Source organism: Furipterus horrens, unplaced genomic scaffold (genome assembly GCF_987537825.1).
Source record: "Furipterus horrens unplaced genomic scaffold, mFurHor1.1.pri manual_scaffold_4, whole genome shotgun sequence".
NCBI lineage: Eukaryota > Metazoa > Chordata > Mammalia > Chiroptera > Furipteridae > Furipterus > Furipterus horrens.
Window position 1 is genome coordinate 75,621,462 of NW_028327174.1, and position 288,358 is coordinate 75,909,819.

At 36.8% G+C, this 288,358-nt stretch overlaps 1 non-coding gene and 1 pseudogene across 1 annotated transcript; both read left to right on the forward strand.

The window, feature by feature from the left end:
- The first annotated feature begins 220,308 nt into the window (after positions 1-220,308).
- Positions 220,309-220,440, forward strand: LOC150012247 (small nucleolar RNA SNORA51). Its single transcript, XR_016511038.1, has one exon. It is a non-coding gene; the product is annotated as a small nucleolar RNA SNORA51 (small nucleolar RNA).
- Positions 220,441-223,524: 3,084 nt separating this feature from the next.
- LOC150012248 (importin subunit alpha-1 pseudogene) lies at positions 223,525-225,134 on the forward strand (annotated as a pseudogene).
- Positions 225,135-288,358: the final 63,224 nt, after the last annotated feature.

Genomic DNA, 288,358 nt, shown 5'->3' on the forward strand with positions numbered 1-288,358 from the left:
TTCAAAAACTGTTTTGAACAGCAGGAAACATGTTTTAATAGGTGCTTGCATCAAATGATGAGTATTTTGAAGGTAAGTGAAGTTTAAACATGTAAGAGTAAATACACAATTTTGTATAAGTAAATTGTTTTTTTGCGAGCCACCCACCGCCGCTCCCCCCCCCCCCCAAATCAATTTGTCATTGAGGATTTCAGTATTTGCTTAGTGCCTGGATGAACATTTTAGTTGTTTTCATCCTGAAACGGCACAAGCTCGGTTCAGAGAGGCAGTGCCTCACTCTGTATACAGGTCGCCATGTTCAGGGTCTTCTACCCATCACAGAGCAGCATTTTCAATCTATCTGGACAGTGATTATTTCAAAAACAATAGAAATATTTTAAAGATTGTTTCTAAGAGTTAGACGAGGGGGAAATAGTGACCATATAGATGTTATCCTAATAATTCCAATCCAAAAGATTTTTCTCTGTTTCTCAATTTACATCTCATTTTCCTTATGATGTTAGCGGAGACAAAGGGAACTTCATTTCAGTTGGTTGCCCAGAGGAGATGTTAATTGAGGGCAATGGTGTTGTGTAGTAATTCACTGATTCTGTCACTGGTTCAAATTTGTTGATTTACTTGGAAAATGAGAAGTATAAAGGTGTGCTTGTGGATAAGCACTTACACTTTTCTGAATTTGTGTTGGAACTGAAATGGAGGTGAGAAAGTCAGAGAAGAAGAAGAAGAAAGAAAAAAAAACAGGCATATCTCAGGAGGACTATCTGGTATAATAAGTAACATGCTAATTTTCTGAGTACTATATTTTTGCTCTCTCTGAAGTTTATCATCAAGTAAATGAAACAGCAACTTATTCCAGTTTTCATGAAGCCTAAGATCAAATATGTCTCTCTCTCTCTCTCTCCCCACCTCCTCTATTTATTTATTTATTTTTTTAGCAAAGCTAAAACTATTATTGACTTTATTTCACAATGTACATCAAATGGAGTGCACAGTCTGGAACAAGTGTTAGGTGCTTTTTAAAGGTATTTCACAACATAGTCCATTTTCCTGAAAAGTCAAGTTAAATTAGTTAAATAATGATAAGGTGAATGTCCTTAGTTTTAAAGTCAATTATAGTGATTCTGAAGCATTTTTACAAGATAGTAAAATAGGAGAGTGTTGAATTTAGCCCCTAATATAATACATGACATTATTCTGGAGACTAAGGCTGATGTGGCGAGCTAACAAAATCACCTTCCTGTGTGAGCATCTGAATAAGAGATCTGAGTGACTTCACATTCATGAGAATGGGGCGTGGGTTAAGGCAAGTGGAAGAGTTTTGGGGAGGGCAGTCCTTTCCCATAATGCCTGAATATAAAGATGATCCTTTGCTCATTGAGTAAGGGTTCGCAAACCTTTTCCATAGAAGGTGAGACAGTAAATAGTTCAGGTTTTGCTGGCCATAGGGTACCTTACAATTACTCAACTCTTATCAAAACTATACAGCAGAGACTTCATTCCAATAGAACATTATTTATTGACATTAGAGCTTGTATTTTATATAATTCCCATGTGTCGTGAAATATCCTCCCATGCAAACATGCACAAACCGTTTTTAACTAATGGGTTGCATGAAATGCGGGATTAAGACCATGTGCTGAGGCAGCAATACATTTTTAAACTCACCTGGGCATTTGTTGAGGTTTGCTCTTTTTGTTTTTATTTTCGAGTTTTAAAAAATTCAATTTCAGTATGGGCAGTCTATGTCATTGCTAGTCAATCTGGCAAAAGTTGAAACTTTCAGTGGCCCAGTACAAATAGTAGCAAAAAAAAAGAAAAAAGAAAAGAAAAAGAATCTTGCCTTTCTTTTATGGAGAAGGTGGTCCAGGAAAGGAAAGATGTTCAGGAAATCATTTCTTAATATACAGAGGAACACTCTCTTCAACACGTGAGAACTTTCAGTTCCACTTTCTCCTTACAGGAAGTGAAGAGAATTGCACTCAGCCTCTTGTATACAATGCCACTCATTTAAAATATACACATGCGTTTCTTCTCCACCTCTGTTATTACAGTGCCCAATGTGCTTGGTACTATGGGAAACACTTCAGATATTTCATCTTGCTTAATCCTCACAGCAATACGTTAGGAATGTTTTTACATTTTCACTCTAGATGTGGTGAAACTGAGTCTTACCTGGGTTACATAAGAACTGCTCAAAGCCACACTGCTGTTGAGGAGTAGATCTTGTTAAGGGAAAAGGCCTTTCTAGTTCTCAAACCCAAATTTATGCTATATTGTTTTCTCTACAGACATTAAGCTCAATATTAACATATCTATTGGTCTCTATGGCCTCTGGAGGTCCTCAGACTGTGAAAGTCTAAAGACATATCTCATTTTGAAGACTGATTGACTGTATGTACTAATTAAAAGGTTTGATTTCTACCATGTAATAGGACTAGGGCTGGACAGATGCATGAATATGAGCCACGTCCAAAGGTTTTATCAATCTAATAGAACAGACAGATACCTAAACAGTTAAATACAATTCACCACTGTTGCAAAGGTAGGTATAGAAAGTATATGTAGAAACTTAGATTCAAGTGATTACTTTAACTGAGAAGAATGGAGGGCTCTGGGGACGCTTCACAGAGTTAATGAGATTGAGCAGGACCTCGTATGACTGCAGAGTGAAAGAGTGATTTCTACCCACTAGATTGATTTCTTTATAGCTGTAGTTTCTAAAAGTCCATAGTTAAGGCAGTACTTGCAGCTGTAATATTTGTTTCAGTTCTTCTGTGAAAGTCGAATTGTTTTCTGGTGTCCACTATAGAAAGTAAGCTAATTTTTTCCTGCCAAATAAGGTAAAACACCAAAGCTTTCCAAACCAGATCAAATATTAACTCTCTTTTACAGAAATCAATTAGAACATCAAATGAGTAATAGCTTACTGTGCTAAAAATCACCATAAACTATGATGGGAAGAACAAGAAGGCTAAAAAAAAAAAAAAGTTTTAGAGGCAGTTTCTTCATCCCCTTGGTCATTCATTCAGCCCAGTACTTACTATGGAAGGTTCCTATTGGGGGCCAGTGAGAGTTCAGAGCGATGGAGGTACAGTGGGGATAAACAAAGTCCTTGATTAATAGAGCTTGCCTTTGAGAGGAAGATAAATAATAAATGCCAACAAAAAATAAGAATTTAAAGAATAGAAAGTGCTCTGAAAAAATATTTTTAATTAACTAATGTTATGGGATAGAGAGTGAAGTGGAAGGAGAGGAGCACTTTCGATAGGATAGCCAGAGAACACTGTTCCGAGCAAAGGATATTTCTGTTGAGATTCTAATGAATATAAGAAGTCTGCTATGGGACTACCTGGAGCCAAAGGGTATATCAGATACAAGGGAAGTAACTCGGTGGTATCTTCCAGGACCAAGAAGAAGACCTGTTTCGTGGAATATACTTACTAAAAAAGAGGGAGATAGTGATAAACTAAGGTATAATATAATATTAATCTTTAAAATTATGCTAAGTAATTTTGATTTTATTCTAAAAGCATCGGGAAGTTATTTAAGGGTTTCATGCAGTGAAGTGACATCTGATTTACAATTTATAAACTCTGCTGTGGTGCAAAAAATGAAATGTAGTTGAGCAAGGTAGAAGTCTAATGCACATGACTATTAATTTTCTTTATGGAAAAAAAACTTTGTACCAATGTCTGAGGTAAAGATGATAATAAGTTCTATGCTTCCAAATCAGTATAAATATTTTCTTGAATTTTAGCATAGAGAGAATGGGCCAGTTGGCAAGTAAATTTTCCAGTTGGCAAAAGGACCAGTTTGCACACATGGGCTCTTAACATTTATAAGAAGATGGACCTAAATTTATCATATCTGAAACTTCACTAAAATGTTTATTTGAAGCCTGCCACCAATATTATAGTCAAAATCTTATTTTAAAAGTATTTGTTGAATGTATTCCTTATGCAAATCACTTTGTTTGGGTCAGGAGGAATGTGAAACTGCTTGAGATACAATCACCACCATTGAAAGCGGTGTGCTATTCAGGGGGCTGAGCTTAACCAAATTTTTGCAGAGCTATGTGACCCATCTGAGCTGCTTTTCTCTACATTGCTGCCACATCCCCCAGTTCCTTTCTTGGTAAGTGAAGTTATCTGGCCAGCTCTCAGTAATGGTCCATTTCCAATAACGTCTTTTGCCATGTTAAGTGTCACTTTAATGTACTCTCTTAAGACCCTTCTCTTGCTACTGTTAAAATTGTTTTGACAGCTTTTTATTGCCACAATTCAGGTTTCTTTATAAGTCCAGGGCTTACACTGTCTTATCTGAGTGACTGGTACATAATTGGGGATCAGTAAATGTTTGAATGAATGATTCTAGAGTTTAAGAAATAACAGCTAATATGTATTGTGTGCTTATTAAAAGTCCTACACTATCCTAAATGCGTTTGCAACCTTTAACTTATACTTTTTATAGATGAAGAAACTGAGGCACAGACAATATAAATAACCTTCCTAGGGTCTCACAAGTGGTAAACTAATGAAGCAGATATTGAACACTGGCAACCTGACCCAACAGCCTGCACAGACCTGAGTCCTCTGTCGTTTGTCTCTACAGACCTGAATTGGGAAGATTTTCTTTCCTCTGAATTACTAGGGCAATGGGAAATTTCCCATGTCTACCTCTAGCCACACTGTACTCCAGGCTCCCTCAAGGTCCCTTGACACACCCCTTGCTCATGCTTTTGTGCCTTAGACCCAGAGCATACTTCATGAGGATGCAGTTTGTGCAGTTGGGGGTCACACACATGGAAGGGCCCCATGCTTGACTGAATGCTATGCTGTAGTCTGAAAAGTCTCAATAATATTATCTTTGAACATGTGTTTCATTAGTAAGTTCAAAGGGGCAAAGGAGTGTGAACATGAGCAGAGCAAATTAATACAAGATATATGTCCAACTTTGCTTGTTACCATATTGGCTCACAGGATTCAACATGCCCCATGAGTATGGAATTCTGGTAGCCCCACAATGTGTTGAAGTTCAGTGCAACTACAAGCAAAGTGCAATACATGTATTGTCTACAATTGAGTCACCAGAGGCATAGACAGTCTAAGACACCACACTTTCCTATTGAATCAGAACATGCTTCACATGTAAAACAAAAACAACAAACAAAAAAACAGACCATACCATTGTAAGAAACTTGGACTATCAAGGAATATTATCAGATCTTTGTTACTTGTGCTACTTCCTTGTAGTAGACAACTGCTAATGCTGAAAATGATGATATAGAAGGAAAGGGAAAGAAAGGACACAGTTCCTTTTTCTTTTTCTTTCAATCTCTCTTTTCTCTTCAGTAAGCCTGAAAGCAGAAAATATACAAACAAAATATGCATACACATACGAACTACAAAATACAAATTGTGTGATTTAGTGATTCCACAAACAAGTTAAATGCTCTTGTATTTTCATTTAAAACTGATATTGCAAAAAACAAAGATAGAAGGCAAATTCATACTAATAATTTGTAAGTTTAATTTTTCATTACTTAAAATGACATTGAATAACATGTATTAAACAACGACAAGTGGAAGAAAGATCATGAAAGAAAGGGAAAGTTTTATATTTTAGTACCTTTAACTTTCCCCCTTATTTTTTGAACAAGGAAACTGACCCCATATTTTCATTTTGCATGAAGCCCCACAGATTGTGTGACTCCACTTAGCACATATTGTTCCTATAGTCAGCAAGCCACCTGGTCCACCTGGCACACAGCAAAGACAACTTCAGACCTGTCTTACAGGCTGCCTTCTCAGTGATTCTTCCCCTCTCTTTGGAAAAATTAGGTACTTCATTTCCTGTGAACACACAGTAGTTAGCACCTCCTTAGTTATTCATAGGCATTCATTCCACAAATATTTGTTAAGTACTATATGCCAGGCACTGTCCTGGGTAAATTTTATACCTTCTTAAATGGTAATGTCTTCCTATTGTGTTTGCCTTCCAATCCTTCCTGCTAAATATAATGTTCTTGTAGATAAATACTGTGTTTTACAGTCATTGATTTGTTTATTCATTTAAAAACACTCTTGAGTGCCTGCTACATGTCAGCCACTGTACTTCATTTATATATTTTTTAATCCCCTGGCACAGCAGTTTATTAAGATAAATTGATAATAAATAGATTTTTTATAGACAACCAAACGGATGAAATGAATAGGAGTCATGAATGTAACTGAGTAAAACCCAGTCATTATCATGGGCTTGAGTGGAAAGAATAAACCTAAAGTAATAAAATAAATTTATCCCTGATAGTTTTATTGGTTATCTTTCATCTACATTTTTTAGTTTACTGCCAGAGACTTCAGATAGGCTTCTGAATGACTTACATCAGTTACCTATGTCATCAAGTGGCAAACCTGGAACAGTAATGGCAGGATCTAGGATGACAGTGTCTACCAGCAGAGAAGCCAGCCCTGCTGCCCCTTAACGTCACTGACCTAGATATGACAACAGCAAAGTGCCCGCAAATAATACATACATAAGAAGAGGGAATCACTTTAAATTAAAACATTTCCTTAGGATATTCTGGAGCATGACTTCAGGCAGTGAAGCATAGCTGTGATTTGTTGTGGGGAGAAGAGTGGTGCACACAGTAAGCCGAGTTACGTGGTCAGAACAAGGACAATTTCTGTGGATCAAAGTGTCCAATGATGGGTGAAAAAAAGGAGAATCACAGGCATCAGGTTGCTTTGAATTTAGGCACTGTAATTAAACTCAGAAGGATTTCTTGGAGTCTTGGAGAAAACTAACATAGGAGGAAGAAAAGCAAAGTGAAGTGAAACTCAGAGGGGGTGAATGATGGAAGGGAGTTTTAAACAGTCATGCTGATGTCAAACTGTAGATCCTCCTATGTGGTGTTTCTATAATATTTACCTGCATTCGGAAATCAGGGAAGGGGTTAGCAGGCTTTAAATAGTCAAATTAGGTGATTATGTTAACGAAAGGACAGAGTGATAAGAGTATAGTTTTAGAGCTGAATGAGTAAGAGTGAACCAAGTGGATATTCTGGAAATGGCATTTCAAGCAGGGGGAACAAACAGTAAGTACAGTTTAGAAACTGCAAGGGGAATGAAGTGATTAAAGTGGAGTCATTAAAGGGGTATTTGTAAGAGATAAAAATCATGAAGATGGTTCAGAGGAATCAGATCATAAAAGAGCTTACACATTATTGTTGTGACTTTGATTTTTATTCTAATTGCAATGGGAAACCATTGGAGTGCTTTGAATGGGAGAGTGGCATTCTGATCACATTGACTATTCTGCATAAACTCAAAAGGAGGCTGAACAGAGAGGCTGGTGAGATGATGAGACACATGGCTTGTATCAAGATTTTCATCACACACAAAAAATGGTGATAAGTAGTAAGATTCTAGATATATTTTGAAAGTAAACCTAACAGTGTTTATTGATCATTAAAATTGGAAAAAGAAAAAGAGAGGGTGAGTATAACTCAAAGTTGTGAGCAGTTAGATGAATGCTAGAGATAGGATGGGAAACCCCGGAGAGGTGAGTTGGGGGCAACTGGATGGCAGGGGCATAAAGGTTGATTTTACATGTTATGTTTGAAATGCTTATTAGACAACCCAGCAAAGATGTCAACCGGGCAGTTTATATGATTTGAATTTAAAATGAAGCTATAGGCGAAGAAGATCAATTAGAAAATACTATGGGAGAAGAACACACACATACACACACACACACGCACCCAGAAAGATAATGTGTTTTAAATCTGTTCTGTATGAGAATGGATTCAGTACTTAAATTATATTACTTAATTCCCATTATAGCCCTACAGGGGGGAACAGAACCCCTGTGTTACAGACAGAGAAACAGATGCAAGCTGGTTAAATACCATTAAGTGGTATATTTGTTATTCTAAGAGCTGTGTTTCTGTCATGACACGGACCTCAACAATTGTGGTGTAGCTGGGGATGAAATGAAATGTGTTCACCAAAAAGGAAAACCAAATTACAAGTTTTGGGAAATCCCCCCCATTCTCATGGGTATATATTCAGAGTGTGAGTCTGTACAGGGCTATATGGAATAAAGATGGCTCATTCCTGGTTTTTTTTCTCTAAATAGTCCCCCTCACTTAAGTCAGCATATTCCAACTTCTTAATGGCACTTTACTTTCCAGAAAAAAGCAATAATCATTGTAGACCAAAAAAAAAAAAAAAAAAAAAAAAAAAAAAATTGAAGGGCATAGCATGAATTATGGGGCTCAAAATTAGGTCCTTTATCTCTTCATAGAGGTCTTTCTGTTTTATAATTAGATATTTGTGATATTATTTGATTAATTCCTGCCTCTTTCACCATAACTTAAGTTGTCTGAGGATAGGGTCTTTTTTTGCTTTAATCACAATAGTAGCCCCAGCCTGCAACATAGCGTCTGATACGTTTGAATTACTTATGGGATATTCATTGAATGAATTAGTGAGTCAATGAGAGACTAGAGCAAAATGCACTTAGGTTTCAGGGGGCAATGTGACTGCCTTTCTCTGGTATTGTCCTTTTGAAGGAACTCCATACATGACTCCCTTCCAGTTTTCTAGTAGATTTAAGGCAATGACCAGAAGAAAATTGAGAGTAAATTTTAATTTGGGGACTATGAATGATCTTTCTAGAAGCAAATTTAATAATCTCTTTATGCATATTCTTTTCTTTATTCTTTAAATAAATGTGCAACTAGCACTATGAGCTTGACTTCTTCCTTTCCTTTGCCCCTTCTCTAAAAGAGGGCTTGGTCCAAGCCTCATAGGATAGTCATTTGTTAAGTGAATGAGTAAATCCTGATAGGATTAATGTGCTTTCAAACTCTGAAAAGCACAAAAGCTGCAAAGGGATAATAGGTTAAATAATGCAGCTTCTATCATGGGACATAGGCAAGCTTTTATATAGTTCCTTGCCTTAGCACACAGATATTCAGGTATTTTTTTAGACCTTTCTGAACCTTCTTCTTTGTTGTGTGAAATTCTCTTAGCCATTAAGTAAAGCAAAAGTTTGAATGTAAGTTATTCAAAGAAAGAATGTAACTGTGATAGGATAGCATGGGCCTTACAGAATTTTTTAGTAAAGTGAAAAAAAAAAAGGCATTTCAAAGCTCAGCAGTTCCTAGTGTGTATTTGACCCATGGTTTCAGTCTGCAATTTCAGATGTTGTGCAAACTCTGATAGAATATAACACCACCAAAAGAACAGTGTTCTCTCTCTGAACCTTGCCTCTTGCTGATAGAATATAAAGTGTAATAGCAAAGACAATTTTAGGGTAAGACTTCAGCTTCAAAAGACAAAACATGTGGGTTGTTTCTTAGCAGGAGTGAAACATACATTTCAATGAAAAAAATGGAAAGTCAAAGGTCATGATTACTGTGAAACACACCTTTAGGTGGAATCAATATCAAAATGATCATTAAAGGTATCATGGAGGGCACAGAGGGCCAGAACAATAACACTTCAGGATGCTGAAAGAAAAGTGAGAGGAAACAGTTTTTGTCTGCCCGGTAAATGTGCTTTTATTATATTTTTAAATTTTTTCTATCCTCAAAATATAAAGCAGCATGCTCTTAACAGCTGTAAAAACATTTTTAAGTTAAAAATTACTAAAAGGGGTATAAAAATGCACATATTCTCTTATCAAGTAATGTTGTCTTAACACATATTCAGTAGGGTATTGTTTGTTTTGGAGAATCAACTTTCGTGATTGATGAGGTTGATTTTATGTGGGTATTGCAGAGTAGGGAAGAGGAATTAAGAATGTCAGGCAAGACTCTGACTTGGGCAACTGGTTAATTGGTGATGCCATTCACTAAATTAAGAAAGACAGGAAAATGAAATGATTCTGGTGAAAGATGATGCCTCTTCTTTTCTGACATGTTCTGATCGGCATATCTGTTTTGTTGACTACGCAACAACCAATAACCAATGCTTAGCAGAGATCTGGCACCTCACAGTTGCTAAATGAATATTTGTTGAATGAATGAATGAATGGATGGATGAATGAATGGCATAAATGGAACTATTAAAGATAAAGTTGGAAAGATTTGAGTTGGAGATAGATTTGGGAATCATCAATACATGGGCGGTAATTCATGGGAGTTTAAAAAGAAGGTGCATAGAGGAGGTTAAAGGATTGAATGACAAGCTTTGGAGCTGGCTCTCATCCAAGTGTAGGACTTCCTGGAAATGGTGCACTGATATCAAGAAGATGTGCTGGGAGGCAGTTTTGTGCATTGAGTGAAGGCCCAGCAATAGGAAGAAGCATGAGAAGAAGATAAGTATCTTGCGCTCCTATTGATATTGTGTTATTGTAGTTTTCACAGACATCTCATTAAATCACCATATCAACTTTGTGGGGGGAGGAGGTAAGATACTAAGCTGGCATTCTCCCTCTATGTCTGATCTAATGGTCACACTTCATTGCTGAGTGGTTAGAACTTATGCTTTACTAATTGCTATTCTGAATATCATTCAGGGAGGTAGGTATTGAAGTCATGCTCCACTTAACAAAGGGGATATGGTCTAAAAAATGCATTGGTAGGTGATTTTTATTATTGAGCATCATAGAGTGCACTTACCCAAACCTGGGTGGTATAGCCCACTACATGCCTAGACTGTATGGTGTAGCCTATGGTTCCTAGGATCTAAGCCTTTACAGGATGCTACTGTGATGCAACCAAGGAGTATGGTAAACATGCATAACATGACATACTGTTTTACTGTTTTACAAAACTTTATTTTTTAGAAATTAAAAGAATATGCTCTTAAGATAACAATAAAAAGGATAGTATGGTAAACACAGAAACCAGTAACATAGTCATTTATTATCATTATCAAGTGTTATGTATTGTGTATAATTGTATGTGCTACATTTTTACACACTAGCAACCAGCATGACCACAAACATACAAGGGATGCAAAATCACAATGGCTATGATGTCACTAGGTGATAGAAATTTTTCAGTTCTGTTATAATCCCAAATGACCTAAATCCTTGTTGACTTAACCATGTTCCATGACATGTGACTATATTGGCCTCATATAAAAAACAAATAATGTGGCTCAGAGACAGAAAGTTCAAGGTTAGTCAAGATGTCAACCTGCCATACAAAGTGGAGCTTCCTCCTTCCTGTTTCTTCCATCCCCAATGGCAGAGAGAAGAAATGTGAGCACTGAGGGCCAGGAACTCTCTGTGTATGCAGACTGTGGCCTCATCATGCTCACCTCCTGGATGAATGTTGACCTAATAGGACAGTGGTTGTTTCGAGTTGGAACTCCCATGAAAAAATCAGGGATATCACCTATTTCTGTGCAGCTTTGTGGAGTCTTGTTGCATCCTGATGAGTCCACCTTCTTTCTTTGGCTTTTAAGTCAATGAGTCTGAAGAATGTGACTAAAACCCATTTTCTTTCTTCTAGCTTGTTTTGCCTTGTATGCTGCCCTCAAACCAACAGAAATGGAGTATATTTTATGTAACAAATAATGCAAAGCAGACTTATTTTCTAAGCTCCTTGAATAAAGTCTAGAAGTAATAAGTTTTAAGTGTGTAGATAATCCTAGAGTGGTGTGTCAGTAAAATAATGAATGAATCACATAGTTAAATGGGATCTGAAATTGCTCTGACAGGGAATGTTCAGATACAAATGACAGCTACTTAAAGGGATTCATTTAGGAAATTTAAATTGCTTGCATATTGTGTATAAAACATTCTATCTTTTTAAATAATGAGCAACAAGTTGAAAGACTAATGGAATAGGAAAGACTACATTCCTACTACAATTAAGGATATTCTTAACAGTTAAAATCAAATAATAGGAACACCTTAGATTTAGTCATTTATTGTTCTAAGGGGCTCATAGGAGTATCTTTTTTAAAAGCTCTGTTGAAAAATCAGCTATAAGGCAATAATGGGATCACCAACTCCCAAGTTTAATTAACATTGCATTAATTAGCAGCACGTGGATTAAAATCCAAGAAAATTCATGCCTATATGTTTATGTGAGGGTGGATGAATGCAAGATTCTTGGTGTTTTCATAGTTTTAATTACTTTAGAGAGATTTAGCATTTACTCATTTGGATCTTATGTGTAAAGAGACAATCTGGAGAAAGTGTGAGTTATATCCTGAAAATATCTCTAGCATCAGGCCCAGTTGTGCATATAAATGATTATTTTAATGGCAGTGAAAGAAAAACACCAGAGTTAGCATCAACTCTTCTGTCTCTCTTCCTTTCCACCTCCAATCATACAGAGGCCCAATAGATTCCACTAAATAAATTATTTCATATTTTATTTCTCCTCTTGAATTCTATCCATTTAATTCAGGCTATCATCTTGTATTTTAACTCTGCTATCAGTCTCCCCTCAGCCCAATTCAGCCTAAAGCTTCTGTTGAATTAATATATTTGTTTCTGACTCAACATTTGATTCTCCATGCTTTGGCATTCTCAACAAAGGCACCAAATTCCTCTGACTATAGGATTGTTTTATATTGGTGTTCTTCCAGTCCTGACCAGTCAACCTCCCCATGCCACCAGCATCCAATCCCCAGTGATAATTTGTTCAGGGATGGGGCTATAAACCAATTTGATACAATCAGATTGAATCTTGGAATATGTAGTTTAGCTACTGAGAAGAAACACTCTCGTTTAGAGTAGAGCCTGGGAGAATGTGGTACTGAAGTGGTTTGTAGCTGTCTGGCCACTTGAAAGAAACTTGAGTTTCAGAAGAGAGCTATGGAAAATTGACACTTTTTTTTTTGGATTAGTTCTTGAAAAGACACGTAGCTCTAAGGCTCTGTCAACGTTCTTGCCACCAGGTGGAGCCTGAAATAAAAGCAGCAAAGGAGGAAAGCAGACATGCTAGGAGTGAGTCCTGGGGGAACTGTTTGTGCTCCTGGCTCCATCAGGTCCTAAAGCTAACCCCATGAAGAGTTTCATTTGAGGTTTCTATCCCTTGCTACCGAAGAGACCCTAACTGATCCATCTTCACACTTAAGGTATAAATTACTTAGCAGGGCATTCAAGTCCCTTCAAAACAAAGCTTCCCTCTTGATTTGTTAGAATCATCTCTCTCTCTCTCTCCTCTCTGATCAATAGCTATGCAATCCACTGCCGAGGTAGGCTTTACTTTTAACAATTTTCTAACCTTTAGTAATATTTTTTGTGTGTATTTGGTAAATTGTTCATCCTTTCACCAGCTCAAATATCATCTTTTCCAATAACATTTCCCTAACTCTCCAAGAAAGAAGGAATTTCTCTCTTGCTCTCTGCCCCTCTTCTCTTCTTCTCTCCCTCCCTCCCTCCACGTTTCTCTCATTCCTAAAGGTATTTACTCATAATATTTTTATTGTTGTTCTTAAAATTCATATTTTTCTTGTTATTTTCCCTATTTAGAACTCCATTATTGCAAAAGCAACACCTTATCATTATCATACTCCCACTGACTAGTATAAAAACTGGGAAAGCCCAGCCTGGTACTCCAAGGTGTCTGATGAATAAGTAAATAAAATGTCCAAAATATCCAAAATTGCCATCTTACTTTTGAAGTTCTGCCATTGAATAACTGTTAAAACATAAATGAGATCCTGAAAAATGTAAATTTAGCAATTACTAACCCTGTGGATTTATTTTCTTAATTTGTCAGCTATATCAACTGGCTGACTAGAGCTTTGGTCTTCCCCAAATTTGATTATCAGAATAACTGTGGAAAATAATTCAAACACTGGGCTTTATTCTCTGCCATTTGGATTCCATACATCTAGGGTTAGGCCCAGATATATGTGTTTGTTTGTCTGTTTATTTATTTATTGTTAATGCTATTACAGATGTCCTCCATTCATTCCCACATCCTTTCGCTCCTTCACCAAGTGCCGCCCCTCCTCAGCCTTCACAATATTGGTGTCTGTGTCCATGGGCTTTGCATATATGCATATATGTTCCTTGGTTAATTTCTTCTAGTCCCCTCACACCTGCCTACCACACTGTTCCACGTATCCATACCTCTGATTTTATTTTGTTTACCAGGTACATGTATATTTAAAAAGATGCCTCGATGATTCTGATTATCAGACATGTTGGGAAAAATACCACATTAACACATTTAGGAAATGGCACTTCAAATTGGGAAGCATAGGTGATTGAGTAGAGGGAACTGAGAAAATCCTGAGGCAGATTGATTTGAACTGGGGGAGGTTTGTAGAGAATCAGCACTTGGCATGAGGAGGAAAAGATGGAGCAATGAGGAATAAGGGGAGAACAACATGGAAATGGTGTCAAAGATAGATTTTAAGTCTCATTTATTTTTTTGTATTGTTGTTCTTTTACAATTGTCCCAATTTTTCTCATTGCCCATCCTTGCCCTTCTCACTCCCCCACTCCCACAGCCATCCCTATTTTGTTGTCTATGTCCATGGGTCATTTACACCTGTTCCTAACTAGACCCTTCCCCTTCTTTCCCCCAATGTCCTCCACTCCCTTCCCCTCTGGTCACTGCCAGTCCATTCCTTGTTTCCATGCCTCTAGTTCTGTTTTGCTCATTTGTTTCTTTTGTTCATTAGGTTCCTGTTATAGGTGAGATTATATGGTATTTGTCTTTTACCGCCTGGTTTATTTCACTTAGCATAATATTCTCCAGTTCCATCTATGCTGTCGTGAAAGATAGGAATTCCTTCTTTCTTTCTGTGGCATAGTATTCCATGTGTAAAGGTACCACAGATTTTTAATCCACTCATTTACTGGTGGGCACTTAGGCTGTTTCCAGCACTTGACTATTGTAAATAATGTTTCTATAAACATTGGGGTGTGTAGATTCTTTTGAATTGGTGTTTCATGATTCTTCAGGTATAATCCCAGCAGTGGAATTGCTGGGTCAAAAGGCAATTCCATTTTTAGTTTTTTTGAGAAATTTCATATTGTTTTCCATTGTGGATGCACCAGTCTTCATTGCCACCAACAGTGAACGAGGGTTCCTTTCTCTCTACATCCTCACTAGCTCTTGTTGTTTGTTGATTTGTTGATGATAGCCATTCTGATCATTGTGAGGTGGTATCTCATTGTGGTTTTAATTTGCATCTCTCTGATGACGAGTGATGTTGAGCATCCTTTCATATGCCTATGCACCCTCTGTATGTCCTCCTTGGAGAAGTGTCTGTTGCCCATTTTTAATTGGATTATATGCCTTCCTGGTGTTGAGGCATATGAGTCATTTATATATTTTGGAGATCTAACTCTTGTCTAGGTATCATTGGCAAAAATGTTTTCTAATACAGTTGGTTCCTTTTTCTTTCTGCGAATGTTTTCTCTCACTGAGCAGAAGCTTTGAGTTTGATGTAGTTCCATTTGTTTATTCTTTCCTTTATTTCCCTTGCCCTAGGAGATATATTAGCATAAATATTGTTGTGTGGGATATCTGAAATTTCACCTATGTTTATCTCTAGGACTTTTATGGTGTCACGACTTACCTTTATGTCTTTTATCTATCTTGAGTTTATTCTGCTGTATGGTATAAGTTGGTGGTCTAATTTCATTTTTTTCTATGTACCTGCGCAAATCTTCCATCACCATTTGTTGAAGAGACTATTTTTAGTCAATTTTATGCTTCTGTTCCCTTTGTCAAATATTAATTGACCACAGAGACCTGGGTTTATCTGGGCTCTCTATTCTGTTCAATTGATCTATGTGTCTGTTTTATGCCAGTATCAATCTGTTTTGATTTTAGTGGCCTTGTAAAATAATTTATGTCTGGTGTTGTGAGCTCTCCTACTTGTTCTTTCTCAAGATTGCTGAAGCTATTCAGAGTCATTTTTGGTACCATATCAATTTTTGAAATATATTGTTCTAATTCTGTGTAATATGTCACTGGTATTTTAATAGGGGTTGCATTGAATCTATAGATTGCTTTGGGAAGTATGGACATTTTAATGACATCAATTCTTCCAATCTATGAACACAGTATATGCTTCCATTTATTTGTATCATCCTTAATTTCTTTCTTTCTTTTTTTTTAAGTATATTTTATTGATTATATTGTTACAATAGTTCCAATTTGTTCCCCTTTGCTCCCCTCCGCCCAGCACCCCCCTTCCCCAACAATCCCCTCTCTGAGTCCATGCCCATGGGTCATACATACAAGTTCTCCTGCCTCACCCTTTCATATATTCTTCTTCTTCTTTTTAAAAAATAATTAATTAATTAGTTAAATATTTTAACAATAAAAAATAACAATCCCTCCCTCTCAGACTTAAGACCCTTTACAGTCTTATAAAGGACAATGGACGAAGGTCTCGAGCTCCTCTAGCTGCTTCAAGCTGGACATGGTCGTCGTCCTACCTACCCGTGGGTCAAGAAATCCCTAATAAGAGTGGGGGTGTGGAGGGGAGGGTGGCCTTCCCACATGGGGAAGGATCGTGCAGACTCGTTTGGTTGGCTGTCTCTGGACAACGGCATGCTTGGTTTAACAGGCTGGCATCCTTGTTGTATTCTGGGGGCAACAGGGTTAAAGGACATCATTCAATCCATAACCACTAGATGACAAAAGACAGGTATTAATTTTTCAATGTCCCACAATAGGGAAAATAAGGGCTTCTTTGGAGGAAGGTATGCCAGGTACATCTCACCTGTCCAAAACCCTTTTGCCCATTATACTTAGTTTGGACTGAGGGAAATATTTTAGGTCTCCCCCCCTCTCAGACATCTGGGCCCTTTCTGTCCAAGCCATTAGGATAGAAAAGAGAAACCAGTTTTAAAGTGAAGCCCACAGACCACCCCATTCTTCACCAACCCAGCCACTTAGTTCAGCCAAACCATTGAGTCTCAGGAGGCAGCAATGCAGACAGTATTAAGTGAGGCCTATACGTACAGACAATCACTCAGGTAATGAGATCGTAGGCTTATGCCCTTTGAAAACAGAAAACACATGTTAATTTATGTAACATAACCCACATACAAGTCTCTAAATCTGTAGGACTGTCTTATCGGAAAGACATCCAGTTGCAAGGCATTTGACATTCTTCTTGCCTGTAAATTAAACATCTTTGATAATACCACAGACATAGTTTAACTTTCAAATGAAAACAAATTTTAAATAAAAAGAAACTTTAAAGACGGTTAGTTGCACTACTTTATAGTCTACCACTGGGCATTGTGATCTTCTCTGAATCGTGATTTTTCTCCCTAAGATTACCCTCCTTGTCATTAAAGGGACTGCATTAAGTCCATTTTTAATTTATCCTGTTCATTGGCATAAACACAACAAGAGCAGCAAATGATCACTTATGATCTTTAGTTCTGTTTTGCTGGGACTTACGCAAGGAACATTTAGGGTGACCTTCAGTCTCCCCTTCAAGGCACAGAAGCAGATCCACATACCTGGCATTCAGCCTTGCTTGTAAACACCTGTCTTTTCCAGGTCCTCCTGGTTTTCCATTGTGCCTTAAGGTCCCTTCTAGCCATCTTTCAGGAAAACAACCTTCATTCTTTCCCTGGAAAGATTGCTATGGACCGCTCATCCATCCAAGGTACCAGGCCTTTTATCTCGTGGACTTTTATTACCTTTGAAAGTCAGTCCCAGTTGCTCAGGGCTTTTTCGTAACAACCAAAGCCCAAGCATGTCTCCTTTAGGCATGACATTCCATTCAAAGTCTTAGTTAAAAAAAAACAAAACAAAAAAAAAAACAAACAAACAAAATAAACCAAAAAAACCCCCTCTATTAACAACTGGTCTTATTAGTTTTATGCAAAGAAAGTTAGGTCATTACTTACTTCTTTATAATGCCAAATTCTGCAGGGATCAGATAGGGAGAAAAATATACAGTGTGAAGGAAAATCCTTGTCCTTCTAATATTCACTGAGCTTGCATTTCTATTCTTTATATTTTTTTTTTCCCCCCACTAAAAAATTTTTTGTTTGTTTTTCCATTACAGTTGTCTCACTTTCTTCCCCCTCTTTCTTCCCTGCACCCTGCCCCCCCTTCTTCCACATTCAGTCTCCACCCAGTTGTCCATGTCCGTGGGTCATTTATACATGTTCTTTGACTAGACCCTTCCCCTTCTTACCCCTTCTCTCCCTCCTATCTCCCCCTTTGTTACTGTTAGTTTATTCCTTGTTTACATACCTCTGGTTCAATTTTGCTCATTTGTTTGTGTTGTTCATTAGTTTCCTGTAACAGGTGATAGCATAAGTTAATTTTCTTTTGTTGCCTGGCTTATTTCGCTAAGCATAATTCTCTCTAGTTCCAATCATGTTGTTGCAAATGGTAGAAGTTCTTTTTTTCTTTCAGTACTTATTCATTGTCATTTTCCCCCTTTGTACTTGTGTTCCTCTCTGTCTCTCTCTGTTTCTTCATCTTCTTAAAGCAGACCCTTTAGCATCTCTTGCAATGCTGGTTTGGTGGAGATGTATTCTTTTAGCCTTCTTTTGTCTTGGAAACTCCTTATTTCACCTTCCATTTTGAATGAGAGCCTTGCTGGGTAGAGTATTCTTGGTTGTAGGCCTTTGTTTTTCATTGCTTGGAATATTTTTTGCCATTCCCTTCTGGCTTGTAGTGTTTCTGCTGAGAAATCTGATGATAGCCTTATTGGAGCTCCCTTGTGTGTTATTAATTGTTTCTCTCTTGCTGCTTTTAGGATTCTCTCTTTGTCTTTGAATGTTGGCATTTTAATTATGATGTGTCTTGAAGTGGGCCTGTTGGGGTTCATCTTCATTGGGACCCTCTGTGCTTCCTGGACTTGCATGATTCTTTCTCTCCTCATGTTAGGGAAGTTTTCTGTCATTAGTTTTTCAAAGAGGTTTTCTATCCCTTGCTCTTCTTCTTCTCCTTCTGGAATTCCTATGATACGGATATTATTATGTTTCATGTTGTCCTGCAGCTGTCTTAGAGCCTCTTCAGTCTTGTTCAGTCTTTTTTCATTTTGTTGCACTGTCTGGGAGTTTTTGTCTACATTGTTCTCCAGCTCGCTGATCCGATCTTCTGCTTCCTCTAGCCTGTTTTTAATTCCTTCTACTGTGTTCTTCAATTCAGAGATCGTATTCTTCATTTCCTCCTGGCTCTTATTGATAGCTTCCATGTCCTTTTTGATGCTGGTATAATTCTCAGTAAGTTCTTTATAGTTCTTCTGGAGTTCACTGTAGTTTTTCTGGAGTTCTTTGTAGTTTCCGCTGAGCTCATTGAGCTTCTCCATAATCCATGTTTTCAATTCCATATCTGATAGTTGGCTCCCCTCTATTTCATTTAGCACTCTTTCTGGGGACTCTATCTTTCCTTTCGATGGGGGGTTGTTTCTCTGTCTCCCCATTTTTGTGACTCCTATTGTTTGTTGGTGCTTCTTAGAATGATCTGCACTTCCTGGATCTGCCCCTGGTGGCGTCAGATCCTGTACCAGTCTGGGCCTAGGCAGCCTGTTTGAGACTTCTAGGGATCTACTGCCTTTGTCTGGCTTCTTTAGTTGTTAATCTATTCAATCTGTGATTACCCATCAGGCTTAAGGACCGTGGGCGTGGCAGCTTAATTCCTGTAGGCAGGGCCTTTGCTTCCCCTCAGGCTGACGCCACTTGGCCGGGAATGGTCTGCCTGCAGTGTGGGGATGAGTCAGCACTGGGACCCGGCCGGCCGCTTCCCCAGCTCTCACCCCAAAGCCACCACACCAAACTCTCCCCAAGCATCTCCAGTCCTCTCTGTCTTCCCTCTGCTTGAGCCCAGGGTAAGTGGGGGCAGAATATTTTCATATGTGATCCACTTAAGAGCTCTTTTTCTCTAACTGTTTCTCTCTGGCTAGCAAGAAACCCTGTGGCTTTTCGCTTTTCTCAGCTGGATACTATTTTACTTTCCACTCTGTTGCTGTAGGCTGGGGAGCCCAGTTGGGGGTTTAGATCCTGCCCTTCTCAGGGGGAATCCCCGGCTGCTGAGCTGTTTCTCAGTCCCTTCAGCTGCTACCCGTGTGACACCAGTCAGCCCTTCCGTGTCTCTGCACTCCCTACCGGTCACGTTGTGATGTAGCGGCCTTTTCTGTCTCTCCGTGGTTATAAGACTTCTCTCCAGCTGGTGTTCAGTTGGTTATTCCAGACGATTTCTCCAAAATTACATTGTAAATCCAGACTAGTTCTAGGAGGAAGTTAGTGTAGCTTCCACTTACTCCTCCGCCATCTTGTTTCTCCCTTAATTTCTTTCTTCAGTGTTCTGTAATTTTGTGAGTATTGGTCTTTTACGTCTTTGGTTAAGTTTATTCTTATGTACTTTGTTTCTCTTGCTGCTATAGTAAATAGGTTTCCTTCCCCTGGTTTCTATGTCTGGTATTTCATTGTTGGCATACAAAAATGCCTTCGATATCTGAATATTGACTTGGTATCCCGTTATTTTGCCAAATTCACTTATTAGGTCAAATAGTTTTTGGTGGAACCTATAGGGTTTTTAAATAATTTTTTAAATTTATTTTTAAATTGTTTTTCTATTACAGTTGTCCCAATTTTCCCCCATTCCTCTCTATAGCCCCTCCCCACCAACTATCATGTCATCTGCAAATAGTAACAGTTTTACTTCCTGTTCTCCAATTTGGATGCCTTTTATTTATTTTTCTTATCTGATCACTGTGGCTAGAACTTCCAATACATATTCAATAGAAGTGGTGAAAGTGGGTACTCTTGTCTTGTGTCTGATCTTAGGAAGAAAGTTTTCAGAATTTGCCTGTTGAGTATGATGTTGGCTGTAGGTCTCTCATATAGGCTTTTAATATGTTGAGGTATGTTCCCTTTATCCCCACTTTAATGAGTGTTTTTATCATAAATGGGTGCCGTACTTTATCAAATGCTTTTTTAGCATCTATTGTAATTATCATGTGAATTTTGTCTTTCATTTTGTTTATGTGGTGTGTTAAAAATACTGATTTGCAAATATAATACCATCCTTTCACCCCTTGGATGAATCCCAATTGATCATGGTGTACGATCTTTTGAATGTATTGCTGGATCTTGTTTGCCAATATTTTGTTGAGGATTTTAGGATGTAAGTTCATAAGTGATATTGGCCTGTAGTTTTCTTTCTTTCTTGTGTCTTCACCTGTTTTTGGAATTAGGATAATACTGGCCTCATCAAAAGAGTTTGAGAATTTTCCTTCTTGGGTTTTTTGTAATAGTTTGAGAAGGATAGGAATTAGTTCTTCCCTAAATGTTTGGTAAAATTCACCTGTGAAGCCATCCAGTCCAGGGATTTTGTGTCCTGGGAGTTTTTTTGATAACTACTTCAATTTCACTAGTTGTTACTATGTATAATATTATTATTATATTTCATGTTGTCCTGCAGCTCCCTTGAACCACCTTTGTTCTTTTTCAGTCCTTTTTCTTTTCATTGTTCTGTCTGGGAATTTTTTCTACCTTGTCCTCCAGCTTGCTGATCTGATTCAGACTTTCTGCTTCTTCTTTATTTAGTTTTAGAAGATGATATGTTTCCAGAAATTTGTCCATTTCACCCAGGTTGTCAAATTTCTTGTCATAGAGTTTTTTTGTAGTAATTTCTTATGATCCTTTGTATTTCAATGATATTACTTGTGATTTTTCCTCTTTCATTTATGATTTAATTTATCTGGGTCCTCTCTCTTCTTTTCTTGATGAATCTAGTTAAAGGCTTATCAATTTTGTTTATCTTTTCAAAGAACCAGTTCCTGAATTTACTGATCTTTTGAATAGTTCTTTCAGTCTCTATGTCATTTAATTCTCCTCTGATCTTTATTATTTCCTTCCTTGTACTCTCTCTGGGCTTCGTTTGTTGTTGTTTCTCTAGTTCTTGCAGGGTTAAGTTTTTATTTGAAAAACTTCTATCTTTTTTAGGTAGGCCTGCATTGAAATGAACTTCCCTCTCAGGACTGCCCTCACTGTATCCCATAGTTTTGGGGCTGTTGTGTGTTTGTTTTCACTTGTTTCCTGAAACTTTTTGAATTTTTTCTTGATGTCATTGTTAACCCATTCATTGTTTAATAGCATGTTATCCAATCTTCATGAATTTGAACGTTTTTGAATTTTTTTTTTCTCGTGGTTGTTTTCTAGTTTCAAGCCATGGTGATCTGAGAAGGTGTTTGATATAGTTTCAATTTCCTTGTATTTGTTGAGGCTTGATTTGTGTCCTACATGTGGTCTATTTTTGAAAAGGTTTGATGTGCATTTGAAAAGAATGTATATTTTACTTCTTTGGGGTGAAAGGTTTTTATATATCAATTAAGATCATTTGTTCCAGAGTGTTGTTCAGTGCCACAATATCCTTGTTTTTTGTTTGATTGGGAGATCTACCCATTTTGACAATGAAGTGTTAAAATTCTCTGCTATGAGAGCATTGCTGGCAATCTCCCTCTTTAAGTCCTCCAAGATTTTCCATATATATTTGGGCACTCCTGTGTTAAGTGCATATGTGTTTACCAGGTTTATATCTTCTTGATGAGTTGTTCCCTTCAGTATTATGAAATATCCTTCTTCGTCTCTTTTTATGAGCTTTGTTGTGAAATCTGTTTTGTCTGATATAAGTATTACTACACCAGCGTTTTTTTTTCATATCTGTTTGCTTGAAATATCTTTTTTCCATGTTTTTGTTCTGAGGTGGGTTTCTTGTAGACAGCACATATACAGGTTATGTTTTCTTATCCATTCAGCTACCCTATGTCTTTTGATCGGAGCATTTAATTCATTTACATTTAAGGTTATTATTGATAGGTACTTAATTCATTGCCATTTTTCCTTTTGTACTTGTGTTCTTTTATCTCTCTCTCTCTCTTTCTCTCTTTTCATCTTTTTAAAGCAGTCCCTTTAGCATCTCTTGCAATGCTGATTTGGTGGAGGTGTATTCTTTCAGCTTTTTTTTTTTTTAAATTCTTGCAAACTTCTTATTTCTCCTTGTATTTTAAATGAGAGCCTTGCTGGGTAGAGTAGTCTTGGTGGTAGGCCTTTCTCTTTCATTGCTTGGAATCCTCTTGCCATTGCCTTCTGGCTTCTAGTGTTTCTGTTGAGAAATCAGCCAACAGCCTTATCGAGGCTCCCTTGTATGTAACTCTTTTTCCCTTACTGCTTTCAAGATTTATTTTTGTCTTTGAATTTTGCCATTTTAATTATGATGTGTCTTAAGGTTGGCCTCTTTGGGTTCATCTTGATTAGGACACTCAGTGCTTCCTGGACATGCAGGACTTTTTCTTTCATCAAGTAAGTGAAGTTTTTGTCATTACTTTTTCAAACAGGTTTTCTAACCCTTTTTCTCCTTCCGTTATCTTTATGAAAGAATTATTATTACATTTCATGTTGTCCTGAAGCTCCCTTAAACCACCTTTGTTCTTTTTTAGTCCTTTTTCTTTTCGTTGTTCTGTCTGGGAATTCTTTACTACCTTGTCCTCCAGCTTGCTGATCTGATTCTCTGCTTCATCTAGCCTGCTTTTAATTTGTTTTACTGTGTTCTTCATTTCAGAAATTGTATTCTTCATTTCCACCTGATTTTTATTGATTGTTTTTATGTCATTTTTTTTCTAAACTATGTATTTGTTTTTTATTTTATTTTATTTTATCTGTTTTTAGAGAGAGGGGAAAGGAGAAAGAGAGGGAGAAAAACATCAATGTGTGGTTGCCTCTCACATGCCCCCAAATGGGGATCTGGCATGCAACCTAGTCATGTGCCCTACTGGGAATTGAACCAGCAACACTTGGTTTGCAGGCTGATGTTTAATGTTTTTACGTCTTTTTTTGTTTGCACTTTCATTTTTTATATTTTCATTTTTTTCCCCCACTAAAAAATTTTTTTCCATTACAGTAGTCCCACTTTTTCCCTTCTCTTGCTTCCCTGCACCCTGCCCCCCCTTCTCTCACAGTCAGTCCCCACCCAGTTGTCCATGTCCGTGGGTCATTTATACATGTTCTTTAACTAGACCCTTCCCCTTCTTACCCCCTTCTCTCCCTCCCACCTCCCCCCCTTGTTATTGTTAGTTTATTCCTTGTTTACATACCTCTGGTTCAATTTTGCTCATTTGTTTGTGTTGTTTATTAGTTTCCTCTAATAGGTGATAGCATAAGGTATTTTTCTTTCGTTGCCTGGCTTATTTCACTAAGCATAATTCTCTCTAGTTCCATCCATGTTGTTGCAAATGGTAGAAGTTCCTTCTTTCTGCTACATAGTACTCCATTGTGTAAACGTACCACAGTTTTTTGATCCACTCATCTACAGATTGGCACTTAGGTTGTTTCCAGCATTGGCTATTGTAAATAGTGCTGCTATGAACATAGGGATGCATAGGTTCTTTGAATTGGTGTTTCAGGATTTTTCGGATATAGTCCTAGCAATGGAATTGCTGGTTCAAAAGGCAGTTCCATTTTTAGTTTTTTGAGGAAATTCCAAACTGTGTGTTCCATAGTGGCTGCACCAGTCTGCATTCCCACCAGCAATGCACCAGGGTTCCCATTTCTCTGCATCCTCGCCAGCACAAGTTGTTTGTTGATTTGTTGATGATGGCCATTCTGCTGGTGTGAGGTGGTATCTAATTGTGGTTTTTATTTGCATCTCTCTGATGATTAGTGATGTTGAGCATCCTTTCATATGTCTATGGACCCTCTGTATGTCCTCTTTGGAGAAGTGTTTGTTCAGATTCTTTGCCCATGTTTTAATTGGGTTGTCTGTCTTCTTGATGTTGAGTTGTATAAGTTCTTTATATATTTTGGAGACCAATCCCTTGTCTGAGGTATCATTGGCAAATATATTTTTCCTTATGTCATTTTAAAGGCATGTTTAGTTTGCAGTAAGTTTCTTGTAGCTTCCCTGAAGTTATTTGTAGTTCTCACTGAGGGAGCTCCTTAAGGATTCTTATAACCATTATTTTGAACTTACTGTCTGATATTTTGCTTGTCTCTATTTCATTTAGAATTCTTTCTGGGGATTTTTTTTTCTTTCCATTTGATTGGGCATTGTTTCTTTGTCTCCCCATTTTAGGTTACTCTTCTTGTTTGTTTCTGCTTCTTGGATTGATCTGCTTTGTCTCTAGTGTTCATGGTAAGACCTTCTGTGGTTGGAGAGCTGTAGGTTTCAGTGGTGCCATCTCCTTGATCCTTGGCCTCCCAACTTGATGCTGTTGGAATGCCATTTTATGCCATTTATGTGAGCTCTCTGGTTGTAATTGGGTTTTGGTTGTTGTTGGGCCATTCTTGGGTGGGTCCTTCACCTCCTGCTGGCTGACTGAGAGTCATTCCCCTCACCACATCTTGTATGCTGTTGTACAGGAGCTGACAGAGCAAAACTGAGCAGCTCAAGTAAGAAACCCCTACCTGCAAAAATAACTCCCACCCACAGTCACACTATCAACAGCAAATGAGACAGTAATAATAAAGGTATAAAGAGATTAAGATTATTATAATAAAGGAAAAGTGGATATGAGATGACTGAAATAAAAATTATTTTGAGATGGTGGTAAGATGAGCAACAATAAGAGGAAGGAATAGGAACAACACGATGAGAGAAAGTAAAATTTACATCATAAATAAAATTGGAAGGAAGAAGGTGGAATGAAGTAAGAGAAGGGAAGGATGTAGTATTAGGCTTAAAAAGAAATTTAAAAATATACAATAGTGAAAGACAGAACAAAAGAAAAAGAAAAAGAAAAAAGAAAAATAATGGGAAGCAGATTGGAGAAAAAGATACACCACAGCACTATCAGCAACCAATGATCAATGATTAATATAGGTGGGATGGGAATAAGGGGAAAAAAGAAAGAAAAGCTTAAGAGATGTCTAGAGGAAAAGGTAGTGACTTTGAGATGACAGAGGGAGAAGGAATGCTAAGAGCGAGGAATGAAAACTAGGCTAAGAAAAGCAAAACTTCAAATTTAAAATGAAAAAAGAAAGGCAGGGGAAAGGCAAAATGGAGTATGAGAAGGGAATGGTAAAATTTGAGATTTGAAACACAAAAATAGTGAAGATCTAGGAATAAAACTGAACAAATGCAACAACCACCATCATATCCACAATCAACAAGCAAAGACTGATAAAAGTGATAAGAGAATGAAGGTATTTTAAGAATAGAAAAAAGAATGTGACCAATGACAAGAAAATTGGTTTTGAGAGACTGGAGAGGGGAGAAATATTAAGAGTGCAGAATGGCGACAAGTCATAACAAGAGAGAAAATAGATTTTAAAACAAAAATGAGAAGAGGAAATAAGAAGGTAAATGGAGTAAGAGAAGGGAGAAAAAAATATGGGATTTGAAATAAACTATAAGATAAAAACTAGTGACTTATTATGCACAAACTTGAAGAGCAAGAAATGTATGTTAAAAAGCTATGCAGGAGAGAAAATAATGCAGATCATGAAGAAGGCCACAGTGAAACCCATCTCAGTAGGTCTAGTGCTTACCACCCTCTTCTCTATCTGGATCCACACCTGGTAATGTTAGATGGTATCCTGGTCTGTCCCTAGGCATCTTGTTCAAGACTACTAGTGATCCATAGTCTGTGGCTCTCTTCTTCAGTTGTTAAACTAGTTAATCTGTAATCATCAGTCAGGCTTAAGACCTACTGGGTGGGGCAGAGTAATTCCTGTGCGTGGGGCTATTGCTCCCCCTCAGGATGATGACACTTGGATAGGTGTGCTCTGCCTGAGCAAGATAACTCCTGTGGGATACTGGCAGCTGTTATCTCCATTTTCTCCCCAGAGACAACAATCCCAGACTCTCCACAAGCATCTCTAGTTCACTCTGTCTCCACCTTTGCCAGAGCGCAAGGTAAGTGGCTGCAAATGAAATTTTGTGTGTTGGACCTTTAAAAGGCTCTCCTCATCTTCAGCCACCTCTCCCTGCCAGGCAGAGACTCTGCCAGTTTTCACAGCTTCATGTTATCTGGGTTATTTTCTGGCTCTGATGCTGTTGAGTGGGAATCCCAGCTTGGGGTTTAGACTCCACACTCTCAGGGGGAATGCCCCCCACCCCAACATCATGCCACTGAAATTTCTCCCCAGCACTTCAGCTGCCACCCGTGGGAGCCCAGCCAGCCCTCTGCACGCTGTGCCAGTCACACTGTGGTGAAGCAGTTTTTTCTGTCTGTCCATGGTTATAAGGCATCTCTCCTGCTATTGTTCAAATGGTTATTCTGGATGATTTCTCCACAGTTTTAGTTGTAATTCCAGATTGGCTGGGATGAGGTTAGTGTAGCTTCCACTCACCCCTCTGCCATCTTGGATCTCTACATCTCATTTCCACTTCTGAAATTGCTTTTAATTTTGCCAGGAATAATATTATTTCATAAATTCACAAAATACGACATCATTATTCTGTGGAGTTAGAGAGAAAACTTGCAGTTTTACTTAACTTGCTTACCAATGTTTTCTATATAAATATTATAAACTGAATTAACATATTTGGTCAATAGAGTGCCTGATTTTTTTTTTTTTTTTGTTGTTTTTAATGCATTTGTAAACTGGAATCTATGTGTTATATAAGACACTGGTGGTTTCAGCAATGGTGTCAGCATAGCAAGAGGATGAGTCACAGAGTCTGATTATCTATTGATAGCTTCAAACTTGAGAACACTTGATGAATTAGGTTAAATATGCTAACATTTGGAAGAAACTGGAGGATTAACTTTTAAGCTCATTAATTCTGCAGCTGGCTAAAAAATACTGCCCAGCTGCTAAAAATAGATCAATTTCTTTTTTTGAAAGCCTTCAAATGACACTTCACCTGCACTTAGAATTTTGCTTCCTTTGATTTACATTTATGATTATTGGGTTTTCTTTTGCCTCTTTAAAAGATTTCTGAAATTTCCTGAACACAACTCTGATATAGAAATATTGGCAAAAGCAAATATGAACTGTCACATCTGCAAATCCTGACCTTTGAAAGCAATATTAAAATAGTATTCATGATGCATTTAGTTAACCTTTGGGGGGAAAATAAGAATTCTTTCCAAATTCATAAAATTTTTTTGTTACTAAGAGTTTGGATGAATTAAAAGACAACATCCTAAGCAATCAATGTGTACTGTTAATTATGAATGGCAATAAAATGTTATATTAAGACTTAAGATCACAATTGAGAATAAAGGGTCATGTTAAATAAACTTATACTGAAAAAATATATGCTATTCAGGGAAATATATGCCATACACATGCTCTTTCCATTTGTATTTACAGTTATATGCATTTAAATAATTTTATATCAATAATTTGTTTTAAAAGTGTTAGAGTAGTTGAAAACTATCTTACAAGGTTGTGCATAATACTTCTGAATCTAGAATTATTGATTTATGATATATATTTTAGAAGTAAGATGACCTCTAAACTGCAGAATTAAGCCAGTTTTAACTCTTACCCCAAATCATAGTTGTTTAATATAACTCCTTAGGATTTTATTGAGGTATAATTGACATATAATCATTGTGAAAATATAAGGTGTACAACATGATGATTACACACACACACACACACACACACAATATGTAATTACCACAATAATTATAGCTACACATATCATTTCACAGTTATTTTTTGTGTGTATGATAATATTTTAGATTTATTCTGTTAGCAAATTCCTAGTATACAATACAGGTTGTTAGCTATAGTCACAATGTTGTATTCTAGACCCTCAGGATTCATTCATCTATAACCAAAAGTTTATGCTCTTTGACCAACGTTTTTTCATTTTCCCTTCCCCTTAGTTCATATATGTGTGTGTGTGTGTGTGTGTGTATACACACATATATATGTATATGTATGTATATTTATATATATGGATATATCCATATATTACATTTTATTTATCCAGTCATCTATTCATGTCCTGGCTGTTGTGAGTAATGCTGCAGTGAACATGGGGGTGAAGATATTTCTTCAATCAGTGATTTCATTTTCTATGGATACATACCCAGCGGTAGAGTTGCTGTATCGCATGGTACTTGTTTTTCATTTTATGAAAAATTTCTGTACCTTTTTTTCATTATGGATATATCAATTTATATTCCTATCTATAGTACACATTGTTTCCTTTTCTGAACATCTTTGCTAACATTTGTTATAGCTTATGTCTTTAATAGCCATTCCAACAGGTATGACATTTATGTCACTGTGGTTTTGATATGCATTTCCCAGATGATAAGTGACATTGAGCCTTTTTTCATATACCTGTTGGTCACTTGTATGTCTTTTTAGGAAAATCCTATTGATATCCTTTTCCCATTTTATAATTAGATTATTTGAATTTTCTCCTATTGAGTTTTAAGTTTTGTTTATATTTTGAATATTAACCCCTTATCAGATATATGATAAGACAAGAATTTTGTAGTATATTTGTAAAGTCTTTTCATTCATTTTTAATTTTATTTATTTGAGTCTTCTCTTTTTATTGGTTATTCTAGCCTATTTTTTGGTCCATTTTGTTTAGCTTTTCAAGAAAACACTATAACCTACCTTTTTAAAACTGTTTTTGCTGCATTCCATAAGTTTTGCTATGTTTGTTTCCATTTTTATATGTCTTACTATACTTTTTTTTTTGACTCATTGGTTGTTTAGAAGTGTATTGTTTAATTCCCATGTATAGTGAATTTTCCAATTTTCCTCCTGTTCTTGATTCTAGTTACATATAATTGTGCTTAGAAAAGATACTTAATATGAAGTCATTTTAAATGTGTTAAGACTTTCTTTTTGACCTAACATATGCTGTATATCAGAATGGTCCATGTGCCCTTGAGAGGAATGTGTATTCTGGTGCTGTTGAATGGAATGTTATATATATGTCTGTTAGGCTGACTTGATCTATAGTGTTATTCAGATTTACTGTTTCCTTATTGATTTTCTGTCTGGATATTCTATCCAGTGTCAAAAGTGGGATAATGAATTCCCCTATTATTATTGTATTGCTATTTGTTTCTTCCCTCAGTTCTCCCTTTAGTTAATATTTGCATTAAATAAAGCTTCTGTTGACTCTGCAGTGGAATCAGCAGTTGGCAGGATTGTTACAGAGTTCTCAGGCTTTCATGTATCATGCCTGGTTCTATGTGTAAGGGACCACTTCCAGGATCTTATTCAGTAGAGTGGCATGGGGACAAAGGTCTGAAGTTAGGTCTTCATACAGCCAGCTTTTACTAGGTGTGTAGACATGTCAGGTCAGTGCATGCATCCCTGGGTGGGAAGGACTAGATCCATACTATGACTGAGAAGAGCAGAAGCTGAGTCCCAGGCTACTTTGGATCCATGGTCAGGGTTGAGTTCTGCAGACATTGCTCTTGAGGCAAGATGCACTTGTCTCTTGCCAGGCCCTTGGATGGACAGGACTGTTTCCTGACCAAGGCTGGAAGGGGTAGCAGCTGATTTAGAGGGCTATTCTAGGATATGCAGTCAGACTGAGGTTGGCAGGATAATCTCTAGGGGTGTAGGTGGGCATGTATTCTGGTGGGTCTCTGGGTGGGCCTAACTGATTGTGAACCATAGTTGAAAGAGACTGGAGATGACACAGGTCCATGTAGGGTCTGCCTCCTGGAGCACTGACAGGCATGCATCCCAGCAAGACTGTTCAGCAATACTGTTCAAGAACTGGGATAGGGAGAGACTGTAGCAGAGTGTAGGCCCATTTCTGATTCTCTAGGGGCCTAGACAGGAATGTCTTCTTCCAGGTTTCTGTGAAAACAGCACTGCTCCTGGACTCTGGATATTTAGTATCACTTTCAACCATATTCTGTTTGAACAAAATAATATTTCACTGAACTAAATATAGCATTAATGAAATTGTATTTGGCTTTAGTTGCTATAATTTCGACTTGAGAGCCAATACCAAACTGAGATAGTAAATTCTTCCTTCCTCCCTTTCTCCCTCCCTTTCTTTTTTCTACACATTTACCATGCTATACCCAAGCCTGTATAATCCTGCTTAGTTTGAAGAGTGAGCATATATCTTTACTTTTAGTTAAATGGATGGCATTTCTAGTTGAATGGATGAATAAATCAGTGCATAAATGCATGAAATGCATGAATGAGATGAAGGTTACACAATAATGATGGACATATATTGCTGGATACCATTTTATGGCAGTCAATAAAAGGACTACAGTATTGATCAAGGTGATCTTGAATTGCTCTTTTAGTGTGGGAGAATTTTAACCTTAATGCTGAAAGCCTGACTGAAGACATTTCACTTTTGACTCTGCCTTTGATATTGAGCTCACTTAACCCACATGATGAACTAAAATTGATTAAATCTAAGATGACAAGTTTAAAACATGGAAACTGGCTTTCAGAGAAGATTAAATTATCTTAAGAATAGAAATCAGGTTATTAGAAAGAGGGAGGGGATTTTCACTTGACAAAGGCCTTTGGAAAATGTATATTAAGAAAAAGTATATTTAATGAGGTCCATCATACCTTTATGACAATAATATTGGTTTTAGCTGAATTTCAAATAGTTTTATTTTTTTTAATTTTGGATTTGATTACTTTTCTATGGTTTGCTTTTGCAATTAGTGAAAAGTAAAATATAATAAAATATTTTGAGTAGAAATGTATCTGCTGTTTATTAAATAGGTAATAAATGCCTAATTGTTAACCAGTCTTTTTATGTGTTTAGAACACTCTTTTAATTTTAACAACAAAAATGACAATAGGCATAGGAAGAAAAAATATTATTTGGGTATTTTTACCTGAAGAATGACTGAGTACACTTTACTTTTAATATAAAGTAAATATAAATAGCTAAAGTAATGTACTCTTCACTTAGTTATGACTCTAGAAAATAAAAGTTTATTATAATATATTCTAAACTATGTTCAGTGAAATATTAATCTCCTTAAAGTATGCTACTAGGCATTCTTTAGAAGGGTTTATAATCAAATGAGTTTGGGAAACTTGAAATTAAATAAAATCAAACATTTATTTAACAGCTGGTTTCCCAGAACCATTTCATGCAGTATGTGCCTCATGTCTCTCCCGGATGAGATACAATGTGAAATATTCCTTAAACTTCACCAAGAATTTCCATTAACACATGGCATAATACAGTCTGGGAAAACACATAATGCCAGATTTCTGCAAATACTTTCAAGGACATAATACTCTGCAGTTGTCAGTTTTGCTGATTTTACTTTTACATAGTTTTAGTTCACCTTTTGAATTTTATATCCTCAATAATAAAATTAGCTTCCATTGTTCTCTTTTTGTTTTTGAGGTATTGAACCAATATATCTATTTTACAAGAAAGCTAAGTTGTTACAAACTATATTATTTCACAATAAGAAATATATAGAGCATTTATTTATTTCTTAGTTTATTTTTGATTATAAATTTCTAGGCATGTAAGACGGCATGAAAATGATATACTGAATACTTGTGGAAGTACTAGCTTTAAGAAATAAAACAGTTCTTATTGTCTTCCTGTCAAGATGGAGGCATAGACAGACACACTGCGTCTCCCTCCACAAATAAGAAGGACCACAACTACCTCAAAACTAGAAACAACCAGAAGTTCCAGAAAATCAAACTGCATGGAAGTCCAACAAACTAAGATATAAAGAAGAAATAATCAGTTAGGAGGGGCAGAGCTGGGGCAGAGAAGACGCAGTGAGGTGGTGGCAGCAGTGGTGGTAGCTCAGTCATACATTTCAAAAAGTGAGGAGGGACACCTGGGGAGCATTTCCAGCTCCTCGACGGACCTTGCAGCCCAGGGTCCCAGCACTGGGGAAAATCAAACCTCGTTACTTCTGACTGTGCAGACCAGTGAGGGTTGTTGTGGAGGCAGAAACTGCCAGTCTCTCAGCAGAGTCTGCTTGTTTAAAGGGCCCCCACATTCCTAGAATGTCCGAAGACCCATCCACTCTGGGAACAACAGCCAGGGCAACAGTTAGAGAGGCGGCACCAGTTCCATACGGAAGTGGGAGAAGTGCCTGAAAAGGGATGAGTGCTGGGCAAGCGGTATTGTTCCCTCTCAGACCCCTCCCCCACATACAGCGCCACAACATGGTGAAACAGGTTGCCCTGTACTGAAGAATACCTAAGGCTCCACCCCTTACAACGTAACAGGAGCAACAGCTCTACCTGGGATGCAGAGGCAAACAAACACAGGAGACTGTCAAGATGAGGGGACAGAGAAGTATGGCCCAAAAGAGGGAAAGTATCAAGGTTCCAGTGGGAGAACTAAGTGAGGAGGAGATAGCCAAGCTAACAGATGAGGGGATAGCCAACCTAACAGATGCAGAATTTTAAACATTGGTGATAAAAATGCTCACAGGCTTGACAGATATGCTTGATTATGGCAAACACATAAGAGAAGAAGTGAAGGTTATGCTAAGTGAAACGAAGGAAAATCCACACAAAACCAGTGGTGAAGGGATGAAAACCAGGGTTCAAATCAATGATTTGAAACATAAGGTAAAAGACAAACAAACAAACAAAAAAAAAAAACAGTCAACCAGTACAGAATGAGGAAACAAGAATTGAAAAAAACGAGGAGAGGCTTAGGAACCTCTGGGACAACTTTAAATGTGCCAACATACGAACCATAAGGGTGACAGAAGGAGAAGAGGAAGAGAAGAAATTAAAAGCTTATGTGAAAAAAATCATCCCAAGTTTGGTGAAGGAAATAGACATACAAATCCAGGAAGCACAGAGAGTCCCAGGCAAGTTGGACCCAGAGTGGACCACACCAAGATACATCATGATTAAAATGCCAAAAGTGAAAGATAAAGAGAGAATCCTAAAAGTAGCAAGAAAGAAGCGGAGAGTTGCCTACAAAGAGGTGCCTATAAGACTGTCTGCTGATTTCTCAAAAGATACTTTGCAGTCAAGAAGGGACTGGCAAGCAGTATTCAATGTTATGAGAAGCAAGGACCTACAACCAAGACTACTCTATCCAGCAAAGCTATCATTTAGAATGGAAGGGCAGATGAAGTGTTTCCCAGATATGGTAAAGCTGAAAGAGTTCATCATCACCAAGACATTATTATATGAAATGTCAAAGGGACTTACTTAAGAAAAAGAAGATCAAAACTATGAACACTAAAATGACAACAAACTCACAACTATCAACAACCGAATCTAAAAAATAAAAACAAAATCCAACTAAGCAAACCAGAATAGAAACAAAATCATAGGTATGGGGATCATTTATAGGGTTATCAGCTGGGAGGGGGAAGGGGTAGAAATGGGGAAATGGTGCAGGGATTAAGAAGCATAATTGTTTGGTACAAAATAGACAGGGGGAATTTAAGGATAATATAGGAAAGGGTGAAGTCAAAGAATGTATATACACGACCTATGGATATGAACTAAGGGGGTGGGGTTGCTGGAGGGAAGAGGGGTACTGAACAGAGGGGAGCAAAGGGGAAAAAATTGGAACTACTGTAACAACATAATCAATAAAACATACTTTAAGAAAAAGAAATAAAACAGCACAATAAAGCTGAGTGTTCCTGGTCTTCTCCTATTCTTCACCCACTGAATCTAAGAGGTAGCATCTCTTGAATTTCAAAACTTCAAATGCAGCTTTTTACTGTGCAACTCTTGTGTGAATGGTACGATACTGCATATGTCCCTCTGAACTCTTGTTTTTTCCACCTTCACATTGTGTTTGTGAGTTATATGTTAATGCTTTCAAGGAAACCATGATTGAAAAACAGACAAAAAACTTGGGGTGAGTGGCAAACTCACACTTCCTGATTTTAGAGTCTTTATATTGTTAAGGCTTAATTATAGCCTAATTTGTGGTCTATTATCATAAATGTCCCACTTGTTCCTGAAACATATATATTCTCCCATTTTTCAATGCTTTTCTTTATGTGTGTATGTATATGGCTGTGTGTTTTTATCCTATTGGTTTTATCTTCTATAAGCTCACACACTTGTTTTGTCTACTGATTTTTCAATTCCTAAAAAAGATGTTTTAATATTTTCTGCATCCAAGTGCATATAGTTACCTTAATGTAATTTAACTTTGTCAATTTCTTTTTGTAATTCATTCACTTTTTTCTTTATGTCCATTTTGGTTTTATATTAAGTACAAAGTAATTTAGAATTATGTTATGTCTTCCTAGGGAATTAAACTATTAAATTATTTTACATGCTCTACTTTAGCAATGTCTTTCTCTTTTTTTAAACCTTTAAGTCTATTTTTTTTGATAATAATAAATCTATACTTAATTTTAACAAACTGATTTTTAAACATATTTCTGGGTTCTTATGTGTTAATTATGTCTCTTTAAACAATATAGCTAGAATATTTTAACATAATCTGAAAATATCTACCTTTAACTGATAAATTACTTATATTTGAATATACTTGTATTTTTTTCTAATAGATACTTTTAGCTTTCAATTTATCCTGCTTTTTCTTTTTTTTAATATTAGAGTGGCTTACTTTGGAATGATTGAGATATTTTTATATTATGTTTTCTATACTGACTTGAAAGTTATACTTTGTCTTATTCTTAATATTCATTTTAAAAAAATTTAACATGTATACTTAACAAATTCTAAAGTTAATCAATTTCTCTGTTTCTTCTGAACAATTCAGTATGCTTTGATGTTTATTACTTGCTTCAGATTTCCAATTTACATAGTATTATTTTCCAGTATTTTAGTTCCACAAGAACACTCCTGGTTTTTACTTCCTAAATTATTACTGAAGTCACTGCATTATACAGTTACCGTTTGCATATATTCAGTCACAAATTTATGGCTTTCTTGGTCACCAGTTTCTTTTTTTGTTTGTTTGTTTGTTTTGTTTTGTTTTTTTTTTGATTCAGTTTCCTTTCATAAGTTTCTTTATTGAAGGCCTATTGGAGGTAAATGCTCATTTTTTTCCTTTGAAATGTCCTTATTTTATCTCCTTTTCCAGGTGCAAGTTTACTTTAGTACATAGTTCTAGATAAAAGTATTTTCATTCAGAACCATGTAGCATTATTCTATTGTTTTCTGGCTTCTAGACTTTTTGTTGGAAACTCTGCTTCAGTCTGCTTGTTTTTATGACATATCTATATACTGACAGAGAAAATTAGCTATCAGTTCTTCAGTCATCTCTCACGAACGAAGCTACAATTTAATGTCCAAATCTCTGCCTTATTCCCCTGAAACCCCATGGATTTAAAAGTGACTTAACCCTCACAGTACTGAAAAATTTAATTAGTAGCCTTTTGCACCTTTGGTTCCACCTCTTGCCTCTCCTGCCTCCTCCTGCTCCCTCCACACCCTGCTCCACCCCATATAGACAATGAGAGAATTGAGATCAGAAAGCTCAGAGCAGTTCAGGTTTTGTCTCTCCATTGGACATTAGAGTAGGAGTGAGTGTCCCTCTGAAAATGTGACAATCAAGCTACAAAGATGCCTTGGATCTTTGGCTCCTAAAGAAGCCTGGAAAATAATCTGTCTTTTCATTTAGGGTGTGATTCATCAACTGCATTAAGAGGGGACTAAGCTAGACTAAAATAATCCTTCAGCCATTCAGAAGAGCTAGATAAGCAACAGGGAGGTTTGGGAACCATGTAAAGGAACTGACTGAGCTTCCCTATGTGCAGTATATAGACAACTTAGGTATTTAAATTCTGAACCATTAAGGAATGTTAGATTCTGTGTAGGTGGAAACCCAGTAATGCTGCAATTTCTCATGTCTACTGCTGTTGGGGAAGAGTACATACCTAAATTAATAACAAGATTAGTTTGAACCTGAATTCCTTAAAATTCTTCCTTCTGTTTCCAAAAAAAAAAAAAAACCCTGCATAATGTGGCAGTGGAATGGGGTGCATAGAGATGATTTGGGGCATCTCACAACTTCCATCTTCTTTTTGTCTATCTTTTATGATCTTTGCTCTCAAGTGGCTAATTTGATGCTTCCTGTCTTTTCTCAATAACTGATGTGCCATCCAGGAACTCCATATCATTTCTAAGAAATTCACTTTTTAAAGTCCAGAATTTCAGTGCTTGAAATATGTAGGTGCTATTTTTACTACTTCAACTACACATAGGTCTGAACTAACACTGTCCCATAGAGAATCCTCTCCTCCTTGGAAGAGGATCTGGACATCAGAGTGAAACTCAACAAACTACAAACTGTATGTCAGTTAGAAGATCCTCTTTCCTATTGCTACAATTAACCTCATGCATCTCTTCCTTATGGAAGGGGTAGTTCTGACCCAACCTACTGCCCACCAGTCATGCCATCTAAGACCTTTCCTAAGTATTACCCATCCCTGGCAAACCACAGTCACTTACATGTTCTTTCTCCTCCCCTCACTGGCTTCATCTTTCTGACTGGACCCTTCCCCTGTTTCTTGCATTCCCCATGAGTGCTGCTTCTCTTGTGTTTGAGCCTTTGTCTTAATTGAGCAACCAATTTGTTCCCATTATCTGGATCAGATTTTATCATTTATTCACATGTCTCTTCTTTACCCCCAGAAATCTGTCATTTTCACCTGTCCAGTAAAGCCTATCCAACTTCTTTGGCTCGTTAAAAAAATAATTTGGCTTTGTTTATTTGTTGCTTAGGGAGAGGGAGTAAGAAATGGTTCAATAATTTCTATAATCAAATATTTTTGTTTGCTATCCATGATGTTTCCCATTTGTATTATTGTCACATGAAACACATGAGTCTTTAAGTTTTTCTGGAAGCTTGAATAAACAGCATCATTCTCAGAGTGACAGATTTCTTTAACACTAAGCTGCATGAAATGATATTGAAATATGACCTGTCAGGTCTCTGAGTGGGGCAAAATGCATGAGAGTTTTATTCCGGACGTCAAGAAAAAAGACTGGAATTTAGCTAAATCAGGATCAAAGTCAACCAAGGCAATCAACTAAATGGAGGCATTTTATAGGAGCTATATCAATAAATAAAGTAAATATTGATATAGATTTAAGAGATGTGAAATGTAATGCTTTGAGAATTAAAAATACTTCTTGAAGCATTTTTTCTCTCTCTGGCTAATGAGCACCGAACTGGAATTTTTTGGCACATTTGCAAAGTAAAAGTGGAATTCCATGAATTATGTACAATGTTCTTAATGGCACGTAGTTTCTGCCACTGGAACAATGGTCACCCACCCCCATATCTTGTCTCTCCATCCAAAAAAAAAAAAAGAGAGAGAGAGAGAGAATATCTGTGCTGTTAGACATTCCTTTTTGAATTACAAGGAAGGAATATACAGAATATTCAATTCCCTATATCCAAAACTGAAGCACAAAAATTGGACATTGAGTGTGTTGTTCAGATGGAAAACACCAAATTCCCTTTGATTTTTACAGTAGTTTATGCTGTCTGGAAAGTATGGGCTGGCATTTCAAAGTAATATTTTAGAAGAGGAAAATGGATGTGTTAGAAGAATATTTCTTTTGGCATATACTGAGTCAGAATAGATTTGTTTTTCAAGAGGTGGAAGTCCTTATATGGCTGGATTCTATCTTTGAAGGCAAAAGAGAAGGGATGGAAAACACTATGTGACTTAAATGCATCTTTCAGTATCTTAACTCCCAATTGTTTCTTTGAGAAAGGCCTCAAAAAGATTGATTTTATTGCTACCAAAACCTGGCTGAAGATGAGAAACAGCTTTAGCACAAAAAGCAGAGGGTAAACAAAGCTAAGATACCAAAAATGAATGCCATGAATTCTGAATAGGACACAACATGTTCCACTTCATTAATTTACATTGAAGTTGGAAAAGTTTGTAGGACTTTGCTTTATGTAGAGGTCAAAGTCATATGTCTTTTTATCAAAATGAATTCTAATTGTGCAGAGCTATAAAATGAATAATGGCAACATAGCAGAGTGGTTAGATAAGTGAGAGCTTTGTGGTCAGACTGAACTGCCTGCAAAGTGCAAGCAGGCCATTTAATCTAAGTATTATTTCCTGCATCTATCTATTTCACAGGGCAATTGTTGATTATATGAACAGTGAAAAGTTAATAAATTACCATCAAAACTAAGTAAAATGAAAGAACTCAGCACAATGCTTGGCATGCTTATATTAAGTTCTTTTTTTTATTTAGCATTATTATATAATAGACAAAAACAGGTTATCATACAAGAAACAGCAAATTCTGATTTTAAAATTTCCCAAATTTTTGTAGTAAATTAATAATACTTACTAATAGTAATACTTCATAGATAGGAGTTACCATAAACTTTAAGGAACGGTAGAAGAAAATATTATAAAATATTTTTATATTGTATCAACTCTGCTTTAGCCACTTCCTTGATTATTCATAATTTTGAGCACTTCTTCCAGAAGTATTTGTCAATCTTCCTAATGGCCTCCAAGGAGAGAGATATCAAAAAACTCATGTGAAACCTACTTTGGTGTTTAAGCCTGCTGAGCCTGTCTTTACAATTTGACACTCAGTGGAAGCAATAAATGGTGATTATATCATCAAGAAATCAGATCCACCCCTCAAACCATCCCAGTGAACCATTCTTTTTGTATTTATGTGTGAATATTTATATTTATACTCAGAATGTGTGTGTGTGTGTGTTTGTGTGTGTGTGTGTGTAGGTGTGTAGGTATGTACATTCAGAATGCCAAGTCAGGATCTTTTAATGGTCTGAAGAGGAATCTTCTCATGGAGTAGCCATGTGCTTTTATAATTGAATTAATGTTACCATTTGGTCAAACAACATAATGCATTTAATCTATGTGCTACTACATCAAACAAATCCAGTACTTTTCCTTGCTGGGGTATATATATATATATATGAATAGAGAGAGACTTATCTGAAGGGCATATCTTTAATTGGATATAAAGTTCTACCTTACTAGATTTTCAGTTGTCCCTAGATTGGTCAGGACTCTTGATTACAAGTATGAGAAAGCAACTTCAACAACAGCAAGAATGGAGGAAATTTATTATAATAAAGTGTAAGACAGAGACACATCATGAACTCAAAGGTAGGAAAGCTCTCAAGTCTCAAAAATAAGGATTGCAATAAGAAGTTGTCTAAACTATGGAAATCTTATAGTTTACCTCTGTATACCTTTTGTATTATTTTACCCTTAGTGTTGACCACTTCTATTTCTTGGCCTATATATTTTGTGGAAGATAGTTGGCTCATATCTGCTTATTCATTGTTAGAGAATTTTTAAAAATTGGCTCAATTTGAACTAGAATTCCTTATTCAATTTTATAGTTGCAGGGGCGAGAAACTTAGGAGAGAGAGGCTTGGGTCAAGTATATAACAAATTGAATAAAATTTGGACATAGAGGTAATGGATACTATAAACATGATTCCCTAGTGACCTCCCTTTCAGGTTTTTGGAGGAATTAAATTAAAGGCTCATAATGAGCTAGGCTAACCATAAAGGAAATCTACTACTCTCCCTTTATACCTCAATGTCTAAAGATGAGCTCTGTGTCTCAGAACATTACAGGAAGTGCAAAATACATTTCACATCTTTTTGAATCCCAATTCAAGTTTTCTTCACCGTATTTGTGCCTTAATCTTTTGTCATACTTATTCCTTCTAAAAAATCTGTTGATTTTTTCTATGTGACTCCTTCCAGAATTAACTGGAGTTATTCTAAATCACATTTCTGCATTCTGTTCCTAGTATATTTATACCTGAATGTGTGCTAGTCATATTTTCAGTAAGATATTATTCATTCTAATTCTGCAACATTTTTGAGTAGTCTCCCTAGCTTAGCTCTTAGAGTATTACTTAATATATTGTCCTGTATAGATGTACATATATGCAGCTATAACTCACCAGGTGGTACATTTTAAACTTATTAAACAAAAGCCAAGATAAAATAAAATCAGTGGTGTGTGTGTGTGTGTGTGTGTGTGTGTGTGTGTGTTTGGTGGGAGATTAATGTGGCATAATGATTTGTGGAAGCTATCAAACATGGAAGAAATGTAGTCTCTTTCTTCAAATATATATATACATCTGGCAGAAATTGGCAAGAATAGAACATGTGCCACATGTCTTAGGATCATGAGCATCTTGCATTGGTTTAAAACATAAGAATCGGTGGATATGAATATAATTGTTTATTGCAATGTTTATTTGAGCACAGTTTTACAAGTTTGATATTTCATTGCTAGACTTCTACTAATTTGCTTGACACATTATTTTCCTAGACTGTGAAAAGGTTCCTACTGTCTATTTCAATCAGCTCCCTATTTACCAGGAGCTGGCAGTCAACACACAGCTTGAGCCAGTCAGTGAGACTCCGAAGAGGGCTCTAAACAACATCTGTTGCTAATCTTCACTTCCTAAATATCCCAAAGATTCAAACCCCTTCCCCAGTTGTCTCACTTTTAGCAAATGATTTACTTCCAGCTTCCTGAGATTAAGTTCATCGAATGTAGATTGCATCATTTCTTATCTGTGTTCTTGTTTATATCATGTCCTACATATATTGAGACAGTACTCCATCAAGTTATCTATTCAACCTTTTTCCTTTTGCCTAATAACATGAATAAAACCTTCTACTTCAAAAGATTCCCATTTGATCCTTTAAATTACTACTCTGTCTTTTTCCCTCCCTTCCCCATCCAACTTCTTAACATAAAGCCCTACACGTACTTGCCCTACTTTCTCATGACCAATGAAGTCCTTACAATCCAACTTCTACTCTTCCTAATTGTCTTTAGCAGGTGACTAAGAACTACTGTAATTATCCAGTGCTTCGGAAATACATAAGATGCATCTCAATTTTACAATAATATCGTTTTAGAAAAAACAACTAGTTTCCATGAAAGTGATTTTAAAATATGTCTGAAATAAAATTATTATCATCTCAACTTAATTTTATTTTAAAATTAAAATGAATAAAAAATCAAAATTTCTGCCTAAATTTTAATATTTCATTGTAATAAACAACTAAAAATAAATAAAAACAAATAATGGAAGCAATAACTATTGGTCCTTAAGAGGGTTATAATACCCAAATTGAAAGAAACCTGGAAGATGATGTCCCTCGAATGCCCTTGGTAACTGCTGTGGTTCCTCCAACACACTCCTGAACTTGACCTTTACCTCTAACTGTTTCTTCCACCTTCTTGATTAATCAAAATGCCAAACCCATGACTGTTAAACCATAAGAACAATCTCTTCCTCTGTGAGAGCCAATTTTGACCAGCTATTCCTGAAACTAGCTGAACTTCAGATGACTTTCTTGATAAGAACTTATAAATTCCTTCTTTCCAGCAACAGCTCCTGGCCTTCTGAGTAAAGAAAAGCTTATAGTTTAATGGGGATCTGTTTGTTTTTTTCCTCCAACAAGATGTAATGTATTTTATGATATGACTGATTGCAAAGAGAGATCAGAAGAAGGCTGTAGGAACTTCAATATTGCAAAGTAATACAGAGGAGGAGAATCACAGAAGCAGGAGGGAAATTGTATCCTGAAAGCTGCACAGAAAGAATTTCAAAAAGGAGGAAATGTTGACCATTGTATACTGCAGAAGGGTCAAGTAAAAGGAGAATAAAGAAGTATTGTTCTGATACATACATGTATTAATGCATCCTAAATTCACAATAACATTGTGAGTTACCAAATTAGTGTTCATTAGTCGTAGAATCATAAAATTCTAAGGAAACCATAGGAAATATCTCTCTCCTTTTTTTTTTTTAAACCTCACCTAAGGACATGCTTTTTAATTTTAGAGAGAGGGGAAGGGAGGGAAAGAGAGAGGGAAAGAGACATTGATGAGAGAGAGAAATATTGACCAGTTGCCTCTCGCACACACCCCAACTGGTGACTGAACCCGCAACCCAGGCATTTGCCCTGACTGGAAATTGGACCTGCGGCGACCTTTTGGTTTGTGGGTCAATGCTCCAACTAACTGAGCCACACTGACAAGGGCAGGAAATATCTCTTTCAACAACCATGTGTACCACTCACTGGGAACAGAAAACCAAGTTTCCAAATTCATAGTCCACAGCATGTAGCCTCAAATTTATTACAGCAGTTATTGTTGGTCTTCAGAGGCCCATAAATTTACTAAATTTTAAAGGTAATTGTATTGAAAATATCTTACAATATACATATTATTAAAAAATTTTGTACATGTCACTGTTAAAACATACATTCTTAGTAGCTGTGTATTATTTTATACTTTCTTAATCAGAATAGATAAAAATATAATATTGTGATCTTAAATAGAGGATTGTGTAGTTATTTTTTTAAACAAAAAGCTGTACGTATTTAATAAATATAACTTAATGAGTTTGGAAATAAGTACAAGTCTGTGAAACCAACTCCAAAAGTTTCTTCCTACCTTCTTTTATCATTATTATAACATAGCATAAGGCCCATGCTCTTAGCAAAATTTTAAGTATACAGTACAGTATTGTTAACTATAGGTTCTTCGCTGTACAGGTAGATTTCTAGGACTTCTTCATGTTGTATGAATGACACTTTGTATTCTTTACTTGTATCTCCCCATTTCCACCCACCCCCAGCATCTAGCAACCACCATTGTACACTGCTTCTATGAGTATGGTTATTTTAGACTATTCACATAAATAGTATCATGTAGTATCTGTCATTCTATATCTGGCTTATTTTGCTTCACCTAGCATAATGTCCTTCAGGTTCATCTATGTTGTAACAAATGACAGAATTTTCTTTTTTTTTATGGCTGAATAATATTTTGTTGTATGTTAATACCACATTTTCTTTATCCATTCATGTGTTGGTAGGCATTTAGGGTGTGTCCATGTTTTGGCCATAGTTAATTACACTCAGCACACATGGTAGTGCAGATATCACTACGAGTTCATGATTTTAATTTCTTTGGATGTATACCTGGAAGTGGAGTTGCTAGATCACATGATAGTTCTATTTTTAATGTTTTGAGGATCCTCCAAACTGTTTTCCATGGTACCTGCATCAATTTACATCCCTGACCAGCGTGTATAAAGCAACAAGGGAAAAATTGGGACAACTGTAATTGAACAACAATAAAATAAAATAAATGAAAAATAAAAGGTTTTCTTTCCTCCACATTCTTGGTAATATTTACCTTTAAAATAATAGCTATGCTAACAGGTATTAAGTGATATCTCATGGTGGCTTTAATTTTCATTTCTCTGATCACTGTTTTGAGCACCTTTTCAAATACCTCTTGGCTATTTAAATGTCTTTGGAGAAATGTCTAATCGGTTCCTTTCACCGCTTTATAATGGGGTTATTATTATCATTATTTACTATTGAGTTATATGAATTTCTTATATATTTTGGATATTAACTATCAGGTATATGGTTTGCAAACATTTTCTTTTATTTCATACATTGCCTTTTCATTTTGTAGATTCTTTTGTTTGCTGTGCTAAAGATTTTTATTTTGAAGTATTTCACTTATTTATTTTTACTTCTGTTGCCTGTGTTTTTGGTGTTATATACAAGAAATCATTGCCCAAACTAATGTTTAGAAGCTTTTCTCCTACGGTTTCTTTTTAGGATTTTTATGGTTATAGGTCTTACCTTAAGTCTTTAATATATTTTGAGTTTATTTTTGTGTATGGTTTACAATAAGGGTCTGATTTCATTCTTTTGGCTGTGATATCAAGTTTTCCTAACACAATTTATTAGAGACTATTCTTTCTCATTTGTATCTTTGATACCCTTGTCAAAGATCCAATGATTGTATTGCATGGGTTTCTTTCTGGGATTTCTATTCTGTTCCATGGGTCTATACATTTTTGAATGCCGGTACCATACTGTTTTGATTACTGTTGCTTTGTAATTTATTTTGAAATCAGGAACTATATGTATGATGCCTCTACTTTTGTTCTTCTTGCTCAAAAGTGATTTGGCTATCTGGGACATTTTATGATTCCATATTAATTTTAGGATTTTTTTATTTTTAATTTTTATTAAATATTTTATTGTTCTATTACAGTTGTCCCAATTTTTCCCCTTGGGACTTTTAATTTGTTTTTTGTAAATAGAATATATTGGGATTTTGATAGCAATCACATCGAATCTGTATATTGCTTTGGGTAATATGGATATTTAAACAATATTAATTCTTCCAATTTAAAAACATGAATGTTCTTCCATTTATTTGATTCTGATTGATTTTCTTTCATCCATTTTTATAGTTTTTAGTGTACAGTATTCCCTCACTTATGGAGGGTATTATGTTCCAGACCTCCCACCCCCGCGAAGTAGGAACCTTAAATTTATTCTACACTCTCAAACCTATGTAACTTTAACAACATATGTATACACTACCACAAAATCCCACGATATAATGAAAAACCTGTGATAAATAATTAAATATAATATTTAAAAAATCCCATGATACAGTGAGGCCGTGATAAGTGAACCATGATATAGCAAGGGACTACTGTATAAGTGTTTCATTTTGTTAGTTAAATCTGTTCCTAAGTATTTTATTTTATTTTATTAATTTTTAGGTCAAATATTATTTCTTCTTTATTGTTATAATGCATGGACAGTTGTCATTCTGAATACAGAGGATAATGAAGCAGTGAAGTAGCCCAATATTAGCTTGGATACTTTTATCACAGTAATTCAAGTTTCACTTATTTCTCTCATCTTGTTAAGGGCCCAAAGAATAAATGCCATCCTACATATTTTATTTTTTGATGTTTTTTTATTTTAATAATTTATTTATTTGTTTATTTTATTTTTATTTTTAGAGGGGAAAGGAGAAAGAGAGGGAGAGAAACATCACTGTATGGTTGCCTCTCACTTGCGCCCCAACTGGGGACCTGACGTGCAACCTAGTCATGTGCCCTGACTGGGAATCGAACCAGAGACACTTGGCTCACAGGCTGACACTCAATCCACAGAGCCACAGCAGATTTTTGATGTTTTTGTAAGTGTAATTGTTTTCTTAAATTCCTTTTTGAATAGTTTATTGTTATTATATAGAAACATGGCTGATTTTTGTATTCTGATTTTGTATCCTGAAACTTTTCTTAATTCAGTCATTATAACAGAATTTTTTGACGGAGCATTTAGGGTTTTCAGCATGTAAAATAATGTCAGCTACATACAGAGATGAATTTACTTCTTTCTTTCTGATTTGGATGCCCATTATTTCTATTTCTTGCCTGATTGCTCTAACTAGGCCTTCTATTGTTGATAGAGAAGTGGTTAAAGTAGGTAGGCATTCTTTCTTTGTCGTAGATTTCATAGGAAAATCCCTGTTTCTGAACAATTAGAACTGTGGACTTTTTATATATGGACTTTATTGTATTGACATAAGTTCTTTATATACCTAATTTAAGTGTTTTGTTTTGTTTTTTAATCACAAAAGTGTGTTGGATTTTGTCAAATGCTGTTTCTTCATCTATTGAGATAGCAAGTGATTTGTTAATGTGGCATAGCATGTTGATTGATTTAATGTATTGAATCATTCTTGCATTTCAGGATTAAATCCCAATTGATCATGGTGCATTCTTCTTTTAATTGCCGTTGAATTTAGTTTCCTAATATTTTGTTGAAGGTTTTTACTTCCATGTTCATCAATGATATTGGTCTGTAGTTTTCCTGTGTTGACATTGTCTGATTTTGGTATCAGTGTAGTACTGGCCTCATAAAATAAGTTTGGATGTGATCCTTCTTTTTTTTTATTTTTTGGCAGAGTTTAAGAAGAATTGCTATTACTTTTTAAAAAATGCTTAGTGGAATTTACCTGTGATGACACCTGGCCCTGGGGTTTTCTTTTGGGGGAGTTTTTTGATTACTAATTAATTCTTCTTATTTGATATTAGTCTGTTCTGGTATTTTATATCTTTTTAATTTAGTTTTAATAGGTTTTATGTTTCTTGAAATTTATCCACTTCTTCCAAGTTTTTGGCATATAATTTTTAATAACAGTGCCTTATAATTTTTTTTTTATAATTTATTTGTTTGTTTGTTTATTTTTAGAGAGAGGGGAAAGGAGAAAGAGAGGGAGAGAAATATCACTGTGTGGTTGCCTCTCACTCGTGCCCCCAACTGGGGACCTGACGTGCAACCTAGTCATGTGCCCTGACTGGGAATCGAACCAGCGACACTTGGCTCGCAGGCCGACGCTCAATCCACTGAGCCACAGCAGCCAGGGCCTTGCCTTATAATCTTTTTTAAAAAATTCTATGACATTGGTTGTAATGTCATTTCTTCCATTTCTGATATTATTTATTTGATTCTTCTCTCCCTTTTAAAAATTTATTCTATAGTGTTTGTTGATTTTATATTTTTTTAAGAAATAGCTATTTTTGTTATTTTTTTTATTTTTCTATTCACCTTTTGATTTGTTTCTGCTTAAATGTATATTATTACTTTCCTTGGCTAAGAATGAGCTTATTTTGTTCTTTTTAATGTTGAGATATAAAGATAAGTTGTTTATTACAGGTTTGTTTGTTTTTTTTTATCATTACAACCTTCCTTATTAGTACTGCTTTTTGCTATACCCCGTAACATTTAGTATATTGTGTGTTCATTTTTATTGTTTTGCAATATTTTCTACTTCCTTTTTGGGTTTTTTCCTTTGACCCAGTGGTTGTCCAGTCCAAGAATATGTTGTTTAATTTCTATACATTTGTGATTTTTTTTCATTTTCTTCTTTGCTGTTAATTTCTAATTATATTCCATTTTGGCCAAAAAAGATACTTGAGATAATTTCAGTCCTTTTAAATTTGTTAAGATTTTTTTCTATGACCTAGTATGTGGTCTATCCTGGAGAATATTCTGTGTGCATTTGAAAAGACTGTTGAGTGGACATTTCTGTGTGTGTTGGTTAGGTCCAAATGGCCTGTGGTGTTTTTAAAGTCTGCTGTTTTCTTATTGATTTTTCTGTCTGGATGATCTACCCATTATTTAAAGTGGGATATTGGAGTCTCCTGCTATTATTGTATTGCAATCTGTTTTCTATTTAGATCTGTCAATAGTTGTTTTATATTTAGGTGCTCTGACTGACTTTTTCTTTTGTGACAGTTTTGACTTAAAAATCTATTTTGTTTGATAATAATGTAGCCACTTGTACTCTCCTTTGATCATTATTTACATGGAATATTGTTTTTTCATTTCTTCACTTTCAGCCTATTAGTATCCTCAAATCTAAAGTTGAGTCTTGTGAACAGTATATAGTTTGATCTTGTTCTGTTGTTGTTGTTTTTAAATCCAGTCAGGCACTCCAAATCTTTTGTTTGGTCAGTTTAACACGTTTATATTTAGAGTAATCATTGATAGATAAGTACCTACTGTCACCATTTTGTTATTTTCTGCTTTGTAGTTCTTTGTTCTCATTCTCTCTTGTCACCTTCCTTTGTGATTTGATGATTGGAAGACATTTTTTTCTCTTTATCTTTTTGTATCTACTGTAGGGTTGTGTGCGTGTGTGTGTGTGTGTTTGGTTACCATGAGGCTGCATTAGAACTTCTTATAACAATGTTTTAAGCTGATAACAACTTCAGTTGCATAAAAAAAATGCTGCACTTTTAATATTTCCCCACACTTTATGTTACTGATGTCAGAGTATAGTTCTTTTTATATTGTGTATTCATAAATATTTTTGTAGGTATAGTTATTCTTAATTCCTTTTTCTTTTAAATTTTATACTAGGGTTAAAACTGATTTATGCAAGATCATTACAATATTATATTTTCTCTATTTGTTTATATATTTATCTTTATGAGTGAAATTTATCTTTTTTATACTTTTGTGTTGCTATTTAGTATTCTTTTATTTCAGAATGATGAATTACCTTTAGCATATCTTGCAAGGCACATTTGGTGGTAAAGAACTCCCTTGGTTTCTGTTTGTCTGGGAACATCTATCCTTCATTTTTTAAAGGATAGTTTTGCTGGATTTAGTATTTTTTTGCTGGCATTATTTTTTCTTTGAGCTCTTTGAACTTCCTGTATGTGATGAGTCACTTTTCTCTTGCTACTAAAAGGTTATCTCTTATTCTTTGATTTTGATAAGTTAATTATATTGTGTCTTGGTGTAGACTTCTTTAGATTTAACATTTTTGGAGTTCTTAAGGTTTCATGAATCTGGATACTCATTTCCATCCCTAGATTTGAAAATTTTCAGTCATTATTTCTTTAAATAAGCATTCTGTCCCTTTGTCTTTTCCTTCTCCTTCTGGAACTTCATAGTGGCTCTTTTGATGACATTCCATAAGTCTTGCAAGCTTTCTTTGTGATTTTTAATTTATTTTTTGTCTCTCTTATTGGATAATTTCAAATTATTTGTTTTGAGTTTGCTGATTCTTTCTTCTAATTGACCGAGTCTTCTGTTGAGGCTCTCTATTGAATATTTCAGTTCAGTCATTCTTCAGTTCCAGAATTTGTTTTGCTTTATGGTTGTCATCTCTTTGTTAAGCTTCTCATTTTGCTAATGTATTTATTTCTTGATTTTATTTAGTGTCTATTTGTGTTTTATGTGTTCACTGAGCTTCTTTAAGATGGTTATTTGGAAGCCTTCAAGCAGTTTGATTTTTATTTCTTCATTGTGATTTTCTAGAGCTTTGTTTTGCTTTTCTGTTCCTTTGATGGTGTTATGTTTCCCTGATAATTCTGTGATGCTTGCAGCTTTGCCATGGTATTCATACATTTGAGGAATTAGTAACCTCTTCTAGTCTTTATATATGGCTTTAACAGGGAAATTCCTTCACTAGTCAGCTAAGCCAGAACTTCTGAGTGGGCTGACTGGCAAAGTACATGAGTGGGTGGGTCTGGTTCTATGGTCCACGGGCAGGAGGTCTTGAGTTTTGTGTAATTTAAAATGTACAAAATTCTCTTCTCTTTTATCTTACTCTAACACTTGGCTTGGGCTTCCTACCTGAGATTATGAAGTATCTACAATATTGCCCTATGCGAAAGATTTAATACATAAAGAAGAATACTGGCATTGGGAAGAATAAAATGTGTTGGTTCATTTTGACTTTATCTCACACATATTAATTCATGGAGTTTCCTATGGCCACATAAAAATTTAGGTTTTAAGAATCAAACTTATTTAAAAATATATTTCATGAATCTTGACTAACTTCATTTATTTATAAAATAAAGCTAATGGTTAGTAAGTCATGTCTGACTAAATTTATTTATTTATTTTTAATTCAACAATTCTAGCTATCAAAATGTAGAACAACTCATGATTTTTCTTGGCATCCAGAAGGCTTTCTTAAATCCTTGTTTTAAAAGTTTTCTAAAAGGTAGTCAGTAACCTCTTGGGCCAGTGGCATAAAGCATGTATTGGAATAAGTTATTGCTTCAGCTTATTTTTTAGTAGTTTTTAAGAGATTTTCCTTGCATCCCAGAAGAACCCAGAGGAATATTTGTGTGTATGTGTGTGTATGTGTATCGTGATAAAATGAAATGCTGTTTCCTATATACTATAGAGAACAATAATATGTTTTTCACCAAATGTAGTTTCTCTTCCTTCATAGATGCATTTTAATTTAACTTCTTTGATGGTTTTTATTGTAATTGTGTTTAATTTTGGGGAGGGGGATTTTTCTAAGCTTATTATGATATCAATAAAGCTTTACAACTCCTCTTCTTGCTCAAGATTTCCTCTTGTCCTTTCTTTCTTCTTTCTTCTTTTTTAAATAAAAGATTTTATTTAAAAAAAAAGGCTTTACAAGAAAATTAATTTCAATAGAAGTGACTTTAAAATCTATTTTTGTACTCTGTAACATTATGTTTTTATTGCAGGGTTTCTCAAAACATAACATAAATATTTTATCCAGATAAGTGAAAAAAAGTTTCTTTAATAATGGTTGTCAGTCCCCACTATGGGGAAAGATATTGGTAATGTCTTTATTCCACTGTTAAGCTTGGCTGTTTATCAGGTAGGGCAAGGATAACATTTGGACAAATCCTGTAGCCCCATAAACTACTGAAGACAGCAGAAAGGGAAAAAAATAAAATAAAATTCCTGGCATCCATTTTTTCTCCTTTAACACCTTTGAACACTTAGCTATAATTAGTATCTCTTTGGGAAAAAAGCTAATCAAGACTCCACTTCCTAAATTTTAGGGTGAGAATAAAAGGGCCTTCAATGCTATTAGGAAGATTATCTATCGTCCAACCAATTGTTTTGCTTTGCTTTCTTTTAGATACTATGTGCACAATGCAAATACTAAGTAAATAAATATTGATTTGATTTTGAGGTTGTTAAACTTATTATATCCTTCTTCTTTTGCTACCTGAAATAGTTTATCTTCTTACCTGTAAGCCTCGGGTCAACTCTTGAAGCTCACTTTTGATTCCTTACCATTTGTCTCCAATTGAGGCAAAATCTTACACTTCATCAGGGCTTGCTTCCTGGTTAAATTTTGGGACAATCTTATTATTCTTGGTTTCTTTACAATTTCAAGAGAATAAGTTCTCTTTTCAACCCATAATTTAAAAAATTCAATAACATAAAATTAAGGTGATATTTAAACATCAAATTCCATGAAGCATTTATTCCAAGACTTACTTCCAAGTTTAAAAACTATGTGTTTCATTTGACTCTGCTGAGAATAATTATTTCATATGAATCATCTGTATACTTCAGGAAAGACATGGAACAGCTTGTTTTTCTTAGTATAGAACTTCACAAAGTTTTTGATTCTCCAACAGTAAGGAAAGAGGTCATTACAATTTTCATAATAAATAGGTTCAATTTAATTGATTAATATTGTTTACAACTTAACTTCTATCTTAGTTGTATTAATCATAAAGCCTTATTAAACTCTACAAGAGAACAGTATAAATTTTTTTATATGAAACACGACCTTAATAAAAAAGAATTCAATTTTTCTGCATTCAAGTAATAATTTTTTTTCTTACACTGAGAATAAACACTTTATTACATGAGATTTTTTTTGTTATGTTTTGTTTTGTTTTTAACATGGGCTTTCAAGAAAGGAGGGAAGAGGATTTATTTGCCTTTCCAGGCCTTAAGTTTCCTCAGCTAGAACCCCAGCTCCTTGCCCTCTAGCGCATGGCCATCTGCTCAGCCACACTGGCCTGGTCTTGAAATGATGCACGCAAGAAGCCTGCCTTGCTGTAACTGCTCCTCTAGAAGACTGCTGATTTTGGCATTCGTTTTCCTTTCATCATATTTCTTCTGAATTTTCTTTATTTTTTGTTTAAAATCTCTTCCTCTTCAGGAATCAGCTTGGCCCCGTCTTGTGGCCCAGGGGCAGTGCCTAGTGGGACTTGTACCACTGTTGGTAGGGTGTGCTGTCAATGAGCACGATGCAGTTCTTTTCTAGGGTCTTGGTGAAGACCAGTTTGTTGTTGGATGTGTTGTGCCTACAACACTCTGAGCCCAGGAGAAATTGCCCATGTCCAGCCTAAAGACTCAGTACTTCTTTTTGCCTCCTTGCACATGAACTATGTGTATGTGGCAGAGACCAATCTCAGTGTCGGCAGCAGGGCATCCCAGATCATATTTTTGCTTCTTGTGGCAGGGATTTCTCTTGCCCTTGGTCTTGTGGTGCTTGTGCCAGTTGTCCCCAGAGACACCTATGGCTTGGGGCTGGCTGAAAAAAGACAACACAAAGAATAATTTTCTTAATGTAAATAAATGGAAACCTGGTATATAGATGTTAAAAAGAGCAAGTCACTACAAAGTAATCCATGATATGAAAGTTTCTAAGCTGCTCCCCTGAAATATATTCCACAGAAAGATCTTTGCTTCACATCCTAGAGTCAGGTCAAAACCAACATAATTTCCTTTTGGATAAAGCAAGGATTTCTTAGAAATCTGGGGGATTATTACGGTGAATATACTGTTGATGTAGATGAAACTATAAGCAACTTTATATAATTATATAAAGAATGAACATTACATTGGACTTTAATATTCTGCACAAATTAGTTGGTTTTTAACTATATGTAAGTAATGGGAGTTAGTTGAGTGAAAATGGTCAAATTGACTGTGTGGAAGCAACTTTAACACAAGGGGAAATGAAATAGGGCATATGTACAAAGGTTTACATTTAGTGTAAAAGAAGAAGATTCCTTCCTTTTCAACACATAAATATGTGGCCCATGGCAAGGTAAGAGGATGAAGCACCTGGTCTTTTCCCTCATAAACAAAGGTCTTGCTGTTTCACCTTTATAGCTGTGCTTTTACTGTTTTTGAAATAGAAAAGAAGGGTTTCTGATATACACCAGAAAGCAGGAGAATTTTTTGTTGTTATTGCTACAAGCATAGTATATTATAAATTTGGTGTGAAGCTTGGAGAAACTGAAGTGTGATCACTTTGTACAGAGGGTAGCAAGTTCTCCTAAGTCTGCACAAATAATTTCTGATTTCAATATTCATAGAGATAATAGAGATATAAATAATTCATAAATCTGCAGGAAATATTTGAATAAAGAATGCATATTTTATCTCTTTGTATTTTGTTAAATTAGCTGAATATTTTCAGAATGTTTCATCTATAAAATGATTGCCCTCATGAAGATTTCTTCTAACAGAAACATCATTTTGTGTTTCTGTTCAATCAGATGAGGATTTATCCCAGCTAATCAGCAAGCAATGTTTGGATGTCTGTTCTACACAAGGTTAACTCAAGGTATGATTCCTAAACAATAAAAATTCTATCTATAATGGAGACAATATAAAAGAGCCTGAAGAAATTGACAAAAAGGTCAGGAGAGTCTATGCAAATTATGCAAGTTTTATCTATTTTTAAATGTTTTATTGTGTGATATAAATGTATGGCCATATGTTACAAAAGGAAAATCAGAATCCATGTCCTGAGAAATCATTTTTTGTTTCATTATTGGGTATGAGAAACTGGGAAAGGTAGTTGAAATGCTGCAATAATGGAATTTTCAGGACACTTCAACAGTTTAATGGGACAGCACACAGATATTTGAAATTAGATTTCTGCCCCCAAAACCTGAGATATTAATGTACTTTTGAAACTCAAACATGACAGATAATAATGAGAACCGGAACCCTCCTATTCAGGTCTTTATATTCATGGACCAACATATAAGATTTTTTTCTCATTTGCCCTTATGTTAGTGAAAAATTTACCATGGATCAGCATTTGAGAAACTAGTATTGAAGTAATTGGGTATGATATTATAGACACAGTGAGCTGGATTTATGAAGCAAATTGAATTTTGGTAAACAGAGGAAGAATCAAAAGATATTTCGGGCCAGGGAATAAAATGTTTGAAGGAACTGAATCCAGGAAGAATCTAGTACATTTGTAGAACTATGATGAGGGTATTTAAGTAAAATGTACATATTGTTGATTAGTGGACATGAGGAATCATCAGCAAAATGAAGCCAGGGTTATGAAAGGCTTGGAAAACCAGACAGTTTGTAGGCATGATGGATTATCTCAATTATTTACACACTCCTGTTGCTGTATGGAATGAAGTTAAATATAAGAAAATTATGATGACTTTCTATTTCTCTAAAAGTTATATTAATGATAGATTGGCATATTTCATGCTGAGTGTACTTTTTTCTAAAATTTCAGTTTCTTTTTCTTTCCTAATAATTTAAAACATATAGAAATGAGTTCTCCTCCTCCTCCCTTCCATCGTCCTCTCCCATTTCTCTAAACACACACACACACACACACACACACACACACACACACACACACGTGTATACCTACACATATATGTAATTAATAAAGTTGATTGACTGTAAGGAAATCATTTATTACTTTTGCAATGTTTCTTTTATTTTCTCTGTGATACTGTAATTTCTCTTCTTGTTCTTATGCCCTAAATTTTTTTAAAATAATAGAACAAAAACAAATGTCACTGTAATTATTGGAGGTGGTGAAAAGAAATACTATGTATTAAGCAAAAACTACTTGATAGTGATCTGGATTCCTTACATGCACACATCCATTTAATCTTCTAAGAAATCATAGTAAGGAAGGATTATCTCCATGTTATAGATGGAAATATTGTGAACCAAAGAGGTCAATCCTCTTGCCCAACAGCACACAATAGGTAAATATCAGAGGCTGGATCCAAACCCAGGTCTGTCTGGCCCCATTACCCCTTTCACGCCTCTGTACAACTGTTTACACAAATAAATAGTACCAACATAGAGTCGGTAGTCTAGAAGATTAAAATTGAATTGATCTTTTCACTACATTTGTTTGAGATTATTTAGTGAAGTGTGTTTCTTTTTACCTTTCAATTATGGACCACAAAACAGTCACTTGTTGATTATTTTAACGGATTAACAAAACACAACAACCAATTAGTCTTCATTTGTTCATAAGAAGCCATAAGATATGTCAGGAAACACGGCTCTTACTACTCCTCTTTGTAGTCAACAGAGAAAATAAACTACAGGCCATTTTCTTGATATTAAATAGTGAGAACAATGATTCTGGCAGAAAAAAAGCAAAAAAGAACTGCCCCCCCCTTTTTTTATCACTCTCAACTATCTGCATTCTTACTTCTAATTCTGTATTGTTATCTGAATAGTGAAAGGTACAAACAGAAAATCACAACCTAATCACAGGTTAATCTTAAAACATTTTGCTCTGATCAGTAAATTTTCTGAATTAAAAATGCTTCCCTCATCTACCTTGTCCCTATGTGATCAGCCATTCCTAACTATCTGATAATTTTTTTAAATTTATTTATTGGGGGGGACCCTTGCTCTGTAACAGTTCCCCCCTCTCAGACTTAAGACCCATTATAATCTTATAAAGGACAAGGGGTGAAGGTCTTGTACTCCTCTAGCTGCTTCAAGCTGGACACGGTCATTGTCCTACCTACCCTTGGGTCCAGAAATCCCTAATAAGAGTGGGGGTGCAGAGGGGAGGGTGGTCTTCCCATATGGGAAGGATCATGCAGACTCCAGGTCGGTTGGCTGTCCCTGGGCAACAGCATGCTTGGTTTAACAAGCTGGCATCCTTGTTGTATTCTCGGGGCAACAGATTTGGCAACAGGGTTAAAAGGCATCATTGAAACCATAACCACTAGATGACAAAAAGCAGGGATTAATTTTTCAATGTCCCACATTAGAAAAAAAAAAAAAAAAGGCTTCTTTGGAGGAAGGTGTGCAAGGCATGTCACACCTGTCCAAAGCCCTTTTGCCTACTATACTTAGTTTGGGCTGAGGGCAATACTTTAGATTTACCCCACACTAAGACCTCTGGGCCCCTTCTGTTCAAGCCATTAGGATAGAAAAGAGAAAACAATTTTAAAGTGAAGTCCTAAGACCACCCCATACTTCACCAACCCAACCACTTAGTTCGCCAAACAGTTGAGTCTCAGGAGGCAGCGATGCAGACAGGATTAAGTGAAGTCTATAGGTACAGACTGTCACTCAGGTAATGAGATCATAGGCTTATGCCCTATGAAAGCAGAACACACATATTAATTTATGCAGCATAACACAAAACAGTCTCTAAATCTACGAGACTGTCTTATTGGGAAGACATCCAGTTGCAAGGTGTTTGACATTCTTCTTGTCTGTAAATTAAGCATTTTTGATGATGTCACAGACCTAGTTTAACTTTTAAATGAAAACAAACTTTAAAGACAATTAGCTGCACCACTTTATAGTCTACCACTGAGCATTGTGATTTTCCTTGAATTGTGATTTTTCTCCTTAAGATTACCCTCCTTGTCATTAAAGGGACTGCATTAAGTCCAGCATTATTTATCCTGTTCATTTGCATAAACACAACAAGAGCAGCAAATGATCACATATGACCTTTAAGTCTGCTTTGCTGGAACTTACACAAGCAACCTTTAGGGTGACTTCAGTCTGCCCTTCAGGGCACAGAAGCTGAGTCACATACCTTCCATTCAGCCTTGCTATAAACACCTGTCTTTTCCAAGTCCTTCAGGTTTTCCAGTGTGCTGTATGGTTCCTTCTAGCCATCTTTCAGAAAAGCAACCTTTGTTCCTTCCCTGGAAAGAACCGTACAACCAACCAAGGTACCAGGCCTTTTTTCTCATGGGCCTTTATTACCTTCAAAAGTCAATCCCAGTTCCTCAGGGCTTTTTGGTAACAGACAGAGCCCAGGTATGTCTCCTTTAGGCATGACATACCCGTCGAAGTTTTGGTTAACAAAACCTCAGTTAACAACTTGTCTTATTAGTCTTATGCAAAGAACCTTATGTCATTACTTACTTTTTCAGAACGCCAAGTTCTGGAGGGATCACATAGGGAGAAAAATATACAGTGTGAAGGAAAATCCTTGTCCTTCTAACATTCATTAAAATTGCATTTCCATATATTACATTTTCTTTTGTTAACTTTCCTACACGTGAAGTTTTTTTTTTTATTCTTCTTGTGGGAGGTGGGATTTGCAGGCTTATTTATTTATGTATTTTGCTTTCATTATTTTTTCCCCACTAAAGATTTTTGTTTGTTTTTTTATTACAGTTGTCCCACTTTTTTCCCCAATATTCCCCTCCACCCTGCCCACCCTTTCTCCCACCGTCAGTCCCCACCCTATTGTCCATGTTCATGGGTCATTTATACATTTTCTTTGACAAGACCCTTCCCTTTCTTACCCTCCTTCTCTCCTCCCACCTGTCACTGTTAGTCTGTTCCTTGTTTACTTGCCTCTGGTTCAGTTTTGCTCATTTGTTTGTGTTGTTCATTAGTTTCCTGTATTAGGTGATATCATATGGTATTTGTCCTTCATTGCCTGGCTTATTTCGCTAAGCATAATCCTCTCTAGTTCCATCCATGTTGTCACAAATAACAGGAGTTCTTTCTTTCTGCTACATATACTCCATTGTATAAATGTAGCACAGTTCTTTGATCCACTCATCTACAGATGGACACTTAGGCTGTTTCTCACACTTGGCTATTGTAAATAGCATTGCTATGAATGTAGGGGTGCATACATTCTTTTGAATTGGTGTTTGAGAATTCTTCAGATATAATCCTAGCAATGGAAATGCTAGTTCAAAAGGCAGTTCCATTTTTAGCTTTTTGAGGAAATTCCATACTGTTTTCCATAGTGGCTGCACCAGTCTGCATTCCCACCAGCAGGGCACTAGGGTTCCCTTTTCTCTGCATCCTCATCAGCACATGTTTGTTGATTTGTTGATGGTGGCCATTCTGACTGGTATGAGGTGGTATCTCATTGTGGTTTTAATTTGCATTGCTCTGATGGCTAGTGATGTTGAGCATTCCTTCATATGCCTATGGACACCCTGTATGTCTTCTTTGGAGAAGTGTTTGTTCAGGTCCTTTGCCCATTTTTTAATTGGGTTGTCTGTCTTCTTGGTGTTGAGTCATAAGTTCTTTATATATTTTAGAGATCAGTCCCTTGTCTGAGGTATCATTGGCAAATATATTTTCCAATACGATTGGTTCCCTTTTCATCTTGCTGATGTTTTCTTTTGCCAAACAGAAACGCTTTACTTTTATTTAGTCTCATTTGTTTATTCTTTCCTTTATTTCCCTTGCCTTAGCAGATATAGCAGTGAAAATATTGTTACATGGGATATCTGAAATTTTCTTGCCTATGTTTTCCTCTAGGACTTTTACAGTGTCACGGCTTACATTTAAGTCTTTGATCCATCTTGACTTTATTCTGGTGTGTGATGAAAGTTGGTGGTCTAGTTTCATATTTTTGTATGTCCCTGTCCGGTTCTCCCAACACCATTTGTTGAAGAGGCTCTCCTCACTCCATTTTATGTTTCTTCCCCCTTTGTCACATATTAATTGACCATATAGACCGGGGTTTATTTCTGGGTTCTATTCTGTTCCATTGATCTATATGTCTGTTCTTAGGCCAGTATCAGACTGTTTTGATTACTGTGGCCTTATAGTATAGTTTGATATCAGGTATTGTGGTTCCTCCTACTGTGTCCTTCTTCCTCAAGATTACTGTGGCTATTCAGGGTCTTTCTTCATTCCACATAAATTTTTGATGTATTTGTTCTAGGTCTGTGAAATATGTTGTTGGTATTTTAAAAGGAATTGCATTGAATCTATAAATTTCGTTGGGTAGTATGGACATTTTAATGATGTTGATTCTTCCCATCCACGAATATGGTATATGCTTCCACTTATTTGTATCTTCTTTAATTTTTTTTCTCTAATGTTATGTAGTTTTATAAGTACAGGTCTTTTACCTCCTTGGTCAAGTTTATTCCTAGGTACTTAATTTTTCTCTTTGCTATAGTAAATGGGATTTTTTTTTCAAGTTTCTATCTCTGATATTTTATTGTTGGTGCACAGAAATGTCTTCGATTTCTGAATATTGGCTTTGTACCCTGTTATTTTGCCAAACTCACTTATTAGGTTGAGTAGTTTTTTCATGGAGTCCATAGGGTTTTCTGTGTACACTATCATGCCATCTGCAAATAATGACAGTTTTAGTTTCTCTTTTCCAATTTGGATGCCTTTTATCTCTTTTTCTTGTCTGATTGCTGTGGCTAGAACTTCCAAAACTATGTTGAATAGGAGTGGAGAGAGTGGTCATCCTTGTCTTGTTCCTGATTTTAGTGGGAATGCTTTCAGTTTTTTCCCATTGAGTATGATGTTGGCTTCAGGTGTCTTGTATATGGTCTTTATTATGTTGAGGTATGCTCCCTCTATTCCAATTTTACTGAGTGTTTTCATCATAAAAGAGTGTTGTACTTTGTCAAATGCTTTTTCAACATCTGTTGCTATGATCACGTGGTTTTTTTCTTTCATTTTGTTTATGTGATGTATTACATTTATTGATTTGTGAATATTAAACCAACCTTGCATCCCTTGGATGAATCCCACTTGATAATGGTATATGGCCTTTCCAATGTGTTGCTGGATCTGGTTTGCCAGTATTTTGTTGAGGATTTTAGCATCTATGTTCATCAGTGATATTGGCCTGTAGTTCTCTTTCTTCATTGTGTCTTCACCTGCTTTTGAAATTAGAGTAATACTGGCTTCATAGAAAGAGTTTGGGAATCTTCCCTCTTTTTGAATTTTTTTTGAATACTTTGGAAAGGATAGGAGTTAGTTCTTTCCTCAATGTTTTCTAAAATTCATCTGTGAAGCCATCTGGTCCAGGGCTTTTGTATGCTAGATTTTTTTATTACTGCTTCAATTTCATTAGTTGTTATAGGTCTCTTCAGGCTTTCTGCTTCTTCTGATTCAGTTTTGGAAGATTATATGTTTCCAGAAATTTGTCCATTCCATCTAGGTTGTCAAATTTCTTGTGATACAGTTGTTTGTAGTTATTTCTTACAATCCTTTGAATTTCTGTGGTTTGGGTTGTGATTTCTCCTCTTTCATTTCTGACTTTATTTATTTGGCTCCTCTCTCTTTTTTTTCTTCTTGATGAGCCTAGTTAAAAGCTTGTCGATTTTATTTATCTTTTCAAAGAATCAGCTCCTGGTTTTATTGATCTTTTGAATTGTTGTTTTAGTCTCTATGTCATTTAATTCTGCTACGAACTTGATGATTTCCTTCCTTCTACTCTCTCTGGGCTCTGTTTGATGTTGTTTCTCTATTTCCTATAGCTGTAGGGTAAGATATTTTGTTTGAGATTCTTCTATCCTTTTAGGGAGGCCTGTATAGCTCTGAACTTTCATCTCAGGACTGCTTTTGTTGTATCCCATAGGTTTGGGGTTGTTGTGTGTTAATTTTCAGGTGTTTCCAGGAACTTTTCATTTCCTCCTTAATGTCATTGTTAACCCATTTATTATTTAATAGCATGTTAATCCTTCTCCATGAGTTTGAAAGTTTTTTTTGTTTTTTTCCTTGAGATTGATTTCCAGTTTAAAGCCATCTGAGAAGATTCTTGATATAATATCAAATTTCTTGAATTTGTTTAGGCTTGTTTTGTGTCCTACCATGTGGTTTATCTTTGAAAATGTTCCATGTGCACTAGAAAAGAATGTATATTTTGCTTCTTTGGGGTCAAAAGTTTTATGTATATCAATTAAGTCCATTTGATCTAGCATGTTGTTCAATGCCCCAATATTCTTGGTGTTTCTTTGCTTAAAATATCTGTTCATTGTTGACAATGGGATGTTAAAGTCCCCTACTATGATTGTGTTGCTGTCTATATCCTTCCTGAAGTCTTTCAAAAATTTCCTTACATATTTGGGTTCTCCTATGTTGGCTGTATATATGTCTACAAGGGTTATATCATCTTGATGGGTTTTTCCCTTGAGTATTATGAAATGGTTTTTTTTTTGTCTCTTTTTAAGGTGTTTGTTTTGAAATATATTTTGTCTGATATAAGTATTGCTACCCCAGCTTTCTTTTCATGTCCATTTGCTTGAAATATATTTTTTCCATCCTGTCACTTTCAGTCTTTGTAAATCTTTTGTTCTGAGGTGGGTCTCTTGTAGACATCATATATGTTGGTCATGCTTTCTAATCCATTCAGCTACCCTATGTCTTTTGATTGGTTCATTTAATCCATTTACATTTAAGGTGATTATTGAGAGGTACTGTACTTATTTATTGTCATTTTACCCCTCTGTATGTGTTCCTCCTTGGCTCTCTCTGTTTCTTCATCTTCTTACAGCAGACCCTTTAGTGTCTCTTGCAATGCTGGTTTGGTGGAGATGTAGTCTTTTAGCCTTCTTTTGTGTGGGAGTCTCCTTATTTCATCTTTTATTTTGAGTGAGAGCCATGCTGGATGGAGTAGTCTTTGTTGTAGGCCTTTGTTTTTCATTGCTTGGAATATTTTTTGCCATTCCCTTCTGGCTTGTAGTGGTTCTGTTGAGAAATCTGATGCTAGACTTCTTGGAGCTCCCTTGTATGCTATTAGCTGTTTCTCTCTTGCTGCTTTTAGGATTCTCTCTTTTTGCCTTTGAATTTTGCCATTTTAATTATGATTTGTCTTGGAGTGGGCCTCTTTGGGTTCATCTACAATAGGACCCTCTGTGCTTCCTGGATTTGTGTGACTTTTTCTCTCATCAAATTAGGGGAGTTTACTGTCATTAGTTTTTCAAACAGGTTATCTATCTATCCCTTGCTCCTCTTCTTCTCCTTCTGGTACTTCTACGATACAGATGTTATTACATTTCATATTGTCCTGCAGATGTCTTAAAACCTCTTTCTTTATTCTTTTTCAGTCTTTTTGCATTTTGTTGCACTGTCTGGGAATTTTTTTCTATGTTGTCCTCCAGTTCACTGATCTAATCTTCTGCCTCCTCTAACCTGCTTTTAATTCCTTCTACTGTGTTCTTCAATTCAGAAATTGTATTCTTCATTTCTTCCTGGCTCTTATTGATTGCTTCTGTGTCTTTTTCCATGCTGGTGTAATTCTCAGTAAGTTCCTTGTATTTTCCCTGGAGTTCTTTGTAGTTTCCCTGGAGTTCTATGTAGTTTTCTTCGAGCTCACTGAGCTTATTTAGCTTCCCTATAATCCATGTTCTGAATTCTATGTCTGATAGTTTGTTTTCTTATATTTCATTTAGCACTCTTTCTGGGGATTCCTGCTTTCCTTTTGATGGGGTGTTGTTTCTCTGTCTCCCCATTTTTGTTACTTTTCTTGTTTGTTGCTGCTTCTTAGAGTGACCTGCACTTCCTGAATCTGCCCCTGGTGGTGTCAGATCATGTAACAGTCTGGGTATAGGCAGCCTGTTCGATACTACTAGAGATCTACTGCCTTTGTCTGTCTCCTTTAGTTGTTAATCTACTCAATCTGTGATCAACTGTCAGGCTTAAGCACTGAGGATGAGGCAGATTAATTCCTGTGGGAAGGACTTTTGCTTCCCCTCAGGTTGATGCCACTTGGAGGGGAATGGTCTGCCTGAAGTATGGAGAATGAGTCAGCACTCGGACCCGGTTGTCTGCTCCCTCAGTTCTCTCCTCAAAGCGACCACCCCAAAATCTTCCCAAGTGTTTCTAGTCTTCTCTGTCCTCCTTCTGCTTGAGCCCAGGTAAGTGGGTGCCAAAATATTTTCATAAATGATCCATTTAAGAGCTCTTTGTCTCCGACTGTTTCTTTCAGGGCAGCCAAAACCCTGTGGTTTTTCGCTTTTCACAGTTGGATGCTATATTACTTTCTGCTCTGTTGCTGTAGACTGAGAAGCCCAAGTGGGGGTTTAGACACCACCCCTCTGAGGGGGGACCCCCTGCTGCTGAGCTGTTTCTCAGTCCCTTCAGCTGCCACCCGTGGAAACCCTGCCAGCCCTTTCGTGTCTCCGCACTTCCTACCAGTCATGATATGATGAAGTGGCCTTTTCGTTCTCTCTGTGGTTATAAGATCTCCCTACAGTTAGTGTTCAGTTGGTTATTCATGATGATTTCTCCACAGTTAAGTAGTAATTCCAAATTGGTCCTGGTAGGAGGTTAGTGTAGCTTCCACTTATTCCTCTGCCATCTTGGATCCTCCCTGATAGTTTTCTTATGGAATAGAGAAAGCTAAACTTCTCATAGCTCTTTTGTGCTATTCAGTAATTATCATTTTTTTTTATTCAACTACCCTAGTTACTTTCATTGCTTTTGTTAGGGAAATAATATCAGCTATCATTTGTTCAACCCTTACTACATGCAAGGCCCTGCTTGAAGAACATTACAAGTGATGACTGACTTATTTTTCATACTTAACAGGCTTAGGCCTGTTCTCTTATCCATGCCTTTCAGATATAGAAACCGAGGAATAAACTGGTATATGGTAGGGATTTGAACCCAGGCAGTCTGACTATAGAGGGTAAGCCCTTAAGCCCTTCATTGGACCACTCAATGTGGTAAGGAATTTAAACTGTACTAACTCTCATTTTCATTATTGGTAATATGTAGATAATATTTTCTAACTTTCAAAATTATCAAGATTAAATTAGATAACTTATTCAAGTGATTACTATAGAGCCTGACACAAAACATTTTCTCAATGAAGAGTAATTGCTGTATGTTTTATTTAATTATATATTAAGCTTTGTTACATGTTTACCTATGTGAAACATGAATTATATATTATAACTATCTTCATTTTTATTATGACATACCAGTCTCCTTCTATTATAGGTACAGAACAGGATTTGTTATTTAATTATGTACTCAAGGTGCATAGTATATGCTGTCTAAAAATTAGGAGCCAGCTACTGAACTAGTTATAAATGTACAAATTGTTTAAATACTGTCATGTGTTTTGAGATCTCCACATTACAACTAAACCTTTGTAGAATGGAAGAACTTGTTGCCCTTTATAAAATTCCTTAAGCTAGGATATACCATGTGTTCTGTAATGGGGGATGAAGAATGGTAAATTTAGTTTAAAAAATTACTTGAAAAATGCTAAAAAGTGATGAGGATATAAAAATGTTCCAGGCAATATGTTATGCAACAGATCTACCTAACAGTGCAACTGTCAAAAACTTAGATATAAAACCTGATGTGACCATATAGCAGCCATATGATCTTTTTCCAATTATGTAATTAGCACTTTCTAGTCTACATAATAAATATAGTGATACCAAATCCCCAAGGTTGTTATGAGAAATAAAATATTGCCACATGTAAAGAAGGCCACTTGAATTCAGTCTTGGAAGTAAGCAGAAAATATACAAATAAGCAACTATAAATATCAGAAGATATTCTTTTAACAGTACATGCAATATAATATTTTCAAGAAAAGAAGTAGGGGCATCTACCCATTTTCCAGGGTTGTGTAACATTTGCTACTCCCAACCACTGTTGACAGTTGGGATCAGAGATTGCATTAAGTAAGGAAGTGTGAATTCTAAGAAATAAAGCTAAGGAGCAAATTGGTAGGGGAAATTGAATTATTTACCATAATCTGAGTATGTAAAGCAGAATTTAGGTAAAATTACATCGTGGAATATAAGAACGAATCTCTTAAGCAAACTGAGTTAGAGTGACTATAGCATTCTAGTTCCTATAGAGTCTGTTTCTATATTTCCATTTTTCAATCTCATGGCTCTTCTTAATGTAATTCAACTAATCTAATTCATATTAATGGAGACTAGTGTGAAAGGTGGACTCTAGCAGGATTACAATGGGGACATAAGGAGAAGGGTAGCTTTGTTTGTTAAGTGCATGACAGCATCAAGGAATGAAAGAATTCAACAGGTTGAAGAAGTGATAATTGAACTTGATTATTATTTCCCTTAAATAGTTTACTAATAGAGTCCATTTCAAAATGGAACTAGCAGACACCTCTTTTGAAAAAAAAGTTACAAATATGCCTTTCTCTCTTTCCTCTCTCACCTCTCTGCCCTTTTTCCCACCCTTTCATATATTCTGGCATGAACATAGGCATTTACAACAATATTTTAAAAAAGATGTTTCGAATTCTTTTAGTGCTTTGAACTAAACAGCATGAGGCATACTCATCTTTTTTAAAATGTACTTTAAAAAATGTACTGAAACCCATGAAACATACCCAGAGATTCAGTTTCACAGCTAATGAATACATATTCATATTTAGTCACATCTTTTAATGTGAATCCTTTTGTTTGACTGAGGGACCAGTACCTATCAAGAAGAGCCTACTAATATCTTCTTGATGCCCTGAAAAAAAAAATCTTGTATTTTTTTCTTCCAAAATTGTATTCAGATTGATCATAAAAACTTGATTCATGAATCCTTAGCATTCCCTTTTTTCTAATAGGGATAGCACCTTTGGATATAGAGAAATATACTTTTTAAGAACATATCATGGAGTAAACTAAAAATTGAGTTAGGGGAACAGAGGAAGAGATTATATGTCTGGAATATGACTGGATTTTATGGCTTCCAGTGCGTGCAATGACTGGTTTTTATGTAGAATTCAGGCTTTTCAAAGAAGGAAGTATAAAAATTCTAGATGACCCACAGATCAAATGGCCTAATATGAACATGAAAGGCACTGCCTTCAGAGAGATAAGAACAGATCTTATTTGTAAATATCTGGAAATATCAAGGGGTGGAGGATGGAGTAGGATCAAATACCCATATTATAGCAGGTCAGCATAAAGTGAGAAAGAAGAGATATTGGGTCCACAGGATCAATGGAAGGATGTGCCAAGAATTCTGGCAATAATGTTAACCATTAGTCCTCCTGTCTTCTCTTGAGTTAAGAAATCCCACCGTTTTACTTTATGCCACTTACTGTTTAGGGCTTACCCACACATCCTTATGGTCAGAGTCAGTACAAATAAGATGATGGACAATGCAAACCTGAAGAACAGTTAGAAAAGTTCCACTGCCTTAAAAGACCACCTCTGGAATTCTGTCTTCAGAGAACAGTTCCCTGGGTTTAAGCAAGTTTCTTTAACATCAAAGAAGGAGAAAGAAGGGAAGAGGGAGGAAGGGAGGCAAGAAAGAAGGGAAAGAAAATTTGAGTTTGATCATTTGGTAGAGAAAAAGATTTAGAGATGATAAGATTTTTACCAGTGGTTTTTAAAAAATATCTAGCTTGCTTCCTTTTCTCCTTTTTTGAAACTCAAGTCACAGTGATAGAAATCCCAGAGAAATTTATGAAGTTCAGAGAATAAAACAGACTCTGCCTGGCTTCACAAGGTGTAAAGCCAGGAGACAACAAATCTTGTAGCACAACTCATGATCCACATAATCCTGAAAATATAGGGGTATCCAGGTTGATGGAAGAGTGGCATACTCCCAATTTCACCATAGTCTGGAGCCTTTAAAAGTAGACCAAAAATAGTGTAAGATCAACATAAGAAGAACATTGTGACCACAGGCCATATTGAAATAGCACAATAACGTTAGGGGTGTTATATAATGAGCAGAGGAGGTGAATTGTGCTTTGAATGGAAACTGGGAAATCCAGGTGCCAGAATTCGGACCAGATTTCTCCCTCAACCATGGCCCACATGAAGATGACTGAGGTGCCTTTACTGAGCACAATTAAATGATCCACATTAGTTTGTAAATAGAGGGATTCGGAAGTTATATTCACAAGGATTCAGGAGTTGTATTTAGCTCAACTAATTGAACTACTATATTAAAGTTAATAAAACATATCAGATAGCATCATATTCAATGTCAAAACACTAAAAACAATTTTCAATACATTCAGCAAAAAGACAAAGATATTTGCCATCACTAAAATTATTCAGTATTGTTCTAGAAATTCTATATAGTACTATAAAAGATGATATAGAAGTTAGGCCACCCATCATTATTAAGATCCAATGATTGTTTTCTTAAGAAACCAAAATGATCAACTGAAAAGCTGTTAAAAATACTAAAACAGTCCCTAAACTGGCTGGTTTCAAAGTATACCTGGAAAAATCAATATACGCCATACTATTCAAAAGAACATAGAGAGAGGAGTGGGAAGATGGTGGCAGAGTAGGGGCAGTGTTCTCTGCTCGCTCCTGTTACGGAGGGACTTCAGGAGTGAATGCAGAGAAGAGTGACTGAGTGAGTGTGGATTTCGGATAGTGTGAACAGGGAGGGGAGCGTGGGAGCAGCATGGAGGGGGGCAGAAGGGTCTACCATGTACTACAGGCTGAGTTGCTCCAGAACTTGGCACATCTGCAGTACCACACCTGAGGGCTCGTTAGCAGGGAGATGCTTTGAGGCTCCCCCTGCTAGGGGCCCACCAACCAGTGAAGTCTCATAGGGAGTTAGGGAGAGGATTTGGCTGAAAAAGTCAGAGGCGTGGGAGAATAGTGAACAACCAGGACTGGGAGAAACTGTGTGACCTGAGTCTAGGGGGAAACTCCCTCGGCTGCAACCCCCAACCCAAAGCTCAGCATTCAGGGCCCGCGCAGCGCTCGCGCTAGGGCCCCACAGAACAAAGGGACAGTTTGGGGGCAAGGAGACAGGCCCATGCCATAGAGCCTCTGTAGAACTCTGGACTGGGGGAGAGCTCCTGAGCAGGAGAGCGCTGCTCAGCCTGGCGCTTTGACTGATCACCCTAGAGTCCTGCAGAACAAAGGGGTGGTGCTGGGGTGGGGAGGGAGGTAGCATGCGCAGGCATGTGGACAGGGAGGCGAGCAAGAGCTGTAGCTCAGGAATAGACAGTTTTGGGGCAAGGAGAGGAGCCCACGTGGGAAAGCCGCTGCAGAGCTCCAGACTAGGGGAGAGCTTCTGGGCAGGAGAGCGCTGCTTGGCCTGGTGCTTCGACCAATAGCGCCAGAGTCCTGCAGAACAAAGGGATGGTTTTGGGGCAGGGACAGAGGTAGTACACACAGGCGTATAGACAGGGAAGGGAGCAGAAGCTGTAGCTTGGGAATAGAGATGCATCTGGAGGCAGGGCAGAAAGTGCTGGCAGGTGCATGCTGGCCCAACAGTGGGAAGGCGTTGCTGGACAAGCCTGAGGAGGGCTGAGAGTACCACAGGAGGGGACGACTAAATGCAGCTCACAGCAGAGCAGAGGAAGGCCCACGAGTGAGAGACCAGCAACCCCAGAATCAAGCTGGATCTCGCCACAGCCAGCCAACCAACCAGAAAAGATTTGAATCCCATGGAATTTTGACCAGGGGCAGATCCAGGAAGGAAAAGGAAACAAAAAACAGACTGTGCCTTAAAGCTGAATTGAGTTAAAATCCTTTCATTCTTTTATTTCTCATTCTTTCTCTTACTGCCCCTCCCTTTCTTTCTTATTCTCTCTTCTTCTTTTCTCCCCTCCTCTTCCCTTCTTTCTCTCTCTTTAGCATGTCTCTCCTCCATCTTATTCTTTGTTAATTTTTTAATTTTAATTTTTTCCCTCTCTACTCCTTCCTCTTCCTTTATTCTTATTTCGTTCCCTCCCCCTTATCATCTTCCTCCCTCCCTTTCTCCTTCCTTCCTTCTTTCTTGCTAAGTACTTTTAATTTTATTAAATTTCTTTCTTTATTTCGTCCCCCTTCCCTCTCCATTTTTTTCTTCCCTTTCCCCTCTGTTCCTCCTCCTCTCTCTATTCTCTCTTTCTCTCTATTCTACTTTATTTTTTAATCTTTTAATTTTAATTTATTCCCCTCTATTTTCTCCCTCCCCTTCTTCACCTTTTTCTCTTTCCTTTCACTCCTTCTCTTTTCTCTCTCTCTTGAATTTCTCTCCCTCATCCTATCTTTTGTTAATTTTTTAATTTCAATTTTTCTCCCTCTCTACTCTCTCCTCTTCCTTTTTTAAATTTCCTTCCCTCCCCCTTATTTTCTTCCTCCCTCCCTCCTCTTTTTTTCTTTCCTTCTTTCCTTCTAAGTACTTTTAATTTTATTAATTTTTTTCTTTATTTTGTCCTCCTCTCCCTTTCCATTTATTTATTTTTTCTTCCCTTTCTCATCTCTTATTTCTCTCTCTCTATTCTCTCTTTCTATCTCTCTATTTTATATTATTTTTAATCTTTTAACTTTTTTAATTTTTAGTTTTAATTTATTCCCTTCCGTCTTCTCCCTTCCCTTCTTCTTTCTTTCTCTTTCCTATCTTCCCCTTCTCTATTTTCTCTCTCTTTCCTCTCTCTCTTTCTTTCCTGCTATTTTCTATTCTGCATTTTTATTTTTGAAAAACTCTTTCTCTAATCTGTTTCCTACCTTCTAACCCCCATATCCCTCTGCTTCAATTTTTGGTTGCCTGTCTGCTTGGATGTCTGTTGTGTCTATTCTCCCTTTCACACTAAACATATAGCATATAACTACTATATAAACCTAATACTATACACTTCCACTTTCTCATTTCATACTGCAATCCTCTCCTCCTTTTCAAACATACAGTGTAAATGTTAATTGCTGTCTTGCATAGCCTTGAACCCAGTTACTAATATTATTACTCTATCACCTTCCCTCTCAAAAATCACCCTTCCTTCATTTAAAACAACTCCTATCTGTTTCTCCTATTAAATAAGAGTCTTAATATCTATACAAATATATTACTACTGGCTCATTTGCAGCTGATAGTGGGATTGTGGTTAGGGGAGATTTTTGAGGGTATGGGTTTCTTGCCTGGGTTGTGTGATTACATTTTAACAGCATCTTCACAAAAGAAATCAAGATAAGGTGGGCAGAGTGACTCTCAATCAACTGACCAGAGGAAAAGACTGACCAAAGAGTAACTAAAATACAACCAGACAGATTAAACAAACATCATAAAGGGCAACACAAGAGCATCAGGCTCAGAAGATCAAAGAAACTGCACCACTGAATTCCCCAGATTTCCTATAAAGAATCTCGTATCACAAAAGTGAGAAATCAAAGCAGACAAATCTAATAAACAAAAACAAACAAGAAGAATTCAACTTGGGGAGACGCAGAAACAACCTCCCAATGAAAGGAAAAAAGGAATCCCCAGAAAGAGAGATAGATAGAACAGACATAAGCCAATTATCAGACACAGAATTTTAAAAAATGGTTATTATGAAACTTAATGACCTTGACAACCTCAAAGAAAACTATGACAAACTTCAGGAAAATTACCAACAACTCCAAGGAAACTACAAAGAACAGCAGGGAAGCTACAAGGAACTTATGGAGAACTACACCAGCATAAAAAAGGAAATAGAAAATATTAATAAGAACCAGGAAGAAATGAAGAATACAATCTCTGAATTGAAGAACACAGTAGAATCAACCAAAAGCAGGCTAAAAGAAGCAGAAGACTGGATCAGTGAATTAGAGGACAATGTAGAAAAAAATTCCCAGACAATACAACAAAACGATAAAAGATAAAAAAAGAATGAAGAGAGTTTAAGAGAACTGCAAGACAACACGAGACAAAACAATATTAGAATCATAGGGATACAAGAGGGAGAAGAGGAGGAAAAAGGGATAGAAAGCCTGATTGAAAAAGTAATGATAGAAAATTTTCCTAATTTGATGAGAGGAAAAGTCATGCAAATCCAGGAAGCACATAGGGTCCCAAGGAAGATAAACCCAAATAGTCCCACCCCAAGACATATCATAATTAAAATGGCAACATTCAAAAGCAGCAAGAGAAAAACAGCAAATAACATACAAGGGAGCTCCGATAAGGTTAGCAACTGACTTCTCAACAGAAACACTACAAGCCAGAAGGGAATGGTCAAAAATATTTCTAGCAATAAAAAACAAAGGCCTACAACCAAGAATACTCTACCCAACAAGGCTCTCATTTAAAATGGAAGGTGAAATAAGGGGTTTCTCAGACAAAGGAAGACTAAAAGAATACATCTCCACCAAACCAGCACTGCAAGAGATGCTAAAGGGAATGCTGTAAGAAAAAGAAGAAAACAAGAGAAGGAGAGCAACACAAGTACAAAGGGAAATGAATAAATACCTCTCAATAATAACCTTAAATGTAAATGGATTAAATGCTCCAATTAAAAGACATAGGGTAGCAGAGTGGATACGGAAACAGGACCCACATATCTGCTTACTACAGGAGACACACCTCAAAACAAAATATTTACACAGACTGAAAGTGAAGAGATGGAAAAAAGTTTATCAAGCAAATGGACAAGAAAAGAAAGCTTGGTAGCAGTACTTACATCAGACAGACTTCAAAGCAAAGGCATGAAAAGAGACAAAGAGGGACACTACATAATACTTAAAGGAAACATCAATCAATAAGATATAACCCTTATAAACATATATGCACCCAACATAGGAGCACCCAAATATGTAAAGACAATTTTGAAAGACTTCAGGAAGGATATAGACAACAACACATTCATTGTAGGGGACTTTAACACACCATTGTCAACAATGGACAGAACTTCGAAGCAAAGAAACACCAAAGATATTGAGGCATTAAACAACACCCTAGACCAAATGAACTTAGTTGATATATATAGAACATTTTACCCCAAGGAAGCAACATATACATTCTTTTTAAGTGCACATGGATCATTTTCAAAGATAGACCACATGGTAAGACACAAAACAAGCCTCAATAAATTCAAGAAAATTGAAATTATATCAAGCATCTTCTCAGATCACAGAGGCTTAAAATTGGAAATCAACTTTAAGGAAAAAAGTCAAAAACATTCAAACTCATGGAGAATGAATAACATGCTATTAAATAATGAATGGGTTAACAACGACATCAAGGAAGAAATCAAAAAGTTCCTGGAAACACCTGAAAATGAACACACAGCAACCCAAAACCTATAGGATATAGCGAAAGCAGTCCTGAGAGGAAAATTTATAGCAATACAGGCCTACCTAAAAAGGATAGAAGAATCTCTAATAAAAAATATAACCCTACAGCTACAAGAACTAGAGGAAGAACAACAAGCAAAGCCCAGAGCAAATAGAAGGAAGTAAATCATCAAGATTAGAGCAGAATTAAATGACATTGAGACTAAACTAACAATTCAAAAGATGAACAAAAGTAGAAGCTGGTTCTTTAAAAAGATAAACAAAATTGACAAGCCTTTAACTAGGCTCATCAAGAGAAAAAGAGAGGACCCAAAATAAATAAAATCAGAAATGAAAGAGGCGAAATCACAATCAATACCATAGAAATACAAACAATCGTAAGAAACTATTATGAATAACTTTACCACAAGAAATGTGACAACATAGATTAAATGAACAAATTTCTGAAAACATGTAATCTGCCAAAACTGAATCAAGAAGAAGCAAAAAGCAAGAACAGACCAATAACAACCAGCGAAATTGAAGCACTAATCAAAAAACTCCCAGCTCACAAAAGCCCTGGACCAGATGGCTTCACAGGTAAATTTTATAAAACATTTAGGAAAGAAATAACTCCTATCCTTCTCAGACTAATCCAAAAAATCCAAAGAGAGGGAAAACTCCCAAACTCATTCTATTAAGCCAGTATTACCCTAATTTCAAAACCAGATCAAGACACAACAAAGAAAGAAAATTACCAGCCAATATCACTGATGAACATAGATGCTAAAATCCTCAACAAAATACTGGCAAACCAGATCCAACAACACATTAAAAGGATTATACACCACGATAAAGTAAGATTCATTCCAGGGATGCAAGGATGTTTTAATATTCACAAATCAATAAATGTAATACACCACATAAACAAAATAAAAGAAAAAAAACCACATGGTAATATCAATGGATGCAGAAAAAGCATTTGACAAAGTACAACACCCATTTATGATAAAAACACTCAGCAAAATGGAAATAGAGGGAGCATACCTCAACATAGTAAAGGCCGTATATGAGAAATCTGAAGCCAACATCATACTCAATGGGCAAAAAGTGAAAGCATTCCCCCTGAGGTCAGGAACAAGACAAGGATGTCTACTCTCTCCACTCCTATTCAACATAGTCTTAGAAGTTCTAGCCACAGCAATCAGACAAGAAAGAGAAATTAAAGGCATCCAAATTGGAAAACAGGAACTAAAACTGTTGTTATTTGCAGATGACATGATAGTGTACATAGAAAACCCTATAGACTCCATGAAAAAACTACTCGACCTGATAAGTGAATTCGGCAAAATAGCAGGGTATAAAGTCAATATTCAGAAATTAAATGCATTTCTGTATATCAATAACAGAACATCAGAGATAGAAACTAAAAGAAAAATCCCATTTACCATAGCAATAATAAAAATAAAGTACCTAGGAATAAACTTAACCAAGGAGGTAAAAAACCTTTACCCACAAAATTACATAACACTGAAGAAAGAAATTAAGGAAGATATAAATAAATGGAAACATATAGCATGTTCATGGATGGGAAGAATCAACATCATTAAAATGTCCATATTACCCAAAACAATTTATAGGTTTAATGCAATCCCTATTACAATACCAATGACATATTTCTCAGACATAGAACAAATACTTCAAAAATTTATATGGAACCAAAAAAAGAGCTGAAATAGCCACAGCAATCTTGAGGAAGAAAAATACAATAGGAGGAATCACAATACCTGATATCAAACTATACTACAAGGGCACGGTAATCAAAACAGTCTGGTACTGGCATAAGAACAGACATATAGACCAATGGAACAGGATAGAGAGCCCAGAAATAAACTCAGGTCTATATGGTCAACTAATATTTGACAAAGGGGGTAGGAACATAAAATGGAGTGAGAAGAGCCTCTTCAAGAAATGGTGTTGGGAGAACTGGACAGGGACATGCAAAAAAATGAAACTAGACCACCAACTTTCATCACACACCAGAATAAAGTCAAGATGAATCAAAGACTTAAATGTAAGCCATGGCACCATAAAAGTCCTAGAAGAAAACATAGGCAGGAAAATATCAGATATCCCACGTAGAAACATTTTCACTGCTATATCTGCTAAGGCAAGGGAAATAAAGAAAAGAATAAACAAATGGGACTACATCAAACTAAAGAGTTTCTGCTCAGCAATAGAAAACATCAGCAAGATGAAAAGGAAACCAACCATATGGGAAAATATATTTGCCAATGATACCTCAGATAAGGGATTCATCTCCAAAATATATAAAGAACTTATACGACTCAACACCAAGAAGATAGACAACCCAATTAAAAAATGGGCAAAGCACCTGAACAAACATTTCTCCGAAGAGGACATACAGAAGGTTCATAGACATATGAAAGGATGCTCAATATCACTAGCCATCAGAGAGATGCTAATAAAAACCACAATGAGATACCATCTCACACAAGTCAGAATGGCCATCATCAACAAATCAACAAACAACGTGTGCTGGCGAGGATGTCAAGAGAAGGGAACTCTGGTGCACTGCTGGTGGGAATGCAGACTGGTGCAGCCACTATGGAACACACAATATGGAATTTCCTCAAAAAACTAAAAATGGAACTGCCCTTCGAACCAACAATTCCATTGCTAGGACTATATCCGAAAAACCCTGAAACACCAATTCAAAAGAGTCTATGCACCACAATGTTCATAGCAGCACAATTCACAATAGCCAAGTGCTGGAAACAACCTAAATGCCCGTCTGTAGATGAGTGGATCAAAAAAAATGTGGTACATTTGCACAATGGAGTACTACGTAGCAGAAAGAAAGAAGGAACTCCTACCATTTTCAACAACATGGATGGAACTGGAGAGAATTATGCTTAGTGAAATAAGCCAGGCAATGAAAGAAAAATACCTTATGCTATCACCTATTACAGGACACTAATGAACAACATGAACAAATGAGCAAAATTGAAACAGAGGTATGTGAAAAAGGTGTACACTAACAATGACAAGGGAGAAGAGGGGAGGGAGAGAAGGGGAAAAGAAGAGGGAAGGGTCTAGTCAAAGAACATGTATAAATGACCCATGGATATGGACAACTGGGTTGGGACTGACTGGAATAAAGGGTGGGCAGGGAGTGGGGAAGCAATAGAAAAAAAAAAGTGGGACAAATGTAATAGAGAAACAAAGAATTTTTTTTCTCTTTTCCTCTTTACTGGGGGGAAGAGAAAAAAAAGAGAAAATATAAAGAATGGAACTGCAATTCTAGTGAATATTAGAAGGACGAAGATTTTCCTTCACGCTGTATATTTTTCTCCCTACTTGATTCCTCCAGAAATTGGCACCCTGAAGAAGTAAGTAATGACATAAGGTTTTTTGCATGAAAATAATAAGACCAGTAGTTAATAGAGGTCTTGTCAACCAAGACTTTGACTGGAGTGTCATGCCTTAAGACATGCTTGGGCTCTGGTTGTTACCAAAAGCCCTGAGGAACCAAGGGTGACCTTAGAAGGTAATAAAAGCCCATGAGAAAAAAGGCCTGGTACCCAGGTTGGATGTGTGGTCCACGGCAATCTTTCCAGGGAAGGAATGAAGGTTGCCTTCCTGAGAGATAGCTAAAAGGGACCTTAAAGCACAATGGAAAACCTGAAGGACTTGAAAAAGACAGGTGTCTACATACAAGGCTGAATGGCACTTACTTGGCTCAACTTCCGTGCCCTGAAGGGCAGACTGAGGGTCACCCTAAATGTTCCATGTGTAAGTTCCAGCAAAGCAGACTTAAAGATCATGAGTGATCACTTGCTGCTCTTGTTGAGTTCATGCAAATTAACAGGATAAATTAAAAATGGACCTAATACAGTCCTTTCACTGACAAGGGGGGTAAGCTTAGGTAGAAAAATTGTGACCCAAGGAAAATCACAATGCCCATTGGTAGACTATAAAGTAATATAGTTAACTGTCGTTAAAGTCTCTTTTTATTTAAAGTTACCTTGCATTTATAAGTTAAACTAGATCTGTGACATCATCAAATATGCTTAATTTACAGGCAAGAAGAATGTCAAATATCTTGCAACTGGATGTCTTCCCATTAAGACAGGCTTACAGAATTAGAGAATGGTTTGTGGGTTATATTACATAAATTAACATGTGTTTTCTGTTTTCAAAGGGCATAAGCCTAGGATCTCACTACCTGAATGATTGTCTATATGTATAGGCTTCACTTAATTCTGTCTGCATTGCTGCCTCCAGAGACTGAATGGTTTGGCTGTACCAAGTGGCTGGGTTGGTGAGGAATGGGATGGTCTGTGAGCTTCACCTAAAAACAGTTTTCTCTTTTCTATTCCAGTGGCTTGGACAGAAAAGACACAGAGGTCTAAGAGGGTGGAAACCTAAAATATTTCCCTCAGCCCAAGCTAAATATAGTGGACAAAAGGGTTCTGGACAGATAAGATGTGCCTGGCACACCTTCCTCCAAAGAAACCCCTCTTTTTTTTCCCTAATTGGGGACATCGAAAAATTAATACCTGCCTTTGTCATGTAGTGGTTATGGATTGAATGATGCCTTTTAACCTTGTTGCCAAATCTGTTGCCCGCAGAATACAACAAGGATGCCAGCCTGTTAAACCAAGCACGCTGTTGTCTGGGGACAGCTAGCTGCTGACCTGGTGTCTTCAAGATCCTTCCCCATGTGGGAAGGCCACCCTCCCCGCCACACCCCCACTCTTATTAGGGATTTCTGGACCCAAAGATAGGTAGGATGACGACCACGCCCAGCTTGAAGCAGCTAGAAGAGCATGAGACCATCACCCACTGTCCTCTATAAGATTATAAAGGGTCTAAAGTCTGAAGGGGAGGAAATGTTACTTTTTTATTGTTATAAAAAGAAATCAATTAATGAATTAATTCTAAAGTAATGGTAACATAGGAAAGGGAGAAACCAGAGAGATTGCATGCATGATCCATGGACATGGACTGGGGAAGGGAGGGGCTTCGGGGAGGGGGGTGCTGGGCAGGGGGAGCAAAGGGGAAAAAATGGAACTATTGTGACAATATAATCTATAAAATGTAATAATAATAAAAAAAACCTAAACCCAAACACCCAGGTAATAAAAGCAAGCCTTGTTGCTATAGGAAAATTGCTTAAAAAAAAAAAAGAATAAAGACCTAAATATAAATAGCAAAGCTAAAAATATTAGGTAAAATTATTGGAGAAAGCCTTTATGACTTTTAGTAGAGAGCTTCTGAAGTAAAACTATATGTATCTTTAAACATCTATTATGTTTTTTATTTAATCATATATAGTATTTTAATTATATATATATCTATGTATGTCCATTTAGACTAAAATATGATTAAATAAAAGTAAACATGTAATTAGTGGATAAATAAAAACAAAGTTCAAAGACAAATATACTGGAATAAAATATTTGTGAGATACATTAAAGGTATTAATATACATAATATATAAAGAGCTTTGCCTATGATATAGTGGTTAAACACACAAACTCTGGAGTCGTCCCCCAAGCCTCTCCCCTGGTATTTGAATCTCAGGTCAGCTCCTTACCAGGTGGGTGACCTTGAGAAAGTGCTTCAACATCTCTAGGCTGCCAGTGCTCTCTGCAATACCGGGATATTCATATATGAATAGCTCCTAAATACTTAAATAATTTATTCAAATAAGTTTTGAAACTCACCTATTATGTATATAAACCAAGTCTCACCAGAGTAAAGTTGGAGGTGGTAAAAGACTTATTTATAGTTCACTAAGATGGTTAGGATATCAGATCTATGAATAATAAAATTAACCTTCAGGGAAAGTGATATCTTGTTTCCTAAGAGTTGCATTTTATTTTTTCTTTTATGTTTAAAAAAAAAAAAACCCCGAACAGTAGTGTTCATGTGCTTCATGGCTGATTTCTTTTTACCAAAAAGGATCATATTTATTTAGTTTGTTGTTTAATCATCTGTATTTTAGAAAACAAGATGGTTAAATCTAGTTTATTTTTTCTAGTCAGTTGTCTATTAATTATCAGACGGGGTGTTATATTATTTAGTGTTGCTGGTAGAAGTATAATTAAATTCCCTCACTTTGGGGCAATTTAACTTCAAACTTACCGAAACAAATGCAGCTATTCATCGCTGCTGTCTTGTGCTCTATTTTTTTTGCTGTTTGTAGCTAAATGGTAAACAATACTACAAATATCACATTAAAACATGCCGTTTTAATGCCTGATCTTCAAGAGCATGTGATTATTAAATTATTATGCATGGCAAAAATTCATTACAAGGTTGAGATCAAAGAAGACCATGTACCTGGAAAGGTTTTAAGTCCCCAAAGCAAAGGCCACTTCTTCAACTATTTCTTTCATGAGCCAGTCCATTCAAAGGGTAAAACGAAAAGGACAAGTCAGTAGACACAACTGATTGTGTCCTCTGGACATTTTCAAAGGCTTCTGACTGCTGTGTCAGCTTCAAAAGACACAGAAATCACTGCAGCAATGCTTCCCCCTGCATCCTCTCCATTGTCTGACAAGTATAAAGTTATTTCCCCCCAAAGAAAGCAACTGGGAAAAAGACTAACTTTTTGTTCATTAATGATTCAGTACATTGGGTTTACATCTCCACTAGCTGCTAGCTCTTCTCTGGGATGACTCCAGGTGCAGCACCGGGTTGGTCAGGGCTTTGTGCCCATTCCGTCTCAGAATTTTTCACAGCTGGCTGGTGAAGCTGGTGACTAGAGAAGCCATGGAGATAGTGCACCTGCCTCAGGCCTCAAAGAGAAGCTGTAAAGGTCCCCTGGGGAAGGGGATCACATCCAGGAAGGAGCCGGAGTGACTCCCGTACTGGCTTTGAGCAGGCTCTGGCCTCCTGGACATCAGTGGGACAGTCCCCAAAGCTCCTGCAGAGCCAATGGCCAAGCAGGGTGAAGTCAGGCAGATGGGACTTCAGTGGTATGGAGCAAACCAAACCAGCAAGTGCCAAACACCTGCTACTCACATAGCTGTAGGTCCCAGGTGCTAGGAGGTCATAATGGGATTGGCCATTCATTGAGGCCCCACCCCTAGCCCTTTGACCCCCAATGTCCTTTAATGTTTCCTTGCAGACATCAGAACACCCTGGCTGAAGTCAGTTCAGTGCATGCTAGAACCCCAGAGGAGTAGGAAGCAAAGGAGAGACTCTCTCTGTATCCACTCTATTTCGAGTTCATTTGGCGCACAAATGCCTCTAGATGGGCAATTTCCTTCCTCGGTTTCGACTATTCTTCTGCCGCCGCCGCCACCGCAGCCACCATCCCTTGCCTGGTGGCCATCACCCTGTCACCCGTGATTATGGCCCACCTGGCCGGGACCGCACTGCTGTCAGCACTTTTTACTCGCTGTTTCATCCGGGTCTTCTCCTGGACCATCTGCCTTTCACATTGTCCGGAGAGAGTGGCGTCCTCTCCCACAGACTGTGCGCTTCCCTCTGGAAGTCCTTCCTCTGGTGAACTGGAAGGACCCTCCGAAGAAGCCTGTGCTGTCTCCTGGGACATCCCAGATGTTTGGACCCTTGAGACTGGCCCCTGTTTGTCCTTCAGGTCACAGATCTTCTCGCCTGCATTCACCACCTGAGCAGGTAGTCAAGGCTGAGGAGCCAAGAACCTCTAGTATCATCCCATTTCCTTGCCCAAAGGAGGTGGTGGTGAAGGTCCAGGAAGAGTCCCCAAAAGGGATGGCACACAACACCAAGCAGGCACAGGACAATGGACAATCGGGACAGCCCCCACAGCAGTGGGGATCTGCCCAGCACTCCAGGTTCACTATCTGTATGTAAGGAGAAGGATACTGAAAAGCCATCAAGAAGTAGTTCTCCCCAGGGCCTCTGCCAGCAGGAGGCCCGGCAAAAGAAAGCAGTCTGGGCCGCTTTTGCTACCACTGCCACCACTGCGGTGGGATCGAGGTGAGCTGCCCCTGCCTGCTCAGCTACCTTGCTTTGCTGTGGACCCAAACCTGGACACCGCGGAAAACACTGAGGGTCCAAGGAAAAAGACTGTGGGGAACAAGACACAGGTCACTCAGACTGTTGCTTCTCTCCCTTCACCTGCCTCGGTGCCTGCAGGAACCCTTCCCCTGGCCACTCAAACGGGGCAGGCCCCTGTTACCATCACTGCCAGGGCATCTACAGATTTGACACCTTGGCTGACTTTACATGAGGATGACACCCAAATGGACACCACTCCTCTTTGCTATGCCACCACAATCCTATCATCTCCAGCCAGCAGTGTAAGATCCATGGCAGTTCACCAAATCCCTGCCATGGACACCGGGGAGCCTATGGACACCACTCCTCCTCCATAGGTTGTCCTTTTCCATTCTGCCCCTGTATCCAGGGAAAACCACTCCCCATTGTCCTTGCACTTTCTAATTCTGACCACATACCACCAAGTGGCAGCATTCCCTTGGCTGAAGTCACCACTTCTTTCCCAAACTGGGGATCCATCTGGCCACAGCATGGCTGCTGCAGGAGGAGGAACATGTATCACCCCAGTGCTTGGATACACTGCTGGTTCCATCTTCAATCCATCACCTGGAGCCCACATGTCCATAACACAGGTGTTGTGTTCATGGGATAGTACAACACCGTCCCCATGATCACAGGCACTAGTGTTCACGCTTGCCACCAGTGCACCTGCTGCCCACCTGGACATAGGAAATCTCTAAGACTTGCAACAGCCACCACCATGGAGAATACAGGTATGTCAAGAGACATGTCTGTTTCCACGTTTTATCAGACCACTGGGGGCTTTTCTGGCTGCATCACATTCATTATTGATGCAAGCCTCAGCCTCCTCCTTGTGGTTAGACTGTTGTAGCTGCACTGTGTTTCAAACCTGGAACCTACCTGTGCAGAATCTATGTGATGCTATGGGAGGTTACAATATCCCTCCCGTGGTGGGAGGACCTGTTATTTCCACTTTCCAACAGTACAACAGGGCCCACCTGGCTGCGATGGCTGATTTTTAAGGACAAAGTCGATATATTGTTAATTTGCGGTATAATCAATTGCTTCTAATTCTTTTGATTAGTCAAAAGTTTGTTTAGAGGAAGGTCATGAGGCTTTTGTAATGAGTTCAATCTCTGGGTCATGCTTTTGGTTTTGAAATCATAGATGATATGTTTTGATCTTTTATTAAATTGCAGAGAATTTATGTCACATAGAATACTCTTTGAATACCTTTTGTCTTTTTATTTTTTTAGACAAAAAATATCTTGAACTGATGCACAAAACACTTTTTAAACCCATAAAATTTTATAATGGAGTATATTACCTTTTTTGATGAGATATTTCTTGCATATATAGTTTTCATGGGAAATGTCCTATGATGTAAGAATATTTTTAAAATATCTTTAAATCTAAGTTTTAGTGAAAATGTACCATAATATGTGATTTTAGTGATATTAATTACATTTGCAAATACAAATTTCTGAATTTTTCTCATGAAAATCAAATTTTATGTATCATAAATTGATAGAGTTTGATTAGTCTCTTTGGAACCTTGGCAGTTTATTATGGAGTTTAGCCCATTCTGGGAAAGGAACGCTCTCTGGGGAGAAAATTAGTTTGACTTATATATAGGAAATTTCATAAAGAAGAACTTGCTATTCAAATGAAGATTTTGTTTTGTAGCAGTGCTTCATAAAACCAGGGGATTGTTGTTTACCAAGAAATTAATCTTTAGGGGCTGATTTAATATGTTTATGAGTAAACAAAGATATACTTTCTTTGTGTTTTCTCACTTTTGTTAATCCTTTAACATGTTACCTGATTTTCTATTAGTGCTTATTTCTTTTAAAAATGTTCTGTTGTCCTATTACAGTTGTCCCAATTTTCCCCCCTTTGCCCTCCTGTGCGGAGCCCACCTCTGCTCCACAGTCAATCCCCACCCTGTTGTCCCTGTCCGTGCATCATTCATATGTGTTCTTTGACAAGTCCTCTCCCCTTCTTTCCACCATTATCCCCCTCCCCTCTCCCCTCTGACTGTTCCACGTTTTCATGTCTCTGGTTCTGCTGTGCTCATTAGTTTATTTCTGTTAATTAGGTTTCTCTGATAGGTGAGATGGTATTTGTCGTTCATTGAATCGCTTATTTTATGTAGCATATACTCTCCAGTTACATACATGCTGTTGCAAAAATTAGGAGTTCTTTCTTTCTGCTGCATAGTATTCCACTGTGTAAATGTACCACAGTTTTTTTATCCACTCATTTACTGATTGGCCCTCAGGCTGTTTCCAGCATTTGGCTATTGTCAATGATGCTTCTTTGAACATAGGGGTGCATAAGTTCTTTTGAATTGGTGTTTCTGGATTCTTCAGGTATAATCCCAGCAGTGGAATTTCTGGGTCAAAAGGCAGTTTTATTTTTTGTTTTTTGAGGAAATTCCATGCTATTTTTGACAATGGCTGCACCAGTCTGCATTCCTACCAGCCGTGCACTAGGGTTCCCTTTTGTCCACATTCTCGCCAGCACTTGTTTGTTGATTTATTAATGGTGGCCATTTTGACATGTGTGAGGCAATATTTCACTGTGATTTTAATTTGCATTTATCTGATGGCTTGTGATGTTGAACATTCTTTCATATGCCTATGGTCCCTCTGTATGTCATCCTTGGAGAAGTGTCTGTTTCCCGTTTTTTAATTGGATTCTTTGTCTTCCTGTTGTTGAGTCATATGAGTTTTTTATATATTTTGGAGATCCAACCTTTTTCTGAGGTAGCATTGGCAAATATATTCTCCCATATGGTTGGTTCCCTTTTTATTTGATGGTTTCTTTAGCCTTCAGAAGGTTTTTATTTTGTAGTAGTCTTATTTGCTTATATATTTTTTCTTTATTCCCCTTGCCCTAGGAGATATACCAACAAAAATATTGCTACGTGGGATATCTGAGATTTTCCTGCCTGTTTTCCTCTAGAACTTTTATGGTGTCATGGCTTATATTTAAGTCTTTTATCCATTTTGAGTTTATTCTGGCGTATGGTATAAATTGGTGTTCTAGTTTCATGTTTTTGCTTTTACCAGTCCAGTTTTCCCAGCACCATTTATGGAAGAGGCTATTTTTATTCCTTTGTATACTCATGTGCCCTGAAAAAGAAGAACAATGTAAGAGGTATCACAATATCTGATATCAAACTATACTACAGGATCATTGTAATCAAAACAGTCTGGTACTGGCATAAGAACAGACACATAAATCATTGGAATTAAAATTTCAGCCCAGAAATAAACTCATGTCTCTATGATCAATTAATATTTTATATTATTGTTTATAAAATAATCAAGTCCAACAATACAAATTAGTTTTCCAGGGACAAAAAAAAGTTTTTTAATTATATTTATACTTTTGGTATATTTTATTCTCTTGAGATTTGAATAATCAACATTCCCTTTCTATCACAATTCTCTTGTGACAGAATAGCTGACAAGTCTAAAGAATGTAGTTTTCTCCAAGTCTTTTGAGAGTTTTCAAATCTATAAGAGATTACTTCTCTCATCATCAATAAGAGGCAAAAGGGCCATAATGGCAATTTTCTATTTGTATTTTCTTTAGTATGTCAGTGTAGTGTAGTTCAAACAACAGCAACTGTGAAGTCAGATTTTTGTCAATATCCCATTTACTAGCTACATGGACTTAGGTGATTCTCAAAGGCTCAGTTTTCTCCATCAGCAATAATAATACCTATCTCTGAGGGTTATGATGAAGATGATGCAAAATGCATGTAAAAGGATATATATAAAGTACCTAGCACAATTTCTGACCCATAGAGACAGTCAATATTATGTACTTAGATGCTTTCCCCTTTTCCATTTCCTTTTCCTCTCTGAGACTTATGAAACCCTTACTAAAGTAAATTGTATTAATTATCAATATTCTGTACTTGGCTGAAAATGTTGTCAATGTCTTCTCCAGGTCCTTCACATGTATTTTTTATTCTGTATTTAAGAGAAAAGAAACCCCATCAAATTATGAATCATGTTTAAAAAAATGTTCATTTTCATGTGAGTGAAGAGAAATTCATAAACTTCTTCAAATTGCATTTGTTTTATTTCTGAACATAATTTTAACTATTCATTAGTTTTTCAGTTTCAATCAATTTAATTGAGTAAATGCTTCCTAGTTGTTTTTATGTGACTCACTTCAAATTTTTTCTGCCACTTTTTTTGATATAACAATGGATTTATCTCAATAATGTCTTTATTTGGAATATTTACTTGATAATGCTATCTTAATGATAGATATTTTTATATAGACCATTGCTTGGGAAATATGATGACTTTTCTGAGGATATCTGAGTAATAGAAAAGTATTTTGGTAGAGCAAAATAGGCTAATGTTTTGGATTTTCGTCTGATTAAGGCAAATCACAAAGAAGAGAGGAATCACCTTCATTCACATTTAAGATTCAGTTGCTCTCAGTTCCTGGGCTCATGTAAACTGAAGAATCTGGAGGAAAAAAAAATAAAATGAGGAAACTAGCACACTTCTATTCAAACACCAATAGAACCCATATATTTATAGATTCCCTGGAAGCACAAGATTAATTTATATATCCTTTGTTAATTCATTCACTTAAAAATACTTAATAAGCCCCAACCATGTGCCTGATACTTTGGGGATAGTTAAGATATATCAAGATCCCAAAGAGATTACAATCCCTGGTCCTATGGAGCTTACATTTTATAGGAAGATTTGGTTAGATATCAATGAGTATAAAACATAATGAATAAACAACATATATACTTGCTTAAAGTCGATAAATGCTTTGAAAAAGAAAGACAAGCAGGTAAGAGGACAACTTGTGAAAGAGGGCAGGTTTTTCTTGACCCATGGATAATCATGTTAAAATCACACTAAACAATGGACTAGTGGGTCAGATCATGAGATCAGAAGTAGGAGAATATTGTATTCAAATGCAATGAGAAAATGGTTGCTTAGTGTTTCAGTCAATGTTCTTTGGAGAAAACAGAGTAGAAATTTATTTAAGTTCCTTAGGTGATTCAAAGTATCTTCTTGAGAGCCAAATATTAGCCAGAAAAAATCCCCAGCTATGGCATGTAAACTGTTATAGAAAAGAGATCACTGTAATCCCTAGCCTTCATAGATAGTATACTTCTCAAGTCAACACACCAACTTCCACCATTGCCACTCTCAAAGGGCCTTACTACTCCTTTGCCACGTTACACACTGCAAGATGGATTCTGCCCATGCCCATTTTCTGTTTTTCCTACGTGTCTCATAAAGATTCATCTTGTTCTTTCCAGGTCCAGGACACTAATGTGTCCACTTGGTAGAACCTGAGTCACTTTCCTATACTCTAGCTGGCACACTATGTCCTGGGATTGGCTTTGGAAGGATAGGATTCACAGTGTGGGAAATTCCCTGAATACCCCCAAAACATGATTTAGGGCAAACAAAACATGACAACTCTATACTATTTCAAGGAATCACTGATTAGTTCTGAGCCACATAAGCTTATTTTTATGTTTTACCTTACTCTTTTTTAAGTATATTTTATTGATTATGCTGTTACAGTAGTCCCAGTTTTTTTCCCTTTGCCCCTCTCTGCCCGGTTTCCCCCTTCCCTCCAGCAACCCCCCTCTTAGTTCATGTCCATGGGTCATACATGTAAGTTCTTAGGCCTCACCTCTTCCTATCCAGTTCTTAACTTGCCCCTGTCTCTTCTGTTCCTACCAGTTATGCTTCTTGATCCCTGCACCATTTCCTCCTTTGTCTCCATGCCCCTACCTGTAGGTAACCCTGCAAATTATCCCTGTACCTATGATTCTGTTCCAGTTTTGGTTGTTTGCTTCATTTGTGTTTATTTTTTAGATTCAGTTGTTAATAATTGTGAGTTTGTTATCATTTTAATGTTCATAGTTTTGATCTTCCTTTTCTTAAAAAGTCCCTTTAACATTTCATGTAATAATGGCTTGGTGATGATGAACTCCTTTAGCTTTACCTTGTCTGGGAAACACTTTATCTGCCCTTCTATTCTAAATGATAGCTTTATTACATGGAGTACATTACTCTTAATTACTGTTTTTTTCCTCAGATACATAAGAGGATAACAGTATGTCTTTCCTTTTTAAAGTTATATTTTATTGACTATGCTATTACTGTTGTCCCAATTTCACCCCACCTTTGTACCGTTCCACCCTGCATCCCTCACTCCCTCAGGCAATACCCACATCACTGTTCATGTCCATTGGTCATGTGTGTATAAGTTCTTTGGCTACTGTTATTCTTATACTGTATTTTATATTGCCTTGGCTAATCTGTAACTACCAATTTGTACTTCCCTCACTTCTTCACACATTCCCCCAAACTACCCTCCCACTTGGCAACCATTAAAACACTCTCATATCTGTAATTCTGTCTGTTTTTCTTGTTGGCTTAGTTTAATTTCTTCTTCTTTTTTTTTTTTTTAGATTCAATTGTTGATAGGTATGTATTTATTGCCATTTTATTTCTCATAGTTTTGATCTTCTTCTTTGTCTTAAATAAGTCCTTTTAACATTTCACATAATAATGGTTTAGTGGTGATGAAATCCTTTAGTATCTTCTTGTCTGGGAAGCTCTTTATATGCCCTTCTATTCTAAATCATGACTTTGAAGAGTAGAGCGATCTTGTCTGTAGGTCCCTGCTTTTCATGCCTTTGAGTATTTCTTGCCAATTCCTTCTAGCCTGCAATGTTTATTTTGAGAAATCAGCTGACAGTCTTATGGGATGTACCCTGTAGGTAACTAACTTCTTTTCTCTTGCTGGTTTTAAGATTCTCTATTTGTCTTTAAACTTTGGCATTTTAATTATGACGTGTCTTGGTGTTGGCCTCTTTGCAGCCATGTTGCTTGGGACTCTCTGTGCTTCCTGGGCTTGCATGTCTATTTCCTTTATCAAATTAAGGAATTTTTCTTTCATTATTTTTTCAAATAGATTTTCAATTTCTTGCTCTTTCTTGTCTCCTTCAGGCATCCCTATGATGCAAATGTTGGACTGTTTGAGTTGTCCTAGAGGCTCCTTACAATATCCTCATTGTTTTGGATTATTTTTTCTTCTTGTTGTTCTGATTGGTTGTTTTTTTCTTCCTCATGTTACAAATCATTGATTTGATTATTGGCTTCATTCACTCTACTGTTGCTTCCCTGTAAGTTGTTCTTTATTTCAAGGAATGTATCCTTCATTTCTGACTGTATCTTTTTTATGCTGTTATGGTCCCTACTAAGTTATTTGAGTATCTATAACCAGTGTTTTAAAGTCTGCATCTGACAGATTGCTTAGCTCCATTTTGTTTAGTTCCTTTTCTGGAGTTTTGATCTCTTCTTTCATTTGGGCCATATTTCTTTGTCTCCTCATTCTGTCAGCCTCCCTGTGTTTGTTTCTCTGTATTATGTAGAGCTACTATGACTCCCTATCTTGGTAGGGTGACCTAATGCAGTAGTTATTCTGTAGGGTCCAGTGGCACAGCCTCCCCTATCACCCAGGCTGGGTACTCAAGGTACACCCTTAATGTGAGCTGAGCACACCCTTCTTCTGTAGTTGAGCATTAATTGCTGTTGGAAAATCAGTGGGATAGATTTACCCAGGCCAATAAGCTGCAAGGACTGGCACTGACCACCAACCTCTGCCCTCCATGAAGGATCAGCTGTGCAGTGGCATAGTGGTGGTGCTCCAATGTGGTCTGTAGCTGTCCACTTGGTGTGCAGGCTCTGGGGCTACCTATTTTCTGCCCTGGGGCTATGCTGCCTAAGCTATAAAGCAATCTGAGATGGCTGCTACTTCTGCTGGGCTTAGAGGTTCCCAGACAATGCTAAACTTTGAACATAGGCTGACTATTGCTACTTCCAGGCCTGGGGCCACTTAGCTAGAAGTATGGGGGTTAGGGGCTCACTAAAGCTGACTATTGCTTGTTTGAGAGGATTTAAGAAGTTGTGAAGCATGAGCCAAGACCAGCCATTCATATGGAAATGCCACTGTTAACAATAGCTTGGGTGTGCCCATAAGTTGGGTGAAGCAGAGATTCAGGGGCTCTCCAGGGTGAGGTGAATAGTATTAGCCATGTTGATGGAGTTTCAGATATGGCACCCATTTGCCAGCTCTGTGGTTCTGTGAGGGGAGGGTTCAGAAAAGGAACAGTGACCTCTGCCTGTTTTTCTGTCTGGGAGAAAGCTGTCCCCCAGCTCTCACCTTGATGCCAGGCACTCTCTGTATGTTACTGGTGCCTTTCAAGCTACTACCCTGGTGCTGGAGCTCAGAGGGAATGATTCTGTGTAAGTTCATGTGTGGGTTCTTTAAGGGGAACTGCTTTGGACTCCAGAAGTTTCTTCTGCTCACTCAATTCCCACTGGTTTTTGCAGCCAAAGATATGAGCCCTTATCTTCCTCACACACGGAACCCTGGACTTGGGAGCCTGCTGTGGACCTGGGATTTGTTGTTCCTGAGATTTACCCCCAAATTTTTATCTACAACATGTGGATGTGGTACCATTCTGTTCAGGATCTCCATATCTCCAACCCTCCTACCAGTTTGGATGAATGTTGCTTCTTTAATTATGTAGTTGTGAAACTTTCATTCAACTTGGTTTCTGACCATTCTGAGTGATGGTTCTATAGTTTAGTTGTAATTTTGATGTGGTTGTGAAAGGAGGTATTTACCTGCACCTCCATCTTGACTGAAAGCTAATGTATTTCTAGCTCTATGACTTTCAATAGGATTTTGGAACATTTTGGTATTTTAAGCAACATGGCTTTTTTTGACACATGATAAAAACAAAATTTTGGTTATTATTGATGATAATGGTTTCATGGTGATTATATTTGAATATCTAGTAAATAGTGAGGGAAGTTTTCCTAGAGATTATGAACCAATTGTAGTTTTAAACACAAAAATATAGACTTTGATATGCTATGGGAAGGAAGTATACTCTAATTTAGCTATCTTTCTTTTAATATACTTATTCCTTCCTAGAAACAGTTTAAAAATATATTTCTCTCTCCTTTACAACTGATAAAATCAGATGATGGTTGAGTGAAATATTGTCTTAAAAAGTATATGTAACCTTGTGAAAAAAATCACAATTATAGAATTAATACTGTAAATATCAATGTAGGTACTTTAGTTATGATATATTAACTGTATATTTTGATTTAGGGTGATAATACTTTCTGTTTAGCTTTTATCCCATCCTTAACTTGTAGATAATTTTAATAGCTTTAATCTATAAAGTATTTGCCAAGAAGTCTTGAATATATACATTGTTCATTTAAATACTTACCAATATTTACAAAGAAGTCAAGTGCATATAAATAATGGGTTGATTTATATATAATTTTTGCCTCATTTAAAGAACTGAGCCAAAAAAACTCTAAATAGAGTTTTCATTGTTTAGGTCATCATTAAGGAAGGCAGGAAGTGAGGCTACAATTCTGAGTCAGAATTGGAAGGGGCAGTATGTGTGAATATGTGGAAGAACTGCAGGTAAATTGTACTGGAGGAAGGGAGATCATTTAAAGAAAAACAATTTGATATAAAGTGAAGACACTGAAGGAAGGGGTAAATGTTTATTGGAGACAAATTCTTCCTTCAGTATAATTTTCAGGCTCAAGCCATTTAGGGGCTGCTAATGTTGCCTGTAGAGTCAGCCCTTTACTCTCTGGGTTATTCAGTCTATGCACCTGACTGTGCAGAAAAGAAAAATTCTAACTGAGGCCTTTGTGAGACTGTAAAGCAAATGTTACTTAGGGGTTTGTTACTGGGTGTTTCTATGCAAGGCTGGCAGAAAATTGGGCCATGCATGGGTTCCTCCTGAATTAGTCAGCCAAGCTATAACTTACTACAATTGAAAAAACTTTATTACAGTTGCCAAGGATGTTTGGACAAGCCAGATTCCCACAGCTTCCCACAGGGGAATCCTGACACATTTGTCACTTCCTAAATCAGTCAGTGTCCTTGTTGTTTTGTTAACTTTACCAAAGGTAGGTCTACTTTCCCCTGAGATAGTGAGAGCCTGGCTGGGAGGCGGGGAAGTCCGCAGAAATCTGTACCACAGCCAGGATTGTCAAGCTGCACAGATTCTCCCTTGAACTAAGGAATTCCAAATACTATCATCATGAAATTCCTTGGACTAGAAGCAAAGGAATTTTCAGAATAAAGCATTATTCTTGTATGTTTGGCAGTGTATTAGATGCAACATACAGAGAGATTAATATGGTCATTATGCAAAGAATAGAACAGAAAGGAGAGCCTGGCCCCACACACCTTTGACTATGTCAAACACAAAAACAGAATAAAACAACAGCAATCTTTTTGGAATACACATCATCCTTTCAGTGCTTTCTCACTTATATTAGCTCATTTGACTCTAACAACCTTGCAAGACTTGGGACAATGTGGTATGCGGCTGAGCACAGGATCGGAAGCCTAAAATGTGGATCCAAGATACAATTAAATCTGTGTCATTAGCATCTGACTGGCATTGTGTACAGGGTAATGTGCAGATAATAGAGAAGATGAATGGGCATGTGCTTTGTAAAAGGCTCTCGAGATATAAAGCAATGATATTATCACTGAAGAGGACAGTATCAAGTAAGCAGGGTTGTATACTCTTATTTATCTGACTTAGGATGTCTGTGAAGAGCCCCAGATATATATGAAGAAGGAAGCCCAGTGAAAAACCAGACTCCTGTGGACAAGCAGGGTGAGAATTTGGACTGTCTTTATGTGGGCTTTAAAGAGAAAGATGACTCTTGAAACCTTCAGAAATCTGGGACATCTGGGTTGTATAAGCAACTCTTTGAAATGCAGTAATTATTTCTGGTCAGGTAACACCAGAGGGAAGTTTGTGTAATCCTGTTGTATGTGGAAAAAACAGTACCTGTTTGGGTGCTGAAAAACTGAATGACGCTGTTTTTTGTAGAAGCAGAAGCTAGGATGTAGCAGTTTTGATATGACTAAGAATCTATGGAAGAGAGAAAGGGAGAGAAAGAGATTATTACCCAACAGACAGCAGCCAATAATTTTATTTTCAGACTCTGGGGCAGTTTAGTCTCAATCCCCATAAAAGATTAAATATGTGTGCATATGCATCACACGTGCAAAAAAAAAAGTGCTTACTATAGGGCAAGGCTTGGGAATTTGGATGAAATTGTGAACAGCGCTATTGAATCTGCTCTAATTTAAAATTTCCTCTTGCAGCTGCAGCATTCTGTCCTATTCTCTATGAGTACAACACATTGATTTAAATAAAAATAGTTGTCTGCATCGTGCTTCCCTTTACCAGCTGCACAACTATCATAAGCCTTTGATTTACTTCCTATCAGAGATATAGAAATAAAGTACTTAAGATTAAAATAGTAATGTCCTCAGATCCTGTCAAGTTTAACCTAAAGTCAATTAACATGACTGGTTTTCTATTTGACAAAGGGATAAATCTGGTTCTTTCTGTGAAATAGAAAGGGAAGCTTTTTGAACAATGGCCTTTTTCTCTGTTCACAAATTCTGTCCTAGAAACATTGTATAGTTGACAACCTTTATAATAGTTCCTGAGCACCCCCTGGTCTTTCTCTCATCCTCACAAAGCTTTTCCCTCTTTTTCCTATTCATCATTGGAAAGTCTTTAACAATAGTTTTTTCCTCTTACCTGCCCCTTACATAGGTAGTGCACAGAGACAGAAATCACTTTAAGTGGCCCTCCTTTGTGTTTCCAAGGCACAGGAAGCCTCTATCTATAGTAACATGTTTCATTAGAGCCAGATATGAGCACAGGTCATGTCCGTATTTCCCCCACAGTTGTATCTGTAGCACAGATTGCACAGTAGATTCTTAATAAGAAAGAATTGAACAGATGGAAGGCAGGAATGGATTTATTGCCTATACTCTTATTTGTCTCTTCTAATGCCTAATGCTCTGCTTAGCACAAAAGTGCATAATAAGAAATACATGTTGAAGAAGTAAATCTTTGGGGGGGGATGCTGGGGGAGGGAGATACTGGGTGGAGGGGAGTAAAGGGGAAAAAATTGGAACTACTGTAACAACATAATCAATAAAATATACTTAAAAAAAAAAAGAAAAAAAAAGAAAAAAAAAAAAGAAGTAAATCTAGTATATTACAGTGATTTTTGCTTGTCTGTGTTGATTGTAAGAGAAAAGAATTGTGCCCTGGCTGGTGTGGCTCAGTGGATTGAGCACTGGTCTGCGAGCCAAAGTGTCGCCGATTCGATTCTCAGTAAGGGCACATGCCTGGGTTGCAGGCCCCAGGACCCCAGTTGCAGGACCCCAGAAACACATTGGTGTTTCTCTCCCTGTCTTTCTCCCTCCCATCTCCTCTCTTTAAAAATAAATAAATAAATTCTTTCAAAAAAGAGGAAGAAAGTGGTAAAGGCAGGAGAGGAGATATTTCCTTCATTGTTCTCATTGTTGCTAGAATAGAATTAACACTACCTATAATGGTTAAAGCCCATCTTGGTTCTAACCTGGCTCACACAACCCACTTCATCTCTTGCCTCTTACCAGACTGCTCCTCTCTACCCGACACTATTGTCCGCTGTGTAACTGCAGACCTAATACAGTCAGCTCTGTCATTGCCAGACCATCGTATGCTTTTATTTCTATCAGAAATATCCTTCGTATTGCTTTACTGGCTTCTTCAGCCCTCAGGGCTTGAGATCAACACCACTTTCTCAGAAGACCCTTTCTTGATACACCAGGTTGGCTGAGTTTTTATGTGTTGCCTTGCATACTGAACATGCCCTGCTTTAATAGCCATGTTTTGTTGCAAATTATGAGGTTTCTAGTTCTTTTAAACCCCTTTATGTAGGAGTTAGAGGGTCTTTTCATTTGGATAAAGCCATAGATTCTTAAATATGGAGCACAAGCAACCAGGCATTCAAACCACTATTTGCCCTTCCAGCCTCATCTCAGCCTTAGGATCTTTGGCCATGATGTTCATCTAGTTGAAAAATTATTCTACTTTCCCTGAAAATTCCTTCTCATCTTTCAATCCTCTCTGAGAGCAAAGAGCCTCTTCTGTAAACCCAATAACTAGTTAATTCCTAGTTTGGAATATTCATTGCACAAATTAATGAACTATCACTGTGCAGCTCTCGCGCTGTGTTGACTATAATAACAAACAGAAATATAAAATTAAGCATATCATAGTTTAGTTAAATCTGTAATGTTTTTACAAAATATTCAGTAACTGTGCTTTTAAAAACAGATCTAAAGCTCTGAAGATGCATCATAAATTTACGTGCATGGTATATTACTTCCATCTTCTTTCTCATTTAAGACTGAGAGATTTGTTGTGTTGTTCTTGTCTCCTTATATCAATTAAATCCTTCACCAAAGATATAAAGGTAGTATTTAAAAGGGAAAATGTTTAGCCCACTACAGTTGAGAGTGCATGAGTTTAATGCCCACATCAATAAATAATCAATGCAAGGTTATATTATTCACCTGGACAAACAGTATAACCTAATACTCATTTTTTTAGTTAAGTTCCAGAGCTATGCCAATTAAGACAGCTGTAGAAAGATGTGAAGGGAGAGAAAAATGGAAGTAGGGCATTTGAGTGAGCAAGAAAAAAATGATGAGGGAACTTAAAAATCAATCCTGTATTATATAATGAAGTCAATTTTAGAAGTCAAATTGCAGGAACTTGTTCTCTCAATTTTCTATAGAGCATCTATCATACTATATGCCTTAATGAAAAGAGTACTCCTTGTGCCCGTGGCACCTATATAAGAAGAGCTAAGAGCTGCTTAAATAAGCCTGCTGTGCAAATACATGGAATTTTAGGGATAGAAATTAAAATGTTACACGGAAGGCACTGGTGAGTCAGTGAAGGGATTTAAAAGAAGAAATGAATAATATGTGATTATTTCATTTGAGGTTTAAGATGATTGAAGTGGAGGTAATTAATGCCTCAAAAAAATTAGAAATATCATGTTTTCTGTCTCCTATTGATGTAGAAAAATTATAATATTAAATATTCATAACAACTATCTATTAAGATCTGGCTGTATACCAGTTTTTCAACTACAAACTTTCTGAATTTTACGTCTAAGTTTCCCATGACTGTAGGAGATTTAGGTTGCTATTATTATTCCCATTTCAAAGGTGAGGAAATCAGCAACTGCTCCCATGTCACATACACATTAAAATGTCAGAGCTAAAATTCAAACCTGGGCCTGTTGCACCCCAAAGACAAGGCAATTTCCTAGCCATTTGACTCATGGGATTTATTCCTAAAGATAATTCTGTTAAGACAGTGTCATTATCCTTGTTTTGTAGATGAGAAAATAAAAATTCAGAAGAATAACATCAGGCCATAAACCAGTCAGTAGTAGAGCTGGGATTTGAACCCTGGTCTTTTTCAATACTGTGCACAATTTTTTTTTTCTACTACATTTACTTTGATGTGGTAATCTTATGTCATACTCTGGTGACATTGTAGGTGAGGAGGCCAAGCATTATTTCATTTTTGCATAATTCTGAGTTATTTTCAATTGGGTAAGTAAATAAGGTACTTGGAATTCGTGGCTACACATATTAGGGATTTCTTAAAACCAAGCTTAGACAGGCTTACATTTCAATATGATTTTGCTGTTTGAAAATTATTTCCATTTAATACCTATGCATTCAAAATAAGTTGGTGCTGAGGACAATTTGATCAAGTTGCTGAAATTCTAAATTGATTTATTAATTTATTAAGTTTATTTTTGCAAAATGTAGTCTATCCTTTCTTTAAAAAATCTGCCTTCTTGAGTAAGTTCTTTAATCTTTCCATACTTTGGCATCCTTGTCTGAAAAATGTGGGTAATAATTATGCCAATCTTACAGGAGAATTGTGGAATCAAACTAGTTAATATATATTATTTATGGTTCTTAGACAGTGTTGGTACAAAGTAAAAACTCTTCTTTAGCTTCAATCACCGATTATCTCAGATGCTTGCAGATTTTAAAAAGATGAAACACTTTGTATAGTCTCAGACATTAACCAGGCTCATCAAAACAGTCATTTCAAAGCTTCTGATTTTTCAGACATGTAAAGGAGGAAGTCCTGACCTGAGTTGACAGCAGGGGCAATGCAGAGTTAAATTGCTCTGCATCAGAAAATAGAAGGACACTTGTAAGTGTCATCATTGGGTTTATGTCTGAATGTTTTTGCTTTTATCAGAAAAGAGATAAGAAAGGAAGAATAAATTACATAGAATGACTAAATCTCATAGTGGCCCAAGAACAAGAAATAGTAATAAGAAGAGGAATAAATTTTAAGATGTTTTTGTTCCTCTGATAGAAATCCATATTTATCGTCTCCAAACTTTTAGTCACACAAAACCTTAGTAAATATTGTTTTCTTTGGTTTGGTGTTTGCCTTTGGTATTTATTTTATGGGTGCAGTTGTTCCTTGGAAATCAAAAAATAATGTTGAGGACAATAACATAGCAGAGATAAATGGAAGAGTCAAAAATAGGAGCCAGAGAAAAATGTTGTAAAATATTGTCCATGGCCTAACTACAATGTATTCATAGTCGATTCTAGTGTTAGCCACTAACACCCCAGAATACCAGTATCAGAAACTAAGTTTGTTTGTTGGATGAGAAATAAAACAAAGGAAAAGGTGCTGGTGGCATCAAACACATAGAATCTCCATTTGTCCATTCTTTTCCCCAGAATGGAAGCCTCTCATGGGTCTGGCGTGCCTCCCGTAAGGATAGATGCAGCTTCTAGACTATGGCTCAGTCTTGGAAGTTTCCATCTTTCTTCTCTGGAGATAGCAGACTGTCAATGAATCATAATTATGGAATAAATATATGGTTAACTCCAAAAGTTCCTGACCGTGATCACTCATCATCTTTATTGATCTCCACTTCCCACCTTCAACATAAACACCACCTCTCTCTCCTTCTACCAGAAAACAAAGCATTTCTCTTAGTTTTAAAACAAAAGACTAATGTCTCTTACTGGTTTATGTGCTTCTCAGTTCTGACATATGAGAGAGTGTCTGACATCTATGGTTCAACATTTTAATTTTTTATGTAAAGAAATAAGTTTACTAAAGTAAAATATTTATCTTGTTGGACTGCTTATTATAAATAAATTTTTTAATTCTTAAGACATTTGACCCAAAGAATGGAGCATATTAATATGCCAGTTACTAATTCTAAAGGGAGAAAAGTCATATGTAAAAGAAAATTAACAGGGTTAAACATACATTACCCTTTTCAGGGGAATATGCAATAATAGAAAGCATAACTTCAATAAATATCATCTTTAATGATGTTCCGATATCTCTTTTCCTCTCCCTCATTCCTCCAAATTCAGTACACATGTTGGTAAAGGTATTGGATTGTTCATAGGGCATAGTATGTGATTTCTTGTCAATTTCATTTAACATTCAATAGGAAATTGACAAGTGTATGAAATATGAATTATTTAATTTAATCTTTACAAGGACCCTGTACAGATGATGAAACTAAAGCTTAAGGTGGGTTTATAGTTTTGTTTCATTTTTTTAAATCACAAGCTAATGAGGACAGAACTAGGATCTTAACACAGATCTGTGTCTATATTACTGCTATAATGACTCTTACAGTAATAACTTCCCATTAATTAAGCCCTGATTATATAATGGTTACTTTATTTGATAACTATCTCATTTGACCATCAGAACAACCCTTGGAATATAATAATTACTCTCATTTTACTAGGTATCGATACTTACCTTATTTGATCATTACAGCTAAGGAAACTTGAGGTCATACAGCCACAGCCAGTAGATAATGTAGCTACGAATCAAATTGACACCTCTTGGTTTCCAAAGTTTCTCTTTAACTACAATCTGCATTTTTCTTCCCACCTCCCATTCTTATCCCTTAATTCCTAAAATCCTCCTTGGACGCTATTGCAATGCCATCATGTTTCTGCTCCTTCCTTCCTATCTGTTCGAGTATTAGGAAAGGCGCCTCTACTCAGAAATTTCAGTTTTATCAAAATATCATAGTTTATGGCATTTTTTTATTACCTTCATGTTAAGCCACTGCAAAATGGCATTTATAGTCTCTTGTAGAAGAAATTAGATCACTTCATCATAGGTAGAGAGGAAAGAATTCAAAGTCAAACAACTCAAAACATGAAACAACAGGTTACTTTTGGCCTACCAGATCTTTCTGGGAAGTCTCATTCTCTGAGATTCCGAGGTATTTTTTCACCTCTCAGGACTCTCTCCCCTCAAAAGTTGGGCTGCTGATTATCTTCTGTTTTTTGTAAATATTGATGCTGCAGACATACTAAGTGTGCTAATATTGGTGTCATCTTACTTTATGACTATCTTCTGTGGCTTGAGTGACACAAGGTTCCACTTTAAATAGGAAACAGAAGAAAAAAATAATTTTACTTTAACACCAATTCCTGCAGTAAGTACCTACTGTTCTAAGGATGAATCAAATGTCCTATGTTAAAGAAGCTTTCATTATTATAGCGGAGGGAGGTACACAAATAACTATAAGATAAGATAAAAGTGATGAGTGTAACTAAAAAATTAGAAAAGTGCTATTGGAATTCAGAAAAGAAATTTATGACTTCTAAAGCAGGAATGTGATAGAGAGTAGAGAAATCATTTTGGAGGGATAGTATTTCAACAGCTTACATGGCATTTGGATCCATGGTGGATGTGTTGGCAACATTGCTGGCACAAGACATGATCAGATCAATAGAAACAATAAATCAAAGTATATATATATAAAAAGCAATATTTTACTGTTGTTGGGAACTGAGATATGTAAAAGGGAGAACTGGGGATAAAATTTTTAAAAATGGGGAAATATCACATACCAAGTGAAGACATTTGGATTTGTTCAGTGTTCAATGGGGAGCCATTGAAGATTTTGAACAAAGGACTTATATAGTCAGAATTGAGCTTTCATAATATTAATCTGAAATAAAGTTTAGAGTTGAACAGAGTGGGAAAGAGTCCAAATAAGACAACTTAGGAAACTAAGACAACATTTTGAGGGAAAGGTAAAGAGAATCTGAATAAGAATATGAGAAGAAAATGAGGAATAAAATGAGATCCAATAGAACTTGGTCACTAATTACAAGTTAAAGGTAAAAAGAGGAAAGTATCAAAGCTGATTTAATCCCAAAATTAGTAATAAAATTAAGGAAGCCAGGAAAATGTAAAGGCTTGCGGAAAGGCAATTGAGATGACAATACTAAGTCTGAGACATAAGTAGAATATGCAAGTGCAGACATCTAAGGGAAACTGGAAATATAATCTAAACTATGAATTTCTTTGGGGAAGAACACAGAAAATATACTTTTATTAGAGTTTTTAAAAATTTATATTTGTGTACTCTGGAAATAGGACTATTTAGGGAGGGAGAGGAAAGTAATTATTTTAAAATAATGCTATTAGATAGCTGATAAATCTGATTGGAAAATAGAGATGCACATTCAACTTCTGGCCAAGATGGAGGCATAGACAGACATGTTTCATCTCCCTCCACAATGAAGAAGGAATACAACTATCTCAAAACTAGAGACAACCAGAAGTTCCAGAAAATCGACCTGCACGGAAGTCCAACAAACAAAGATATAAAGAAGAAATACTCATCCAGACAGGTAGAATGGGCAGAGCCGGGACAGAAAGGATGTGATGTGGTGATGGCAGCAGTGGCGGCAGCAGCAGACCAGCAGAAAGCACAGTTACATGTTTAAAAAAGCCAGGAGAAACACCTGGTGTTGTGTTTCCAGCTCCTCACCAGACCGCACAGCTCACAGTCCCAGCACTAGGGAAAATCAAGCCTCATTGCTTCTGACTGTGTAGACCAGTGGGGGTTGGGGTGGAGGCAGAAACTGCCAGTCTCTCAGCAGAGTCTGCTTGTTTAAAGGGACCCCATGGTCCTAGAACTTCCACAAACCCACCCACTCTGGGAACGACAGCCAGGGCAACAATTAGAGAGGTGCCAGTACCATACAGAAGTGGGAGAAGTGCCTGAAAAAGGGGTGAGTGCTGGACAAGTGGCATTGTTCCCTCTCAGACCCCTCCCCCACATACGGCACCACAACGTGGTGAAACAGGTCCCCTGTACTAACGAATCCCTAAGGCTCCTCCCCTTGCAACGTAACAGGAGCAACAGCTCTACCTAAGATGCAGAGGCAAACAAACATAGGAGCCTGTCAAGATGAGGAAACAACTTCCAGCCAAGATAGAGGCCTAGGCTGACATGTTCTATCTCCCTCCACAACTAAGAAGGAATACAACTACTGCAAAACCAGAAGTAACCAGACGTTCCAGAAAATGAAGCTACATGGAAGTCCAAAATATGAAGTTATAAAGAAGTGGTGCTCATCCAGACAGGTAGAAGGGGTGAAGCCAGGGTGAAGTGGTCAAGTTGTGCTGGTGGTGGGACAACGGTAAGCACAGACACCTGTATTTAAGGGGAAGCAAGAAGCGCCTTGGGAGCACCCCTTGCCACAGACCAAACCCTTCAGCTCACAATTCCAATGCTGGAGAAGACAGGCCCCTATTAATTGGACTGTGAGGGCTGGAGGGTGTGGGGACAGAAGAGAAGGCTCCCTATCTCTCGGTGGAGAGTGAATGGCAGGAAACCATCTTAGACCCCCCACTACCACGCAAAACACCATAGTGTGGTGAGAAGGATCACCTAGTTTTGATGAGTGCACAGGGCTCTGCCCGCCATAGTGTAGAAGGTGTGACAGCCCTGCCCAGGAAGCAAAGGTAAACACAAAACTGTTCAGGATGGCACAGATCATTATAGAGATCCCAGTGACGAAGCTGACCAGACAGCAAATTTCTAATCTAATGAAGCAGCAGGTAGGAAATCTTTCTGAGGCACAATTCAGAGCTTTGCTTATAAAAGTGCTTACAGACCTAACAGCAGATCTTAAACAAGACAGGGAAGGAATGAAGGCTAGTCCTCCTGAAATGAACAAAAACACAAACGAAACTAGCGGTGAGGAAAATAAAACTAGGGGTCAAATCAACAAATCGGAATATAGGGAAGGAACAAACAGTCAACTAGTGCAGAAAGAGAAAACGAGAAGTGAGGAAAATGAGAGGCTCAGAAACCTATGGGACAGCTATAAGCGGGCCAACATCCAAATCATATGGTTGCCATAAGCTGAAGAAGAAGAACTAGAAATTGGAAAATTATGTGAAAAAATAATGAGAAAGAGCTTCCTTAACTCGGGGAAGGAAATAGACGTACAGGTCCAGGAAGTACGGAGAGTTCCAAAAAATCTGGACCCAGGGAGAACCAAACCAAGACACATTATAATCAAAATGTCAAAAATAAAGGATAAAGACAGAATCTTAAAAACAGCAAGAGAGAAGAAGAGAATTATGTACAAAGGGGTCCCAAGAAAACTATCAGCTGATTTCTCAAAAGAAACTCTGCAGACAAGAAGGGACTGGCAAGAAATATTCAAAGTAACGAAAGGCAAAAATCTACAGCCACAAATACTCTATCCAGTGAAGCTGTCATTCATAATAGAAGGGCAGAGAAAGTGCTTCCAGGACAAAGTAAAACTGAAGGAGTTCATCAGATCCAACCCACTGTTATATGAGATGTTAAAGGGACTTGTTTAGGAGAAAGAGGATCAAAACTATGAACATTAAAATGAAAACTGTATCACAACAACCAACAACAGAAGCTAGGGAACCGAAACAAAGGCAAACTAAGTAGGCAATGAGAGCGGGAAAAGAATTATAAGTATGGGGAACATTTTGGGGGGAGTCAGTGGGGAGGGGGGAAGGGGTAAAGGAAGGGAGATGGTACAGGAATTAAGAAGCATAGTAGGAGGGAGTGGAGTAGATAGGAAGATGTTGAGAAGGACTTTATGTATAGACTAAGGTGGGGGGACAGCTGGAGGGAGGGGGGTCACTGGGTGGAGGGGAACAAAGGTAAAAGAAATTGGGACAACTGTAACAGCATAATCAATAAAGCGTATTAAAAAGAAAGAAAGAAAATAGAGATGTTACAATGGATGCTTTCTATTCCTAAGTCGGAGGCATGTTCTCTTTTAATTATGTCTTGAGAGGCAAATTCAATTTATGGTTAAAATTCAAATGGTCAAGAAATTATTTTTATAACTTCTATCTAAATTTCACCTGTTGTAATTTAAGAATATTTACTCTCATTTTGGGAACATTTTCTATTGTTAAATTATGTATTTTAATCTAATCATATTCATTACTTAATATCACCTCTAGGTCTTTTTGATTTATCACCTTCATATCTATATTTTACTCTTGAATTCAAATGTACTGATATATATTGCCAAGGATTTTTTATTATGCCTTCACATACTTAAACAATTTTTAATTCTTTTCTGTTTCATTGTCTTTATAGTGTACTTTACCATAGCATTACCTTGATGTCTGGTTGAAATAACTTGATGGTTCATAAATATGATGAATATATTAATGACAGAACACAAAAGAGTTCTTTTAACTTTTTGTGGCCCAACAATTAAAATGTCATTTGGGGAATGATTTTTTATTTAGATATGGCTTTAAGCATAGATAGTAAACTATTGAGGTGATTTAAGTTTTCAGTATACCAGCCTTCTCTTACATTATATCTAGTTTATAGTGTATATATATTTTTTCTGAATTAGACAAAAATTTCAATTTTATCTGGAAATTAAAATATATCCACATAGAAAGTAAATCTTCTAGTCCCTTCTAAAATCTGTTAATTTACTTTCCCTCGGGCATAATTCTACTTTATCATAGATCATACCTGTACTCTTGACATTTAAAACAAGGCTGTCCATCCTTTTTCTTTTTTAAACTTTCTCTTCCCTTGGCTTCAGTGACACTGAATACTGATGGTTTTGTTCCTGTCATTCTGAACTACGTGGTGAACATCTGAATGACCTTTTCACTTTGTATAACACTCAAAGAAAGAGGATTAGTTCCCATGGTTTCATCTACTCTTTGTTAGTGATTCCCTAATTTTCTCTACCTTGGGTAGAGATTACCTAGCTTTCTTGACTGTTTTATATTTAATTTTTAAGCATATCCTGTTCAATCTGTATCACAAACACTCCCTGTGTACTCCTCACTGACCCCATTGCTACTACAATAGACTGTGCTGTTATCATCATTCTCTGGATTGTTAAAATTAACTTCTAATCGACTTTTACCCTATTTCTCATTATCTATCTTGCTATGTCAAAGAGTCTAAGACATATCTGTATCATGTACCCAGTTCTTCCAGAGCTCTCTTGAAGTGCTAGCCAAGCTCTGAAAACGCTTGCCATAAACTCTTTTTTAGAGCAAACTCAACTCCTCTACCCCTAACAACATTTACTCTTTACTTATGAGTGTACCTTCACCTATTTTCTGTATTTCTTTTTCTCATCATCTTCCACGTACCCAAAATATACTTCCACTCATACTCTGCTTTACAAATTCTTACCAATTGTTAATGGTTTGGCACAAGTATCACCTCCTGTAGTTTTCCTCGATTCCTCTGTCAGATTCACTTTTTATCTTCATCTGAGTTTTCATAGACCTACCTAACTGTGTATATACCCCTATTATAAAACTCATTATGCTGTACTGGAGGGGATTGTTTTTGTACCTGGCTGCTTTTAAAAGACTGAGAGCTTCCCACATGTATATGTGCCTATTTTCCTGTGTCCCCAGTGCCAAGCATCATACTAGAAATTATCAGGCTCCCAATAATTGTTTGAATCACTATTTTATCACATTGAAAGGCATAGAAAAACAAAGTGTTTCAAGGGGAAGTTGAATAAGCAGATCCAAGAGGATTAAAAATGATCAAACTTAAATTTTTCTTATAGAAATATTACTATAATCAAGATAAATGTCATTAACAGGGGACAGAGAGTAAAAAAGCAGCCCACTAGAATGCAAGCGTCACTTGGGGAGGTGGTTCTGTTGCTATGTGGCAGGTGAAGGGGGTTCGATGAACAGCTGCCCAGACTGGACAGACAAGGACAGGAGTGAAAGCAACACATGACTATTAGATATTAGAGAAAGACCTGCTAGCTGTACTACCAATTAAATTTCGAAGTCTCAGTGGTTGAATACAATGAAGTCTTCTTGCACACATATTCGAACTGGCAGTTTTTGTGTTGGAGCTGAGGGTGGAATGAGTGTGTGGTGGGTTTTGGGGAGCAGGGAGTGTGTATAGTATGTACAGTATAGGGGATTTCTGCTCCAAGTAATCACTCAGGATTACATGCTGGTAAAGACTCTACTATCATCAGCATAGATATCAATCAGATGGACATTTCTAACTCTAATGCAGTCTGAAATAAGCTTAGCCAGGAACCCAGGAGAAAGGGGAATAGGGTTATTAAACAATAAGCCAATTTCTGCCACACAAAGCACATGTGATACTGCCTAGAGATAGCAAGAAGACAGTTTTAGCTATTATTATGTATATGTATACATATACAAATGTGTGTGTGCACATATAAAACTATAAAAGGAATTCTCATAAAATAGTATTTTAAGGCATAACAATAACTAATCACATACTTCTGAAATCCTCCATATGACATCAATATGCTATGCTTTAGTAGATTCATTCTGTAGTTTGGAAGCAATGACTACAATATTACATATATATTATTTTTGCTCATTTTTCTAAATTAAGAACAGTGAGAACTTTAAATCACACCTATGTAAGATTCAAAAGTAAAGAGATTTGTGGGTGGAAGTGATTTACGTGTCATATAAATAATCTTATTTCTGTTTTGAGGCAACTGGAAGCAGCATAGAAAAGTAATGCAGACATTCTGTTGAGTTATGGTTATGGGTACTTGCATTGTGGAGAACTGAAGAGGAAATAACAGCTTTGCTTGGGTTTGTGCAGTTTGGGCTGTAATTTCTACACTAATGAGACATTTTACAGAAAATTTAAGTTAAATTTCAAAATAAAAAGATAGTTTTGTCTAAGTTGAATGAATAATATGTCAGCTTAATTTATTTCTGTCTGTGTACAAAGCATTTGCAAGTACAAGATTCTCACACCATCCTCATAATTACTAAATCTCAAAGACTCTGGGCAACAAACTAGTAAAAGGACCTGTTATCTAAGTTCATAGCTTATCAAACTACAGGCCCAAATTATTTTATTTCTCTTAGGGTTAAATAGTGTCAGATAAGCCCTTACTTTTTTTTTAAGTATGCTAAACTTCTTCCATACACATCACACATATTTAAACATAGTATTAGATAGTTTCAAATTTATGTATTTCAGCTCTGCAACAGATCGGCAGTATGACTGCGGCCTCCTTTTAGCAGGTCAGTGTCCTGTGTGCTCCTGAACTGAAAAGCACATTCCCTCTAAGTGGACTTCTTCATGCCTTTACTGTTTGTTGTGATTCGGTCTGCATTCTGTATGTCAACTCCAAGTTAAATTGTACCCCAAGGAGCATGGTAATTGCATTTGATGCCTGGAAGGGTGAACATCATTTAGACACAAGTGTTCACAAGGTACCTGACTGAAGGTTGTATTATTCTCGTACGAGGATTTCAAATTGTTTGAAAGCATTTTCAATAATGTCAACAGGTGGGAAAACTCTTAAATGATTTTGCCACTTATCTTTGCCACCATTCCGTTAGAATCCTAGATTTAGCTACAGTGTCTAAAACAGCCTAATCCTGGCCTTCTCTATGTTCCAGTCAATTTAAAAATAAGTAAAAGCATTGTATCTTATATCAACTATACATGGACTTAATTAGGGAAAGAATTAGTTACTACCCTTCTCCAAAATCGTTGCATTCATGTTTTTACAGTAGAAATCTGTTTGTTCTGCAATAGGGAATGCATACAATTTTAACCCTAGAAATAATATATCTAGTGTAGTGTTTGTTATCTCATTCCTGAAAATAAGATATTCAGCCCCAGGTGACATTAAAGAGAAATTTTCATTTGCAGTGGCATTTGTCTAGGACCATCAGAACTGACTATTGTGTTTCATCATAACAGGTTCAAATAAGCTGAAGCTCATATAGGACAATGAACTTTGAGAGACTCTGGAACACTAGACTCTTATTCAAACTAAATAAGAACTTTCCTGACCAAAGAGCAATGGAAGCTGTTTTAACTGACTGTGTTCAAACATATAAACTTACCTGAGTCACATCTGGAGTACAGATTTTCCTATTTTTTCAAGTATATTTTATTGATTATGATGTTACAGTTGTCCCAAATTTTTTCCCTTTGCCCCGCTCTGCCAACAACCCCCTTCCAGCAATCCCTCCCTTACTTCATGTCCATGGGTTGTGCATGTAAGTTCTTTGGCTTTACGCTTTCCTTTACTATTCTTAACACCCCCTTATCTATTTCGTTTCTACCAATTATGATTCTTGATCCCCGAACCATTTTCCCCATACTCCCTTTCCCCCTCTCAGTCGATAACCCTCCAAATGATCCCCACGCCTATGGTTCTGTTTTTGTTTTGGTTGTTTACTTAGTTGGATTTTGTTTTTAGATTCAGTTGTTGATAGTTGTGGGTTTTTAATCATTTTACTGTTCATAGTTTTGATCTTTGTATTTTTCTTAAATATGTCCCTTTAACATTTCATATAATAAGGGCTAGATGATGATGAACTCCTTTACCTTTACCTTGTCTAGGAAGGACTTTATCTGCCCTTCCATTCTAAATAATAGCTTTTCTAGATAGAATAATCTTGGTTGTAGGTCCTTGCTTTTTATCACTTTGAATACTTCTTGCCAGACCCTTCTTACCTGTGAAGCTTCTTTTGAGAAATCAGATGACCGTCTTATTGGAACTTCTTTGTAGGTAACTCTCTTCTTTTCTCTTGCTGATTTTAACATTCTGTCTTTGTCTTTAATTTCTGGCATTTTAATCATGATGTGTCTCGGTGTGTTTCTCTTTGGGTCCAACTTGTTTGGAACTCTCTGTGCTTCCTGGATTTGTATGTCTATATTCTTTGCCAAATTAGGGAAGTTTTCTTTCATTATTTTTTCAAATAAGTTTTTAATTTCTTGCTCTTCCTCTTCTCCTTCTGGCACTCCTATGATTCAGATGTTGGCACCTTTAAAGGTGTCCCAGAGGTTCCTAATCCTCTCCTTATTTTCTTAAATTCTTGTTTCTTTCTGTTCCAGGTGAATGTTTATTTCTTCCTTTTGTTCCAAATCACTCACTTGAATCCCAGTTACCTTCCTATCACTGTGGGTTCCCTGTATATTTTTTCTTTATTTCACTTTGCATAACCCTCATTGTTTTATTTATTTTGTTGCCGTACCCAATCATTTCTCTGAGCATCCTGATCACCAGTGTTTTGAGCTCTGCATCTGATAGGTTGGTTATCTCTGTTTCATTTAGTTATTTTTCTGGGGTTTTATTTTGTTATTTCATTTGGGCCATATTTCTTTGCCTGCTAGATTTGGTAGCCTCCCTGTGTTTGTTTCTGTGTATTAGGTAGAGCTGCTTCAACTGTGTGTCTTAGTAGTGTGGCCTAATGTAGGAGGTATCCTGTAGGGTTCAGTGGCATAGCCTCCCCTATCACCGAAGCTGGGCACTTGAAGTGATGCCTTTGTGTGGGCTGAGTACACCCTCCTCTTGTAGTTGAGCCTTGGTTGCTATTGGTAGATCAATGGGAGGGATTTACCCAGGCCAGTAAGCAGCAAGGACTGGCTATGATCACTAACTACCGATGTCCTTCCTCCTTGGAGGATCAGCTATGCAGGTGCAGTGTGGTGGTGCTCTGCCATGGTCTGTAGTTATCTACTGGGTGTGCTGGCCCTGGGGTTTTCTGGCTGGTGCAGGCCAAGGTTAGCCCCAACCTGTGTTTTTTCCAGGGCATCCTATCTGAGCTATAAAGCAAACTGAGATGGCTGCTACTTGTGCTTGGCTTGAGATTCCCAGGTGAACCTAAGCTGTGAATCTAAGCTGGCTGCTGGTAGTGCTAGACCTGGGCTCACTAAGGCCAGCTTATTGCTTATTTGATAGAATTTAGGAAGTTTGGAAGCGTGAGCCAAAACAGATATTCATATGGAAAAGCAGCTTGGGTGGGCCCATAAATTGGGTGGGACAGAGTCTCTGGGGATCTCCAAGGTGGGTCAAACAATGTTAGCCAGGTGGATGAAGTCTCGGATATGGAAACAGCTTGTTGGTTCTGACTTGATTGATGTAGGTTTTCTAATTCTGTAGTTGTAAGACTTTCTTTCAACTCAATCTGATGGTTCTGGCTGATGGTTGTTCTATATTTTAGTTGTGATTTCAATGTAGTTGTGTGAAAAGGCAAGGCATATCTGCCTATGCCACCATCTTGACTGGATCCCTGGAGTGCAGGTTTTCAGTCCTTGATTGACATAACCACTGTGAAATCACTCTTTCTAATACTTAAAACTCCCTGAAACTTCCCCTTACCCAGAAAATTAATAAACTATTGCTCATGACAATTGAAGATTATCCTTTTTCTATGTTTACTAAACTGGAAGTTAGATGTCACAGACTTTCACCATCCATCCTGTTCCCTGACTTGAAATCCTCGCATTAACCTAGTGCCAAGACCCCACGATCCTATAAATACCCTTCTTATGACTCCTGCTTTCTGAACCACTCTTAAAACATTGCTAAGGTAGTTGTTTTCCCTACTGCAACGACTCTAGCAAATTTAGCTTTTCTTTATTAACAGGTTGTATAGTGAGACTTTGAAAAGTTTGCCAAACTTGGGGGACTTTGGGGGCATCCCTTCAAGATCCATTCAAGACTGTTACTGCCGTGATCCAAAATGCTTGACTCCAAACTATTGTGCTCCACAGAGGTCCTTTAAGCCTCTCACTCAGGGGTCTGTGCATTAGTTTCACAGTAGACCTCCTCACTTACATCTTTTCTTTGAGCCCTAAATGCTGTTTATTTTGTATCCCAGAAAGTAGAATCTGTTTAAGCAGTCCTTTCATTTTCTAATCAGATTTAAAATGTTTCATTCTCGGTGGAAACTTACCTGGTGACTACTAAACTAGTGTTTATTTTGTTTGTCCTTTTGAATTTACATTGTAACTCTATAAGGAAGATTTTGTAGAGAGAAGGTGTGCATAAACTCAATAAATCTGTCCTCAAAACAAGTTTGAAAATTTCTTCAGGAATCCATTGGGTATACTTTATATTGGGTCACATTTTCAAAACCTCTTAAAGACCTTCAATGTTTTTGTAAGTGACCTGTTTGGGTCTATCTATCTGGATTTGAGAAATTTGTTGGGCTCTTGATTGATGAAAGACAATTTGTGTGCTAATTTCTGAAGGCACAGTTTTTGTATAAGCACTGTTCAAAATGGCTGTTGGAATTCTCATGGGCCGTTTGCAGTTAGGTCTTTAATCCACATGGAACTTGTTTTTATGTAAAATGTAAAGTAAATACTTAATTATATTCTTCTATATGCATACACAATTTCACAGAGCATTTATAGAGAAGTCTTTCTTTTCCACTGGCCTGCAGTGCCATTTCTATCAAATATTAATCTGTGTGGGTCAGTTTCTTGGCCTCCTGTTATGTTTCTTTTTTGTTGTTTTGTTTTGTTTTCTTTTGTTTACATAGGCCCAAGTCTATTAGCACACTATTCTAATTATTATGTTTTTATAATTAGTTTTGATATATTCTAGTGCAATCCATCTCACTTTGTTTCCTATGAATGCCGTTGCTATTTAGACCTATTTCACTGTTTTATACAGTAAAGAATAAACCTGCCAAGTTTGACTAAAAAAAAGTAAGGGTTTTGTTTGGGATGGCATTTAATCCATAAAGTAATATGGGGAGAAGTGAGATTTTTTTCAATATTGGGTGTTGTCATGAGCATGGTATACCTCTTTGTTTAGGTCTTCAGTTAAATTTTATAATTATATTTACAGAATATACTTGCAGATATATTCACAGGTATTTTAAATTTCTGATTAGATTATAAATGGTATCTTTTAAAAATTTTATATTTAAAATAGTTGTTGATGCCTTATAGAAAAGCAATACACATTTATATTTCTGTTTGTCTTTAGTCAATCTGCTAATCTCTTATTAATTCTAGTAACTTGCTTGTTTAGTCTTTAGATGATATAGATCACAATCACAAAATACAGATACCATCCCCAAGCAATAAGAGTTCTGCATTTTTCACTTAATCTGTAGCCTATTTATTTATTATTTTTGCCTGAGTGTGTGGTGAGGAGCTCCAGGTAAATGTTGAGTGAAAATGGTGCTGACAGAATTCATTCCTCATATAAAGAGAAAGCTTTCAATATTTTACTGTTGAATATGATATTTGCTTTATTTATAATGAAGATATTATTTGAAAGATTAAGGGAGGTCTGTTCTTTTGAATTTTACTAATCATGAATATATTTAATAAGTTTTTATTTTTTGTTCATAAGTCCACAAAAAGTCTTGGTATCATCCTTTCTGTTCTTTTTCTCAGATTCCTACAACCAATTTATCTGATGGGTTTTAGCTTCCCAAAAGAAATCTGACTCCTTTTCACTATACCCAGTGCCACTACCCTGGTTGATACCATCATCGTCTATCACCCAGTTATTCAAAAAGTCTCCAACCTAATTGGACTTTCTACCTCCACCCTTCTGTGGTGAGGGCAAAATTTTTTTCATATAAGTTAATCATATCACACAACTTTTCTTTATATATATATAATTTTATTTGTATTTTATGTACCTATTTTATTGATCTGGGAGAGAAAGAGAGAGAGATTTGTTGTTCCACTTATGCATACATTTAATGGTTGATTCTTACATTTGCTCAGTAGGTAGGTAGGTAGGGGTCGGACCCACAATTCTGGCATATTGAGGTGACACTAACCAACTGGGCTACCTGGGCAGGGCCACACAACTTTTCAGTTCAAACCTCTGTAACTACTATCCCCCCTAACTCAAGATAAAAGCCAGAATTCTCACAAGGACAGTCAAGACACTTGAAGACCGCCGTCTCCCTGCCCTGCCCTTTATATAACATTCTTGCAACCTTCTCTGATAGTCTTCCCTGGCTCTCCAGATCCCAGCACAAGAGTGTTTTTTTTTCTCTTTTTTCTGTTCCATGGATATGCCAGCACTTTGCACTCACTAATCTACTATAATACTTAGCATGCTCTTTTGTCTATATGCATACCTGATGTTCTCATTTCCTTGAAGTCTTCAAAGTCACATTTTTATTTCTCTCTTCTCTAAATACTATAAATAAAATTATACATGATACCCACTCATACTATTTCCCCTTATTTCATAGCACATATCAACATAAATCTGACATATTTTCGACTCCTCCTCTACAAACTAGAGTGGCAGCTCCACAAGGACAGAGCATTTTCTGTTTGTTTGATTCAGTACTGTATTCTCAGAGCATAGCACAATGAGCTGCCCCTGCCATGGAATAAATTAGTTAATTATTATCTTTTTCATTCCTGAAATTCTACATTTAAAAAGATAGGTGATATTTTGTATAGTTTCCTCTTCTCTATGCATACTTTCACATTTGTATTTTATTTATTTAATTCTATTGAGCATACTTACAGTGTTATCTATGTCTGATCATTTCAACATCTACCGTCTTTTCCAGACTCTTTTAGCTCCTTTATTTCTATTGGTTTTCACAGTCAGTGTTATTTCCTTGTGTGCTTAGTTTTGACTGTAAGTTCTGCCAGAAGATACTTTCATTCTCTTCTGACTAGCACTTATAATACTACTTCTCTAAAGTTTTATTAAACTTGGTGTATAACGTGATGGTTTATTTTGAGTTCATAGTGCTATGCTTTTGTTATAGAGATCCATGGACCAAGCATCTGAGGATTTTTTCCCTTCTCTTCTTGTAGCCCTGGTGATTTTTATGCAGTCTCCAGGGGAAGGTGGATGTGAGGGAAGGTTTATTTATGGCTTATACTTTCACTGAAGTGTAGACATTTGGAGTCCCAGCCTTGTCTTCATTGGACTCTCAAGGTTAGCCAGTGATTGTGTTTGATTTTGGTTTCCACACTCCAACAGGGCATCATAAGGAGAACTAAATCTAGATCTTGCTAGTCTGATGAATGCTCAAAGCAGGGATGGTTTCACTGATATACTTACCTCACTTGGTTCTTACCTTCCTTTTGATTTACTGTCACATATTTCACAACTTTAAAAAATATTTTACAAACAATGTTAAAAACATTTTAGTTGTTGTACAGAGATGAGATAGTCCAAATAGCTTCACTCCTCATATTAATAAAAATAGAATATTAACATGTTTTTTCAATCATTTTATAAAAATAGTGTAGAAAAGTAATGAAAAATTTAGAAATTTAAGGAAAGGAGAAAAATCACCTAGTCATGTATCATACTAATACAAATCCTATTAATCTTTCAGTTTCTGTTATATAATTTTAAATTCATATTAATGACTGTCAAACTTCAGTTCCTTATCAGTAGTGAACCTTGTTGCAGCTTTAAGAACTCATTTTTATATTATAGCGTTGACTAAGACCTCAAGGCTTAGAGCAGTGGTCCCCAACCTTTTTGTCACCATGGATTGGTTGGAATATGGGTGTGGAGGGGTGGGGCTGGAGCTCATGTGAGCTTCCCTCCCCCGCAGTGGATGGGAGGGTAGGAGATGAGGTGGAGTTCAGGTGAGCTTTGCTTGCACCAGGTTTCTAATAGGCCTTGGACTGCTACCTGTCTAGAGTAAGCCATTTAAATTTTTTTCTTAGTTTTCTCATCTCTAAAATTTGGTCTTTTTCCCAGAGTTGCTATGAAGAAATTAAATAGAATGAGTGATACATGTGAATAACTTAGAATAATATCAGTCAGAATAAATGCTTACTTTTATAACCATTTTTATATTTCAGTGGTTATATTTAATCTACTATGCATCATGATAACAACCAACTTATTTATAATTACTTTTAATAGTAGTTTATTTTGGATTATTTTATATTGTTTAACATAAACAATACTATGATCAAAGTATTATTAAATATCACTTTTCTCCATTTTTAGATTATTTTCCTAGAAGAACCTCAGAACAGATTTATTTTTCACCCACATGCATATATTTATTGTCTCAGCACATAATGCCAAATACAAATTCAGAAGGATTATGCCACCATATAATAAAGGCTCTTCCCAGTTTAAGTCATAGAATGTTTCTGGCTACTAGACAGATATGTTCTTTTGTGGTTATATTGATTTGTACCTAATTAGTTGTAAGAATAAATATTTTCCCATATGTTCATTATTATTTGTATTTCTGCTTTTTGAAATTACTTGTTTTTTTTCCCATTTGCCTTTTGATATAAGTTTTTTCTGTTGATTTTATTAGCTCTTTTATATAATAAAGATATTAACTTTTGGTCTAGTATATTTTTGCCACTATTTTTCTTACTCTGACATTTAATTCTAGTTTTTTGTTTTTGCATGGAGAAATTTGTACTTTTTATATCTTTGAATCTGTTGACACTTTATTCGGGGATTTCTCCACTCACTTCTAGGTTAGAAATTTCTTGCCCTAAAGCTATTTAATGTAAAGTATTTTTTCTTGTTTGATTCACGTTTAGTGTTTACATTTTGTTACTTAATTAAAATTTATTTGCTATATGATAGATGCTATGTAAATAACCAAACAGAATCTTTTCTAGATTGCTCACTATATATTCTAAATCTGTTTATTAAATAACTGCTCCTTCATTGATCTTAGATGCTTCTTTTATATTTATTAACTTATTAACTGTGGTAAAATTTTAACAGTGATTTTTAAATTTTTCTCTTTGATGTAAACAAATATGTTTATGATACTGGACTATCTTATAATAAGGTATACTGTATTTTGAGATAGAGAAGGAGTTGCCTTTAAATAAATTCACAATGAATAGATTCTGAGGTTATCAGTTATGTACCTTTGTGCTGAAGGATAGGTATCCTCATTCATTAATAGCTGCCAAATGGAAAAGGGATCAATTCACTTAATTTGTCTCTAAAATTACAGTAAGTAGGATTGGAACATGATGATGAACTCTCACAATTAGAGGTTTTCAAATGGAATTGACCATCTCAGGAAGCAATGAGCTCCCCTTCACCAACTGTAGTTAAAAAAAGTAGTTAAATAAGAGCTCACTACACACTGGAGATTTTCAGAAAGAGTTCTTACTGTTTTTACCAGAGGACTCTCCTGTAAGATTTCTGGATATTTTGTTGTTGCTGTTGCTGTTTTAAACTTACCTGTGTATGCCTTATTTCCACACCGTAAGATTTAGAGGGTTAGAGTATTTTGGTTAACTTTTGAGTTGTTCCTAAACCATAGAGCAAATCAATTATTTCATTTAATTCTATTTGAAAAACCAAATTTTCATAGATTCTCATCAAGTTTAATGTCTACACTAACTCTACTCTTTCTCAACAGTAGATTGTAACAGAGTCCTAGGGAATAGGTCCATTCCTAAGGGAAGTACCAGGGTTATTTAAAGGTTTCCCAGGTAGTTTTAGAAGTTGAATAATTTAATTAATTGGGCTCACCCAACAGGGGCTTTGTGCCATTACTGAGAGAATATATAGATATTATCTGATTTTAAGGAATATAATGATGGTGAATTTATAAAACCATATATAAGTTACATTGAAAACAAAGTTATGTCTCACCTGTTTAGTTAACTGAAGAAAAATTAATATTTAATTATAGGATATTTAAAATAATATATAAGACAATAAATCAAAAATATAATAAAATACAACCCTGGGGGAAGAAAAATACTAATTATAATTATATAGGTATTACATTTTTAAGTGGATGTATTTAGGAATAAAATGTGTGATTTCCTTCATAGTTTGAAAATTGCTGATGAATTATAATCTATTAATATGCCTATTAATCTCTCTTTTGTGATAATCTACACAATTTTTGTCTAAACACTAATCAAAACATTTTAAGAAGATGGGTTTCATTTATCAAACTGTAATATACTGACATTTCCTGTAAAGCAAAGAGAATGCCATAGAAGTCTACATCACAAAAGAGTTAAGAATCTATGACTTCAGATAACTTTCATGAGTTAATGAAATTAACACAGTGAATGAAATTTCTTCATTTTCTGACTCCAAGAAATTGTAGACAGATCACAACAATACGCACACTTTGAAATTTCCTCTTCTGCTGTATGTTTACAGACACAAGCTGAACTGTTTTTATGGAGCAGAGATTCCAAGTTCCTGGAACAAATGCAGAAGAATTTGTAATGTATGATCATAATTTCAAAACTTTTGCATTAATTTTCTGTTGTGGAAAAATCACTTAGCATAATGTGCCTACTGAATATTATTTTCAGTGTAAAACACAGACCCATACGCATGCACACACTGGTTTTATACATTTGAAAAAAACTCATTCTTAGTTTCAAATACATTGGCTTTAGAGTGTAGGTTAAAAATTAAAATAATAAATAGTGTCTTATGTGACTAAATGCTTTACAAGGAACAAGATGAATATTTTACTGTGTCTGGGTTTACTGAACTATTCCATGAGAACGATAATAGTACCTACTTCATTTGGGTGTAGAAAGATTAATTAATAAATATAAACTATAAGGGCTATGTTAAATAATACATGTTTATTATTTGGGGAGCTAATTAAATACATTTATGTTCAATTTTATGTATGTTTATAAACTTGTACTAGGCACAGTAGAGAGGGCAGGGTAGATAAGATTATATACATGAAGAGACAAACATGAGCTAACCAGTTATAAGATCAACTGTGTTGCTAGAAAAAAATAAACTGGAAGACATGTTTCAGGCTGGAGGCAGGGGGATGGCTGAGGAAGACAAGCTGGGAGACAGGGTTAAGCAGTTATCTGTGTTTCAAAAATTCTAATTTCCTGACCAGAAATTTTCCTTATACACATAAACCAAACTTTTCCATTGTGCTTTTTCAAGTAGCCCTAGAGGCTACTACTAGAGACATTCTTAGTTAAGTTCAGAAGCTTTTGAAACATGTATGTTTTCCAACTATCTTCTAAATATGTTATGCCCTTTCATATCTCTAGGCCTCTGAAAATGGAGTCTCTTCCTGGAATACGTATTTTCTCTCCCTTCCTGTCCACAAAAGAGTTATCAGATGAACTTGTACTCACACTCCAAAGCCCAGCTGAAAATTACTACCTGTATGGAGCTTTCTTCAAATCCTCCGATAAGGTGAGTGACCCTTCCCTTGGGGTTCTCAGTGCTTTGCTTTTTGTCTTGTAATGCAGTTATGAGATCATATATCATCATTCATATATACTGCCTAAAACACGTTTTTGAGCTTCTTGAAACACGGTTGAGCTACTTGCAAACAAGGACTGCATCTGACCCATATTGGATCTCCTAATATCTAGCAGGTACTATGTTTCTAACATATATTTTCTCTGGAGTTGGGATATAAGAATATTCCTATCATAACTTGCTAAAAATAGCAGAGATAGAAATATGGTTGAGGGGGTAAGAGGGGACAGTCAGAGCTAATGAGAAATCTTTAGTAATACCAGTTCTAGAGAGACCCCTGGAAGCAAGACTCCAGTGACTTCTGGATGAGAGGAAGGGATTCCAAATGGTAGAAGTGGCTACAGACTTTGAGACAAACGAACAAACAACAAAAATAAACTGTCTACTTCTCAATTCTGCCCAGGGCAAGCCCTGAGCAGAAGGCCTACAAATTCAAATTGCTGTTCCTTGGAATTTTACCCCTTCCAAAAAAGCCACCAAAAACACATTGTAACAGACCTTATTACATTGTACTACTTGTCTCTTTTACTCTTTTTACTCTTCAAAAGTTTAATTAATGGGCTAAATTTATTTTTTAAGTTTTTGTGCTTTTTACAATGCATTTTCCAGGGAAATTTTGTAAAAAAACAAAAACATTTTATACAAATCGTTAAGCAAAAAGCTTACATTTCTCACTGTTAGTTCATAAAACATATATTGCATCAAATCTGAACTTTGTACCAGATCAGTAATAGGCTAAGTGTGACTGTGAAGGGGAAAGAATCATACAAAAATGTCAAAATGTGGTCTCTGCTCTCAAGGAGCTCTCAAGAGTCATGGGATAATTATTTGCAGCATTTTATGTGTTAAAAGAATGTTTTATATATTGAGGCTCATTTCACCTTCCTTCTAAAACTTATTTATTATCATTATCCTTTACTTTTTAACAGATGAGGTAAGAGATTAAATGACAGTCAAGGTCACAGAGCTCTTAAGTGGAAGGGCATGGACTTGAAAATACGTTGTCTGACTATAGATTCCATATCCTTTATTCTTTTGCAAGACTCATAATCAAGTTGAGTAGTCCTGACCTTAGGAAATTCAGCTTAACATTGTAGACAGACACTTTTTCAGTGTTTATATAGAACTGATTACACACACAACAGAGAGAGAGCGAGAGCGAGAGCGAGAGCGAGAGAGAGAGAGAGAGAGAGAGAGAAAGAGAGAAAGACCCAAAGAGATGAAGAGATGAGCTATATAATATTGGGAAGTAGATGAAAAGAAAACTTCTGAGAGAGTTGATTCTTAGGTTGAATTTTGAAGAAGCTAGTGCTAGCTTGAGAAAAATTGGAGTGATTGCTCTCATGTAAAGAAAACCAAGTGCATACTTTTAGAGCTGTTGGAAGAAACAGGATGCATTTGGGGAATTAGAAAGACACCAGGGAGAGTGAAATAGAGAATGAAGGAGTGGAAGGAGCTGAGCTAGAGAAGCAGACAGTTGTTAGCTCCTGAAGGGTTGATAGACTCTGAAAATCAATCTAGTTTCTTTTTTTAGGGAGTGGGGACCCCACCAAAGAGTGACAGACCTGATTTGTAATTTGAGAAGATCATTCAGTCAGCACAGTAGATGGTTGTCTGGAAGAACAAGATTGTTGGGGCCACTGACACAAGGAAGCCACCGCAATCACCCAGGGGAGAAGGAAAGAAAGTCTAAACCACAAGAATAGCGGTACAAATGAAAAGACAGGGACTGAAAGATCAGGCAGGTAAAAATCTAAGAACTTGATTAGTGATTTTAGATTAAGTGGAAAAAATGCAGGATCAGTGGTACTTGTCAGGGTTATGGCTCAGAAAATAGAAGTGGGTGACATTGCTATTTAGGGAGAGAGAAATTCTGGGCAGGTCTGGTGAAAAGACAGTGAGTTTAGGTCAGTATATGTTGGATGTGGTGTACTTTTGGGGCACTTCAGTAGAGATGTCTAGCAATCGTGTGTTGTGAAGGAAGCAGTAGGATCCTGTATTTAGGATTGCAGTCTGTGAAGCTAAGGTGACTTACATTCCAAGCCTTGCTCACCACCTTTGAGCTATAGGAACTTAGGCAAATTATTTATTTAATATCTTAAAATATGATGTTTATACCTAGTAAAGATAGGTTTAAAATAACTAGCTTAAATTGTGTTTTGTAGATTAAATATGAGCACTCATGTAATTATTTGTGGTCTATCTTCCCAACTCAATTGTCTGCTCTTTGAAAACAGGGACTATGTCACTTTTGTTTAATTGTGTATCTTATTACCTAGAACTGTGCCTGGAACATAGTAGCTACTCAGTAAATACTGAGTCATTTGAATGCTTTGTGAGGAAATATGTATTAGGTGCTCAGTAAATAGTAGTTTAAGTGTCATATATGAGACTGGACTTAGCAGAGAGGGTTGGAAAAGAGAATGCATGTGCGTAATTGACTCTAGGTATGGGTTCCATGTAGGTAGGCCACTCTTTGGAATGTGTACACAAAATGTGTCCCTGAGGAATGGAAATTTTAAGTAGCTACTGAAGGAAAAGGAATCCATGTTGCCATTACAGTTGACTTTGCCCAACTTTTTTTTTTCTAAGCTCATTAAATCTTATATTCTTGATATTAGAGCTGCTTCCTGGAGACACAATTTTATTTGTTAACAACAGGTTCAGCATGGTGAATTATCCCATGATGTGCATTAGTCCAAGAGTAGGACCCACTTCTTGTAACTAGAGATCCTCCACACGGCCTCTTGCACATTGTCTTCTGAGTGGCAGAGTTCCACCAGCAGCATTCAAGGCTGCCATTGGTTCTGGGCCCATTTAGAGCATGGACGTGAATAGCTACTCCTTCCATGCATTCCTGTATATAGCAAGATGTGGGTGTTCCTGCTATCTGAAAACTTCTCACAACAACTTCTGTGCTGCCTCAGTTAAAACATGAGATAATGGTAGCATCTTTAGATGGGAAATCTGATTTGTTTCCTGCTATTCTGGATTTAAGTTTCTAATTAGACTCAGAGCGGTGACAACATTGTGGGTATGTGAAATTGCCTTCCTGCCAGCAGAGTGTATCTCCTTGGTGCTTGTGTGTTTTGCTTTGTTAACAGAGCACGACAGATGCTTCCTCAGGCTTTCTGTCAACAGCTGGCCATTTGATGTACACTCAACTGTTCTTCAATAATATGTCAGAAATATCTTAGGGTGATTCTCCAATCACAACTGAAATAATTTTTCTAAATGATAGCAACAATAGCAATAATTTCCCCAATTTCTATTCCATTCCAGAACACAAAGAAGTTAAGGGGGGTGAAAACAAATGTGTATTAAGGAGCTGCTTGTTGTGATTTAAGTACAAGGTGACAGTGGCCTGAACTAAGATGCAACAGTGGGATTAGAGAGAAATGAAAGGGTTTAAGTGCATAAGGAGCTATGAATTAGGGGACTTGGTGCTAGATTGGAGGGTAATGCACAAGAGGGAGAATCAGTGGTGACTCACTTCCACCCCCAATCACTTTGAGTCCCATTTACATGCTCCATGCACTTTCCCTTTGTAACAGTCCTAATATCTGTTATTTCTGGTTAAATTTTATTCTTCACTATTGGGTTGAACCTGAAGGGAGGCAGGGGGACACCTGTTTTTTGTATCACAGTATTTTAGCAGCTGCTCGAGTGAATAAATGCCATTCACCAAGATGTGAAGCTCAGAAGAAGAAGTAGATTGGAGTCGGGTGAAGAGAATGATAGGGGCACATATGAACCATTCAGATAGAACTGTGTCACAACTGTTACAGTTGCTCGGTGATTTACAAGCTAAGAGACCCCAGCCCAGCTCCTTCCCATAGCCCCTACCTCCCCTTCTATATTATTGTAGCTTGTTTATAACTCTTATAAAGTTATGTTTTAATGGATATTTGCCTTCTGCAAAAATAATTGCTTTACAGAGAATTTGACCCTGATTAAAAGCTGCAGTTGCAGCCAAAGATAACCTTATGGCCCCTGCAAACTGCCAGATGCTCCTGCAGCACTGCCCAGCCCCCGCTTCCCAAGGATGCTACCTGCCAAAGAAAAAACAGAGCCCCTATAAAACCCTATCGTAACTCCATTTGTAGTCAGCACCTATTTTTGAGAGGTTGGTCTCTGTCCGGCCACCGGCAATAAAACCCCTCTTGCTTGCTCTATTCACTGCCTCAGAGTGTTCAGTCTCACCTGTATAGCCACAGCACAACAAGTCTGAGACAGACTTCTGGAATGAGGAGGAGTCCTTTGTTGGACATTTCGTGTAGGGAGCCATCAATAGTGAGATAGAAATTGAAAGTATTAGAGGCTTTGGAATCTACAGAGATTTTTATGGTGAGAGAAGACATGTAATAACCCTGGGAACACTAGAACTTAAGAATACAGAGAAACTCACTTCTCTTTAAAGAAGTTAAGTGAACTAGAGAATTAGAAGCAACCTTTGATTTTAGTACCAATATTTTATTGATTACCTTGGTAAGTGTAGATTCAGTGGGGTTTTGGCAATGAAAACAAGTTTTTGGTAAGTAATCTGGTCTCTGCCACTGTCTGTTTTGGAATCGCTATTTCCTTTTGTGGGAATTTAGAATATTCATCTTTCTTTCTCCACAATTGCTCAGGGTTTATACTTTCAGTGCAGAGCTTCCATCAGTTTTATTACAAAGAGGTATACTTTACTCTAGTAGAGATCTTTTAAACTGCTAACTAAATTTTTACTTGTGACAGTTTTTTCTCTTGCTCTGGACATTCCCTCTCTATCAACTCTTTCAGACCTGTGGGAGGCACTGTAATAGTGAGACCAATTTTCTATAAGTTTCTGATAAGTTTGATAGAAAGAGAGAAGTATGCAATCCAACCTACAAATGACTGTGTAGCTGTTGTGGAAGTTTGGGTTACAATATCATAGACAGCCTTCGCTTTAGAAGTTCAGTGTTTTTCTTTCTAAAGTTTCATGATCCCATAGATAAAGGCCATACAAATCCATTTCAAATTGATCATGCTAGACAGAAAAATGAACAGAGGTAATAATGTACCACTACGCCAGTCACACCTGAACTGAAACAAAACATGTCTTCAGTAATCCTGACTTGACCTTTCAAACATCTACACAATCAAATTCAAAATACACATCACCAAATGTTGTATGTATGCAGCCAGAGAAACTGATGCAGGGAGTAATGAAGTCCACAACAAAGGGCTAACAGAGCGTGGCAGGAGAGTCCAGGCACAGTTGTGCAGGCAGTGATCTCTGAGCAGCAGTAATCTTTGCCTTAATACGCAGCAGGTGTGCACATTGGACAGGAATTAAGTCATCATCTGATATGTTTGCGAAAGGCCTGGTCCCTACACTCTTATACGGGAGCGCTGACCTCCCTCAGCTCCCTGGAATATTGCTAAATTGAATCCTGACTGCTATTGGAGCAGATAAAGCCTGAGTTATTTGTATGGCTTTAGTTATCATGGGCATACCGTGGGGTTTGAGAAATAGATTATTTGCCTTCTAATGTTGTAAATTGAATTTGCTTCTGAACACCTGCTAAAGGACTGACTAAATTATTTGCCAGTGTGAAATCCATCACTGAAAGATGATAGTGGCTGTATTTATTCTCATGGAGCCATACTTCCCAAGAAGCCAGCCATATTCTATAGAACCAGAAATGAATTTTTTCAGAAAAGTTTTATAACAGTTGAATATATCCTGGCTAAAGATATTTGTTGCATATTTGCAGGTTAAGCATTGTAGTCTGAGTATTGATTAAAATGGAGAAAGACTTAAGATTTTTTTATGGTACATCTGTCTCACATCTTAAATCTCTTCTTTACTGTGAAACTCGTAATTGCCACACTTTTTCCCAAAGGAGTTCTGATTGTGTTCTCACTGGCAGTGTCCACAAACACGTCTAGTAATTAATAAGTAAGAAACAAAGTGTCTTCCTACCACAAATAAAAAAGTAGGATTAGAGCACACATGGTTTCAAAAGAAATCTAGGAACTTTATTTTGCTTTCTGAAAGAAAAATAGAGTTTCTACTTTGCATCTTCCTGTTACTTTTCTAAAGTAAAAAAAAAAAAAAAAAAAAGCTACCGAAGTAAAAATTGGAGATATAAGTTAATATGTACATTAGTTAATATTTGCATTAATTCTGTAAATCTCTTGGAACAGTAGAAAAGTGAAAAAATAATTTGTACCTTTGTATCTTCAACAGTATAAATGAACTTTGGAATAAAATATATTTTAAACATATTATAGAATACTCCGTGATACATAAAAAATATTTTTGAAAAGAAAATAATGAATATAAATCTAATGCAGTATTGTCACCAGAGTTTAACTTACTTATTTTGAAATATATATAGGACAATAAAATCATATGTTTTGGGAAGAGAATGAAACATACTTCTAAATTGAAAGTGATCTTTTAAGTAATCATTTTGGGAATATAGATAGTTTAATGAATTCTTCTCTGGAAAGGCCTTCAGAATCAGACTCATACATAAAGTTTAGATTTTATATTATAATAATATATTTGGGACCCTATACTGTATTACCAAGAGATCAGTTATATTATTCACAGAATTTTTTCAAAATACCTTTTATAACTATTATTCCTATTAATAATAGGACAAACCTATTATATTTCCAAAGTATCTTATCCAATATGGCCTAAGTGGCTAACACAAAAAGTCTCCCCCTTCCTTGGCCATTTCTTAAAAAAAAAAAAAAAAAAAAATATATATATATATATATATATATATATATAGATAGATAGATAGATAGATAGATAGATAGACAGACAGATATATCTCTACACTCCAAATTACAAAGGTTGAGTAAGTCAAACCTAACTCAAGGATATCTGAGTCATCATCAGTTTTTGAGTATTCAGCCGTAACTCAGTGGGACACAGGTCCAGGACCTCTGCATGACAGTGCTTTGGAAATCATGGCAGTACAGCAGTGACTCTGGGAGGTCTACCTGCCATGATGCCAGGGAGCTGAGGGCACGGGAAGTATTGGCAAGAACACAATTCCACTCATCAGAGGGAAATGTAACAGCACTCTGATAATGCCATTAGTGTGGGTGCTCAGTATTTACAAACCAGGAAGAGAGGTGGTTATTGTTGCCTGTAGGCATATGACGCTATTGCCCAGAGGGACAGAGGCAGGGGATGGAAACACCTCAAAAGATTTCAATTTCAATTTCTATGCTATAGAACACAAAGATAACTTTGAAAGAGGTGTTTAAGGATAGTATTTGAATGGAATTGCTTTTTAATTGGAATCATCTTCAGACTTGTACAAGAGCTTCACCATCCATCTGAAAGTATAACTTTCCATATGTTATTTAATACTACCCTTATCTTTTAATGTCAAAATGTTAATGTTTTTATGCTTATGCTGGTTGGATTCTAAATTCTCTGCATATTCAAATTTGAAATTTGCTATAAAGAATGAAAAGTATACATGACCCCCAGACTACACTGAATTTTTCACTTTTGTTATGCTATCGGGATAAAATATAAGGACATCCTCTGCATCTGGTGAGCCCTGTTTCCTTCACAGTGAAGATTTCTGATGTGTGAGATACCAAGGTTGTGTGTATTATATTAAATGTATACCCTGCATAATACAATAGGCAAACTGAGAATTAGTTCTACATTTAGTAACTTCTTGTTTACTTTCTGCATAAACTGTGTGTATGTCTGTCTTCACAACTAGATTTTAAGTGTGCCATGTTTTATTGACATTTATATCCTCCATATAATGCAGGAGAGCATTTGTATTTGATTATTTTTATTTTTAAAATTATGTGGATATAAGGATAAAGCACCAAGAGGAAGAGAAATGTGGGAAGGTTGGGCCACAGCCCACAGATCCAGACAGGCTCTTCCTCTAGGCAACCCTAATACACAGCAATGGTTTTCCTGAAAGAGCTAGGATATTTGTAGTTGCTCCTTGAATTTAAGAAGGGGAAGAAGCACTTAGGAGATGCCGTACAATTATTGGAGTAAAGTAACAGAAAACTACCTTACGTGGTGACTGTTTGCTATAGCTGAGGGTAAGACTGATAGTAAGTGGACCAATGATGAAAATGGATTATTGTTCACTTAAGAACCAATAATCCATAGGGGCTGATGAGCTGAGAATGTACGTGCTAGAGGGAGAGGGCAAAGAAACTCCTGATGTCCACATCATTGAACAAAATTGGTAGCTACTAGAAAGATATAGAACAGTCCCCCCACTTTCATCAGGTTAGAGTTTTTCATGCCATAAAGGTTGTGCTAAGAAGGAGCTAGGACCATGAATTGTTTGTTTTAAGTCTTTAAGCTGAAAGCAGAGATTACTTAAAATGTAATGCAAAAGAATTAAAAATACTTACTAAAATCATCAAGTGGCATTGACATTGAATTATGACCAGTTCTTCAGTTTTCAGGTGGAGAAAGAAGAGGGAACTTCTACAGGAAAATATTTGGAATGGAGAAACAAAAACATAACTTCTTTTTAGAAATGTTTGTGAATGAAGTGCTAGAATTTTGTCTTTAAGTTTACCCTCTGACACTTTAGTGGAATTAGAGTAGTTAGTGGGTTTCAATATTTATTTTTAATTTAATTTATTTTTATTTTGCATTTAAAAAATATTAACTGTAATCTCCTTGTTCTGTTTTCCAAAACACTAAACTTCTTTTTAAAGAAGAAAAATAAGATAGTTTCCTTAGCTCTGCTAAAGAGATTGAAAATGGATTATGAAGTTGTTTATTCATGAGCAACTGAATATCCCTTTCTTTTTGAAGTGCTAGCTTTGCTTAATTAATTATGTTGCAGGAATTTACACTTATTCTGTAGGCAGATTACCATAGCACAAATAGTTCACATGGGCAGTTTCAAGAATATCCTACTCTTAATCCATGTTATAAGGATTTAAGCAATTAAAATTTTTTTCCCCATTAATGGCCATTTTCCTTGCTTTTCCTTTTGCTTACCTCTCTGGAATCTTTGCTAACACAAACCTAAATGACTGTTAGTTCTCACCATGAATATTGAAGGAGTAGTTCTGTCTGAAAATGTCATTGTTTCCTAGGCTTTCAATTTCCAATATAGCCCTGAATTCTTCACCTTCTACCCTTGAAACATTCTCTCACTTTCAGTTTATGTCAACAGCTCACCCTGCCTAATCAATCTTTCTTGTCTGTTCCGTGGCAGAAACTGCCATTGCAGGATTCAAGCTTTAATTTCCAATTCCATATGCTCTTTGACCATGTCTTAAAAAAGCTGTGAGATTTCAGTATCTCATTTTTTAAGCAAGCATTTGTTGTAACTAAATCTGGCAGATGGCCACAACACCTGGGACAATTAAGCCCTGGGGATGGATGAATAGTTTCTAAGGTGAGCGTAATTTTCCATCTTCTCAAATGGTGCTTTGGGGGGTTTAAGCAAGCCAGTGTTGGCTGCCAGGGTGCATACCTCACATAAGCTTACTTTTTGGTCCCCCAGATACTTTTTGGCCATTTCTCTAAAAAGTGGCAAAGCTGGAAAATAAATATTTACTCTATTTATAGCTGTCTGGCTGCTATAAATGTATAACTTAGCTCCTTTGGGTTCATCTTTAAGAAACAAGATAAGTTTTCATGAAATTCCACTCATATTTTAAATATGTGAGTTATTTTAGTTGGTTCTATTGTAGAATATTCCGAAATCAGAATTAAATGCTAAAGAATAAATTAGCTCATTTAAAAGATATTGTTGTGCCATGTAACAGATTGTGGCTACCCATATTCAGCATCAGGCCCTCCCTCCAAATGTCCCATTATCCATACAACCTACTCGTTAATGTTGTATGATGAAATCCTACCAAATCAATATTAGGAATATATTGTTTGGAACCTAGGTTATTATTATTTTGAGGGTTTGTTTCTTTGGATAAAGCCACAGGAAATCTCTTGCAAGTTGGGCAAGGTTTTTGGTTTGTTTGTTTTCTGTTTGAGAATGTACAAGAAATTGACTAGCACAAGGAAGTCCTTACATGCCTCCCAACTTTAGTCACATGGCCATGTAAAGTTGCTGCCAAGTTTTCAAAAATGAGTCTGGACTGCTATTTCAGTTTACCACTGTTCCGCCTCTGTAGCAGATGGTATTCGCTTATGCAGGCGACACAGCTTAAATGGCGTGGTGGAGTTGTCATTCTACTGCTAAGATTTTGGATTCTGTTACTTGGAAGAATTTGTATGCCAGAGAGTAACAGATCTTAGTCTTCTTCATTAGTCCTCACTGGTTGGGGTCTCCCTTGTACCCATTTCCTCTAGACCATCCACTCCCCAGCATCATTTCTAGACCTGAACTCATACCCTTCTAATTTTTTTCTTATTTCTTTCTCTTTTTTTAGTGTATTTTATTGATTATGTTTTTACAGTAGTCCCAATTTTTTGCCCTTTGCTCCCCTCTGCCCAGTACCCCCTTTCTCTCCAGCAATCACACCCCCCTTAGTTCATGTCCATGGGTCATGCATATAACTTCTTTGGCTTCACCCTTTCCTATACTGTTCTTAACCTCTCCCTGTCTATTTTGTACCAGCCAATTATGCTTCTTAATCCCTGCACCATTTCCCCATTTCTCCACCTTCCCCTTTCTAGCTGATAGCCCTCCCAATGATCCCCATACCTATGATTCTGTTTCTATTCTGGTTTGATTAGTTGGGTTTTGTTTTTATTTTTTAGATTCAGTTGTTGATAGTTGTGAATTTGTTGTCATTTTATTGTTCATAATTTTGACCTTCCTTTTCTTAAGTAAGTCCCTTAGACATTTCATATAATAATGGCTTGGTGATGATGAACTCCTTTAGCTTTACCTTCTCTGAGAAGCACTTCATGTGACCTTCCATTCTGAACAATAGATTTGCTGGACAGAGTAATCTTGGTGGTAGGTCCTTGCTTTTCATCACATTGAATACTTCTTGCCTGCAAAGTTTCTTTTGAGAAACCAGGTGATAAGTCTTATAGAAACCCCTTTGTAGGTAACTCTCTGCTTTTCTTTTGCTGCTTTTAAGATTCTCTCTTTATCTTGAAACTTTGGCATTTTAATTACAATATGTTTTCATGTGGTCCTCCTTGGGTCTAGCTTGTTTGGGACTCTCTGTCCTTCCTGGACTTTAATGTCTATTTCTTTCACCAAATTTTGGGATTTTTCCTCCATTATTTTTTTATATAAACTTTCAAATTCTTGCTTTTCCTTTTCTCTTTCTGGCACCACAATCACTCGAATGTTGGTATGTTTGAAGTTGCCCAGAGGTTCCTAAACCTCTCCTCATTTTTTTCAATTCTTGTTTCCTCATTCTGTTCTGATTGACTGATTTTTTTCTTCCTTATATTCCAAATAATTGACTTGAACCCCAGTTTCCCTCTCTTCATCATTGATTTTGTGTGGATTTTCTTTAATTTCATCTAGGATAGACCTCACTTTTTCCTTTATGCGTTTGTAGTGTTCAAGCACATTTGTCAAACCTTTGAGCATCTTTATCAGCAGTGTTCTGAACTCTTCATCTGTTAGGTTTACTATCTCCTCATCTGTTAGGTTGGCTATCTCCTCGTTGCTTAATTCTCCAACTGGAACCTTGATCCGTTCCCCTTTTTTGGCCATACTTTTCTGTCTCCTCATCTTGACAAGCTCCTGTGTTTGTCTCTATGTCTTAGGTAGAGCTGTCACAACTGTTATGTTGTAAGGGGCAGAGCCTTAGGTATGCATCAGTACAGGGTGACCTAATTCACCACATTGTGGCGCTGTGTGTAGGGGAGAGGTCTGAGGGGGAACAATGCTGCTTGCTCAGAACTTGCCCCTTTTCCAGGCACTTCTCCCACTTCTGTATGGAACTGGTGCCTCTCTTGCTGTTGACCTGGCTGTTGTTCCCAGAGTAGGTCGTTCTGCAGATGTTCTAGGAATGTGGGGGCCCTTTAAACAAGCTAACTCTACTGAGAGAACAACAGTTTCTTCCTATGCCCCAGCCCCACTGGTTTTCACAGTCAAAAGCCATGAGAATTTACTTTCCCCCGTGCTGGAAATGTGAGCTATGTTGTCTGGTCTGGTGTGGGAGTGCTCCCCAGGTGTCCATCTCTACTTTTGAAACATGTGACCGCACTTTCTGCCAGCCTACCATTGCCACTGCTCCTGCTGCCACCACATCACATCCTCTCCACCCTGGCTCCACCCCTCCTACCTGTCTGGATGAGTATTTCTTCTTTATATCTTTGTTTGACTTCCATGCAGCTCAATTTTCTGGAACTTCTGGTTATCTAGTTTTGAGGCAGTTGTATTTCTTCTCAGTTATGGAGGCAGATGCAGCATGTCTGTCTAGACCTCCATCTTGGCCGGCCTGATTTTTTCTTTTCGTAAGCATATTAATTTATGTGGTTTGCAGGTAATTTATGAATAGGCATTGTTAACTTTGAATCTCAGAACCTTTCTGACTTAAATATGTGGACAATCTATGGCCCTATATGAGGACACTATAGTCTATCAGGCGCTCTCACCCTGATGCCCAGGCATGGGCTGTTTAGAGATCATTAGATTCACATGCACAGCACACTCAAAGTTATATAAGCATCAATGTCATGTTTTGGCTAGTAGCTGACTTTGTCTATGCGTAGTATATAAGAGGCAGAATCACCACGGGAGTGTTGCACAGCAATCAACAGGCAATCAACAAGGCCAAGTTACAAAGGCCTGGATTATGTGTGAAATTCTTGGGGGTTGTATGGATAGGTAAAACAAAAGTTACCCCTGATGGAATGATAGATAAGATTCAGGTGTACCCTGCCCCTACCACAGTGAAGCAACTCCAAACATTTCTAGGTTTGTTTGGGTACTGTAGGCTGTTGGTACAGCATCTAGCTCAGACAATTCATCCCCTCTGTGCACTAGTAAGGAAAGGGGTGAAATGGGACTGGATCCCAACTGCAAAACAAGAATCCCAGGGGGCAAAGCACATTAATATATGTGCTCAAGCTCTGCATATTGTAAATCCTAATAAGCCCTATGATCTAAATGTGCATGTGACACAGAAGGGCTTTGAATGGGAACTTTGACAGCATTCTAAACAACTGAGGTGACCCTTAGGGTTTTGCTCCCAGTTGTGAAAAGAAGCTGAAGTCTGGTACTCCTTAATCAAGAAGGAACTGGTGGCAGTGTTTGCTGCTCTGATAGCCACTGAAGCTATAAATGAAACTGCCCTTGTAATGATACAAACTGCCTATCTTATCACAGAATTAGTTTGAGATTGAATGAATAAGCCATGAAATGGGACAGCTCAAACTCTCACACTTGCTAAGTGGGGGGGCTTATCTGCAACAGAGGAGCACTCTCTCCACTAGCCTTTTGCGGGCTGAGTTACAAAAGGTATTAGGTCCTGTTACCTCTGTAGCTGAAAGGGCTACTGCTCTTGTCACAGTGGAAGAAATGGAACCCAGTCCTTTCTGTGAAGGAAAGGCACCTGTCCTTGCAGCTGCTTGGTACATGGATGGGTCTAGCAGAGGCCAACCACCCATGTGGACTGCTGTGGCAATCCAGCCAGAGATGGACACTATCTGGTTTAATACTGAAGTTGGCCAAAGTAGCCAATGGGCAGAACTGAAAGCCATGTGGCTTGTGGTTGCTAATAAGGCACCACCTTCGACTGTTTGTACAAATTGTAGGGTGATGTGCCAATGCCTGAGTCTGTGAATCTCCACATGGCACACGAACAAATGGAAAGTTATGCACAGGCCTTTGTAGGGACAGGCCTTGTGGCAAGACCTATGGGACTAGGTCACCAGAGACATGTCACTGTGTACTATGGAATTGGACATGTGCCCCTAGCTTCCTGTGGAAACAATGAGGCCAACATGCTAGCCAAAGTGCGATGGCTAGAAACAGTGCCTAGCAGCCCATATGGGAGAGCAGTTGGCCAATAGTTGCATTAATGTCTTTTACATGCTGGGAAAAAACTATATGGTCAACTGTGAAATCATGGGAATTGCCTGTCACCATAGCAGAGGTGCAGGAAGCTTGTGGGACTTCTGTAGTCTGTTCCCGAGAGCATCCCCGGAGGCCTGCAAAAACTTCTGAACGGGTGGTACATAGACAAGTATCACTGACTCAGTGGCAGATCGATGTGATTGGACCCTTGCTCAGCTCAGAAGGGTATTAGTAGGCAATCACATGCGTGGACATGGCCACTGGACTGCTGGCTGCATACCCAGCATGCCGCCCAGACCAGAAAGCAGTACTTGCTGTGCTTGAACGCTTGTGTGCTGCTTATGGATGGCCCCTGGTTATTCAAAGTAAACAGGGAACACCTTTCACTAGGACCCAAGTGTAACAGTGGGCTCATGACATGCAAACAGACTAGAAATTTTACGTGGCCTATCACCCCCAGGCTGCAGGAATCATTGAATGGTGTAATGGCTTGCTGAAGCAAGGCCTAGGGGTCACAGCTGCCACTCCCACTTCAAGGCACTGGACAAAACACCTGTAAACTATTCTCTAGACTCTGAACGAGAAGAGCCAGAGGGAAGGGTCAGCCCCAGTGGAAGCGCTGCCCCACTGGTCTGCTGCTCCTATTCAGCTACAGGTGCAAACCAAGAATGGCCTTTTGAAACTAGGCATAAGAAGACAAAGAAACATCTTGTTGCCTGCACCAGAGGCCCTGGAGCAAGGTCAGATGGCTGCTTGGAACTGGCCTTGGGAAATAAAGGCTCACCACATGCATTGGCTGGCACTTGTTGCTCCTTGGGGACAGGGAGTAGAAAAATACTTGTAAATAGTGCTGTGAATAATCAAACAATGGCCTCCAATATTAAGAATAACTTGTCCAGGACCAGCTGGCCATAAGACACTCCTCTCTGATTTCTTTGTAATTTCTCTATGGCCTATTATGAATCCTCCCCTCCTACTGCAAGTACATGCAGAGCGCCTGTTTGAAGCACGGAAGGTGTAGTACGTGAACCCTGGAAGGCTTCCTCTGTCTGCCGCTATATTGTCAACAAATCAGAAACTTAATGTATATTGCCTCAAGGAACAGACTTGCCAATGTTTGTTCCAGTAACCGTCTTTTTGTCCCTAGGGTGGAAACTAACACCCTAGTGGAATAAATACATATTTATGCTGCAGTAGTCAACCAATGAGCCTGTTGAATCTGCACTGAGATTCCTCTCAGCATGTCTACTGGTCTTCCCTGGTGCATATCTCCTCCTTCCACAGTGAACTGGACTTGGTTACAGGACCAATGAAACAGTGCACAGTCCATATGGAACATGACTTGGGCAAACATTTATGCTAGGGCTAAGCAACATTATAACCAGTTTTGACCAACAGTTAAATATAATGTGTAGAATGGGTTGAGATGGCTTATGGCTGATGCCATAAATTTGGCTGGACCAGCTCCCCTCTGTATTAAAAATCCCACAGAAAAAGCCCATGTAGGCTGGACTTCTATAAGTTTGAGTCAAAACCACACCACTAAGCATTGTTAGAAGCTAAGGAGTAATGCATGGGCTGCAGTGCCCATTGGAGCTCTTCGAATATGTGGCTCACATGGGTGGCCTTACTTGCCTAGAGATTGGACAAGCTTCTGTATGTGGGGCTGGCCTTACCTGCCTGCTCAAGTCCAAAGATTCTTGTAACTCGGCCAACCAGTTGGAAGGCATTTGAGGCATGGCACCAGGTAAAACACACCTCCTGGTAGTATTACCCATTAGCCATTTTTTCCCCCTCAAGCTGCATCCATAACAATGAAAGCTGAGATAACTGCACTGCTATTGCATACTCCTCAAACACTAGATACAACACACAATGCCTTGAACCTCTTAAAGAAGAAAGTGTACCAGTTATGAAAAGTAGCTCTGCAACATTGCATGACCCTAGACATGCTTACTGCTTCCCAGGGTGGAGTCTATGCCTTAGTAAGAGCTAAATGTTGTTTATATGTCCCTAACTCACAATATTAACCAAGCCTTGCAGGCTCTGGCTGCCAAAGCACATGCCATTAAATGCCTGACTGGCAATCCATTGCAGGAACGGTGTGCATCCTTAATCTCCCTGTGGAGGTTGGCCCTTGCTATAATAGGGGGCACTGCTTGTTTCTTACTTGCTTGTTGTTGTAGCATTTATTACTGTTGTAGTTTATGAGAAGGAAAACTCTGACTCCAAAAAACCTCCGCTGCCTTGTGGCATACCTCTTCAGGGGAAAGGCTAAGGGAGTAAACCCCGACAGAAAATCCAGAGCCGGAGTCCCTAAGGTGGTTTGACGTTGTAGTCAACACCGGCAACTCCTGCGGCGCACCTGAAGCCAAGCTGTATTGACTCCGTCTTTCCCTTGGACCCTTCAGCTGCGAAGAGAGGGGGGGTCTGCTGCATGGGCAACAGCAGACCCTCCATATCACCCTGCCCAGGCTCTGTAGCTTCAGCTTCACTGGAGAGGACACTCCAGCATCATCGCAAGATGTCGATTCAACACGGGAGGAGACAGATACCGTGTCACTCCCGAGTCGGACTGCACAACCATTCTCGGCGGTGCAGATAGACTCTTAAGAAGCTACACCATCGTCTCTCGAGATGGACGGCTGCCGATACGAGTTTATGAATAGAGGGCTCAGCCCTCCTCACCAAGGGAACCTCGCAGAAAATCAATCTTGTATAAATTATAAAATAAAAAAGCCTAAAAGTATGAAGTGTAAGAACAATAGAGTCTGTCAGGCTCCCTCACCCCAGATGCGCAGGCATAGCCTGCTTAGGAATAATAGTTAGATTCTCATGCGCAGCACGCCTGCATTTATATAAGCATTGATGTTGTATTTTGGCTAGTAGCCAGCTTTGTCTATGCATAGTATATAGGAGGCGGAATCCCCATGGGAAGGTTGTGCAGTGAGTACCAAGACTCACGTGGCGAGCAGCCGGAGCATGGTTGGTGGCTGGCCGGTGGTTCAGCGCCTGCCCTCGGCAGAGCACAAGCGTAGATGCTGTAATATCTGCAATAAAGGAATGTCAGACATCCTAACTTCACCTCACATAATTTTCCAGTTGCTGGACTAGAAGAACATGCATTGGTTCCATGACACCCTACTTGGAGAATCCTCTAAATGTGAGACTCAACCTGTCACAAAGTTGAAGGACCACAAAGGACAAAAGCGCATGGCCCTTGGATTCAGACAGACCAAATTTGAACGTCCCTGTGCCACTTGTTATCAGTGTAGCTTTGGGGCACATATGTGACCTATGCTATTTATAAAATGGAAATAATAGTACTTTTGAAACCTCATATGATTTGGAGAATTAAATGAAACTGACTCTTTATGTTTGATATAATACATGGAAAAGTATTGTGTTTTTCTCACTGCCAATTTTCTAATAGTAGTTATCTTTCAACCTTGGAATTAGCTTAATTTTTTTACTCATTTACTTTCTAAATCAAATCTGTTATCATATTCTGTAAATTACATTGCTCCTCTTTTTCTGTGTCCTTGACTACATTAAGGATTTCTTTTTAATTTTTCAATTAAAATTGCTGTGTAGTATTATATTAATTTTAGGTGTGCAACTTAGTGATTACATATTTATATAACTTATCAAAGTGATCTCCCTGATAAATCTGCTACCCATCTGAAACCATACATAGGTTATTACAATATATTCTAATGTATTACGATATATTTTGTAATATATATTCCCTATTCTGTACATGGCTACATGTTTTATTGGCTCAAATCATCATTCCAAAACAGGAGTGTTGCTATTTACATCCAAATTTCTTTACCTTTTTTTAGTCCCATTTAATGTAATTAAATTTTCTTTAAATTTAGCAAACATGATTTGAACTTCTTATGTGTCGTGAAGATTGCTAGGCTATTTGGAAGTCACTGTGAGTTAAGGCTTGGTCTGTGGAGCCAGATTGCTTGGGTTCAAATTCTAGCTCAACAATTTATTGGCTCTGAACTTTGGACAATGTAGTTGATATATCTTTATTTCTGCTTCCTCATATCTAATAAGAATATAATAATAATATCTTATGTCATACTAATTTTTATAAGAAATAAAGAAGATAATGCATCTAAAACATACCTAACATGTAGAAGGCACTCATAAATTGTTCATTTTTATCATTAATCAATTTCAAATATTTTTTAGCATTAGCCTCTGTTTTTGAACACCTACAATGACCACCTCTTGATTTTATATAAAATTGAAGCTTCTGTATTTCAGTTCTCTATTAACTTCCTTTTTGTATATTCATGGCAATTTCTTTGATATTTGCTAAATGCATACAGTCAGCCTGTATATACACTAATTTATTTTCTCTCCTGTATCATTCCTAGACCTTCAACCACCAACATGCTTCTTCTACAATATAGGCTCAATCAAACTATTCCATTTATCCATATTTGTTCATTTTGATTTGATGTACAGGTCTGATGACTCACTGCATTTACCTAAGTCATTCCTGTTTTTCTTCTTCTTCTTCTTCTTCTTCTTCTTCTTCTTCTTCTTCTTCTTCTTCTTCTTCTTCTTCTTCTTCTTCTTCTTCTTCTTCTTCTTCTTTTTTATTTTTCTACTTGCAGACATTCTTCTTAGAACTCGATTTTGCAAGAATCTTTCCCTTTCTAAGTACTCCTAAACTAAGCACTTTGTATTTCCTCTGCCTCTAGAATAATTAGGCTCTGTTTGTGCTATGTTGACTCTATTACTCCATAAGCCTACTTATTAAATCTTTCTGCTCCAGGCCCAATGATTTCCTGCCATTCCTCAGACATGCCAAGCATTCATCCATTTTAGAACCATTGCACTTGCCTTTCCCTTTAACTGAAAGTAATGTTTTTCTCTAGAAAAACCATCATGTATGTATGGTTTATGCTTTTACTTCATTCAGGCCTCTGCTCAAATACCACCACCGCAGAGAATCATCTCATTACACTTACATGGTTTGATTTTTTTTTCTTTGTAGCATTTTAAATAGGTAGTTCTGATGTTTATTTATTGTCTTTTTTCCTTACTGGGAGGCAGAGTCATTTTCTATTTTGTTTCCTGTTCTGACCCCGGCTCCTAGAACAGTGTCCTTTATATAGTAGGTTCTCAGTTAATATATGTTGGGTGGGTGAATCAGTAAGTCGTAGCCTGGCATCCTCCACCAAAAATAATTCTAAGTACTTAAATGTTGAGACAATATCTTCGATGTTGTAATATACACTATGTATCAGGATATAGAGGAAAACTTGCCCAAAACATGCCAGTTTGTGACAAACTAGCCCAAAACCAAATTCTTAATTATCTGAGTAAATCCCAGTAAATATTTCTGTGAGCCTCAACATCTTAATATATAAAATATAGCAATATCCACTGTGATGATTAACTTTATATCATCTTGCCTGGAGTGTAGTGCCGTGTTGTTTGGGCAAATACCATTTCAGATGCTGCTGTGAAAACATTTTAAAGATGTGATTAACATTTAAGTAAGTATTTGAATAAAGCAGATCACCTTCCATAATGTGGATGAGCTTTATCCAGCCAGTTGAATGGCTTAAAAGGAATAACTGAGGTTTCCTAAAGGAGAAAGAATTCTGCCTCAAGACCGCAACACAGACACCTTGCCTGGGTTTGAAAGGGGCAGATTTTGGACTCAAGTTTGCAACATCAACTCTTCCTTGGATTTCCAGCCTGCTGGCCTCCTCTAAAGGTGTCATACTTACCAGCCCCACAGTTGTGTGAGCCAGTTTTTAAAAATATCATATTCTCTCCCCTTTCTCCTCTCTCTGTCATATCCTCTCTCCATATGTGTGTATATGTGTATGCACATACCTACCTACATACATACAATACCATCTTCTTTTTCTCTGGAGAGCCATGACTAATACACCTACCTAGCCTGGCTAAAGTTAGGATTAAATGAAATAATGTGTTTATGGTGCTCAATATGATGGCTGAATGAATAAAGGCATGTAAGAAATCGATGTCCTCTGAACAAATACTATTCCAGATGACTGTAAAAACACATATAACTTGGTCACTATTAATCATCTCTGAATAGTCTTTGAGTCTGAGTGTACAGCACATGGCATTCCCAGTGAAGGTCTAAGGAAGTCTATTCATATGCAGCCTCAGTCACTGAAAAGAAGTCATTATTTCTCTTATGATGGCAAAAGGATTGTTTGAGAATGAAAGGGAGCTGTATGCCAGATCACTCATTCTGTGAATCTTGCAGTAGCTTTGAGACGAATCTCATTCTCTACATCTGAAAACACTTTTTAAGAGTGCTTGAACACTAGTTAGCTAACTGGAGCAATGTGCTTTGGGAAAAAAAAGTATATACATATTCTACAAATGTTAACTATTTTAGTTCAGATGGAATTGGAAGGTAGTAAAGGATTTTTAAAGTGTTTGAGCATCTGGAAATTAAGTACAGAAATTTTAAGAATATATAAATTCAGATGGTGTTCTAGGAAAACGTATTATGTTCCAAAGAACTTAGAAGATTGAAATATCACTGTAGAAATTTAACAGATTTGCATGTGTTGTAAAGGTATTTTACAGTAAATAGACTTGGGAAGCTTATCTGATGCCCTCATATTGAGGTCTCCTTGGAGGCATCACCTAGAAGACTAAGAGGTAGACACATGTGTCATGGATGGCAGAGCAAATACCAGGACAGTGGTAGAAGAATTTCGTGACAACCAAGCATGCTCACCAAAGCGTAGGCTTTAGGGAGTAGATGAGAGGAAGATGAAATGATTGAAAGTGATTGAAAGATCTAAAATGAGATGCTGGAAATCCAATTGTCTATCCTCATCTTCGCTTAGCTTCCTGACCAGAGCCCTTGAACAGAAAATGGTATTTTTAAACTTCACTGACGTTCTTACTGTAACAGATATATCCTGAAATTCAGCAGCAAGTCTCCAATGCTACTACCTCTGTCTTTCAATGTCTCCTGATTTGCTTGCTGTGATAAATGCCCTAAGGAGAATGTTTTGTTAATTAGGGTAGGAGTTTGTCTAAAATAGGAAAATATCTCTGCCAGTTTTAAATATGCTTCTGTGATAAACCTACTCACTGGAATAACCAGCTCCTCAGACATCATTAAATATTTATTTTAAATATTACTTTCACACTTTTATATGATATCAAGTTCTGTTTATTTCAACAGATACCGATGTAAGCCTACCAGTTCAATGGGAATGTAAACAACAAGATAGAGGAAATGTGTAGATTTTAGTTATTTTTTTAGTATTTGAATTCAGAAAACCAAATTTTTTAAAAGTGAAAGTTACACAGATATAGGAGGTATTTGAAGGAAAGAAAGAATGCATTAAAGGGACCAGAGTGAGTTCATGGAATTTCCCACCAGAATCCTAGAGGGGATTGTGGCTGTGCGTGGCTGTGTGTGATTAAGTAAATGATATTTTTTACATCAGTTGAACTCCATGTTTTAAAGAAAAAGATTTTCCTTAGAGCATTGAGCTTGCAAAAATGAAGTACCATAAGCTGAACTGTATTTGAAATGTACACTAATGTTTTTGCCCCACACCATAATTATTCAGGAGTTTTTCACCACGTTGTCTCTTTGTCTCCCACATTGTCTCTTGGCATTGTCTTGCTCTTTTGATTTGTAATGACCAGATGGCTGGGAGGCACCAGTCAAGAGCACACAGCACTTGGGAAGCAAAGGGAGGCAGCTGTAGCAGGGTAATAACAAGGGGAAGGGCCTGAAAGGGGACTGAGACAGCCAGCAGCTGACATATGCTGCAATATGAGGAAGAGGTCAGGGTGACCTAGAAGAACCACTAGGGTTCTATTCTGATCCAAGTGATCTGTAATTTGAGGGACCCAGTCCCTGAATGCACTGGCCTAACTCATCATTTTTCTCTAAGCAAATATAATTTGTCACGAATGATTATTCTGTTGATATGTGCAGTTCTGAAGTGTCTTCAATCAGATAACATTATTAAATAAGCTGTGAGACATCACAAACCCTGTGCATTTTTTAATAAGAATTAAAGTAGTTGCCACCAAAGCTTTCAATAGCAGGAAAGAACCTTCTCCTCACCCCATCTCTTTAGATTTTGCAAGCTCTATTTTACATTGTTCTGAGCATAGCTGTTTTATGGGTCTTTTCAGAAAGCCATGTTACCGAAGTTAAAAAGTATCTATCAATTTGGATTTTAAGAACAATACATATCTTTACTGATTTTTTTTTTCTTCTTTGTTTTCATTTTTGTTAAGTTGCAAGTACATCATTCTCTACACAGCTGGACACTTTACTCTTCAAATAATTCCCCCCCTCAGAAATTAAAAAAAAATAAAATTATACACACACACACACACACACACACACACACATATATTTGCCAAATTATCTCTCATCCAAACACACACACAAAATCATTTTTTTAACTCATTTTATGCTTCAAGGTGACAGATCTAACTTCAGAAACCTGCCACTAAAAACCTAGATAACATGGCACTGCTTCCGATACGCAGGCAAGATGTCAACCACAGGCTTTATTGTCCAAATCTGCTCAGTGAAACCCCGCAACAACCGTGGTCATTATGCAATAAGGCCATAGATACTGTCAGAGAATCTAGAGACCATAAAGTTTGCATGCTGTATGCATAAATTTGCATATGGAAGTAAAGAGGTCTTAACTCCAAGTGGGAAAATGAAGTGATTTCCTGAACTTAATGCTTTTATGTTTCATCTCAGTGGTCATGTCTGGACATTTGAAATTTATAACTGGTTGTGTCATGATGCTTGGGAAGAGTAGGGTAGGAGTGACATGTTCCTAGCGAGTAGCAGAGAATCAAGTACAAATGGATAGGAAAAGTCTCTGGTCTTTTGTCTCCTTCTACAGGGTAAGTGAGGTTGAAACTTTAATTTTATATTTTTATTCATCTGGTACCCACAGTTCGACACTAGTTAGTGACAGGAAAAGAACTGGACAAATCTTTCTGACTCATATTACTTTGATATTTCTCTTCTGTGATATTGTTTCAATATGATAAACTGTAGTTACAATAAAGAATTTGGAGACAACTGATATCATTTTACATGTACGTGGTAGATCTTTTCTTGTCTAACCCCACAAGAGCTGTCTGAGAGATGTTCATGGAAGCTGAAAGCAGCCAGTAACTTGTTACTCATATAATTCCACTTCTGAGCTAACCACATTAGGAAGAGGCTTGCTATGGCATTCATAGCATGCAAACCCAGTCATATCAGTTCAACATACAAAAACAATTTAATAAAACTTGTATAGACTCACAGGAATGTAAAGTACAGCATAAGGAATATGGTCACTGTAGCCTTACTATGTAATACCACTGTTGATATGAGCTCAAGGTTATATCTTTGTAGAATTGATGAATTAAAGATTTTTCAACAATATTATTGAGTTTTAGTCATTTTTATCTTAGCCAAACCAAGTAATATTGACCTGTGCTAAATACAACTCCTAATCATTAGGATTGTTATAAATAACATATTGACAACTTTTCTAAATAGAGATTTACATTCTTTTTTGTTTTATAATTATAAAAATTTTATTAATTTAACATACACTTACTGAAAATAAACTATGCTCCAGGCATTATGAAAAGCTTTGAGAATATAAAGATAAATAACTGACTCTTCTACAAATAGTTTAAAAAGTTTTTGTGCTTAAAAAGGGATTGCAGAGAGCTTTTAACCCAGTCTGTTATAATATTCTTCCTGGCTGCTGCTGCATATTTCATGAAAAGGCTGGGGGCAAAAGCCCAAGCAGGGAAATGAAAGGACCTGAGTTAGAATCCTGACTGTCGTCTGCTTGCTGAGGAGCCTTGTGTAAGTCAATAAGGAGTGAAACTTAAAAAAAAAAAAATTACAGTTGATACTCAAATTTATTTTATATTAGTTTCAAGTGTACAGCATAATGTTCAGACATTTATATAATTTAAGAAGTGATACCCTGATAATTATAATACTAACCTGGCACCACACACAGTTATTACAATATTATTGACTATATTTCTTATACTGTACTTTCTATCCCTGTAACTATTCTGTAACTGCAAACTTGTACCTCTCAATCCCTTAATCTTTTTTTACCAGCCTCCAGACCCCCTTCCACCTAGCAACAATCAGTTTGTTCTCTGTACCTGTGAGTCTATTTCCATTTGTTTTTTTGTTTTGCTCTTCAGATTCCACATGTAAGTGAAATCATATGGTATTTGTTTTTTTCTGTCTGACTTATTTAACTTAGCATAATACCCTCTATGCCCATCCATACTGTTATAAATAGTAAGATTGCATTCCTTTTTCTTTTTAATGGTCAAGTAATATTGCATTGTGTGTATATATATATATATATATATATATGTATATATATATATATATATATATATATATATATCTCAATCATCTTCTTTTTCCAATTGTCTGTTGATGGACATTTAGGTTGCTTCCATATCTTAGCTATTGTAAATAACACTGCAGTGAACATAAGGGTACCTATATATTTTTAAACTAGTGTTTGGATTTCTTTAGATAAATATTCAGACTCTTAAGCTTGTGTACTAATTTATAAAATAGAGATGTAATAATACCTATCATTTAGATTTGTTATAAGAATGAAATAAATTGATATCATGTCAGTGTCAAATAGTGACTTGCATACATTCCACATTATACACAGTAGCTCTTTTCAAGGAATCAGCATACAAATAAGGCAGCTCATTCTGTTTTTCAACAGCTGTAATTGTCACAAAATTCTGAAATCTGCCTCCCTGCAAATTCCAACCACTGTAACTCATTGTGCCCACTGGAGCAGATGAGCTTAGTTCTTTCTTCCACATGAACACCTTTAAGATATTGGAACAGAGTTTCCACCCATTTTTATTTTTTCCCAGTTGATGATCAGCAGTGAACACTTATTGTTACATAACTACTTTTTTCTTAAGTATAATGAATATATTAACACCTTCAGAAATCATTTACACTAAAGTGAAGATCCGTATAGGATGGAACATTTCTAAACTAATCTGCTTAGTAATTGAATTAAAAAATAATCTGTCCTCCAAGTTTTGCTTATAAGATAAAGCCCCTTGAGCTTTCACTGAAGTGCTAGTCTCCTAGCCTGTTTCCAGCCTTCTTTCTAAGTCCTGTACTAAATACATATCTGCTTTTCTATTCATTGCCCTAAATAAAACCTCAGCTAACTTAGTATAGTGGTTTGCAAACTTTTGCTCTCCTGACCTCTCTACACCCTTACAATTTATTGATGACCTCCAAAAGCTTTTGTTTATGTAGGTTAAATCTATGTGTATTTACTGTTCTAGAAACTAAAACTGGGACAAGTTATTTATTAATTCATTTAAAATAACAGCTCTAGTGTATAATAACACATAACACATTTTTATGAAAAATAATACATTTCCAAAACAAAAAGAAATGGAGAGCAGAGTGGCATTGTTTAATATTCTTATAAATACACGTTCAATATTTAGCTTAATAAAAATCAACTGACTTTTTAAATATACCTCTGCATTCAATCTGTTGTGACATGTTGTTTTGGTTGAAGTATGTGACAAAAACATATGTCACAAAGATATATAGTTGGAAAGTAGAATATTTTAACAGTATTTTTCATGTAATATTGAATATTCTTCTTTGATATTAAACCTAATCTCTACAAATGGTAAATTCTTACAGGGTAGTTGAAATATCTGATCTGAAATTATATTGATGACCTTTGTTACCCTGTTAAATTAAAGTATAACTTGCACTTTAAAAGGAACTTTTACCCCTGATTGATTTTGTAATATCCATCATGTTTTGGTTATATGGAAAATATTGGTTCACTGAGTTACAGATATTGCAAAGACAGATGCATTTCATTATATACTATCAAAAATCATGTTCATTGATATCACCCCAAATATCATAAAAAATATTAACTACAAGAAAGCTGTCAAGCTCATGGTGGCAGATAGAAGTTTTCCAAAATTTTAATTTTCTCTAAAACTTAAATTTTGTCATTGGAAAAAATAATGGCAGTTGTTTACCTTAAACTGAAAAGTTCACTTCATTCATTTTCAATAAAATGTCTGCCAAATATGCCTTAGTATAATAAAACTTGTTTTGACATTATGGAATGCCTGATGGCATCTCAAGGACCACAGGAGTCCCCAGGTTACACTCTGAGGACTGCTCTCTTGGCCTTTAGTAATGTTCACTACTGTTGCAGCCTTCCTTCCTTCCCAGCTGTATCTACAGTATAATTTGCTCTGATCTGCCCTACCTGGTCTTTAAAAATCCTATCTCTCTTAGTTTCCAGAATATCCTGGGCTTCTCTCACACTTCCCCTCCACCTGTTTTACCCTGCTAAAGCCTCAGTTTTTGGCTGACATTCATGAAAACTTTCCTGAATTGTTTTATATATTACTGTGATATTATTAATTAGTGCCTCCATGAGTCTTTACTATATATATCTTGTACTTACATTTAGCAGTGACCTCACATAATTTTACTTGTTTACGTATCTATCTCTTACTCTTATACAGTTAATTCAAGTCCTGTGACTCTGCCTTAGTATTGTCTGTATTGGAATGGATATCCTAACTCTACCAATTATTAACTCTGTCTCTGATTTCTTAACCACTATGTCTCTGATTTCTAATCTGTAAAATGGAGTATTGTGAGGAGTGAATGAGAAAATGCATATATGGGCTTAAAATAGGAACTGTAATTATTATTACTGAATGCTATTGAGCAAGTACCCCATTGACAAGATAATTCTGCTTCAATTTCAAAATAATTAGTTAGAATTAGTTAGAATTAAGTCTATAAAACTGAGTTTATAAGGTTTCTCATCTCATATTTTTCCTACTAGGGCCTAAATTCTAGGAAGTAATTTATTTTTTCTCTTTTGTGAACTCCTTTTTGGTAAGCACACATTTCCGGATATCATATTTTATCACTGTGTTTATTCCATGAAGCTCCATATTTTAAGCTCATACATGTGTTTCAGGGTCTCACTGATGGAGTCAGTGTAGATTCTGTCTTTTGTCTGACTGAGAAATCCATTAACCACATCCTGCTGTCTCTCATGAAATTCTTCAGCTCTTATTTCTACTGCTACCATTTCAGTTTAGATCCTCTCCCTTCTCATCTGGACTATTCCAAATAGTTTCCAGTCTCTCTTATCCACAATTTAATCTTCATTCTGATTCCAGAGAGATCTTCATAAAATGCAAGTAAAACTAAAACCTCTATTAGCTACCTGTCACACATGAGGTGAAGTCAAGTCTTTTGCAAGTCATATTAAGGTTCTGTATGCTGTTACCTCTTTATTTCTTGCTGTGTGAATTTCTCATTTAATTCCCCCTGACTCACCCTCTCATGGACCTTCTGTATTGAGCAACTGTAGCTTCTGAATGTAAAATATCTATATTTTATAGCTCCATTTTTTTACTATTACTGGCTGCCTTTGTGATAAATACCGCTAAGCTTTCCAGACTAAGCTCTTCTGCTCTGATGTCATTCTGCTATGACTTTCTCTCCTATGTTTATTTAAGCTCTGTGTCCTCTAATGATTTAAGTCATAGCTCACAGCACTTTGTTATGTCTGTTTGTATTTATATATGTCCTCCTTCACACACTAAGGCATATTTACAGAGCGCACCAGTCATAAACTTCTCCAAAGGAAACTGTTCTCCCTCAATCCTTGATGCATGAAGGTCCACAACTTGGACCACATAATTCTGTTCTCCTGGCAAGGTCTCCTGACCAGTAATGTTCAACTGACAAGAAGGCAAGTAAGCCAGAGGAGGCTCAGTGGCTTGTGACCTATGACCAGTGGCATACCTAGCATGAACATTTAAGCGAGGCTGACCAGATTCTCTTTGGCAAATGGAGCTGAAAAGAACTAAGTCATAACCTGAAAGTGAAAGAACTTCCAGTACTGTCACTAGTCCCTGCCTCTGTGTCTACTATCCTGCCTACATCTGTGCCTGTACCCTCTGCCTCCCCACCTTTACCACAGATGTCCTGTACTTCCAGACCATGCTTCCTTAAGGCCAAGCCATCCACTGGTGCACCTGATCCCATCATGTCTTATTTGTTCAAGAACCTCAGTCCAGCAATTCTTTTATCTGTCTCCTACGTTATCCTTTCCTTCTTCTAACAGACCGTCTTTGTCCACAAGTAAATGTGCTGTAATTTTTTCTATTTAAAAAACTGTTCTCTTGACTCCACATTTGCTTCTAGTTAGTGTCCTTTTTCTCTTGGCCCTTCCATAACAATATTTCAGGATTAAAATCACCTACAAAACATGTCACAATGAAGTCCTCTAATGCCATGAATCCGTTTTCATGAAGCTTTAACTTCAGCACAGCAGAGAGATTTTTGTCTTCCTCTCCCTTTGCAAATCAAAGGTTTTACCCTGGAAGTCAAGCCCTCTCCCTTAAATCACTTTCTCTACCTGTCCTTCCGGAAATCCCACTCACATGGGTTTTCCTCTACCTCACTGACCCTCCTCTGGACTTCCTTAGCTGTTTTCCCCTCATTTTCATGCACAAAAGGCAATTCTTTTTTCTGTCTATGTTGGTCCCATTTGGATATTCATCTAGTTAGTTGGTTTTCTATATTGAAGGTTCACAGATTTTAATCTCCAGTTTACACCACTCCCCTCAACTACAGATTCCAAATGCTCCCCAGATATATGCATCTGTATTTCTCCTGGTGTCTTCATTTACCCATCTCAACACCACTTTTAGTAATGTACTTGCTAGAGGAATCTTTTTATAAGGTTAGTCAAATGATATTACCCTTTCTGCTATAGCCTTAACATACAAAATAGAAGCAAGAGTCCTCCTATGACATAAAGGTCCCTATGTGATTCGGTCCAACTCCTCCCATTATCTCCTGGACTTCATCTACAACCCTCCTCTTTGGTCTCGGGACTCCCATCCAGCATGCTCCTGACTCAGAGGTTTTACACTTGTTCTTACCTCTGCGTGTAATCCTCTTCCCTTAAGTATTTCCTTGGCTTAATCTTAGTTCTTTTCGAACTTTGCTCAAAGGCCCATGCCTTCATTCTGCTTTTGTTTCTAACTATAGCACTCACTCAATCAGATACACTTTTCTGTTTGTTTACTTAGACTTTATTTGTTTATATTTTACTAATATAGGCCCCTAGACTATAAGCTTAATTAGGGCAGGAATTTTTTTTTTAATATGCTTTATTGATTATGCTGTTACAGTTGTCCAGTTTCTTTTCCTTTTGTTCCCCTCCACCCAGTGACTCCCCTCCCTCCACTTGTCCCCCCACCCTTAGTCCATGCCCATTGGTTGTGCATATAGTTCTTCTCAACATCTTCTTGTCTACTCCACTCCCTCCTACTATGCTTAATTCCTGCACCATCTCCCTCCCTTTCCCCCCTTCCTCCTCCCTGCTGACCTCCCCCCATAATGTTCCCCATACCTATAGATCTTTTTCCACTCTTGTTGCCTATTTAGTTTGCCTTTGTTTTGATTCCCTAGCTTCTGTTGTTGGTTGTGGTGATACAGTTTTCATTTTAATGTTCATGGTTTTGATCCTCCTTCTTCTAAACCAGTCCTTTTAACATCTCATATAACAGTGGTTTGGATCTAATGAACTCCTTCAGTTTTATTTTGTCCTGGAAATACTTTCTCTGCCTTTCCATTCTGAATGACTGTTTTGCTGGATAGAGTATTCATGGTTGTAGGTTTTTACTTTTCATTACTTTGAATATTTCTTGCCAGTCCCTTCTTGCCTGCAGAGTTTCTTTTGAGAAATCAGCTGATAGTTTTCTTGGGACCCCTTTGTACATAATTCTCTTCTTCTCTCTTGCTGCTTTTAAGAGTCTCTCTTTATCCTTCATTTTTGACATTTTGATTATAATGTGTCTTGGTTTGGTTCTCCCTGGGTCCAGTTTTTTTAGAACTCTCTGTACTTCCTGGACCTGTAAGTCTTCTCCTTCTCCAAGTTAGGGAAGTTATGCTTCATTATTTTTTCAATTTCCAGTTCTTCTTCACCTTCTGGCAACCCTATGATTTGGATGTTGGCCCGCTTATAGCTGTCCCATAGGTTTCTGAGTCTCTCCTCATTTTCCTAACTTTTTGTTTCCTCTTTCTGCACTGGTTGACTGTTTTTTCTTTCCCTATGTTCCGATTTGTTGATTTGATCCCTAGTTTTCTTTTCCTCACCACTAGTCTCCTAAGTGTTTTTGTTCATTTCAGCAGGACTAGCCTTCATTCCTTCCCCGTCTTGTTTAAGATCTGCTGTTAGGTCTGTAAGCACTTTTATAAGCAAAGCTCTGAACTGTGCCTCAGAAAGTTTTCCTATCTGCTGCTTCGTTCGATTAGATATTTGCTGTCTGGTCAGTTACGTGATTGGTATCTCTATCATGATTTGTGCCATCCTGACAGTTTTGTGTTTACATTTGCTTCCTGGGGGGGGGGGGTCTGTCACACCTCCTACACTAGAGGGGCAGAGCCCGGTGCACTCATCACAACCGGGCTACCCTTCTCACCACACTGTGGCATTTTCTGTGGGGGTGGGGGTCCAAGATGGCTTCCTGCCATTCACTTTCCACTGAGAGACCAGGAGCCTCCTCCTCTGACCCCACCCACTCTGGGCCTCACAGTCCAAGGCAATGGGGGTCTGCCTTCCCAAGCATTGGAATTGCAAGCTGACAGCTCTGGTCTGCAGCCAGGGATGCTCCCCAGGAACTTCTTGCCTCCCCTCAAATACAGGTGTCTGTGCTTACCGCCATCCTACCGCCATTGCCGCAGCTGCTGCTGCCAGCACAGCCTGACCTCTCCACCCTGGCTTCGCCCCTCCTACCCGTCCAGACGAGCACCACTTTTTTTAACTTCCATTTATTTTCTGTAACTCCTGGTTATTTCTGGTTTTGTGGTAGTTGTATTTCTCCTTAGTTGCAAAGGGAGATGGAGCATGTCAGTCTAGGCCTCCATCTTTGCCGGAAGTCTCCTGTGTGTGTTTGCCTCTGTTTCTTAGGTAGAGCTGTCACTCCTGTTACCAGGGCAGGAATTTTTATTTATTTATTTATTTTTGCCTGCTCTATCTCTGACCAATAGAGCTTTAATAAATCCCTGAGCTTGATTCAAATGTAGACTAGTTTATTTGACTATAGGCCTCTGTTTTCTTAGAGCATTTACTTTAAAAATCTTGCAATTATGAATTATTTTTCTTCCCCTTTGAGATGTAAATTATCTCCCAGCCTCTTGCCAGATTTACAACCCAGGAATGTCTTTCTCAAAGACCTGGGAGCCATCCCTTTGAAATATAAGCATCAAGAAAAGAAAAATTAGAATTCTTTCCCAGTCTCAGTGGGCGGGCAGGAGCCTAACTCCAATAATTACCAATTAGCAAACACAGATGGACTAATCACACTGACCAGCTTTCCCCTTAACTTCCTCTAACACTTTCACCCCAGTACCTAAAACTCTCCTGCTTTTTGTTTCAGTGGAATTTACTTTTTTAATGTGTCAGTGAAAATTCTCTTTATCATTCCTGTAATTTCTCTTTAACATCTCATACACTGTCTCCACAAAGTATATATTTAAGAAATGTTTGTTGAGTGAATAAATGGTTGCAAAAACTCATAAAAGCTATAGCTTTGAGAGGATAGGAAAGAAGGATAGAAGATAAACACTCTAATAGGCAGAGGAAGAATGAAAGAACATAGAGAGGTAAAGAGGGGGGAGGAAAGAGAGAGGGCAGAGAGCAAAGCACAGCCCACCTCCGAGCTACCTCTATTATGTGAAAGTAATAGAGTATCTATATTATATTATTGCTATAAGAAAGCATTAGAGTATGTATAATACATAATAAGGATATAATAGGTATATCCTCACAATAAACCTGCTTTTTATAAGTTTAGTTGAGTGATTTTCCTGAATCACTGATCCTTGCTATTAGATGAGGCCAAATTGTACTCTCTGTTAGACTATGATTTCTTATGTAAGATCCCATCTTTGAATCTGGGGTGCCTGCCATTGTACCTATTATGTATCAGGCATTCATTGTAAATATTTTGAATAAAAATATAACTATATCCATATCTGACTCTTCCACTCACCTCATAGGTGGATTTTCTAACAGTTTCTGAAGAGATCATGGACAAAATATATTCTATGTGGTTAAGATTGAAAGAAGAGTTATATAACTATATTGTTTTGAGATAGAAATAATAAATAAGTTTGAATACCAGCAGAAAGAAATCAAGTTCTTTTGGAGTTTGTAATTGTTAATTGATGCACTCACAAATTTCTGATTGTTAAAAGTCAGGCTTGAGGAAATTCAGTAAACTTTTAGACCTACTAAGAGAAAAATGTATTTGGATTTTAAGTTCTGATTTTATTATCACTTTTATACATTTTACCAACATAGAGTGCCTGGTTTTGCTGGAAAACCCAACTGAAACTTTCTAAAAACAAACAAACAAAAAAAACAGCCAGTAAATGTATAGTATAGAGACATAGTTCTAATCTGCCAATCAAACATGTTCTTGGATGAACTGCCTTTCCTTGCTATGGTCTCCAAAAGCAACAGCACTTCTTCCCTTTTCATATGTATTTTCAATTTAGGAGGCAGAAAGGTATTCTGCATAGCTTCATAGTGCCATCTTTGCCAGTTAACTTGGATGAATTGTGTCAATCTGCCATGAAAAAGGTCTTTTCCTCCTCAGAATATGATGGCCTTTCGTATGCTCATACTGTACTCTTGACTTCTAAAACAAAACAGAAAATATGTGAAATTTGTTAAGTCTTCCATGCTAATTACTTTAGCAATTTGATTAAAGAGGAAGATAGATATTATGCTTCTATTTATCAATCTATTTCAACTGAACAACCTTTTGTGTGAAATAATTTTTTAAGCAGTCAAGTGAGATGTGAGGAATGCATGTTTTTTACTTTAATTCAGAGGGCTTCTTTAGGACCAGGTCTACAGGGATGTGAATGATTCACAATTAGACTGAAGATATGAAAGTTGCTTCTTTCTGTAAGGTGCCAGTGTCAAAGCCAAATCAAAGTTCTTAACGGAGTCTTCTGCCATCGGGCTCTAAAAAACAATATTCTCTATCCAATTCTCAGCAGATTAGACCTGCCCTTGCTAAATGTTAAATACAAGCCGAGCACAGACTATACATGAAGAGGAGCCTGAGGGGATATGTTGTCCTGAAGAGGGTCAAATACATGGTTCAAGTCAGTCTCACAGCGTCCCAGTTTCTTAGAAAAAAAAAGTATCTGTATTGAGTGCAGTGGATGGTCCAGTGAGCCTACAATATGTTTTATTCTGCTTCTATTATGTAAAAGGATTCAAGGAAGATAGGAAAGAAAATATATACACCACCCACATGGGTGCATGCACACACATTCATCTAATCATCCAACGATCTGCTTTCTTTTGACAAAAGCAAAACTATTCAATGCAAAGATTGAATAACCTCACAGGAGACAAGTTTCAGACCATCATTTATTAATGTGACAGTGAGATGCTCAAGTATCTCATGTTTTCCATACTCTATGGGAATATGATCAGATAATAACAAAAAATGGGATTATCCTGATTGTCACTCCAATCTCATATTTTTCTTGTTTTGTTTTTAGCTTTTAATTATATTTAACCCTTGTTATGTTCACAGTTAGGTAGGACCTCTAACCTACTGAGACATACTACATCTGCCGTTTCTGAGAAGAGTTTCATCTTATATTTCAAGTAAATTAAGGAGATTTTCCACTTTTTAATCTGGAGAAAATTATGAGAAGTCTAATTCTTTGTGGTTTGATTCAAAGCTTGGATAAATAGAATGTCTCACAGAAAAATATGGCTTGCTTAAAAAGTTTAAAAGGTTTTACTTATTGCAATCACTTTTTGAAGGAATTGAACTATGGTAATCACCATTTAATTATTATTGTTATAAGCTATACTACCTTGGAAAATATGGTAATCAGGCTTAGAATATTTACTCGTGGACCTGATTAGCATTCTAGAAATTACTAAGAAGTCTTGAACAAAGAGTGATGATATAAAAACCAATATGCAGAAAAGTTTTAGAATGACACAGCTGAGAAGTAAAAATATTACTAGTAATTTAAATATTTTTACATCAGACATTATACATAAAAGTATTGATTTCTTCATGCGAGTGTCACATTGATGCAGAAAATATAAAGTCTGCTACATTCCCTACGAAAGTCATTTTCCTTGATGATAACCCTTGGTATTTATCTGGGAGTTCACTCAGTCATTTATTCATTCAAAAATGTTCTAATACAGGTCCTACTGTACATCAAGCAGCATATCAGACCTCAGGAATTAAAGATAAATAAGACAGTTTAAAGGAGACTGGGCTTGCTAAGGAAGGTGGAGTCTGTTGTGGAAGTTATACAACTGTGTTTTTAGTACTGAAAAGTAAACAGTGTGATCAGAGAAAGGAGAGCTCTCTCAAACGTGTTGAAGGGCTTTCCATTGCATTTGGAATAGTTGAAACTCCTTAACATGCCCTTTCTCTCTAAAATAACCTCCTATACCTTTCCTTTTGGCCACTTTACTGCAACTGCAAGGGTCTTAGAGGTTTTTGATGACTTCAAGTCTTGTCTTGACTTAAGGTTTCTGACCAGGCTCGTCTCTCTGCCTGGGCCGCTCCCGCACAGCTCTCTGCGTGGCCCTCTCACTCTTCACCCTGGGAGTAACTAGCACGGCCACACTGTGGTTTTCCTCGGCCACCTTACCTAAGCAGACTTTCCCTGTCTGCTCCTATTTTATCTTCCTGTATTAGTTTTATCAACACAATTAATAATCATATGCTTGCTTACTTACTTATTAACCTGTTATTTATTTTTATGCTCTCATTTCCATTATAAATTATAGGCTTGATGAGAGCCACCACATTATATATTAGAATAAAAGAAGGTACAAAAATTCATTTGTTATTCTGAATGAGTTCTTGTTCATTAATGTTTGATGATTTGCAGGTAAGGAAGTTTGTTTCTCAGCTCAGTAGGTACCCAGACTAGGAAGAAGTAAACACTAATTGTTCCAAATCACACTGTTTCCTGTTTTGAACCACAGGGAGTTTCCATGTCCAGAAATTCCATACCTGATGATAATTGGAAATTCCAGCTTGGCATTATGCAGAAAAACACATAGAATATTGATTTTTTAAAATATATAAATAGGCATTATTTAGTCTAAATCTCTATTTAAATATATAAAAATAGGACTTCAGAATGAAGTCCTTTTTCTGATGAAAAAGACATTTGTAAATTCATAATATCTTCCTACCTTTTAAAAGTTATCTGCAACTTCAGGAAACATTAAAGATTGCATATCCTAGTTATATAGGGCATGGTTTTGGCATTTTTGTATAAGTTTAGTGTGTTACTTCACCCTCCTTTATATTGTATTATATAAACTTAAATTACAATTTCTTTACGCTCCTACTTTTTTCTCTTTTATGATAAATGACTTCATAGTTCTTTGTAAAAATCCAATCACCTCACGTGTCCATATAAACCATTTTCTCAGAAGAGGCTATTTTGCTTTGAGAGCTCCCATCATTCTTGAAAATTTCTGCTTGTTTCTTCCTGTGGTTAAGACAAACTGTTGTACCTCTCGGAAAACAAAGCTACTAGAATTCTATCTCTAAGTCAAATAGCAGGACACAGTGACTCTACAACCTGAATGATAATTTTAGTATACCTGAATCCATATGGTATATAGCATCTGGATAATTGAAAAAAACTCCAAATAACAAAGCAGTCTGTTTTTACATTAACATAGCAGAAGAATGGGATTAACTAGTGATCTATAAACTAAAAATGAGTCATGGTGCTAATTTTAAAAATCAGCATATTACAGAACCAAAATCTTCATCTATTTATAGAGGAATTGGACAATGTCTAAATTTGAGAATTCAAGAAAAACGAGTTTAGGCATAACAAAAATATTTTTTTTTTTTAAGATATAAGATTAGAAACAGCTAAAGGGTTTAAAGTATTTGCCTCTGGGGAGATCAAGAGATAATACGTAATTTTCTTGGGGATGTTGAGTGTGTCCTGGTGATTATGGGTTTCTGGTTCTGTTCTTTGAGTCCCGGAGTTTTCTTGCTTTTTTTCCAATTCTCTGAGCTGTTTCAGTTTGCTTCCCTACCATCCATCATCGTCATCGTCATCGGCAGCCATCCGTCTCGAGAGACGATGGCGTAGCTTCTTGAGAGTCTATCTGCACCGCCGAGAATGGCTGTGCAGTCCGACTCGGGAGTGACAATCCCTGCCGCACTTGTTACAGGTGAAGGCAGATGGCTGTTGTTGCTGCTGTTGACGCTGCTTCCGCCTCGATCTTTTCTGGACCGCCTCCTCATTGCGCGCAGCCTCTGCGCGTGAGTACCTTGTCTGACCGCGAGCCTCCAGGCTAGGCGGTCGTCTGCTTGAACTTCCCATGTGTTGAGATTGATGGAGCATTGTGTCATATCCTTTTTGCAGATGTCTTTGAACCGCAGTTTTGGGCGCCCTGTCATCCTCTGGCCTTCTGCTAGCTCGCCGTAGAGGAGGTCTTTGAGAATACGGCCTGCATTCATTCTTTTGACATGGCCGAGCCACCTGAGGCGTCTCTCACTAAGAACTGCATGCAAACTGCTCATGTTGGCTCGCTTCAGCACCTCGGTGTTGGGGACCTTATCCTGCCAGGCGACATGCAGGACGCGTCGCAGGCACTTCATGTGGAAGCTGTTGAGTTTCCTTTCGTGCCTTGCGTAGGTGGTCCACGTCTCGCTGCCATAGAGGAGAGTGCTGAGTACGCAGGCTTGGTAGATGCGCAGTCTGGTTTTCTCAGTGAGGCTGGAATTGTTCCACACTCGCCGGTTCAGTTTGGCCATAACTGTGGCTGCCCTGGCGATTCTCCGGTTGACCTCCAAGTCAACTGACAGAGAGCTCGAGATGGTGGACCCGAGGTAAGTGAAGTCGTTGACAACCTCCAGGGTGTATCCGTCGATGGTGATGCATGGGGGAGTCCCCGTGCCTTGAGCCATAACGTTCGTCTTCGTCAGGCTGATGGCTAGTCCGAACTCCTTGGATGCGTGGGAAAGGCAAGTGACTAGCTGCTGGAGTCCCTCTTCGGAGTGTGATGTCAAGGCTGCGTCGTCGGCGAAGAGCATCTCACGGATGAGCACCTCTTTGACTTTGGTCTTGGCTCGTAGACGGGCCAGGTTGTAGAGCTTGCCATCGGATCTGGTGTGAATGAAGACACCCTCGCTGCAGTCCTTAAAGGCGTATTGGAGGAGCATGGAGAAGAAGATTCCGAACAGCGTAGGCGCAAGGATGTTGCCCTGCTTTACTCCGCTGCTGACTGGGAAGGCCTCAGAGGTTGCGCCGTTGTAGGACACCATGCTGTGCATGTTGTCGTGAAAGGACATGACCACAGCAAGCAGATGTGGTGGACAGCCAATCTTCCGTAGCAAGCTGAAGAGTCCGCTTCGACTGACCAGATCAAACGCCTTCGTGAGGTCAATAAAGGTGAGGTAGAGTGGTTTATGCTGCTCGTGACACTTCTCCTGCAGCTGGCGTAGGGAGAAGATCATGTCCACTGTTGATCGGCCAGCTCTGAAGCCACACTGGGACTCTGGGTAGACGCGGGAAGCAAGGGTCTGCAGGCGGGCAAGAGCGACCCGGGCGAATACTTTGCCGACGACGCTGAGGAGAGAGATGCCCCGGTAGTTGTTGCAGTCGCTGCGGTCTCCTTTGTTCTTGTACATGGTGATAATGTTGGCGTCTCTCATATCCTGGGGGATGTAACCCTCCTTCCAGCAGAGACAGAGTAGATGGTGGAGCGGCTGTAGCAGGACTGGTTTCCCGCTCTTTAGGATTTCTGGAGGGATTCCGTTGCTTCCTGGTGCTTTCCCGCAAGCGAGGCGGTCGATGGCTTTGCCGAGCTCTGCCGCAGTAGGTGGGGTGTCTAGCTCCTCCATGACTGGTAGGTCTGGGATGGCATTAAGAGCAGTGTCTGTTACGGTGTTCCTCGTCGTGTATAGCTCGAGGTAGTGCTCGGTCCACCGCCGCATTTGCTGTTCCTGGTCAGTGATGACCTCACCTGTCTTGGACTTAAGGGAGGCGATCTTGGAGGGGATTGGGCCTGTTGCCTTCTTGTTACCCTCATACATTCCTCGTGCGTTGCCTATATCGGCGGCTTCCTGGATGCTTCTGCACAGGTTTAGCCAATAGGTGTTGGCACAGTGGCGGGCGGTCTTCTGGACTTTGTTCCTGGCAGCCCGTAGAGCTTGAAGTGTACTGGGAGTGGGCGTGGCCTTGTAAGCCAGTAGGGCCTTCCTCTTAGCCTCGATCACGGGTTCCATTTCTTCCCAGTGAGCCTCGTACCAGTCAGCGTTCTTCCGCTCTTTCTTCCCCGTAAGCAATAATGGCGGAGTTGTATATGGCGTCGCAGAGATGTGGCCAATTGGATTCGATAATGTCATCTGCCGCCATTCCCTCGCCGGGTGCATCTTCCATCCTGTTGATGAATTGCTGGGTCTTAACTGGGTTGCTGGCACAACTGGTGTTGATACGTGGGCGACCCTTCATCTTGGAGTGGTGCAACCTCTTCGGCATTATGCGCACCTTGCTTACCACGAGGGCATGGTCCGTGTCGCAGTCTGCACTGTGGTAGCTGCGGGTGAGGAGGGTGCTGCCAATATCCGTTCTTCTGGTGATGACGAGGTCAAGCTGGTGCCAGTGGCGAGAGCGGGGGTGCCTCCATGACACCTGGTGGATCTCTTTGCACTTGAAGAATGTGTTTGTCACGCACAGGCCGTGGTGACACAAAAGCTCAAGCAGTTGCTGACCATTCTCATTGATCTTTCCTCTCCCAAAGTTTCCGAGGCAGGTGGGCCAGGCCATGTGGTCGGCTCCTACTCTTGCGTTGAAGTCTCCAAGGAGATAAAGAGCATTACTTCTGGGGATCTTGGATAACGCTTCGTCCAGTGCACGGTAGAACTGTTCTTTCTCTTCAGTGGTGGCGCAGAGGGTTGGGGCATATGCGCTAAGAATGCTGACTGGGCCGAAAGTTGTTGACAATCAGAGGGTAAGTAATCTCTCTGTGCCTCCTGTGGGTGGCTCTATGGAGTTAACAAGCATGTTCTTCACAGCGAACCCAACACCGTGCTGTCTTGGTTGGTCCGGAGACTTCCCTTGCCAGTAGAAGGTGTAGTTGGTTTCTCTGATAGTTCTGTTGTCGGCCAACCGGGTCTCCTGTAGAGCCGCAATGTCGATGTTTAGTCGTGCCAGTTCCCTGTCGATGACGGCGGTTTTCCTGGCACCATTGATCCACGGAAGGTCTGCAGTAAGTCCGGGACACATGGTCCTGATGTTCCAGCTAGCGAGGCGAAGAGCTGGAGGCTTCTTTCTTGTTGTTTGCTTGGAATTGCCTGGTGCGAGTGTTTTGTGGCCCACTTTTCAAGAGACGCCTCTCTGATCCCCACGCACCCAGTGGGGCAGGCGAGCCATGGCGAGACGGCACCTAATTGGCTGGGGGCTGCCCAGCTTGAGGCGGGCGGTAGCTGTCCAGTGAGGTGCGATGACCTCTCCCACCGTCAGAGGAGACCCCTGGCGCTCGTTTCCTTCGCCAATCGGATGAGCTTATAACCGGTAACTGTCTCCTCCCGTGTTAAGTCGACATCTTGCGATGACACTGGAGTGTCCTCTCCAGTGAAGCTACAAAGCCTGGGCAGGGTGATATGGAGGGCCAGCTGTTGCCCATGCAGCAGACCCCCCCTCTCTTCGCAGCTGAAGGATCCAAGGGGAAAGACAGAGTCAATACAGCTTAGCTTCAGGTGCGCCGCAGGAGTTGCCGGTGTTGACTACAACGTCAAACCGCCTTAGGGACTCCGGCTCCGGATTTTCTGTCGGGGTTTACTCCCTTAGCCTTTCCCCTGAGGAGGTATGCCGCAAGGCAGCGGAGGTTTGGAGTCAGAGTTTCCCTTCTCCTTAGCCTTTCCCCTGAAGAGGTATGCCGCAAGGCAGCGGAGGTTTTTTGGAATCTGAGTTTTCCTTCTCTGGTGTGCCCTGACTGGAAGATCGAACCAGCGACACTTAGCTCGCAGGCCGACGCTCAATCCCAATGGTGCATTTACAACAAAGAATATTATGTAGCCACTTAAAAAAACGAAGCTGACTCAATGACCTGAAGTGATTTGCAATTTTCACAATGTATGAGGATCTGTCCAGAAAGCATCCAACCATGTACTATGAAAAACAGACATTTATTGAAGAAGATACAAGAAGCATTGTACATAGTGCAGTATATCTCAGTTCCTTTCAAAGTAGGCACATTGGGACCTCACACAGTTCTGGATCCCATCAATAGTCTGAAATCTCTTCTATTTAAAAGGCAATTTTAGTTTTGGGAAAAGCTAAAAGTTGCAGGGTGGCAAATCTTGGCAGTAGTGTGTCTGATTCACCTGGGTGATTTGATGTTTCACCTAAAAACTCTACATAAGATGGGATGCATGATTGGGAGCATTGTTGTGATGAAGCTGCCAGTCACCAGTTGCCTAGAGCTGTGGCTTTCTGAAGCATCCAAATAGTTTTTGTGGAGACATGTTCAGACTTAATGCAAAATGTGATGCCGATTTCTTGCTCTACTCACTCAGTCATTTTGAATGTGACAGCCACACAGTACACATGCTCACTCAGTGGTGTCTACAGTCCCCACTGACTAGTACAGTGAAGTTGTTATTGTTCACACATGTGCATTTCAGTCCACTCTCCTTGGCTGCGAGGTTACATCAATGTTGGGCAAACCGTTCTTGTTATATTAACAATGGTTAGACTTTCTGGACTGACCTCGTCCTCTTGATGAAAATAACACACAGATATGTGAGATAATTATTTTGAGTATACTTTTGTAAATGTAAAATATCCCATGCAAGCTCATCTATGTGTGTATGCCACTTAACGTGTGAAAAATACAGATTGTTATGCTCAGATGATTTAGACACATTACCTAGGGCTCTGGTTACAATTGTGGTTAAGTGGAAATATAGTGGGATGGAGGTGGAGATGGAATGGAAAGAAGCAATAAGGAAGGGGCAACTACATAAAAGATAAGATCACCAAACTTGTATATAGATCACATTTATGTAAAAACTTTATGTGTTTCTGTATCAGTGTATATGGGCATTAGAGGTAATAGAGGTACAAGATGAGTTTATACCTAATGACTAGTGAGAAAACAGGTGTGAGAATATTAGCATATGAAAGTATTTAACAGTGGTTGTCTCACAGTTCTATGAGACTAGAAATAAGGGGTGTATGTGTGAGGTAATATTTAGGTTTGCCTTTGTATTTGTTAATGTATATTATTTAAATCAAGATACTTAAATGTAAGAGACTCTTGGTCACTTGGAATGGATGAAGAAATTGCTCAGACACTCACCATCTGAGGAAGGAAGGGGGTTTTCTCTGAGGGAAATCACCCTTATTTCTTTATTAGCCAAGGTTTTTATCTAATTTCTACATGCAGAAATGCTTGAGGAAAACATGCAGCCCTTCCCCAAATTGTAGGAAGTGAAAGGGAAATGCAGATCAATACAGGGTTGAAATGTCCAGGTATTTTACACAAAGTCAAAAATATTTCCTCTTACTTAATCCTTCTGTTCTTCACATTTTACTGACAAGGATTTGAGGCTGTTTGGAGAAAAACAGAGCAGGTTCCCTTTTCCGTAAAAGCCACTTTGTATTTCTATTCTATCTTTAAAATCCCCCAGAGGGTGGGATTCAGAGCAAGCATGAAAGATAAAAAACCTGCTGGTTAAGATCCAAGTTCCAGTTCTTTGGTGTGCTCCACACAGTAATCATTAAAGTCTTTGAAACCATGCCTGCCTGTCTCCCACACTTAAATATGGTAGAAGATGAAGGCAGTCAAAAAGTAAAAAGAAAAAATTCTTATATTCATACATACATCATTTGTACAATCAAAGAGAAGCTGGATAGAATTATTGTTTTCTAAGCATTTTTTTATGCATAGAGTACATAAACTTAGGGCCAATTATATTTTGATATAAGTTTTGAAATCAAAGAAAATTGTACTTATACCATAAAAATGGCCATGAATGAACATTTTCTACATCATCTCTAACCTTTATTAGTTTTTGATATTTCACTTCAGTTAGATTTACTTTTCAAATAAACTAATTGGTAATGTATTCTTTACCAACTTTTGAAATGATTATCAAGTGGAAGAACATGAATATGAACCATAAAATATTAGTTTTATATTACTGAATGCACTCTATCTCTGTGTTCACTTCTTTGCTGGAAGAATGTTTTTCTCCTTGCACGGTGATTAATTTTCACAAGTATGAATTTTTAAACCATCTCACAATTATTTTCTTATGATAGTTCCACCTCCCTTATCTTCCAATGCTTGTTTTTAGGGGGAAAGTCTCCCTGGGGTAGTGAAACAAGTATGGGCTCAGGAATCAAAGTACCTTGTTAAGATTAATTCAGGGGCAAGGCTCTTGATCAAGGTTCGTAATCTGATTCAGTAGCATTTTTTTCTCTTGCTTGCCTGCAAAATGGCAGCAAATAATATCTACCTCACATGGTTGTTAGGACTACTAAACACTGTAATGTATCTGCACATAGCCTGTTATTTCTCCATCTTAACTAAGCCCTTCTCTACTCTGTTTGCACTTCCACAACTTCCCCATTTACAGCAACTCCCTGGAAAGAGATTTCTCTAGCTGGGATATTTAATTATTCTCTATTTCCACTTAAACTCTCTTCAATAAAGCTTGTACCCCTCCACAGGAACTATTCCTGTCATATCTACAGAGATGACCACATTGCTCAAATCTTCATGGTGTCATAGTTGGTATCTCCTTCTCCTGGAAATACTTTTTTTTTTTTATGTAGCTTTCATGACAACAAGTTCTCATGACTTCCTTCCTACATTACAGGCTGCTTATTCTCAATATCTTTTGTATTTCTTTATCTCCCCAATTTCTTAATTTTGAAGTGCCTCCAAGCTCAGTTCTTGGACCTTTTCTTCATTCCCCTAACCACTTGATGACCACACCCAAAGACATGATTTTAAACACAGTTTATAAGCGCATGACTTCCAAGTATTTTATTTCTAGCCTTTACACCCTCCTGAACACTCCAGACTTGTATTTCTATTGCTATTTGGGCATCTCTAGAGGGTATTTAATATATAACTTAATCAGGCCAAAATGAACTCATGATCTTCCCTCTCTTACCTTCCCTATTGAGCATTTTCTTTATCTTAGTTACTGGTCACAGCAGCCATCCAGCTCTTCAGGCCTCAAACCTTGAAGTGATCATTAATACATTCAATCAATTGGAAAATCCATTCAACTTTTAAAATAGGCATATTCAACGTATCATTACTTGTGCTGCTATTACTTAGTCCAGGCTTCCATCTTTCTCTCTTGGATTATTGCTGTATCTGCCCAAGTGGTTTTTCTGTTCCTACCCTTGTCCTCCTGTGTTTCTTCTCAATCTAGAAGCATAGTGTTTAAAAAAAAAAAAAAAAAAGCTATGACAGATGGTGTTTTTGATCTGCTCTGTTCCCTCCAATGATTTCCATGTCACTCAAAATAAAAAGTAGTTCTTAAAATGGTCTTCAAGTCCTACATAATCTGATCTGGCATTAATTTTTGGACTTAATCTTTGCAGCCACCCTTCCCCTTTCTCATTTTCCTCCAGTTACATTGGATTCCTTGCTGTTTAGAGACTATCTCTAGCATATTGCTACCTAAAACCTTTGTAATCTTGTTTTTATTCTCTGGAACGCTTTTCTTCCAGATATCAGTATAGCTTGCTCCTTTATCTCCTTTACACCTTTCCTCTCTCTCCTCTTTAAAATGCAAATTTCAACACTTCTTATCTTTCTTTCCCTACTTGATTTATTTTGGTTTCACCCATCTCCTTGTTATACACTGCATTATTTACTTCCCCAAGGAGAGTGAAACTATAAACTCCATCAGGATAAGAAAGGATCCTAATCTATTTTGTTCACCATTATATTCACAGAACAGTGTCTGTCATATAATAAATGATCCAAAATATTAATGAAATTAATTCATTAATGAAATTAACAAATGAATAAATATATAAGAAAGCACTTTGTAAAATATAAAGTACTATAAACACAGAGGTTATTATGTTTTTCCTGGTATTACTGGAAATACTATTAAATTAACTAAGCTTCCATCTAAGTGGAGCAATCAGCTCTGGAGGGTACACAGGTATCAGGGATACAACTACTCTTGTCTACTACATTTACACTCAATTATTATGTATAATATACATATTACATATCTTGTCTATTATATTGGCACCCACTTATTATCAGTCTTCCCTGTTATTAAAGTATAAGCATTTTGAGAGCAAATACTATAAAAAAACATATCAGGTCAATGTCATGTGACAATGTGGTTAGGATTTAGCTGCTGTGCCCTGCTGAATAGGATATATTAACAAAAATGCTCAGAAATTAAAACAATGATTAGAAGAATCAAACTAAAACTTGCAGCAGGTTTACAGAAAGATATGGATGAATTTCCTTAAAAGTCTGGCTTAAATTGTTCTTTTATGAACACTAAACCTCCTTGGAAAGAAACAGCACTGTTTATGACAGAGGTCTTGTGCGGTCATAGTACTCTACGTGAGACTGAAAGTGCCCAGTGTGAATGAAAAAAGGGGGTTCTATGAAAAGTAACTTCACAGGGTGATCTGATCATAGTTTTCTAACTAGGTAGTAGTGGGTAGTCACACCCCAAGCATATAACATTTAGTACAAGGTTTATCTTTGCCTTAAACAAGCCTATCCATTGTTTCTGTGCATCTGGGTTAACACATCTTTGAAAAAATCCATAACTAACCTCAAGAAAGTATGTAATCTTGTTAAGTCTCCTGTAATCAAATCCCTACCTTGCTTTTCACATCTTCATGTAATCTTCTTTATGTTCCCTCCATAATATCAAACACATAAAGAAGCTGCAAACTGTCACTCTCTGGAGCATTTGAAATCTTGCTCTTTGTCAATATATCATCAGTTTGGCTCAAATAAACTTTATAAAAATTCTCTACAGGTTTAGCCATTACTTACAATGACACCAGCAACCACATTCATATTTTTGACTACAGTATTCCCTCACTTATCATGGGTATTATGTTGTAGATCCCCCCGCGATAGGTGAAAATCTGCAAAGTAGGAACCTTACATTTATTTTATTATTTATATATATTTTAAGGCTTTATAAACCCTTCCCACACACTTATAAACCATTCCCAGTCCCTTATTAACCTTTTCCACACTTGTATAAACATTACTTATGTTCTTAAACATATTCTACACTCTTAAACCTACATAACTTTAACAACATACGTATACAGTACTGAAAAATCCCGGGATATAGTGAGAAATTCACGATAGATAATTAAATATAATATTTTTAAAAATCCCACAATACAGTGAGGCCGCAATAAGTGAACCATGATATAGAGATGGATTATTGTGTTTCTTTTCTTTTAAACATTTAAAAAATGTTTTAAACTTATTAATTTTTAGAGAGAGGGGAAGGAAGGGAGAGAGAGAGAGAGAAACATGATTTGTTGTTCCACTTATTTATGCACTCATTGGTTAATTCTTATATGTGCCCTGATCAAGGGTTGAACCTGCAACCTTGGCATATCAGGACAGCACTCTAACCAACTGAGCTACCTGGCTATTGATGATTATTTCTCATCCACTCTTACATAGCTCTAAACATTTTTTATCAGACATTGTGAGGGGAAATCCCCCCAAATCCTTCAATTGTTTTCTGGAGGGTGGGCCCCTTGGAGTACAGGCCTCTCCTGCTAGGTGTGTGTTCTAGGAACTCATCCATATCAGTGTACCAGCTGGTGTTGTTGTGAGAGGCTGTGTTTGGCTCCAGTGAATCTTTTTGAAGATTCTTTCAACGCATTTGCCCATTTCATGATGGATGATTTACAAGTGTAGCTGCCCACACCATGCTGAGTGTTCAGCAGTTTTTGGCCAAAAATGGCATGATCTCCATGCCCCACCTTCCCTAGTTGCTGGTTCTAGCCCCGAGTGACATTTTTTAGTTTCCTCAGGTGAAAAAGTCCTCAGAAGAAAACATTTTGCCTATGTGGAAGAAGTGAAACAAAAAATGGCTGAAGTGCTAAAAGGCATCAAAATCAACAAGTTGGAAAAACAATTTTGAGCAGTGGAAAAAATGTCTCAATAGATATATTGCATCAAATGGAGAGTACTTTAAAGATGACTGAAGTTTAAACATGTAAGAATAAATACATGTAAGAATAAATACATAATTTTTTATAAATAAATTCTGGGTTTGTTTGCCCCTCCCCACTACCCCATCCTCCCCATCCCCGTATGAAAAGAATCTTAAATACCTTGGATGTGTTCAGGGAATAAGTTCTGAGGAACAGGCTTCCATTTATATCTTATATTTACTCTGATAGCTACAACAGGAAACTTTCCTGACAGAAGATTAGCTATAACACAATATTCTGAAATACAGTGTGATAAAATTACTGTTTTAAGAATGAGACAGAGAGAAAAGATCCACAGTATATTCTCCTTTTCTACTGTAACCCCAGCAACCTCAATTGTGACTTTGTATTTGAATCCTTTCATAAAGCACTTTTGCTTTGCATGGGTTAAAAGGAATGGGGAAAAGTAGACATGGTAACATTCTCTCTCCATCTCAGCACTTAGTGTCTTTGTTCTGCACTCATATTTCCAGGGCTATTGCCTCTGTCTTCTGATTCCAGACTCATTTCTTCCCATCCTCCATGACACTGTCAGAATGATTTTCTTAACACATGAATCTGAGTTCGTTTTCCTCTGCTTTATGTTCTTAAATGTCTCCTGTATATACATACATACAGTCAAGATGGAACATGAGTCCTTCCAGGAGCCTACTTCTCCAATATGAAGGTGAGAATGATGAGAATGAGGGGGAGTGGGAGCAGGAGGAGGAAGAGAACATTTATTGAGCATGTATTTACCTAGACACTATGGAGATACTTTAGATTCCTGTTTTATTTAACCCTCTAGAATCCCAACAAGGTAATTATTATTCTCTCCTAAAAAATGAGACTCAGAAGAGTTATTTAATATGTTCAAAGTCACACAGCTGCTTAGGAGTGGCTCAGGGCTATGAGCTTGTCTGACTTCGAAGTTCATGTACTTTCCTCTGAGATCAGAACTTACACAACTTACAACTCAGCCAGATGAATCTACTTGTAGTTCCCAGATGGTTTTCCAGGTTTGTATACCTCTACGTCTCTGTGCAGTTTGCCCTCAATGTCTGAAATAATCACTCCCCTCGATCACTTGCAAAGTCATTATTCATTCATCAAACAACTAATGCACTCCTTTTTCTCTGAAGCCCACCCTGCTTTCCTTTCTGCCCAGAGAAATCTAGGTAATCATCTCCCTCTACTGCTCTCAGTGAGTCCTGAGTGTAACTCTATTACAATGCCTAGATTATCTCATTAATGATTAAGGTTTGCATATCTGACTCAATTTTTGGACTATAATTTCACTTAGGGCAAATATCATGAATTACTTAGTGTGCATTTTATAAGAGTAAGTTTAAGTAATTCTAAAACATTTTAGTCAAAGTGTAAGAAAAATACTTTGGAAACAATTGCATTTTATATGTTTTGTGAATTGCACCACCTGCTGTTGAGAGATATTTATGTCTTTTTAGTCAAGCAAACCCCTTTTTATTTTTTTTAACAGACTCACTTGATATCTCTGAATTGAATTCTCAGAGGCTCCTTTTCCCTGCCATTTGTTTTATGCTAACCAAGGTGTTTCCCTTGTGTTGTTATGTGTTCCTACTTTGACTCCTGTGGCTAATGCCAGGCCTGAGATCTGAGGTCTTCCTGTGGTACTGAGGTTCACTGGTATGTCTGGGTTCCCTGGGGGAAAGAGAGATAAAAAGGATAGTACCATTTCAGTTAGTACAGAAATTTCCATAAAAACCGGGAGAATGAGTAACCATTGCTAGAGGTAGCAGATTGCCCATATGAGTATCTATAGTCAAGGCAGAAATGAAATGTTGAGTATCTCTGCTCAGTTACATTGTTATATGCTGCTTGTCCAATAAAATGATAGTAATTTTAGAAGGCACATCCTGGTTCTTTTTCTGACCTCTTTGGCCTTCCTTGGTTTAGCTTACCCTAAATTGTGTATTTCCCTTGTCTCTCTTTTGTCAAAAAGAATTTCAGGTCCCTAATATTTAGGTATCAGAAATGAACAAATTCTCCTGCCCCTGTGATTTGAAGCAGGAAAGAATAGACTGTGTTACTAGGAAGACCACTCCCTATGATTCGCAAACATATACTCTGATTTCTTTTTTCCTTTTTGCCTGAAGTTCAAAAACTGTACAGCTGCTGGGCAAAGAATAATATATTTAATGCAGAACATGAGACTTGCATACTAACTCCTATTTTACAAAAGGAAAAAGAAAACCCAAATTTGAATTTTAGCATCTTTGGACACTATTTGAGGATTAACTAGAAAGACATTTATAGTTTTAGATATGATGCATGTATTTAAGAAAAAATATATAATGTTTTAGGAGTACTTATGAGCCTGATATTGTAGTAAGTACTTTAATTACTAAAATAAATAAGATTAACTTATTCTCTCAACAATGTTTGGATTCTAGTTTAGGAAATAGATGTTCATAGATGATTATAATACAATGTACAAACAATTGAAGTACACAATCTTATTACAATGTAGATCAGTGCTTCCAGAATAATATATAAAAAACCAACCATATTATACTCTAGTATTAAACCCTTGAATATTTTTGTATTGTCTGATGTATAATAGTCAAATTCATCATGAGGTCTCCTGTGACCTAGACTCTGAATACTTTTCTAAACTTATAACCATTTTAACAGTCCAAGCTTTAGTCAAATCAAGATACTATGCTTGCAATAATATTCTTTTTTTAATCTAGTTATGCACAAAATTACTTGCTATAATCAGAATATATATGTATATATAAAATGTGTGTGACTTTTGAATCCCCAACTAAATCTTAAATGCTCAAAAAAATAAAATCTATGACTTAGATTTATTCTTCATGCTGATGACCCAAGGGATAACAATGCTAAACAGTATGAAATTGCAAGATACACATACAGGAGAGTGAAGAACTAAAGGCAAGAAAGATAAAGGAGGGAAAAGTTAGTAAAGAACAAAGGTGAGAGGGAGAGAGAATGGTGTTTGGCTCAAAAGACTGAGATGGAACTGCTATAGCTGCCTGTGCTGGACTCTTCAGTTGCCACTAGTTATATTATGGCTACTACATATCAATTTAATTAAACAATTAAATAGAATTCAGTTCCTCAGCCAAACTAGCCACATTCTATGCCCTTGCTATGTATACATGACTAATGGCTGCAGTACTGGAAAATGCAGATCATTACCATCAGTGGAAAAAATTCTATTGTATGGTGCTGAGACATAATATATAATGAATGCTGCTCTTAAGTTTTGATATATATATCAACTTTTTGTAACCTTCAGATATTTTAAAAGTATATAATATTAGAGTTTCAAGAGTGTCATTAGGGAATAACGTACAGAAGAGAAGTTAGTGTGTGTTGAATTAACCCTGTATTTATGGTAACTATTCGACCTCTTTTTACAATATAGAAAGCCACATATTATTAACACAGACCTGCTATGTGGTCAGTTACATACCTCTTCACACACATACCTACTTTGATTGGCTAAAGAAGGCCTTATGGTCAAAGGAGGGTTAGTCAATATTAATCATCTATAACCATTTATTGTTTAACAGCTACTTGGACATATAAAATGTAATATCCTTGAACATAAAGTTAATGTTAGGGTGACAGATTTTTGACATACACAGCAAGTTTCATATTCATTCTATTAAAATGAATATTTAACCCATCAGAATAATCTGTCTGTAAACAAATGAAAGGCAACATGTTGCAAATCTGGTTAAGGTAACAAGATGATTGTGATAACAAATAGGAAAGAAATAAAATATTAAATCTTGTAAGAATTTTGTAAAAATATATTTATATACATTTAATCAGGTATTCATGAAACCAATATTTTTATTTCCTGATATATTTACAACTAATACCATGTTTAAGAGTGGGAATGATTTATAGAAACCAAAACAGTTAATGCAGGTCATTGTTTTGATAATAATGATTCAAATCTTGGATGACAGTAAATGTCCAAACATTCCCCTAAGATTCTCATCTTAATGAGAGAATGAAATTTGGAAATATGCATATGTTAATAAAGTATTCATATTCATTAGATGCTTGAAGCACTCATTCTTCTTTGCAGGGAGTTGTTGTAGAACAAGGTAAAGCAACACTTGCCCTAAGTTATTTAGATGAATATCATTTCAAGGATCACTTGTAGAGAAATGACAGATTTGAGTTATATTTTATTTTATTTTTGCTATAAAAGAAAGATGGTATATTAAAACAGAATACCTCAAAGCACTGAAACTGAATTTTAAAAATATAGTCCTGCTCAGTTTGATAGTTTTGAAATCTGCAGCAGCTATTAATAAGGTCATTCTAAATCATATAGTTTTTAATATTGAATGCAGCTTTCTAAATTTGTATGTGCTGTATTACACATTAGAAAACCTAAAGGTGTAAATGTGTATATATTTTAAAGCATCCAGGTAATCTAAAATTTTAAAGGTGATTTTTATTTTATATTAAAGTTCTATGAACATTTTATTTTTATCTAAAAAGTGTATTCCAAGGTAAAATTAAAAAAAATAATTGTGCATATTCTTTGGGCTGTTGTACAATTTTTGTAACATTTTTAAAGTGTTCACAATAATTTAGTCTCCTGTACTAATTCCTTGTCTCTGAATTAGGAATAATGTTGGACTTATTTTTTTTCCTTTCTTCCTCCCTTTTTTCTTCTTTTTAATGAAGATTTAGTGAATACCTACTTTTTGCCACAAACTGTGGTAGATGTGGGGTCATCACAGTAAACCAAAGTTGTTCTTTACCTTCTTGAAGCTTATAGTATGTAAGACAAATTAAAGCTTTATGATGAAACACAGCTATCATTCTCATGCTATATTACATTATAGAGGCAAATTACTATCACAATTAATAGAAGTTACAGCTGCCAGGATAATCCATCACTACTCCCTAAGTTGGATTCTCCATTTTTTATCACTTAGTTTGCTATTAGTTGCAACTAAGACCACATTTGAGTTTATTTGCTTAAAAAAAAATACAGGGTTCCAAAAGACAGGTGTGATTCTCTCAAGGCTCTTAGTTCTGCCTCATCCCATGCTGGCATCCCTCACGCTGCAGCTATTGTTGGCCTCAGAGCAGAACATCAACCAAACAGAGAAGAGAGAAATTTTTTCAGATGCCCTGAGCAATCTTTGCAATTTTCAGCAATTTGAATTGGGTCAAATACTTACCAATTATTTTGTCAATTTCGATAAAATGCAGGGCACCACAGCAGAGAAGGGAAATCCCTAGAAGTTTACAGGGATACACTTGACAGAAAGAGGAGCTGATGAAAGCTGGGGAGGCAGCCAAGATGCTTTCTTTTCAGCACCCCCTTACATTACACAAAACATCAACTAGTACAGGCTGGGCTAATTAAATGTGGAGAAATAAAGGGTGGTGCTTTTTGAAGACTTGGTTTTATAGTCCTTTTTTTAAAATAGGAAAAAAAAGAGTATAAAATGTTATATGCTATTCAGAAAATTGTTTATCATTTTTATAACTTCCCTTTCCTAGTTCCTTGGCAGGCATTACATGTACAGAAATTGATTTATCCAAATTCAAAACCAGCTAATCCTAGTATTTTTAATAATTGAATATTTTGCAATATGTGGTCCAAAATCTCATTGCCACAATCTGTTAAAGACTGAAAATGAGGATATACAGCCAGTGCTACACATATTGTAGGAAACAATATATATATATTGCTCTTGACATAGTTATTGTCCTTTTTTGGCCATTCAGTAGCTGCTTGACCTTGACTAATTTACTTAATAATTATGTGCCTCAATTTCTTGATCTCAAAAATGAGCTATTGAGTCCATGTTATATAATTAAAAACATTGCAATGGGCATGAGTCAGGATAACATATCCAAGCACATGGAAAAATATGCAAATATGAAGTATAATATTCAATACTTATTAGTAGAGAGCTGTCATTCCTGGTTAGCAAATATTGAGAAATATGTTTTTCATATGTGAAAGATTATATATTATGATAGAAGAGTTGACAAAAGTGCTGAACAAATAGTTGTCTTCAGTTTCTTTCTTATTTGGGAACTGTTTCCCTCAATCTGACTCTCAAAGTATTCATTAGGTGGCTTTAGATGTGTAAGCCTGAGTAATATTTAGTATATATATTTTTCAATGCAAAATATCCCGTTCAAGGAGCACAAAAGCACTCCTGTACAACAGACCAGGAAGAACAGCAGGAGGTCAGTGCTCACTGATGAAGTGGGCCAGGGAGAGTTATTCTAACCGAGAACTTGTTCCTACGTCAGATGCCATATGGGCTTACTGACATTTGAAAATGTAGCTTTTTTTTTTCTCCACACAGCTTTTTCTTTTTTGGCATTGACATGTTATATTCATTTCCCTAAGAAGCAGTAGAGGAATGAACTGTAACACATACTGCTTATTTCTGGAATGAACTCCTCAGGTCCTAGAGAACGGTCTGGGATTAGACCATTTTTTTTTGATTTTTGATTTTGAGAGTACCTTTATTAAAGCTGGGGACAGTAAAACAAGGAAGAGCTTAGGATAGAAGAGGCAATGGGAGAGAGACTAGGCAGGTATGCTTTGTCTCTCTAGAAATGTTATAAGAGCAAAATGAGGCTAAGTGGGCTTTCTTTTGGTTCACCAAGAAGTCAGGAAAGGTGGCCTTGGAGACAAGTGCAGGGGGTTATCCCAGGATGAGCGGCCACTGCCCATTATTCACCTAGTTGCAGGTCTCATGGGGGCCCTTGGAGTTTAGGAGATGCATGCCTATGGGAGAAGGTAAAAGGGAGAGGAAAGACACAGGCCTGCTTCTGAGAGGGAGAGCATGACAGAATCACTGATATTCTTTAAAGATTTCATCATCTTCCAGTCAAGGTGGTGCCATAGGTAAACATGGCTCACTTCCTCACACAACCACATCAAAATTACAACTAAAATGTAGAACAACACTCAAAACCATTAGAAGGAGAGTTGAATGAGAGTTTGACAACTATGAAATTAAAGAAACCACATCCACCCAGACTGGCAGGAGGGGCATAAAGGCAGAATTGGCTGGCCCCACATCCATGTGTGGTGGATAAAAATTTGGGAGGGATATCTTGGGGACAAGGAATCATAGGTACACCCAGGCTGATGCCAGGTGCTAATGCCAGGAAGATAAGTCCCCATAACTTCTGACTTCAAAAACCACCAAGGATTGAGTTGGTGGAAGAAACTTTTAGAGTCCCAAGCAGTTCCCCTTAAAGAATCCACACATGGACTCACCTACTCAGATTCACTCCCTCTGAGCTTCAGCACCAGGTAACAGCTTGAAAGGCACTAGTGGCATACAATGAGGAAATGAAGAGTCTGGCATGAAGGTGAAAGCTGGGGGCAGCTTTCTACCAAAGAGAAAGGAGGGCAGAGGCCAATGTCCCTTTTCTGAACCCTCCTTCTAAGATCCACAGAGCTGGCAGGCGGGTACCATACCTGAGACTCCATTAAGTTCAGTAACACTGTTTACTCTTCCCTGGAGATCCCCTGAGACTTTGTCCCACTCAGGTTACAGGTGCACTCAAGTTGTTTACAATGGCTTTTCCATATGAACAGCTGGTCTTGGCTCTTGCTTCACAACTTCCTAAATCCTTGCAAACAAGCAACAGACAGCCTCAAGAACCCCCAGCTTCCATACCCTGTGCTAAGTGGCCCAAGCACTAGCAGCAAATACCCTAGATTCACTGCTTGGTTTTGCCTGGGGATCTCCAAGCCCAGCACAAGTAGCAGCCATCTCAGATGGCTTGATAGCTCAGGCAAAACACAGGTGGGAGATGACCCCAAATGGCCTGTACCACCCAAGAAACCCTAGAGCCTGCACACTAAGTGGACAGCTACAGATCACATCATAGTACCCCCACCCTGCCCCTGCACAGCTAATCCAGCATGGAGGGCAGACGTTGGTGGTCAGTGGTCACAGCCAGTCCTTTCAGCTGACTGGCCTGGGTAAATCTCCCCCATTGACCTGTAAACAGCAACCACAGTTCAATGACAAGAGGAGGATGTATTCAGCCCACATGAAGGGTGCACCATGAGTACCCATCTTGGGTAATAGAGGAGGCTGTGCCACTGGACCCTAAATCTTACAAAACACCTACTACATTAGGCCATGCTACTGAGACAGGGAGTCATAGCATCTCTTTCTAATACATAGAAAGAAACACAGGAAGGCTGCCAAAATGAGGAGACAAAAAAATATGACCCAGATGAAAGAACAGATCAAAACTCCAGAAAAAGAACTAAACAAAATAGAGATAAGCAATCTATCAGAAGCAGAAGTCAAAACACTGGTTATAAAGATGCTCAAGGAACTTAGTGGGGACCACAACAGCATAAAAAAGATCCAGACAGAAACAAAGTATATACTAATTGAAATAAAGCACAATTGACAGGAAAACAACAGTAGAGTGGATGAAGCCAAGAATCAACTCAATGATTTGGAACAAAAGAAAGCAAAACAATCAGAACAAGAAGAAAAGAATTAAAAAAAAAAAAAAAAGGTTAGTATAAGGACCCTCTGGGACAACTTCAAGTGTTCCAACACTTATATCATGGAATTCTATAAGGAGAAGAGAAAGAGCAGGAAATTGGAAATCTATTTGAAAAAAAAATGACAGAAAACTTCCTTAATTTAGTGAAGAAAATAGACATGCAAAGCCAAGAAGCACAGAGAGTTTAAAGCAAAGTGGATGTACAGAGACCCACTCCAACACATCATAATTAAAATGTCAAAGGTTAAAGATAAAGAGAAAATCTTAAAAGCAGCAAGAGAAAAGCACTTCCCATAAGGGGAATTCCCATAAGATTGTCAGCTGATTTCTCAAAAGAAACTTTGAAGGCTAGAAGGGATTGGCAAGAAATATTCAAAGTCATGAAAAGCAGGGACCTACAGCCAAGATTGCTCTACCCAGCAAAGAGCTTCCCAGACAAGAAAAAACTAAAGGAGTTCATCATCACCAAACCATTATTATATGAAATGTTAAAGGGACTTATTTAAGAAAAAGAAGATCAAAAGTATGAACAATAAAATGGCAATAAACACACATCTATCAACAACTGAATCTTAAAAAAATAAACTAGGCCTGCAAGAAGAACAGAGACAGAATCATGGATACAGGAAGTGTTTTGATGCTTGCCAGATGGGAGGTGGGTGTGCGAGAATGGGTGAAGAGATGAGGGGTTTAAGAAGTACAAACAGCTAGTTAGAGAATAGCCATGGGGTTATAAAATACAGTATAGGACATGAAGTAGCCAAAGAACTTATATGCATGATCCATGGACATGAACAATGGTGGGGAGATTGCCTGAAGGAATGGTGGGTGCTGAGTGGAGGTGGGCAAAGAGGGAATCATCAGAACAACTTAATAGCATAATTAATGAAATATGATTTTTAAAGAAGATCTAATCTCTCCACTGCACAAAATCCAGAAAGTGTGCTAGACACTGAAAACCATTATGATTTTAGTATAATATTGCATTTTTGAACAGGTTTGAGTTCTTTTATATGGGTAAAACACAAATATTGACTAAATCCACAGAGATAAATGTATTTTTAAAAATATTAAATGAAAGACCTGAGAAAACTCTGATTTCATGTTCCTCACATGACAGCTTTCAGTCAGGTCTTAATATTTTTAATTGATCTTTGATGAGAACTCTGAGGCATAAATCCAATTAAAATTTACATGGATGTATGCATATAAATAAAATAAATTTATATTTTATCAGAATGAGAAACTTCTAGAATTTCAAATATTCAGAAATGATTATCTTTACATTACCCAATAATTAATTGCTTAAAATAATTTTGTAACAATATCATTGCTTGTCACATATACAGAATGCTAGTACATCTGGTTGTAAATAATTAAATTATAATTTAAAAAGTATTCTACTAAAAATTCATTGTGAACATGAGGTGCCCAAATTAGGTCCCATTTTTCTTGTATATTTTTTGTGAATACAATACCATTGAATAATTAATTATTAAGGAAGTAACTTTTCTAATAGCAAGACATAAAGAAACTTAAGGCTCAAAGTTGAAGTACCTGACCTAATTTAATCAGCTAGTTAATATCAAAACCAGGACCAGTTATTCAAACCTCTGGTGTTTCTGTACTCTCTTCTAGCACCTGTTACCATGCATAGAATGGGTCTAGAAATAATTTAGGCCAATCTTTCACTCAACATATGAATCCAGTTATAGTAGCTTTGACACACTATCACCTACTTCATTTTTAGTGCTAAATTAAGTTCTTTCTAATTTTAAGCGAAGAGTTACTTTTGCACAACTTTCATTCATTGCTTCTGCATTTATGATGCAGTGCAAAAATGAAACACATACTTTTTCCAACAAGAGAAAGTCAGCTCTTATAACCTCGCCACCCGCATCAACTGGACAATTCCATTAATCATTCTTTATACATTGAATGCAGTAGGCCCTCAAGGAAAATCTGTTGAAATGCATTTATATGAATTGGGTTATTTATGGAGTTTTCACCATGATTTCTTAAGTATAATTGTTTAATTTCCCAACTGAAAATTTGTACCTAAAACAACAACCAAAAAAAGCCTGCAGAAAATAAATAATAAAAACAAACAAAATTCTAATACAGTTTGACCAATTAAAAAGGATAATGAGATTTTAAATGACCTTATCTTAATTTTGTATTAAGGTTTATATATCTCTGTGATCATTAATGTACATTTGTCAGATGACTTGTGTTTACAGAGATAGTCTTTTGGCATTAGACAGAGGGGATCCAGCTGTGAAGACTCCCTTAAATTCATCAGCTAAATTACACCTGATATCTCTTCATGTTTATTGCATTAGAAAGACCCTACAGTTGAAGACCATTCTAAGAGGCCTGTCCCACAGCAGTTTGCTTGTTTCTTTTTGCTGCTGTAAACACAGTTAATTATCTCTCACATGAGCTAATATTAGAATGTAAACAGCTTGCTTGCCTCAAGTTTCTTCCCCAATTCACCCTTCATATTGATAATGGGGTTAACTTAAAAATATAAACTGTTTTATATTTTTGCTATAGGTAGAACTTTTATTAGGCTTACTTAAAAAATAAAATTTAGAAAACCGGTCTTATTATATAGGGCTTTGTATTTTTGGTCAAAGACAGAAAAATCATATATGTAATGGAAAGTGATTAAAAGTTTTAGAAGAGAAAAAACAAACAAACATTTTTGACCTTAAATATTGTTCTGGTAGTGCCTTGCAGAAAAAAATATTCACGAAAGATAAACAGGAAGTAACTCAAATAGAAAATTTTCACTTTGCTTTTTGCTCTGTTACTAACAGACTGGGGAAAATAATATAAGTGATTTAATCCTTTTCTTGCTGGCCTTTGAAATGAGTGATTCCACTATTTTACAAAGAACAAACATAGGAATTTATGTGATATTTCAAAATAAATGTTATACCTTTAAAGGAAAGATAAAGTAACAAAAATTATGGTGAAAGGATAATGAATTACTCAAATTTGTAATATTATATAAATATAGGCAGGTAGTGTTTTCAACAGTAAAGCTTCTGAAATACTCTTAGAATTGAAAATAATGAAAATGTAAAAATGATGTCCATATTAGTACATCAATTAAGATATATTGATGTTTAACAGGCATAACCTACATCTTTGTTGGTGGTAATGGGCAGTTGGGAAGTTATAGAGTCTGTATATGAGCATAATAGATAGCAAATAACCAAGATAATGAAACATCAGCCCTGCAGCTTTTATAATTGCCATTCAATTATTAATCCATTCAGTTGAATTTAAAGCAATACACAACACAATAACAAAACCAATTTATAGTTACCATTGTAAATTCAAACTCAGAGAAAGCCAGCAGTGAATCACTATCTCAAACATTCAATTATTAACTTAATCAGCTTTGGGTAAAGAACAAACTACTGTATTACACAGGCAATGAATAACTACTACAGAATAGCCAAGTGTTTTGCCTAATTTCTCATTACTATATGTCAGGAAATACTTTGATAATGTTATTCACATAACATCACCCACCCCAGTGTCACCAGAACTACAAGTAACTAATTTTTTATCCTAGGGTAGAAAAATATTTGAATTTATAATATAAAGTAAAAATTAAAAATTATTCATCTATTATGTTTTAAGTGTATTTTACATAAGGAATTATAGTAATTCACTAATAATTATAGTAATTTACAAAAATTACTATTCTCTTACCTGTCTTAGTCACAATAAGTCCTATTATGTATAAAAAAACCCATCACTAAAGTTGAATAACAGTAGTAATCACATTTTGTGACTAATTAGTAAAAAAATACTTTTCTCAATCAATATAAATATATTGATTTTCTTTACCTAAATGTGCCAATATTAGCATGACTGAGAATTCTCTTCATACTCCACCCAGTGTGTGTGTGTGCATGTGTATGTGTGTTGTGTGTGTTTTTTCTGTGGACTCAGAGTAGAAGAGATAAAGCAGATACTGAGCTTCATTAGAGGATAAACACTTTGAAGGCAGAGGTTTCTGTTCATTTTGATCACTGATTTTTTTTTTTTAATTCCCAGTGAGATGCAGAACAGACTCATACAAGAATCTGTTCAGTGAATGAAAAAAAAAAAGGTATCTTATCAAAGAAGTATATTTCTCAAATAAGTAATAGTGCTAGTTCCTTCTGGGGGTTGGAGTTTTATCAGCAAAGATAAGTTTAAAAGGAGAATTTCACAAATGTTTTAAGCAAAATATCCTACTTGCACACTTTGGCAGATCAATATCATTTGGAGATGTAGGCTCTCATAAGTGCATTTTTGTAAAAATTGGGTCTGATTTATATTCACACATTTAGTCTTTAAAATTCAGAGGTTGAAAAGGAATACAGACATACCTCAGTACTCATCGGCTTCAGAATGCATCAAACCTTGTACTCGTCACATTTTTATGAGAAAAAAAATGTTTCCACACTCGGAGCTTGCTGGTGACTCCTCAGTTTTGGCACTTGTCACAAGTTCTAGAATGAATTAACAATGAGTACCATGGTCCCACTATACTTTAAGTCCCTTACAAGGAAAAAGAAGTGATCTGGCAACAAAAAATAGAACTACCTAGTCAATAGGCAGGTGTTCAAACTACTCTTTTGGTTTCTTTGATTTATTTGTATATAAAGCATCAAAAAAATGAACCAACATATATTCTTAAAGTCACATGTCTGACCTGTAGTCAAGATTTTGGTGTTCAGGGAAGGCAAATTCCCTTTCAGAATGTCTTTACAGCCAGAATTTTTGAATTAACATCTCAATTTCTTTCACTAGTATATGAACACTTCTCAAAATTTTCTTATGTATAGTTGATCAGCTATGGGTTTTGTTCTCATTTCTAACAATTTTGGAAGTTGTCCATTCCCTATGTATTTAATGAACATGTATAGACTATCTCTTTTGTGTCATCACTCAGCTAGATGATACATATTTAAGATAAGTAAGATCTCATGACCCACTTGGAGTAGGCAGGCAATATGTATGGGGGGCATAATAGGATCCTGACCAGAGAGAGTTGTAGCTTATGAAAGAAGGGTGTGAAAGATGGGTGGTAAGGGCCTCTAAGTTTGCAGTCTTAAGGCTAGCCAGGCATAGATAATCAAACAAATAAATAAATACATCTGTTTTGTTTACATATTTTCAACAGGCAATAGTGTGCCAAAAATGACATGACAACTGGTTTAATGAACGAAAAATTTGCTCTGGCAGTACTATGGATAAGTGTAAGAGAAAAGAGACAAATTAGAAGCATATTCTTAGAGATAAACCAAAAAATGATGAAAGCCTGACTTAAGTAGAAGCAGTGGAAATGCAAAAATGAAGATAACGAGAAGAGCTGGTAAGCTCCTATAATCCACAGAGGAAGAGTCTGAAAGGAATATAAAAATAACTGGAAGACTGGATGAATAACAATAGCCTTCTCTAAGAAGTGGATAACTGAAGAGAGATTACATTTTGGAGGGGAAAAAAATTACTTTGGACACTAGATTTAAGTGGCCAAATTGCAAGTAAAAAATTTCAGGAGGCTGATAAATATAGCTTTGGAATTTAAGGAAAGTCTGGACTAGAGATAACATTTGAAAATGGTCATCATAAATAATAATCAAGGTAGGAATATATGAGGTTATACTGGGAGAATAATGGACAATTATTCATGTCTTTGTTTTTGTGGAAAAAAGCCAGGAAAAGTCATGTAGGGGTCACATTTTAAGAAAGTTATGTGCCTCAAATATTAGGAGTGATCAAGCAAATGATTTTAAAAATCTGTATTAATCATAAATGTTTTGGAATGCAGAGAAATTGTTAGGGATATTTGTGCACAAATGGCATGCAGTTGACTTACCCCTTGCTTCAGCTTCCCTCCTTACTACCTTACTACAGTATAATTTTATTTTATTTTATTTATATTTTTTTATTTTTTGGTTTTTCAATTACAGTTGTCCTATTTTTCCCCATTGCTCTCCCCTACTCAGCCCACCCTTTCTCCCACAATCATACCCCTCCCCGTTGTCCATGTCCATGAGTTATTTATACACGTTCCTTGACTAAACCCCTCCCTTACTTATTCCCCTTCTCTCCCTCCCCCCTACCTTCTACTGACTACTATTCTAGTCTTTGCCTATTTAGTTCATTTGTTTGTGTTGTTCTTTAGTTTACTGTATTAGTTGATATCATATGCTATTTTTCTTTCTTTGCCTGGCTTCTTTCACTAAGCATAATTCTCTCTAGTTCCATCCATGTTGTCACAAATGGCAGGAGTTCCTTCTTTCTCTCTGCTGCATAGTATTCCATTGTGTAAATGTACCACAGTTTTTTGATCCACTCATCCACAGATGGGCACTTAGGCTGTTTCCAGCACTTAGCTATTGAAAACAGTGCTGCTATGAACATAGGGGTGCATAAGTTCTTTTGAATTAGGGTTTTAGGATTTTTCAGGTATAATCCTAGCAGTGTAATCGCTGGTTCCAAAGGCAGTTCCATTTTTAGTTTTTTGAGGTAATTCCAAACTGTTTTCCATAGTGGCTGCACCAGTCTGCATTCCCACCAACAGTGCAGTAGGGTTCCCGTTTCTCCACATCCTCGCCAGCACTTGTTGTTTGTTGATTTGTTGATGATGGCCATTCTGACTGGTGTAAAATGGTATCTCATTGTGGTTTTTATTTGCATCTCCCTGACGGCTAGTGATGTTGAGCATTTTTTCATGTGTCTATGCACCTTCTCTATGTTCACTTCGGAGAAGTGTTTGTTCAGGTCCTTTGCCCAGTTTTTAATTGGGTTGTTTGTTTTCTTGATGTTGAGTCGTATAAGCTCTTTCTATATTTTGGAGATCAGTCCCCTGTCTGTGATGTCATTGGCAAATATGTTTTCCCATATGGTTGGTTTCCCTTTCATCTTTTTTTTTTTTTTTTTTTTTTTTTTAAGTATATTTTATTGATTATATTGTTACAATAGTTCCAATTTTTTCCCCTTTGCTCCCCTCCGCCCAGCACCCCCCTTCCCCGACATTCCCCCCCCCAAGTCCATGCCCATTGCTCACGCTTTCATATATTCTTCTTCTTTTTTTTAAAAAATAATTAATTAATTAGTTAAATATTTGAACAATAAAAAATAACAATCCCTCCCTCTCAGACTTAAGACCCTTTACAATCTTATAAAGGACAATGGACGAAGGTCTCGAGCTCCTCTAGCTGCTTCAAGCTGGGCATGGTCGTCGTCCTACCTACCCTTGGGTCAAGAAATCCCTAATAAGAGTGGGGTTGTGGAGGGGAGGGTGGCCTTCCCACAAGGGGAAGGATCGTGCAGACTCCAGGTTGGTTGGCTGTCTCTGGACAACGGCATGCTTGGTTTAACAGGCTGGCATCCTTGTTGTATTCTGGGGGCAACAGGGTTAAAGGACATCCTTCAATCCGTAACCACTAGATGACAAAAGACAGGTATTAATTTTTCAATGTCCCACATTAGGGAAAAGAAGGGCTTCTTTAGAGGAAGGTATTCCAGGTACATCTCACCTGTCCAAAACCCTTTTGCCCATTATACTTAGTTTGGACTGAGGGAAATATTTTAGGTTTCCCCCCTCTCAGGCCTCTGGGCTCTTTCTATCCAAGCCATTAGGATAGGAAAGAGAAACCAGTTTTAAAGTGAAGCCCACAGACCACCCCATTCTTCACCAACCCAGCCACTTAGTTCAGCCAAACCATTGAGTCTCTGGAGGCAGCAATGCAGACAGGATTAAGTGAGGCCTATACGTACAGACAATCACTCAGGTAATGAGATCGTAGGCTTATGCCCTTTGAAAACAGAAAACACATGTTAATTTATGTAACATAACCCACACACAAGTTTATAGATCTGTAGGACTGTCTTATCGGAAAGACATCCAGTTGCAAGGCATTTGACATTCTTCTTGCCTGTAAATTAAACATCTTTGATAATGCCACAGACATAGTTTAACTTTCAAATGAAAACAAATTTTAAATGAAAAGAAACTTTAAAGACGGTTAGCTGCACTACTTTATAGTCTGCCACTGGGCATTGTGATCTTCCTTGAATCTTGATTTTTCTCCCTAGGATTACCCTCCTTGTCATTAAAGGGACTGCATTAAGTCCATTTTTAATTTATCCTGTTCATTTGCATAAACACAACAAGAGCAGCAAATGATCACTTATGATCTTTAGTTTTGCTTTGCTGGAACTTACGCAAGGAACATTTAGGGTGACCTTCAGTCTGCCCTTCAGGGCACAGAAGCTGAGCCACATACCTGGCATTCAGCCTTGCCTGTAAACACCTGTCTTTTCCAGGTCCTCCTGGTTTTCCATTGTGCCTTAAGGTCCCTTCCAGCAATCTTTCAGGAAAACAACCTTCGTTCCTTCCCTGGAAAGATTGCTATGGACCGCTTATCCATCCAAGGTACCAGGCCTTTTATCTCGTGGACTTTTATTACCTTTGAAAGTCAGTCCCAGTTGCTCAGGGCTTTTTGGTAACAACCAAAGCCCAAGCATGTCTCCTTTAGGCATGACATTCCAGTCAAAGTCTTAGTCAAAAAATCGCTATTGACAACTGGTCTTATTAGTTTTATGCAAAGAAACTTAGGTCATTACTTACTTCTTTAGAATGCCAAATTCTGGAGGGATCAGATAGGGAGAAAGTATATACAGTGTGAAGGAAAATCCTTGTCCTTCTAATATTCACTGAACTTGCATTTCTATTCTTTATATTTTTATTTTTTCCCCCCACTAAAAATTTTTCTGTTTGTTTGTTTTTCCATTACAGTTGTCTCACTTTTTTCCCCCTCTTGCTTCTCTGCACCCTTTCCCTCCCTTCTCCCACATTCAGTCCCCACCCAGCTGTCCATGTCCATGGATCATTTATACATGTTCCTTGACTAGACCCTTCCCCTTTTTACCACTTCTCTCCCTCCCATCTCCCCCTTTGTTACTGTTAGTTTATTCCTCGTTTACATACCTCTGGTTCAATTTTGCTCATTTGTTTGTGTTGTTCATTAGTTTCCTTTAACAGGTGATAGCATAAGGTAATTTTCTTTTGTTGCCTGGCTTATTTTGCTAAGCATAATTCTCTCTAGTTCCAATCATGTTGTTGCAAATGGTAGAAGTTCCTTCTTTCTTTCAGTATTTATTCATTGTCATTTTCCCCCTTTGTACTCGTGTTCCTCTCTGTCTCTCTCTGTTTCTTCATCTTCTTAAAGCAGACCCTTTAGCATCTCTTGCAATACTGGTTTGGTGGAGATGTATTCTTTTAACCTTCTTTTGTCTTGGAAACTCCTTATTTCACCTTCCATTTTGAATGAGAGCCTTGCTGGGTAGAGTATTCTTGGTTGTACGCCTTTGTTTTTCATTACTTGGAATATATTTTGCCATTCCCTTCTGGCTTGTAGTGTTTCTGCTGAGAAATCTGATGATAGCCTTATTGGAGCTCCCTTGTATGTTATTAGTTGTTTCGCTCTTGCTGCTTTTAGGATTCTCTCTTTGTCTTTGAATGTTGGCATTTTAATTATGATGTGTCTTGAAGTGGGCCTGTTGGGGTTCATCTTCATTGGGACCCTCTGTGCTTCCTGGACTTGCATGATTCTTTCTCTCTTCATGTTAGGGAAGTTTTCTGTCATTAGTTTTTCAAAGAGGTTTTCTATCCCTTGCTCTTCTTCTTCTCCTTCTGGAATTCCTATGATACGGATATTATTACGTTTCATGTTGTCCTGCAGCTGTCTTAGAGCCTCTTCAGTCTTGTTCAGCCTTTTTTCATTTTGTTGCACTGTCTGTGAGTTTTTGTCTACATTGTCCTCCAGCTCGCTGATCCGATTTTCTGCTTCCTCTAGCCTGTTTTTAATTCCTTCTACTGTGTTCTTCAATTCAGAGATCATATTCTTCATTTCCTCCTGGCTCTTATTGATAGCTTCCATGTCCTTTTTGATGCTGGTATAGTGCTCAGTAAGTTCCTTATAGTTCTTCTGGAGTTCTTTGCAGTTTCCGCTGAGCTCATTAAGCTTCTCCATAATACATGCTTTCAATTCCATATCTGATAGTTGGCTCCCCTCTCTTTCATTTAGCACTCTTTCTGGGGACTCTGCCTTTCCTTTCGATGGGGGGTTGTTTCTCTGTCTCCCCATTTTTGTGACTCCTATTGTTTGTTGGTGCTTCTTAGAATGATCTGCACTTCCTGGATCTGCCCCTGGTGGCGTCAGATCTTGTACCAGTCTGGGCCTAGGCAGCCTGTTGGAGACTTCCAGGGATCTACTGCCTTTGTCTGTCTCCTTTAGTTGATAATCTATTCAATCTGTGATTAGCCGTCAGGCTTAAGGACTATGGGTGTGGCAGCTTAATTCCTGTAGGCAGGGCCTTTGCTTCCCCTCAGGCTGATGCCACTTGGCCGGGAATGGTCTGCCTGCAGTGTGGAGATGAGTCAGCACTGGGACCCGGCCGGCTGCTTCCCCAGCTCTCCCCTCAAAGCCACCACACCAAACTCTCCCCAAGCATCTCCAGTCCTCTCTGCCTTTCCTCCGCTTGAGCCCAGGGTAAGTGGGGACCAAAATATCTTTGTATGTGATCCACTTAAGAGCTCTTTTTCTCCGGCTGTTTCTCTCCGGCTAGCAAGAAACCCTGTGGCTTTTCGCTTTTCTCAGCTGGATACTATTTTACTTTCCACTCTGTTGCTGTAGACTGGGAAGTTCAGCTGGGGATTTAGACCCTGCCCTTCTCAGGGGGAACCCCCGGCTGCTGAGCTGTTTCTCAGTCCCTTCAGCTGCCACCCGTGTGAGCCCAGCCAGCCCTTCCGCGTCTCCGCACTCCCTACCGGTCACGTTGTGATGTAGCGGCCTTTTCTGTCTCTCCGTGGTTATAAGACTTCTCTCCAGCTGGTGTTCGGTTGGTTATTCCAGATGATTTCTCCAAAATTGCGTTGTAAATCCAGACTAGTTCTGGGAGGAAGTTAGTGTAGCTTCCACTTACTCTTCCGCCATCTTGTTTCTCCCGGTTTCCCTTTCATCTTGCTGAAGTTTTCTTCTGCTGAGCAGAAACTCTTCAGTTTGATATAGTCCTATTTGTTTATTTTTTCCTTTATTTCTCTTGCCTTAGGAGATATATTTGTAAAGATATTGTTACGTGGGATATCTGAAATTTTCCTGCATATGTTTTCCTCTAGGACTTTTATGGTTTCATGACTTACATTTAAGTCTTTGATCCATCTTGAGTTTATTCTCATGTGGTGTAAGTTGGTGGTCTAGTTTCATTTTTTTTGCACGTCCCTGTCCAGTTCTCCCAGCACCATTTGTTAAAGAGGCTCTTCTCACTCCATTTTATGTTCCTTCCTCCTTTATCAAAGATTAGTTGACCATGAGACCTGGGTTTATTTCTAGGCTCTCTATTCTGTTCTATTGATCTATATGTTTGTTCTTATGCCGGTACCAGACTGTTTTGATCACAGTGGCTTTGTAGTATTGTTTTATATTTGGTTTTGTGATTCCTCCTGCTGTGTTCTTCTGTCTCAAGATTGCTTTTGCCATTTGGGGTCTTTTTTGGTTCCATGTGAATTTTTGAAGTATTTGTTCTAGGTCTGTGAAATATGTCATTGGTATTTTAATAGGGATAGCATTGATTCTGTAAATTGCTTTGGGTAGTATGGCCATTTTGATGATGTTGAGTCTTCCCATCCAAAAACATGGTATTTGCCTCCATTTATTTGTATCTTCCTTAATTTCTTTCTTCAATGTTACGTAATTTTCAGAGTACAGGTCTTTTATCTCTTTGGTTAAGTTTACTTGTAGGTACTTTATTTTTCTTGTTGCTATAGTAAATGGTATTTTCTTTTTTGTCTCTGTCTCTGATATTTTATTGTTGGTGTACAGAAATGTCTTAGATTTCTGTATATTTATTTTGTACTCTGGTATTTTGCCAAATTCACTTATTATATTGAGTAGTCTTTTAGTGGAATTTATAAGGTTTTCTAGGTATACTATCATGTCATCTGTATATAATGATAGTTTTACTTCTTCTTTCCCAATTTGAATGCCTTTTATTTCTTTTTCTTGTCTGATTGCTGTGGCTAGGACTTCCAACATTATGTTGAATAGGAGTGGAGAGAGTGGACAGCCATGTCTAGTTTCTGATTTCAGGGGGAATGCTTTCAGGGTTTGTCCATTGAGTATGGTGTTGGCTTCAGGCTTCTCATATATAGCCTTAATGATGTTAAGGTATGCTCCCTCTATTCCCATTTTGTGGAGTGTTTTCATCATAAATGGGTGTTGTACTTTATCAAATGCTTTTTCTGCATCTATTGATATGATCATGTGATTTTTGTCTTTCATTTTGTTTAGGTGATGTATTATATTTATTGATTTGCAAATATTAAACCATCCTTGCATCCCTGGGATGAATCCCACTTGATCGTGGTGTATGATCCTTTTGATGTGTTGCTGGATCCTGTTTGCCAAAATTTTTTGAGGATTTTAGCATCTATGTTCATCAGTGATATTGGCCTGTAATTTTCTTTCTTAGTTGTGTCTTGACCTGGTTTTGGAATTAGGGTAATACTGGCTTCATAGAAAGAGTTTGGGGTTTCTCCCTCTTCTTGGATTTTTTTGGAATAGTTTGAGGAGGGTAGGAGTTAATTCTTCCCTAAATGTTTTGTAAAATTCACCTGTGAAGCCATCCGGTCCAGGGCTTTTATTTGCAGGGAGATTTTTGATTACTGTTTCAATTTCCTTCTTTGTTATTAGTCTGTTGAGACTTTCTACTTCTTCTTGATTCAGTTTGGGAAGGTTATATGTTTCTAGAAATGTGTCCATTTCTTCTAGGTTGTCAAATTTCTTGCCATACAGTTGTTTGTAGTAATTTCTTACTATCATTTATATTTCTGTGGTATCAGTCGTGATTTCTCCTCTTTAATTTCTGATTTTGTTTATTTGGGTCTTCTCTCTTTTTTTCTTGATGACCCTGGCTAGAGACTTGTCAATTTTGTTTATTTTTTTGAAGAACCAGCTCCTAGTTTCGTTCACCTTTTGGATTGTTTGTTTAGTCTCTATGTCATTTAATTCTGCTCTGATTTTGATGATTTCCTTTCTTCTTCTTGTCCTAGGCTTTGTTTGATGTTGTTGTTCTAGTTCTTGTAGCTTTAGGGTTAGATTTTTTATTTGAGATTCTTTTATCCTTTTCAGATATGCCTGTATTGCTATGAACTTCCCTCTTAGGACTGCTTTTGCTGTGTCTCGTAGGCTTTGGGCTGTTGTGTGTTCATTATCATTAGTTTCTAGAAATTTCTTGATTTCCTCTTTGATATCATTGTTAACACATTCATTATTTAATAGAATGTTATTCATTCTCCATGAGTTTGGGTATCTTTGATTTTTTTCTCTGAGGTTGATTTTTAGTTTTAAGGCATTGTGTTCTGAAAGGATTCTTGATATTATTTCAATTTTTTTTGAATTTCTTGAGGCTTGTTTTGTGTCCTATCATGTGGTCTATCTTTGAAAGTGTCCCATGTGCATTTGAAAAGAATGTATATTTTGCTTCTTTGGGGTGAAAAGTTCTATATATATATCAGTTAAGTCCATGTGGTTTAGTGTGTTGTTCAATGCCTGTATATCCTTGGTGATTCTTTGCTTGGATGATCTGTCTATTGTTGATAATGGAGTGTTGAAGTCCCCTACTATGAATGTGTTGTTGTTAATATCCTTCTTGTGGTCTTTTAGTATTTTCTTTATGTATTTGGGTGCTCCTATGTTGAGTGCATATATGTCTATCAGTGTTATATCTTCTTGATGGATTGTTCCTTTAAGTATTATGAAATGTCCTTCTTTGTCTCTTTTTATTGCCCTTGCTTTGATATTTGTTTTGTCTGATATGAGGACTGCTACCTCAATTCTTTTTTCAGGTCCATTTGCTTGGAATATTTTTTTATATCCCTTTACTTTCAGTCTATGTAAATCTTTTGTTTTGAGGTGTGTTTCTTGTAGACAGCAAATATGTGGGTCCTGTTTTCATATCCATTCCATTACCCTATGTCTTTTAATGGGAGCATTTAATCCATTTACATTTAAGGTTATTATTTACATGTGTTTATTCATTTCCCTTTGTACCTGTGTTCTTCTCCTCTTTGTTTCTTCTTTTTTCTTAGAACATTCCCTTTAGCATCTCTTGCAATGCTGGTTTGGTGGAGATGTATTCTTTTAGTCTTCCTTTGTCTGAGAAACTCCTTATTTCACCTTCCATTTTGAATGAGAGCCTTGCTGGGTAGAGTATTCTTGGTTGTAGGCCTTTATTTTTCATTGCTTGAAATATTTTTGACCATTCCCTTCTGGCTTGTAATGTTTCTCTTGAGAAGTTGGTCAATAGCCTTATCAGAGCCCCCTTGTATGTTATTTGCTGTTTTTCTCTTGCTGCTTTCAGGATTCTCTCTTTGTCTTTGAATGTTGCCATTTTAATTATGATGTGCCTTGGAGTGGTTTTTGGGGGTTTCTCTTCATTGGAACTCTCTGCATTCCCTGAACTTGCATAACTTTTTCTCTCACCAGGTTGGGAAAATTTTCTGTCATTATTTCTCCTATCAGTTTTTCTATTTCTTGTTCTTCTGATCCCTCTTTAATTCCAATGATTCTGATATTGTTTTTCCTTATGCTATCCTGTAATTCCCTTACTTCTTGTTCATACTTTTTAAATTTTTTTTCATTTTGCTGTATTGTCTGGGAATTTTTTTCTACATTATCTTCTAACTCACTAATTCGATCCTCTACTTCGTTTAGTCTGCTTTTGACTGATTCTACTGTGTTTTTCAGTTCAGATATTGAATTCATTTCTTCCTGGTTCTTCTTAATAGTTTCTATGTCTTTTTTTTTATGCTGGTGTAGTTCTCTGCAAATTCCCTGTAATTTTCTTGGAGCTGTTGGTAACTTCCTTGGAGGTTGTCATAGTTGTTTTTAAGGTTGTCGAGTATATTGAGCTTCTTTACCACCATTGTTTTGAATTCCGTGTCTGACATTTGGACTATGTCTATTCCATCTACCTCTCTTTCTGGGGATTCCTCTTTTCTTTTCATTGAGAGGTTGTTTCTGCGTCTTACCATGTTGGATTCTTCTTGTTTGTTTTTGTTTTTTGGGTTTGTCTGCTTTGACTTCCCACGTTTGTGGTATGAGATTCTTTATAGGAGATATGGGGTTTTCAGTGGTGCAGTCTCTTTGATCTCCTAAGCCTGATGTTCTTTGGGTACCCTTTATGTCGTTTGTTTATGCTGTCTGGTTATGTTTCAGATGCTCTTTGGTAGGATCTTCTTTTTGGCTAGTTGATTGAGAATCATTCTATCCACTTTGTCTTGAGTTCTTTTGTGGAGATGCTGTTAAAACAAACACACAGTCCAGGCAGGAGACCCACAGCCTTAAAAATATCCCCCACCCTCTATCCTGCTATTGTCAGCCAATGAGCCAGTATTAATATAAATGTAGATAGATTAGAGCTTTTATACTATAGGAAGAATAGATAAGAGTTGTTTTTAGGGAGGAAAAATATGATTTTTGAGAGAGGGGATAATAGATTAATAATAGTTGAGACTCTGCAAGACAGTAGGTAATATTTACATTGTATGTTAATAATGATATAAGAAAATGAGGGAAGAATGCAGAATATAATAAAAAAGGGGGATTGTATAGTATTGGATTTATATAGTAGTTATATTCTATTTATTTAGAGTAAAAGGGAGGCTAAACTAGACACACAAACAAAGAAACAAAAATTAAAGAGGAAGGATGAGAAGGAGAGATTTTATGAAACAAATGAGAGATATAGTTTTTTTCCCCCCTTAGGAAAGAAAAAAAAAAGCAAGAATTATAATTAAAATTAAATTTAGAATTAAAAATAAGAAATGAAAAAAATTTTAAAGTAAAATAAAACACAAATTAAAAAACTAAGATAGAAATAGAAATTAAAGAAGTATATAAAAGGAATGTTTTTACTCAGTTCAGCCTTTGTGTGTCATCTTCTTTTTCTGTGTCTACAGCTGGTCTAAGGAGGCGGGTCAGAGGTTCCTGTTCCTTGCAGCAGTGGTGTGCGCCCACGGTGGCCAGCCTGGCGCGTTGCTTTGGTGCCTGTTTGGGCCGGCAGATGTGCTTTTGCACGCACACCCCTACGTGCGCAAGGCGGTCCTGAGAACTTGCCTCAGGCCTGCAGAGCCGTGTTTCCTGGAGTTGGTCTCTTGCCTCTTAGGGCGGGGCCCTGGACAGTTGTGCACAGTGGAAGTGAGCATCTGTGAGTCACTGCTGCTGCCACCCGCTGTTCCGGCACCCGCCTGGGTGGGCATGAGCAGAGCCTGAGTAAGTGGTCTGCGTTCTGGCCTGGCGCCCACTGGGGCTGGCCAGGGTTGTCTGCGCACGGTCTTCTGCATGTCCAGTGGGCCCTCCCTGCGCCCGTTGGGGCACCAATCCTATGTCTGTTGGGGTGTGTCTGAAGGGCACCTGGATGCGCAGCCCCGCGCATCTGGGCCAGTGAATGAGGGCACTTCCCTATGCGCACCCGCGCGACCCAAGGGGAGAGTTGGGGAGTGGATGAGCGCACTTCTGCGCCTGCGCTCCTCAAGAATGTCCTATCACCCCCAGACTTTCCACCCCTCTCCACAGTTCACAAGAGAAAAATATAAAGGAAAATGACGTTCTCACTTGCACAGCAATACGCTGTTTCTTGTCTTCCAGCACCAATGCCACCTGGTCAAGTCCTGTCTCTGCCAGCGGGCAGAGATCCGCTCTCCTCCTGATTCCTCTCTGGGGAAGCCTGTGGTCACCAAAAAGCCTTTATATACTTCCAGCCGAAGCTCGGGCAGCCACCCCAGTCAGAAATGCCTTCTCGTCCCTTTTTCCTCCGCTATCCTCACCAAACAGGTTGTTCCCAGATGGTTTTTCTCTAATCCAGCAATGCCAAGGCTCGACTCCTGCCAGTGTCCAGCTGCTCACTGAGATGTTCTGTCTGCAATTAGTCCAAACTACAGACAGGTCTCGGGAGCCTGAAAGCGCAGCCTCCCCTCACTCCTCTGCCATCTGATTTGGTGGATCCATCTAACTTCATACAGTATAATTTTAAAGAGAAACTATATATATAAACATACATACATACTTGGGCTTTGAGTTCGAAATGGATTTATAAGGTTAACATGTTTAAAACATTTATTTTTTATATTTGCTTAAAATTATAATCTTCATTTCTCTGCACAGACTGAGTTAGTACTCTTCTAGCTGAAATGAGTAGAAAACTGAAGTCAAAGTAGTTTAAACAATACAAAAAAATATTGATGTACATTACAGAAAACTAATTGTGGGGAAGAATTATTGACCCAGTGATATAGTGACATCATCAAGGACCAAGTGTTTCCATCTGTAGGCTTTGTCCTTGGCTTCATCCTGAGGCTGGTTTCTGAAATGATTTCTCATGGTGGTAGGATGGCTTCCAGTAGCAAACAAAGTTACATGCATCCACGCTCATGTTAGTGGTAGGAAAGAGAGGCTTTCTGTACCTTTCTTTTATGAATGAGGAAGATCAGTCTCAGAAGCCTCCAACTAACCTCTGAGCAGAAGTTAGTATAATTGGTAGCATTGGACAACTTGAAAGGAACTTGATAGGAACTAATCTCACAAATCAGATATACCCCTAAAATTGAGAGGTGAAGTCAGATTCCCTCAGACACACAAATTTCTGTGGGAGAAGGAAGAAATGTACACAAAATTGAGGATATGTTTAGAAAGCATGAAGTGGTTGTCTAGATGGGTCAGTGTCAGCAATGCATGCTGCAAGGTGCTTCAGCTCTGTATTATTAATATTCATAATGCTAATAGTTTTAGAGATGTGTATCAAGTACTAGGCATTTTATATGAATTAACACATATAATTTTCATAACACTTTAGGTGACATGATTATATATATTTTGCAACTGAATAAATGGAAGTTTCTAGAGATTGTGTACTTTAGTTATATTCTAACAAATGTAGGTCTTGATTCCAGCTTTGTTTCCTCCCAAGCTATTTGCAATGGCATTTCATTCAGTTTCAAGGAGAATCTATCTTTCTGCCTCATTTCCCTTTTGTTGATGAAGATATTGTTTCTTTCCAAACAATTTACCAAGGCTGACTTGTTGACCTCAATCATCAGGTTTCTGAAGAGGAATGTTGCTCATATAAGACATCTCCTATTTCTTGTGATGCCCTTCCATCCTAGAGGTCCAGGATAGTATAATGAAGTCACATGCTCAAAAAAACAATGTTATTCCTGAAGTCTCTAGTACACAACAAGATATACACAGCAGTTATGCTAAGAATCAGGCATGAAAATAACTCTCTCACAATTACAGAGGTGCTCAGGAGGGGGAACAAGGCTAAAGCTTTCATTTTACAAATTAGAACCAGCAAAGTGGATCAGAATTTGAACGTAAGCTGCTTCATGAAAGCAAGTCTTCTAGTAGCAAAGCTGCTTGGGCACTCTAGTCTTGTAAAGATTATGAGATAGCAGCAAAGTGTTATTTTTCTTCACAGGATATAATACATTAGGCAAAGTGAAGAAAATCCCTTTAATATCTGATCTGGATAATGTGGGTGTAGGTGTCGAATTTCTTTTGTGAAACATATATCTTCATTAATAATTTTTCCTATTAAATAGATGCAAGAGACATTTAAAAATGTTGAATATCAAAGCCTTCATTTTAAGATGCTTGTTATATTCTAATTTAATAAGTAGTTAATTTTTTTCTTTATATTACTTGATCAACAGTCCATATATTAAAAACTGGGATTCAAAAGTCTTGGTTTTGATTATAATTTTAATTGCATTTATTGGATAATACAGGAGATGATAATTAGAAAATTATAATTACTAAGCATATATGCAAATTCCTGATTAGGAAAAAAGTAAAATCCAACATAAACCAATATTAGAGAAGGAGATAATAAATTATTTTCTCTTTTAAGAAGGTATTTAAATATAATTTATCTTCTAATGGAAACTATGTTTATTAATTTATTTTTAAAATATACCTAGTACATTCAAGGACTGTTCATAGAATAAGGTGTGAATCCTGCCATAAAGAAGCTAGCTGATTTTGGAATAGGGAAATATGATTTGTATTTAAGTAAATATAAAATCATAAGTGCCATATAGAAGATGCCATCAAAAGTGATAGTATTGCCAACAAAAAAAAATATTACATTTAATTGAAGATTTGATGGTCAGATACCCCTTGAGTTGAATTTGAGGACTTTGACTTACATATAAGAAAATGAAGGATCTTTATAGAGAGTAGGAACATCACAATGATCAAAATAGGAAAGCAGGAATGAATATCTATGAGCTTGTAGACTAATTTAAATGAAGGAGGATTCTGCAGGTCACTGCCTAGGTCCTTGTTTCTTTTTGGAGGAGGAGCTTGACCCTACCTAAGAGTAAAATTTTTTTCATCCAGGGTTTAAGAGATGATGACTATTTTCCACTCTTGAGTGTTCCCTCACTCAGACACAGAGACAAAATCAACCTAGGCTTTTCATCTGAAGTATGAAAGGAATGTTTAGAGTGGCAGTGAGGCTGAGCTAGGACCAGCTGAAAGTGAGACTGAGCCCAGTTATTTTATTGTAGGGGTAGGGGAGGAGGAATAAGGGAAGGACGTAGAAGTGGGATAGTTTGATGGGAGTGGGGAAGAGACCTGGCTATGGTGTTTCTGAAAGCCTGTATATCTGTCTTATAGTGGATTGTTTGCTTTATTTTGCTAATATTTTCAAATGTTGAATTTGAAAATAAAGATAATTTGAAGGAAAAAAAGGGGGGTGCTGCATAACTGCATGAAGTGATCTTGAATATCCTAAAAAAGACTTGGAGCTACTTAGGAAGAAATCAGTTAAGTGTTAAATGTTCTGGGATATTGTATTGTGTATTACCACTTTTGATGTATTGTAGAATTGTATACCTGAAACCCTCACAATTTTATCAACCAATGGTCTGCCAATAAATTTAATAAAAGTAAAATAAAAATTAAAACTAAAAATAATAAAATATAGAAGTAATAAATAAATAAATCAATATATTATTATATATTATATGTACATATAAAATAAATATACATTATATATTCTAGGAAAAAGGATTGAACATGTTAGATTTCTGAACAATTAGGGTTTATAATTCCTTTGCCTCTAATTATTAAGTAACTAAGTATAGCCTTGCAAAGACCAGATGCTTACTAAAAGTTTTTATGTTTAATTGACAGACATATCAATGGACAAGACGAAGTGAGAGGGAAAAAACTAGTGACTGGAAAAATGATTTAGAAGGGTTGCAAGAGATCAGCGGTGAATCTAATTGGCCTTGACTAGGGCGATGTTGTTGGCAATAGGGAGAGGCTAAGAGCAGGAAATATTTCAAAGGTAGAACTGACCAGATTTGAAAATTGATAGGCTGTTAGAATCGAGGAAGAAATCAAAGTTGATTTCCTGGTTTTGAATCTCAGGTTTGTGAATTTGGTAGTGCAGAGAATATACTTACATAAGAAAGGCAAAAGGAACATTTTGATGTAAGATAAAAGGTTTAGTTTTGAACATGTGTTTAAGGTGACAGATACACTTCAGAAGTTTAATAGTAAGTAGTTAGTCAAGTCTGACTTCTGCATGAAATAAGGGCTAGAGGTAAATATCATGGAGGCATTTGAAACTTGGTGATTGGGAAAGAAGAGATTCAATAGAAGATGAGAGTCAAGGGTATGTTATGAGGAAATTTTTATTTAGGGAACTTTGAAGAAAACCTGGAGATGTTCTTATAGACATGATTTCAATAAGATATTTTGTTAAATTCTCAATATTAGAAAGTAATGAAATAATAGGAAGCAGAAGTACCAGGACTATACTTCAACTTCTTCCATAGAAAAAAAAATCCAAATTCAAGTTTAAGCACCAGGATGCAAGTCCACAATAGTGTCATATTGGGTTGTTCATCACTCTTTATCCAGTATTATGGACATAGTCCCTCGTCGTCGTCGGCAGCCGTCCGTCTCGAGAGACGATGGTGTAGCTTCTTAAGAGTCTATCTGCACCGCCGAAAATGGCTGTGCAGTCCGACTCGGGAGTGACAGGGTATCTGTCTCCTCCCGTGTTGAATCGACATCTTGCGATGACGCTGGAGTGTCCTCTCCAGTGAAGCTGAAGTTACAGAGCCTGGGCAGGGTGATATGGAGGGTCTGCTGTTGCCCATGCAGCAGACCCCCCCTCTCTTCGCAGCTGAAGGATCCAAGGGAAAGACGGAGTCAATACAGCTTGGCTTCAGGTGCGCCGCAGGAGTTGCCGGTGTTGACTACAACGTCGAACCGCCTTAGGGACTCCGGCTCCGGATTTTCTGTCGGGGTTTACTCCCTTAGCCTTTCCCCTGAAGAGGTATGCCGCAAGGCAGCGGAGGTTTTTTGGAGTCAGAGTTTTCCTTCTGTGATGTGCCCTGACTGGAAGATCGAACCAGCGACACTTAGCTCGCAGGCCGACGCTCAATCCACTGAGCCAAACCAGCCAAGGGCCTATGGACATAGTAGTTGCTCAATAAATATATAAAGAGATTTGAATTAAATAGATTAGGTCAAAACTCAATAACTTACTGTGGAAGAATTATTTTGTTTTTTGTATTCCTCTTATAATTATAGGTAAATATATGCTTATTGTAAAAAAATTAAGCAGAAAGTACAAAGTGAATATTAAAAAGTAAATTGTAAATTACTATAAATGTTATATATATATATATTTTTAGACATTTTGAATGCAACAAAAATATATACATATATATTCATATTGAAATTTGTTCTTTACCCTTCATAATACTGTATATTTATTATTTTAGTACATGTATATCTATTTTATTGTTTTTTTCTTTTTTTAAATTTATTTTTATTTTTTTAATTTTTAAAATTTTATTGATTATGTTGTTATAATAGTTCCAATTTTTCCCCTCTTTGCTCCCCTCCACACATTACCTGCTTTACCCCAGGAATCCCACCCCTCTTAGTTCATGTCCATGGGTCATGCATACAAGTTATTTGGTTTCACCCTTTCCTATATTCTGCTTTTTGTTAAATTAGTTAATTTTTTATAGCAATAAAAAAATAACAATTCCTCTCTCTCAGACTTAAGACCCTTTATAATCTTATAAAGGACAATGGTCAAAGGTCTTGGTCTCCTCTATCTGCTTCAACCTTGACATGGTCATCATCCTACCTACTCTTGGGTCCAGAAATCCCTAATAAGAGTGGGGATGTGGAGGAGAGGGTGGCCTTCCCCCATGGGGAAGGATCTTGCAGACTCCTGGGCAGTTGGCTGTCCCCAGGCCATGGCATGCTTGGTTTAACAGTCTGGCATCCTTATTGTATTCTGGGGCAACAGATTTGGCAAGAGTTAAAGGGCGTAATTCAATCCATAACCACTAGATGACAAAAAAAACAGGGTTAATTTTTCAATGTCCCATATCAGGAGGAAAGAAAAGAAAAGGCCCTTTGGAGGAAGGTGGGCAAGGCATGTCACACCTGTCCAAAACCCTTTTACCCACTATTCTTAGTTTGGGCTGAGGGGAATATTTTAGGTTTCCCCCTCATCAGACCTCTGGGCCCTTTCTGTCCACGCCTTTAGGATAGAAAAGAGAAACCAGTTTTAAAGTGAAGCCCACAGACCACCCCACGCTTCACCAGTCCAGCCACTTAGTTCAGCCAAACCATTCAGTCTCAGGAGGCAGCAATGCAGACAGGATTAAGTGAGGCCTATATGTATGGACAGTCACTTAGGTAATGAGATCATAGGCTTATGCCCTATGAAAACAGAACACACATGTTAATTTATGCAACATAACCCACAAACCAGTCTCTATATCTGCAAGACTCTCTTGTTGGAAAGATATCCAGTTGCAAGGCATTTGACATTCTTCTTGCCTGTAAATTAAGCATCTTTGGTGCTGTCACAGACCTAGTTTAATTTTCAAATGAAAATAAACTTTAAAGACAACTGCACTACTTTATAGTCTACCACTGAGTATTGTGGTTTCCCCTGAATCACAATTTTTCTCCTTAAGATTACCCTCCTTGCCATTAAAGGGACCACATTAAGTCCAGTTTTAATTTATCCTATTTCTTTACATAAACACAACAAGAGCAGCAAATGATCACATATGATCTTTACGTCTGTTTTGCTGGAACTTACACAAGGAACCTTTAGGATGACTTTCAGTCTGCCCTTCAGGGCACAGGAGCTGAGCCACATACCTGCCATTCAGTCTTGCCTGTTAACGCCTGTCTTTTCCAAGTCCTTCGGGTTTTCAATTGTGCTTTAAGGTCCCTTCTAGTCATCTTTCAGGAAAGCAACCTTTGTTCCTTCCCTGGAAAGATTGCCATGAACCACACAACCAACCAAGGTACCAGGCCTTTTTTCTCGTGCGTTTTTATTACCTTTGAAAGTCAATCCCAGTTCCTCAGGGCTTTTTGGTATCAACCAGAGCCCAGTCATGTCTCATTTAGGTATGACATTCCAGTCAAAGTCATGGTCAACAAAACCTCTATTAAAAACTAGTATTATTAGTTCTATGCAAAGAACCTTATGTCATTGTTTACTTCTTCAGAATGCCAAATTTGGATGGATCATGTAGAGAGAAAAATGTACAATGTGAAGGAAAATCCTTGTCCTTCTAATATTTACTAAAATTACATTTCCATACTTTACATATTCTTTTGTTCACTGTCCTACATGTGAGATTTTTTTTTTTTAGTTTGTTTGTTTTTCTATTACAGTTGTCCCACCTTTTTTCTTATTGCTTCCCCACACCCTGCCCACCCTTTCTTCCACAGTCAGTCCCCACCCAGCTGTCCATGTCCATGGGTTATTTATACATATTCTTTGACTAGACCCTTCCCCTTCTTACCCCCTTCTCTCCCCCCCTCTTGTCACTGTTAGTCTATTCCTTGTTTACATTCCTCTGGTTCAATTTTGCTCATTTGTTTGTGTTGTTCATTAGTCTCCCATAATAGATAATAGCATAAGGTATTTTTCTTTCATTGCCTGGCTTATTTTGCTGTTGTTATTATTTTTTATCTTGAATAAATCCTTTTTTGTTGAATTTATTTGGATGACCATGGTTCATAAAGCTGTACAGGTTTCAAGTGTACAACTCAACAAACATCACCTGCACCTGGCATCAGGTGTCCCTCTCCTTAGATTTCCATTATCTTCCCCTTTGGACCCCTCCACCTGCCCCCAAGCTGTTCCTTCTGACTACCACCACAATGTTGTCTGTGTCTCTGTATTATATATATACATATATATATGTGTGTGTGTGTGTGTGTGTATGTGTGTGTGTATATGTATATATATATATATATATATATATATATATATATATATATATTTTTTTTTTTTTTTTTGCTTAATCCCTTCAGCTTCTTTCATCCAGCGGCCCACCTCTCCCTGTCTTCTGACAACTGTCAGTCTGTTCCATGTATCCATGCCTCTGTTTCTATTTTATTTGTCAGTTTGTTTATTTTTTTCATTGTATTCCACGTATAAGTGAGATTATATGGTATTTGTCTTTCTCTGACTGGCTTACTTCACTTAGCAAAATAATCTCGAAGTTTATCCATGCTGTCACAAAAGGTAAGATTTTCTTCTTGTTCATAGCTGAGTAGTATTTCATTATCGAAATGTATTACAGCTTCTTTATCCACTCATCAACTAACGGGCACTTAGGTTGTTTCCAGATCTTGGCTATTGTAAATAATGCTGCAATGATCATAAGGGTGCATACATTCTTTCAAATTAGTGTTTCAAGTTTCTTTGTCTATATTTCCAGAAGTGGGATCACTGGGTCAAAAGCAGTTTTCTTTTAATTTTATGAGAAAACTCCATATTGTTTTCCACAGTAGCTCCACCAGTCTGCATTACCACCAACAGTGCACTAGGGTTCCCTTTATCTACATCTTTGCCAGCACCTGCATGTTGATTTATTGATGATAGCCAATCTGTCAGGCATGAGGTGAAATCTCATCGTGGTTTTAATTTGCATCTCTCTGATGACTTATGTTATTACTTTTAACAGCTGTATATGTTATATAATACAATGTGCAATGATTATTTTTACTCCGTCGGCAGCCGTCCGTCTCGAGAGACGATGGTGTAGCTTCCTAAGAGTCCATCTGCACCGCCGAGAGTGGCTGTGCAGTCCAACTCGGGAGTGACATGGTAGTATCTGTCTCCTCCCGTGTTGAATCGACATCTTGCGATGACACTGAAGCTACAGAGCCTGGGCAGGGTAATATGGAGGGTCCGCTGTTGCCCATGCAGCAGACCCCCCCTCTCTTCGCAGCTGAAGGGTCCAAGGGAAAGACGGAGTCGATACAGCTTGGGTTCAGGTGCGCCGCAGGAGTTGCCAGTGTTGACTACAACGTCAAACCGCCTTAGGGACTCCGGCTCCGGATTTTCTGTCGGGGTTTACTCCCTTAGCCTTTCCCCTGAAGAGGTATGCCGCAAGGCAGCGGAGGTTTTTTGGAGTCAGAGTTTTCCTTCTCTGATTATTTTTACTATGCCACTACTAATGGACACTAAGTTGTATGTAACTGTTTCTCATATTTAATGATGATGATACTTTGCATATTCTTATACAAATACCTTTGTGCATAGGTGTGAATAATTTTATAAGATAGATTCTTTTTAGTCAAAGACTATACTCATTTTAAATTTTGTTGATCATTACCAAATTGTCCTTTAAACAGGCAGTACCAATATAGATTCTCTACAAATATAAAAACAAGTATATAAAGCAAATATATAAACCACAGCTTATTTGCTTATTGCTAGTTGGACAATAAGAATTTAAGTTCAAAACATAACTTATGTTTTAAATATTTAAAATATTTGCTATATGCAATCTTTGGCAATGACCAAGTATTTTCTGCAGTGAAAATATGCCAGGCTATTCTTCGCCTTCGGTCCCCATCTCCTGATTCCACTGAATTATTCATATTCTCTGGAGTAATCGGGCTGATTGCAATTGAGTTGTGTAGTGCATGTGTGGTAATGCTAACAGGAACAACAATCCACCTATGTCAGGGGACAATCAGGTCATAAAAATATGTTGAGTTGACCATGTTTATAAAATTGGTATTCTGAACAGGAAGGACTTATACCTAACATAGCAAGGTACTTCCAATTTCATTTTCTTTTAAAAAAATTTAATAGTAATTTTCATAGTAATATTCCAAATTCAGTGTTATTTAATACATATTTTTAAGTTATGTACATCCAAGATAGCACAACTGTGGGGTAGATTTTATCAGCATGATGCTAGTGTTGATTCAGTTTCTAATGGTGACGCCTGGGGCCCAAATTGGGCCTGAGTGGATGACTCACACCCTGTTGAGTACCTCTGATCTGGAAGATCTTCAGCCACTAGAGAGAGGGAGGTTCTAGAGAACCTACTTCATGTCTACAAAAGGGCAATGGGATCCCCTCTGAATACCTAATCCTTGTACTACATATCTTCTATTTATAAAAGTTTTATTAAAAAATATGTAAATCTAATACTTACATTGCATAACCACTCTATAAGTTATTATCAATCTTTTATAGATCAGAAATTGAAGACGCTCATAAAAGTAACTTGCTCCACATTTACATGCAAGTAAATGGAATATTAAAGCTCTAATTTAAATTTACCCGCAGATCTAGTGTTCTTTCGAAGATACCACAGTTATTCCTGTGAGTACCTGAACTGATTTCTAGAGTGAAATTATTGGAGAATCCCAGACCATGTCTCAGTCTACTCTGAGTTGTATGTTTATAGACATTCGATGATTAAAAGGTCTGAGAGGTTCAGTTCTGTCACTATGGGGGCACATACTACTGACAAATAACCTTTCCAGGTAATTCACTGCCTCAATACAGGCACTGGAATGTTATGCAATGTTACTAACTAGAAAGAACAAGCACAAACTACAAATAGTAAGGATTCAACATTTAAACTGTGTATTCCTGAGGAAAATGAGAAATAACAACCAAGTTACTAGGAATACAAAAGTGATCATGTATAACAGAATGTCACAGTCTTTTGAAAGGGCAGTTGTAAAATTTTGTGGAAGTTTCTAGAAATTACTATTTTTCATGGGTAAAAAAAAAAACAACATAAATTCTAACCAGCTCAATAAAAATGACCAAGTCTTAAATTGTAAACATTTAAATAACTTAAAACATATGTTGAAGCTCTTATTTATATCATCTCAACAAATGTGCCACAGCCGTTTATTCTAGTTTTATAAGTAATTTTAAACTGTTGGTTACCCAACATGTACAAAATTGACATTATTTCTTGTTGATGCATTCATATCACCCTATCCTCCTATTCATCCACATGCACATCATATCTTTTCATATCATTGAAATAAGAAGCAGCAAAAATACCTGAAGTGAATTAGAAAAGTAGAATAAAGATTTCTTTCATTTGTCTTAGTCTTGCTACCTATTCTCTTTGGGGACAACCTCATTTATTTTTATTTCATTTTTTAGGTATATTTTACTGATTATACTATTACAGTTTGTCCCAATTTTTTCCACTTTGCCTCCCTCTGCTTGGTACTCTCCCCATCAGTTCCCCCCTTAGTTCATGTTCATGGGTCATGCATATAAGTTCATTGGCTTCTCCATTTCTTTTACTATTCTTAGCATCCCCCTGTCTATTTTGTATCTACCAATTGTCCTTAATTCCTGTATCTATTTTCCTCTTCCCCCTCCCCCTTCCCGTATGATCTCCACATTTATGATGCTGTGCCTGTTCTGGTTGTTTTCTTAGTTTGTTTTTGTTTTTGTTTTTTAGATTCAGTTATTAGTAGTTGTGAGTTTGTTGTCATTTTGCTGTTCATAGTTTTTATCTTCTGTTTCTTAAATAATTCCCTTTAACATTTTGTCTAATAAGAGCTTGGTGATGAAGAACTACCTTGTCTGGGAAGCACTTTATCTGACCTTCCATTGAAATTATAGCCTTGCTGGATAGAGTAATCTTGGTTGTAGGTCCTTGCTTTTCATCACTTTGAATACTTCTTGGCAGTTTCTTCTTGTCTGCAAAGTTTGTTTTGAGAAATCAGCTGATAGCCTTATAGGAACTCCTTTGGAGGTAACTTTCTTCTTTTCTCTTGCTGCTTTTAAGATTCTCTCTTTATCATTAGTTTTTAGCATTTTAATTATGATGTATCTTCGTGTGTTTCTCTTTGTAGCCAACTTGTTTGGGACTCTCTGCTTCCTGGACTTGTATATCTATTTCCTTCACCAAATTAAGAAGTTTTCCTCTATTATTTTTTCAAATAGATTTTCAACTTTTTGCTCTTCCTCTTCTCCTTCTGGCACCCCTGTGATTCGGATGTTGTTTCTTTTGGAGATGTACCAGAGTCTTCTTAAAGTCTCCTCATTTTTTTTTTTAAATTCTTGTTTTTTCATTTTGTTCTGGTTGAAAGTTTATTTCTTCTGTGTTCCAAATCATTGATTTGAATCCTGGCTTCCTTCCCATCACTGTTGGTCCCTGTATATTTTTCTTGATTTCACTTTGTGTAACCTTCACTTCTTCTTTATGTTGTAGCCATACTCAATTATTTCTCTGAGCATTCTTATTACCAGTGTTTTGAACTCTGCATCTGACAGGTTGGCTATCTCCTATTGCTTAGTTTTCTTTCTGGAGTTTTGATCTGTTTTTCATTTGGGCCATGTTTCTCTGTCTCCTCAATTTGACAGCCTCCCTGTGTTTGCTTCTGTGTATTAGGCAGAGCTGCCTGCCATACCTGTTACATTTGTAAGGGGCAAAGCCTTAGGTATTCATCAATGCAGGGCAACCCATTTCACCACTTTGTGGTGCTGTATGTGGGGGAGGGGTCAGAGAGAGAACAATGCTGCTTGCTCAGCACTTGCCTATTTCCAGTCACCTCATCTGCTTCCTAGATGTGACTGGTGCCCCTCTAGCTGTTGCCCTGGTGATGGTTCCCAGAGTGGGTGAATTTACATATGTTCTAAGACTGTGGGGTCCTTTAAACAAACAGACTCTCCTTAGAGATGGGCTGTTACTTCCACTGCCCCACCCCCACCGATTTTCACAGCCAGAAGCTATGAGCCTTTATTTTCCAGTGCTGGAACCATGAGCTACGCTGTTTAGCCTGGGGCTGGGATTGCTCCCCAGGTGTCCCTCCCAGATTTTATAATGTGGGACCACTTGGCTGACTGCAACCACTGTCTTGCTACCACCACCACACCGTGTTCTCTTGCCCCAGCTCCCCATCTCTGTCCTGACTACCCGTCTGGATGAATACTTTCCCTTTAAATATTTGGTTGTGGGGCTTCTATACAGCTTGATTTTCTGGCAGTCCTGGTTGTTTTCTTTGTTTTGAGGTAGTTTTTATCCTTAATGGTTGTGTAAGGAGATGAAGCATGTTCACCTACTCCTCCATTTTGGCGGGAAGCCCCACCTCCTTTATTTTTAACACACTCATTTACAATTAGGTACATATGACATAGGTAATTTAGTCACTGTATGCTAACTGCTATAACAAACCATTCCCAAATCTCAATGACAATACAGGAAGGTGCTATTTTCGTTCTTGTGTCATAGACTATTGTGGATTAGTTGAGAGAGGAAAGGCAATGCTCCACACAGTCACTTAAGGATCTGGGCTCTTAATATCTATGGCCACATAATCCTCTAAGGCAGTGGTTCTCAACCTTCCTAATTCCGTGACCCTTTAATACAGTTCCTCATGTTGTGGTGACCCCCCAACCATAAAATTATTTTTATTGCTACTTCACAACTGTAATTTTACTACTGTTATGAGTTGTAATGTAAATATCTGATATGCAGGATGTATTTTCATTGTTACAAATTGAACATAATTAAAGCATAGTGATTAATCCCCCCCAAAAATATGTAATTATATATGTGTTTTCCGATGGTCTTAGGTGACCCCTGTGAAAGGGTCATTTGATTCCCAAAGGGATTGCAACCCACAGGTTGAGAACTGCTGCTCTAAGGCTTACAGGTCCTCCAGAAGTTACAATATACCAGACAACAGGCCAGGAAAGAAAGCACAGAGGATCACAGTAAGAGATGCTTGGGGACCAGGCATGAAGATGGTATACATTGCTTTTATTTGTGGCAATTCAGTGGCCACAAAATCTAATCATGTGGCTTCACTTTAAACTTAAAGAACATTTAGAAATATAATTTTAAAGTGTATCAAGGAAGAGACTAGAACATAGACCTGAGTCTGTGCTAGCAAATCTTACCACATATAATTACTTCGCAAGCACTTATCAAATATCTGTCTCATTTATACTTTACTTTTAGCTAGCACTAAACATATTTTAAAGATTCTTTGAGAATTCTTTGAGAGTTCTTTGAGAAAGAACTCTACTCAAAAATATATAGCTATTTTTTCTATATCTGTTGTAAAACAGCTACTAGATTCTCTAAATATAGAAAGCAACCTCCTTTGTATATTTTTTTCACTGTGTTAATGAATAACATAAAATTAAATTAAATATTAAATAAAAGTTTTTAAATAAATAGAGTGGTTATATGAATTATAATTTATCCATGTAGTAATATATAATACAAGACATTTGGAAAAATATTTAACAAGATGGAGAAATTATTCTAATATGTTTTTAACAGTTTTATTAAGCTATGACTGACACGCAATACACCACATATATTTAAAGTGTATTGACTGATAAATTTTGATATATGTATGTATCCATGAACCATCACTAAAATCAAGAAAATAGGCAAATTAATCACCCCGGGATGTTTTTTCTTGCTCATTTATAAGCTTTCTTCACTGCTACCCATGTCTGAGCCACCACTTGTTAGCTTTTGTCACTGTGGTTCTCATTTTATATGGTTTTATATAAATTAAATTATGCAGATGTGTGCTCTTTGCTTCCTTTCACTCAGTACATTACACTTAATCTTAGATTAATCCATGTCTTAGTATGTATCATAGTTCATTCATTTCAAATGCTGAGTAGTATTCTATTATATGGATATACAACAGTCAGTTTTTCTATTCATTGATTAATGGACATCTGGTTGTTTCAAGTTTTGGAATATAACAAATAAAAATGCTATCAACATTCATGTACAAGTCATTTTATGGACTTGTGCTTTTTATTCTCTTGGGTAAATATCTAGGAGTGAAGGAGCTGGATCACATGATAAGTGTTATGTATGACTCTTTAAATGAAATTTGCCTAATGCATTTTATATTCTCACAATTAGTTTATGAATTTCCAGTTCATTGACATCCTCACCAACTTTTTGTGTGGTCAGTCATTTTCATTTCAGCCATGCTAGTAAATTCATAGTGGTACCTCATTGTGGTCACACTATCCAGATAGGCTGGTAATTTTCTAAATTATCAAAACTTGTTCTTTTCCATTTAACATTTCCTTTCTTTTTTTTTTTTAATTTGTTTGTTTATTTTCAGAGAGAGGGGAAGGGAGAAAGAGAAGGAGAGAAACATCACTGTGTGGTTGCCTCTCACTCGTGCCCCCAACTAGGGACCTGACGTGCAACCCAGTCATGTGCCCTGACTGGGAATCGAACCATCAACACTTGGTTCACAGGCCGACGCTCAATCCACTGAGCCACAGCAGCCAGGGCTTAAACATTTCCTTTTTAAATGTATCTCTTTTCTCTCACATTTTCTATAAGCAGTAAGGAGCAACCAGGCTGCATCTTTAACACTTTGATGCAAAATCTCCTCAGCTAGTTAGTTATCTAAGTTCATTACTTAAAAGTTTCACTTTTCACCCTACAACAGAAAATAATTTAGCCAAGATTTTGCCACTTTTCAAAATAATATATATCTTTCTATGTATTAAATATAGGCATTTGGTACATAAATGTAATCATAACGTATATAAATTTATCTTATTTATTTTTACTTTGCCAGGGCATTTCAAATATTATTTTGATACTCATATACATGCAGAAACATGCACACACATATATATGTATTTTAATGCTTACATGTTATTTTTATAATATTTAGTTTTATGTTTTTCTCCATTTTTTAATAGTTGTATTATTAGGGCAAAATACTTAGTTTTTTCCTACTCCAGTGTCCTTATCAAAATTAAAAAACTGAGGCTGATAAAATGTATACCCTTTAGGTTGATTATAAGAATTGAGTTATAACCCATGTGAAACTCTTAGAACAATAATTGTGGCCTATTATTTTTTCCAAGATTCTATGCTAGTTCTTATGCCTGTGGCCAGGACTCCTGGACATGAACACTTCTTTTCAGCAATGTTAAGAATGAGATATTCCTTCTACAATAGTCTCTCTGTTCTTGTTAAGTTCCCATTTAGCCAAGATTGTAGCCAACACTCAGGGGATCATAAAACTTGCCACTGGCAATGTGGAAAAGCATTCACATTCTGGATTACATGACCATCACTTTCACTGTCCCAACAGCTTCCCTTCATCCACTGCCTGCCAGGTCCCACTCCACAGGGCACCCTCCGAGGCTGACAGCCTCTGACACATTGCCCAGAAACATCTTGCTGTGAGGTAGCTATGCCACTTCTCAGTACCCCTAATATTCAACCCTGTAATATGACATCCTCAAAGCAGCAAAAATTTTTTAATTCCAAAAAATGTTTAAAGTCAGTTATTGTTATTATTATTATTCATAGTAGTAGTAGAGAAGGAGAAAAAGATTGACATGTTTGACATGAGGTCAAAGAGTATTAGTTGGTACAATCCAGAAGGCAGCAGCATAGGATGAAATGTACTCTCATTTAAAATTTATTAGTAAAAATTTGATTAACCATTACATTTATCAATTTTATGCATCAGCTTTCAACCAAATAAGTTGCCAGTGAAGCAGAACTATATGAATTATAATCTGATAACTTAATCCACAATCAAGGTGTGAATTTCTTAAAGCATCTCTAGTTCAAATTCTCTAGTAAGATCAGAGAGTGGGCAGGTGCAAAAAATAAGTGGATATGGGTTAACCTTCAGTCTTCATTTATAAAATAACAATGGTGTTTAAATCTGTAATATAAATTTCAAGAAAATTGAATTCCAGGAGTCTTCTTTCCTTGCTTTTAAGAAAGAAGATGAGATTTTGCTCTGTTTTTGAAACTGGGTACAAGCCAATTCAAGGTTAAAGATGCAGCATGCTCCTTGGGTTTCAGGACAGTTTTTTTTAGAGAAGTTTGTTTTTGAGATGGTGGCTGCATGAAAGCATCTCCCTTTGCCCCACAGCAGCAGTTAAAAATCCATTCGGAGGTTTTAAGCAAAGTTCACTTGATTATAGGTCAGTACCCAGTGGATAAATCACAAAATTGCTTCAAATAATGTACGTGATTTGCTTTCTCCCTGCTGAGGAGAAGTTCTGAACTGACAAAGCATGAAGTTAGAATTTCTTTCTCACCCCTAAGGTTAATGCCCCTGTCACAGCTAAAGTCACTGTCAAGGAAATACAGAAGTAGCTTAAAATTCAACTGGTTTCATCCATCTGCCACAGGCAGCAGAAAACAAATGATCGAGGTTCCTATCTTAGCCAGTGGCAGGGCATTTGTTAAAGCACAAAGATAAGAGAAAAGAAAGGGACAAGAAATTCTTAGGAATTGCAGGGCTTTATGGGTCTCTTGCAATCACTGAGGCCTGTTAGGGTAGCAAAGTGTAAAGTTTTGATGAGGATAGTAGGTGGAAAATGTTCCCCTTTGTAGTATTAGATTATTGACCCCTGCTGCCAGCATAATTTTTTTCAAGCACCATTTTCATCATGTGCTTCCTGCTTAAGGACCCTTAGGCAAGAGCGCCCTGGCGTCCACCATGTCAAATCCAAACCCTTCAGCTCGGCCATCCCAGTGGTCCTCTCCAACTGCTCTTAGCCTCTATTGTACCACCAGACAGGCTCTCTTCAGTCCATTCAAATAGATTGGCTTCATTTTCTCTATATAACTTTTTTATAGAAACCAGATTTAAGATTTTGCTCCACATTCTCCTCCATCCTTAAATTTTTTCTCATCCCCAAAGCTAGACACCCCCCACATCTACTTCTATTCCATGCCTGTTAAATTCTCTGAGAACTTTGAAATTGGCTTCCCTCAGAAGGTTTTCCCAGACTAACTATAACCCTATTGTATTGATTTTGATCCAGTATCACTCTGTTCACTTTACACTTTGTACTATTTTTAAATATATATTTGCACTGTAAACTTCACTTTTATAAGTTTAGTACCCCAAACTAGGGTCAAAATATAACAATGGTAGCATGGTTTATTTTGTTTTCCCACTGACTTGATTATCATTCATTCTTTTATTTTTTTAATAAATGTTTATTACTTATTACATTTCAGGAACATTGCTAAATTCTGAGTACAAAATGACAATAAAGTATTCCAGTTTGGGGGAGTACTTAAATTCTAGTTGATTAAAGAACAAATTGTTGTGTGAGTACAGAAGTTTAGGTAAGGTTTTCCAAAAGAAGCAGCCCCATCTCAATCTATTGTATATATGATTACAGTAGGGATAAACTTGGAATTTCTGGGAAGTAGGAAACAAGATTAAGAATTTCATTAATATAAAGTAATTTTTAAAATTGTGGGAAGTTAGAATGTAAATATGGTTCTTAAAAACCTCAAGTTTAACTTCATGTTAGCACAATCATTTTTTTCTCTGTCATGGGCAGATATACTGAGTGTAAGTTTATTTCAAAAATTTGATTCCTCTAAATAACTGTCATGCTAAGTACTGCATGTTACAGAATTATTTATAATTTACCTGGTGGTCTCCATAACTAAATAAGTATTATGACCCTCCATAGTTCATAAACTTTAAATTTAAAGTCACCCACAATGACCTTTTATTTATTATCCTCCACCTTTCAACATCATTTGTGACTATTAATCACTCCTTCATTAAATCTCTCTTGCTCCAATGCACAGTGTTTCTGGTTCATCCCTTATGTCCCTGACAACTTAATGCCCCCCCCATCACTTCTTGTAAATATGGTGGCTTTTCATGTTTTAATATTTGCTCATTGCTTTCCTCTCTATAGTCTCACGTAGAAAAGAGTACTTTATAGTCTCATGTAGAAAAGAGTACTTTTTCTTTTCCTAGCTCATTCTCAAGAGAGGAGACACTGTTTCATCTGTCTGATGAGTATTTGAGGTGTTGATTGGATCACCCCATGTGTTGCCTTCTCTTTTGCACTGCTGACTGCCAGCCTGTGTGAGATGAGGTGCACCGAGAGGCCTGACCTTAAGGGCAGATATCCATCCTTGCACATTTCTACTTCTGCCTCTTGTGAGAATGAAAAGGACGGATAAATTAATCTAGTATACACTGTTCAGATCCAGTCATCTTGCTTCACAGTGCTTCTGTGACCTTTATCTTCTTCATCACCTGCATTCCTGCTGATGTTACTCTCAACTGGAGGAAGTCTTTGCCTTTCTTTCTCTTGTTCTGCATGGCATAGTGACACAACCAGATTAGGTAATATATAATATATAATGTATATATAATATATAATACATATAATACTGATGTGCAGCTGCTATTAGTACGATATTATTGAAAGAATATTTAGGACAAGAAAAGTGTTATCTTGAAAAGTCAGAGTTTTGTAGGTAGTCTTTTTAGTCTGTATGGATGGATAGACTTATTTTTATTAAATAGTTTGATTCTTACATTATTTTCCTCCCTTAATTTGTTTTGTTATCATCAGGCCAGCTTGAAAGTAGTTAAGTCTCATATGAGGTACAGAATATAAATATATGAAATTTTTGGCTTAAATGTTAGTTATAGGTATTTAAATTGATGGCCCCATCTGGGAAGCTTTGTTGATATTGGTCAGAGTTCTCCAGAGAAACAGAATCAGTAGATCTGTTAGATGTGTGTGTGTGTGTCCATGTGAGTACAAAATCTACAGGGTGGTCTAGCAGGCTGGGGGCCAAGGGAAGAACCAGTATAAAGTTTAACCAGTATAAACCAGTCCAAAGGCAGTCTGCTGAAAGAATTTCTTCTTATTGAGGGAGATCAGTCTTTATTCTATTGAAGTTTTCAACTGATTGGATGAGTTTCATTTGTATAATGGAGGACAATCTGCTTTATTCAGAGTCATCACTTTAAGTGTTAACCTCATTTTAAAAAGAAATTTCTCAGAAAAACAATCTAGAATAATTTTTTGTCAAATATATGGGCTCTGTGGCCCAGCCAGGTGGGCACATAAAACTAACCATCACAGAAGCCAAAAGTCTCTATCTTTGTTTTACTTTAGACCTCATTTTAATGAAAAAAATGAGAAGAGGCTAAGGAATCTCTGGGACAACTTTAAATGTGCCAACATCTGAATCATAGGGATGCCAGAAGGAGAAGAAGAGCAAGAAATTGAAAGCTTATATGGAAAAATAATGAAGGAAGCTTCCCAAATTTGGTGAAGAAAACAGACATCCAAGTCCAGGAAGCAGAGAGAGTCCCAAACAAGCTAGACACAAAGAGGACCACACCAATATATATCATAATTAAAATGCCAAAAAACTAATGATAAAGAGAGAATCTTAAAAGCAGCAAGAGAAAAGAAGAAAGTTACCTACAAAGGAGTGCCTATAAGGCTATCAGCTGATTTCTCAAAAGAAACCACAGGCAATAAGGGACTGGCAAAAAGTATTCGATGTGATGAAAAGCAAGTACCTGCAACAAAGGTTGTCTATCCAGCAAAGCTATCATTCAGAATGGAAGGGCAGATAAAGTGCTTCCCAGACAAGGTAAAGCTAAAGGAGTTCATCATCATCAAGCCATTATTACATGAAATGTTAAAGGGACTTATTTAAGAATAAGAAGACCAAAACTATGAACATTAAAATGACAACAAATTCACAACTCTCAACAACTGAATATAAAAAATAAAAACAAAATCCAACTAGGCAAACCAGAATAGAAACAGAATCATAGGAATGGGGATCATTTGGAGGGTTATCAGCTGGGAGAGGGGAGGGGGAGAAATGGGGAAATGGTTCAGGAACTAAGAAGCATAATTGGTTGGTACAAAATAGACAGGGGGATGTTAAGAATAATATAGGAAAGGGTGAAGCCAAAGAACTTATATGCACCACCCATGGACATAAACTAAGGGGGCATGTGACTGCTGGAGGGAAGGTGGGTACAGTGCAGAGGGGGGGAAAGGGAAAAAATTGGGACTATTGTAACAACATAATCAATAAAATATACTTAAAAAATAAAAGAAAAATTTTTTTCCAAAATAAAATTAAGAAGGGAATTATCAAAGGCTCACCTTTTGAAATCACATGACTTAACCATGGACTCATAAAAAATAATCCCCTTATCACTGCCACTCCATCATAACCACTGTATACTCTAACATTGTCTCTGTTTGTTACACTAACGTGTTCTTAATTCTAATTAACCAACAAACAGAACAATTTGTGTCCATTGATGGGTGAATGGATAAAGAAAGTGTTAGATGAAAAAGAATGAAATCTTGCCATTTGTGACAATATAATGGACCTTGAAAGTATTATGCTAAGTGAAACAAGTCAGACATAGAAAGTTAAATACCTTATTATCACACTCATATAAGGAATGTTAAAAAAAAAATAAACTCACTGATATGGAGAACAGATTGGTGGTTAATAGAGGTGAGGGGAGGTGAAATGGGTGAAGGTGGTCAAACGATAAAAATTTTAGTTATAAAATAAGTAAGACCTGAGGATGTAATGTACAACATGTTGAATATAGCTAACAATAATTTATTGTACATTTGAAAGTTGCTAAATAATTAGATCTTAAAAGTCTTAATTATAAGAAAGGTTCTATGTGTTGTGATGGGTGTTAACTAGACTTATTGTATTGATCATTTTATAATACACATATGTATTAAATCATGTATACTTAGAACTAATATGTTATATATCAGTTATATTTCAATAAGCAAGAACTATAACCAATACATATTGAGTACTGCTTATTAGATTTCATGCACTATTCCACATACTGTCCATAGTCTATTTTTGTGGAGCTTACATCCAATTGAGGACCACAGACAACAACAAATACATTAGTGGACATAATATAAGTAAAGTAGTAATAGCTACTATGAAAAAACATAAAGCAGGGTAGCCCTGGCTGGTGTGGCTCAGTTGGTTGGAGTGTTGTCCCATAACCAAAATGTTGTGCATTTGATCCCCAATTGGAGCACATACTTGGGCTGAAAATTTTATTCCCAGTCCAGGTGCATATGACCCTTGGTCTGATCATGTATGGAAGGCAAACAATTGATGTTTACTTCTCACATTGATATTTCTTTCTCTCCAAGCAATGAAAAAAATGGGTGAAGATTTTTCTAAAAAGATATTGTAATATAGAATACTATTTATTTATTTATTTTAAAATATTACTTTCCTTGCATCAGATTTGCCTTAAGAAAAGCAATTTTATGTTGTACTCTACTAGCTTTAACTGAGAAGTATCACTTTATGATCTTTTGTCTATAAATATAAAAATAAGGACAACGATGTAACAAGTCATATTTTTCTTCAAAGCAGCTCCTCCTTCTGTGGTTTTGGCAGTTGGAGGAGCAGGGCAAGCTTCTCTGTGCCTCCTGGTGTTTCTTGAGCTCTAGCAGGGATGTTTTCTGTAATTGGCCTTCCACATTTGCCAAGAGTCTTTCCTCTTAACATTCAACATGTTTAACAGAATAATAATTCCAAAAATAAAATCAGTCCCAAGCATAAAAATAATATGTATACAACACATTGGTTTTTTGTCATGACTTTGGTTTAAGTTTTTTAAAATAATTATTATTGTCAAATCACATGGTAGAAATAAAGTTTTTCTTCACAATAATAAAATCCGTTGAAGAACTGCAGTCAATGACTTGTACAGTGGATGAGAATTATCTTCACATAGGCCAGCCCAGGACAGTGTGGCCATCTCTATATCCAAGACTTTTCATTAAGGATAAGTGGGAGGTTGGCTTAACTTCAGAGCTGTGTCCAAGGTATTCAAGATATATTCTCCCAACGCAGTATCTGTGAGGTTGTTCTTAATCTGATGAAATCCACATTTTTATTTTTTCAAACAAGAATAATCTTTATTCCTTGGAAACACATTTGTAAAAACATATTAATAAGGTCAAAAGCTTCAGAACACAATATTTGTACATAGTACATACAGTGAGCATCAGGACATATGCTAAAATGGGTTGTAACTGTAAATAAATCTCTTCAGGGAGTTTATACATGATACAGATTCCATGACGCAGGGTAGGCAGCTAACTCCCTCCTCCTGGATAGATTTTTGGGGTAATCAAAAAAGATAAGATTTTAGCAATAAAATATCTCAACAGATGTCAAAACACATTGTCAGCTATTAGCATGAAAAAGCAACACTAGCTTATATTTTATCCAACCATCCCATTACTCCTAAGACAGTGTTTAAAATGTCCCAACAACCAATTTCTCTGTTTTAATAATTAGATGTTTTACAAGTGAAAATATTTAGACTTCCTTTTAAGTTATTGCTTAATTTAAATACTATTAATATTGCTTTTAATGTTACAATTATTATGATGATTAAAGTATCTTTTTAAAACTAATTTTTATTTATTAATTATAGTTAACATATAATATTATATTTGTTTCAGATGTACAGCCCAGTGATTAGAAATTGTATAACTTACCACATGTTCACCTTGATAAATCTAGTACCCATTTGACACTATACATAATTATTACAATATTATTGACTATATTTCCTATGCTGTAATCTACATCCCTATGACTATTCCATAACTACCAATTTGTACTCCCTAATTTCTTCACCTTTTTCACCCATTCTCCCAATCTCACCCTATCTTCAAGAAGACCCTTTAACATCATTTTGTAATTCTGGTTTGGTGGTGATGAACTCTTTTAATTTTTTCTTGTTTGGGAAATTCTTTTTCTGTCCTTCTATTCTAAATCATAGCTTTGCTGGGTAAAGTAATCATGGTTGTATGTTCTTGCTTTTCATCACTTTGAATATTTCTTGCCAATCCCTTCTGGCCTGCAAAGTTCCTGTTAAAAAATCAGCTAACTGTCTTATGGAAACTCCCTTGTAAATAACTAACTGCTTTTTTCTTGCTGCTTTTTAATATTCTCTTTGTCTTTAATCTTTGGCATTTTAATTATAATGTGCCTTGGTGTGGGCCTCCTTGTGTTCATCTTGTTTGGGACTCTTTACAGTTTTTGCTCTTGTTTGTCTATTTTCTTCACCAGGTTAGGTAAGATTTTTGTCATTATTTTTTTATATAGGTTTCAACTCCTTGCTCTCTCTCTTCTCCTTCTGGCATCCCTATGATGCTAATGGTGGTATGCTTGAAATTGTCCCAGAGGTTCCTTATACTATGCTCTTTTTTTTCTCCCCCTTTTGGAACATTTTATCTTCTTGCTGTTCTGATTGGGTGTTTTTGCTTCTTATCTTTCAAACCTCTAATTTGATCTCTGCTTCATCTACTCCACTGTTGATTCCTTGTAATTCATTTTGGTTAGTGTACTCTTCGTTTTCTTCTGGTTCCTTTTCATGTGTTCTGCTCTGTTTTTCTAGTTCCTATCTCTTTGTTGAAGTTTTCCCTAAGTTCATTGACCATACTTATAACCAGTGTTTAAACTCTGCATATAATAGATTACTTTCCATTTTGTTTAGTTCTTTATTCTGGAGTTTTGTTCTGTTCCTTTATTTGGATTGTCTCCATGTATTTGTTTCTATGTAATTGACAGAGCTACTACATCTCCCAATCTTGGTAAAGTGGCTTTATGTATAGGTGTCCTATAAAGTCCAGTGGCATAGACTCCTGAGTCACCTAAACTGGTCACTCCCTGTGAGTTGTGTGCATCCTCCTGTTGTAGTTGAGCCTTTATTACTGTTGGCATGCCAAAGGGGAGGATTTACTCCTAGGCAAATCAGCTGAAAGGACTGGCTGCAATCACCTACCTACCTTGGAGGATCAGCTATGCAGAGGATGACTCAATAGATTCAAGCAGAGCTGATGCTGTCTCACTGAAAAGTCAGAAAAGGAGGCCTTGGAGACAGGTCCAGGGAGTTATCCAGGAAGACCTGCCACTGCCCATTGCTCTACTGGTTGCAAGACTCATGGGAACCTTTAGAGTTTAGGAGATGCATGCCTGTGGGGGAAGAAAAGAGGGGTGGAACAGGCATGGGCATGCTTTCAAGAGGGAGAACATGCCAGAATCACTGATATTCTTTAAAAATCTCATCTCTCCTCTGATCAAAAATCCAGAAAGTGTGACAGATACTGAAAACAAATATGATTTTAATATAACATTGCCTTTTTGGACTAGTCTGCTTTCTTTACATAGGTAACACACACATTTTGACTAAATAAGTCTAGAGATAAATGTAGTTCTAAAAATATTAAATGAGGGTCCTGCAAAAAGGATAATTTCATGTTTGTTTCTATGTATTTGGTAGAGGTCCTATGTTTTGTGGCCTTGGTAAAACAGCCTTATGTAATAGGTATCCTGTAGAGTCCAGGGACACAGCCTCCCTGTTCATTTTAGCTGGGCACTCTAGATGGCACTCCCACGTGGGCTGTGTACATGCTCCTGTTGTAGTTGAGCCTTGAGTACTGTTGGTACTTAAATTGAAGTGATTTATCCACATAATGATTATATACAAGGACTGGCTGTCACCACTGTGGAGGATCAGTTGTGCAAGGGCTGACCCCTTGAAGTAGGAACTTACTTCAATGGAGCTCTGTTGCCTGCTGAGTCCACCCCGTTAGTGTGTTCTTTGTGGAGGAGGTTAGGTGGTGCTTCAACGTAGTCTGAAGCTGACCAGTGGTGCACTTATTCTAGAACCTCCCAGGAGGTATAGGCCAAGGTCAGCCACCATTTATGCCCTGCTCTGGGTCCCCCGGCATGGTATGCAAAGTGATCTACAGATGGCTGTTACTTGTGCTGGCCTTGGAGGTGCCCAGGAGATGCCAACTTTGAACCAAGGCCAGCTGCCACTAGTGTTCATCATAAGGACTCTTAGTGAGATGTATAGGGTACACTGAGGCCAGATTCTGCTTTTTGAAGAATTTTAGGAATGTCCAAAGAATGAACCAATACAGGCCATTTGTATGGAAAGGCCCCTGTAAATAGCTTTGTTTGGGCCCAGAATCTGGGTGGGGCAGGGTCTCAGGGAATCACCAGGGTGGGGAAAGGAGTATGAGCCATGTTGATGCAGTCACAGATATAATGTCCACCTGCCAACTCTGTGGAGGGATAACCCAGAAAAGGAATAATGGCCTCTGCCAACACTCCTGTCTGGGAATAAGCTGCCCATCCAGCTCTTGCTCTGACAATAGACAACTCAGTTTTTCCCCATATATCCCTGGTGTCTTCAAGCTACTTTCCCCACTGTGGAACTCACAATGAGTGAGTCCAAGTAAATCCATATGAAGTCCCTGTAAAATGAATGCTTTCTTCTTAAAGATACCCTATTTCTCGCTCAGCCACATTTCAGGCTGGTTCTTAAAGCTAAAAATAATGGGGACTTCTCTTCCCAGCACTGGAACCCTGGTTTGGGCAGCCTGGAGTTAGGATGGGACCCCTTCCTCCTCAGGGGGGGACCTTTGCAGCTGATATGTCTCTCCTGATTTTTGTCCACCTTATGTGGGTACAGAACCAGCCCAGTTCGAGTCTCCATCCCTCCTACCAGTCTTAACATGGATTTTTGTTTTTATGTCCTTAGCTCTCAAACTTCTGTTTAGCTAGATTTCAAGCAGTTCTGAATGATGGTTGTTCTGTAATTTAGTTGTAGTTTTGATGTGGTTATAGGGAGAGGTGAGCATGGCATTTACCTATACTCCCATCTTGACCAGAACTGCTGAAGGAACTATTTTAAACAGTGTGGTTAGAGAAACTTCTCTGTAAAGGTGATACTTCTGTTTCAGCAAGAACCTAAAGAGGTGAAGGGGGAAAAAAGAAGTGTTGCAATGAATTAGGTAAATGTTTGAGAGAAACCTGTTCTATTCAGGGTGACTAGCATTTAAGATGTCCTGAGATAGTTCTTACATTCTGTGTTCAAGGACCAGCAGAGGCCAGTGTGCAAAGAACTGAGGGAAAGATAGAAGAGAGATAAGAAATAAGCCCAGATACAGCTATGGGCAGACTGTGGTTAGGAATTTCAGGAATCCAAGCTATATACCTAAGTACATTGCTATGGTGATCTTATTAGTGAATAAGGAGAAAATTAATTTTGGAATTTACAGGACCAAGTTTTCAAAGTAAATGCATAGCTGGGCTGGTCTCACAAGGTAAATGTGTGAGATATGTTGGTGGAAACTCTTGTGACCTGGAGGGTAAAGGTCTTGTCAAAGGGAGTTACAGGTACCAAGTTCTAGCTAATTATCATCATGAATGGAATTCATCTTACAAATTATAAATTTGAGACTTCTGATTAAATGGTTTGATATATTGATCATTATGATCATTAGGGAAAGGATCATGCACTTATTACATCTCTTCTCCATGCTAGGCATTTCAGAAATAGCTTCCAGACATATTAGTTCATTAAATCCTCACAATTATATCATAGGTACTTTCCCAAGAAGAATATAGCCATGCTAGAAGATAGTATGTAACTTACAAAATCATAGCAACCATGGCAATAAGTTGGAGGTCTGGATTGATGCATGTCCTCTCACAGTTAGGTCAGTGAAACAGTGTTTAAATGAGACTCATCTAGTTTTGTCTGAGTCACATAGTTTGATAACTGTCATTTCCCAGAAACAGTTTATTATATATATGTTTTAAAATTATTTCCCAAGAACTTATTAAATATGCTTAACTCCTCACATGTGCCAAGGTTATAAAATAATTGAGAGTAAGAGAGCTCTTTTTTTTAGCAGGGGGTTGGGGTGGGGCGGGGAGGGGGGAGATAATGATTTAGTGATTTCCTACTTGTAAGCTATGTTATGAGGCCAACTCCCGAAAGGATAAGGGGTAGGGAGGGCTATTGGCCTGTCAACCAAAAGTGTAGGAAGAAAGAATGGCTTCTATAGGATTAACCCAGGAAATGTTTGTCTCCGGAATCCCATCTGGAAAAATTTAAAAGCCAGAGGTAGTTAATGTGATGGCAGAAGCTATGTAGAAGTTGCTGCTGCATTATTGAGTTGCAGAAAATAATACATAGACCTTTTGTAGTTATATAAATGAGCACACCATCATAGGCTATATGTGCTCCTGGACAAAGAGGAAGAAACATGCCTATGCTAGACGTCTATGGCCTATAAAAGCACTAAGAAATGAGCTGATAAAATGTCTTTTAAATCAAGAGAAATTCAGAGAAGATGACCCCAGCAAAGGGGCATTTCTGAATTAGTTACAAAAATGTTTCATATGAAAAGTCAGTTTAAACACTGGCCCAGATCATAAAATGTCATACCAGTTTATAATATCAGCAGTCAAGTGGGAACTTCACTGACCCCTTATAAGCCCCTCTTTCCATTCCCCAACCTGGAGAAGTGTAAACTTCTCTCATAACCATAATGTTGATGGATGGAACACACAAAACTGTGGGTTTTTTGTTTTTTGCTTTTGTTTATTATTTATTTTTATTGATGAGAGAGAGAGAGACTAAAACATCAGTTTGTTGTTCCACTTATTTATGCATTCGCTGGTTGATTCTCATATGTGTCCTGATCAGAAGTCAAACTCGCAGCCTTGCTGTATCAGGATGATGCTCTAACCAAATGAACTACCCACTCATAATAACTTCAAGAAATGTTAATGATTATCTAATAACTCTGAATCAAAGAGTGCAATTTGACTCTTTCATACATAACTTATCTTTGCCTGAATGTAAAAATTCTCCCACTCTTCCATAGGCATTTTTTAAAGCCAGAGGTTGGACAAGGTTGGCCAATGTTTTCCTGTAAAGGGCTAAATAATAACTTTTCACACTTTGCAAGCCAGATGGTCTCTGTCACAGCTTTTCAATGTTGCCATTTTTACTATGAACGCCTCAAGAGACAATACCTAAATGAATAGGAATAGCTATGTTCCAACAAACCTTTATTTACAAAAACAAGCAGCAGTTGGAATTTGTCTCTTGAGCCATAGTTTGCATTGGCAAACTATGGAAACAACATTATTCCTCAACTTTATGAGTCTTCTTATTGTGTTATCGTTGAAACAGTGAGTAGTTCAATTGCTGAGACAACCAAAAATCATTACTACTTCAGCAGTAACTAAAGGCTTAATTCTGCTTGTCTAAACTGCATGTTTTTTGCCTCATTATTTCAAGTGCAAGATTTCAACTTTCTATAATTGCTTTAATTATTTTGCCTTTTCACTGATATTTTGGTGACACATGCTTCTTTCTATGATTTTATTTATTTGACTTTTTTTTACTGACTAAATGATTTTGTTTCTTCCTCCAATAAAACAGATTTCCATTTGAATTAATAATGCACATCTAGTTCGATGGACCTTTAGATTTCTAATATGAACAATCCTAGTGGATAAGTTAAGAGTAAAATATAATATCTCTATGCATGTTTGCGATTTGGTAAGTAGATGGAAAGCTGGAAAAGACCACTGTAAATTTTACTGAAAAAGATTACTGTAAGTTTTACTGCCCAGTAAAATCTTTTTATGCACGAAGATTGGAAGTTTCACTTCAAGCATTTTGTTACATTGAGTAAAGTGTCTAAAATCAACAAAGTAAACAGTAGTTGTACCGGTGGTCTTTAAAAACATTAGCACAAGAAATCTATTTAATTCATGTATTTGTAACATTGCTTGTCTTGTTTTATTAGATATTAGGTATAAAAATCTAATGAGGGGTTTGATTAACTGATTTTCAAGGTGTGACTCAAATCTATGTATCACATATCTTGGTGGTTGCAAAATTATCTCAGAAATATAGCAATCAGCTTAAAGCAATTAGATAATCAATTGTTGGTATAATATGTAAACAGATTATAATAGAAGTTTATTTCCTTAGAAAGTAAATTTATAATGTACTCATAGTAACTCATCCTTGATTCGAGAGAGCTAAAAATAGGTAATAAAGCAAATGTAATTAATTGATAAGTTATTTACTTGTTTGTTTAAAGAGGAGAGAACCTATCAGGCCAGAAGTTTTGTGGTTTTTCTTATTACTGTTTTGTTATTAGTAAGGTTTAAGTTAGAGTGGAAAAAATGCTTTTATTCCTTTTTTTAAACAAATATTTTATTTATTTATTTATTTATTTATTTATTTTTAGAGAGAGGGGAAAAGAGAGAGAGAGGGAGAGAAACATCAATGTGTGGTTGCCTCTCATGCACCCCCAATTGGGGACCTGGCGTGCAACCTAGGCATGTGCCCTGATTGGGAATCGAACCAACAATACTTGGTTCACAGGCCAAAACTCAATCCACTGAGCCACAGCAGCCAAGTAAAATGCTTTTATTCTTATAAATTGATGTTAGATCAAAAGCTCACATTCTGAGAACTTTAAAAGAGATTTTATTTTTCGGTAGTAGTGTGGCAGGCTAAAAAATTCTTCCCTTCGTAAGATATTATTTAGAAAAGTACTCTAAAATAAAACAAACAATCTTTCAGATGCACAGCTGAGTTAACATGAAAGTAAAGGAAAATATCCAGGATCCAAAATGAAAAAAAAAAGTCAGGAAACCAGAATCATCAATGGAATGGAATCTGTATCTGCCCCAAGGGACTTTATATTACAAATCTCAGAAACTCAGAAATTAAGAACCTCAGACTGTAAAAGCAACTTAGAATTAAGAAACAAACAAAAAGCTTGGGACTATGCAAGGAGGGCAAAGAACTAAGATCCCCTTATAAATCTGGGACCCTTGTTAGACTACAGCTACAGTGAAAGAAAGATTGAAGAAAAATATATTGTCCTAATAACAGAAAAAAACAAAAACAAAAACCAAAAATACTTACTGCCCTAAGGAGGTAGGAAGGAAACAAGTCTGTATGGATTTGCAATATGAAAAGAAGAAGTTTCTGAAAATTAAAATCTATAGTACCAGTCTTCTGGAAGTTTGAGTTGTGCATTTGTGCTACCTGAGAAGTACAGAAAATGAGAAAGAAAAAAAAAACAAATAAACTGCAGAGTTCACAGTCGGGAGCCCCCAGAGATATGCTGCAGTAGTAAATGTGAATTCTTTCTCGTGAGGCACTATCTATGAAAATCATCAGAAGCAACAGATCGTATAATTAAACTTAAAAGCATATCATATAATTAGGAAAATCAGAAAAAGTGTATAAAACATGTATTAAATATATACTGAAAAAAGAAACTGCAAATGTAAGCAAGGTGTACAAAAGAGAATTTATAGCAAGGAAAATTAAAAGTTTTAAAATAAAACTCAATGAATAAATGAAATACATGAGACCCAAATGAATAAAATTAGTGAATATAAAAGTTATTCTGAAAAATTGCACAGAATATAACAAAATAAAATGAAACACATTTTACAGTTAAGAAAATATATTATTTCCAGTACTCATGAAATGGTACAAAACTATTACTTATTCTCTGAATAGAATGTGTAGACACTAATAGCAAAAAAAAAAAAAATTGGAAAGAGCAACTTGAAATTCAAAAGCACACTAACAAAAAGGAGTATTATAAAAATTAGAAAATAATTTGAATTCAATAACATTATGTATCAAACCTATGAAAAACAGAGAAGTAGTGAATGGAAGAAAACAGATACCTAATCAGCTGTGTTGTATAAAAACATCAAGCTAAGCATCTAACCAAATAACTTAGAAGTAAAACAACAAAAGATATCCAGATAAAGTAGAAGAACTGGAAAATAAAGATAAATGTGAATATTAGAGAAGATAAATAAAGTAATAAGTTTATTTAAAAATAAAAAGTCTGTCCCTGACTGGATGCTCAATTCGTTGTAGCATTGTCCAGTATATCAAAAGGTTGCAGGTTCCATCTCTTGTCTGGGTGCCTATGGGAGGCAATCAATTGATGTTTCTCTCTTACATAGATGTTTCTCTCTCTCTCTCTCTCTCACTCCTTCTTTCCATCCCTTCCCTTCTAAAATCAATAAATATATCCTTGGATGAAGATTAAAATAAATAACAACAACAACAACAACAACAACGATAATAATAATAATAAATAATAATAATATAATGGATAAATTTTGACAAGAATAGTCAAAGAAAAAAGAGAAAATATGTGAGTAAATGTTACTAAAAATAAAAAAATATATAGAGATAGAATAAAGAGTAAAAATACTAAAGCAAGCATTAAAAACACTAGGCCATTAAATTTGAAAACATATGAAATGGTGAATTTCCTAAAAAAAAAAAAAAAAAAAAAAAAAAAAAAGGAACTCCCCTGGCTGGTGTGACTAAGTGGATTAGGTGTCATCCTGCAAACTGAAAGTCACTCATTCTATTCTTGTCAACACATGCCTGGCTTGTGGGTTAGGTCCCTGGTTGGGGGTGTGCAAGAGGCAACCAACTGATGTTTCTTTCACTCATCAACATTTCTCTCTTTCTCTCTCCCTCCCCCCCCCTCTGAAAATAAATAAAATAAAAAATAAATTTTTTTAACAAAAGGAATTTTTTTTAGTGATTCCAAAATAAATCAAGAATTTGGATTTTTTTAAATAAGGAAATTTAATCAGATATATCAGTAGCTATAAATTTATGCATCAAATACGATAACTATTAAACTACTAAGCCTATATTGTTTTACAAATGAATTCTAAAAAGTGTCCAAAGTGCAGAGAGACTTACTAGTACAGGTTAAGTAAAAAGAAGTAATATTCCTAAGTTCTTAGGAAACTACTGTGATTTTGATGACTTAATGAGCCAAGGACACAAGAATAAAATTATAAGTACATCTAACTTGTAAAAACATATAAAAATTTGAAATGGGTTGTAATAAATTCATTCTCACAATATATAAAATAGATTAATGTATCAAACAAAGTGAAAATGGTTTAACATTAGAAAATATGTAAATGTAATTTTCCACATTGATATTGAAGCAAATAACAATCTGGCATGCTGAATGGACTGATGGAAAGCATTTGATAAAATTCACTCATTAATACTTATCATTAATGATAAAAATAATAAAATTTTGTAAAACTGGGAAGAGATTATAAATTCCTTACTCTGATAAAGGAAAATAACTTAAGATTTAAGTGTCATTGGCAAACTTTATAATAATTTTCTTTAAAGTCAAAAGTAGGGCAATAAGGTTTGTTGTCACTACTTTAATTCTACCTGGGACTGAAAGCTCTAGTGAATACAAAAATTAAGGTGGGTTCAAGAAGGAGAATAAAGATTGTAATGAAGGAAAATAGTATTGTCTACAGATTATTTGTTACTCACATGAAAGTGCCAAAGCAATCTACAAATAATATAAGAAAAATAGGAATATAACAAGGTAGCTTAAAGTGAGTTTGGTAACAAAGAATCAATGGCTTTTCTAGAAAGTGTTTTAGAAAATATATTTTCTAAGGATCACTTATAAAATTAACAAATATATAAAGTAATTTACAAATGCAAATGATGCTTGAGATCTGTATAGAAAAAGTAACAACTTATTTAAAGTCATTAATAATACCTTTAGTGGGTAGCAGAATTCATTATCTTAGAGATGACGATTAATTCCTCACTGTATTACATATAATCATGAGGTGGTTTTTCATGACCTTGGTAAGCTAAAATTTTTAAATATATTTTATTGATTATGCTATTACAATTGTCCCAATTTTTCCCTCTTTGTCCCCCTCCACTCAGTAACCCCCATTCCCTCCACAGTCCCCCCTCTTAGTTCATGTTCATGGGTCATGTATATAAATATTCAGCTACTCCATTTCCTATACTGTTCTTAACATCCCCCTGTCTATTCTGACCCTACCAATTTGTATTTCTTAATCCCTGAAACTTTTCTCCCATGCTGCCCCTTCTTCCTCCCAGTTAATAACCCTGAGAATGATCTCCATATCTATGATTCTGTTTCTGTTCTGCTTGTTTCTTTAGTTTGTGTTTTAGATTCAGTTGTTGATAGTTTTGAGTTTCTTGTCATTTTAAAGTTCATAACTTTGGTCTTCTCCTTCATTTTAAATAAATCCCTTTAATATTTTATATAATAATGGTTTGGTGGGCCTCCCAATGCTTACCACAGGCTGTGTTTTTACACTGACTGTACAGAAAGAGGAGGCAGAGTAAACCCACCCCATATACACCTCAGCTCAGGCCCTTTGCCTGGTCTGTATTGTAAATGGGGGGACATGGAGAAAAGACAGGAGAGCTTGTATGTACGACCCATGGGCATGGACTTGGGGAGGGGATTGTTGGGGAAGGGGGGTGCTGGGCGGAGGGGAGCAAAGGGGAAAAAATTGGAACTATTGTAACAATATAATCAATAAAATATACTTAAAAAATGGTTTGGTGATGATGGACTCCTTTAATTTTTTCTTATCTGGAAAGCTCTTTATCTACCCTTCAATTCTAAGTGATAGCTCTGCGGGGCAGAGCAATCGTGGCTGTAGGACCTTGCTTCAATGACTTTGAATATTTCTTGACAACCCCTGAAAAGTTTCTTTTGAGAAATCAGCTGACAGTCCTATGCGAATGCCTTTGTAGTTAACTATCTGCTTTTCTCTTGCTGCTTTTAAGATTCTCTATTTATCTTTAACCTTTGGCATTTAAATTATTCTGTGGCTTTTTGTGGTCCTTTTTGTGTTCATCTAGTTTGGGACTCTCTGCACTTCCTGGACTTATGTGTCTATTTGCTTCACCGAATTAGGGAAGTTTTCTTCCATTATTTTTAAAATAAGTTTTCAAGTTTTTGCTCTTTCTCTTCTCCTTCTGGCACCCTTATGATTCAAATGTTGGTACATTTGAAATTATCCCAGAGACTCCTTCACCTATCCTTGGTTTTTTGGATTTTTAAAAAAATTCCTGCTGTCTGATTGAATGGTTTTTTCTTCCTTATGTTCCAAATCATTGATTTGTTTCTTGGCTTCATCCACTCCACTGTTGGTTTCCTATAAATTATTTTTTTCATTTCACTTAGTGTATACTTCATTTCTGCCTGGGGCTTTTTTATGATGTTGAAGTATCCAGTGAGTTCCTTGAGCATCCTGATCACCAACGTTTTGAACTGTGCATCAGATAGATTGCTTATCTCCTTTTTGTTTAGTTCTTTTTTTGGAGTTTTGATCTTTTCTTTTATTTGGGCCATATTTCTTTGCCTCCTCATTTTGGCAGGTTCCCTGTGCTTGTTTCTATGTTTTAAGCAGAGCTGCTTTGACTCCCCGTCTCAGTAGTATGCACACCGGTAAGTTGGATGGGGTGGAGCCTTAAGTAATTGCCAGTGTTGGGCAACCCACATGAACCAGGTTCATGGAGTCGCTGATATGGTGTCCCATTCTGTGGCTCTGTGGCTCTAAGGGAACAGTGATGCTGCCTGGCCTCTGGATTTTCATCTGGGCAAAAGCTATCCCCCGGCACCCTCCGTCATGCCAGACACTTCAATTTCTTCCTGTATGCCACTGGTGCCCTTCCAGCTGCTGTCCTTGTGCTGAGGGCCAGAGGGAGTGGGTCTACATAATTTCTAAGTTCATTGCAGGCCCTTTAAGTGGAGACCACTGAGAATCACACACTTTCTTCCACCACCACAACTCCCACTGGTTTTTACAGCCTGAAGTTATGAAGATTTATTTTCCTGGCACTGGTACCCTGGTCTGGGTGGTCTGGTGTGGGATGAGATCCCTTGCTCCTGAGGTATCCTTCCCAGTTTTTATCCACCACATGTGGGTGTGGGATCACCTGTTCTGCATCTCTGTTTCCTCTTGTCTCTGCATCTCTGCCTCTCCTACCCATCTGTATGAATGTTACTTCTTTATTTCCTTGGTTGTCAGAATTTCATACATCTTGATTTTCTGACAATTTTAGGTGATAGTTGTTTTGAAGTTTAGCTGTAATTTTTGCTGTGGTTGTGTGAGGAGGCGAGCCATGTTTACCTACACCCCTGTCTTGACAGGAAGTCTGCTAAATTACAAAAAAAAAAAAATTTGGAAGAACAGATGGCCAAGAATAAATAAGTCAATTTTGAGAAAGAATAGAACGTAATGAGAGTTCCCAGTTTCAAGATTTACTATTATATATTTATTATAAGATATGAAAACTTATTATAAGTGAAAATTGTAGTTGGTCAACCTTGACTAAACTAAAAGGATCCCAATGACAATAAACTATAATACCTGTTTGCCTCTAGAGAAAATGAAAAAACAATTTTTGAAATGTCATTACTCAAATTTTTAAATTATAAAATGATGCAATATTTTAAATGGTAAATTGTGATTATCTTTTTTCTAATATAAAGATCTATTAAATGCAAAAAATATATGAGAATTATTATAAGTAAATAATACCTATGCACCTATGAAAATTTGATTGATAATAGCAGAAGCACTACAGGTTAAGAAGAAAGGATGAACTGTTCAGTAGAAGGGGCAGTTAGCCCATGGGTTAATCAGATAAAAAATAAGAGAGTTGCTTCCTACCTTGAAAAATGTTCACACGTACACACACACACACACACACACAGAATGCAGATTGATTAAAAATATAAATATGAAAACAAAAATTGGTAGAAATGTATCACAATGACTTTTATTAGGAAAGAATTTCTTAGGAAACAAATAAGAGTAACCAAGAAAGAAAAGACAGTTAAATGTTCTTGCATTAACATTAAAAATGTCTGTTCATGAAATGTGACAAATGCAAAGTAAAAAGGGAAAAAAATATTGCAATGCCTGTAACTGACAAAACATTAGTTCATAAACTCTACAAAAACCATTTTCAAGTTAATCCTTCAAAGACAAAATCTAGTGGAAATGTGGACAAAAGATATACTTTGATGGAAGAAATTACCCCAAATCCCCAAAATATTATAAAAAGATTATTAATTGTACTACTAATAAAGAAATCCAAAATGAAACCACAATCACATATAATTTTACACAAACTTGGACCCCAAAACACTGGTCTAATGATTCAAAAAGGTAGAAAAAATGAACATTATACTGATGACAGGAATATATTTAGAATATCTTTGAAAGGCTATATGCAATCTGGTAAATGAAAAAAATGAATATAGACTATGAAATTCTACTTGTAGGTATACAGTTTAGAGCAGCAATTTTCAACTTGGTGTGCCACAAGAATTTTTGAAACATGCAATCAATACCTTACAAGGGGCCACACGGTCTTCATGCTCATCAGTGTTGGACTTCTTCAGAGCAACCGAACCTCAGCCTGTCTGCCCTGCGCCACCTCCCGTGAAAAGCCTAAGCAGGCTGTGTAGCTCTCTCCCTTTGTCTCATAAGCATGTCCACCAACGAGAATGCTAATTCACCAGCTGCCCACCTTAACAGATTTAAGAACAAGGGGAAAGACAGTACAGAAATGAGGCGTCGCCGAATAGAAGTGAACATGGAGCTGAGAAAAGCTAAGAAGGATGAGCAAATGCTAAAGAGGAGAAACATAAGCTCATTTCCTGATGATGCTACTTCTCCGCTGCAGGAAAACCGCAACAACCAGGGCACTATAAATTGGTCTGTTGAAGACATTGTCAAAGGCATAAATAGCAACAATATGGAAAGCCAGCTCCAAGCTACTCAAGCTGCAAGGAAACTGCTTTCTAGGGAAAAACAGCCACCCATAGACAACATAATCCGGGCTGGTTTGATTCCAAAATTTGTGTCCTTCTTGGGCAGAACTGATTGTAGTCCCATTCGGTTTGAATCTGCCTGGGCCCTCACTAACATCGCTTCTGGGACATCAAAACAGACGAAGGCTGTAGTAGATGGAAGTGCTATCCCGGCATTCATTTCTCTGCTGGCATCTTCCCACACTCACATCAGTGAACAAGCTGTATGGGCTCTAGGAAACATCGCAGGTGATGGTTCAGTTTTCGGAGACTTGGTTATCAAGTATGGTGCCTTTGAACCACTGTTAGCTCTTCTTGCAGTTCCTGATATATCCTCTCTAGCATGTGGTTACTTACGTAATCTTACCTGGACACTTTCAAACCTTTGTCACAACAAGAATCCTGCACCCCCATTAGATCTGTTGAGCAGATTCTTCCTACGTTAGTTCTTCTCCTGAATCATGATAACCCAGAAGTATTAGCAGATAGCTGCTGGGCCATTTCCTACCTTACTGATGGTCCAAATGAACGGATTGAAATGGTTGTGAAAACAGGAGTTGTGCCCCAACTTGTGAAGCTCCTGGGAGCTACTGAACTGCCAATTGTGACTCCTGCACTAAGGGCCATAGGAAATATTGTCACTGGGACAGATGAACAGACTCAGGTTGTGATAGATGCAGGAGCGCTTGTTGTCTTCCCCAGCCTGATAATGAACTCTAAGACGAATATTCAGAAGGAGGCTACATGAACAATGTCAAACATCACGGCTGGCCGCCGGGACCAGATACAGCAAGTTGTGAATCATGGATTAGTCCCTTTCCTCATTGTTGTTCTCTCTAAGGCAGACTTTAAGACACAGAAGGAAGCTGTATGGGCTGAGACCAACTATACAAGTGATGGAACAGTTGAACAGATTGTATACCTTGTTCATTGTGGCATAATAGAACCATTGGTGAACCTCTTAACTGTGAAAGATATCAAAATTATTTTGGTTATTCTGGATGCCATTTCAATATCTTCCAGGCTTCTGAGAAACTAGGTTAAACTAAGAAACTTAGTATAATGATTGAAGAATGTGGAGGTTTGGACAAGATTGAAGCTCTACAAAACCATGAAAATGAATCTGTATACAAAGTTTAATTGAACTTGATTGAGAAGTATTTTTCTGTAGGGGAAGAGGAAAATCAAAATTTTGTGCCAGAAACTACCTCTGATGGCTATACATTCCAAGTTCAGGATGGCACTCCTGGGACCTTTAACTTTTAGATTATACAGCTGAGTTATAAAGTGTCATTTGTTGTATACAGTGGTATAAGTGTGTCTTACTATTTCTCTAAGAACTCTTTTTAAATGTGGCTTGTTATTGTAGCACTTTTTACAATGAAACTATACTTGAACAGTTCCAAACTGTACATACTATATAAAACTTCTCTCAATGGATTTCTTATTTCTATGTGAAATTTCATATCTTATAGTGTCCTGTAAATAAAGATTGTTTCACCATTAAAAAAAATACCATACAAGGTATTGCATGATTGTAGGTATTGCATGATTATATTTTTCTTTACTTAAATCTGTATTCTCCTTCTTGAATCCACCTTTATTTTTGTGTTTACTAGAGCTTTCTGTCCCAGATAAAATTAAAGTAGCAACAACAAACCTCACTGCCCTCTTTTCCCTTAAATTGCCAAATACAAAATTGAGACCAGCCAATCCAACAATAGCCATCCAGTGTGAGTATATCAAACTTATATATTTTTTTTGTCAGATCAGCAAAAAATATGTATTTTTGATGTGCCACAGAACTTTAGTAATTAGTTTATGTGTGCCATGAGATGAAAAATATCTAAGTACTGGCTTACAGAACGAAACTCTTTGTACAAGGAGGCATTCATAGTAGCAATGCTATGACAACCAAAAATAAGTGTAACATATTAATATTATATAATACTGTATATCAGTGACCTGCAGGCACATATATTAGCATGGATGAATTTCACAAACTATATTGAATAAAACCATAGTTACTTAAGGATAGTGGGAGAATAAAGGGTGCTCAAGAATTACAAATAGAAAGTTTAGGTTGTTTTTTCTTCTAAAGGAGAAAGGAGTGTATGATATACTTAACACGTTGCATATCAGGGTATTTAAATGCCTTTTAGAAATGACAAGAAATCTCGCCACCTATATGCAATGTGGTAAACTGGCTGGTATGTTCAGTTTATTGCTTATATTATTTTTCTCTTGTTTAAAAATTTTCACAGTAAAATGTATAAAAAGGAGAAAAAACTGCCTTTAATTTCCTTAAGGAGATTAAAATGCCAGTTTAAGACATCTGTTTTTTTAATCCCCCCCAAATCTTGGTCGCTCTTTTGGAGCATTTACTCCACTATGTTGATGTTCATCTGTTTCTATCTTTACTTTCTAATTCTTACATTGTTATAGATTCACAATACGTCTGGAGCAAATAGTGTGAAAGAGAAAATATAGTGTTTGCTATACAATGAAATAAACAACACTATTAAAATATCCCAATTATTCACAAAAGTTTCAAAAGTGTTTGATATCAAGAAAGGTCTGGGTTCGCAGCTGTGGAAGCCATTTTGGCTGTTTAGAGAAATACTAGTGTGGTATGTTAGACATTTCACATACAAGTCCCAATCACTTTGCAGGTTTTATCTTTTTTCCTAAGATAATACATGTAAATGCAAGTAAAAAAGTCACTGCTTAGCATATTCTCTAGCTCATAATAGTACATTTGCATTAAGCAAATGAAATGCCAGGTGTTATGATAGCTCCTTTAGACCAGGTTCGTGATGCATGCTTTTCAGTTCCACTGGCGTTGCCACCACACCGTTTCAGTCATTCTCAACTCATTCTGGAACCACCTTCCCAATCAGTCGTACTGTCTCCTCCCACCTTCTGGGTTCACAACTTTATACAACCCCAGCCGGAGCAATCGCCTTGAAAAGCAGTTTCATCTGTTGCCTCTCTAATCAATAACTGGTTCTACGCTGGTTACAGAATAACATTAAAGCTTTCTTATCTGATACTCAAGGCTTTTTCAATTTCACCCCAATCTACTTGTGAAATTCATATCTGCATTATTAGCCAGCTTGAAATTTTCTACCCATTACTCATGCTCAGTGTTCTGTACTATCTTAAGTAATATTCCCCGCCTCCCCTAATATAAATTTAATCTATGTTACTCATATTTCAAAGCCTAGTTTTATAGGGCTTTTATTACTATCACATGGCTTGCACTTATTTTCTTCATTCCTAATTTCAATGACATTTGTTATCTGCAGCACTAATGTGATATATACATGTATGAAAATTATATTGTGGGTTTCTGAAATACAAGAATGAAGTTACTTCTTTTATTTTTATTAATACCAGAATAGTTCTTAGCTCATAACAAATATTCAACATAGATGTTGATAGATTAAACATGTGCATATAAATTACTATAAACAAATACAGTTCATGAATTTTCTATTATAGTTGCTCTTATTCCATCATTAGTCAGTGTGGCTCGTTTTATAATACTTTTCCATTTTCTCCTCTTGTCCCACATATACTTTATAAAATGTGATCTGTATATATTTGCTTTTTCTCTCTCTACATACACATGTACACACATATACATTTGCACATACTTATAAAACATATATACATACCACCTATGCAGATTCTCTCTATATATAACATATAATATATGAAATACAGGTCACACAGTGTTAGTTGACAACATAGTTACATTTACTACTGGCTAGGTTATCTTGAACTTTTGTTTCTGAGAATTAAATAAACCAAGGGTTGGCAAAATGACCCATTACTTATTTTTGTATATAAAGTTCATTGGAACATAGCCATGTCCATTTATTTATGTATTAACAGTAGTTGCTTTCCCCTTAAGGGAAAAGTTGAGTAGTTTCATCACGGAGCACATGGTCCATGAAGCCTGAAATATTTACTATGGCCCTTTGCAAAAAATGTTTGCTGACACCTGATACAAAATTTAAAACTGTAATGCTTTTTGTTTGCATAGTTCTTGAGACACAGCTGTCACAGATGGGTTGATATTATTCTTCTCAACTTCTCCCTTTATTTACTTATTATATATACTGGTCTTAAAAAATATGGAAAATGTTATAAGGAGCTATCAGAAGCTGTAGAAGTTGAGCTTAATCCAGAATTATTTTCTTCCAGAGTTCCTTTGATTATGCAAGGCCTGATTAGCAACCTAAATCGTAACAGAAAGAATGTGTTTGGTTTGCAAAATCGAATCAATCATACAATTTATGTTCCCTGCAGCTGCTACTTCTCATTTTTAAAGAAGCTGATCTATTCCAGCTGTGGATATGTGTAGCTGTACCTCATAGATAGTAGAGATGTTTTATACTCATCAATATATAGATGCCAACAATCAAATCTTCTAAGAAAATTTATATTTTTTAAAGAGGCCAGTGTTTTGGAACTGAAATTTGACTACAATTTAATATATTATAGGTATCTAGCAAGCTTGTGGGAATAAAGTGATATACAATTTCATAGTAACAATTTCAAGGTTTAGTCTATTAATTTAGGATTTGAATGATATTAATATATTTATACATCCCAAACTGACAGATTAAATTACTAATTTGTAACAAATTATAAAGATATAACATTAACGAATAATAATATTTTTATTTCTTAATAATATAACCTTAAAAAAACTAAAGAAGAGGCTATACCTCATTTTAAAGAGACAACCAATCTCCTGTTAGTGAGTTAACAAGTGAACTCATTTGATTCTCAATAAGATTCATTGACCTTATGACATTCAAGCCTACATCTGTGCAATATCTAAGGTATGGTTTTTTTGACTCTCTTTCCTTATATCAGTGTCTGTTTTGCTTAATAAATGTTCTTTTTTTTTTTTTTTAGTTTTATCAACCATTTCATTGTATTACTATGTCATTTGTTAAGGAATATAGAACAAACAGTAATATTAAACAATCTCAGAATTGTAAGAATCTGACTTCTTGCCAAGCAAAATCATTATACAAAAACTACATGTAGTGAAATATAAGTGGAATCACATTGTAGCTTGGATAATAAGTGCAATATATCTCTGTTCACAGAGCAAGATTGGAAATCACTCCCATTACCATTACCTGGATGTGGAGAAGTTAGATGAAAGCTAAAGTTTTAGACAAAATCATTTATCATACATTGGCACAAGAACATTCTCCATTTTTTATTGTTATACATTTACTAATTTGCACCACATATTTTTAAATTTCTACTTTTACTGTGATATGAGTATACTTTAAGGATACCACAGATTGGTTCTGAAAAAGACAAAGGAATAAAAGAACATAAGTCACTATAATAACAAGCGATATTATTTGAAAGTCTAAGAGATTTGGAATTTGAAATTTGTACATAACATAACATTTTGTTTATGTGTGTGGCAATTACTTTAGAGCCAACATATTCATTTAAAACTTAATTTAAGAAAGAATATTCATGTGGCTTTAGCTCGTGCCCCATTAGCAGCAGTTGAGAAAATGTTCCTGAGCATCTCAGTATCAGAGTCATGCTGGAAGAGTTGTATATATGAATAAGAGAAACATGTAATAAAGGTATCCTGGAGTAGGGAAAATTCAATGATATTCATATTTTATAAAGTGTATTTATACAGGGTGCAGGGGGAGAATATATTCTGTTTGTGGAAGAAAGAGGTAGAAGGTGGCCAAAATTTCACAGAGCAGGTGACATTTACTCTGAAACAATTTAATAAATAAAATAACTTATGAAAATAATTTAATAAATAAAATAACTTATGAAAATAATTTAATAAATAAAATAATTTAATAGAAATATTTTACTCCATTGACAAATTAATTAGGAAAGCTAAAAAGCTATGGCCTAGCCTGAAGCCAAATCATTAAGGTAAGTCACAACCACCAAGAAGAACTCTGTCAGATCACTGTATCATCTATGTCTAGCTATGGCCATGAGTAGTAACGGCTACTAGTTTGGTCATGCAGCAAACTTTTTGAGAATTTACTATGTGCAAGGCATACCTGTTAAGTACTAGACATATACTTGTGAATAAGACACAAATGTCAGTTTGTTAAGATTCTAACAGTATAATGAAAAAGAAAACCAAATAGGCCATTTAAGTAAGCATTTTTAAAAAAAATGTAGGCAAAATGCTGTCTGATTTGATAAGTTTATTGTGTTTATGAAGAGCTTACTATGCTTAGAGTGGTGAACAAAACATTCCGGTTATTGCTCTCAGGAATTTACAGTCTCAGATAGACATTCTTTTTTTAATGTTTTAAATCCTCACTTGAAGACATTTTTTCATTGCTTTTAAAGAAAGAGGAAGGGAGAGAGAATCATCAATGTGAGAGAGAAACATCGATTGGTTGCCTCCCATACATGTTCCGAATGGAGATCATACATTCCTGGACCAGGGATTGAACCCACAACCTAAGTATGTGCAATGATCGAGAGTCAAACCCACAACCTTTCAGTTATGGGATGATGCTCCAACTAACATACCAGGGCATGGGTAGATTTTGGTAAAGCTCTGATTCTAGTTGTATTTGTATGCATATATATGTATGTGCATGTAGTTGTATGTATAAACTTATATATAAAATTGAATGATATCTTTTATAAAATAATCTAACAGTGAGTCTCCATTTCTATATAGGTAATGGTTCAGCTTCCAGACTGAAAGATGGATCATTGTAAATGTTCAATGCGTATTACTCATGTGAATCCATACATTAATGTATTACAAGCTCTCCAGTTAATATCTCTAGTTTGCTCTGTCTTGGAGAGTTTTTCTCAATGTGCCATTTATGTTTTGGATATTTTTGGTATTATGAAATCCTTTTATTAGAACATAAGAAAGAGATAGGTAGACAGACAATTTCTGTATGTTATTGTCTCTTTTTTCTTTAAAATGTTGCATGTAGGGCTTGTGATACAATTTTTAATAACACATTTTATTCTCTACTTCTTTTATAAGTAAAATCTGGTTACATATTATGAGGTAAATGCAGCCTCTGCTGGTAAACTGTACATATTTAAGTAGGGTAATATTTTAAATGGAGCATTTCTTTATATATATTATTTATCTGTACTTTATATGATATCTACTTATATTCATATATATCAGTAATATGCATATGGAAAAGTCTGGAAAAACTCAAATACAGCACATGCATAAACACATGACCATTCTTAGAATAAAACTCTATATTTCCCCTAGAAGCACAGACGGTTCAAAATTAATCTGTTAAGATTGAGTATATCTTTGTAAAAATTCATTTATAAACTATGACTCACTTATTTCTTGATTCTTTTCTTTTTAATTTTTGATTTATTTATTGTTTTTCTATTATAGTTGTCCCAGTTTTTCCCCAATCACTCCCACCCCACCAAGCCCATTCCTTCTCCCACAGTCAATCCCCAACTTGTTGTACATATCCATAGGTTATTTATACTAGTTCCTTTACTAAACCCTTCTTCTACTTATCCCCCCTTTTACCCCCCCCCCGCCCCCTTGGTAACTGTTAGTCTGTTCCTTGTTTACATGCCTCTGGTTGAATTTTGCGTGTTTGTTTGTGTTGTTCATTAGTTTCTTGTATTAGGTGATATCATATGATATTTGTCTTTTGTTGCCTGGCTTATTTTGCTAAGCATAATTCTCTCTAGTTCCATCCATTTTATCATAAATAGTAGAAGTTCCTTTATTCTTTCAGCTGCATAGTATTTCATTGTGTAAATGTACCATAGTTTTTTGATATACTCATCTACAGGTGGGCACTTAGGCTGTTTCCAGCACTTCGCTAATGTAAATAGCACTGGTATGAACATAGGGGTGCATAAGTTCTTTTGAATTGGGGTTTCAGGATTCTTCAGGCATAATCCTAGCAGTGGAATTGCTGGTTCAAAAAGCAGTTCCATTTTTAATTTTTTTGAGAAAATTCCATACTGTTTTCCATAGTGGCTGCACCAGTCTGCATTCCCACCAACAGTGCACTGGGGTTCCCTTTTCTCTGCATCCTCGCCAGCACTTGTTGTCTGTTGATTTGTTGATGATGGTCATTCTGACTGGTAAAAAGTGGTATCTCATTGTGGTTTTTATTTGCATCTCTGATAACTAGTGACGTTGAACATTCTTTCATATGCCTATGAACCCTCTGTATGTCTTCTTTGGAGAAGTGTTTGTTCAGGGTCTTTGCCCATTTTTTAAACTGGGTTGTCTGTCTTCTTGGTGTTTAGACATGTAAGTTCTTTATATATTTTGAAGATCAATCCCTTGTCTGAGGTATCAGTGGCAGATATGTTTTTCCATATTGTTGGTTCCCTTTTCATCTTGCTGTTGTTTTCTTTTGCTGAGCAAAAATTCTTTAGTTTGATACAGTCCCATTTGTTTATTCTTTTCTTTATTTCCCTTGCCTTAGCAGATATAGCAGTGAAAATGTTTCTGCGTGGGATATCTGATATTTTCCTGCCTATGTTTTCCTTTAGGACTTTTATGGTGTCACGGCTTATATTTAAGTCTTTATCCATCTTGCGTTTATTCTGGTGTGTGGTGTAAGTTGGTGTTCTAGTTTCATTTTTTTTGCACATCCTTGTCCAGTTCTCCCAGCACCATTTGTTGAAGAGGCTCTTCTCACTCCGTTTTATGTACCTTCTCCCTTTGTCAAATATTAGTGACCGTATAGGCCTGAGTTTATTTCTGGGATCTCTGTTCTGTTCCATTGATCTATATGTCTGTTCTTAGGCCAGTACCAGAGTGTTTTGATTACAGTGGCCTTGTAGTATATTTTGATAGCAAGTATTGTGATTCCTCTTACTGCATTTTTTTCTCCTAAAGATTGCTGTGGCTATTTGGGGGTTTTTTTGGTTCCATATAAATTTTTGAAGTATATGTTCTAGGTCTGTGTAATATGTCATTGGTATTTTAATAGGGATTGCATTGAATCTATAAATTGCTTTGGGTAGTATAGACATTTTAATGATGTTGATTCTTCCCATCCATGAACATGGTATATGTTTCCATTTATTTGTATCTTTCTTAATTTTTTTCTTTAGTGTTATGTAGTTTTCCGAGTACAGGTCTTTTATCTCTTTGGTTAAGTTTATTCCTAGGTACTTTATTTTTCTTGTTGCTATAGTATATGGGATTTTTTTTCCAATAGCTATCTCTGATATTTTATTGTTGGTGTACAGAAATGCCTTTGATTTCTGAATATTGACTTTGTACCCTGCTATTTTGCCAAATTCACTTATTAGATTTCAGTAGTTTTTTTCATGGAGTCTATAGGGTTTTCTAGGTACACTATCATGTCATCTGCAAATAATGACAATTTTACTTCCTCTTTCCCAATTTAGATGTCTTTTATTTCTCTTTCTTGTCTGACTGCCGTGGATAGAATTTCCAAGTATATGTTGAATAGTAGTGAAGAGAGTAGTCATCCTTGTCTTATTCCTGATATCAGGGGGAATGCTTTCATTTTTTGCCCATTGAATATGATGTTGGCTTCAGGTTTCTTGTATGTGGCCTTTACTATGTTGAGGTATGCTCCCTCTATTCCCATATTGTTGAGTGTTTTTATTATAAGTGGGTGTTTTACTTTATCAAATGCCTTTTCAGCATCTATTGATATGATCATGTGGTTTTTGTCTTTCATTTTTTTTATGTGGTGTATTACATTTATTGATTTTCAAATATTAAACCATCCTTGCATCCCTGGGATGAATCCCACTTGATTGTGGTGTATGATCTTTCTAATGTGTTGCTGGATCTGGTTTGTCAATATTTTGTTGAGGATTTTAGCATCTATGTTCATCAGCGATATTGGCCTGTAGTTTTCTTTCTTTCTTGTGTCTTGATCTGGTTTTGGAATTAGAGTAATACTGGCTTCATAGAAAGAGTTTGGGCATCTTCCCTCTTCTTGGATATTTTGGAATAGTTTGAGAAGAATAGGAGTTAGTTCTTCCCAAAATGTTTTATAAAATTCACCTGTGAAGCTTTCTGGTCCTGGACTTTTGTGTGCTGGCAGTTTTTTTTAGTATTGCTTCAATTTCACTAGTTGTTACTGGTCTATTCAGGCTTTCCTCTTCTTCTTGATTCAGCTTTGGAAGATAATATGTTTCCAGAAATTTGTCCATTCCATCTAGATTGTCAAATTTCTTGTGATGCAGTTGTTTGTAGTAATTTCTTGCAATCCTTTGTACTTCTGTGATATTGGTTGTGATTTCTCCTCTTTCATTTCTGATTTTATTTGTTTTGGTCCTCTTTTTTTCTTGATGAGCCTGGTTAAAGGCTTTTGTTGATTTTGTTTATCTTTTCAAAGAATCAGATCCTGGTTTTATCGATCTTTTGAATTGTTCGTTTAGGCTTTATGTTATTTAATTCTTCTGTGATCTTGATAATTTCCTTCTTTCTACTTACTTTGAGCTTTGTTTGTTGTTGTTCCTCTAGTTCTTATAGCTTGTGGGGTTAGATTTTTTATTTGAGATTCTTCTATCCCTTTTAGGTAGGCCTGTATTGCTATGAACTTCCCTCTCAGGACTGCTTTTGCTGTATCCCACTGGTTTTGGGTTGTTGTGTGTTCATTATCATTTGTTTCCAGAAACTTCTTGATTTCTTCCTTGATGTCATTGTGAACATTATTTTATATCATGTTATTCATTCTCCATGAGTTTGAATGTTTTTGAGTTTTTTCCTTAGGTTTATTTCCTGTTTCAAGCCATTGTGATCTGAAAAGATGCTTGATATAATTTCAATTTTCTTGAATTTTTGAGGCTTGTTTTGTGTCCTACCATGTGGTCTATCTTTGAAAATGTTCCATGTGCACTTGAAAAGAATGTATATTTTGCTTCTTTGGGGTGAAAAGTTTTATATATATCAATTAAGTCTATTTGATCTAGCATGTTGTTCTATGTCTTAGTATCCTTGCTGTTTCCTTACTTTGAAGATCTGTCCATTGCTGACAATGGGTTGTTAAAATCCCCTACAATGAGTGTATTGCTGACTATATACTTCCTGAAGTCTTTCAACATTTTTCTTACATATTTGGGTGCTCCTATGTTGGGTTCATATATGTTTATAAGGGTTATGTCATCTTGATGGATTTTTCCCTTGAGTATTATGAAATGTCCTTCTTTGTCTCTTTTTATGTCCTTTGCTGTGAAATATGTTTTATCTAAGTATTCCTACCGTAGCTTTTTTTTCATTTCCATTTACTTGCAATATATATTTTTTCCATCTTTTCACTTTTAGTCTGTGTACATCTTTTATTCTGAGGTGGGTCTTTTGTAGACAGCATATATGTGGGTCATGCTCTCTAATCCATTTAGCTGCCCTATGCCTTTTGATTGGTGAATTTAATCCATTTATATTTAAGGTTATTATTGATAGGTACTTATTCATTGTCATTTTTTCCCCTTTGTATGTGTGTTCCTCTCTCTGTTTCTTCATCTTCTTAAAGCAGACTCTTTAGCTTCTCTTGCAATGCTGATTTGGTCGAGATGTATTCTTTTAGCCTTCTTTTGTCTGGAAAACGCCTTATTTCATCTTCCATTTTGAATGAGAGCATTGCTGGGTAGAGTAGTCTTGGTTGTAGGCCTTCATTTTTCATTGCTTGGAATATTTTTTACCATTCCTTTCTGGCTTGTAGTGTTTCTGTTGAGAAATCTGATGATAGCTTTATTGGAGTTCCATTGTATATTATTAGCTGTTTCTCTCTTGCTGCTTTTAGGATTCTTTCTTTGTTTTTGAATGTTGCCATTTTAATTATGATGTGTCTTGAAGTGGGCCTGTTTGGGTTCATTTTCATTGGGAACATCTGTGTTTCCTGGACTTGTGTGACTTTTTCTCTCATCAAGTTAGGGAAGTTTTCTGTCATTACTTTTTCAAACAGATCTTCTATCCCTTACTTCTCTTCTTCTCCTTTTGGTATTCCTATGATATGGATGTTATTATGTTTCCTGTTGCCCTGCAGGTCGCTTAAAACCTCTTCATTCTTTTTCAGTCTTTTTTCGTCTTGTTCCACTCTTTGGGTTTTTTTTCTATGTTGTCCTCCGGCTTGCTGATTCAATTTTCTGCTTCCTCTAGCCTTCTTTTGATTCCTTCTGCTGTGTTCTTCAACTCAGAAATTGTATTCTTTATTTCTTCCTGGCTCTTATTTATTGCTTCTATGTCCCCTTTCATGCTGGTGTAATTTTCAGTAAGTTCCTTGTAGTTTCCCTGGAGGTCCTTGTAGTTTTCTTTGGGCTCACTGAGCTCATTGTGCTTCCCTATAATCCATGTTTCAATTCCATGTCTGATAGTTTGCTTCCTCTATTTCATTTAGCACTCTTTTGGGCAATTCCTCCTTTCCTCTTTATTGGGGGTTGTTTCTCTGTCTCCCCATTTTTGTGACTCTTATTGTTTGTTGCTTCTTCTTAGATTGACCTGCACTTTTTGGATGAGTCCCTGGTGGCATCAGATCATGTACTAGTCTGGGCCTAGGCAGCCTGTTGGAGACTACTAGAGATCTACTGTCTTTGTCTGTCTCCTTTAGTTGTTAATCTATTCAATCTGTTATCAGTTGTCAGACTTAAGCACAGAGAGTGGGACCGATTAATTCCTGTGGGCATAGCTTTTGGTTCCCCTCTGGCTGATGCCTGCAGTATGGGGAATGTGTGAGCACTGGGACCTGGTCAGCTGCTCCCTCAGTTCTCTCCTCAAAGCCACCACCCCAAATTCTCCCCAAGTGTCTTTAGTCTTCTCTGCCCTCCCTCTGCTTGAGCCCAGGGTAACGGGGTGCCAAAATATTTTCATACATGATGCATTTAAGAGCTCTTTGTCTCTGGCTGTTTCTTTCAGGACAGCAAAAAACCCTGTGGTTTTTGCAAAACCCTATGGTTTTTGCTTTTCACAGCTGGATGCTATCTTATTTTTATGCTCTGTTGCTATAAGCTGGGAAGCCCATTTAGGTGTTTAGACCCCGCCCTTCTCTGGGGGGATCCCTGGCTGCTAAGCTGTTTCACAGTCCCTTCAGCTGCCACCCGTGGGAGCCCAACCAGCCCTTTCTCAGTTCCACACTTCCTACCAGTCATGGTATGATGAAGTGGTCTTTTCTGTTTTTCCGTGGCTATAAGACTTCTCTCCAGCTAGTGTTCAGTTGGTTATTCCAGATGATTTCTCCACAATTAAGTTGTAATTACAGACTGGTCCTGGGAGAAGGTTAATGTAGCTTCCACTTACTCTGCCACCATCTGGATTCTCCTTGATAGTTTTTGTAAGGAAAGGAGGAAGTTAATCTTTTCTCACTCTTTCGTGCTATTCAGTAATTATTATTTTTTTTATTCATCTATCCCAGTTACTTCCATTACTTTTGTTATAGAAATAATATCAGCTAGCATTTGTTCAGCCCTTACTACATACAAGGCCTTGCTTAAAGCACATTACAAGTGATGACTGGCTTATTTTTCATACTTAACAGGCTTAGGCCTGTTCTCTTATCCCTGCCTTTCAGATATAGAAACCTAGGAATAAACTGGTTATATGGTAGGGATTTGAACCTGGGCAGTCTGACAACAGAGGCTAAACACTTAAGCCCTACATTGCACCACTCAACTGTACTAACTCTCATTTTTATTATTGGTAATTTGTATATAATATTTTCTAACTTTCAAAATTATCAAGATTAAATTAGATTTTTATTAAAATGATTACTATAGTGCCTGACACAAAGCATTTTTTCAATAAAGAATAGTTGCTATATGTTTTATTTAACTATATATTAAGCTTTGTTACATGTTTACATATGTGAAATATGAATTATATATTATCACTATCTTCATTTTTATTATGGCATAGTAGTCTCTTTCTATTATAGGTACAGAACAGGATTTGTTATTTAATTATGTACTCAAGGTGCATAGTATATGCTGTCTAAAAATTTGCAGCCAGTTATTGAACTAGTTAGAAATTTACAAATGGCTTAAGTACTGTCATGTGTTTTGAGATCTCTGCATTACAACTAAACCTTTGTAGAATGGATGAAGTTGATGCCCTTTAAAATCCCTTAAGCTAGGATATACCATGTGTTCTGTAATGGGGAATGAAGAATGGTAAGTTTGGTTTAAGAAATTATTTGAGAAATGCTAAAAAGTGATGAGGATATAAAAATGTTCCTGGCAATATTTTATGCAACCGATCTACCTAATAGTGCAACTGTCAAAAACATACAGATATAAAGCCTGATGTGACCATATAGCAGCTATGTGACTTTATATAATTATCTAATTATCACTTCCTAGTCTATATAATGAATATAGGGATATCAATTCCCCAAGGCTGTTGTGAGAAATAAAATATTGCCACATGTGAATAAGGCAATATACACAAATAAATAACTATAAATATCAGAATACATTCTATAAATAGTACATATAATATAATATTTGCATGAAAAGAAGTAGGGGCATCTACCCATTTTCAGGGTTATGTGACATTTGCTACTCCCAATCACTGTTGACAGTTGGGGTCAGAGATTGCACTAAGTAAGGAAGTGTGAATTCTAAGAAATAAAGCTAAGGAGCAAATTGGTAGGGGAAATTGAGTTATTTACCATAACCTGGTATGTAAAGCAGAATTTAGGTAAAGATACATTGTGGAATATAAGAATGAATCTCTTACACAAACTGAGTTAGGGTGACTGTAGCATTCTAGCTCCTATAGAGTGTGTTCCTGTATTTCCAGTTTTCAATCTCATGGCTCTTCTTAATGTAATTCATTAAGGTGGATTCTAGCAGGATTACAATGGGGACATAAGGAGAAGGGTAGCTTTGTTTGTTAAGTGCATGCGAACATCAAGGAATGAAAGAATTCAACAAGTTGAAGAGATGATTATTGAACTTGATTATTATTTATACTAAATAGTTTACCAATATTCAGTGTTCATTTCAAAATGGACCTAGCAGACACCTCTTTTGAAAAAAAAAGTTACAAATATGCCTTTCTCTCTTTCCTCTCTCACCTCTCTGCCCTTTTTCCCTCCCTTTCATATATTCTGGCATGAACATAGGCATTTACAACAATATTTTTAAAAAGATGTTCAGAATTCTTTTAATACTTTGAACCAAAACAGCATGAGGTATACTCATCTTGCTTAAAAGTATACTTTAAAAAATGTACTGAAACCCATGAAACATACCTAGAGGCTCAATTTAACAGCTAATGAATACATATTTATAATTAGTCACATCTTTTAATGTGAATCCTTTTATCTCACTGAGGGACCAGAACCTATCAAAAAGAGCCTACTAATATGTCCTTGATGCCCTGAAAAAAAAATCTTGTGTTTTTCTTTTCTTCCAAAATTGTATTCAGTTTGATCATAAAAACTTAATTCATGAATCCTTAGCATGCCCTTTTTTCTAACAGGGACAGCATCTTTAGATATAGAGAAATATACTTTTTAAGAACATATCATGGAGTAGACTAAAAATGGAGTTAGGGGTACAGGGGAAGAGATTATATCTCTCTGGAATATGACTTGATTTTATGGCTTTCAGTGCAATGAGTGGTTTTTATGCACAATTCAGGCTTTTCAAAGGAGGAAGTATAAAAATTCTAGATGACCCTTAGAGAAAATTTTCTATATGACCCACCGATCAAATGGCCTAATATGAACATGAAAGGCACTGCCTTCGGAGAGATAAGAACAGATCTTATTTGGAAAGATCTGGAAATATCAAGGGGTGGAGGAAGGAGAAGGATTGAAATGCCATATTATATAGCAGGCTTGCATACATAAAGTGAGGAAGAAGAGATATTGGGTCCACAAATTCAATGGAAAGGTGTGCCAAGAATACTGGTAGTAATGTTATCCATTAGTCTTCCTGTCTTCTTTTGAGTTAAGAAATTCCACCATTTTACTTTATGCCACTTACTATTTAGGGCTTACCTACACATCCTATGGTCAGAGTTAGCACAAATAAGATGATAGACAATGCAAACCTGAGGAACAGAAAAGTTCCACTGACTTTTAAAAGACCACTTCTGGAATTCTATCTTCAGAGATTCAGTTCCCTGGGATTAAGCAAGCTTCTTTAACATTAAAAAGGGAGAAAGAAGGGAAGAAAGGAGAAAGGGAGGGAGGGAAAAAAAAAGTTGAGTTTGATCTTTTATTAGGAACAAAAGATTTAGAGATGATAAAAAGATTTTCAATAGTGGTTTTTAAAAAATATCTAGTATGCTTCCTTTTCTCATTTTTTGAAACTCAAGTCACAGTGATAGAAATCCCAGAGAAATTTATGAAGTTCAGAGAATAAAACAGACTCTGCCTGGCTTCACAAGGTGTAAAGCCAGGAGACAACAAATCTTGTAGCACAACTCATGATCCACATAATCCTGAAAATATAGGGGTATCCAGGTTGATGGAAGAGTGGCATACTCCCAATTTCACCATAGTCTGGAGTCTTTAAAAGTAGACCAAAAATAGTGTAAGATCAACATAAGAAGAACATTGTGACCACAGGCCATATTGAAACAGCATACAGGCCATATTGAAACAGCATAATAACGTTAGGGGTGTTATATAATGAGCAGAGGAGGTGACTTGTGCTTTGAATGGAAACTGGGAAATCCAGGTTCCAGAATTCGGGCCAGATTTCTCCCTCAACCATGGCCCACATGAAGATGACTGAGGTGCCTTTACTAAGCACAATTAAATTATCCACATTAGTTTGTAAATAGAGAGATTTGGGATTTATATTCACAAGGATTCAGGAGTTACATTTAGCTCAACTAATTGAACTACTATATTAAAGTTAATAAAACATATCAGATAGCATCATATCCAATGTCAAAACACTAAAAACATTTTTCAATACATTCAGCGAAAAAGACAAAGATATTTGCCATCACCAAAATTATTCAGTTGTTCTAGAAATTCTATATAGTACTATAAAAGATGATATAGAAGTTAGGCTACCCATCATTATTAAGATCCAATGATTGTTTTCATAAGAAACCAAAATGATCAACTGAAAAACTGTTAGAAATAGTAAAACAGTCCCTAAACTGGCTGGTTACAAAATATACCTAGAAAAATCAATATATGCCACACTATTCAAAAGAACATAGTTAAAGACCTAAATATAAATAGCAAACCTAAAAATGTTAGATAAAATTATTGGAGAAAAACCTTTATGACTTTTAGTAGATAACTTTTGAAGTAAAACTATATGTGTCTTTAAACATTATTATGTTTTATTTAATCATATATAATCTTTCAGCTATCTCTATGTATGTGTGTCCATTTAGACTAAAATATGATTAAATAAAACTAGACACATAATTAGAGGATTGATATATGATTAAAATATATCATAAATAAAAAACATAAATGATGTTCAATGATAAATATACTGGGAGAAAATATTTGTGAAATACATAAAAGGTATTAAAATACATAATATATAAAGAACTTTGCCTATAATATAATAGTTAAACACACAAACTCTGGAGGCACCCCCCCACACCAACCCCCGGAATTTGAATCCCAGGTCAGCTCCCTACCAGGTGGGTGACCTTGCGAAAGTGCTTCAACTTCTCCGGGCTGCCAGCGCTCTCTGCGATACCAGGATATTCATATATGAATAGCTCCCAAATACTATAATAATTTATTCAAATGATTTTTGAAACTCATCCTTTATGTATACAAACCAAGTTTCACCAGAATAAAGTTGGAGGTAGTAAAAGACTTATTTATAGGTCACTAAGGTGGTTAGGATATCAGATCATATAAATAATAAAATTACCCTTCAAGAAAGTGATATCTTGTTTCCTAAGAGTTGCATTTTAGTTTTTCTTTTATGTTTTCAAAAAAAACCTGAACAGTAGTTGTTCATCTGTTTCCTGGCTGATTTCTTTTGACCAAAAAGGATCATATTTATTTAGTTTGTTATTTAGTCATTTGTATTTTAGAAAACAAGATGGTTAAATCTAGTTTCTTTTTTTCTAATCAGTTATCTCTTAATTAGCAACTGGGAAAAAGACTAACTTTTTGTTCATTAATGATTCAGCACATTGGATTTACATCCCCACTAGCTGCTAGCTCTTCTCTGGGATGTCTCCAGGTGCAGCACCCAGTTGGTCATGGCTTTGTGCCCAATCCCCCTCAGAACCTTGTGAGGCTGGTGAGGCTGGTGACCAGAGCAGCAATGGAGAAAGTGCACCTGCCTCAGGCCTCAAAGAGAAGCTGAAAAGGTCCCCTGGGGAGGGGGATCACATCCAGGAAGGAGCCGGGATGACTCCCATACTGTCTTTGAGCAGGATCTGGCATCCTGGACTGCCGTAGGGCAGGCATCAAAGCTCCCACAGAGCCAATGGCCAGGCAGAATGAAGTCAGTCATATGGGGCCTCAGTGGTCTGGAGCAAACCCTTCATGGAGGGCCAGCAGTTGCCAAACACCTGCTACTCACAGTTGTAGATCCCAGGTGTTAGGAGGTCATATGGGATTGGCCATTCATTGAGGCCCTGCCCCTTGCCCTTTGACCCTCGTTGTCCATTAATGTTTCCATGGAGACACCAGAACATCCTGGATGAAGTCAGTTCAGTGCGTGCTAGAACCCCAGAGGAGGAGGAAGCAAAGGAGAGACTCTCCCAGTTTCCACTCTATTTGAGTTCATTTGGCGCACAACTGCTTCTAAATGGGCAATTTCCTTTCTCGGATTCGCTTGTTCTTCTGCCGCCTCCGCCGCGGCCACCATCCCTTGCCTGGTGGCCATCACCCTGTCATCTGGCCGGGACCACCCTGCTGCTCCTGTACCTGCTGTCAGCTCTTTTTACCCACTGTTTCATCTGGGTCGTGCTCCTGGACCATCTGCCTTTCACGTTGTTCTAAGAGGGCGGCGGCCTCTCCCACAGACTGCGCGCTTCCCTCTGGAAGTCCTCCCGTTGGTGAACTGGAAGGACCCTCCGAAGAATCCCGTGCTGTTTACTGGGACATCCAGGATGTTTGGACCCTTGAGACCCGTCCCTATTCATCCTTCAGGTCACAGATCTTCTCGCCTGCATTCACCACCTGAGCTGGTAGTCAAGGCTGAGGAGCCAGGAACCTCTAGTATCATCCCACTTCCTTGCCCAAAGGAGGTGGTGGTGAAGGTCCAAAAAGAGTCCCCAAAAGGCACGGCACACAACACCAGCCAGGTACAGGACAATGGGCAGGATCATCAGGACAGCCCCCACAGCAGTGGGGATCTGCCCAGCGCTCCAGATTCACCATGTGTATGTAAGGAGAAGGATGCTGAAAAGCCATCAAGAAGCAATTCTCCCCTGGGCTCTGCCAGCAGGAGGCCTGGCAAAAGAAAGCAGTCTGGGCCACTTTTGCTACCACTGCCACCACTGCAGTGGGATTGAGGTGAGCTGCCCCCGCCTGCTAAGCTACCTTGCCTTGCTGTGGACCCAAACATGGACACCGCGGAAAACACTGAGGGTCCAAGGAAAAAGACTGTGGGGGACAAGACACAGGTCGCTCAGCCTGCTGCTTCTCTGCCTCCACCTGCCTCGGTGCCTGCAGGAACCCTTCCCCTGGCCACTCAAATGGGGCAGGCCCCTGTTACCATCACTGCCAGAGCATCTACAGACTTGACCTCTTGGCCGGCTTTACAGAATGATGACATGCAAATGGACACCACTCCTCCTTGCTATGCCACCACAATCCTATCATCTCCAGGTGGCAGTGTAAGATCCATGGCAGTTCACCAAATCCCTGCCATGGACCCCGAGGAGCCTATGGATACCACTCCTGCTCCATAGGGTGTCCTTTTCCATTCTTCCCCTGTATCCAGGGAAAACCACTCCCCATTGTCCTTGCATTTTATAATTCTGACCACATACCACCCAGTGGCAGCATTCCCTCAGCTGGAGTCACCACTTCTTTCCCAAACTGGGGATCCATCTGGCCACAGCATGGCTGCTGCAGGAGGAGGAACATCCACAACCTCATTGCAGAGTATAACACCGTCCCCATGATCACAGGCACTAGTGTTCACGCTTGCCACCAGTGCACCTGCTGCCCACCTGGACATAGGAAATCTCTGGCACTTTCAACAGACACCACCATGGAGAATATAGGTATGTCAACAGATATGTCTGTTTTCATGTTTTATCAGACCACTGGGGGCTTTTCTGGCTGCATCACATTCATTATTGATGCAAGCCTCAGCCTCATCCTTGTGTTTAGACTGTTGAAGCTGCACTGTGTTTCAAACCTGGAACCTACCTGTGCAGAATCTAGGTGATGCTATGGGAGGTTACGACATCCCTCCTATAATGGGAAGATCTGTTATACCCACTTTCCATCAGTACAACTGGGGCCCACCTGGCCATGATAGCTGATTCTTAAAGACAAAGTCAATATATTGTTATTTTGTGGTATTATCAATAGCTTCTAATTCTTTTGATTAGTCAAAAGTTTGTTTAGAGGAAGTTCGTGAGGCTTTGGTAATGAGTTCAATCTCTGGGTCCTGCTTTTGGTTTAGAAATTATTGATGAGATATTTTGATCTTTTATTTATTCAATTACTGAGAAGTTCTGTCACACAGAATAATCTTTGAATACCTTTTTGTCTGTTTATTTTTTAGACAGAAGTATCTTGAACTGATGCACAAAACATTTTTAAAACCATAAAATTGTATAATGTAGTATATTATTACCCTTTTGATGATATATTTCTTGGATATATAGTTTTTATGGAAAATGTCCTATGATGTAAGAAAATTTTTTAAGTATCTTTAAAAAATCTCTCTAAATTTTAGTGAAAATGTACCATCGTATGTAATTTTAGTGATATTAATTACATTTACAAATACAAATTTATGAATTTTTATCATGAAAGTCAATTTTTGAGTATCATAAATTGATAGAGTTTCATTAGTCTCTTTGGGCCCTAGGCAGTATATTGTGGAGCTTAGCCCATTTTGCGAAAGGAAGCCTCTGGGGTGAAAATTAGTTTAACTTATATAGGAAATTGCATAAAGATAAATTTGTTATTCAAATAAAGATTTTGTTTAGTAGTAGTGCTTCATAAAACCAGGGGAGTGTTGTTTACCAAGAAAGTAATCTTTAGGGGCTGGTTTAATATGTTTATGAGTAAACAAAGATGTACTTTTCTTCATGTTTTCTTTCTTTTGTTTCTCCTTTAACATGTTATCTGATTTTCTATTAGTGTCTTTTTTCTTTAAGAATTTTGTTTTGTTATTCTATTACAGTTGTCCTGATTTCCCCCGCCCCCATTTTTCTAATTTCTATCTCTTTCTTTTATGGTTGGTGTACAGAAATGCCTTTGATTTCTGAATACTCACTTTGTACCCTGCTGTTTTGCCAAATTCGCTTATTATGTCAGGTAGTTATTTGGTGGAGTCTATAGGGTTTTCTAGGTACACTATCATGTCATCTGCAAATAATGACAGTTTTACTTCCTCTTTTCCAATTTAGATGCCTTTTATTTCTTTTTCTTGTCTGATTGCCATGGTTAGAATTTCCAAGTATATGTTGAATAGGAGTGGATAGAGTAGTCATCCTTGTCTTGTTCCTGATATCAGGGGAATGCTTTCAGTTTTTGCCCATTGAGTGTGATGTTGGCTTCAGGTTTCTCATATATGGCCTTTATTATGTTGAGGTATGCTCCCTCTATTCCCATTTTGCTGAGTTTTTTCATCATAAATGGGTGTCGTTCTTTATCAAATGCTTTTTCTGCATCTATTGATATGATCATGTGATTTTTTTGTCTTTCATTTTGTTTATGTGGTGTATTGTGTTTATTGATTTGCAAATATTAAACCACCCTTGCATCCCTGGGATGAGTCCCACTTGATCGTGGTGTATGATTTTTTAATGTGTTGCTGGATCTGGTTTGCCAATATTTTGTTGAGGATTTTAGTATCTATATTCATCAGTGATATTGGCCTGTAGTTTTCTTTCTTTGTTGTGTCTTGACCTGGTTTCAGAATTAGGGTATTACTGGCTTCATAGAAAGTGTTTGGGAGTCTTCCTTCTTCTTGGATTTTTTAAAAATTCTTTGGGAAGGATGGGTGTTAGTTCTTCCCTAAATGTTTTGTACAATTCACCTGTGAAACCATCTGGCCCTGGGCTTTTGTGTGCCAGGAGTTTTTTGATTACTGCTTCAGTTTCACTCTTTGTTATTGGTCTATTCAGACTTTCTGCTTCTTCTTGATTCAGTTTTGGAAGATTATATATTTCTATAAATTTGTCCATTTCTTCTAGGTTGTCAAGTTTCTTGCCATACAGTTGTTCATAGTAACTTCTTATAATTCTTTGTATTTCTGTAATATTGGTTGTGATTTCTCCTGTTTCCTTTCTAATTTTGTTTATTTGGGTCTTCTCTCTTTTTTTCTTAATGAACCTAGCTAAAGGTCTGTTGATTTTGTTTACCTTTTTGAAGAACCAGCTTCTAGTTTTATTGATCTTTTGAATTGTTTGTTTAGTCTCTATGTCATTTAATTCTGCTCTGATCTTGATGATTTCCTGCCTTCTACTCACTCTGGGTTTTTATTGTTGTTCTTCTAGTTCTTGTAGCTGTTTGGTTAGATTTTTTATTTGGGATTCTTCTATCCTTTTTAGGTAGGCCTGTATTGCTATGAACTTTCCTCTCAGGACTGCTTTCACTGTATCCCATAGGTTTAGGACTGTTGTGTTTTCATTATCATTTGTTTCCAGAAACTTCTTGATTTCTTTCTTGATGTCATTGTGAACCCAGTCATTATTTCATATCATGTTATTCATTCTCCATGAGTTTAAATGTTTTTGAGTTTTTTGCTTAGGTTTATTTCCTGTTTCAAGCCATTGAGATCTGAAAAGATGCTTGATATAATTTCAATTTTCTTGAATTTGTTGAGGCTTGTTTTGTGTCCTACCATGTGGTCTATCTTTGAAAATGTTCCATGTGCACTTGAAAAGAATGTATATTTTGCTTCTTTGGGGTGAAAAGTTCTATATATATCAAATAAGTTTATTAGATCTAGATTGTTGTTCAATGCCTCAATATTTTTATTGTTTCTTTGCTTCGAAGATCTGTCCATTGTTGACAATGTGGTGTTAAAGTCCCCTACTATAAGTGTGTTGCTGTTGATATCCTTCTTGTAGTCTTGCAAGGTTTTCTTTATATATTTGGGTGCTCCTATATTGGGTGCATATATGTGTACCAGGGTTATATTGTCTTGATGGATTGTTTCCCTAAGTATTATGAAATGTACTTCTTCATCTCTTTTTATGGCCTTTGCTGTAAAATCTGTTTTGTCTGATATAAGTATTGTGCCCCACCTTTTTTTCATGTCCATTTGCTTGGAACAATTTTGTTCATCTCTTCACTTTCCATCTGTGTAGATCTTTTGTTTTGAGGTGTGTCTCTGGTAGTCAGCATATACGTGGGTCATGTTTTCATATCCATTCCGATACCCTATGTCATTTGATTGTAGCATTTAATCCATTTACATTTAAGGTTATTATTGATAGGTACTTATTCATTGTCATTCCCCCCCTTTATACTTGTGTTCCTCTCTGTGTCTCTCTGTTTCTTCATCTTCTTAAAGCAGACCCTTTAGCATCTCTTGCAATGCTGGTTTGGTGGAAATGTATTCTTTCAATCTTCCTTTGTCCGGGAAACTCATTATTTCACCTTCCATTTTGAAAGAGAGCCTTGCTGGTTAGAGTAGTCTTGTTGTAGGTCTTTGTTGTTCATTGCTTATAATATTTTTTGCCATTTCCTTCTGGCTTGTAGTGTTTCTGTTGAGAAATCAGCTGATAGCCTTATCAGAGCTTCCTTGTATGTTATTTGCTGTTTCTCTCTTGCTGCCTTCAGGATTTTCTCTTTGTCTTTGAATGTTGCCATTTTAATTATGATGTGCCTTGGAGTGGGCCTACATAGTTCATCTTCATTAGTACCCTCTGTGCTTCCTGTACTTGTGAGACTCTTTCTCTCCTCTTGTTTGGGAAGTTTTCTGTCATTACTTTTTCAATCAGGTTTTCTATCCCTTGCTTCTCTTGTTCTCCCTCTTGTATCCCTATGATATGAATATTGTTGCATTCCAATTGTCCTGAAGCTCTCTTAGACTTTCTTCATTCTTTTTTAGCCTTTTTTCATTTTGTTACACTGTCTGAGAATTTTTTTCTACATTGTCCTTTAGCTCACTGATTCGATCCTCTCCTTCATTTAGCCTGTTTTTGGTTGCTTCTACTTTGTTCTTCGGTTCAGAAATCGTATTATTCATTTCTTCCTGGATTTATTGTAGTTTCTATTTCCTTTTTCATGCTGGTGTAGTTCTCAATAAGTTTCTTGTAGCTTCTCTGGAGTTCTTTTTAGTTTCCCTGGAGTTCTTTGTAGTTCCCCTAGAGTTCGTAGTAGTTTTCTCTGAGTTTGTTGAGTTCATTGAGCTTCCTTATTACCATTGTTTTGAATTCCATATGTGATAGTTTGCTTGCATTTATTTCATCTATTCCTCCTTCTGGGAATTCCTCCTTTTCTTTTGTTGGGGTGTTATTTATCCTTCTCCCCATTTTAGGTGGCTCTTCAAGTTTTTCTGTTCTTAGATTTACCTGCTTTTATTCCTGTCTTTGTGGTGTGACCTTCTTGTATACAGTTGTTGAGCTGCTTCCTCTGGCTGATGCCACTCAGAGGGGAGTAGTCTGCTTAAGAGACTTCTCCTGTAGCACTAGGGATGAATCTGCACTGGGATCTAGTACACTGATCTCCCAGTTCTTTCTTCAGAGCCAGCGCCCAAATCTTTTATTAAATGCCTCTAGTTCACTTCACCCACCTTTGGCCTCAGCCAGTGGTGAGTGCGCTCTCTTGCGCAGGGCAGGGGCGGGTGGACCCGTTGTGCTCCGGGGCGGGCGTGTTGCAGGCTCTTCAGCGCACCTGCATGGTTCCAGGCATTGGCAGGCTGGTTGCTTGCCGAGGCGGGTGAACCGCAGGTACTTCTGTGCACCTGCTGGAAGGCTGCTTACAGGCAGATTGGGGCACTTCTGTGCATGTGCTCGGGTCACCTTGTGTGAGCGGTATGGAGTGGGCAAGTGCACTCCTGAGCTTGTGTTCCTCAAGAATCTCACCCTTCCCCTAGCCTTTCCTCCCTGGTCCTCAAAAAACAATAAAAACAAACAAACAAAAAAGCCAAAAACACTCACACACACACACAAAAATATATGCTGTTCCTTGCCTCTCAATGCCAGATGCCACCTGGTCCACTCCTGGCTTTGTTAGGAGGCAGAGCCTTGCTCTCCACCCCGGATTCCTCTCAGATGAAACCTAGGGTCACTTAAAAATCTTTGCGCATTGCCAGCCACAGCTTGGTGAGCCAAGCCAGCCAGAAATCTCATCTTACCCCTTTCTCTTTTGTGATCCTCACCAGACAGGTCACTCTGAGACAATCTTCTTTGCTCCCAGCAGCAACTCCCGCCAGTATCCAGATTTAACTGAGATGCTCTGTCCTCAATTAGCCTAAAGTACAGGCAGGTCTTGGGAGCAAGCAAGCACAGTGCCCCCTTCTCCGCCATCTTTGATCAGTCCATTTCTTAATTCTTAACATGATGAAATTTCTTAGAGAGTTTCATTGCTGCTGCATAATTACATGCTATCTATGTTGTGGGGAATCTTGCTCTTAAAGGTTACAGAAACATCTTGCCATATGGCACAGTGCATGCACTCAAGATAGCAGAAGCATCCTGTGTAGGTGTTAGCAAGTGCAGAAGATCATACCTCATCCAATGCAAAGTTCTGCAGCAAATGTGGCTGGCTAGTCTGGCCTCCCTGACCCCACTTCCACATACACATTTCAGTTCAATCAGAAATCAGAAATGTTTTCTTACTGTGAGGACAATAGAGTCTGTCAAGCTCCCTCATCCTGGATGCCCAGGCATGGGCTGCTTAGAGATAATAATTAGATTCACATGAACAGAACACCTGCAGTTATATAAGCATTGATGTCATTTTGAGTAGTAGCTGGCTTTGTCTATGCATAGTATATAAGAGATGGAACCCCCACGGGAGTGAGGCAGGGGTGAGCTACACAAGTGTTATGCAGCAAGCGGTGAGGGTTGCATGGCAATCAGCAGGAGTGTGGTTGGTGGCTGGCTCATGGTTCAGCACACGCCTGTGGCGAAGGGCATGTATGAATGCTGTAACATCTGCATTAAAGGAATTGTCAGAAATTCCAACTTTACCTTGCGTATTCTTCCAATTCCCAGACAAGAAGAACCTACCTTGGTTCCATGACACTTACCTTTTTGGATTTCTTTAAAGAAAAAAATGAGAATTTATTTATTTATTATTTTTAAAAAATTAAAGTTTATTTGATATTATTTGTATTAATTTCAGGTGTACATCATAGTGGTTAGACAATCATATACTTTTCAAAGTGTTCCCCCTGATATTTCCAGTACCCACCTGGCACCCATGCATAGTTATAATTATTATTGAATATATGAAAATTTTCTATGCTGTACTTTCATCCCCATAACTATTTTGTAACTACCAGTCTGCACCTCTCAGTCCCATTACCTTTTACATCCAGATGACAACTTCTTAATAGTCAACTACAAATTAATAAAAGATCCCAAGCCCTGGCCTGTGTGCCTCCATTGGTTGGGCATCATTCTGCAAACTAAAATGTTGCTGGAGATAGCTTTGCCAGGCTACGAACTTAATCTTCTCAAAAGGTTTGCTTCTTTATTTTTGTGATTTTTTAATATTAATTTATTTTTACTTGATTCACAAAGTGGTGACCATCTTCTTCAGCTCTTTTCATCACATTCCTTCAGACAGTTTTCTTTCAAGATGCAATGATTCATCATTCATCTTGAATACCTGAGACATAGCTCCTGAGCAGCTATTTCTTATTAAATCTCTTGTTTTCTGATGGTTATATTTCAAAATTAAAAGTTGCCACTTATGTCTTTAAGTAATATTCTGGTAGCACATCTACAAGCACATACAAAGAATTACAGACTTCTTTTTCCATCTGGCTTCTAACTGGCCTATTTTAGTACTCACTGTGATCTCAACCAGGGTCATGAAAGCATGGTTCGTAACACTTAGCTGTATACTACTGGATCCCTCAAGGGAAATGACTACATCATTTTGAAATTTGTAATAGCAAAAAGATAGTTAGAAATGTGCATTAAACTATAGCAATGAAATACTTTGGCAAAAGTTTTCATGATTCCTCTGCCTGGATAATCCTAAAAGAAATAAAGTTCAAGAAGTATCATATGATCAAAATATGAAATTTTGACTCTACAATTACAAATATTTTCAATGAGGAAGAACTGGACAGTTATCCAAACAAACTAAAATGAAATTCACAGATAAATTAAGGTTTTCAAATAGACGTGTGCAAATGAGTTAGTATAGATAGAATAGGGGTTAAGATCTGCAGTGGTCAAATCTTTTGGAGTTTTGGTTTGAAATTTTTTTCTCACCATCTCTGTAACATTGAGCAAGTTACTTAAGCAATATAACATCTGTTTCTTCATCTGTAAGTGGGAAATATTTACCTATATCAAAGGATTTTGATGGTTTAATTAGATAATGTTTATAAAGTAATTATTTTTATGCCTGATTAATAAGTATCAGTATTTGTTTTTTTAAAAATCTGCTTCCTTATCTTTGTGACAAGTTATATGATTTGTCAGAAAGAAATAGAGTTGTTACCTAAAGAAGATAGACATAAAATTTAACATGAGTTTAAATAAAGAAAATAAAGCATTCAAGATGGTAAAATTTAGAAAAATACTTTCAAGAAAAGAAAAGTCTACAACTTTACATCCTACAGGTCATTGTTCAAGTCTCACCTCCCTAAGGAGGCCTTTCCTTTCCACTGGGCTTAAGATTTTGTGTTCCCACTCCTATCTACCACTCCCTGTTTCACTAACCTTCTTTTTTTTTTTTTCCTTTAATCAAGCACCTAGACCAGTTCTTGCCCAGTGGTAGGTGCTAGCATTTGTTGAATGAATGAATGAATTGTAGATTAAATAGAACAAAAATGAAATAAATGGATTGCTTAGGGACTGTGATATAAATTTAATTGAAAACAGAATAAAAGCACACTGTTTATCTTTATATTCATCTTTTTCCATTATGGGAATCTTTTCAAAATAAAAGGGAAAAAGCACATATTAAAAAAGAAATCATAGTCTATGCTGGAGTGAAAACAAAGCCTGGTGCTCTCCTTGGAAGGAAATAGCTTTACAGGCTCTTTCTGCTTTGTGTTGTTGATATCTTTACATGGTCCCTAACTTCACTGCAGAAAGGAAGAGAGGGGAATTAAACATGGGTTTTATGGCCAGAGTTGTAAGATACAGGTAGGTAGGTATGTAGATAGATAAATAGATAGATATCCCCCCTATGTCAAAATGCAGTCACACGGTTCAAACATAACTGCGAGGGAGGTTGGGAAATGTCATCCTGTGTGCAAGAGGAATTCATTTGGGGAAAACATTAGACAGTCTTTTATACAATATTTGAAGCAGACAGCAACTTTAAGTGAATTCAGGTCCCCAGCCCAAATTAATTGATTACCATATGTAAGAATTTGCACGTTTAATTGTAGAATCAGTAAGAGTAATTATAGTTAAGTTTTGAAAAAATAGAAGTGATGCAAAAAGAATTGAGGTCAAAAATGTTTTTTCTAATTTTGTTTTTAACATGGTAAAAAAAGACAAATTCTAAAAGAATCAAACTGGCAAACATATAAATTATCTGTAAAACACTAGAAGAGATGATTAAACAGATGGTTTATGAGCCCCCAAAAGCAAGTGGTGATAGCTAGGAGCAGACATGGGTTCATTAGTAAGTCAGCATAGTTGGCATAATTATCAAATAAGTTCATGACCTAAGAAAGCTGAGGTAGACAAAATGTAGTAGATAAAATTATTAAGCTTGAAGAATCATTTAATAAGCTGGAACAAGGAGACAAAAATCATTACCTAGTGTTCATATGAAAAGAAAACAGGGATGTTAGTAGACTATAATCTCAATGTAACTCAACAATATAAGAAATATAATAAAGAACTTAATCTATTTTTAGACTGTACATTGATAATAGATCAAATTCAAGAGTAATTAGCTATGTACAAGGCCTGTCATGTCAAAGTGTGATTCTACTTATTTTTTAACTCAACAGAATTCAAGTGAACTGAATTTATTTTCTCTTATAACCAATTTCTTCTGTAATCTCTAGCCTGATTAATGACTCTACTACTCTACTATCTGTCAAGTCTCACAACTTGAAAACTTGAAATATGGGAGTTGTTGATTTATTTCTCTGCTTCACCTTCTATATTTTATCAGAGATTTTTGTAGAATCTATCTTTTATATTTTACCTTCCATATTTTATATTTTTATTTATTCTATATTTTACCACTGTGTTCTTTGATTATTGTATTTCCTGTTTCCTGCTCCCCATACTTTATTTTCTTCTACAGCATTAGAGTCGTCACTTAAGTAGGGTGTTACTTTCAGTACCACCTCTCTCCAGTTTAACCTCCACACTGTTGAGATAATGTTTCTAAAATATATAATTTGATTAGGTTTATACCTTATTAAAAGTCCATCATTTATTGCAATTTTTTTAGCACCATCTCTGACTGCCAGTGTCCAGTAGTACTGGGTGCATTGCTTTCCTGTGTCACTCAGCTTTTGCTGCACAACAAACAAAAATCTCAGTGGCATACAACAAAAGCATTTGTTTCTCATTCGTGCATTACATGCTAATTGGGGCTCAGCAGGATTCGGCTTCACGCCATGTGTCACTTTTAGGTCTTCCCCCTATGGTTCCCATTTTTCTGGGACAGTGGAATACCTGGTACATACACATTCCAGGCACATTCCAAGCCTTTGCTATATCATATCAACTAACATCCTACTGGCCACAGCAAGTCACATGACCAAGCTCAAAGTCAAGAATCTAGGAAATGCACTTTCTTTTTTTAACCAAGAGACCATGACAAAGGTGTGAATGTACAATGTAATCATAAGGGAATAGAGGAGTGAGAGCATAATACAGTCTTCCATATGTCCTAAGAACACATTTTTTTTCTTTAATTTTTAAATTGTATTTCTTCCTTTTTCATTTACACCCCTTATACCCCGCCCCCGCAATCACCACACTGAGCACATGTTTCTATGGCTGAATCTTGGTTGAGCCTTAACTCATTTTGTTACTGATGGAAAGTATTTCTCCAGTTTTCCTATTGACTTGATGGAGCTACATGAATGCTTCAGCAATGACACTTCCATTTACATGATATCATATGGGCATTTGGGAGAGTGTTTGGGTGCAAAAATGTCCTCACATGATATCAGGAGGCAATGGCCTACCCTATAGCTTCGTAAATCCAAATGTTGATCTATAAGTCATGATACCCTCTATCAAATATTTTGTTATAGAAAACAGTGATCATTATATAAGATATAATTTTTTGAGATATACAATTTAAAAATAATATATATCATCTTTATTAGGATATGCTATTTCAGTTATTTTCATTCCTAGTTCTTGATCTATAATATCCTTTAAAAGAAGATTTTCACCAAAATACTCACTTTCACAAATATGAATTGGAAGTAATGGCATGTATAATTTCTAATTGCTATTTTGTTTCCTATTAGAAGACAAATTTTGCAGGGAAGGGGGGCAGGTGTTTCCAAATACTTACATAAGTATGAAATAATTGCATTTCAGTCAGCAGTAATTATTTTTCTACAAACGTAATATTTACCTGGATTATTAAGTGTGAAGCTGGTACTTAACTAATATTACTGTTAATTAGTATTAAGGCTTAATATTTAAAAGAGTACTTCTTTACTTGAGGGCAGAAAACATACATTAGACATCAAAAGAATGCTAGTTCACAATAAAATATGGAAACCAAGGCTTGGAATGAAGAAAATGTCCATTATATGATGGTAAAACAAGTAAGCCTGATAGTCAGTCAATGTGAATTATTCTCAGTACTCTCCCTTATGGCTAGGAATTTGAGCATGCAGAGTAATGCACCTGCACATCTGTGACTGCTAGAAGGAATTGAGTAAAACCACTACTGTCTATCCAAAAAGAAAATACCATTTTAAAATACCCTGTAATGCAAGATAATGAGCTGATATAGTTGCAAGTTAATATTCCATTATGTACATAGTACCACTTTGGGGTCAGTTTATTCCTTTTCTCTCACTCCAGGTGCCACTCTACTCCTATTTTCTCTCTCTTTACTGTCAGCATGCAGATTTACTGCTACTTTAATTTGTTCTAAAAAGAAAAAATCTTCGTGAATGCTGGTCTAAATTGGTATCAGGTATCTGCAAAGTAAGTAAACAATCAATGCTTTGTGAACTCCAGCAAAGAATATTGACTAACTAGTAAGGAGGTGCATCATTGTGAGACACAATCTGTGGACTACACTCCTTTCAGCATTTGCAGCAAAACTGGACATCTTCTTCAAACTGTAATTATTTTTCCTTAAAGGAGTAATTCCTTGTAGCAGGTTATATGTGCCATTGAAGCTGTATCAGTTAGTTTATCAGTTGAGTTTAGCTGAATGTAACAGAAAATCTAAATATAGCAGATTTTAAACAGTGGAGCTTATTTTCTTTGTCAGGAAAGACAGGTTGGAGAGCAGACCCTCTCAACTTTCCATCTCATTATCCATAATTTTCATTGTCCAGAACTTGGCCACCTGGCAAATGCTGTCTGCAAGACATTATTTTTTTTTATTGGAAATATTGTCACACTCAACTACATAGTAAGAAAAGATAAAGGATATATATAGGAGGAAATAAGCACACTTAATCACATATCTAATCCAACAACAAGGGTCCTGAAAACTAGTGGTAAAGAATACTTTATATTAAGAAAGACAAGTACAACCAGGAGCTAGAGTAAAATTTCATTTAATAAGAACAGTACATTACTCCAGGTGACTATGTGGGAGTAGTAGAGCATTTTGAATTTTCAAAAAATAATTACTCAAACAGTTAAACAGGCAAAAAAGACTTTATTCAAGAGAATTGTAATAGGAGGAAGAAATAGAACCAAACTCTGATGAAACAAAAGGTGGGACAGGTTTTGAGCACTGAATGAGCTCATGGAAAAGTACTGGAAGGTGTTGGTTTGAGGGGAGCTTGGTCAAGGTGATGATGCCATATGTGCTTGCCAATTGGCATTTAGCAAGGTTAGGCTCCTACCTTTCTACAGAAATTGGGAGATACAAGCCCTGTCTTGATGATGACATTTCAAAGTCATGACTTCTAAGTTCTTTAAAAAGACATTTCTGGGTTGGAAAAATGACAAGAGCCTAAGAGAAGATTTATATATGAAAGGGGAGAAGCTCCCAAAAAAGAGAGTTCAGGAGCCTATAGACAGGAGGAAACTTGTCTAAAGTTCAGTCAAGCTGAGGGGAACATTAAGGGCCTCTTGGTCATTCTCAGGGATGTTATTTAGAAACGCTGTTCTATTGTGATGATAAAAAAGGTTAAATTTCAGTTCATTTTTAAAAGTGGATTTTACATTCTTTAGAGTTAATATACGCCATTATTGCAGGCATTTCAGGGCAGACTACCTCCACTACCTACTATATTCTACTGCAGGTGAGATTAATTTTATGGACTAGTCAATAGCAGCTTTAAATATGTTTAATATTTAGGAAGACACATATGAAGTCAGGGTGGTCATTAAAATCAACAAGAAATGACAAAGTGAAAGTACATAGAAATGAAATATGAATAGGTGTATATGAAGAAGCAAAAAGACATATTAAAATGAAATTTACATTCATTGAAATAAATATTCTATCAGACTAGAGAATTAGTGGAGAATTATAGTACTAGACACTTGGCACAAAGGGACAGGAAACTTAAGTGGTTTGAAAAATAGCTTGAAAAGCTCAAACAAATATTTAATAGGAATTCCTGAATAAAGAATGGAGGACAATAGAGAAGCAATATTTAAGTGGCTAAATACTGTAAAATTTTCCAAATGAAAGATACAGGTTCTCAGATATAAAGTTTTACTGTACATAAGTACCAAGAAGGATCAGTAAAATTAAGATAAAGCCACATCTAAACATGTTCTACTGAAGCCTGAGTATATCAGTGATACAGAGACAAATCTTAGAGAAGTTCAGAATAAGTTCTGAACTTATTCTGAATAAGTTCAAATTGCCAAAACAAATAAAAAATATTGAACAGGAAACAGATATCTTATCAGAGGTAAAAATGAAACATTATCTTAAAGGAGTAAAGAGCAATAATTGTGAAAGAAAAATATTGTAGCATTAAACTTACTTATTAGATTAAAATTAAAATTCAACTGTACTTAAATTACATTCATACAAAATCTAGGAGAATTTATATAAATACTAAAAGTATATTAAAGTTTAGCAAGATATTTTTAGATGGAAAAATTAGAACATAAAAATTAATGATTAATTATTTTTCTATATGCCAACAAAAGTCAGATTGAAAAATATTGTCCACAGAATAAGTTATACAGAAATTAATCTCATAATATATGCAAGATCCTAATGGTAAAAAAATTTAAACATTAGAAACTAAAAGAACACCCAATAAGTGGAAATTATAAATAAAGTGTTTATAAATAGAAAGACTTAGTACCTTGAATATGTCAAATTGTCCTCAATTAATCTATAAATTCATAACAGTTCTAATCAAAATTTCATGAAGAGTTTTCATGGAACAGGACAAGATGACATGAAAAAGCATAGACAAGTACCAAACACAATCATAATGTCACAGTAATTAAGACACTTCGGTTTAGAGAAACATAATGAAGGAATACAAGACTGAGCCCTGAAACAGACTCTCAAATACTATATATGAAATGTTGAAGTATGGATCACTCAAAATAGCACCAAGTTAATTGATTATTCAGATGGGAAAACATTAAAATAGATTCAGACCACACACACCAACACACACTTTCTAATTGGATTAAAAACTTTGGAAAAACTTGGACACTTTAGGAAAAAACACATTTATGATTTCAATATAAACTTTTCATTTTTTAGAAAATGGTCCAATAATACACACATATTTTTTTAAAGCTGTACATGTCACTTCATTAAAATGATTTTTATACCACACACATGCATACACACACACACACACGAATAAAGAGTTTTAAAAAGCCATAAAGATGAGAAGATATTTGAAATGCAAAAAACTAATAAAACAATAACATCCAGAATGAATATCGAACACAGATTATAACCACATGAATACATTTTAAAAACATAACATTGAACAAAAGACAGAAGTTACAATGTGATCAGTATAATGTAACATCTATATAAAAATTGAGAATATGTCAAACAAATATATCTTCTTCATGGATTTATTCATGTGTAAAGTAATATAAAATACTGTAAAAGCTTTTAAAAATTCAGGCAGAAGGGGAAAACATCATTCAAGAACAATTAAAAGTTTCCAAGGATATTTGTCATCGTTATAGGTTGCACTTTGTTCCCCCCGAATTTATATGTCAAAGTCCTAACCCCCTAGTACCTCAGAATGTGACTTTATTTGGAAATGAGGTTGCTGCAAATGTAATTGGGTAAGTTAAAATGAGGTCATACGGAATGGGTGGTCTTTTATCCAGTATAATGTGCGTCCTTAGCAAAAGGAAAGAATTGGATGCAGACACCCACAGGGAGAACACCTTGTAAAGACTACAGTTGTGCTACCACAAGCCAAGGAAACATCAGGAGGAAGGAGGTGAGCACAGCTCCTTCCCTAGCACCTTCAGGGGGAATGCGGCTCTGCTGACACCTTCATTTCGGACTTCTGGACCCCACAATGGTGAAATGACAAATTTCAGTGTTGAAGTCACTTAGTTTGTGGTATCTTGTGAGGCACCCTGCAAACTAATTCAGTCATTTGTTTTTTTTACTTAAAAATTATCCACAGCAATTACTGCAAAAAAATTAAAATTGATAAAACTGAATGATAATTACACGTGGGCTGTCATATTCTTCTCTGTGCTTATCTCCAAACTTGAAAATATCATGATTTTAAAAAATAAAAGAAAATTCCAATTATCAAAGACATCAAATAGAAAAGGTATTCAACTAAGGAAGGTAGGATGTGAATATTTTTTAAAACGAGAAGAAGAAAGTCCTAAACAGTAGTTAAATACTGATTAGTACACTAAGATTCAGTACAATTGAGAAAATTATTCTTTAAATTTAAAATGCAAAACTAAGAAATCCAATTAAGAATAAAGATTTATGAAAGAAAATATGTAAAGACATGGATTATGTCAACATATATGGAGATGATTTAAAAAAAATAATGATACAGCCCTGGCTGCTGTGGCTCAGTAGATTGAGCATCAGCCTGCGAGCCAAGTGTCGCTGGTTCAATTCCCAGTCAGGGCACATGACTAGGTTGCATGTCAGGTCCCCAGTTGGGGGCATGAGTAAGAGGCAACCACACAGTGATGTTTCTCTCCCTCTTTCTCCTTTCCCCTCTCTCTAAATATGAATAAATAAAACAAATAAATAAATAATTTAAAATAATAATAATAATGAAACCATTAACAGAGTTATATACTAATCTATTTAAATATTGAGAAGGAGAATGAGTTTTTTTAAAGCTATAAATCACCAGATACACAGGTAGGATAAATTCTAAAGTCTCGCTCTATAAATGTGGAAAGTATATCTCAATTTATAAAAGAGGAAATATACAACTTGAAAATAACCACAGTTATACATCACATAAATTAAAGGTAAGTAATGAAATATATTGTCATCTACCACTCTTTGCTTCAAGAAATCCAAACATCTAGACATGGGGAGCTTATGTATTGCAGTCAGACACACCATTGCAAGGAAATGAGAGATGACACAGGATTTTGATGCTCAAAAATAGAAACATCACTGAATGAGTCCTCTGTACATTGTATTATATATATCTTTACCTATGTCTCCCAGTAGACTGAAAGCCTCTTGAAAGCAAGGATTTGAGGGTTTTATGCTTTTATATTCCTCAGCACTTATGAAAATAATAAGCACATATATATGATAATGCATGATGTTTAGAAAGTTAAAGATAAGAAGTAAATTTGTTACACAGTTGGGGAAAATGAGCATTAAGGAAATTCTGAGAAAAATGATTTTGCAATATTTATCAAAAACCTTTACTTTCTTATTTCTGCAATCAATCCATTTCTTGAAATTCAGTCTAAAGAACTAATCGGAAATTCAAACAAAGGTTTCTGTCAAGTATTGTCATTGCCTATAATTGTAAAAACCCAGAAACCACCTAAATATCCAACAACTGTAAAATTACTATGTAAATTATAGTAAAGCATATTATATAATCTTTTAAATAAACTTGTTTTTAAATAAATTTATGAATAATGCTGCTAAGAACAGTCACATACAAGTTTTTCTGTGCACATATGTATTTATTTCTCTTGGCTATATACCTAAGAGTGGAATAACCATTTTACTTTCCTATCAGCAATGTTTGAGGGTTTTGATTTCTCCACCTTCTCACGAAAACTTTGCTTTTTGACTAAAACCATCCTAGAGGGCAACTCATTGTGGTTTTGATAGTATTTTCTTAATGACCAATGATGTCAAACGTCTTTTTCATGTGCTTACTGGCCATTTGCTTACCTTTCAGGAAATGTCTATTTCAAATCCTTTGTCCATTTTAAAATTGAGTTTTTATTTTAATTGTTGAATTATAATAGTTTTTTATGTAGTGTTCATACTAGACCCTTATCAGATATATGATGTGTTAATATTTCCTTCCACTCTGAGTTTGTTTTTTCACATTCTTAATAGTGTCTCCGTGAAACCCAGTTTTTAACTTAAGTACACTTTATCCATTTTATTCTTTAATTGCCTATGAATTTGGTGTCATATTTAAAAAATTGTCTAACTCAAAGGTGAAAATATTTACACTAAGTTTCCACCTAAGAGCATTATATATTTAAGTTTTACATGTAGACAGGTGTACTTATGCATTTGAAGTGGCCTTGGCATTCTGGATGTAAATACTCACTTAATTCACTTTTTGTCAGTACGGTACTTCTACCCTTAACTGTGTTACCAGAGAAACCCTGATTCTTCTTGTAGATTCAGTAAAGAATTATGGATCAGGGAGCCTATTAGGGTGCACAAAAAGTTTATTAGTTAACAGGAGAGCAAACGCAAGGGTGGTCAAAGGCCAAGGCGGCAAGCTCGCCCTATGGTGGCCAGAGGGCCAAGAGCACCAAGAGCGCCCTGAGAGCCAAGAGAGCGAGTCCTTTGTTCCAAGGACTTATATAGTTGGGGGGGATGGGGTGAAGAAGTTACATACTGATTGACAGGTAAATGTAGTACTAGCTTTCTAGGACTCAGGCACGAATATTCGAAGTTAATGGACTTCTTCCTTTAGGCACTATGGGCCCTTTCCCGCCTTTCAGGTCTTGGGATGTAAACACAGTTTCAAAGGCTTTCTTTCCCAGATAGTGGAAAGGATACATAGAATTCCAAGGTCGTGCCTCTTCCCGTGCTAACATATTTTCTTGTGGTGTTGGAACACCTGGCAATATTATCAGACCAGACCCAGGTCTGCTGAGTTAGTGGATGAGACATGTCTTCCTCTGCTTCTAAGCTCCTCTATTAAGTTCTTTTTAGATTGCAATGGTGAGGGTCCTGCCCTTATTTCCCCTCTGCTACTCATTCTACTGTAACAACTGTGCTTGACTTTCCTGTCTGAAGAATATCTGTTTCATTATCTTTGAGAACAAATTTTACCTCCTCTGCCAGGACTGGAGGGAGAAAGGCACCAACCTGCTTGAAGTAGGGGATAGGATTGAGGTACTAACAGCTTCCTGAGCAACTTTTAACAAATGATCCTCCTTCTAGCCCCACCTCCACCTCTGCCTCAGAGGTACCAGGTACCACCAATTCTTAATTATGATTCTCAGGTGTCAATGTCTGTGCTATGAATTGGGCTGTGTCAGAGCTTTCCCTGCAACTGCCTTGGGATCCAGCACCTTAAGGTCTGGTAAGTTGGCTCTTTTCTACTCAGGTTTCAGTTTTTTAAATTGTGCTGCTGTTTTGTTCTTTTCTTCCTGTTGGTCTCCAGTCTTAAATAAAACCCAACCTGTAGTTTCAGTAAGAATTCAGAAAGGAGCAAAAGTAAATGCCTGTTTGTATTTTTCCATCTTTATCCAGAAGTTGGAAGAAGTGTCTGTTATCAAGTTATCTAGATCTTTTGTCAAAAATCCAGAAATAGCAACATTTAAGTCACCAAATCAATAAACAGTCTTTAGTTAGGGTTTATGGTGCACATAAGAACAATTTGTGAACTGGGAGTCTAGGAAAATAAAAACTGACCTGACGCTCAGGAGCATGAAATTACAAAATGGATTATAAAGTGAAAATGAGGAAGCTGTTTAATCTTGAACATGGCTGGTTATTATAATGGCAATTTCAAGACAGTAGGGGATTGGTTAAAAGTGATGGTTATGTTCATAAAATAAGCTAGATTTAGTTTTGCTTATATGGCTTAAATGGCTTTATCTGCTCAGAGAATTCTCAAATGTGGTCTGTATTTTGCATATAATTTTAACCCTTGAAGCAAAGTTCAGCCTGTGCTGTGAGATTTTTCTGCTTTATTTCTGTCTACTTAATAATTAACGTTATTTCCTCTCGAAAAAATAAAGCCTTTCACCATCCTTTTCGAAAATGGCTTTTCTCTTCACCTGAGGCCTATTTCATTGTATCCAGGTCACATATCACAGGCATTAAGTGAGTGGGGTTAGGCAGCTACTCTTCTGAGAGCTTCTCTTACAGCAAAACTCCTTAAAAGAGTCATCTGTAGCCTCTTTATCATGCTCGCTCACTGGGTAATATCATTCAATTTCATGAGTGTAAAATGCTATCAATAAGATGATGGGTTCAAACTTACAACCATCTCCGACCACCTTAAAGACTGAACTCATTTAACCAACTACCATTTAGATGCCTACTGGACATCTTAAAAAAGTCTTCATTACATCTTCCTGCCTGTTTTTTCCCAGGTTGTTTCTGTCTCAGCAAATGACTCAACCATTTACACTGTTGCTCAAAACCAAGTCCTAAGAGTAATTTTTTAAATTGGTGTATAATTGACATATTATATTAGTTTTAGAGATATAATAATTCAACATTTGTATATGTTGTGAAATGATCACCACAGTAAATCTAATAATTAACATCTATCACCAGACATAGGAAATGAGCCTCTTTCACACAACATCTGGGTACTTTTCAAATGGCTGCTTCTGCCCTGGGCCCTGGGGTGAGTGAGTCTACCAGAAAGTATTTTAGAGCCTTTTCTTGGTTTGTCACAGCCTCGCAGGTCTCTTGGGCATGACCCCATTGGTTTTCAAGCTAGATGCTTTAGGGGCTCATTTCTCAGGAGCAGGTCTTAAAAGTTGGGGTGCTTAATGTGGGTGGGATATGGACCCTGAGCTTCTCAGGGAGAAGCTGTGGGTGTTGACTTTTCTCTCGATGGTGGATCACGGCGCCGGCAGTGGAGGGGTCTGTTAATGGGCAGGACTGTGTCTCAGCCTTTTCTAGCTGCTTGGATGTAGTTTTAGTCTCATTTGCCCAATACAAACAAGTTATTGTACTAGTTTGGGCTTTTTTTCTTTTTTCCCCAGAGGAAATTATGACTTATGTAGCTGTAGATTGTGTTTCCTTGGGAGGAGGTGAGTTCGGAATCTTTCTGTGTCACCATTGTGAACTGAAAGCAAAGGCAATAATTTTAAAAAGAAAAATGTGATGATTTCCTATCACATATGTTTGCTGCTTGAGAATGAGACTCTCCAGTGATTATCCATGATCTACTTCCAAAACTGCATACTAATTTTGTGTATTTATATGGGTAAAAGTTAACAGTGATATTCCTAAAATTAATCTTTTTATGTAATTTTATTAACCAATGTCACCCTCAAAAATTTAGTTAAAAATACATTTTATCTCTTGTAAAATTGTTACAATTACACACGTATTTTACCAAATAACTTACTAATATTATTTGGTAAATTTGACTTCTATATAAATGAAATTAAATGGCAGCAGAGTTATTTTAATCTGAAAAAAATTCTGATTATTCAAAAAGTGTCATTTCACCATTCTTCCATCTGTGCCTTTGAGCTGGATGAACTGGTGAATATTTATCCTCTACAAATTAATCTTCCATTGAAAGCTGCTCCTGGGGATGTGCTGATAATTTTAATTAGGGACAATAAAATAGCTGATTCCACTTGGTACTTCAATGTGGTAAAATTTTATAAACTCTCAAATATGTCTTTTAAAAATAAAACTTAACCAAAAACAACTGAGTATATTACTTTTAAGGTAACTCAAGCAGAAATATCTTTTCCATGCCCATTTTCATGACAACCCTGAAAATTAAATGCCTAGATATTACCTAGTGGAATAGACACGCTAGTCTATATTTTTTCTTATTTTTTTACAGAATGCTGTATTATTTTTAAAAAAGAAATAAGCTGAAAAACTATAGTATTACAGTGTTTAAAAAAACAAAAATACAACAGAAAACTCAATTCTACATGTATAGACTGCACAACTCAGAATTTGTGCCCAAGTTTCTAAAGTGATAAATATATAAAAAGACAAATTTAGAATTTTCTTCTGAATCGTGCAGCATGTGCACCCCCAGTTTCATGGAAAATTGTCTTAGACTAGAAGTCACTTTCTACAAACACAAAGGCTCCTTCCTGCTTCAGTGCCAAAAGACTCTGCCAATCTCTCCATAGCAGTACGATGAGCTGACAGACAGATGTTAAACAAAGGTCTCTCACTCTGTGACTTCCTTTTGATGTGCTTCATAAACACCTTTCTTCCTAAAACAAAAGGCAGAGAATAACCTGGAAGACTGCAATTCAAATATGATAATAATGCCAGTCCTAACCCAGCTCCTTCAAGGTATTTGTCTTTCAACTATCAAACTATACAATACACTGTTTAATTATAGTCCTTTTGCGTCCACACATGCAAGTCACTGTTGATTCAGTAAATTAGATAATTTATTATATTTTGAGAGAAATTGTAGAAACATGAACTAAATATTTCTATAGCAAGATCACATTTGAAAAATGTTTGAGAACTAAGGCAAAATAATCCTCAGTAATGATTTTAATTAAACCTCTGACCATCTATATACTTATTTTCTTTTCCATTTTAAACATTAGGTTTTTATTATTTAACTTAATTGGGGTGCTATTGCTTAGTAAAATTATATAGGTTTCTAGTGTGCAATTCTATGATACATCATCTGTATATTGCATTGTGTGCCCACCACTCAAAGTCAAGCCTTCTTACTTCAACATAGTTTTGAACCCCTTTACCCTTTACTATCTCTCAGCTCCCTGTTGTCTGTGTCTGAATTTTTGTTTGCAACAACATGGATGGAGCTTGAGAATATTATGCTAAGCAATATAAGTCAGAAAAAGAAAAGAACCATATAATTTCACTCATATGTGGGATATAAAAATGAAAGCAACAAAAGAACAAACAACAGAAACAGAAACAAAACATCTATTCTCATTGTTAAGTAAAGAGATAGATGCCTGGAGGTAGAAATTTTACTTTTTTTAAAAAAAGATTTTATTCATATTTTAGAGCGAGGGTAACTAAGGGAGAAAGAGAAGGAGATAAACATGAAATTGTGAGAGAAACATTGATTGTTTGCCTCTCATATGCCCCCAAACTGGGACCTGGCCAACCACCTAGGCACATGCCTGACCAGGAATTGAACCAGTGACTTCTCGGTTCACAGGCAGTCACTCAACCCACTGAGCCACATCAGTCAGGACAAAAACTTTTTTTTTTTAATTGAGGTATAATTAACATATAACATTATATTATTTTCAGGGATACAACATGATTCGATGTTTGTATACATTGAGAAATTATCACCATAAGCCTAGTTAATATCCATAAGCATACATAGTTAAAATGTTTTTTTCCTGTGATAAGAACTTTTAAGATTTATTCTTATCAACTTTCAAGTATGCAGTACAGTATTATATGCCATTACACTTCCATGACTTAATTTGTTTTATGACTAGAAGTTTGTACCTTTGATTCCCTTCATCCATTTTACCCACCCCTTTCCCTATGCCTTTGGCAACCAGCAACCTGTTCTTTGTATCCATGAGCTCAGATTGTTTGTTTTGTTTTAAATTTCACACGCAATTGAAATCATGTGGTGGTTTTTCTTTTCCAGTCTGACTTATTTTACTTATTAGCACAATGCTCTCAAAGTCCATCCACAGTGTCACAAATGGCAAGATTTTATTCTTTGTTATTGATAAATAACATCCCATTGTACACATATACAAGATTTTCTTTATTCATTCATCTGGACCCCTAGGTTTCTTCCATTTCTTGGCAATTGTAAACAGTGTTCAATAAATAGGTACATATATCTTTTTTTTTTGTATAACTGCATTTATTATAACTAATTTTTTCTCTTTTTACATTTTTATTTTTTAAATCTTTTTAATTACAGCTTATAGTCAATATTACTTTGTATTAGTTTCAGGTATACAGCATACTGCATATATCTTTTTAAATTGCTGGTTTTTATTTTCTTTGAGTAAATATCCAGAAATGGAATTACAGGATCATATGGTAGTTCTATCTTTAATTTTTTGAGCAACCTCCATACTATTTTACATAATGATTTTACCACTTCACATTCACACCAAGAGTGTATGAGGGTTCCCCATTCTCCACATCCTCACCAGAACCTGTTTTTTTGTGTTTTTTTTTTTTTTGTCTTTTTGATAATAGTCATTCTAACAGGTGTGAGGTCATGTTTCGTTGTCATTTTGATTTTCATTTCCCTGATGATTAGTGCTGTTGAGCATCTTTTCATGCACTTGTTGGCCATCTGGATGTTTTCTCTGGAGAAATGTCTATTCAGATACTCTGCCCATTATTTTAATGGGATTTTTCTCCCATAGTTGTATGAGTTCTTCATATATCAAAAACTGTTCTTAGAAGTACTGTGCCGATGAGATTTCTGAGAGATGCCCATGAACTCTGCTCTGTGCTCATGCCTTCAGCTTCCAATCAGAAAGGGTCCTCTCAGGAATATCCAACTTACTCAGTGTTGAGTGAGTCTCTGCTTTGAAAGTGATGTCACAGGAGAGCCAAGGAACTATCGCCCTCACACCTTACCTGGGGAGGTAGTGTTCTATAACAAATTCTGCTTTTAGTCAAGCACAAAGGATAAATTATGTCTCCATACTTAACAAGGAATTGCTCTGGATGGAGGGAGTGAGAAGGAAAGCCGCACAGTCTTGCTCACAGGCTTTGGGGCCCACTGCACTAGGCTCCTAAGAGGAGTCCTGATGTTGCACTTCCCTCCCACACATCTCCAAAGGTTTGTTTTATTTTTTTTTTAATTTACATAGCACACATTTTTCATTTTAATTTTCAAGAAATGAAGTTTTAAAGGCCAACTATATTCGAGAGAATATAATAGTTCTTGAGTGGCTGCTTTTTGCTAGAAGAAAAACAATCTAGTATTTTTGTCATTGAAAGTATATTTCTTTTATTTCTCTTAAATCTTTTACTCCTACATCTCCAAACTGCTTGACTTCTCAGCAAACTTAAACCTAATAGGGACTGGACTAGTTAAACACTAGAATGTGTGAAATACTTTTGATTTATTTTATATTACTGATTTTACTAGCAATGCCCTAAATTTTTAGTAGACAAAAAAGAACAATAGGAGAAAGTTTCCACAGTAAATTTTCTGCAATTAATCATATAAAACTCCCTATATGGTGAAAGAATTGCTGGTACAATTTCTATTTGAAAAATTGGGGTTGAGGGGCTCAGAATTGGAAAAATAAATAAAATATTTCTGTAGAGTCAGTTGTATTCAGTAACTATGGGGATCAGGATTTAAAAGACTGGAGTTGCAGTGCTATTGACAATAGCCAAGTGTTGGTAACAGCCTAAGTGCCCATTCTTAGATGAATAGATTAAAAAACTGTGGTACATTTATACAGTAAATACTATGCAGCAGAAAGAAAGAATTTCTACCTTTTGTGACAGCATAGATGGAACTAGAGATTTTTATGCTAAGTGAAATAAGCCAGTTGGCAAAAGACAAATACCATATGATTTCACTTACAAGAGAAATCGAATGAACAAAATAAACAAGCAAAACAAATCAGAGACATGGAAACATGGAACAGCCTGACAGTGACCAGAGGAGGGGATGGAAGGGGAATAGTGGAAAGAAGGGGAAGGGACTAGTCAAACAACATGTATGAATGGCCCATGGACATGGACAACTGGGTGGGGACTGACCGTGTAAGCGGGGACTGGGCTGGGCAGAGGTGGGCAAAGGTGGGAGGGAACTGGGGCAACTGTAATAGAATAAACAAGAATTAAAAAAAGACTGGAGTTGAGGTTGAAATTATCCATATTTTTTAGATACCACTATGAATATTTACCAAATGTCTTAACATCCCAAAAGACAGAAAATTTTAGAGTGTCTCATTACCAAGAGGACTGAAGTGACAAGCTCACAATAATGCCAAGACCAGACTATTCTCCCTTCATTAACAACCCCAAATCTTAAATGAATGCCTATTCTTACTGCAGTCCCTCTCTGCTTAGCCTCAAGCTCTCCTTATAACTTCATAACCTGAACTTCTTCTCTGTCACGGTGAGGGTTACAGGGACATAGCTTTATACAGGTCATCAGTGCCTTCCTAAATTGTCCATTCAGAGTCTCACCCTAGAAAAAATAAAACTTAATCAAAGCAGGTTTGCAGTCCCCCAAAAGGTAAAGGGGGAGTAGAGAATCTAAGTTCAGGCAGGTTGAGAGGAGCAGCCCTTTCCATCCCATCCTTTTTATACAACCTCAAGAAAAGTGGTCATTACTTTGAACCAAGATCTTGACATTTTATTAGCAGTTATGGTAATTGGTTGAGCTTTGTGAGCAATGGAGTAAAAAGTCCTGTGCATATGAGGGTCCTTTCTTCTGTTTTCTGTGGTGCAATTGCTAAATAGATGTTGGAGAAATAAAATGAGGATAGAGGGTGTTGATTTTCCTTTGATAAGTCTAGCTATTTTGTTGTTTATCTCCCCTCTCCCTCTCGACTCCCATACTGTCTCCAAAATAGAATGGCTCTTGCAAGTTTTCTCGAGGCCTTGGGAAGGAATTTTCTGTCTAATTAACTAGTTCTCTTGGGCAAGTCTGTTTTATTAGGGAATTGGTTTAAAATTTGAACATAGAACCCTAACTTGGAATAAACACCATTCTGTGCATACTTCCTCATGAGTATTTTTCCTTGGGAACCTCATGTAGATGTGTGTTTGATTTAGAACAAGTCTAAATAGTATAACTTAATTTTTTTTTAAATAATTTATTTATTTGTTTGTTTATTTACTTTATTTTTAGAGAGAGGGGAAAGGAGAAAGAGGGGGGGAGAAACATTACTGTGTGGTTGCCTCTCACTTGTGCCCCGAACTGGGGAACTGATGTGCAACCTAATAACACACCCTGACTAGGAATCCAACCAGCGACACTTGGCTCGCAGGCCGAGGCTCAATCCACTGAGCCACAGCAGCCAGGGCTAGTATAACTTAATTTTAATTTTAGCTTTCACAGGATATTTGCAGTTGATATTTATTTTGAGCTATCTTTAATTTGCTATTGTTTATAAGCATTATTCCAATCCATCAATGTTGTTTGACTCATATGAGCAAGATACTGAATTAGGTTCTGAGTGAAAATAGAATAATCCTTCCCATAATGAAATTACAATCTACTTGGGCAGATTAAACATACAGATAAATAAATAAAAGTAAAATAGTATTAATAAGTAGCATAAGACTAGAAAACAAAACCTAAAACCTTACAGTCTCTCTGAGGAGATATATGTCCCTTTTAGAGTTATTAAAAATTTTTTTCAAGACAACTCTAAGGGTCTTGATGAATTATTGGTGATTAATCTTTGTAATAAGAATGACAGGGGAAAGGCAAGAAAAATAGAAAATGATGGTATACTCATAAACTAGAGTCCTTTAAGTTTGTCTGAGAATACTTAATACAATGTAGGAACTATAACTCAAAACTAGAAATGGGATTGGGTGGTGAAGAACTTGAATACTAACCTGAGGACTTTGCAATTTAATCTGAGGAAAATGAGGATCTAGTTATGGTTTTGGAGCAGGGAACCAATTAAAGAGGCAGAATGGTTCATTTGATGATGGTAAGCTTGCTACTTCTCCCCAGGCCAAACCCACATCTTCTCTGTCCATGAAAAGAGCTACCTTGCTTGCCCTTATATCTGTTTATTCAATTTCCAGAGTGATTGCAACATGACAGAAAATGGACCATGCATTGTCCTAACCCTTCAGTGGATCTTCAGTGCTTGTGGGATAAAGGAGGCATGATTTCATGTGACTTCTCAGACCCTCCCTGACTGGGAGTCTGCGTTTCTAATAATTTTTTACCTAATATCAAAGCTGCTGGTCCATGGGTCACACTTTAGAAACAAGAATGGTGTATCTCATATTCCGATTTGCTAATTTCACCTTCATAATATCATCTGCTATGTTCCTCTGTAATTCATGATATTCTATAAACTGATAGTTATATCAGTATCTAGAATTATGCTCCCCAATTTTATGTACACCACAGCATCACAGAGTCATTTCATAAAATCTTCAGGTCCGATCCATATTGCAGACAAAATGTTCAGGATAAAGTCCTTGATTCTTTGTGTACCAGTTTTTAGAACAATGAATTATTTCTCTAGCATCTTCTGAAAACTTTTATTTAAATGCACTTATTTAAATATATTAATGTATTTTATCTACTTCCCTATCTCTCCACACATATAAAATAACCAGAAATATTAATAGAAAAGGAATTATGTGTTATGCAACATACATATTGATGAACCAGCTAAATGTCAAAGAGCTAGCTCTATTTGGTGGTGGTAGTGGATTTTTTCTTCTTTCTCCTTGCCTTTCTTCCTGTTCCTTGTCTTTGTAGGAGTTAGGAAAGCACAAGCATCTCAGTGAAAATGTGCCGTCGTCAGCGGTAAGGACACCTTGACACTTGGCACTGACGTCTCTGCCAAGCCCTGGCCTTCTGCCTTCCCAGCTGCAAGTACAGTACGTGTCCCTCTGCATCCTGGGGGCACTGGGGCAGCGAGTGAAGGATGAGGAAATTATTTTCTATGTGTCTATAGCTCCCTGCACCCTTCCCCCTAGGCTGAGGCGGACTTTTATCAGGGACAGGAAGATCGTTTGTCTTCTAAAACAGTGCTGATTTCAGCTCTGCAAACTTCTTCAAGGCAAGGAAATAGCGGGCCTTGTTCACTGACTAGGAATAGAGAGGAAGGGAAAATATGGAGAACAAAAACTAAAAAAAAAAAAAATCTTTCCTCTTGCTTTTAATTGTCATTGAGAGGAACCTCTTGTCTACTTTCTCACTTTATTAATATAGCTTCAAAGAGTACATTTACATTAAAAACCCAGTATTAAACTTACTTTATAGATACATTACTGGAGATTTCACAGATGTGGATGGTCAAAAATACATGTAGGCCACTGAAAATTTACAGTTAATCTAAAAATTTTCAAAAAATATTTTCTTATATGTATTTGTCTATAGTAGTGTTAAATATTTTTATCCGAAGTCTGTCAAGTAATCAGCTATATTTAAGCAGTGAGCTTCAAATAAAAACAAACCCCTTGAATATAATCAATTTCAAGTGTTTTTTTTTTTTTTTTTGTAGTTTGTAATGGGATTTGAAAAATAAAACATATATAGGATCAAAGTACTTTTGGAATATTTGTGTAAACTAGATCTCATTTTTCAAATGCAGAGGCTTAAAATATGATGAAAATGAAAAATATTGCCAGAAAATAAACTATACTATATAGTTGGATAGAGGCTAATTTTTTCAAAGGCTCCTGATGTTTTATATCTGTTATTCTCTCACTATATCATACAATATGTTGAGGAGTGGGTGCTTTAAAAGTTTAAGTGGTAATATAATTATTATGAGTAGCATAACACCTCATAAGTTTTAAAATATAGTGACTGTATATATGCTTATACACCAACTCAAAAGCCATCCAATCATTACAATACCCCCATGAGAGAGGTACTAGTATGATACCTTTATTGAGGTGGGAATTGAGGCTCAGAAACATAAAGGGTCATAGACAGAAATCAAGCTATTGGAAACTAGAACTCAGTTTTTTCTGATTACAGATACTGGTGTGCTGTTTTCTTTATGCACAGACTAGATCCAGATAAAATCTGGTATGAGAGGCATAATTATGTTTAGGACTAGTCATATCTGTGACTAAATAATCAAGGAAAATGATTTGCTAACATACTAAATAACTGTGCATTTGGATATCTCATTAAAAATTTAAAATACTTTAATGCTTTAGTCTCATTTTAGCTTCTAAGATGACTGTGAGTTAATATTTCTAAACTGAGCTGATGAGTGAATAAACAGAGGTCTAGTAAAGTTACAACATTCATCAAAATTACTAATTTGCATCGTGACAAAGCCAGAAAATATTTCATTCTTATGATTTCCCAAAATGACCCTTTCCACTAGAAACAATTCAGTTATAAATATATATCTGGCCTAAAACTTACCAACGAAATCAGATTTAGTGACGTATACCCACTTTAGGACTACAAAGTGTTTAAACATCTGTATGTGTGTGTGGCGGGGAGGGATGGTATACAAGAAAGTGAACTTTTTTAAATCCAAAATTCCAGCTATGTTTGTGATTTGTTATTATACAAATCTGCTAGACTGTTTTCTATGTCATGGTACTAACCTTTATCCTATTCATTGGTTTAATCCTCTAGTCCAATATTTAGCCTTAAAGCAAATTATAAAATAAACATTTGGTGCAAATGATGACAGGCATATTTTGATTTCAAAGGTATGGATATTGACCTGTTTACAAATTACGCTCAGACAAACATCCTACATCATTAAGACTTCAACTGTTATGAACATTATACTTTCTGAATTTCCTATCTTTAAGATGAACTTTGTTACAGAGGAACTGAACATATTGCACAGTTGAGTCCCTGGGGCTTCACAAGCCACACAGCAGTGAAAAGCTCTTCTCTTGACAAGAGTTAGGCTGAAGTAGAAAGGTTTATTTAAGCTGCTATATGAGATGATTCAGGAGGGAAGTAATTTCCAGGCTGATTACCACCAGCTGAGGTGGAAAATCTGTCTTGATACTTCTATCTGAGGGAAGAATATTTAGATATCTGATACTTTATGAAAATTGGAGAGGTGGGCTCTGATAGTTAAAAAGCAAAATATTCAATTCAATCTCACACTAAAATCTTAGGTTCTTCTGATGGAAGAAGAAAATGACTCCATTGCTTATAGTGACGCCAAAGGTTCAATGTAAATCAAATATATTTTGATGATTTTGAAGGTCTGCTGGGCGTTTCAGACAGCCCATCAGCAAGCTAGCCATGTGACTAACCAGAGGTGCCGTCAGAACTGCCAGTTCCCCAACCAGGGCACCTTTCCAAGAGTCATATGACACTAGTACTATGCCTGCCTCAATTTAGCATCTGAACCCAACGCTTGCTTTCCAGCTTAAAGAAATGGTAAAATGGTCCAACTTTCTACTGTAATTCTTTCTTGCATTCAATTAAATTATGTTATTTAGTGGCCAGAGGGTACAATGACTAGTTACAAATATAAAAAATTACAAGTCACTAGGAACCAGATCCTAAACTTCAGAAGCAAACAACATTGTGGAAGTATAACAGTGCTATGGTACTAAACACTGCTCTAAACCTTCCCAGTCCCTTCAGGGTCTTGATTCCTGAATAATGAAAGCCAGGCAAAAGTAAGTTACTGAAAATATCATGCATACAGTTATGATATAAATATGTCTGTGCTCCCAGGGCTTTTGCATGTTAACAGAGGCCAAGAAACCTGAAGTAAAAATAATGACACTCTAGGGAATTACCTTCAGGCACCAGCGAGTGGGAGGGAGAAGTGTATTTCAGGGCGCTGGTCCCTGTTCAGCAACTAAAAAATCATACAACATGGACAGATGATGTACTCCAGCTATATGTAAGTTTGGTCCCAAAACTGAGACTCTATTGGTCTGGTTGCCTATAAAGCAATAATTTCCTTTATCTCAGTAATAAAAATAACAATAAAAATATTATTAACATTATACATTACTTACTAATACATTATTTTCTTCTTAACAACCTTGAATTATGTAAAGCATTTATTTTTTCACCTTTTTCAGAGAAGGAAAGGCAGGCTCAGGGGATCCAGGTTACTGAACGGAAAGTGAGAACGGTTTCCACAGCTACACTGGGCTGTGCTAGGAGCACAACGTGTAGGAAAAAGCAAACACAGAGACCAGGAGCAGCAGGGAAGGGGAGGGAGAGCAGAAGGAAAGGAAAAAAATTAAGGGAAGTAATGAAAAGAATGAAAATAAATGAAAGGAAATAAAAATATCCCCAGCAATTCTAATATGTTTTTATTGTTAGAAAAGTAGAGAAATTAATGGATTTTTATATTTAAAAATGTTTCCTGACCTACTCTCAATAAGATAAATTTGAAAATTATGAGAGTCTTCCATAAAGAAACACATTCTTAACCAAAACCCCTTGTAAGCTGTTGCCAAATGATGAGATGAGACAGAGACACAGAGAGACAGACACAGAGCGCAGTCCACAAAGCAATTTCTCCCTGGATGCACTAAGTCTCTGCTAAAGGGTCAAGCCTGCTGATTTGATTCCATTACCTCCATTTTATAATATACTCTGATATTGGCCGTCACTGAGATATGTCCACTTATTCAAATGAAATTGGGAAAGAAAGGAATATTCAAGATAGACAAAACACTTGAAGCAAGAATTAGAAATAGGACATCGAGTGGGGTAAATAGAGAGTTAAAGTACTCAAAGGTCTTTCCATATTTTTTGATATCCCACTTTCAAACTAATAATATACTATGTTCCTAGTATTCATATTGGATATGTCTTCCATATTTAAATGGAAAATATTAAAACAAGTCATATTTTAAGTCTTGATAATAATATTGTCAAGGAGATATTAAAACAATAAATGATCCCATTCCATTTTTTTCAATGAGTTTGTAGAACAGCTCAAGCTTGCAGCATCATTAGGGTTTATAGAAATATGGTTCATGAAGATGGAGCAAAATTTATCTATACATGGGGAAAAAGATACATTCAAAAAATTTATTATATTAAGATGAGATCCTTCAGTATTACCTTCACACATACATAAGAGTTTGGGTAAACTTTAGGCCTCCATTAAATGATAATCAAATTAGTTAACACAGTTATTGATATTGCCCATGTTCTGTTGCCCATGCCAGACTCTTAAGGGAATAAGATTAGTTTAAGACAGAAAAATAAAAGTAGTTCTGAAGGTTAATGAAACCAAGGATAGCAAAGAAGGAAGATGTTAGTTCTAGCACACCAGCTGTGTATTTCAAGTACAAGAGCATCTGTCTTCTGTCTGAAGCCCTATTACTATTAAATTTGTCAAAGCAGCAGTACCTAATGGAGCTTAATGTTTTTCTCCAGTGGAAAGGCATTTCTTTGACAGTTGAAAGAGGATTCTTTAGTTCACAGGAAATTTCTACTTCAAAAAACCTACTTTCCTTTATGCATTCTGACCTTAGACTTTATTTTGTTCATCAAATCTGACCACACCATCCTGAAAAGAATCTGACTACAGATGTCCAGGGCAAACCCATAGAGTACACTATCTATAAGGGGCTGCTCAAATAGAGAAGTGACAGGAGCCCAGTATGAACAAACTAAGATTACTGAGGGCCCAGGAAAGACAGCATAGCCAGAGGGAGAATCTCAATCATAGGCAGGGAGGAACCAAATATTCTGGTCACAGAGGAAGAACTGAGCATCAGGAAACAGGTACACAAGCATCCTTTGCAATGCAGAAAAAACCTCCGTTGACAATGGAACACAGTCCTGTGCCCTTCAATACTGGTAATGGGGATGTTAGGACAGATTAGCTGCCTTTGCAGTGACTCCCCTACATTACTGATTTGCTGATATAAAATTCCAATGTATACCCTGTATAATGCTTCAAGTTAGCACTACTTCATAAATAAATAAATCCTGATATATTAGAGGCTTAATCTAATAGCTATGGAATTTGTTATCTGTAAATGAAATGTTGACTTTCTTTCCTTGGAGTAGAATAGTTGCTGAGAAGCAACTCTCCAGGTAAGAGCTTTTATTTTAAGCCACATGGAATCAAGGAAGAAGGCATCTGAGTTATGACCAGTGGAATATTGGTAGGAGAGACTTATCACACTATTGGGCCTATCCCTTAAAAAGCAGACAAACAACCTACCCCACAAGTGCAATGTACTCTCCATTTTCCCTCCTCAACAACATGTCAGGGTCCAGGGGAAATGGAAACCATGTATAGAAGATGGAAAACTTTTTTTTCAGCTGAACTTCTGATTAGGTAGGGTAGAAATTTCCACCTCAGCCACCTATGACATTTGAAATTTATAAAGTTTAAAAACTGGCCAATTCTTGATGTATTGTTTTTGTCTAATGTTTGCTAAATTCAGCCTATAGCAACTTCTAAGGTTCTATTTCCATTTTCTTTTCTAATAGTTACAGACAAGGCGTAGTCTTCCTTCCAAATTGTATGTGACAATTGAACCCAATCAGTTTTCATTACATCACATGCATCACCAGCTTTCCAAACACCAGTATCAGTTATCTCATAACCCACTACCCGACTACAAAGCCAGTGCCTGTATTTCAGTTTAGTATTTTTTTAGTGACATCACACTACTTCTGATATCAATTTCTCTATCAGTATAAATAAACTCTAGAAGTGTAACAGATACATCCTGGAGTCTTAATGTTAAGACAGGAACATGGTTTCTCACCCAAGTAAAAGTCAAGTGGCAGCAGAGAAGGAGAGAGTTATAAACAAAATAAATTAGACTTCCTATATATGGTTAGAAAAAATGCTGTCTCGTTTTACCAATACAAATTTAAATGAAAATATTTTGGAAAGTAATTCTTTTCACCTTATCATTTATTTTTAGGAAGTTCTAAGCCAGAAAATTTAAGTATAGGAAAAACACTAAGTACAGGATGTTTTCTAACTTTATTTATACAAATGAAAGCTAGAAGGAAACATATACTTAGCAATAACAAATGGATAAACATTCTCTTAATGTAATCTCACACACTATAAAACTTGATGTTCATATTCATTCAAAATACTGTAATATACAGAAAATGCTTATGTTGCTGTGACAAATTGAAATAGTATACTATATATAATATAAACATAACTCTTTATATGACCAATTAAAACCAAAATATAATGTATAGAAAACTAGGATATGCATTGAGTATTATTGTGATTGTTATATGTGATTGGAAATTGTTGCTTTTGTCTTTAGTTCTTTAATTGGGTTTTTTCTTTTCCTCACAATCTCTTGCATGGATGAAGTTTATAATAAAAGAAAATGTCTGACCTTTTATTTTAATGAATGCAGCAGAGAACTGTATTTGTAAAAGTAAGAGTGATTAATGCAATTATCATCTGCAATCAAGACTCTGGGTATAACACTTTCCATGACCCACTAAATAAATGCACAATCATGAATATCTATGATATGCTAAGTAGCTCCTTAAACCCCATCAAAATATATAGCTCAAAATACATATACAAAATATATGTGTTTCATTTAAAGCTAGTTCTGTTAGTTTTTCCTATGTAGAAAAGTTCAGAGCTTTTACATTGTTATAGTAAAACATCATCATTACTATCATCATCAACATTCTTGTTGTTGTTAGCTCACTTTAGATATTTAACATACTCAGAAAATCTACATATGTTTTCCAGACTAGCCTCCTAATAAATTCAAAGACTTCTGATCTGCTTTTATATTTGATGAACTATTGTTGATCATTTTTGCTTAGCAGTCTCATCCAAATCTTTAGCCAACTCATTCTAAAGGGAGGACAGAATATGTTTTATAGCAAGGTACATGCCTATTCAAATGACTAAAACATTACTCATTTTAATAATCCTTATCCGATGAGCCACTATGCGTTGACATCTGCTTTTGTTACTGTATAACTATTAACTATTAAATCCATCCTGGAAAAGCCTTGATAAGAGGGGCTAATTTCAAAGTATGCCATGAGATCCTAACCATTTGGCCCCAATATTTTCCATTTCTACCATCTATTAAAAATTATTATAGATCATGTTCCTAATTCACATCTTGTTTTACTCAAAACCTTTTTTGTTCAGTCTTGTTATCAACAGAAGAGCAAGACAGATTCTCTCTAATAATGGAATTATATTGTTATTCAGCATAACAAAAGTTGAACTATGATCTTTTCTACTTTTAACAGAGGTTCAATTCACTTGTCCACTAAAAATGCACATTTATTTAATTGTGTTTTCCACAAACCCAAATGTCTCAAGTGCTACCTCCTTATGGCTTTCCTGACCCTGCAGCCTAGGTCAGCCGCTCCCTTGCTGTGTTTTTGTGACACCCCCCCCCCGCCCCCCGCAATGCTTCTCCCAGTCAGGGAGAAACTCCACCTGAACAATAAATTAGCACATGATTAAAATGCTGGCCACCCAACATGGCTTCTACCTAAACCATTATTGACTAAGACACAAGTCACATACAAAGCAAAGTGGCCATTACTTTAGATTCATGAAAGCCTCAGCATCTAAGATCATGTCTGGCTATAGGATCTGAAAAGTGTTACTGTGGCTAAAACCACATAACTAATTTCTCATGCCTGTCCTCACTGAGAAAGCAATCAATCGCAAGGCCTTTAAGTTTTAACTGTCTGGTACTCAATAGCATATTTCCATTATTTCCTCATTAAGCTTGTCAGACATAACTAATCACTTCTATACATGGAAAGCACATAGTCCTAATCTCATACTATATAAATTATATGTATAAAACATGCAAACCGTGGAATCATGGAACATGAAACAATTGGTAGAATGAAAAAGGTTAAGACTCAAATATAAGCTTGATTGGTTCCTTTGTCCTTGTTGAGTTTAATTATTATTAAGTCTCTAGTCCACTCCCTTCCCAGTTCAAAGAAAGAGATGGTCTGGAAGAGGAGGAAGGCCACGGACCCTCGAATTAGGCTAAATTCTGGCTTCAGTTCCATGAAAGAGAGGTCCTCCAGGGAATACAATAGCCAGTGAGAAACAGTTGGATAAATATCAGCTATTCAGACTTTTGCATTTCCTATAAATTTTAACAATGTAATAACCACAATCAAGGGATGCGTTCTCTGACCTTATATACCAGAATTATTAAGGAATTAACCCTGAAGATATCCTGTCTGGCACAAAAGATGGTAAAATTCCTTTAACATGAAGCTTATCAGAGAAGACAGGTCCATTCGACCATCCAGGCACTCTAAGGAGCCTTTCAATATTCCCTAATGCTTCTCTCAGGATCTAGCCAGAACATTGCATTTTCTGTCCAAATCTCTAACCCACTTAGCACTCTGTGTCCAGGCCTGGCCTTTTGTTTGTTTGCCTTAAGCCTGGATCTGATTTATTTAGGCAAGCAGCCCCAGCCAGATTCCTGTCATTCAAAATAGCTTCCTGAGTCTTTACTTTATTAGTATCACTAGTCTGTTCATGACACCCTGGAAAGATTCTCAATTATCATGTTTTTCATACATAAACACTTAAATTTCAAAATAAATTTAAGCCACTTCAAGTTGGATTTTATAATAGTTAAATACATTAAAAGCTTACATGACAAGTTTGCAATTTAAAAGAAATGCATGGAGAGACTCCTTTTATAAGGCAAAGAGCCTGAAATAAAAGAGGGAGGACTGGGTGCGGAAATAGCATTGGACTGGAAGTTAGAGTCTGGGTCCCAGCTCTCACAAAGATTGTTGTGTGATCTCATAAATCATCTAACCTTTCAGTTTTGATTTGTTTTTCTTTCCAAGATGACAACTAATCTCCATGTTCTCATTATCTTTAATATTTTACTAAGTTACATTTTAAACCACCACCTGAATTATGAACACCAAGCCTCTATGTAATTGTCCACACAAATGACCCAGTACACACAGCAGACTCCAGTTCCACCTGTGAGCTATGCCTCTGACTACACATGGCACCTGCACTAAAGTCATAGGGCTCTTGCTCTGAATGGAGACAATGGTAGCTCATGTCAAATTAGACATTGGTTAGTTTAGTTAGTTTTCCAGTCTTCTGCTTTACACACATTCTTCATCTTTAAAAGGTAGGATAATTGTGCCTTTTTTTCTTTTTTCACAGAGTCGTTATAATGATTCAGTAAGATAATACATATTCTGGTGCTAGTATTTCTGGGGAGAAGAAAATGAGTTTGATTTTGACATTTAGATAGAATTGCCTATAAGCCATTAGCTATTCTGGTCTAAAACATGAGAGACATTTAACTGGATGTCAAATTGTTTTTAGTCAAACAATTTCTGTCTTCTTCATTTCCCCCCTACTCTCCACCATCCCTAACAAGGCTATAAATTAAACTGCAGCAGAGTCCATGCTCATAATTGAATTCATGTAGATATATGTGCTTGGCATGATATTTAGCACATTGTGGGGCTTCATATTTGATGGAAGTCATGAGGACTAGGGGAAACCCAAGAAGGAATAGATTCAGAAAAATTCAGAGCAGCCAATTAGAAGGCTAGTATAGTAATACAATAGACACATTTATAACTTAGAAAATATTATTAGCAGGGAATATAGAATGATGTGGATGCACTGGAGATATATTTACAAGGTAGAATCAGCAGTACCAGGTGATTAAGTGTATGTGACTGGAAGGGAAAGAGATGAATCTGCCAAATTTTTAGCTTGAATTGGGTAGAAGATGGTGTCATTTAAAGAATGAATAGAGGTTTTGTACATATTAAATCTGTGATAACTGTGAGCTATCCAAATGTCAAACAGATGGGTGGATATAAGAATCTTAAAATCAGAAGCAATGTGAGAGCTCTAGAAAGAAAGCATTCAGGTTATAAGTGAAGTCATGGAAGTGCATGCCATTTTCTAGATGAAAGAATACAGAATTGAAGAGAAGCTAGAAAAGGATCCTAACATTTTCTAACATATCATGGTATAATTCAGAAGGAAGAATCAATAATAAATCCAATGAATAGATGACAGAGATACTGGAAAAAAAATTCTGGAGAGATGGTATCATGAGATCCAAGGGCAGAAAATAGTATTTCTAGTAAAAGGGAGTGATCTGCTGTACCAAAGGCAACTGAGCCACAAAAAGGACAAGTCCCTAGAGACATCCGTTTGATCTAGTAACAGGGATGTCATTGGTGTACTCAGAACAGTTCCTGTGGAATGGGAGGAGAAACTGAATTAGCACCTAGTGAGAAATGAAGATGCTGAGGCGTGAAGCATAAACAAATTATTTTGGATTATTGCTAAGTTTGACCCTTCAGAAGAAGATAGAGCAGTGAGAAAAAGAAAAAGAAAAAACCATAAAAAAACAGGGATTTTTTTTTGTCTGCTTATTTGTTTTCAAATATAGATGAAATGTGGTATAATTGGAAGGAGCTGGTAGAAAAGTCATATTTGAAAATATAGGAAAGAGATGAGTGAAACAACAAAATTTTTGAGAAGACAAACCAATGGGATTCCAAATAAAGGTAGAGAAGTTGTCCTAACTTCTCCCAACTTAGCTAGAGAGAAGTAGACAAATTATAACTATAGTTAAAGAAAGGTTTAACAACCACACATTGAAGTGTTGTTCCTGTTCAGTGGCATCAGCTGAGAGTAAGGGTGAGGAAGGGAATTCAGAGATTTGAGGAGAGCAGAGAAATATAGAATAATCATTGGACTGAATAAGAATGTTGCAGAAAAAAAGGGAAAATTTAAAAAAAGTAAAAAACAGAAACAACCAAAAATTAAGAGTAGAAAGCATAGCAAAGCAGTCCTTAAACAAAATAGACCTGCCGGTTTGGTAGAAACAAGTGCAGGTCACTCTACAGTAGTTCCCCAAATGTTACACCATTAACTGGTGTTTTAATTCCTGCATAAGTTTTGCACAACTCCCCCTGCCCCATCTCTTCTAACTTCTCCAGTTACTGCTAGAAAATGCTTTACTCTTTCTTTGTTCCATTCATGAGCCTAAATATTACTTTAGTTATGGTTTGTGAGCAATATGTCATGGCAGCAAAAATACCTACTTCAAGGAAGAGTACAGCATGTATTCTGAAATATAAGACATAATAAATCATGACTGCCCACCAGTCCCAAGTAGATGATAGCCTCAATCCATCTCCCTTGATACCTCAGCACATTTTTTCGTGAGTCTGCTTTATCTTAGGCTCCAGTAAGTCAGAATTTTAAAGCTTTTTAAATATTTATAACATTTCTTATATATTTTGAGATTGGCCCCTTATTAGATACATGGTTTATAAATTTTTTTTCCATTCTGTACATATTAGCACTCTCATGTTCACTGCATTACTTGTTCACAATAGCCAAGATGTGGGAACAGCCCAAATGTCCATTGTCAAGAGAATGGATTAAAAAATATGGTGTATGCATGCAGTGGAATACTCTTCAGCCTTTATAAATAATGACATGTTGCAACATGAGACAATATGGGTGAACCTTGCGGACATTCTGCTAAGTGAAATAAGCCAGTCACAGAAAGACAAATACTGTATGATTCCACTTATATCAGGTATCTAAAATAGATTCATGGACCCAAAGGTTGGAATGGTGGTTGCTAGGGGTGGGGGGAAATGGGAAATTACTAATTAATGGGCATAAAGTTTTAGTTCAGTAAAATGAATAACCTGTTGAGATCTGCTGTTCAACATTGTACTAGAAGTAACAATAATGTGTACACAAGAATTTAAGAGGGTAAGTCTCATGTTAAGTATTTTTAAGAATAAATTCCAAAAGTAAAGTAAAATTTTAAAATATTTATTCCATTTTTATCTTAACAGTATTGGAAATAATTTGTAAACTACTGAAAATACAAAATATAAAATAAAATAAAAATCACTCATGGTCCCATCACTCTGAGATAATCCCAGATAACTTGCTACTTAGCCTACTGGTGTTTTGTAGCACATCCTAATATTTTAAATATCACAATCATAGCAATTGGTTTGTCTTATTTTTTCTTAACAATAACATTACTACAGCTATATTTGGCATAAAATTACATCAATCACTATAAATTTGTTTTAGGCACTGTAGATACAAAGATATATATATATATATATATATATATATACATATATATATACACACACACACAAATATGTATATATGTAGATACAAAGACATATATATATAATTGATAAGGTATGATTCAAAAACTAAGAGGCATGAATAAAATAATGGAAAAACAAGTGATTAATTCATAAGCAGCATTACAGAGAGGAACGTATTCTTCTGAGGTCTTCATAGGAACTGACAATTCTATGAAAGAAGCCTAATTATCTTCCTAATTTTATAGATAATTAAACTGAGACACAGATGATTAATAACTTGTCTGAAATCACACAGCTAATATGTGATACGACCAAGATTTAAAGTCTGGCAGTCTGCTGGCAAAGCCTATGCTCTTTTAATCATCAAGTGATGATGTTTCCTTTCCCCAGCAGGTTTTTATTTAACAGAAGGCATGGACAGAGGCAGGACAATAAGAAAGATATACTTAAGGAAGAGTCTGATATTGTCTCTAGTTGTAGCAGAGGATTGATGTAAGGCAATGAAAGTGATAACACTGGAAGTGTAGTTTGTGTTGCAGGAACACAGATCTCTGGGTAGGGGCATTCCCACGCCCCTCTGCCCAGGTGTCCTGTGACTCAGGAGATGATGAGCTAATCTTGTCTCCGCCTTCGGCTTTAGGCTGTTCAGGCCACTGAGTCATGGAATCCTGAGGACAAAGAGGTCTGTTGAGTACTCCATCTGCCTCCTTGAAGATAAAGTCTTAAATTGGGGCTGGCCTTGATGATTAGTGGATCTGCTTTGCATCCCTGATAGGTGTTATCTAAACCAGAAGTTACCCTGGCTGTATTTTACATATTAATGATACTTTGTAAGAATTCTTTCATTTGTAAAAATTCTTTTATTGTTGGCTGGAAAGTCACACCCCCTGTTCTAGTAACTTTTGAAGTCCTGATAAAAGGACGGTGTGACCTCTTGCTCTTTCGCTGATGGTCTGAGCGAGCCACAGTCCTCCATGCATACTGGCCATTCATCCTGCTTGCTGGAATTATCTCAGCATCCCCGATCATATTCAACACTTCAAGTTTGCAAATAGATGAGAAAAAGCATTTAATGCCATGTGAAGGAATTTGGACCTTATTCCATAGGCAATAGGGAGCCACCAAAGGATTTTAAGCAAGAAGAAGACATGGTTTCTGTGTAGACTTCCAATTTGTAGAATTGGCATCACCAATTTTAAAGTTAGAAACACTTGTTGTTGTTGTTGCTTTATATCATTATATTTTTAACTGGTTTTTAGAGTGACAAAGATAGCAAGAACAGTCACAGAAATAACAACTCAGATGGAGAATGAAAATTTGAATTTGACGCCACAGGGAAGTTAGGAAAACGTTAGAATAGGTACCATGCATCTTTTTCTAGGTGTAATGGCTTCAGAGATTTTGCCACCAGCTGGAAGGGCCATCTTTTTCCTGTCTCTTGTGTTTCCCAGGTAGCCTTGGTCATACTGTAGAAACTGAAGAAGGTACAGGTCAAGGAGACACTAGCTTTAAAATTTAAGTGGATACAGCTGATTAAGTACAGGAGTGTAAATTTTCTATTTGAGATAATACCCCTGATGAAGGACTTTCTTTTCTGGTTACTGTGCTACAGTCATTTTTAAGTCCTTTATGACTATAAATAGACTGCATTCTTTGACTTCATCTTTGCTCCTTGAGGAATACACAATGATTTTACTAGAAAATATAATAGAATTTCAAATCAAAGATATAATTTGTCATTTCCCAAACTGAAAAATACTGTTTATCTACTTGGGAATCTGTCTTTTGGTTTTTCATCATATTAGCTATCATATAGAGCAGGCATAGTCTTGCTTATTTTAAAGTGATATTGCACTTTCTACCTTAAAACACACACACACACACACACACACACACACACACACACACACCCTTTTTTTTTTTTCCAATTAGGAGTGCCAGAGAAAACAAAAATGACTAAAAGATGTGAAGAAAAAAGGGATAGAGCTGGGTCATTTCAGAACACTGGTGCTAATAGGATTTGTCCATGCTCTATTTTAGCAAATACACATTAAAGGGACAGATCATGTTTTCTTATTTAGCAAATTAGATTATTTTCTTTCTTAGTTAACTATTAACAACCAGCCAAACTTTATGAGCTTCCTTTTATTTGCAGCTGAAATTTGTAGAGCTATGGAGTCCGCTCTTCTGCTTCCTAGAGACCAAAGGTAATTAGTCACGGTTTGCCAAAATCCAGTCTCCAAAGCAGAATATTGAATTAAGGTGAATAAATATGTCCACCACCTCTCCCCCTAGTTTGGAAACCTAAGCAGCAGAACAAATCTTAAAAGGGGAAAGCAGTTTTGCTCTATTGGGTGGATTAAGAGCTAGAATTGAGACTTGAATTCTAGGGCTGAGCTTGGCCACTCCCTTCTAATCTGTTTATGAGAAACTCTGTTTAGGCCAGAAATGCCCTAGGCAAACATCTCACCTTATTTATCTCTTCATTGTATCCCTCTCCTGCCTATGTTTGCTCTACACAGCACCCACTCCATCACCAGCTGCCTCTCTTTAATCTAATTCCCATAAAGGTAAACTGAATTGATATTGCTGGATGATGTCTGGAACAAGCAAAGCTTATCCAGAAGGAGCATGTCTCCCACGATGAACTTCAGGCAGTGTAACACTTCAATCAGCATACGTTTTTTTAACTTTTAAATTATAGTTGACACACTGTATTAGTTTTAGGTGTACAACATAGTGAATCAACGTTTATGTACCTTACAATAAATCTGTCAGAGAACATAGTTATTACAGAATTCCCTGTACTATTTTGAGGCAAATGAGTGCAGCTGGTTCTCTTAGGTCTAACTGAATCCTAATTCTGCAGCATGACTTTACTCTTCAAAGTACAGTCCCTGGGTCTAGACTGTCTGAACTCGAATCCCAGGTTCACTGCACATTGGGTTGGCCAAAAAGTTTGTTTTTTTCCAAAAGATGGCTCTAGTAGCACTTAGTTGTCTAACTTCAATTGAAACAATTTTGTTAGATTATGTTTTGGCAACTGTCATATCAACGTGCATATTTTAAAAGAGTTATCAAAATTGATGAATTTTTGTGCAGCCATTTTAATATTGAATGTAGAAGATATGTAACATTTCTAGCATATTATGCTTTAGTGTTTCAAGAAAGGTAAAAGCACAACAGAAACAAACAAAAAAAATTGTGCAGTGTATGGAGAAGGTGCTGTTGAGTGATCGAACGTGTCAAAGTGGCTTTCAAAATTTCTTGGTGCTATTCACATTATTGTTACCGAGTGAAAGGTGGGTTCTTTCACATGGCACCTTGGTGTAAAACCCAACAATTAGTGTTGAGGAAAACAGGTCTTTATTTACAATATTCAAAACTGCGGAGGGCAGTGAGCACTTCTGCTCAGAGCCCTGTTCTCCCTCAGGACCCATAATTTCCTTTGCTCCCTCAAAGGCTAGAAGCCAAAAACATGGCCAGAAGTTTCCCATCCCTTATCTGTCAGCTCTTCTCCTTCAGGATCTGGGATATGATGTCATCAGCCTCCATATAACATTCCAGGAAAACATGTGCCATATTATAGTGAGTCATGGTGAAGTCCCAAGTTTCTTGTTTTTTTTTTAAAGTATTTTATTGATTATGTTGTTACAGTAGTTCCAATTTTTTTCCCCTTTGCTCCTCTCTGCCCAGTACCCCCTTCCCTCCAGCCATCCCACCTCACTTAGTTCATGTCCATGGGTCATGCATATAAGTTCTTTGGCTTCACTGTTTCCTATATTATTAACACCCCCCTGTCTATTTGTACCAACAGATTACGATTCTTAGTCTCTGCACCATTTCCCCATTCCCCCCCCCCTCCTAGCTGATAACCCTCCAAATGATCCCCATACCTCTGATTCTGTTCCTGTTCTGGTTTGCTTAGTTGAATTTTGTTTTTATTTTTTAGATTCAGTTGTTGATCATTTTGAGTTTGTTGTCATTTTAGTGTTCATAGTTTTGATATTCTTTTTCTTAAGTAACTCTCTTTGACATTTCATATAATAATGGCTTGGTGATAATGAACTCCTTTAGCTTCACCTTGTCTGGGAAGCACTTCATCTGCCTTTCTATTCCAAATGATAGCTTTGCTAAATAGAGTAATCTTGGTTGTAGGTTGCTTTTCACCACATTGAATACTGCTTGCCAGTCCGCTCCTGCCTGCAAAGTGTCCTGTGAGAAATCAGCTGATAGTCCTATAGACAGCCCCCTGTAGGCAACTCTCCACCTCTCTTGCTGCCCCCAGGACTCTGTCTTTATCTTTCACCTCTGGCATCTCAGTCATGATGCGTCCTTGTGTGGTCCCCTCTGGGTCTAGCTCGCCCGGGACCCTCCATGCTTCCCGGACCTGTATGTCCATCTCGTTCACAAAATTTGGGAAGTTTTTCTAATTTTTTTCAATTCTTGCTCCCTCATTCTGCACTGGTTGACTGTTTTTTTTTTTTTTTCTTCCTTATGTTCCAAATCATTGATTTGAACCCCAGTTCCCTTCCCTTCATCATTGGTTTTGTGTGGATTTTCCTTCGTTTCACTTAACATAGCCTTTACTTCTTCTCTTATGCATTAGCCATACTCAAGCATGTCTGTCAAGCCTGTGAGCATCTTTATCACCAATGTTTAAAATTCTGCCTCTGTTAGGTTGGCTATCTCCTCATCTGTTAGGTTGGCTATCTTCTCATCCCTTAATTCTCCCACTGGAACCTTGATCCGTTTCCCCTTTTGGGCCATACTTCTCTGTCTCCTCATTCTGACAGGCCCCTGTGTTTGTTTGCCTCCATGTCCCAGGTAGAGCTGTCACTCCTGTTATGTTGTAAGGGGCGGAGCCTTAGTTATTTGTCAGTACAGGGCAACCTGTTTCACCATGTTGTGACGCTGTATGTGGGGGAGGGGTCTGAGAGGGAACAATGCCAGCTGTCCAGAACTCGCCCCTTTTCCATGTACCTCTCCCACTTCTGCAGCGGACTGGCATGCCTCTAGCTGCTGCCCTGGCCA